General features: G+C 44.8%; 1 protein-coding gene across 1 annotated transcript; it reads left to right on the top strand.

The window, feature by feature from the left end:
• The first annotated feature begins 50,503 nt into the window (after positions 1-50,503).
• Positions 50,504-217,182, top strand: USP14 (ubiquitin specific peptidase 14). Its single transcript, XM_029591100.1, has 17 exons — positions 50,504-50,780; positions 53,847-53,992; positions 55,201-55,233; positions 79,396-79,500; positions 106,030-106,133; positions 114,334-114,392; positions 137,832-137,962; positions 138,749-138,829; positions 139,117-139,211; positions 154,025-154,139; positions 164,886-164,951; positions 165,030-165,122; positions 165,454-165,576; positions 192,642-192,696; positions 214,207-214,314; positions 216,404-216,581; positions 216,841-217,182. The coding sequence occupies exons 1-16, from the start codon at positions 50,765-50,767 to the stop codon at positions 216,547-216,549; spliced, it is 1,476 nt and encodes a 491-aa protein (XP_029446960.1). The 5' UTR covers positions 50,504-50,764; the 3' UTR covers positions 216,550-216,581; positions 216,841-217,182.
• Positions 217,183-223,814: the final 6,632 nt, after the last annotated feature.

The following is a 223,814-nucleotide window of genomic DNA, read 5'->3' as shown; positions in this document are numbered from 1 at the left end:
TTTTCAAGTGGAAGTGGTGTGGGACCAGCCATCTGAATCCCTTCTGTGGCCCAAGGGACTTGCTTCAATATCTTTTCTTCTCGTAAGGCCTAGCATCTCTTCAGTCAAGATTCATTTTAGCGCCATTATGGCCTATCAGTAGCAGGTGAAAGTGGCTCTGATCTCTCTCTTTGGTATCCAAATTCATGAAAGAATTGTGGCATTCCAGACTCCAGTCAGTAAACCTTCAGTGCTTTGGGAACTCCATGTAGTCCTAGCTCAGTTCATGAAACCACCTTTCATACTGCTCGAGTTGGTGGACTTGAAGTTTCTTACCTAGAAAATCTTGTTCCCTGTATGTACCCGGATCAGTCCAGACTCCTGGGTTCTGTCCACACACCAGCAGATTGAGGCAGAAAAAGTTCCAACTGACTCCGCCCATTCCGTGAGGTGCACCTATAGTACGTCAGTATTTTTCTGCCTCCAGCAGATGATGGAGGTGCAAAACCTACAGTCAGGGTTTTAGTCAGTTTTGAAAAATACAGATAAAATAGATATTTTTGTTCATAAAATTTCTTTTTCTTTTAAGTATTTCTTATTTTACTTTACTTAAAAAAAAAAAAAAAAAGAGGAAGTTTTTTTTCTGGAAGCAGGGCAAGCAGAGACTAGCCTCCCAGGGAGTTGGCAGGTCATGAGGGGACCATCCTCCCTGGTATTTGAGGCTTTTGGCTTTAGGGGTTGAGAACCCTTGGCTTCAGTTTGCTGCAGCTTTTGGGGTGATACAGGGGAGCCCGGTTCACTCACCCCGCGGAGCAGAGGACCCAGCTTCTTTCAAGTCGTATAAAAAAAAAATTATAGCCTTTTTACTTTGCCGGTCGGACTACCTCTTTAGCTGCTTTGGGCAGTCCGCAGGGTGTTGCGGATGGAGAAAATCTGGATGTGGATCCTTAGGCCGACCGACCCGAAGGAGCAGTCGGTAGGCAGAACTCCCACTGGGCAATTGGAGCTTCACCTGGAAACCCGTGACTCCTCCAGAGGAGCTGTGGGAGCCCGGGTTGCTAGGACTTAGGAGTCTTCGCCCTGGAAGCCCGAGGTCCCCCCAGGAGGAGCCCGTAGGGACCCGGACCGCTGGGACTTAGGCGGAAACGAAGAAACCCAGGAGTGGAATCCGAACTGGAGTCTGGGCAGGCGGCGAGCAAGCAGCAGTCGGGGTCACGAACCGGGATCAAGGCAGGCGAAGACAACAGGAGTCGAAGTCACGGACCGGAGTCAAGGCAGGCTGAAGACAAGCAGGAGTCGAAGTCACGGACCGGAGTCAAGGCAGGCTGAAGACAAGCAGGAGTCGAAGTCACGGACCGGAGTCAAGGCAGGCTGAAGACAAGCAGGAGTCAAAGTCACGGACCGGAGTCAAGGCAGGCTGAAGACAAGCGTGGTCAAGCTATCCGAGGTCAAGGCAGGAAACAGGCAATCCAGGAACGCAACTCAGAGCTACCAAAGGCAGTGAACCTCGTTGCAAGGCAAGGAAGGCTGGGAACTGCAGGGCTTAAATAGCCCTGCAGCGTCTGACGTCAGGAAAGGGAGGAGCCGTGTTTTCCCGCGCTGGTCCCTTCAAAAGCAGGGCTCAGCCGCGCGCGCGCCTGGGGGCGGAGCTAGCCGCGAGAGGACGCCGGCGGCAGAGAGGGAGCTGGCGCGTGGCGCAGGAAGGCCCTGCAGGCCCGCGCGGGGTCGGGACGGCAGGCGGAAGCTGCGGCCGGGGTCCCGAGTCCACGGAACGCGGTAGCTCTCCGGGGCCCGAAAAGAAGGTAAGGCCTCGGGCGCCACCGTGGCGACCGAGACCGCAACAGTACCCCCCCTCTTACGCCCCCGCCGCCGAGGGCCAGGTTTCTTGGGATTGTCCAGATGAAATTGAGTTAGCAAGGATTTGTCCAAGATGTTCCTGGCTGGTTCCCATGAGTCTTCCTCGGGGCCGCACCTTTCCCATGCCAGCAGGTATTCCCAGCGACGGGCATGAAAGCGAACATCCAAGACCTCTCGTACCTGATACGTAGTCTTCGTAGATGTAGGAGATGATAGTGCATCAGCGGAAGGATGGTGGTACCGGGAAAGTACCACCGGTTTCAACAGGGATACGTGGAACACGTTATGGATGCGAAGTGAAGACGGAAGGCGAAGTCTGTAGGATACTGCTCCAATACGCTCCGCAACTTGAAAAGGCCCGCAGTATCGGGGGGCCAATTTACGAGAACGGTTAGGTAGTTGGAGGTTCCGAGTGCTTAACCACACCTTGGTACCTGGCAGGAAAACTGGCGCTGGACGTCGATGACGGTTGGTAAACTGCTGAGACTTCCTTGCTGCGGTGGTCAGTTTCCGTTGAATCCCCTTCCAGAGATGATGTACTTGACGTGCTGCGGTTAGAGCAGCCGGTGATGGAATGGAAATAGGAAGCGGTAACGGAGGCCTTGGGTGACGTCCATACACGATCTGGAAAGGGGTTTGTCCCGTGGCAGCATGGGTATGATTGTTGTAGGCGAACTCAGCCCAAGGCAGGAGAGAAACCCAGTTATTTCCCTTTTCGGTGATGAAACTACGGAGGAAAGTTTTAAGAGTGCGATTCGTGCGCTCCGTCTGGCCGTTAGTCTGGGGGTGAAATGCCGTGGACAAATTTAATTGGACCCCAAATTTCTTACAAAGGGCACGCCAAAAACGGGCCGTAAATTGTGGCCCTCGATCTGATACGATACTCTGTGGTAGTCCATGAGCCCGGAAGACGTGGAGGGTAAACAAGAGTGCGAGTTCAGGTGCAGAGGGCAGCTTAGGCAAGGGTACTAGGTGAATCATTTTAGAAAAACGGTCTACGGTTACCCAAATCACCGTATTACCTTCCGAGAGTGGCAGATCCACTACAAAGTCCGTGGCTATGTGGGACCAAGGTTCCACGGGAATAGGCAGCGGCTGCAGGAGCCCCCAGGGCCGACCACTAGGCGGTTTTTGCCGGGCACATACTGGGCACGAATCCACATATACTCGCACATCTTGTCGAATTCGAGGCCACCAGTAATACCGGCCAAGCAGATCAAGTGTCCTCTCCCTGCCAGCGTGACCCCCCGAAAGAGAGTCGTGGGCCCAAGCTAACACCCTTCTGCGGTCTTTGCGAGAAACCACCACACGTCCTAGGGTGGAAACTGTAGTGCTGGCTAAGTGGATTTTAGCGGGATCAATAATGTGTTGAGGGAGGTCTTCCTTCTCCTCCTGAATTTCATAACGGGAAAGCGCAACAGCCCGTACATTCTTCAAAGCGGGCCGGTACTTCAGGATGAAATCGAAACGGTTGAAGAACAGGGACCAACGTGCTTGTCGAGGATTAAGTCGTTGGGCCTGGTTAAGGAACTCCAGGTTCTTATGATCAGTATAAATTGTAACTGGATGAAGGGAGCCCTCCAACCACTGTCTCCATTCCTCCAGAGCAAGTTTGACAGCCAGCAACTCCTTATCCCCAATGCCGTAGTTGCACTCGGCTGACGAGAATTTCTTGGAAAAATAGGAGCAAGGTAGGAGATGTCCGGAGGTAGAGACTTGTGAGAGGACCGCTCCCACAGCTATGTTAGAGGCATCGACCTTGACAAAGAATGGCCGTGTTGGATCCGGGTGACGTAAACAAGTATCCCGGAGAAACGCCTCCTTTAATTGTTCGAAGGCCTCACAAGCTTCCTCCGGCCAAAGGTGAGTGTTTGCCCCTTTCCGGGTAAGCGCGGTTAGAGGTGCCACCAAGCGAGAGTACTGGGGAATAAAGTGTCTATAGAAGTTAGCAAACCCCAAAAAACGTTGCAACGCCTTTAGCCCCTCGGGACGGGGCCACTTCCTGATGGCGGACACCTTACTGGGGTCCATCCGAAAACCAGTAGAGGACACAATATACCCTAGGAAGGGTAACGACTCTTGCTCAAAGAGACATTTTTCGAACTTTGCATACAAATGGTGGTCTCGTAAGATCTGGAGTACTTGTCTCACATGTTGCCGATGGGAGGTAAGATCCGGGGAGTGTATGAGGACATCGTCCAAATAGACGATCACGCAGGAGTGCAGTAAGTCTCGCAGAATCTCGTTCATCAAGTGCTGGAATACAGCGGGAGCATTGCACAGTCCAAACGGCATCACTAGGTATTCATAATGGCCGTCCCGGGTGTTGAACGCCGTCTTCCATTCATCCCCGGGACGGATTCGGACCAGATTGTACGCGCCGCGGAGGTCCAATTTAGTGAAGACTTGGGCTCCTTGGAGTCTGTCCAGCAATTCCGGAATGAGGGGAAGCGGATACCGGTTCTTCTTGGTGATAGCATTGAGCCCACGGTAATCAATGCAAGGTCGTAAGGCTCCGTCCTTTTTTGCGACAAAAAAGAAACCTGCTCCGGCGGGAGACTTTGAAGGGCGGATGAAGCCCTTAGCCAGATTCTCGGTGATGTATTCGGACATAGCCCGGGTCTCAGGCTGAGACAAAGGGTACACCCGTCCCCGAGGGGGAGTAGTACCTGGAAGCAACTCTATCGCACAGTCAAACGGACGGTGTTGCGGTAACAATTCCGCCTTTTCCTTGGAAAAGACGTCCTGAAAGTCAGCATACGGAGCCGGTAATACCGGCGAGGTGTGAGCTAGCGGAATCCATTGGAACCTTTTCGCTTGGAGACAGGAGTGGAAACACTCAGAACTCCACTGGGTAATCTGAAAATCCTTCCAGCGAATCAAAGGAGAGTGTTTCTGGAGCCAGGGTAACCCAAGAACCACCGGGTGTACAGCTCCCTCCAACACTAGCAACGAAATCTCCTCTGTGTGTAATAAGCCCGTCTGCAAAATCAAAGGTATGGTCTCGGTGGAGATGCACCCCGACAAGGGAGTACCCTGAATAGAGGTTACCCGTAAGGCAGGAGTCCTGGGTCGCGTAGGAAGATTCAGCTGTTGCACCAGATCCTTAGTAATGAAGTTGCCTCCTGCCCCGGAGTCAACTAGGGCTTGCGTGAGGAAGGAACCACCAGGATATTCCAAGGTTACCGGTATGGTACATTGAGGAGCAGGGCTAAGGCAGCCTAGGGGACACTCCTCCCTTACACCTAGGCGCGGGAGTTTTCCGCTCGTTCTTTACACTGTGCAAGGTAGTGGCCCTTACCGCCACAGTACAGGCACAGCCTCAAGTCGCGGCGTCGCTGCCTTTCTTCGGGTGACAAAGATGAGCGACCCACTTGCATGGGCTCGTCAGAGGAAGTTGCTGGTGAAGGTGCAGTTCCTCGTGACCCCGAACTTGAATTCGAGATCCTGGGAGGCACGGACGGCAAGCGTCGGAAAGGGCGCCCCTCTTTCGCCCTCTGCTGCAAACGCCGATCAATTCGACCTGCTAAGTCAATCAGGGAACTCAGGGTCTCCGGCAGGTCCTGAGCCGCTAGTTCGTCCTTAATACGACCGGCTAAGCCCTCCAGGAACACGCCCCGAAGAGCCACATCCTGCCAGCCTACCTCGTGGGCGAGAGTGCGGAATTCCAACGCGTAATCCGCCAAAGTCCGCGTTCCTTGCCGGAGCTGGAGTAACTCAGAAGTAGCGGAAGCCTGTCGTGCTGGCTCATCAAAAGCCGCTTTGAACTCTTCCACAAAGCGGTTCAAATCCCCCAGTGCTGGATCATTGTTCTCCCACATGGGGGAAGCCCAGTTCAGGGCCCGTCCATCCAGAAGGGCAAAAATGTACGCCACCTTGGTGCCATCAGTAGGAAACTGGTTAGGCAGTAGCGCAAAGCGTACATAACATTGGTTTAAGAACCCTCGACACGCCTTGGCATCCCCGGCATAGCGAGAGGGTGCTGGGAGCTGCGTAGGGGACTGGAGGGTTACCAATGGTGCAGGAACAGGTGCTGGTACTGGAACAGGTGCGGGCGGTTCGGTGTCCATGCGAGACGCCAGTCGCTCTACTGTAGCAGCCAGAGAGTCCAGGACTTGTTGTTGCTGAACTAACCGCTGGGCCAAACCCGGAATGGCCTGTAGCCCGGCGAGGTCTGCCGGATCCATGGCCTTGCAAACTGTTGCGGATGGAGAAAATCCGGATGTGGATCCTTAGGCCGACCAACCCGAAGGAGCAGTTGGTAGGCAGAACTCCCACTGGGCAATTGGAGCTTCACCTGGAAACCCGTGACTCCTCCAGAGGAGCTGTGGGAGCCCGGGTTGCTAGGACTTAGGAGTCTTCGCCCTGGAAGCCCGAGGTCCCCCCAGGAGGAGCCCGTAGGGACCCGGACCGCTGGGACTTAGGCGGAAACGAAGAAACCCAGGAGTGGAATCCGAACTGGAGTCTGGGCAGGCGGCGAGCAAGCAGCAGTCGGGGTCACGAACCGGGATCACGGCAGGCGAAGACAACAGGAGTCGAAGTCACGGACCGGAGTCAAGGCAGGCTGAAGACAAGCAGGAGTCGAAGTCACGGACCGGAGTCAAGGCAGGCTGAAGACAAGCGTGGTCAAGCTATCCGAGGTCAAGGCAGGAAACAGGCAATCCAGGAACGCAACTCAGAGCTACCAAAGGCAGTGAACCTCGTTGCAAGGCAAGGAAGGCTGGGAACTGCAGGGCTTAAATAGCCCTGCAGCGTCTGACGTCAGGAAAGGGAGGAGCCGTGTTTTCCCGCGCTGGTCCCTTCAAAAGCAGGGCTCAGCCGCGCGCGCGCGCGCCTGGGGGCGGAGCTAGCCGCGAGAGGACACCGGCGGCAGAGAGGGAGCTGGCGCGTGGCGCAGGAAGGCCCTGCAGGCCCGTGCGGGGTCGGGACGGCAGGCGGAAGCTGCGGCCGGGGTCCCGAGTCCACGGAACGCGGTAGCTCTCCGGGGCCCGAAAAGAAGGTAAGGCCTCGGGCGCCACCGTGGCGACCGAGACCGCAACAGCAGGGTTTTTTCTTTCGCTTTCATTTTCTCCCCAGCCGGCTCATTTTTTTTTTCCACAAATGCCACGTGGTCCAGCCTGCCGCACGTGTGGAGATGCGCGGGCTAGAGTCTCTCGCGACGGCTTATGTTCCTCCTGCCTCCCCAGGGGGGAGGGATCTTCAGGGGCAGCTGGGGGTGTTATTTCTTCCTCGCTCCGTAGCTCTGTAAGACCGGAACGCCCGCGACTTTCTGCTGCAGCCTCCTTCCCATTTCCTGCTTCATCTGAAGCTATTTCTGGCTCTGTTGAAGCTGCTCGCTCGCAGCGGAGGGGGGAGGGGTTTCTACTCCTGCTCTTTCACCACAGCAATTAGCCTCTGAGGGAGGTGATTGTTTTGTTAATTCAGCTGCTGCTGTTGAGAGTCCTGAGGGGACTTCAGATTCCTCCTCTTCATTTTCTTCAGACTTTATTAGTGGCATGGCTTTTGAAAGGCGGCGCTTGAAAAATAAGGGTTATTCTGATGCGGTGGTCGCTACTTTTCTCAGGTCAAGAAAAACCTCTACTTCCCTGGCTTATGTCAGGGTTTGGGGAGTTTTCGAATCCTGGTGTGAGGAGAATCAGGTGGTTCCTACTTGGGCTTTGATTCCTGACATTTTGTCTTTTTGCAGGCTGGTCTGGCTAAGGGCTTATCTTGCAGGTCTCTCAGGGTACAAGTGGCAGCTCTAGGTTGCTTCCGTGGGAAGATAAAAGGAGTTACCCTGGCATCCCATCCTGATGTGGCTCGTTTTCTTCGGGGGGGGGGGGGGGGGGCAAAACACTTCCGTCCTCCTTTCAAAAATCCTTGCCCTTCATGGAGTTTAAATTTTGTTCTTAAAGCTCTTTGTGCTGCGCCCTTTGAGCCTCTAAAGAGGGTTACTCTTAACCTTACCTTAAAGGTGATTTTTCTGGTGGCTATTTCTTCAGCCCTTTCTGAGTTTCAGGCTTTATCTTGTAGAGAACCATTTTTAAGAATTACAAATTCTGGAGTTTCTTTGAGGACTGTTCCGTCCTTTCTTCCAAAGGTGGTTTCTTCTTTTCACTTGAATTAGTCAATTGATCTGCCATCTTTTCCTGATTCACAGCCTTCTGATCCTCAGTCTAGAGATTTGAGAAAGCTAGATGTGCGGCGCTCTCTATTGCGTTATCTCGAGGTCACTAATAGTTTCCGCATGTCAGACCATCTTTTTGTGTTCTGAGCGGTCCCAAGAGAGGGCACAAAGCATCTAGAGCTACTATAGCCTGATGGCTAAAAGAAGCTATTGATTCGGCATACTTTACTTCATGGTTGGTCGCATCCGTCTAGTCTTCGTGCTCACTCTACTTGGTCTCAAGCAACTTCCTGGGCGGAGTGTCAGCAAGTATCTCCGCATGAGATTTGTAGGGCGGTGACTTGGAAGTCTTTACATACTTTTGCTAGACATTATCGCCTGGATGTTCAGGCTCCAGGATCTGGGGGTTTCGGTGATGCGGTGATCCGAGCGGGACTCTCAGGGTCCCACCCTAGGTAAAGAAGCTCTGGTACATCCCAGGAGTCTGGACTGATCCGGGTACGAACAGGGAAAGGAAAATTGGTTCTTACCTGCTAATTTTCATTCCTGTAGTACCACGGATCAGTCCAGAGTCCCGCCCTTTTCAGTTTGGAGATAAAGGAGAGTCCGCTCGTTCTTGTTTATTTTGCAGATAAGTATTTTCACATAATATGTTTTTTATATGTTAGGTGCTCTGCTGCTGTTTGGGTCAGTGAGTCTGGTTCTTATGGAAAGTTCTCCCAGTTTATAGCAGTTAGCTACTTAGTTGGGTTTTTTAGTTCTTCTGCTTTGTTACATTTAAATACTGATGTACTGTAGGTGCACCTCACAGAAAGGGTAGAGTCAGTTGGAGCGTTTTCTGCCTCCATCTGCTGGTGAGTGGACAGAACCCAGGAGTCTCAACTGATCCGTGGTACTACAGGAACGAAAATTAGCAGGTAAGAACCAATTTTCCTTTTCTTGTGGCCATCACTTCAGCTTGAAGCATGAGCTCTGGTTTTGTATTCAACATACCTTCAGCTTTTTTACAATAGAGTGGTCCTATGTACTCACACCAAGTTCCTTCCAAATGTGGTATCTTCATTCCACATTAATCAAGCTATTGTGCTACCTGCATTCTTTCCAAGACTACATGTGCAGATAGGAGAATGGGCTCTTCACTCCTTGGGCTGCAAGAGAAGATTGGTTTATTATCTAAAGGGGACTCAACCTCATCATCAAGCTTCTCTACTGTTCGTGTCCTTTAATCCCAGTAGATTGGGAAGGGCAGTTGCCAAACACATTCTGTCCAATTGGATAGTAGACTGCATAGCGCTCTGCTATATGCTGGCTAGTTTACAGATTACAGACTCTGACAAGATTCATCAAGTGAGAGCCATGATAACTTCTATTGAAGACCTTTGCAAACCTGCTGTTGGTCATCTGTGCACACCTTCACATGCCACTACTGCCTGGATGGCAGTAACTCCGAACAAGCAGTTCTGCCCAGCCTGTTCCCCCTGTAGCTCACTTTTGTGATAAATTTCAGGATATTTAAGTTCTGGGGCAAATCTTGAAGGTCGAACAAAGGTTTCCTGAGATATGGAACACTATTCCCCAATTTATGCCAAAATTTTAAAAGCCCAGCGAGCATAAAAACCAGGGGATACGTGCGTGGCTGTGCCATGCGAGCGCTGAGCTCATTTTAGAAACGGCCCAGCCACGCGCGTGTCCCCTGGTACGCACAGAAGTGCCAGGCCATCAAAAAGGGGCGGGCCGTAGGCAGGATCTGGGCAAGGTGGGGGCCAGCCTGGACAGCACCATTACACTGTCCCAGGGAAGCATGCACCAGCGCACCGAACTTACTTCATCTAATCAGATGAAGTAAGTTCTGAAATAAAGAAAACAAAGGTAGGGAAAAAGGGAGGCAAAGTAAGAAAGGGATATGGGGAAGTTCCCTCCCAGTCCACTCCAAATAAGGAGCGTTCAAATTCTTCAAAAATTCCTCCCCATTGCGCACAGGAGAGGCCATCCACTCACACATGCGACACAGATGTGAATTCCAATATCCTCACAGGAAGAAAAATCAGTTATTTTTGTATAAAATTTTATGTGGAGTAGCAAAATAATTTGTTTCTAATGCTTCTGTGACACATTTAAATATTGGTTAATCAGAAACAACATTCAGGAAATAGCTTCCTGTTCTGGACAAACTGCATCATAAATCATTGACTATTTTATTTTCTTTATAACTCTACTAATTATCTAACAGATTCCTTTTTATATAATTCTTTTTTAAGCAAGAAATCTTTCTAAGCTTTCTAAATTTGAAACAATCACTAAATGTCAGAAAAAGGAAAAGAGGACGGACTTATCAACTGCCAGAAAACACATATATATATATATGTAAATTTGTCAGCTAGCAAATTCATCAGAAGAAGCTGCATTTTTTTCAGAAGCTGTTAGCAAAAACCACATAATTGTACTAGGTATTTACAAAAACCACCACGATTTTGCCTCTAATTCTGTAGTATTTTTGAAAAGATCCAAAGTGTTTCATTCTGCATTTTTAGAGGCATCAGTTTTAATTTCTGCTTTTTTTGCACAGAGACGTTTCCCTTGGCCAACCCAGGTTTTAGTCACTTCTTTTCTTTAAGATTAGACAACGCAAGCATAACTGGCCGGAATAATTTTTAAAGAAGCATCCCATGTTATTATTAACAGACTTTCAATTTTTAGCTTTCTTTTTCTTGTTATGAGAGGAAGGGAGAGATGTCCGTGCTTCTTACTAGAATTTTTGCTGCTTCATTGGGGCCCCAGATTATTTAAAAAAATATCATTTTGATACCATTATTATTGTTTGATTTTCTTTCAGAGATTGCTGTGCTGAGATAGTCTCCAAAAATGTATGCATATATCTTTAACACTCATAGTACTTTTGCAAATGCATAAGGCCACTCTGACACACTTTTTTTTCTCCCTCATTGAAATGTTGTTCCCCTTTAAGGTGCTGGATCTGACTTTTGTATCCACTGTGCCATAATTTTCTTACAGAATGAAATTTCTGAAGATCAGCTTGTAGAAACGTCAGCATTGTATGCCCTCCCCCATGTGCGCCCCGATGGATATCCAATGGCCCCTTTCACCATTCTGCCTTGCCATGCTTGCCTGGCTCCTACAAGTTTCCATGCATGCAAGGGGGGGGGGGGGGGGTGCAAAGATATTGTTTTGAGTGTTGTAAAGAAATGTAGTGCATGCACAGTCCATAATATAGGAAAAGGCCTTTGGGTTGTATCACTGCACCTAGACGCTTCCTAGGGACCTTTTGTTAAGTTACAAATGGACTTTATTGTGATGCCATCTGTGTTAAAATGGATATATTTAACATGTTTGTAGGTTTAGCAGGTAGGCCAAGGTGTATCCTGTAATTAAAGATGATGCCATGAAGGTGTAAAGAAACTATTAACTGAGGTCGTATCATGCTTTGGAATCCAAATATTTAAATTAAGTCCTGAAGAATAGATTGGCCAAAAGCACATATGAGACTTCTTTGAATTGATTGTCTGCTGTCCCACTTATTCTTATGAGAATGTCCAGTCTCCCAGTTAACATGAACTTCCTTCAAAACATTCTTGGACAACAGAGGATACAAGGTCAAAATTCATAACAAAGAATCACCTTACTTTCCTTCCTCTCAAGGGGTGCCGCAGGGCTCTTCCCTTTCACCCACGCTCTTCAATGTCTACCTGCTCCCTCTCTGCCTACTACTAATGAAACTAAACCTGAAACACTTCCTTTTTGCAGACGACGTCCAGATCGTGATCCTGGTAAAAGAATCCATCTCTAAAACATTAGAATTCTGGAATAGCTGCCTAACAGAAATCAACCACCTCCTCACCAATCTAAACCTAATTCTCAATGCCTCAAAAACGGAAATTCTACTTATTTCCCCGGAAAACAACAATACCCTATCAAAACCACCAGCCCTCCTTCAAACCTCTCACGTAAGAGACCTAGGAGCCATCATGGATAACCGTCTCAACTTAAAATCATTTATCAACCAAACCACCAAAGATTGCTTTCACAAATTACATATCCTAAAAAGAATAAAACCTTTATTCCACTCTCAGGACTTCAGAACAATTCTTCAAGCAATAATCTTCTCCAAACTAGATTATTGTAACTCGCTACTACTAGGTCTCCCAGCTTCCCACACCAAACCTCTACAAATGGTACAGAATACAGCTGCCAGAATCATGACGAACTCTAGGAGAATGGACCACATCACCCCAATCCTCAAGGACCTTCACTGGTTACCGATCCATTACAGAATTATATACAAATCCATCACTACCATCTACAAAGTCATTCACCAACAAGCCCGGATCAACTTACAAATTCCCTTCAAAAAACACACATCCGCCAGACCCATCAGGGAATCCTACAAAGAATCTCTTCAGGTGCCTCACGCAAAAACCATTCATCATAAGTCTCTCAGTGCCAGAGCATTCTCAACCGCAGGTCCACCATTTTGGAACTCCATTCCTGCGGACCTGAGACAAGAACCCTGCCTTCCAACATTTAGAAAAAGGCTGAAAACGTGGCTTTTTAAAAAAGCCTTTCCAATCCCTGACTGAGACTTACTCCCGACATCTCAATCACACTATTAAAAATGGACTCAAATAACAATCTTTGTCATTCCCTGCCATCACATTCACATTGTTATCATTATCATTCTATTCAAACCACATATCATACTATTCAAACCACATTTAATCGGACTCAGTCGTGTAACCTTGTAAATAAGTTGCTGTAAGTTAAATCCCCTCTTCTTACCTCCAACTCCCAGTTATTTATTTCCCTGTTTTATTGTAACTGTCACTCTCCTTTCAATCCTCTTGTTACAGTTGTTGAGTTATCTCTTATCTTGTACACTTTGTTAAATGTAAACCGGTTTGATGTGATCCATGTCATGAAAGCCGGTATAGTAAAAATAATAAATAAATAAATAAATATGAACAAATTTTGTTTCATAGTTACTACGTCAAGAAGATACACCAGAAAGTAGCTCCAATGTCCTGAATAATTGGATAGTTTGGACATGTTGCTAGCCAGATATGTTAGTGTTTGCCAAATGATTAATACTACCTGTTGTACTTATATTGATAAAAAAGGGGACATTCAAAAGTCTGTCCTTACCCTGAGAAATTTAGCTAAATAGGCCCATGAACTGAGTGTGGGTGGTTTGCAGATTGATGAGAACTGGTATTTTCTGAGAACTGGGGATTATTTGGAGAATTGGGAAAACAAATGGCTTACTTTATATTTTTTATTGTTGGATTTGTTATATCATCTGTTTTCTTGTACAGTGCCTTATGTCTTTCTGCAGGAAGAACACCTCCTTGGTGACTTCTATTACTATCATGATGGCTGACACCCTTCCACTGCCTCCACCACCCCTGGAATTTCCTGGGATATCTTCACTGTTCAGTTATCACAGAGCTAAATGGTTACCTGAACCACAGCCGCATGTATGCAGGAAAAACTTCCCCAGTAGTTTAGTTTAGGATTATGATGACTGCATAAAAAGGAGAACTGATACATTTCAGGATTTCCAGTTTGAAATCCTTAATTAGATTATGCTAACTGCCATCATAAGGAATGAAACTGCATTTTTATGCCTGGTTAAAAGCAGCTGAAGGAAGAGGTACTGAAAATGATGTAGCTACAGCATGCTAGAAATTATGTATTTATATAATATTTAGTAGCCAAACTTAACCATATATGAAGATATTTAAAGTTATTTTCCCAACCCTCCTACCTTCTCCCACCCACCCCTAGCTCATCCTTTTAATTTATAGGCAGGTGCCACTTTCACACACACACACACACACACACACACACACAAATCAATTCTATAACTTCACAAATTCCCCACACCTTATTGAGAGCTTGATCATTCCCTTGTAGACCACTACCAGATATATAGCGAATACACTAATACATTTAAAGGACCCTAATTAGACACATTCCTACTCCCATAGCAACCTAAAACTTAACTAGGAACTAAACATATTTGAGATGAAGGCAGCAGTCCCAGCAGCAAGAGGGGGGCCTTCCAGTCTCTTTTGCACTGAGTGTCACATGTATGATTTTTAGCTGCCGGTGAGAAGCTATATGTGAGTATTTGATGCAAAGAGCTCCTGTCTCTGGAGACTAGAGTGGCAGATCTGGAGGAGCTGAGGCAGACAGGTATATAGATGAGACCTTCAGGGACATAATAGCCAAGTCCCAACTTCAGATTGGCACCTTGGAGGAAGAAGGTCTGATGATCAGAGAGCATCAACCTGGTGTAGCAGGAAAGGATCCTGTAGCAAGTACCTGCTCTCCAGGTGGTGCATTGTCCTCTCACACAGAGGATGTCTCCCCCAGGGCTACTGCCCAGGATGGAAGGGTTAGGTCGGCCATAGTTGGTGATTTGATTATTAGGAATGTAGACAGCTGGGTGGCTGGTGGGCGTGAGGATCACCTAGTAACATGCCTACCTGGTGTGAAGGTGGTGGACCTCACACATCACCTAAATATGATTTTAGACAGTGCTGGGGAGGAGCCAGCTGTCGTGGTACATGTGGGCACCGACATAGGAAAATGTGGGAGGGAGGTTCTGGAAGCCAAATTTAGGCTCTTGGGTAGAAAGCAGAAATCCAGAACCTCCAGGGTGGCATTCTCTGAAATGCTCCCTGTTCCACGCACAGGTCACCAGAGGCAGGCAGAGCTTCGGAGTCTCAATGCGTGGATGAGACGATGGTGCATTGGGTGCAAGGAAGAGGGATTCAGTTTTGTAAGGAACTGGGGAACCTTTTGGGGAAGGAGGAGTCTTTTCCGAAGGGATGGGCTCCACTTTAACAAGGGTGGAACCAGGCTGCTGGTGCTAACCTTTAAAAAGGAGATACAGCAGCTTTTAAACTAAAAGGGGAAAGCCAACAGTCGCTTAGCAGCTATATGGTTCGAAGGGAGGTATCTTCAAAGGATACTAATGATGCATTAGAATTAGGGCATCCCAACTGTGAGGTTCCATTAATAAGAAAAGTAAACCAAGTGCCTGTAATTAAAAACTCACCTGAGCTAAGATTCCAATTTATCAATTAGAAAGAATGAAAATACAAACAAAAAACACACTTTGAAATGTGTGTATGCTAATGCCAGAAGTCTAAGACGTAAGATGGGAGAATTAGAATGTATAGCTTTGAAAGATGACATAGACTTAATTGACATCTCAGAGACATGGTGGAAGGAGGATAACCAATGGGACAGTGCTATACCAGGGTACAAATTATATCGCAATGACAGAGGAGCGTCTGGGATGGCATAGAGTCCAACAGGATAAAGATCCTGCATGAGATTAAATGCAAAATCGAATCTTTATGGGTAGAAATCCCTTGAGTGATATGAGTTTCTCACAGGACAAGCAGGATGGTAGTCCTCACATATGGGTGACATCACAGGATGGAGCTCAATCACGGAAAACTTCTATCAAAGTTTCTAGAACTTTGACTGGCCCCTACTGGGCATGCCCAGCATGGCACCAACCCTGCAGCCAGCAGGGGTCCCCCTTCAGTCTTCTTTTTTCCGCACAGCAGTAGCCTCGCGGTTTAGGAGCTCTGAAGAGATTCCTGACAGGAATTTTCCTCACGGAGTTAATTAAACTTAAATTGCCCCACAGGGGTCCCTCCTCCAACTTTTCTCAGGCCGCGGTACTCCGGTAAGGTTTTTGACCGTCTTTCGTCGAATACCGTCGAGTTTGGCCCTCGCGGCCTACTGGCCGTCGACCGTACCGCGGCTCGATTTTTTTCGATGGCCATGGCGTCGGGGTTTCGTCGGTGCCCAGACTGCACTCGTACCATGTCTATCACAGACCCTCATGGAGTCTGTGTAATGTGTTTAGGCCATGAGCATGATGTCCTAACTTGCATCAAATGTGCCCTCATGACACCAAAAGGTCGCAAAGCTAGAATGGAGAAGATGGGACTCCTCTTCCGTACTCACACCCCGACACCGTCCATCGCATCGACGTCATCTGAACCGGTACCATCAAAGTCGCACCAGCATCGACCACCGTCCGGTGACCGGCCGCCATCGACGTCTTCACGGCCATAGACTCCCGTTTCTCCCCCTCAAGATTGAGGGGATCGTAGGGAGAAACATTGCCATCGGCATCGTAAGTCTCGGACCGTCGAGGGAGCGAAATCATCGACCTCGCCACCATCCGAGTCACCATCGAAGAAGCCCCATCCAGGAATGGCACCGACCATTCCTGAGACCGGGATATCGAGGCCACCCTCACCCGATCGGGGTTTGGGAGTTGCGATTCCGCCTGTAAAGGTGGTCCCTCCGACTGTGCCTCTGCCTCCCTCTTCAGTCACGGAGCCGGGGCTGCTTGCTCCAGGTCTCCGGGAAGAACTGGACCGGCTGGTCCAGGAGGCCATCGACATGGCGATGCAACAGCTCCAGGTTCCTCCGACACCGGCACCGAGAGTGGAACCGGTCACCGACCCGATGACAGCAGCGCTGGCACCGCTGCTATCCCGGATGGAGGCGCTCATGACCGCCCTTCCACCGGTGATTCCCGGGTTTCCGATGGCTCCGGTGCGCTTCATCGGGAGGAACACCAATTCGCATTCCTCCTTCGGGAGTACTGCCTCAGCCATTGATGCCAATTCGTCCCTCGCCAGGCCCGAAAGCAAAAGCCACAAGCACCTCCCCAACTGGGGCCTGCTTCAGGTTTTTTACTTTCATTTGGAGAGCAGCAGCCTGATTCCTCTGCTAAGCATACCAGTGGGAGGTCGATTGTGCCACTTTCACAGCATGTGGCAATCAATCACATCCGACCAATGGGTGCTAGCAATCACACTCTAATTTCTCTAGGATTTCTCTAGGATTTCTCGTCAATTACAAAAAATCCTATTTAGTCCCGTCTCAAACCCTGTCGTTCGTTGGGGCAGACTTGGACACCTTACAGGCAAAAGCCTTTTTACCTCAACAACGAGCGCTAACCCTCGTGTTTCTCGCTCACCAGTTGCAGTCTCAGCATACAGCAACAGCTCACCAATTCCTTGTCCTTTTAGGACACATGGAGTCCTCAGTCCATGTCACACCAATGGCCCGCCTGGCCATGAGGCTCACGCATTGGACTCTGAGGTCACAATGGATTCAAGCTGTTCAGCCTCTGTCGACCATTGTCCTCATCACCAACGCACTCCGTCTGTCTCTCGCCTGGTGGAAAGATCACAACAATCTCCTCCAGGGACTGCCCTTTCAAGTGCCAGATCCTCAACTCATTCTCACCACCGATGCTTCCAACCTCGGGTGGGGAGCCCTCATGGACAATCTACAGACAGGGGAAGCCAAACATCAAATAAACTTCCTAGAACTTCGAGCAATGCAATATGCTCTCAGGGCTTTTCAGGAACGCCTATCAAATCACGTCATCCTGATTCAGACGGACAACCAGGTGGCCATGTGGTACATTAACAAGCGGGGAGGCACAGGCTCCTTCCTCCTGTGTCAGGAAGCTGCGCAGATTTGGGCGGAAGCGCTCTCCCACTCGATGTACCTCAGGGCCACCTACTTGCCGGGAGTGGACAATGTCTTGGCAGACAAACTGAGTCGCGTCTTCCAGCCACACGAGTGGTCTCTCAACCCCTCGGTAGCGACCTCAATCTTTCGCCAATGGGGATACCCCCAGATAGACCTCTTTGTGTCCCCTCAGAACCACAAAGTGGACGCTTACTGCTCCCTCATTCGGAGCAAGCGCTCTCAGCCCAGAGATGCATTCTCCCTCTCGTGGACAACCGGTCTGCTCTATGCATTCCCTCCACTTCCTCTTCTTTCAAAGACTCTTGTGAAGCTACGTCAGGACAAGGGAACCATGATCCTGATAGCACCTCACTGGCCACGCCAAGTGTGGTTTCCCATACTCCAGGATCTCTCCATCTGCAGGCACATTCCCTTGGGAACGGACCCGCATCTGATCACTCAAAACGACGGATGCCTACACCATCCCAACCTTCAGGCCTTGCCCCTGACGGCATGGATGTTGAAAGGTTAATCCTTCAACCACTTAACCTTTCAGACTCGGTTTCTCGTGTCCTGATTGCTTCCCGAAAGCCTTCCACAAGAAAATCTTATTCCTATAAATGGAAAAGTTACACATCATGGTGCACTTCACAGTCCCTTGATCCCTTTTCCTGTCTAATCCCAAGGTTTTTGGACTATCTCTGGCATTTGTGAGAGTCCGGTCTAAAAACCTCTTCCATCAGAATGCATGTCAGTGCAGTAGCTGCCTTCCATAAAGGTGTCGGGGATGTCCCTATATCAGTACAACCCCTTGTAACAGGCTTTTTAAAGGCCTTGCTCCATATCAAGCCACCTTTACGTCCTCCGGCCCCTTCTTGGGACCTTAACCTGGTTCTTGGTCGGCTCATGAAACCACCATTCGAGCCTCTTCTCTCCTGTGACCTAAAATATCTCACATGGAAAGTGATTTTCCTTTTAGCTATCACTTCAGCTCTCAGGGTTAGTGAGTTACTGGCCCTAGTTACCTATCCACCTTACACTAAACTCCTGCAGGGCTGGGCGGTACTCCACACTCACCCTAAGTTTTTACCCAAGGTAGTTTCGGAGTTTCATATTAATCAATCCATCATACTACCTACCTTTTTTCCCAGGCCCCATTCCAATCCAGGGGAACAGACTCTGCATACCCTTGACTGTAAACAAGCTCTAGCTTTCTGTCTAGACCGTACACTTGCCTACAGGAAGAGCACTCAATTATTCATCTCTTTCCATCCCAACAAATTAGGGCAACCTGTGGGTAAGCAGACTCTCTCCTCCTGGTTGGCGGACTGCATATCGTTTTGCTACCAGCAAGCAGGCATTCCCTTCAAGACCGTGCTAAAGCACACTCTGTGAGGGCCATGGCGACTTCAGTAGCACACCTAAGATCGGTGCCGCTTCCTGACATTTGCAGGGCTGCCACCTGGAGCTCTCTCCATACCTTCGCAGCCCACTATTGCTTGGACAAAGCCGGAGGACAGGATTCCATCTTCGGCCAATCTGTCCTTCGTAACCTATTTCCAACGTGACGTACCAACACCCTTCCGCCTGCCCGGTGGGGTTCAGGATGCCCTCTACCAAATTTCACCCCAGTTGTTGTGCCTGTTGCACGCCGTTGGGTACATTTGGTGCATGTTTGGGCATCCTCAGCTCGGTACTCACCCATATGTGAGGACTACCATGCTGCTTGTCCTGTGAGAAAGCAAATGTTGCTTACCTGTAACAGGTGTTCTCACAGGACAGCAGGATGTTAGTCCTCACGAAACCCGCCCGCCGCCCCGCAGTGTTGGGTTCGTAACATTTTGTTGTTTTATTTTTTCGGCACTGCCTGTAGCTATCAAATAAGACTGAAGGGGGACCCCTGCTGGCTGCAGGGTTGGTGCCATGCTGGGCATGCCCAGTAGGGGCCAGTCAAAGTTCTAGAAACTTTGATAGAAGTTTTCCGTGATTGGGCTCCATCCTGTGATGTCACCCATACGTGAGGACTAACATCCTGCTGTCCTGTGAGAACACCTGTTACAGGTAAGCAACATTTGCTATATACTACCATCTACCTGGCCAAGATGGTGAAACGGACAGTGAAATGCTAAGAGAAATTAGGGAAGCTAACCAAATTGGTAGTGCAGAAATAATGGGATATTTCAATTACCCCAATATTGACTGGATAAATGTAACATCAGGACATGCTAGAGAGATAAAGTTCCTGGATGGAATAAATGGCAGTTTTATGGAGCAATTGGTTCTGGAACCGACGAGAGAGGGAGCAATTTTAGATCTAATTCTTACTGGAGCACAGGATTTGGTGAGAGAGGTAACAGTGGTGGGGTTTCTTGGCAATAGTGATCATAATATGATCACATTTGAATGGGGGACAGTAAGTAAATCTATGGCTAGCACTAAACTTTCAAAAGGGAAACAGATAAAATGAGAAAAATAGAAAAAAAAACTGAAAGGAGCAGCTACAAATGTAAAAAGTGTGCAAGAGGCGTGGACATTGTTAAAAAAAAATACCATTTTAGAAGCACAGTCCAGATGTATTCCACACATTATGAAAGGTGGAAGGAAGACAAAATGATTACCGGTCTTAGGATTTGTAGGTATGTGGACCCTGGGCTGAGGTGAGAGTTGGTACCGCCCAAAGGGAAGGAGCCCTGTGAGCCTCACTGTCGGGAGGCAAGGTCTCAGCCGACATCTGACACAGCTGTGGAATAGAGTCTTTATTAGAGAAAATAGAGAGGCACTGCCCATGGAGCGGGGAGTGCAAGAGAAAGTCAGAGTCTGTGAGGTGGGGTATACCCATGGGGAATACCTCTGAAGTGAAAATACGGCAGTGGTCCGCAGAACGGGGTACACGATGAGTCTCCTCAGTAAAGGTGATACGGTAGTGGTCCGTGAAGCAGGGCACATCGGTGAGAGGTCCTCACTTAGAGATGGCACAGTAGTGGTCCGCAGCACGGGGTACACCGATGAGGGTTCCTCAGAGATGACACGGTAGAGATCCGCAGCACGGGGTACACCAATGAGGGTTCCTCACTTAGAGATGGTTCGGTAGTGGTCCACAGTGTGAGGTACACCGATGAGGCTTCCTCACTAGAGATGGTACGATAGTGGCCCGCAGCGCGGGGTACACCATAAAGGGTTACTCACTAGAGATGGTACGGTAGTAGTCCGTAGAGCGGAGGTACTCACAGTAGACGAAGGTTCCAGAAGAAGCCCCGGGAATGGGGCAGGCAGTAGTCCAAGGCGATAGGCCCTCCGCGGAGCGAATAGCCAGAGACGAGGAAAGGGCCCCCGTGGAGCAGGTACCCAGAGCGTCTCACGCCAATGAAACAGGAATGGGAAGTCCTTAGTGAGGGAAGCAGATTCAGCAATGAGGGAACTCGTTGCCAAGTCGTCGGTAGGCAGGGCCAACCGGCTTAAGTATCACAGAGGAATGACATCATCTGGAGGAATGACATCATCTGGAGAGGACGTCCTCGAGGTTCCCACCATGACGTGCTTAAGACTGGCCCATGCGTGCGTGCCTAAGGGATTCCGAGGGCAAGATGGCGGTCGGCAGCATCCGCAGTGTCTAGGGAGGTCCAGGAGTGGTAAGCAGGCTGGCAATAGCTGGCCGAGGCCACAAGTCTTCCCAATGGAGTCAAAGCTGCAAATAATTTTATTTATTTATTTTATTTATTTATTAACTTTTAATATACCGACATTCATAGGGCATATCACGCCGGTTTACAAAAAACTGAAGCAGGCAGAAATTACAAAGAACAGGGAGGGGATAGGGGGAGCAGGAAAGAGTAAGGGTGAGAGGGGGGCAGGGCAAGAAAAGCGTGAAAGGATAGGGCAGTTGGAGAGAGAGTAGCAAAACAATAATTGAGCAAGATAGGAAAAACATAACTGTAACTGAGTTCTAAAATTATACAATAAGGTGCGGAGCTTATTTACAAGGAATCAATGAATGGGTTATTTATATGTGTTATGTCTTTAGAAAAGACTAGATATCTGAGAGGTGGGGGAGGGGAGATGCAAGGAGAAGAGGTGGGAGGTGAGTGCTTCTAAAAGGCAGGGGGGGTGTGGGTTTGGGGGGGGAGAAGAAAGGCGGGAATGTGGTGAAAAGGTGGAGGACGATAGCGGGAGAGAAAGGGAGTGTGCTAAGTTTGATTGGTATCTGGGTAGGCTTGCCTGAAGAGCCAAGTCTTGATGCCTTTTTTGAAGGACTGTAAGGAGGGCTCGAGTCGCAGGTAATGGGGAAGTGAATTCCAGAGGGTGGGGCTGGCTATGGTGAACGCTCTCTCTGGTAATGGAGAGGTGTGCAGTTTTGAGAGGTGGGGTGTGCAAGGTGCCTGCGAGGGCATTTCTGGTGGGTTGATTGGAGGTACGGAAATGTGGCATGTTTTTAAGCCAATCGGAGTTGTTTTTATGTAGGGCATTGTGCAGGATGGTGAGGGTTTTATATTTGATACGGTATGGGATTGGTAGCCAGTGCAGGCCCTTTAGTATGGGGGTTATGTGTTCAGACTTATGGGTATTAGTGGTGATTCTTGCCATAGCATTCTGGAGGATTTGTAGGGGTTTGATGGTGGATGCAGGGAGGCCTAACAGGAGGGAATTGCAATAATCCAGTTTGGAAAGGATTGTGGACTGCAGGACTAAACGGAAATCATGGGCATGGAGGAGTGGATTCAGTTTTTTAAGTATACGGAATTTGTAGAAACCTCCTTTTAATAGGGACTTGATATGTGGCTTAAAATTGAGGTGTTGATCTAGTAGGATTCCTAGGTCTCTTACATAAGGTGTAGGTGAAAGGGCTAATGTGGGGGCGGGAGCAGTGGGGAGGGAGGTGTACTCAGGCTGATTGGAGATGACAAGGATTTCAGTTTTATCTGTGTTGAGTGCTAGGTGGAGGTTGGCCAATAGGGAGTTAATGGTGGAGAGGCAGGATTCCCAGTATTGTAGGGAGGCCTTGAGTGTAGTTTGGATGGGGATGAGAATTTGGACGTCGTCAGCATACAGGAAGAAAGTCAGCCCTAGTTCGGAGAGAAGATGGCAGAGGGGGAGAAGATAGATATTGAAAAGTGTAGAGGATAGGGAGGATCCTTGTGGGACGCCTTGTGTAAGTGGGATGTGTGATGAGGTACATTTATCGATTTGTACAAAATATTCTCTGTGGTTAAGATAAGAGGAGAACCAAGATAGAGCAGTGCCAGTGATGCCTATTTCTGCCAGCCTGGAGAGAAGGATTTGGTGGTTAACAGTGTCGAAGGCTGCAGAGATGTCAAGGATGGCCAGGAGGTATGATTTCCCTTGGTCCATGCCAATGAGGATGGTGTCAGAGATTGTTAATAGAAGATTTTAGAATGAGGTGAGCAACAGCAGTTGCAGCCATCTGCGACCCCCCCCTTCTTAGGGCACCTCCCCGGGGGTTTTGGTTTTCTTGGGTGAGAAGTATGCAACTGTTTGATCTGTTTGATCAGCTCTTTGTCAAGGATATTGACTGCAGGCTCCCAGCTGTTCTCTTCGGGACCAAATCCTTCCCACGAGATCAGATATTCCCAACGCTTACCACACTTACTCACATCCAAGATCTCCTCAACCTGATACGTTATGTCCTCTTCAGCAGCCAGAGTTGAGGTTCAGGCGGTTTCTTAGAGAATTCGGACAGAATGAGTGGCTTTAACAGCAAGATGTGGAAGGCGTTATGAATCTTGAACGATGTGGGTAGACGAAGGCTGTAAGTGACCAGGCCCAGCTGGCGAAGAATGGGAAAAGGCCCAATATATCTGGGAGCGAAGCGAGCTGACGGCAGTCTCAAGCGAATAAAGCGGGTGCTGAGCCACACTTTGTCTCCGGGGTTCAACTTAGGAGCTGCCCGATGATGGGCATCGTAGAACTTCTTTGCTTTCTGACAAGCTTGCTGTAGAAGTTGTTTGGTGTGTTCCCAAAGTTGGTGTAACTCTTGCGCAGAAGCCTGTGCCGCCGGAGACGACACAGATAGATAGGGGTACTGGAAGAGGAGGCAGAAGCTGGCGTCCGTACACTATTTAAAAGGGCGATGCTCCAGTAGATGCAGACTGGTGAGAGTTTAAGGCAAACTCGGCCCAGGGTAGTAAGTCGGACCGGTCATTCTGCCGAGAGTTCACATATGCCCGGAGAAACTGCTTTAAGGTACGGGAGAGTGCATTGGCTCAAGTGTTCTTATTGGCTGGCTGGTATCGCAAGAGGAAATTGAACCAGGTAAAAAAGAGACCAATGGGCCTGCCTATAATTAAGGCATTGAGCATGGTGTAAGTACTCGAGGTTCTTGAGGTCAGTGTATACCGTGAGTTGATGCTGTACTCCCTCGAGCCAGGGACGCCACTCCTCAAAGTTCAGTTTAATCGCCAGTAATTCCTTGTCCCTGATTCCATAATTACGCTCCGCTGGAGAGAAGCATCGGGAGAAGAATGAGCATGGGTGCAAGATGTGATTGCAGAATGCTGGCTGAGGACTGCACCAACACCAACATCGGAAGCATCCACTTCAACGATGAAGGGTCGTCGGGGATCGGGGTGACGTAAGCATGGTTCTCGTAGGAATGCCTCCTTGAGTTCTTGGAAGGCGGTCATGGCTTCAGATGACCACTGGGAGGGATTGGCTCCCTTTTGAGTCATAGCTGTGAGCGGGGTGGTCAGTGTTGAATAATGGTGGATGAACAACCTGTAGTAGTTAGTAAAACCAAGGAATCTTCGAAGCGCCTTGGTTGAGGCCAGTCCCGAATACTCTTGGTTTTTTGTGGATCCATCTGGAACCCCTGGCTTGAGAACCCATAGCCCAGAAAAGGGACAGATTCCTGGTGAAAAGAGCATTTCTCCAGTTTGGCATATAACTGGTTATCCCTTAAGCGTTGTAGAACGTTGGTGACGTCCAAGTGGTGGCTCTGAAGGTCTTGTGAAAATACCAGGATGTCATCCAGATAAACCACAACACAACTGTAGAGCATGTCTCTGAAGATTTCATTCATCATATTTTGAAATACCGCCAGGGCATTGCAGAGGCCAAACGGCATTCCCAGATATTCAAAATGGCCGTCGCGTGTGTTAAATGCGGTTTTCCATTCGTCGCCCCGGCATATTCTGACCAAATTATACGCTCCTCTGAGGTTCAATTTGGTAAATATCTTGGCCCCTTGGAGCCTGTCAAAAAGTTCAGAGATTAATGGCAAGGGGAACGATCCTTCTGGGTAATCTCATTTAAGTCGCGGTAATCTATGCCCGGCCGTAGGAAGCCATCCTTTTTTCCCCACAAAAAAGAACCCAGCTCCAGCAGGAGACTTAGAAGGCCTAATGAAGCCTTTCATCAAATTCTCTTGTATATATTCAGACATGGCCTTTGTCTCAGTCAGAGAAAGCGGGTAGACCCTTCCTCAGGAAGGCTCAGTGTTAGGTAACAAGTTTATAGCGCAATCAAATGAGCAGTGAGGCGGTAAGGTGTCAACGGCTTTCTTGGAGAACATGTCTTTAAAGGAGGAGTACTGCAGCGGAAGACCTGGAATGGATGTTGTTGTAGCTAGGCAAGGCATCGGGGACACAACCTCCAAGCACTTCCCATGGCAGGAGTTGCCCCAGTGGGACAATTGTAGAGTGCTCCAATCGAATTGGGGTGTGTGAAGTTGTAACCATGGCAGTCCAAGGACCACAGGGTGTATATAGCCTTATCCAGTATCAAGAAGGAAATGGTCTGCATGTGCAGTGATCCGGTGCGAAGTTGAATGGGGACCGTGGAGAAGGTGAATTCGCCTGGTAACGGTTCGCCATGGATAGAAGAAAGCAGCAACGGCGTAGGTGTCCGGACGGTGAGGATCCGAAGGTGCTTCACGAGTTGTCTGAGTATAAAATTCCCACCGGCCCCGTAATCCACCAGTGCCAGGGTGTGAAACTCTAGAGCATCCGAGTTAATGAAGACAGGCAGTGTCAGTGGAGGAGAGGGTGCACTCAGGCCTAGGAGAAGTCCTCCAGCAGATCCTAGGCAGAGTGGACAGGAGGGTACCACATGACCCGGTTGGCCACTATACATGCAAAGACCTGATCTTTTCAGACAACGCTTCTCCTTTGTGGATAGATGGTTGTGACCCATTTGCATTGGTTCTTCTTCCTCTGTGCTTCGTGTAGGAGCATTCTGGGTGGATAGTGTTGGGCGAATACATGGAGCACCTGAAGACATTCTCTTGGATACCCTGGCCTCATGCGATCGCTCATGCAGACAGCGATCAATGCGACTGGCGATGTCAATGAGAGAATCCAACACCTCCGGGAGTTTTTGTGCTGCTAATTCATCCATGATGCGTGAGCTTAGACCTTCTAGGAATATGGCACGCAGGCAGCCCAGATCCCAGTGTAATTCCGATCAGAGAGTCCTAAACTCGATGACATAATCAGTCAGTGACCTGGCACCTTGTTGCAGATGCAGGAGCGTAGATCCGGCAATGGTCTTGCGACAGAGGTAGTCAAATACTGAGCGAAATAGGGTGAGGAAGCCCGGCAAGTCATTGAGGATCGTGTCTGTTCGCTCCCAAAGGAGTGACACTCAGGCCAACGCTTTTCCGTCCAGGAGCGACAAAATGTACATAGTTTTGGAAACTTCATCGGGGAAATATGCAGGTTGTAAGGAAAAGTGCATGCTGCACTGGTTCAAGAAGCCCCTACATAACAAGGGGTCACCTACGAAATGAGGAGGTGCCGGCAAGGGCACAGGAGGCCGGAACGGTGATGCATGTGAAGCAAGACTTGGCTTGGTAGGCGTTGGGACAGAGTCCAGCCAGTTACTTAATTGATTTATGTTATAGCCAAAGTCTCTAATACCTTTTGCTGTTCCGTAATTCGCTGGGCCAAGCCATGGATGGCCTGAATCGCTGAGACCTGTGCCGGGTCCATGGCAATCTGTTAGGATTTGCAGGTATGTGGACCCTGGGCCAAGGTGAGAGATGGTACCACCCATAGGGAGGCGCCCTGTGAGCCTCACCATCGGGAGGCGAGGTCTCAGCCGACGTCAGACACAGCTGTGGAATAGAGTCTTTATTAGAGAAAATAGAGAGGCACTGCCGGTGGAGCGGGTGTGCAAGCGAAAGTCACAGAGTCTGTGAAGTAGGGTATACCCAAGGGGAATACCCCTATAGTGAAGATACAGCAGTGGACCGCAGAGCGGGGTACCCCGATGAGGCTCCTCAGTAGAGGTAATACGGTAGTGGTTCATGAAGCAGGGCACACCGGTGAGAGATAGGAGACAATACAGACCCCTGGGAATACCTTGGGAAAAGACTGTTGCTCATCTGTTTTAATACACAAAGAATTCTGATAAAAATAAGAAAAAGAAACGAATCAGTTCAGCATAGTGCCTTTGATACCAAGGACTTGTAGATGATTCAAAAGAATGCCATGGTCCACAGTATCAAAGGCAGGTGAAAATTCAAGAACTGAATTGAACCTCTTGAATAGAAACATAATTAAATGTTTCAAAAAGGGTAAAAAGACTATGAGATCTTAATCCCTACCTCTTCAGAGAAGCATGATTAATTACTTCTATACCAGATACAGTTGAAATAGACTGTATTGTAGACATCCTAATGCAACTTTATCCAGGTCAGCACAAATGAGATCAACCTTCCAAATAAACTGGGCTGCAAAAGCTTTACGACATAATATTGGCAGACCATCCAAATAATATTTTCTAATCATAAATCCCAAGTACATATTCCGACACCAGACCTTCTGCTTTAGCCTATAGACTAACACTAGCCCTGGAAACTACTCCGCCTCTGACTATGAGTTAAGTTTACGGTACTAAGAAATCAGGAGGTAAGACAGCATTCTTCTCTGCATTTGGGAGAAATAAGTAATGTATTTCTTACATTCTGTAGGATTTGCATGAAGAAATGCTGATTTGTCTGCAAATGTTAGCTCCTGGTTGTGTGCATATTTTTTGTGTGCGTACAAACTCCATGATAAATCAGGAGTAAAGTTTTGCACAGTGATGTCAAATGAACAGATCTACAGTTTTTTCACTTCCCTCTTGTTCTCATTCTTGTGCAGTGGTACTACATCTGCTCTTTTCCAATCTCTTAGCAACTCACTTGTTTCAAGTGATAAGTTGAACAGAGCTGTGATAGGTACAATCAACACGTCTTTTAGCTTCTTCAGAGGATCCTATATATGGGCCGATATAGTTAAATGCGCGGGAGAGCCAGCGCTCCGAGGCGAGCGCCAGCTCTCCCGACGCGCGCCCAGGCCACTCTCCTGGGCACGTGATGTTGTATTCAAATGAGGATCCGCGGTAATAATAGCGCCTCCGTGTTGGCAAAAGCGGCGGCTGTCAGCGGGTTTGACAGCCGATGCTTAATTTTACCGGCGTCGGTCGTCAAACCCGCTGACAGCCACAGGTTCGGAAAACGGACGCCGGCAAAATTGAGCATCCATCTTTCAACCTGCGAGCCGCGGGCTGATTTTTTTTTTCCTTTTACGATTTTTTCTTTTTTTTTTTTTGTGGGCCTCCGACTTAATATCACTATGATATTAAGTCGGAGTGTGTACAGAAAAGCAGGCGCTATTAGTTTTTGGGGGGTTGGACACACATTTTCCTCGCGCTATTACCCTTTACTGTATAAGGGGTAATAATAGCGGGTCGAAAACACGCGTCCAGATGAGGGCTAAAGGTGCGCTCGGCCGAGCGCACCGTTCTGTATTGGCCTGATAAATAGTAGAATGGGCTCCTAATAGTTGCATATGAATAGTAAACAAGATGGACAAAGCTGCAAGAAACAGTTGATTGGCAGCCCATCAATGGGACACAGCTAATTGGTAAGGCTCTATTTATGTTGCAATTCTGCAGAAATTTGGGATCCTGCAACTTTAGGCCTCCACTGCAATTTAAGTAGCACCTGAGATGTACTCCATCATGCCCAATGGCCTTGTCTGCTTACAACTGTACCACTTTCAAGGTAGTGGATTGGAGCAGACACTGTTTGAGTGATAGATGACCAAGGGTAGTGTAAATAAAATTCACTTTGAGAGAAGGGTGACTAGTGGAGTTTCTCAGGGATTAGTCTTAGGACTAGCTCTAGTGAATATTTATTTATTTATTTTTATTTTTAATTTTTATATACCGGAATTCCTGTATACAATACAAATCAATCCGGTTTACAAGTAACGAAAAGGTTGCCCTGGTCTGGGAGGTTAGACCGGGGTTTTTTTTTTACATGGAACATTGAACAATAACAATCAGCCATTGAACCTTATTACAACTATTTAACCTTATTACAATGAACATTGATAGTAATAATAATTATATTTAACAAATTTAACAATTAACAAAACCTTAACCGTGTAATGAATAGTATGTGTGAGTTCATCTTTTTACAAGGAATTTTAGTAACGAATATGGTCTGCAAAAAGTGGCTATATAAAGGTGAATAATGACTGTTAAATAGACATGAGAATAAGTAAGTGCGGGTATGAAATTAAGTGTCAATGTGTTAGTGACACCCTGCAATGGTTGGATTTGAGAGTCAGGAGGAGGTGCCTAGTTAAGAGTCAGGAGGAGGTGCCTAGTTACACTCTGGGAATTGGAACGCTTGCCTGAAAAGCCAGGTTTTTAACCTTTTTTTAAACTCTAGTAGATTGGGTTCGAGTCGAAGGTCTGGTGGGAGCGCATTCCATTGGTGTGGTCCCGCAGTGGAGAGTGCTCTTTTTCTTAGTGTTGATTTGGCCGGAGCTGCGACTAATGTGCCTTTGTAGGCGCTTCTGATGGGTCTGGCAGATGAGTGTGGACGAAGTTGGGTTTGTAGAGATATAGGTGCGTCGTTATGAATTGCTTTATGAATGATGGTTAATGTTTTATATAGGATTCTCTGTTTGATGGGTAGCCAGTGGAGGTTGCTCAAGATAGGGGTAATATGGTCTCTTTTATTAGTGTTAGTTAGGATTCTGGCTGCGGCATTTTGTACTATCTGTAGGGGTTTGATGCTGATGGCGGGAAGGCCCAGTAAGATTGAGTTGCAGTAGTCAAGTTTCGAAAAAATAATGGATTGAAGAACGAGACGAAAGTCATTGAAGTGAAGGAGTGGCTTTAGTTTCTTTAGGACCTGTAGTTTAAAGAAGCAATCCCTGGTGGTTGTGTTTATGAATTTTTTTAGGTTAAGTTGGTTGTCAAGCCATGCTCCTAGATTCCTGACGTGAGTGATATTGTGGATGATTAAAAAGAAAAGGCTGTCTTCCTGCAGATGCCACAAAGATCTGTAACAGAGTGGACACAACTGCAGGAGTAGTCAAAATGAAAAGTTATCTAAGAATGCTTGAGCAGTAGTTAAATATTTGGCAGTTATGATCCAATGCAAAAGGACTGTATTCAATAGTAGCTACTGATTTATCTAATGTTTGGGTACTTGCCAGGTACTTGTGACTCGGATTGGCCACTGTTGGAAACAGGATGCTGGGCTTGATAGACCCTTGGTCTGATCCAGTATGGCATGTTCTTATGCATTGCTGGGAGTGAAGCGATGAGGGAGTGGTACATAACAGGAGGAGAGAAGCTGGGATGAACCAATCAGGTGAGATACCTTGGACAGTGTCTGATGATCCCAAGGTAGCAAAACAGTGGAATAAGGCAATGTCCAGAGCTAGAGGGTAGCTAAGGTGCATAAGATGAGGTATAACCAGTAGAGAAAAGAAAGTGCTAATGTCTGCATAGGTCATTGGTGAGGCCTCACCTAGAACCTGTATTCAGTTCTTTTCAGTTTGAAAAGATATGGATAGGCTAGAAGCAGGCCAGAAAGAGGCAAACAAATGGTTGGGGCCTATATAAAAAAACCCATATGAGATGAGAGTTGAGGGCCTAAATATATATACTCTAGAGAGAGAAGGGAGAGGTGAGATATGAAGAAGAAATTGTCTTACCTATTAATTTTCTTTCCATGAATGTTGCTACACTAAACAGGTGGAATTATTTCCCCCTACCAAAAGATGGAGGCAGAGCACATAGACTTTCTCTATGATATCATCACCACTATATATAGGTGGTGCAGCACAGAGAAACTCTGACAAGACACTGAAAATAAACTGCAATAACAAAACTGAAAAACTAAAATACTTCAAACACACTTGGAGAGAACATCCTTCAGTGTCACCCTCCTATTCAAGAATTGTACAATAATGGTGAGCTGATGGATATAGAGCATTTGGATTTTCAGAAGGCATTTGACAGAGTGCTCCAGACTCCTGAAAAAATTAAAAAGTCTTGGGATAGGATGTAATGTCTTATTGTAGATTGCAAACTGGTTAAAAGATATTAAACAAAGACTAAATGGTCAATTTTCTCAGTGGAGAAGGATAAACAGTGGAGTACCTCTGAGAGCTGAACTGGGACTGGTGCATTTTAATGTATTTATAAATGATCTGGAAAGGGGAATGATGAGTGAGATGATCACGTTTGTAGACCCAATATTATTCCTAGTTATTAAATCATAAATGGATTGTGAAAAATTGCAGGAGGACCTTTTGAGACTGGAAGACTGGACATTCAGTGGCAGATAAAATTTAATGTGGACAAGTGCAAAGTGATGCACCTGGGAAAAAGTAACTCACACAGTTACATGATATTAGATTCCATATTAGGGAGGAAGTGACATCAGCGGGACCAAAGGCAGCCCAAAATCAGAGCTACCCTCCTCCCAAACTTTATCCTAAATAAACCGTGGTCATCTGGATTGGGTGAAACTTCTACTCATTTCAGAGCAAAAGGTAGAGCCTTTAAGATGACATTGAAGAAAAAAGTGGTAGATTTCAAGCATTTTTCATATGCTAAATCTGATGAAAATGCCAGCAGGGTGCGAAGTGACTCTGATATGCTTGAGGCTGCAAACCCGGAAGAAGGCCTACACAATGTAGATCCAGATCGTGATCTAGAAATGCTTATTAGATCTGATTTTTGGGAATGGTTTCAAGAATTTAGAAAAGATATTACATATAAAGCAGAACTGATGGGAATAATGGCTGAAATACGGGAAGACATGGCAGTCCTGGCTAGCAGAAACTCTCTCCCACATTTTCCTATGTCGTTGGTGTCCACATGTTCCACGACAGCCGGCTCCTCCCCAGCACTGTCTATAATCCTATCTAGGTGATACATGAGGTCTGCCACCTTCGCATCAGGCAGGCAAGTTACCAGGCGGTCCTCATGTCCACCAGCCACCCTGCTATCTACATGTCTAATAATCGAATCATCAACTATGATGACCAACCTAACCCTTCCCTCCTGGGCAGTAGCCCTGGGAGATTTGTCCTCAGTGGGAGAGGACAATACATCACCTGGAGAGCAGGTCCTTGCTACAGGATCACTTCCTGCTACACCAGCATGATGTTCTCCTACTGGGAGACCTTTCTGATCCAAGGCAGCACTGGGGCTGCCAGAATGGATTTGGGACTTGGCTACTATGTCCCTGAAGGTCTCATCAATGTAACTCTCTGTCTCCCTCAGCTCCTCCAAGTCTGCTACTTTAGCCTCCAGAGATTGGACTTGTTCCCTGAGAGCCAGGAGCACTTTGCACCGAGTGCACACATACAATCTCTCACCAGCGGTAAAAAAATCATACATGTGATAATAAATAGCAAGCCACAGGGAAATAGCCATTGATAACGTATGTTCTCTCGTTGTAGAAAGGCAGGCACAGAATGCAAATCCCTCCGTTTCTTCATCGTGATGGGCACTAGATCACTGCAGATGGGAATGGAGTGGCCTTCCCAGGAGAGATTACTCATGATTCTGGCCTGTTGCGTAATCTACTCCTTTACTCGAAAGCTGTGTATACAGGCAATTATGTCCCTTGAGGGTGCCCAGAGCCCTATGTGCCTGGTCTATGACGATGTCCTCATCTCCCAATGGATCTGCATAATCTCTAGCATTTAGTATCACACGGCATGTTTTCCTCACCTCGAGGCTCGCATCTTCAAAGGCCTCTTGTTCTGGAATTCCCCGAATACGCAGATTAGACCAACAAGACCTGTTTTCTAGGTCCTCCAAATTGAGAGCAAAGTCAGTGTTTATTTTCTGAAGCCCCTCTATCTCTGATTTTAGCGTTGTCATTTCAGAGCTCTGTTCATCCATTGCGGCTTCGACGTCTTCAACTCTCTTTCCAAACTCCAATAGCTCAGAGCAAATTTCTTTTATAGCAGTCTGCATATCTTCCTTGACTGATTTGATATCTTTTTACATCTCCAAAAACCAGTTTTGGAAATCTGCCTTCGTGGGTTCCCCACATAATGCCAGTGAATGTCCCTCAGCCTCACGGCTCATTTGTGCGGCGGCCATATTAGATTCTTCGGGATCTGTAACGTCCGCCAAGGCTGCGTACCTTGATCCGCTTGATTCGTATGAAAATGCTTTCAGATCGATCGTTTTTTTCTTAAAGGACATGACATCCAATTTCTCACATCCAAAATAAGTATTGCTTGCCTGGACAGTGGCGTTTTGACGGTGGTGGAGTGGAACGTGCGGGAAGCCGAAGGATCAAGCGTCCATCTGGTGCGGGTGATGTCACATCCCCCAAACTGAATAGAGTTTGTCCAGGAGTAGCTACTAACATGGTCAGCAGTCTTCATTATAAAGTATATAGGAAACTAACTTAAAAATCTGAACTTGTGAGGTCATATGATATGGTGAGCCTAGGCGACGTGGGATTGAGGGCTCTGGGTGCCATCCTCCTAAAATCAACATAAATACCACCAATCTGTGGCTCAATAAATGATTTTTTCTTTCTGGAGTGTTAAATAGATGTCTGTAGACAGATATGTACATAAAACATTGCCAATTATACCCCTAAAAAGAGGAAAAAAGGAACGAGAAAAACCAAACGGGGTTCCTAGAGCGTGTAAGTAGATCTGCACTAGGAAACGATGCCGTAGCTGAAATTTCAGCAGCAGTAGTAGCAACCTTATACCCTAAGCTGTTTAACAAGCAGAAAAAATTTGTGTTGCAATATCCTGCTCTCCTGAAAATTTGGCGTGCGGGATCCTTCTAGCTTTTTGATGCAGTGAGTTCGGCAAAGACTTTCTTGCTAAACTGTTCTGATTTCATCTTGCAGCAACTCATTATTTTCAATCTTCCTATCTAGAAGGATTTTCATCTGTTTCTGAAGTTTGGATTAATCAAGTTATCGCTATTCATGCGACCTGGAAGCCCTACCTCGAAGAGTTTGGATGGGGCGCAATGATGTCCTGAAGTAAAAAAGCATTATTATAACAATAGAAGAGAGAAGGGGGAACGGAGCCTCATCCCAGACAGCTCACTTCTTGGAACTTTTACTGACAACAAGGTGTATAAATAGAGGAGAGCTGCAGATGGCAAACAAAGCAAGGTTATACATCTGCTTGTTACCAACAAGTGAATTTTACAGAAGGCAGTACAGCGTACATGGCTAGGTTCACAGTTTTACTGGATTTGCTCCTTAGTTGAGGCGCTTGCTTTTCTTTCTTCAGTGCTTAGTGCACTCTGCAATCACTGCAAGGATTCTTCGACTCTGCAATGAACTTTCTTGTAAGTGTAGTGCCGGAGACTGCTCTTATGGAACCCCGCTTTATTCATGTTTCAATTGTTTTTCTGAGGCTGCTAGAGGAAGCGCTTATTTGAATCGCATGGACTTGGATATTCCTAAGATCCTTTGTTTGGTTTTGTTGAATTTTTTATGCTGCCTCTATCAACAGCAGAGTCTCCTTGGTTCTGCCCTAAATCTGTAAAGGGGCCAATTTGTTTACCTGTTCTTATCCTAATGAGTTAGTGTTTATCTCTATTAAGGAGTCATGGATTACTCTGTCATTTTTTGTTCAGCTGGGGGGAAGCTTGATGTAGAATGCACTTCGGAATCACTTGCTTGGGTTCTTTTCTTTATTGGACTGCTCATTGGTCTGCTACTAAGTTCCGAGTGGGTGGGAGGATGGAACCCGTTCATATCAATAGGTACCTCATGCTTGCTAGAGGGCAGCAAACAGTTAGTCAAAGTAGGAGAGAGAAAGGGATTATAGGGACAAAAAGGGATTAGCCAAATTAATAGAAAAAAATGGTACAGAAACAACTAGCGGAACACCTTGATAACAATAACTTGCTATATCCGTCACAACATGGATTTCGCAAACACTACAGTACCGAGACACTACTCCTCTCACTTACAGACAACATCCTAAGAGGTTTTGATAGTGGAAAACAATACATTCTAATACTGTTAGACTTATCAGCAGCCTTTGACACAGTAAACCATAAAATTCTACTAAAAAGACTAGAAGAGATTGGACTACACAACGAAACAATAAACTGGTTCAGCTCATATCTAAAAAATAGGTTCTTTCAAGTTCAGATCAACAACACACTATCAGACAAATTCAATCTTGAAACAGGTGTACCACAGGGATCAGCCTTGTCCGCAACCCTTTTTAACATAAACATGCTTCCATTATGCCATCTACTAGCAGGATTAGGAATCATAATTTACATCTATGCAGATGATATTCAATTCATTCTACCAATTGATGACACAATAGAAACAACATTAAACCTAGCTAACATGTACCTAGACATCATAAAACAACTACTAAACCAAATAGAACTAGTGATCAATATTGAAAAAAATTGAATTTCTACACGTAGAAAAAATATCGAAATAATTCAAACCCCAATTATACTCAAAAACAACCAGAAAATAGAACTAGCGGAAAAAGTAAGGAACCTTGGAATAATAATGGACCCCAAAATTAATCTAAAACAACACATATCGCTAAAAGTAAAAGAAAGCTGTGCTAAACTCATGATCCTCAGAAAACTTAAACCGTTACTAACTCCTGCAGATTTCAGAACAGTGCTTCAGGCACTAGTTTTCGCCAGTACCGATTACTGTAATGCACTTTTTCTAGGACTCCCAAATACAACAATAAGACCACTTCAAATTCTACAAAACACAGCAGCGAGAATACTAACTGGAAAAAGAAGAAGAGACCATATAACTGAAACTCTGGCCGAACTTCACTGGCTGCCCATAGAACAAGAATAAAATACAAAGCACTATGCACCATACATAAACTAATACATGATGAAAAAGCGAACTGGCTAAACACTGCACTACGGGTACACGACCCACACAGAACCTTCGTTCAGTAAACAAAGCTCTCTTAACTATTCCCTCAGTCAAGACAGCGAGACTAATCCAGGTAAGAGAAAGGGCATTGTCTTAAGCAGGACCCACACTCTGGAACACAATGCCTTTGGAGACCAGATTACAGAGAGACCCCAAAACATTCAAGAGAAGTCTAAAGGCATGGCTTTTTAAACAAGCCTTTTATAAAGAGACTGGAGAATAGAAAATACACTGGAATAAACAGAAGAGCACCGGCACACAGCACTATTCTCATAAATGTGCATTACAATATTTTAACAAATTGAGTACACAATGAATGTAATAATATAACACAGTAAATGTGATTTTTTTGACCTGTAAAAGTACCTTCTGGGTACACCTGGCCAGAACCTACATCACTAAACATTTGTACGTATTTTTATGATTTAATGTAATCGAAACTTAATAGCACCTGTTAGAATGTACTATAATATGCTTACTCCAAACTTATTTATGTGCCTACATGTAAACTGTTGCGATGGTATATAACTTAGCGACGGTATAGAAAAGATTTTAAATAAATAAATAAGATTAGGATGGGGACTGAGTGAGTTAGTAGGGAGGGGGGAAAGGGTAGCTCAGTTTATTAGAAAAATAGGCGGCTGTGATTTAACTCTCATTCCTATTAATAAAAAAAGGTTTCTAGGGTGTTATTTATCTGGGTGGGTGGAGCTGTGTTGGATCTCATCTTATCTTTCTGTGGGTTGTGGGGCTAGGCTGGGGGCCCTGCATTTTTATGTTACTATGTATTTCAAAGGCTAATCTCTCTTTTCAGTTTAATGGCTAATTCTCTCTGCCTTATTTCCTGGAATGTCTATGGGTTAGGCTCTCCGGTTAAGAGGAAAAAGGTACTGCAAGTTTTGAATAGGCCATAGAAAGTAAGAAGCTAGTTAGAGAATGGGCTAAATTATGTTTTGTTTTGTTTTTTCAGAAGTGAAAGGGAAAAAAGCAGGGATGGCCATACTTATGCATAGAAATGTCCATTTTCAACTTGTACAGGAGATTCACGACACAGAGGGAAGATATATATCATTATTGGTAAAGTTCATGGGAGAGACATTACCATTTGTATTCTCTATGTGTCAATGAACATGACCATTGCTTTTTCACAAACTTAGTTAATTTACTTCTTGTTAGCTTAAGAGGAACTTTATTTATAGTTGGGGATTATAATTGTGTGCCTGAACCTCTACTGGACAAGTCACCACAGGTAAAATCTTTCAAAGAAATCTAAGGGGAAGGGGTCACTTATCTTTGCAAAGAGTTGCATCTATGTGATGTTTGGAGAGTTTTGAATCTCGAGGTAAAAGAGTACACACATCTCTAGGGCACATTCTTCTTTGACAAGGCTAGATTACATCTTAGTTTCCCGAAAGTTTTGAGCGCCCGTCCAACTTGGACGTCCAGGCGGGCGCTCAAGGCAGCGGGAAGGTGCATGAACACACACCGCGACCTGAACACCCGGCTGGACGTCTGAGGTCACGGCGAGCGTTCATGCACCTTCTCGCTGCCTTGAGCGCCCAACTTGGACATCCAGGCGGGCGCTCAAGGCAGAGGGAAAGTGCATGAATGCACGCCGCGACCTGAGTGCCCGGCTGGACGTCTGAGGTCACGGCGTGCGTTCATGCACCTTCCCGCTGCCTTGAGCGCCCGCCTGGACGGCCAAGTTGGGCGCTCATGGCAGCAGGAAGGTGCATGAACGCACGCCGCGACCTGACCGGCTACGACAGCGGCAGCAAGCCCGTACAGAAAGGCGCACCCCAGCGCTAGAAACAGAGACTGAGTCCTCAAAGCTGGAAGCGTCGAATCCACGAACCCCAGCCCAGATTGTCCCACTCAGCCGAGGGAAAGAAAGCTGGGATCGGGAACCATCCTGGCCCGGACGCCGTGTGCAGTTGCCACATTAGCACAAACCCTACTGGAGATCGGGCTGGTGGGAGCAAGTCAGGAATTTGCAGCTTACCTGATGTAGAGGCAAAAGGGACTCTCCTGCCGAGTTGGACTGTGGATCTGGGCAGAAGCGGCCCTGCAGGCAGCGGGAAGGTGCATGAACGCATGCCGCGACCTGAGCACCCGGCTGGACGTCCGAGGTCCCGGCGTGCATTCATGCACCTTCCCACTGCCTTGAGCGCCCGCCTGGGACGTCCAAGTTGGGTGCTCAAGACAGCGGGAAGGTGCATGAACGCACGCCGTGCCCTGACCAGCTACGACAGCGGCAGCAAGCCAAGCAGCAACCGGTACAGCGGCATCGGCATGGGCTTCGACCAGCGGCACGTCGGCCCTCGCTCCAGCTACTGGGACTAGCGCTACGGGGCCCTGGGCGACCCTGAGGCTGACGGCGCCAGCCCGCTGCAGGCCAGTCCACGCTCCAGCCTGTGCGGTCAGTCCCTGGAACTGGAGAAGGAGCTGGTGTTGCACATGAAGAAAAAGTATTTTGGTGAGTAACTAGTGTGTGGTACTTGCTTCAATGCCGACAGATGTTCATGGGCCTTCCCCCTGCCTTGAGCGCCCAGGCTGGACTTCCAAGTTGTGACCTCGGACTTCCAGCTTGGACGTCCAGCCGGGCGCTCAAGGCAGCGGGGTCTGTAGGAGAACCATCCACTTTCCTGGTGGAATGACATTTCAAATGACATTTCAAATGACAGGTACCAGCGCACCCAGGATACTGTATAGGCGCTGTATACCGCTGTATACAGTAAAATGGATTGCACACACCTACCGCTTCATGGATGCCGCTTGCATTTGCGTCTCATTTGAATACTGTATCGGGCGGTATGTGAACCAAATTGTGCGTGCGGCAAAAGAGGGTGTGCCCGGCACTGCCGCACTCTTTCTTACGCGTCCCTTACTGTATCGGCCTGTCATCAGTGATCTTAAGCTGCCATAAGTCACTGCTCAGCAATTAGAATTTTTGAACAGACCTATTCAGGCCTTTGAGATTGTGCAGACTATTAGATCCAGTAAATCTTGCAAAGCCCCTAGACCTGATGGGTTTACCTATGATTATTATAAGATTTTAAGTCTGCATGTCGTGTTAAAGCATAGAGCTTTCCCCGTGGCTTTCAATAACGCCTTTATCTCAGTATTAGCCAAGCCAGGGAAGGACCCAACACTTCCGGCTTCTTACATGCCAATCTCCCTATTAAACTGCAATTTAAAAATAATTGCAAAAATTCTCGCCGACAGGTTGGGCCTGGTTTTCCTGTTTATAATTTTTGGGAATCAAGTAGGGTTTGTTAAAAGCAGAGTGGCGAGCTCACATATCATTAAATTGATAACTGCTGTTTTCTTTTGTAAACAGGGCACATTCCAGCATTGGCATTGGGTTTTGATTCCGAAAAAGCCTTCAACAGGGTTTCTTGGCCTTACATGTTTTCATTTTTGAAGAGATACGGAATAACGGATGATATAATCACATATGTATCTATGCTCTATAGATCTCCAACATCTCACATTATTACTAATGAATATAAATCTTTGGATTTTCTGGTGAATAGAGGAGTCTCTCAAGGCTGTCCGCTCTAGCCTCTTATTTATATCTTGTCTATCGATCCCCTATTAAAGAAGATAGATAATGATGTTGCAATTTGAGGCTTTGCATGGAAGCTCCATTCTTTTAAAATAGCTGCTTTCCTGTCGTGTAGCCAGATGGACTCAGAACAAGTGGGTATAGTGTGCTCGTGCTAGCAGTTGGAGAAGGATCTGACGTCAGCACGGGTACATATACCCCCACAGGAAGTGAAGCTCTTCAGTAATTTCCGTCTCCAAAGCAGTTTGGAGAGCCTGCACGCTCGCTGAGCGTGTTTCCAATCTACTTTCTATTTTCTACTTTCTACTTACTAGATTTCTACAGGAACATCGAGCCCCACACTCCTGCGGTGATACCATTTGGTCCCTCCCCCAGTTGAGTTTCCCGGGGTGAATTCCGCGATCCCTCGGAGGTTTTGGCCTCGGTCCGGTGGCCGAATCGCGGCAGGGACCCAGCCCCCGAGTGAGGCTTGGGCGGGCTAAGAGGCGCCTCGGTCCCGGCGTGGACTTGGGAGGCAGCGGGTGCATTCCTCAAGCGCGGCGGTGAAGGTATTTCCCCTCTCCCCCCGCAGCCGGAGACCGCCCGGGTTTCAGCCGGGAAGCACCGAGGATCAGGTAAGGCTTATATCTTTTACTTTTGGTCTCCGAGGTATGAGGATCGGTGGCGTTGCCTGTATCCGGCACGCCGCGGATGTCGCCATTTTGTCGGCCTTGTTAAGGTATTGAGCGCCCATGATAGGCGCCTGTATCGTATTGAGCGCATATTTGGAGCGTATGTTGTCTACCATTTAGCGTCTATTACATTGTATAGAGCGTATATTGCTGACCGCATATTATTGAGCGCATATTGTATTAAGCATATATTGTATTAAGTGTCTGTAGCTGCCGCGTATTATTAAGCGCATATTGTATTGAGCGCATATTGTATTAAGCGTCTGTAGCTGCCGCATATTATTAAGCGCATATTGTATTGAGCGCATATGGTATTGAGCGCATATTGTATTAAGCGTCTGTAGCTGCCGCATATTCTTGAGCGCATATTGTACTGAGCGCATATTGTATTCATATTGTATTGAGCGCATATTGTATTGAGCGCATATTGCTACCGCATATTATTGAGCGCCTATTGTATTGAGCGCATATTATTGCCGCATATTCTTGGGCGCATATTTTTCAGCGATGGAACATTCAGACGCCCCGGCGTCTCTGGCGGCGGTGCCTCCTGATTCCGGCGTGAAAGCCCTTGGCATCTGCTCAGCATGCCAGCTTAGGGCCACGCACAGCGAGGAGCCAGACTCCCTTTGTGCCCAATGTGAGGAGGCAGTGGGAGCCTCGGGCCAGGACCAGTCTCAACCGAGGTTTGTTGACAGTTCCCCAGGGGCCACCCCGGATCTTGCGGGTAGTCTCGAACAACCTGGGATACCGGAGGACCTAGTTCCCCGTAGACTCTTGGGTGGATCTCTTTAAGGGGATCCATGCCTTTGTACAGATGCAATCGGCTTCCCGTCCAGGCCCTGCTGTTGCTGCTGCTCCTGTGGCTGCTCCAGCGGATCCTGCCCCTGGACCTTCGCGCCTTTCTCGTGGGCAAGCGCACCCGCCTCCGGGCAGTCCGGTTCAGGCGGACCCTGATGTCTCGGAGACAGAATCAGAACCCTCCGAGGAGGGGGAACTTCCCTCGGGGATTGAGCCATATCGAACTATGAGGCGGTTCTTCCCCAAGGAAGATCTCTCCGACCTAGTATCTCAGTGCCTGGCGGAGTTGGATATTTCAGGACCCAGCATTACGGTGCCATCTACACAGAACCCTCTGCTGGAAGGTCTTCGTCCTACAGCCCGCCATTTTCCCTTCTTGCAAGCAGCACAGCAACTAATAGATCTGGAATGGGCTGCACCTGCGGCCTCATTCAAAGGGGGTCGGGGCCTGATAGGCATGTACCCCCTGGATCCGGCAATCAAGGAGATGCTGGCGTGCCCTCAGGTGGACGCCTTGGTTAGCGCGGTGGTCAAGCGCACTACCATTCCAGTTGAGGGGGGGGGCGGCCCTCACGGAGGCTCATGACAGGCGACTGGACGCCATCCTGAAACAGACATTTGAGGTAGCAGCTTTGTCTTTGCAAATCGCAACCTGCTGCACAGTGGTGACGCGTTCCTGTTTATCACAGGTCAGGAACAATGCTCCGGCAGCAGACTTGGAGTCCGCTCTCTCGTTCCTCTCGGATGCTGCATCCGACCTAGTCCGTACAACAGCCAAGGGGATCTCATCTTCTGTGGCTGCCAGGAGGCAGTTCTGGATACGGAATTAGTCTGCTGATGCTCCTTCGAAGACACGCCTCACCAGAATGTCCTTTAGGGGGTCTTTCCTGTTCGGCAGCGACCTAGATAAACTGGTCGACACATGGGGTGCCTCTCCTATACCTCGACTGCCGGAAGACAGGTTCAGAAGGAACCAGCGCGCCTTTCCAAGGCCTTCCAGAGGCAGAAGCTCCCAACGCTTCATTCCCTATAGGGGTTGCTACCAGGCACCTCGTCCTCAGGCCAGGAACCAGTCCTTTCGGCCCAAACAGCAGAAGAGGGGAGCCGGCTCGGGTTCAGGGCCCAGCCGCACCTCCCAATGAGAATCAGCCGATCCATCCGGGGGACGGAGCTATAAGGGGCAGGTTAACCCTCTTCTACCCCAGATGGGTCGAGATTACGTGGAACCAGTGGGTCCTCGCCATCATCCGAGAGGGGTATTATCTGGACTTTCATCATCTCCCTCCGGACAGGTTTGTGGAATCTTCATGTCCTATACACAAGAAGGCAGCCTTGGAAGCTACCCTGGCGAGGCTCCTGTCCTTGAAAGCCATCATCCCAGTACCTGCATGGGAAATGAATTCTGGACACTATTCCATTTATTTCATGGTACCCAAGAAAGAGGGCACTTTTCCAGCCCGTATTGGACCTCAAGTCAGTCAATCGATACTTAAGGGTCCCGAGGTTTTGCATGGAAACTCTGCGCTCAGTCAAGACCGCAGTCCAGCCAGGAGAATTCCTCATGGCCTTAGACTTGTCAGACGCCTACCTGCATATCCCGAACCATCCGGATCATCAGCGCTACCTACGCTTCAAGGTTCTGGGACGCCACTTCCAATTCCGGGCTCTGCCCTTCGGGTTAGCCACGTCGCTGCGGACCTTCACCAAGGTGGTCGTAGTGGTAGCAGCGGCACTGAGACGGGAAGGAATCCTCGTCCATCCCTACCTGGACGATTGGCTGATCAGGGCGAAATCACGGGAGGAGAGCCATCGGGAAACCGACAGAGTGATCGCCCTTCTGGAAAGCCTGGGATGGGTAGTCAACCTCAAAAAGAGTTGCCTACAGCCTTCCCAATCACTGGAATACCTGGGAGTACAGTTCGACACCCAGGCAGACACAGTCAGTCTCACTACCAAGAGAAGATTAAAACCTCAGACGCGTCTCCGGTCCTTGATGGGAGCCAGCCGGCCCATAGCTTGGGATTATCTGCAGGTTCTCGGCCTCATGGCCTCCACCCTGGAAGTGGTGCCCTGGGCAAGGGCCCATATGAGACCTCTACAACACTCCCTGCTCTCTTGCTGGAGCCCTCGCTTCCGGAATTATTCCACGCACCTACCTCTGCCGGCGAGATTGAGGACCCAGTTACGGTGGTGGTTGCAGTCCAACCACACGAGCAGGGGGTTGAAGATGTCCTCCCCCACATGGACTCTGCTCACCACAGATGCCAGCCTGAGCGGCTGTGGAGCACACTGCGAAGAACTCACCGCACAAGGGCGGTGGAACAGGGAAGAGTCAGGGTGGAACATCAACCGTCTAGAGGCACGAGCAGTCCGGCTAGCCTGCCTGCAATTAGCTCACAGACTGAGGAACAGAGCAGTCAGAGTGATGTCCGACAACGCCACCACGGTGGCATACATCAACCGCCAGGGCAGAACCAGAAGCCGACAGGTATCTCTAGAGATAGCCCTGTTGATGACTTGGGCAGAGGCAAATCTTCAGGACAACTCAGTCGTCCACATTGCCAGGAAGGACAACACCACGGCAGACTTCCTCAGCAGAGAAAGCCTAAATCCAGGGGAATGGCAGCTGTCGCCCACAGTCTTCCAGATGATTGTGGATCACTGGGGGATTCCGGACATGGACTTACTAGCAGACAGGTCCAATGCTCAAGTACCCAGATACTTCAGTCGCAGGCGAAACCCGTTCTCACACGGGATAGACGCCCTGGTTCAGCCATGGCCTCCAGGGACTCTGCTATACGCTTTTCCTCCTTGGCCTCTGCTGGGCGCCATCATCCACAAGATTCAGAAGCACCAGGGCCTAGTTCTAGTGGCACCAGATTGGCCAAGAAGACCCTGGTACGCGGACATGAGAAGACTACTGGCAGGGGAGCCCCTTCCCCTGCCTCCTCTCAGGGACCTGCTTTGTCAAGGTCCCATCCTCCACGAGGATCCGACTCAATTCTCTCTTACGGTCTGGCCATTGAGAGGGCTAGACTGAAGAAAAGAGGTTACTCTGAGCCCGTGATAGATACACTCCTCCGAGCTCACAAGTTTTCCACATCCCTCACCTACGTAAGGATCTGGAGAGTGTTTGAAGCCTGGTGCGACACTCATGGCACCAATCCACATGCGACTACTATCCCTATTGTTCTGGATTTCCTACAGGATGGGCTTCAGAAGGGTCTCTCCCTAAGCTCCATCAAGGTTCAGGTGGCTGCACTGTCTTGCTATGGTCCCAGGAGGGATGGCAAGACCATTGCCACGCACCCAGATGTTTCTCGCTTCCTGAAAGGAGTCAAGCACATTCGTCCGCCACTGAAGTGGCCAGTGCCTTTGTGGAACCTCAACATAGTTTTGGATTTCCTCGCGGGATCCACCTTCAGACCCCTTCGGGGCCTGTCTCTCTGTTCTCTAACTTTGAAGATGGTGTTTTTGCTGGCCGTATGTTCGGCACGCTGTATCTCGGAGCTACAGGCGCTGTCCTGCCGGGATCCCTTCCTTAGGATCACTCCAGAGGCTATCCATCTTCGCACGGTTCCATCCTTCTTGCCGAAGGTAGTCTCACAATTTCACCTCAACCAAGACCATATCCTTGCCGACTACGGCAGGTCTGAAGAAATCAGAAGAAGGGCGTTTGCTACGCCATCTCGACATCGGCAGATTGCTGCCCAGATATCTGGTAATGACAGAAACAGTATGAAAGACTGACCATCTGTTCGTCCTGCACAGCGGGAAGAAACAAGGAGAAGCGGCATCTCGGCCCACCATCGCCCGCTGGATTAAAGAAGTCATCAGAACAGCCTACGTAGAGGCCAGGAAGTCACCGCCTCTACAAGTCAAGGCCCATTCTACCAGAGCCCAAGCAGCATCTTGGGCAGAATCTAGGATGCTGTCGCCTGCAGAAATCTGTAAAGCGGCGACGTGGTCCTCCCTCCATACCTTCTCCAGGTTCTACCGTCTGGATGTCCAGGCCAGGGAGGATACAGCATTTGCGAGGGCAATCTTACACGGTCCTCAGGCAGCCTCCCGCCCAGTCCGGGAGTAAAGCTTTTGTACATCCCACTTGTTCTGAGTCCATCTGGCTACACGACAGGAAATGGTGAGATTACTTACCTGATAATCTCGTTTTCCTTAGTGTAGACAGATGGACTCAGCATCCCGCCCAGCTGCCTGTATACATTGTTTCACCGATTCAAGGTAAGCCTTATCACTTCTTACACGAGTGCGTCCACTCTACCAGGTGTCGACGCCTTCCGGTTGGGAATGCTGGCGGTCTCCAGCTCCTATCAATCGGTCAGGGGAATCCTGTTTTCACTATTTCATTGATCGTCAGTACACATATATCCATAACAGCTTTTGCAAGGAAGATTACTGAGTTGCTTCACTTCCTGTGGGGGTATATGTACCCGTGCTGACGTCAGATCTGTCTCCAACTGCTAGCACGAGCACACTATACCCACTTGTTCTGAGTCCATCTGTCTACACTAAGGAAAACGAGATTATCAGGTAAGTAATCTCACCATTTTGCGGACGATTTCTTGTTCTGTTTTAACCGAACCTCTATTATCTTTGCTGAAAGTTTTACATTACCAAAGTAAATTTGGTGACTTTGCAGGGCTAAAGATTAATTAGGAGAAATCTGAAGTGTTGGCTGTCAGTTCATTAAAAGCTGACAGGAGCACAGACTTCCTGCTGCAATGGGTTGAAGGAGAAATGAGATATTTAGGGATCAAAATTCCTAAGGAAATTGACTAGATTTATGAAATTAATGTTTCTCCACTATTATAGCATATGGTTCACTCTTTCCATAAATGGAGAACACTTCCACTCTCCTTGTTGGGCAAAGTCCAACTGCTAAAAATGATGATCATCCCCAGATGGCTTTACATGTTACAAATGCTTCCCATTTGGTTACATAGCAGGGATCTCCAAGAAATAAATAAGCATTTTAATCTGTTTTTATGGAATGGGAAAAAATCCTAAATCCTGTTGGAAATCTTAATGAAGCCTCTTAAACTAGGTCCTAATATGCAATTTTACAACTCGGTGTTTCTACTGAGACATATTACAGACTGGTTATTTGAATCCTCATCTCATTCTTCGTCACCTTCTGCAAGACTAGTAAGGCCCTATTTCTCTAAGTGCTATGCTTCAGATAGAAGAGTGTGACCTCCCAGGTGTTGTATGTGATTTGTTGTTAAATCATGCCAAAAGGCATGGGCCCTGGTATGTAAATTAATGTGGTTACCGAGAAGACTGACCACATACATTTTTATACAAGGTAACCCGCAATTTACCCTGGGGATTGCAATTCCATTTTTTAATTCTTGGAAAAGGAAGGGGCTCATACAATTCCAACAACTATTCATAGGGACTTCAAATGTCCTTCACAGTTTTCAGGACCTCAAAAACCAGTTCCAATTGCCACATAGTGATTTTTATGCCTATTTACAGATCAGACATTATGTGACTGAAAATTCTAAATACACCCCAGGATTGCAATCTCGTAGGTCTCTGGAGGAAATTTTAATCTATATAAATAAAAATGTAAATGTTCGTTTGTTCAAAATCTTAAATTTCCGAAAGTTCTTCACCGATTGCTTTGAAATTTTGACACAGCGTTGCATTCGAATACATGTGTTTTTATATACCTATATTATATAGATGTCACACCTGTGACAGGTAAAAACATGCTTTTTTGGAAAAACAGCACCATCTGTTAGACGTACAAGCAACACACGCTATGTACAATATAAATGGGCTCTGACCGACGGCCCGCAAATGCGCAGTAGAGAGCAGCTCTATCGCGCATGTGCGGACCATAGAGCTCTGCGCTACGTGCTGAGTGTCACAGAGGGGAGGAGGAAAGGGCAGACGAGTTGCTGCTCCGAGAAAAGGCTCAGCCCATTCCTCCCCCGCTGGGGAAGGGGGGAGGGAGTAGGGACTGCCGGACAGTTACACACAGGAGGAGGAAAGGGTAGAAGAGTCGCTGAGCCACTCCGTCCACTGCCGGGGAAGGGGAGGGGGGAAGGAGTTGGGACGGCCGGAGTAGAGCAAATGCAGTAGAAAGCGGCTGCAGCAGCCAAAGCGCAAAGAGCTGAACAGAGAACAGCTCACCCTCCTCCCTCGCCCCCTGAGTCCCGCAGATAAGGAGAAGCCAAGTAAATATATCCCGCAACTGCGGGGGGGGGGGGGGGGGGGGAGGGGGAGGGGGAAGGCAGTGCTGTCAACCCACCCGTGGGTCACAGCCGCCATGGGAAGAGTTTACATGGGCATCGCTCCACCCCCACTCCCAGCAAAGCACCGTGACGAAAGTGAAAGCCAGAGCCCTGCTCCCTCCTCCTTCTCAAGCCCCCAATCGGATTTCTTAACGGCTCAGGTCTCCCAGAAAGAGCAAAGTAAGCTAGGCAACGTGTCCCAAATCTGCTGCAGTGCCTGCCGCCTGCCCTTTGCGAGGGGGGGGGGGGATGGAGTGTTTTCCTCTCTCTCCCAGACACAACTGGCGTGGGAACTTTGCAAACTCTTGCGAGTGCAGAGCAAAGACTTAGGTGGGGAGGGGACAAAAATCCCGCCCGTTTTAACTGTGTGAGAGAGAAGTGTGGTAATGTGCGCTGAAGGCGAGTGTGAGTGCCAGAGAGAGAGGGAGACTACGTGAGGGATTGTGTATGTGTGTGAGAGGGATTGTGTATGTGTGTGTGAGGGACAGTATATGTACAAGAGAGAGAGAGAGGAAGCCTATGTAGGGGGCTGTATGAGAGAGAGATTCTCTACCCCCCCCCCCCCAGCTCTCCACTTATAGGTTATAGTGGAAGGGGTTCTGTGTAGAGGGGAATGGGAGAGCAAAGGAGTTGGGGCCTGTAAGGATAGAGTGAAAGGGGTCTGAGCCTGTGCCACCGGGGAAGGGGGGAGGGAGTTGGGATGGCAGGACCATTACGCTTCGCGAGATCCCCCTCGGCCACCGCTGCAGCTCCTACCACCGCCGCCGCCTCTGGCTCTTCGTGGTGCTGGGGTGGGGGGGAAGAGGAGCAGAGCAAAGAAGTAGGAGGAGAGGGGACAAAAATCTCGCCCATTTTAACGGGCTTAACGGCTTGGACTACATATTTTACGATTCCATTTCAACGTTTCCGATTTCATTGTTAAATTGAATTTTCATAGATTTTGATTTATTTTAATTTTGATTTAATTATTTCGTGTGACATTGCATTGGAATTGAGCTGTGCCGTTTACCATACCGTTCATTTAGTGAGTATAGTTTGTTTTTTCTTTTTTCATTTCTAGAATTATGCGGTTTACATCTAGACACGAATTGCTTCTCACATGGACAATTATATGTTGCGTGTTCTAGAGTTGGCAAACCAGACAATCTCTATATTTGCACAGACAATGGAACAACAAAAAATATTGTATACCCACAAGCATTGTGAAATTAAACATATTCGAAACGTGTGCTTTCTTTTCTTTCTTTTCCATTTAACCAGACTGAGCCACAGCAACGCGTGGCCAGGTACAGCTAGTTGGTAATAAAAAGGAGAAATACTTGTGCTAAATTTAATAGGGAGTTACTGAAGGGGATCAGAACCCCCACCTGAGACAAGAACAGCAACTCCTAACACCAGGACTCCATGTACCAGAATCACCTGCTTCACAAAGGGTCTGCTGCCTGCACTAAAGCTTATGGATAGAATAGAGAGAAACTGCAGAAACTGCACATTAGCCAAACTGCTAGCAAGCTTTCACACACTGTTCTTATTGTCTTTTAGTAATGCTGATAGATTTCGGTTATGACAGCCAAGTCAGTAACCCTGCTGAGCACACAGAACTAACCATAACAAAGGAGGCATTATGTAAAGGCAGTATTATTGTTGCAATTCCTTTCACAGAACTGCAATTCCCGACAACCTCTCCTGCGAATGACGTATCAGTATTCACATGCCCTGAAGCCAGAACAAAGGAGAAACATCGGGAAAGTTCCACGCTGAAGGAAGGAGGGGGCCACCTAGCCCCTCAGTCTGAATATGCTTGCTCAGCAATGTGTAGAATGCATGTGCAAGAGATAAGAAATGTGAAATGTATAACAAAAGTTTCTCCCTGCAAAGGGGACTGTGCAGTTTTACTGAAAACCATTTCAGCTGCATCTAATTGCTAGCAAATAAAACTTTTCCTTCTCGGACCAGAGCCTGAAGTCTTCTGTTTGTTAACCTGTTACATTACCATCATTTTTAACAACTACCTGTATTTTGAACGTTGCTTTTGAAAAATGGAAAAAGTGGCTGGATTTCTACATGACACTACAGGAATTCGAAAAATGCTTTCAACATATTAACAAGATAACTGAGAATATAGTCTTGAGAGAGAGACAGTTTAAATTTTTACAGCAAAACATCTCACAGGACAAAACTTTTTATGCCAAATTATGTACATATTCTATATGTTTAAAATGTAGAGTGGCTCGAGGAGATTTCATATATAGTTTCTGGACCTGTCAAAAAATTCATCTATTTTGGGAAAAGTTAAGGAAAGGAAGTATTTCGAGTGCCTTTTTCATACTTCTTTGCCATTTGAACCAAAAATTTAGCTTTTGGAGGGGGGTTTTGATGTCTTTGCAGATTCCCTTTCTAAACGCCAACACTTTTTCTTGGATAGAAGCTTACTGATAGCAAAGAAAACTATTTATTTTAAAGAGGACAAAACATGCCTACTTTCTCACAATGGAAATCACCTATAGTTAAACTTACTTTCAAATATCTATCTGTGAAGAATAGTTTGGGAAAGATATGCCATGATGCAAATCTGGGAAATGTTTTTGTTTTCCTTACCTACACAGACGGGAAGTACTATTTTTAACTTATGATAAGAACATTCCACAAATTTAATAAATGTACTCTAATTGGTTAACTACAATCTATGGCAAAGGACTCACCCTCTCCAGGATTGATTTGTAATCTATTTCCTGCAAGATTATCAGTTGCTCTGTACTATTTAGGTGCCTATGGTGGGACACTTAATGGATTAATAACCGATTTTTTATTAAAAGAATATAAAAGGTTGAGAACTAGGGGACAACTGCTACTCTAAAGGGCGGGGGAGGGACTATAGGTGAAGCATTGAGTTTTAAATGTTCATGTCTTTGGAGATCTGTAATGCAGATCATATGTTGTAGGTCCTTTTAACTGCCTCCTTTATATGCTTGCTTTAACTCACTGTTTCAAAATTTCAATAAATACACAGGAGCTGGATGTCGTTCAACAGAAAGGAGGGTCTGAATGAGGGAGCATGGGAAGGTGAAAGGTAATAAATTCAGCCGTAATCTAAAGATAACAAGGATGGGCATATGGGCAGCCTCCTTGTGGAGATAATGAAAGTGTCAGAATTCAAGAAAACCTGGGACAAGTGCGAAGAATCGCTGAACAAGAGATGTGGACGGACTTTATGGTCTTTAGGTGGCTTCAGGTTCTCTGGTTCTACATTCATTAGGGATATCCTGAAAAATTCAACTAAGGTGTAACGCTTGAGACCTGGCGGTTCCCCAGCTCTGTAGGGAACTGACATCAGAGAAAAGTGATTGCCAGCTCCGCCTCATATCCCTTATTAGAGGCCCTAGTAACTTATTGCGCTTACTTCATGAACAAAAATCAGCAGATCTTGAAGTAAACTAACGTCAGTTGCCAGCGCTCTTTAATAGTACCCACAAAACACGCGGTGGCAACGTTACTAGTTCACAGAAGGTTTCACGACTGGCAAAAATTCTGACCCCAGTAGCACTACCGGGCAGACCTAGTTTCCGGGCTTGCACGCTGGCGCTACCCTGACGTCAGTGAGCGTGCAGGCGACAAGAGCGGCGCGCGCAGCTGTCGGATGTTGCTCAGTTCGGGCGTCTCGCAGCGTCATCGTGCGGGGCCCGTTTGAATGAGAGTGAGAGTGGGAGCGAGCCGGAGCTCGTGAGAGAGAGAGAGTGTGAACGCGGGACCAGCGGCTGGGAACGGACGTAGGGAACCAGGCGCGGGGAGCAGCGCGCACGCGCCGCCTCTATGCCGCTGTACACAGGTGAGACAGGGAGGGCGAGACGGCGGTGGCTGCTGGCGAGCTGTAGGCCTTAGGCCGCGGCCCTGGGGTCTTGTCGCGGAGAGCGGACAGAGGTGCAGCTGGCAGAAGGGAGGGACGCCACCGCTGGCCTCCTTGACCAGACTGGCGATGAGAAGGGGGTCTCCGAGCAGGCCTCGTCTCCAGCCTATGTTTTTTCATGAAATTGTTTTTAATTATTATTTTTAATGGTGACTAGTTGTGAGGCGGCGGCCCCCCCCCCCCCCCCGAAGCTGAACACACAACTGGTATGGTTAAATGCTGGGGACACATGAGTCTCCAGAGAGCTTACCCTGGCTGTGCCTTACCTCCTGGGAACTTGATTCTGTGCAGGTTGGAGAGGAGGAAGAGGAAGGAGGCGGCTGGGGTTGAGAAACAGCAGCTGTGAGTGGGGGAGATTGAGGCGGTGAGGATTAAGTGACATGAATAGGTGGAAAGCAGCACTGGTAGTCGGTGGAGAGCAGGAAGAGAAGTGAAAAGAGCCAGGCGAGGAGAGGGAAGAAACACTCGTAGCGGTGGAACAAGGAGGGAAGTGCATCCAGAGGTTTGGCCTCTGTTGGAAACAGGATGCTGGGCTTGATGGACCCTTGGTCTGACCCGGCATGGCAATTTCTTATGTTCTTACGGGTCAGAAGTCTATGCATTACCAAAGCTGTTTGGTGACTTGCATATGCCATTACTTCAGTTCTCGGTGGATAGATGTTGAAATAAAACACCCACACTGACACTTAATGGTACACTTTTGCCTCTTCCCTGCTAAATTCGTCAGACTTAAGTTTTTATTATTTTGCACCCTTGTACTTTATGTAAGATATCCTGATTTGCAATGTCATTTAAGTTTAATTTACATTTCTTCTGCCTTTTCAGGTATATTTATTTATTTATTTAAACAGTTTATATTACCCTACGCGGTGGATTGCTCATCTGGAGAGATGAGGAAAATAATGTATGTGCACTTGTTTACCATATTTCAGAAACCTAAAACAATGTTGCCTTGTGGTGTTTGTGTTATTTCGGTGAAGCACTGTTTTTACCTGCAGAAATAGTTTTGAAAATTATTACAAGTTTAATGAGATTGTAGATGTGTGGTTATGTTAAAGTAGCTTCTTGTGATAGAGAAATCACTGTACAATGCAAAGGGTTGTTCTTTTAGCAGGTGACATCACCTAACAGAACAGTCATTGGAAATGCTGTCTACTGCTCCCATCATCCTAAAACCTGATGCATTTTTACTGTGCAGTAACTGAACATATAAAATGTTTTGTTTTTTTTTCAACAAACTGTGTAGGCAACTGGAAAGTCTGTTTGCAAAGTAACTTTTTGTCTAGAGTAGTGCTTTCCAAACACTTATCTAGTATGACCCCATTTTAACACTTGACAAAATAGTAGACCTCACTTACCCTTCCTTTCCTCAAAGCAGGCTGTGGGCTTCATCTTAGTCACCCAGAGCAGAGAAAGGGCAACAGTTAATTTTGGTTATGTGAGTAGGTGTGGCCTTCTGTATTGGTTTCTGGTTTTGATGGAAAGGTTTTGCAGAAGTAGGAGGTAGAATCTATGAATGCACACTGGCTCACAAGTCCTGCATTGACTGCCTATTGTAGGCTAGAGTTAAAGACCAGAGGGAGGAGTGGATTTCTGTGATCCCATCCACTGATTTTATGACCTCCCATTTGAGGTCACACCCCACATTTTGAGAACTGCTGCTCTAGAGATGCACTTTAAAAGTAACTTGCTTTTATTGCAGTAATTCTGTTTTGATTCAAATTCCAAATAATTGCTAAGAATATTTAATCTCTTTGGAGTTATCAGACTGGCCAAGTTTGTTCAACTGAATTTGCTTTATAGACAAGCAATTGCAATATTTCATAGTAATGTCACATTTTGAATCATATTTGAAGAATTTACTTCTTGTGTAGTAGTGCTTTAGAAATGATAAATAATAGTAGTAGAGCCTAGATCTAATTTTATTGGTAGGTAAATACAAAAAGTTCTTTCATAGGATCTGTTCTGATTTTCTTTGTTTTGTGCATACATATGTTGTACTGCTCTGCAAGTGCTGGAGGTTCATTTTGAGATTTGGTGGCTTTGGGAGAGTTCCTATTCTAGGAACATTACTAATGAACACATATCTGACCAGCAAGTATATAGGAGAATATCTAATCTCTGAGCATGGTTCAGGAGTGCCCTTAAGAGCATGCCATACTGGGTCAGACCAAGAGTCTATCGAGCCCAGCATCCTGTTTCCAACAGTGGCCAATCCAGCCATAAGAACCTGGCAAGTACCCACAAACTAAGTCTATTCCATGCTACTGTTGCTAGTAATAGTGGCTATTTTCCAAGTCAACTTAATAGCAGGTAATGGACTTCTCCAAGAACTTATCCAATCCTTTTTTAAACACAGCTACACTAACTGCACTAACCACATCCTCTGGCAACAAATTCCAGAGTTTAATTGTGCGTTTAGTGAAAAAGAACTTTCTCCAATTAGTTTTAAATGTGCCACATGCTAACATCATGGAGTGCCCCCTAGTCTTTCTATTATCTGAAAGAGTAAATAACTGGTTCACATCTACCCGTTCCAGACCTCTCATGATTTTAAATACCTCTATCATATCCTCCTCAGCCGTCTCTTCTCCAAGCTGAAAAGTCCTAACCTCTTTAGTCTTTCCTATTAGAGGAGCTGTTCCATTCCACTTATCATTTTGGTCACCCTTCTCTGTACCTTCTCCATCACAACTATATATCTTTTTTGAGTTGTGGCGACCAGAACTGTACACAGTATTCAAGGTGCGGTCTCACCATGGAGCGATACAGAGGCATTATGACATTTTCCGTTTTATTCACCATTCCCTTTCTAATAATTCCCAACATTGTTTGCTTTTTTTGACTGCCGCAGCACACTGATGATTTCAATGTGTTATCCACTATGTCTCCTAGATCTCTTTCTTGGGTGGTAGCTTCTAATAAGAACTATTCATGTATTTTAACCAGTAGTTAAACTATGAGTAACACGTTGTGATTTTGTTACAGTTAATGTAAAGTGGGGGAAGGAGAAGTTTGATAATGTGGAGCTGAATACTGAAGAGCCACCAATGGTGTTCAAAGCTCAGCTGTTTGCTTTGACTGGAGTACAGCCTTCCAGACAGAAAGTCATGGTGAAAGGAGGAACTCTGAAGGTACAGTTCTATAATATCTTTTGGAGTCTTGTTAAAATCATTACTTTCATGGCATCATTTATGTATGCAGTTCTGTAAATGATAGTTCGTGGTACTACTTGACAGAAAAGCTTATAGTCCAGGTTTGTGTCCATAGTGTATATGAAATACTAAGGTAAGTCAGAGGTGGATAAAGGAATTTTGGATTTTCTATGTGCACTAACCACCACATGCCATTCCACTCAAATGACAGCCCTGCATGACAAGTTCTTATTTTAGAGTACAGTATCTGGGGGAAAACAGAAATATTTGAGGGGAAAGAGGTTCTGAGACCCACTGGAAAAAATAAACATAAAAAAAATGAAATCAAAAGTTTCATATGAGCCATTTTTTCCCAAAATGGTCAATGAAAGTTGGATATTCTTTAAAATAATGTTATTTGCCCTGCATGCTTTCAAATATTTTCTAATAGAATTTAAAATAAAGGTACTTTGTTTATATTCTAATATACTGTATACATATACAGGTGCATTCATGTGTGTAGCTCCATCATGATACCTAAAATGTCAAATATTACAATCCCCAGTCAGTAAAGAAGCTTGTTTCAGTTCATGCAAATATCAGTTTTGATAAATATCTGTTGATCATATGGGAAGTTCAAAATCAGAAGTTGTGGATCTTTCAGAGAGAGTCTGAAATACTATATTTATACTAACATTTCCATAAAAGCATTTGCAACAGTTCAGAATTTCTGGATATTATGCTCATTATTGTGGAGCACTATTTTGAGGAGCACTTCTGGGAATCGGGGAATGTTTACATTCTGGAAGATCCTCTTGTGGCCTAGAAGTACATAGTTTCTACTCTGTAGATATGGAGATGGTCATAACGTCCCAGTTTCTTAATATATTGCAAATGTGCAACATGCTGAACAATGGGTGGTTTGGTATTTTAATGCAAACTGAATCTGTATTGATCAGACCTGTTTGTCTATAAAACAAGTACTTGCAAAATCCTCCTTTAAATTTGGGCTCCTCCTCGGGTTTCTGTACATTTTGTCAGTGAATATGCTCTATAAAGTGAATGCAGTTAAGCACCAAGATTGAATCTGCATTTAAGGAGTAGTGGAAACTATGCAAAAGTGGTAACTAATTTATTATTCACCCATTTCTTCAGTTCATAATTTACAAGTTAAGTCCTACAGTATTTTTTATTCTGTTTTGAAACAGGATGACGAGTGGGGCAACGTCAAAGTAAAGAATGTAAGTATTAAGTAACATAGTCAAAGATTTTTTTTTTGTGCAAAGGGCAAAAATGGCTTTGCACCCTGGTCATGAAGGGTGAGGGTTTCCTTCTAGTTATTGTCATTAAGAAAAATACGCTAGGATTAATAGCTACAGTATATAGCTTCCAAATAGTGGCTGGTTTTAGTGATGAGAAGAAGCCAAGAAAGCTGGAGACAATGTTTAGGAAGAAATTTTAGGAGCAACAGTAGTTGTCAGACCTATAAAATTGAAGTCTTAATGTGTTTTAAAATCAGAATTAGGTCAGAAAAGAACAGGGGTTTGACTGGGCACATCCAAATTCTAACCAGTCTGAATATCAATTGATGATCCATCAATTCACTAAGCTGCATGATCCAGAGCTCATATGTCAGATGTTGCAGGGAGGTCATTGAGTGTTTACATCGATGGATAAGGGAGCTGCAGTCCTTGGCTACTGCATTGGCAGTGCAAGTCTGTATTTGAAATATAAGTGGTTTTCTGCATTCTTTTGTGGTTTTTCTTGAATGCTACTTGGTGGTACAGAAGACAAAGGCAAAACTGTATGAATATGCTACATGATCTATTCAGTTCTGAGTAATTTAGGTGTACCTGAAATGAATTTGAGCATGAGCTACCTAGAATTGTTTGCTTATGTCTGACGTGATATTAATGCTCCTTATTGAAGAATACCACCTGGTGGTGATGCATGCACTGATGCTACTATTTGTCATTTTCTTAGATCATAGAAAGATTTTTTTAATGTATTTTAGAAATGTCCTTTGGCTGCCTTACTTTTCTCTTTTCTAACACATGAGGTGTTTTGTCTGTCTTAAGAATATAAGAGATGCAATGTCTGGTCCTTTTAGTCCAGCATTCTGTCTCCCACAGTGCCCAGTCTAAGTCACTAGGAAATCCCAGACAGATATCAGAGTAAAGCCATTACTTGATGCTCACTCCCAGGGATAAAACTTTGGAAAACCCAAAACTTATCTGGCTAATAAAATTGTTGGATTTTCTAAGAACTTGTCCAATTCTCTTTTAAATCTAGTTATACTAGATGCCTTGACCACATCCTCCAGCACCAAATTCCACAGCTTGCTTGTGTATTGTGTGAAAAGAATACTTTCTCCAATTTGTTTTAAATCTGCTACTTTTAGATTCATAGCGATCTCTAGTTTTAATATAATTTGAAAGGATAAATAATCTTTCCCTACTTACCTGTTTAACCCTATTCATCATTTTAGAAGTCTATTTATTTGTTTAGCTATTTATCGTTTTTCTATCATATCCCTTCTGTTTTTCCTTCTCCAAACCGAGTCCTAACCTATTTTAATTTGTTTTCATGAAAGATCCCTTTTTATCACTTGTTGCCCTTCTCTGTACCTTTTTCTAGTTCCATTATATCTTTATTGCGATGGAGTGACCAGAACTGCACACACTATTCAAGAATCAGTCCCTCCATAGAGCTATTCAGAGGCAATATGGTATTCAGTTTTATTCTCTAGTCCTTCAAATTAATTCCTAACGTTGTTTGCTTTTGTGATCGTTGCTGCACACAGAATGGAAGATTTCAACATCTTGTTCAGTAATTCCAAGATTCTTTTCCTGTGTGGTTATTTATAATATGGAACCCAGCATTGTGTACCTAATCTACATGACCTGCATGTGATGTGGGACTGTCAGTTGGTTTTATATTATAGTTGGTTGTTCATGCAATACAATTTTTTTTATAATTGAGATTGTTTTAATTGGTATCTTGTATCATAATTTCAAAGATAGTCATATAACTAGACATCGTATCTTAAATATATATACTGTAAAAAAAAAAAAAAAGTATAGGAAATGACATCCAACCAAAACAAGCTAAAACACACTTTTTCCTTTCTTTCCCCACACATATTGCCCATCTGATCAACACTCAAACCCCATTCACACTTCACATAAGCATAGCAGTAAGGGCCGGAGGAACCACTAGGTGAGCTAGGCCTATGCCTAGGGTGCCGAGACTTAGGGGACGCCGTGGCAGAATTTTGAAAGGGCAAACAATTTTTCGTGTTCAATGCATAATTTAAAATTGTGTATGGGGGGGGGGGTCGGTGCCAGGCTGTAAGGTTTGCCTAGGGTGCCTAATACCCTTGCACCGGCCCTGATAGTTTATAATTTTTGTTGCACACAAACCTCAAACCTGTAATTGTTTATATATGAAAAATAGCCAATCCCTCAAAAGTTTTCAGGCTCCTCTTGATATTAAATATATACATAATTTATACTTTTTATTTTATTTCCTAAGGAATCAAATTTTTTTCCAGCACAGCACAATACTTAATTTATATCTTCAAGCTCAAAATGTAGGTAGTTCATTTTTTATTTTTAAAATCTTATATTCCACATTTTCCAGCAAATAGTGTTCAATTTGGATTATATATAAAATGATTATAAAAACAATCACTGTAAAATCCAAAAAATGCAAATACAATAAATTACAATCAAGAACAGCCATCACCTAAGTGCCTCTTTAAAAAGAATAGTCTTAACCTGCTTCCTAAACACCTTTATATCACACTCCTCCCTAAGCTGGACTGGCAATTCATTTTACAAAACTGGTGAGATATATAAGAAAAGGTCCTACCTGTTGTAGGCTAATGTATAGTCCCGATTGGCAGGTATAGAAATCAATCTTTAGCCTGTTGAATGCAAAGATTGAGCAGGAATATATCACTGGATTTTATTTTGAATTATATAGGAATAGTCTGCATTTAATAATTTGTTATTACTACCAGTTTGAATCTAGATCTGTATTTAATAGGGAGCCAACGGAACTCCAGCAACGCAGGCTTTATATATAATCTGTCCACACTAACTCCTTAATTAATCGAACAGCAGTATGTTATACTAATTTTATTTATTTAAAAACTTTTTTATACCGGCATTCGTAGGACACATCATGTCTGTTTACAAATAACTGAGAGAGGAAATTACAATGAACAGGGGAGGGGGTTAACTGGATGATATACAAAAGTACAGGAGAGGAGAGTCAACAGGCAGCGTTACAGCTATTTGCATTCGATTAGGATTAGATATGCAAAGTGAACTAATATACAAAGTTAAGGGGCATGTGCACTTGAGACACTTAACATATGAAACTTATTTACAGTAAGACAGGGGCAAGTGCACGTAAATACGATTAGAATCTGGTGTAGGGGGGGGTAGGGAAAGGGGGTAAGGAGAGGAGGGGGTGGAGGGAACCGGGTACATATGGTGAAAGTATTTTCAGGGAGAAATTGAGAATGGGGTGGGGGGCGAGGTAGGGGGAGGCTAGGGGCGCTAGGGGAGGGAGCAGGGGGGGGGTGTAGGGATGGTCGGAGGGGGGGGTACAGAGGTGGGGAAAAGTACATGTAACAATTTTCCAGGAAGACCTACACAAAGGCTACTGCAGTAATCAATATGTCTTAAAACAAGTGATTGAAGTACAGTTCAAAAAATTTCAATGGTTTTAACATCTTTAATTTTATAAAAGACTGTCTTGGTCAAATGGGGAACATGGGGCATAGAGTCAATTGTGAATCAAAAGAACACCCAAACTGAGCCTCATATATAATATAGACAAATAAGGCCTTTGAATCCAGCTGAAGCCAAATTATTCATAAGGAGAGTCTTGCTTACCCATAGCAACTTAAGTTTTCAGTACATTAAAAGACAATCCACTACAAACTAGCTAATTTTGTTATATCAGATATGCAATTCTGGAAAAGCTTTTCAGGAAAAAACAAAACATTGGCATTACATGGGATATACAATGGTAATATATCCAATATCATTGGCGTATATAACATAAATGAATCCTGCTGCCTTTAGTGTTCCTAAATGCGACAAATATAAGTTAAAAAGGACAGATGATGGTGCCAAGCCCTGGGTCCCCTGAAGACAATTCTCGCCAGGAGGAAATCTGCTTGCCTGTTTGAATGCTCTGTCTTCTGCCCTGTCTGTGTGTGGTTTTTGTTTTTTTTTTTAAAGTGAACAAATGTAAAACTCCTGAAATGCCAATACTTGCTAAATGTGAAAGATCATGTCACACAGAATCAAATCCACTGGAAACATCAAGCTGTACCAGCACTCCAGTCGTATCATTCTCCAAACTATAAGGCAATGTGTCTAGAAGGGACAACTGCATTGTGATTTTTTTTTTCTAAAACCAAATTGGTTTTAATTTAAAATTTAATGATCTAATAAGTAATCAAGTTATAACAAAACACTCTTCTCTAGCACCTTAGCCATTGTAGGCAGGATAAATTTGGACTGGTAATTTGATACCTCACTAATAGATATTTTATTATCCTTCTGGATGGGTCTTACTCTTACCTACTTCAACTAATTAGGAACATATCTCTTGGACAAAGAGCGATTTACCAAATGCCTGATAATGTTATAAGAAACTTTGTATTTTTAACAAAAATCAAAGGGTGATGATACAAGGGTGTTGATTATATTTACTCAAGCCATTATGGAAGTGATTTCCTTCAATGTAAGAGATCTAAAATTCAACCAGACTACTGTTGAATTTATTTATTTTTTTTGTATTTAAAGCTTTTATTGGCAAGATAACTTACAAAGGTCAACAACTCTGTTACATTAAACATTTGCCAATAATTTCTTATATTCATATACAATACATAGCATGGGATATCAATTATTAACATTATCCATAGACATAACCATACACACATTGTTTCCCCCTCCACCTACCAAGCATATTGCTCTTATTGCATAAGCAGGAGAATAGAATTACTCTATACTTCATGAGGTACCAGGATTGGGATGCTTGGGTAATGAGGTGACTCTGTAGCCCATTCACCATCAGAGGTAAAAACCAAATTCCAGCCATGGGTGTGTTGCAACTGTCATCTGACCAGGCAAAAGGTCTCGACAATAAGTATAGCTCTATCAATGCCCATGAGTGATACACCAGGATATGAATGGTCCCCAAACATTCTGGTACACTTTCAAACAGTTATAGCGTAAGGCTGTGATATGTTCCAGATTCCGTATATTATGCAGGCGACTAAGGCAGGAGGGAGATCAGGATGTTTCCAGTAGTAGGCTAGCTCAATACGGGCAGCTATATGTATCTGCTGACATAGTTGCTGGGGATTTGTCAGCCCCTCTATGGCTTTCCCTAATAAAACAATATGGGGCTCATTAGTGCCCCTTACCTCGAATAATTGAGCAATCCAATCTGCAATATTCTTCCAGTATGGTATAACTACCGGGCACTGCCACATATATGAAAATAATTACCTACATGGCCACAGTTCCTCCAACAGCTATTAGATACAGTAGGATACATCCCATGCAAGCGGGCTGGGGTATAATGCCACCTATATAATATCTTCAAGCAATGTTCCTGTAAATTGGCTGATATTGAACACTTACGGGCCCTGAAGAAGATCATCAGAGCCTAGGGGCAAATCAAGCTCCGATTCCCAGGTTGTAATGAAGGCGGGCTTACTCGTCGGCTGGCCTTGAAGCAGTTTATACATTTTTGAAACTGCACCCTTTACCTCATTTGCTCAAACATAGATTTACTGATGGTAAGATTGTGTGAGGTTTGTAGAGCGTGAAGGAAATGGGAAATTTGAGCATACTGCAAGAAATTTAGGGAGGTATAATTATATGATGCTGATATAGATTCTAGGGATATGACTTTCCCTTGTAAAACGTGTCCCATCTGGGTCATTTCCAAAACGTTCCAGGTGACAAAGGCATTTTTGGGTAGTCTAATAGGAAATAAAGTATTATGGAATAGGTGGGAAAGGTAGTGGTGATATTTGTCCCCAACTAGCCGTGCCTGCCACCTTAACCAGACTTTCAAGGTTGTCTGGAGGGATATAGGAATACTTGGGATGGCTCTCCACGTATGTTGTGGTTGCCAGGGCACTGTGGTTAATGGCATTTCCCCAATAATATGGTGTTCAATCAGTTGCCAGGGGCTTGGCTGGGTAAGGTTATGTAGACTCAAAAATGCCTTCAACTGAGCAGCCGCAAAGTACCAGCCAAGATTTGGCACTCCCATGTCTCCACTTGCTTTAGAACGGTAGAGGACTGAGCGTGCAGTTCCCGGCGGTCTTTTTTTTCCAAATAAAATCAAAGATTTTCCTTTGCGATTTCCGTAATAGGGCAGGTGTAAGATAAATTGGAAGTGTTAAAAACAAATATAGAAGTCTTCTAATTTATTTAGTGATTTTTTTATATACCGCGGCACGTTAAAAACATCACCTCTGTTTACAATAAACAATAATTCAGCAACAGGCTTTACAGACAAATTGAAATAAAGTGGACATGATATATATCAAAATAACAACAAAATAAAAGCAAATACAATAAACCAATGGTGATCATATTCCCTAGTTAATGGCACGTCTAATAATAAATGGTAGTTCAGAGACCAATAAAGTCAAAATTAGCAGTGAGAAGGATAAAATCGGCGTGTAGCAATGATTCAGGGAGAACAGGAAAAGTAATCGGCATTTCAGAAGAGGAGAGGCTCATTGATTGTAAGCTTGTTCGAACAGCCATGTTTTGAGGTTTTGCTTAAATTTCTTATGGCAGGGTTCGAGACGCAGATTTGTGGGCATTTTGTTCCAGATGTTGGTCCCGGCAATAGTGAATGTGCGGTCTCTTGTAGCAACGTGCTTGATGTGTTTAATTGTAGAAGAGGTGAGTTTGGCTTGGTGCATTTTTCTTATTGGTCTGTTTGATGTGCGGAAAATAAAATGATCGGAGAACCATTGCATATCTTGGTTATGGATCGATTTATGTATGAGGGAGAGAACTTTGAATAAGATTCTAGATGCTACAGGAAGCCAGTGAAGGAACATGAGAACAGGTGTAACGTGTTCATGGTGGTGAGAGTTAGTGAGTAGGCGTGCAGCAGCATTTTGTAGCATCTGTAATGGTTGTATTGTGTTTTTGGGGAGACCTAGTAGTATGGCATTACAGTAGTCCAGTTTTGACTATTGTAGCTTGTAACACTGTCCGGAAGTCATGTGGATGTAGAAGCGTATTCATCGTGTTTTTTTTTTTTTTTAATTTATATATTAAGTTTTCCAAATTGTAAGATACATTCCAAACATTAATTAAGAAAAAGAAAAAAGGAACAAACATACTGTATTTATCTTAACCATGATAATCATAAGAAAATGAGATAATTGGGGGAAGAAAAATAAAACTAAAAGAGCAGATCCTCAATAAGAAAAAAACATTACCAGATTTGTGTCAAAACACCCAACTATTTCCTACAATACCAGTTCAATGAAGATTATTAGGATTGGTTATCAAGATATAATCTTAATTGTTCCGGTTGGTCAAAAACATATTTAACATCCTGACTGACAATAATACATCGACACGGATATCTCAATATGAATTTGGCACCCTTTTGGACAATTTCACTTCTCATCTGCAAAAATTTCTTCCTCCTGAGTTGTGTTTCACGGACTATGTCTGGAAAGATCTTAATGTTATCACCATAAAACTTCACATTTTGAAAACGAAAATATGTTCTCAATACAGTATCTCTTTCTACCATAAAAGGAAACTGAACAATCAGAGTAGCTCTTGATGTTATATTAGTTTCAAAGGACTTTTCCAAAAATTCTGATAAATTTAAATTTTCAGATTGAGTATCTTGATCTTTATTTTGATTTTCTAATCCCATTTTTTGAGGGATATAGTATAACCTAGATATAGCTGGTATGGTTTCCTTCGTATACTTTAGAATATTAATCAGATAACTTTTAAACAAATCCAGCGGGGTAGCCAAAGCAGTTTTAGGGAAATTTAATAACCTTAAGTTATTCTTTCTGATTTGATTTTCCAATACTTCTAATTTATCCAAATGAATTTTATCTGATTTAATTTAAATTTACCTGTACTGCCTCTAAATCTTTTATCTTATTCTCTACTGAATTTACGGAACCATCTAATTTTTCCACCTTAGATTGTAAAGATACATTCTTATTTAAGACATCATGAACCATAGTTCTTAAATTATTAAGAGATTTCTGCATTGAGAGCAACATTGTCCCAATTTCTTCAAGAGTGAACGTCTTTGATGTTATTAGAGGCAAGTCTATCATAGATTTCTCTTGATAAACTCCACTTCCTCCCTCCATTGAGGCCTCTCTGGAAACTTCAAGATGAGAAGAGAACACACCATTTTGTTCCCTGGAGCCTTGATTAAGGCTCTCCGAGGATACATTTCCTCTCTGGTCAGAAAATGGTGAAAAGTCTATTCTCACTTTAGGATCTTCTGAAAAGGATAAGCCTTCTCTTTTTCCAGTAGGAGGCTCAGGTGTTGCTGGTGCTCCAGGTGTGAGAGATGTTTTAATGGTCTGAGGGAACATCCCCTGCTCTGGGATCTTTCCCTCTGCGACCTCACTACCTGGTATTATTGTGGGTATTTTCGCAAAGGAGTCAATAATAGATGGCTGATTTGCTATAGAATTCGGTGTTGAGGATAAATCTCGCAACTTTGTCTTCCTCTTTGTATGCGGCATTTCAAAGAGGAAGGACTACTGCCACACTTTAAAATGGAACAAAAAATAAAGAAAGTATTTACCGTTCACTTCTTGCTATTGACACAATTATTCGTTTTATTCTCCTCCAAAAATCTCTTGGCAGCTGATTCCAAATAATATATATCCTCTCAAATCCGATCAAAGCCAAGCTAAGCCGCGCGCCGGCAAGACGCCGGTTTTGTAGGCGTCTCCCTTGACTCCTCCCTCAGACATCAGGGCAGAGAGGAAATCAGTTTCAAGGAAATGTCCCGGCTTGGCGCTCCGGCGAAACAGCAAGGTAATGTCAGCTGCCTGAAGCGTATTCATCTTAACTATGGCTATTCGCCTAGCTATGAAAAGGGTTCCCTATGCCATCTCGTTAAATCTTTATCTATAGCTTTCAACAGTGAGTCGTAATTTAAAGTGAAAAGCTGGGCCACATCCGGCCCCAGGTAAACTCAGAGGTATTTCAAAGGTTTTATAGTCCATCGAAATGGTAAGGCCGTCCGCAACGGCGGATCACAGTCTCTAGTACATTAACAGTGAGCACTTCAGATTTCTCAAAATTTACCTTGAACCCAAAGACAGCACTAAAGTTTTGTAGTTCCTCCATTACTGCAGGTAAGGATTGTTGGGGCTTAGAGTAAACAGTATATCATCAGCGAAAAGTGACATTTTATACTGTAGAGTGCCCAACTGGATCCCAAATACACCGTCTGCACCTCTAATTTTAGATGTAAAAGGTTCAGGATCAGTGCAATTAAAAGGGGTGAAAGAGGGCAACCCTGGTGGGTGCCCCAAGCAATTAGAAAATTGTCCCCATAACCTCCGTTTGCTTTGACCTGTGCTTTTGGGGTCTCATATAATTGTTGCAGCCAAGTCAAGAAGTATTCACCAAATCCCATTTTAGCAAGTGTCTTAAACAAAAAGGGCCAATTCACATGTCAGTTGATGCTGAGAAGGCATTCGACAACAGTACGCTCGGGATTGCTTCTTTGCGTACCTACCACATAAGATCTGTGATCTGGCGTACGTTGTCAGAAGCAGACCTGCCTGGAATGAAACCTGCTTGATCATGGTGTACTAATACAGGTAGGAGATTAAATCGTTCTGCTAATATTCTCGCCATTATTTTGAGATCTAAATTAGGCGGTAGGACCCGCAATTTGTGGAGTCCTTTCCTGGTTTGGCGATTAAGTTATCCCTGCTGTGTTCGAGTGAGGCCCTAGGTGGCCACCTTCCCTCAAGGAGTTGAATACCACAGTCAGTGGGGTAACCAGAATATGGGAACATTTTTTTGTTATATTTACTTGATAGTCCATCAAGACCTGGAGCCTTTCCACTTTTTAGCTTTTTTATTGCTTGGAGAACTTCGGGAGAAGAGGTGGGGCTATCTAACATCTGTTGCTATTCAGTAGTAAGTGTTGGTGCTTGTACCAAAGTACTGATCTATTTCCGATAAGGAGATAGATTCATTAGCGCTATATAGGGTGGTATAAAAGTTAGTGAAACTTCGGTGGATTTCTGCAGACTGAATCGTCATATTCCCTTGCGAGTCGCTTAGCTATTGCATTTTGTAATTGCATCGTTTTCAAAAGTCTCGCCAAGAAGCAACTCACTTTGTTTCCCCCTTCAAAATAGTATTGCTTAGTCAAATTCAGCTTATGAGCAATTTGTTCATTGTCAAGTGCATGTAACTCCCTGCGGGCAGTGCACAGTTGTTTAAATAGCACTTTGGATTAACTATTCATATGTTTTTGAGTTAGAATCTGCGTCTCCTTTGTGAGCTATAGGTTTTTTTTTGCTCTAAGTTTTTTGCAATAAGCTGCCTGAGAGATAAAATGTCCCCTAATGAATGCTTTGGAGCATTCCCAAATAATTGTGGGGGAAGAATCTAGGGTGTCCTGGAGGTGAAAATATTCCAACAAAGTTTTTTCAATACTATTGGCAAAGTTAGTATCATCTAGCAAACTTTCATTCAAGCGCCAATAGTGCATACAACCATCTATATCCATGAAAGAAACTACCATCCATATGGGGGCATGGTCTGACCATGTTATTGCCTCTAATTTCACCTGAACTACCTTATTTTGTATCATTTTTTCCACCAGGAAAAAATCTATACGTGAATATGTGGCATGGGCATTAGAATAAAAAGGATACTGGCAAGAGGTTGGGTGCCTCTGTCGCCATATTTATTTATTTAGAGGTTTTTTCTTTTTTTGTTTTTTTGTTTTTAAAGTTTTTTATTGGAATGAGGCACATAACATATACATCCATAAGATACAAAACACATAACTGAAGCCAAGTGCAAGAGAAATCAGTCATAGATATATAGTGTAAAATAGAAACATCCTCAATTCCAGTTTTCAGACCAAAAAGTCTATTATGTTCGAACTTTCCCTCCCTCCCCCCCCCCCCCTAACAACTGGTATAACTGCGTAGGAGACATATTTAGATACTTAAACAACAAAAGTCTTTAAAAATACAAGGAGTGATAGTGCATGTCATTGTTATTAACAATTCTATGAGTATGCAAGTGACATGAGAGAGACTGTATTATAATGCTAGCAGGATAGAGACCTAATCATCCAGGTGATAGAGTCCCAAGACAGTCATGCCCATCCAGAGAATAATAAGTGGGCTAGGAAAATGTAATTGAAGTTGCTACAAATCCCCACGATGTCCAGACATTCCCCATATTATATTGGTGTGGAAGGAAATATACAAGTTATATGTGGTAAGCTAACCATTGTTGGTATGGTTCCCAGGTTTTGAAAAAAGCTACCATACGATTGTGATGTACAGCTGTAAGCCTGCCCAGTTGATAATAGTGTAATCTAGCTTGTACTCTAGCTAGACTAGGTACAGTGCTCTGCTTCCAGTGTAAAGCAATTTCTGAACGGGCTGCAATAAATACTTGTTGTGCAATCCTTTGATGTTCCTTATTTAAATCCTCAGTATACAAAGATAGACGAGCATGCCAAGGGGTAGCCCTTATCGATACTCCCAGAACATCAGATACCCATGCAGCAACATTGAGCCAAAACTGATCTATGCGCGGACAGCTCCACCATATATGGTAACAAGTGCCAGGATCTCCGCATCCTCGCCAGCACAACTCAGAAAAGGCCGAGTGAAAACGGTGCAAACGAACAGGAGGATAGTGCCATCTATATAGCATCTTGTAACAATTTTCCTGAATGCCTGCTGATATAGAACACTTGGTAGCATTAGTAAATATATTGTCCCATTCTATATCTGTAATCTCCCTTTGGAAATCAGAAGCCCAAGCCAGCTGCTGGCGAAAGGGGTGGAGCTGTCTACCATTCAGTAGTGCATATATCTTAGATATCACACCTTTCATATGTTGAGCATTCAAAAAGAGAACCAGTTAATTTAAGAGTGCCCTTTCGGATCGCTCGATGAAGGGAGTGATAAATCTTTGCATATAGAAAAAAATCAGTGTAAGTTATCATAATGACGTCCCAAATCCTCCCTGGACAATAGCGCCCCCTGCACCTGGACCTGTTCTATACGTATAATGCCTGCTGTAATCCACTCATGAACCGCTGTCGAGTGTGCGGAATAAGGCAGCAGGGAGTTAGTGAAAAGGTGCGTTAATAGCATATAGTCCTCCTTCCCAACCAATCTCACTTTCCATTGCAGCCACACCTGGAGCGTGGTCCGCAAGGCAGTCGGATAATATAAAAATGGGTCCCAAGTGTCTCGGGGCTGCCAGGGTAGAGATGATAAGGGTATATCTCCCACCATAGACTGCTCCAAAGTCACCCATTGGGGTACCTCCTGTTTTCTATGTAAAGCCACTAAAGCCCTGAGCTGTGCTGCGCTATAGTACCAACTGAGGTTTGGAACACTTAAGCCTCCTCTGGACTTTGGTAGGTATAAGGTATTACGTGCCACTCGTGGTGGCCGCTTGCGCCAAATGAACCCAAAAATAATTTGTTGCCAATGTTTAAGGACACAAGGTTTAATATAAATGGGAATAGTGGTAAAGTAAAGAAAACTGGGTAGGATGTTCATTTTAACAATGGCGATTCGTTCTAACCACGAGTGGGAGTGACGGCTCCACTTATCAAAATCCGTCCTTAAGGATTGGACCAGCTTGACATAATTTAATTGGTATAATTGATCAGATCGAGGCCCAATACGGATTCCTAAATATTTTAACGCTCCTTTGGCTCACTTAAAAGGAAATTGACCTTGAAGACGTCTTACTCAATCTAACGCTACCAGAGGACGATGTATCTCTGACTTTTCATAGTTTACCTTAAGTCCAGAGACCGCAGTAAACTGAGCGAGTTCCTGCATAATACCAAAGAGGGAAGTAGACGGGTCTGTGAGAGTGAGCATAACATCATCTGCAAATAAAGAGATTTTGAAGTGATGACCACCCGCACAGACTCCTGTAACAGAGCTGGCTTGTCTAACTCTAGTGGTGAAGGGCTCCAAAAACAAAGCAAAGGGGAAAGCGGGCACCCCTGTCTAGTGCCCCGTCCTATTTCAAAAGGTTTACCATAGGTGCCATTTACCTTGACTCGTGCCTGTGGATGCTCATAAAGTTTCTCAATCCAATTAATAAAGACACTGCCAAAGTTCATGCGAGAGAGTGTGCGTAACAAAAAGGGCCAATGAACAAGATCAAATGCCTTTTCGGCATCTAATGAAAGAAGGATAGCGGGCACGTTTGAATGATGGACAAAATCGACACTGTCAACAATCCTCCTGACATTGTCAGCTGCTAGTCTGCCGGGTACAAATCCAACCTGATCAGAGTGGACAAGGTTAGGTAGGACCCCGTTAAGGCGAGCAGCCAGCACTCTAGCAAGTAATTTCAAATCTATATTTATTAGGGATATGGGTCGATACGATCTGCACTGTGTATGGTCACGACCCGGTTTGGCTATCACCGATATACCGGCAGTATTGCTAGCCCATGCTATATGTCCTTCATGGCATAGGGAATTAAACATATTAGTGAGGGGTTCAGCAAGGATAGAGGCAAAATTACAATAGTAAGAGCCAGTAAGCCCATCAAGTCCCAGAGCCTTACCAGGCTTCAGACCCTTAATGGCCTCTAAAACTTCCGACAATTCTATAGGCCTGTCCAGAAATTCCTGTTGTGCTTGAGGAAGAGTGGTCAGAGGTGTGGTATCCAGATACAAAGGTATATCTTCCTCCCTAATACCATGATTTCCCGAGTAGAGCTTGGCATAAAAAGCCGAGAAAGTCACGAATCTCCTCAGATGTTGTAACAAGGGAACCGTGTAGGTCATAAATCTTAGCCATAAGGGTTTGAGCCTGGGCAGCCTTAAGTTTCTGAGCCAAATATCACCCGGCTTTGTTACCACCTTCAAAAAATTGTAGTTTTAACATTAGGAGATGGTGACTAATGGCAGTATCCTCAAGAGACCGCAAAGCATCTTTTGCCTTAAGTAGCTGCTTATAGGTGGAGTTGGATCCATCAAGGACATGTTGCTGAGTTAATTTAATAATTTCCATCCTAAGGGACGAACGTTCTTTCTCCCTTTCCCTATTACAGTGTGCAGCCCTGGCAATAAACCATCCTCTGACCACTGCCTTGGAACAATCCCACACAATGGTAGCGCTAGTGTCTTCCTTTAAATTATTGTGAAAATACTCCCGTAATTGGGCGTCAGTGCGCTGCAGAAACTCCTTATCTTTTAACAAACTATCATTGAGATGCCAGGGTTTAAACCCCCTGTCTCGGTCTCCCAAGCGAACATCAATCCACACAGGACCATGATCGGACCACATTATAGGTTCTATGCCTGTCTTGGAGACAGCATTTTGCAGATGGGAGGAAACAAACAAATAATCGATACGGGAGTATGTACCATGAGGGGAGGAGAAAAAAGTATAGGATCGAGAGTGTGGATATCGTTGATGCCAAATATCCACCAGACTCCATCTGTTTAGGAAGGAATGCCATTCTGTCCGCATCCCAGAGGGTGTTACTGTCCTTGAGGAGCTGTCTAAAGAAGGGTCACATACCGCATTAAAGTCACCTCCCACCACTAAGTCACCCTCTCCATGAGTCAGGAGCAACTGATCTATTTCATGAAGGAAGGGAATTTGTGATGTATTGGGAAAGTAAACATTCAATAGTGTGAGTACGCAAGATCCCACTCTCAATTTAATAAGGAGATATCTGCCACGGGAGTCAAAATGCTTATCCAAAACCTCATGTGTCAGGACATTGGAAATAAGAATGCCCACTCCTGCATAGCGGGATGATTTTGTACTGGCAGCCCAATAAGACTGAGAGTAGGACGGAAAGGCAAGTAATTTTTCATGGCGCTTAAGCACATGCGTTTCCTGGACATAGACAATGGCTGCCCCCAGACTCTGCATTTCCCTCTTTAATAATAGGCGCTTACGTGGAGTATTGAGACCCTTTACATTAATTGAGATAATTTTGTGCGCCATAAAATGTCAAGAAAGAGATTATCCCATCTGGTCTCTAACATTATCCTGCCAGACAGAAAAGAAAAAACCACTTGCCCTCTGAAGAGAAAAGGATTACTGCCTGTAAGGCCTCCTGTAATAAAGAAACAAATATTCCAGTTGTGATCCCCATTAGTCCAATTGTGTGCCACCCTATCTCGGGGTAATAACACACTCCAGCGGGGTGCACTCATCAGATCTTAAGCAGTCTCCTGCCCCCCCCCCCCCCCCCAAGCACAAATTAAACATATCAAAAACCAGTTTTGAACCAAACCCAGTTAATCAACTAGCGCTATAAGGAAAATGATCAATAAGGTAAGATACAGAATACAAAGATATCGCAGAGAAACAAAAACTCTCTTTATGGAGATACCATCACGGCACCAGCGGCGCATAGACAAGAACAAAGTCTATATTCTGGATCAGGACCTGTAGGTACTCCACAGCCCAATTCCGATGAAGCTGGTGATGTATCTTTCGCCTGTCTCCGAAGTCGTCGACCTCCCTTAGCAGCACGTTGCCAAGGTGGTGCAGCATCCATTTTAGCTGGTAACGCCATCTTTGGTGCTTGAAAAGTGGCAGACAGTTGTGCTTGCTTGAAGGCCTCCACCGCTTCTGCAATGCTTTTGATCCGGTACGTGATTCCCTGCACTTGAAATTGCAATCCGAAGGGGAATGTCCATCTGTAACAAATAGATGATGAGCGTAGGCTAGCAGTTACTTCCCGGAGATCATAGCGCCGCTTAAGAGTTGCTGGGGCTAGGTCCTGGTAGATGGAAATGGCGTGGTTGTTCCAGCTGATTTCTTTTAATTTTCGTGCAGCCTCGGAGACCTGGGTTCTCTGTAAAAAAAAAACAAAAAAAAAAACAAAAAACTGTGAAAGCAGAGGACAAGGTCTCTGGGGCACTGATCACTCCTGGGCCCCAATGCCCGATGCGCTCTCTCTAAGCGGATCTCAGAAGGCTGTGGTGTCGAAACTGGGGAGTCCGGACCAGAAAGGGAGAGAATATGTGAGCAAATCTGTTGCGCAGTAATAAATGCGTCTTCATACTCCCCCGTGTCGGGTACTCCCCTGATTCTCAAGTTACATCGTCTACCTCGATTCTCGAGGTCCTCAATTTTATCTTGGAGGGCCACAACTTCATTATTTAAGTTTAGTTGCTGAGAGTTCAAGCATTAATGGCCTCACCGTGGCCTTCAACTCTTATATCAATGTCATCTACCCTGGAGCCGAGGGCTGCAATATCTTCTTTTGTATCAGCAACGGCAGCCATTATATCAGCTTTGTCCTTTTTCATATCTGCCCGGAGCGTGTCAAACCATTCTCTGATTTCGTCCCGTGAAAGCGGGACCAGCGCTTGCGAGGAATCTGCTCCCATATCAGATACAGCCCCCATAGCTGCAGCCGCATGATTCGACTCCGCCTCTGACTCGAGCGCCGCGTGGTCCCTATCAGCTAGGCCCAAACCGAGCAGAGTCTTTTCATAAGAAAATTGCCGCAAGTCGGCGGTCTTGCGTTTCGAAGCCATCGCCCGGCGTGCCACTGCTCTGGTTACCTTTGCTCTGAAGGATTTAGGGTGTGAAGGCAGCGAAATCAGCAATTACTGAGGTTTGTTTGCTTGTGGGGAGCGGAGCTCGCAGTTCAGGCAACTGCCTCCATCCGATGCGCAACAGCGCCCCCTAGAGTTTTTCTATACCGGCATTCGTGATTAAAAATCACATCATGCTGGTTTACAGATAACAGGGGGTGTGAGTCAAAAAAGAACATTAAACAAGTGCAAAGGTCATAAAGTTACATAAAACATATATCCACTAACCCCCTGTTGTCATGCAAGGCCATAAGCTTTCTCCTGACTTCCCCTGACATGGATATGTTAGCTCCAGAATTATCCAAGCTGGGCTTCAGAGTTAAATTAAAATCACCTCCCAGGATTAGTAATCCATTAACTTGTTGGGATAGTTTTTCCTCCAACTCCTGAAGGAAATGGCCCTGATTAGTATTTGGGAAATAAACATTGACTAAGGTTATCACCTCCTTCCCAACGCTGATGGTGAGGACCAGAAAGCGACCTGTGGGATCTGCATATTGGTGCAGCACTTCGTGCACAAAGGCCGAAGATATTAATATAGCCACACCAGTGTAGCGGGAACTCACTGGGCTAGAAGCATAATATTGCAAAGGGTAGTCTTTATGTTTAAGCAAGCCCTCGTCGTTTTCTCAGGTGTTTCTTGTAGATATGCTATTGCAACTCTGTGACTGTAGTTCTTGAAACATAAGCTGATGTTTTCTATATGAGTTGAGACCCTTTATATTAAGTGATAAGTCGAGCCATCTATAGCATAATGTTTTTTAGTCCCATATCCCAGTATGCCTTCCGTGACTTTAAAAATACCCATTCATTATGAAGTACATGAGTAAATAAGAACTGTATTAATGCTTGGTGATCTCACCCAACAATTCCCCTAATCTCCCGAATGTCTGCTCCACCTTCGCAGCAGATCACCCCGGCCATGGGGGATGCAACGGGCATAAAGCTAGACGTGGGATCGGTATGTATCCCCCTGGTCTCCCCCTCTCCGCCCCCTCCAGATATCCGCTTATAACCAGCTTATCAAGTTAGGCTAATAAGAATATAAGAAATTGCCATGCTGGGTCAGACCAAGGGTCCATCAAGCCCAGCATCCTCTTGCCAACAGAGGCCAAACCTGGCAATTACCCAAACATTAAGAAGATCCCATGCCACTGATGCAGTTAATAGCAGTGGCTATTTCCTAAATAAATTTGATTAATAGCCATTTAATGGACTTCTCCTCCAAGTCCTCTAAAAATAATAACCATAACCAGAAAATAGCATGAATACATTCTGCACTTGTATAACTAAGGCCTAGGCTCTTAAAATCAGGGCCTTGCTCTTATACAGAGCTACCAGTGTTCCAATACTTTACCAGCTAAAGGTAAGCATGAGAAAATCCTTAATATTATGGTCTTTGAAAGTTTCATCCCTGATCAGACAAATTAGAGCTTGGATCTTCTGATTGCCATCGCAATCTGTGTTGTCCATTCGCCACTCACTGCCATCTTGGATTATTGTCTCTTCGGTAGTGAATCCAGCTTTGTCGGGATGGTAAAGTTAATAGCTAGCCCTGCACTTTTAAAGGCTTCTGCAGCTTCGGGCAATGTTTTCACTCGGTATGAAACTCCCTGATTGGAAAAATAAAGGCCAAACGGGAAGGTCCCTCTATCGAATTTGCACTTCCCGCAAGGCCCGAGTGGCTTCTCGCAGTTCAAAACGTTTTTGCAATGTAGTGGGCGCTAGGACTTGGAATATAGAAATCCTGTATTCTTCTCATTGCCTGGCTGCTTCATATATTAACGATTTCTGTTGGAAACTGCGCAGGCAGATGATGATTTCCCTTGCCTTATCAACTCTGGGTCCGAGTGCTCTGTGCGCCCGTTCAATTTCCACCTGGATAGGTCTCTCATTATTAGAATTGTCTCCGGAGCTGCTTTGCCCAAGAAGAGAGCACAAATTTTGATTGCCACCTCAGTGACATATTTGTAGATATCTAATTCCCGGATCCCTCGAATCCTTAAATTACAGCAGCATAACCGGTTCTCGAGGTCCTCAAGCTTCTTGGCAATGGTTTGATTTTCTTGCTGTAATTGTTGGCACTACGTAGTAAGCGCTGCCATGTTCACCGCATGGTCATCCACTCGATTATAGAGTTCATCGACGTGATTCCCAATGTCGCTAAATCTTCCCTTTCCTAGCTTGTAGCAGATGGACTCAGGACCAATGGATATAGTGTACTCCTGATAGCAGTTGGAGACGGATCAGATTTCAATCTGACGTCAGCCCTAGTACATATACCCCTGCAGGAAGTGCAGCTCTTCTGTATTTTCCGTCTCCATAGCAGTTAGGGACTCTATGCACGCTCGCACAGCGTTAAGAGTAATTTTACCAAAGAAAACCAAATTAAGAAGAGATCTTACCTCTACAGACGAGCCCTGCTGTCCTGTGGTGACACCCTTTGGGTCCCTCCCCCAGTTGAGAATTCCCAAGGTGATTTCCACGATCCCTCTGAGGTAAGCCTCGGTCCGTAGGCCGACTCTCGGCGGGGACCTAGCCCCCGACATCGGGTGAGGCTGAGAGGCAGCGGGCGCAACCTCGAGCATGGCGGTGAAGGTATTTTCCCTCTCCCCCCCCCGCAGCCGGAGATCGCCCGGAACGAGACCAGTAAGGTAGAAATCTATTTAAAAGTCTCCGGTCTCCGAAGCTCGAGGAGACGCACAGGTAGCCAGCCGGGACCAGTGCCACCGGGTTGATCTGCCCTAACAGGGCTAGACCCCGGTCAGATCTGAGGGTCCTCCCATGTGAGACCCTCCGAGGTGGTCACAGTCACCATCTTGCTGTGTTCGCCGCCCTGTCCGCCGTGCCGATCTGTGTGCTCAGAGACGAGCCGTGTGCACAAATACCTTGTGCGCACAGCCACATGCCTACTGTGCTGGGCGCACAACACTGAGCACGCGCACAACCCATGGCATCACCAGAAAAACTCAAGGCTCAGGGCCTTTGCCCAGCATGCCACATTAGAGCCGCACAGCATGAGGAGGCCACTGCCCTCTGTATACAGTGCGAAGAGGCTTTAGGGGATCCAACTCATGGCCCTACCCAGCCAGTACTGGCTCCAGCCTCTCGAGCAGTATGCCTGACCTAGCATTGCACAGCGTGACACCCCCTGCCCCCCTCAAACGGGGGCTCCCCAGGGACACTGCACCCCTTAGTCTAGTCCCAGCATCTATCTCCTGGGTGGAATTCTTCAAAGGTCTGCATACCTTCGTCCACATGCAACCGGGGCCTCCTATTATACGGCCACAGGCTTCACCAGAGGACCTCAACATACCGGGCCCCTTTATGCCCAGGGAAGTGATCCCACCACCCAGAAGCCCCACCTTTGGGGACACGGATAACTCAGATGAGGATTCAGAACCCCTGGAGGAAGGGGAACTCCCGGGGACAGAGCCCTCACCGAACCATGAGACGCTTCGACCTGGTCACGCAGCTTAAAAGAGCTTACTATCCCAGACACAAGTGCCTCGGGGGAACCTAAGATGAACCCACTATTAGAGGGACTCCGTCAGACCTCCCACCATTTCCCACTATTACAAGCTGTCCAGCAACTAATTGACCTGGAATGGGATGTCCCAGAAACTACATTCAAAGGGGGCCGGCTCTGGCAGCCATGTACCCTCTGGACCCAGCTGCCAAAGATCTCCTGGCATGTCCGAAAGTGGATGCCATGGTCTGCTCTGTCTCGAAGTGCACTACTATCCCGGTGGAGGGAAGAGCAGTAATCAAAGATGCTCAAGACAGACATCTGGAATCTATCCTCACAATCCTTTGACGTCTCCGCTATGTCTTTACAGATCGCGGCCTGCTGTGCTGTGGTGACACGTGCCTGCTTAGCACAGACCAGGAACAACACTCCTGGGGAGGCCCTGGAACCAGCTGTATCGTTCTTCGTGGACGCTGCTTCTGATCTGGTATGCACAGCAGCTAGAGGAGTGTCATCGCAGTGGCAGCCAGAAGACAAATCTGGCTCCGAAACTGGTCGGCCGATGCATCCTCCAAAACGAGACTCACAAGGATGCCTTTCAAGGGAAAACTCCTGTGCGGAAGTGAACTAGAGAAACTAGCCAACAAATGGGGAGAATCCCCACTGCCGTGGCTACTGGAGGACAGGAATAAGAGAAACCAGCGATCCTTCCCCTGAACCTACAGAGGCAGAGGATCACAGCGCTTCAACCCATATAGAAGCACATATCAAGCGGTCCGCCCCGCAGGCCGGAGCCAGTCGAACAAGCACAACAAAAGGGGAGCCAGCTCGGGCTCAGGCCTCAGCCGCACCCCATAATGAAAATCAGCCGACCCGTCCAAAGGAAGAAGCCATAGCGGGCAGACTTGCCCTATTCTACCAAAGATGGGTCGAGATAACCGGACAAGTGGGTCCTATCCATCATTCGAGAGGGATATTACCTGGATTTCCACCACCTCCCTCCGGACAAGTTTGTGGAATCTATCTCCCTGCCACGACCCTTCCAAGAGGATGGCAATGGAAGCTACACCAGATTGCTAGCCTTAGAGGCTATAATACTGGTGCCTCCACAACAAACAAATACTGGACATTATTCCATCTATTTTATCGTCCCCAAGAAAGAAGGAACGTTCAGACCCATCCTGGACCTCAAGGCGGTCAACCGTCATGGAAACCCTACACTCGGTAATAAGGGCGATACAACCGGGAGAGTTCTTTACATCACTGAATCTGTCGGAAGCCTACCTACACATTCTGATCCATCAAGAGCATCAGCGTTTTCTACGCTTCTCGATCCTGGACTGTCACTATCTGTTCCGGGCACTACCTTTCAGGTTAACCACTGCACTCCAGATGTTCACCAAGATCATAGTAGTGGTGGCAGCAACACTGAGGAAGGAAGGAATCCGCGTGCACCCTTATCTAGACGATTGGCTGATCAGAGCGAAATCCCCAGAGGAAAGCCACCAGGCAACCAACAGTCAAACCTCTACTGGAGAGCCTCAGGTGGGTGGTCAACACAAACAAGAGCTGCCTGCAGCCCTCCCAATCTCTAGAATACTTGGGAGTCTGGTTCAACACCAAACAAGACAAGGTCATCCAGACACAAGGAAAATCAAAACTGATGACCCAGTTACGAACCCTGTTGAGCGAACTTTTTTTTTTTACTTTTCCTAGAAGCCTCACATGAGGAACTTTGTCAAACGCCTTCTGAAAATCCAAATACACTACATCTACCAGTTCACCTTTATCCACATGTTTATTAACTCCCTTCAAAAAAATGAAGCAGATCTGTGAGGCAAAACTTCCCTTGGGTAAATCCATGTTGACTGTGCTCCATTAAACCGTGTCTTTCTATATGCCCTACGATTTTGATCTTTAGAATAGTTTCCACTATTTTTCCCCGCACTGAAGTCAGGCTCACTGGTCTATAGTTACCTGGATTGCCCCTGAAGCCCTTTTTAAATATTGGGGTTACATTGGCCACCCTCCAGTCTTCAGGTACAATGGATGATTTTAATGATAGGTTACAAATTTTAACTAATAGATCAGAAATTTCATTTGAGTTCCTTCAGTACTGTAGGATGCAAACGATCCGGTCCAGGTGATTTGCTATTCTTTGTTAATCTGGCGTACTACATCTTCCCAGTTCAGTGATTTGGTTCAGTTCATCTGAACCGAATCATCATCATCATCCTGCAAATTCTCATCTCCATATTCCTCTGCGTCCAGAGTTCCCAAGCTCTTTTCTGGTTTCATTATTTCCTCCTGCCTTCCCACTTTCTCAGTGATGTCTAGCTGTTTCTGTAACTGCAGTGATTGCTGTTCTTGTAGCAGTGCTTGCAGCAGTAACGTCTGACTCTACATCAGTAGTTGCAGCTGATGTTGCCCTTCTTTCAAGATCTGGTTCAGCCTTTGCATCTGTTGCTGAAAGGCATGCTGCTTGCACCCCTGTTCCAGTTGCTGCTGTTTCTGTTGTCCCTCCAAGAGAGTTTGAAGCAAGGCTTCATTATTTGCTCCCTTATGATCTATTGCAAAGTCTGGTTGCTATCTAAGGACCACACTCTTGTTCAGAAGCAAACTGTCCTTTCTCTTTTTTTTTTTTTTTTTTTTTTTACTTGGAATAAGAAACAAAATCCTGCTTGTCCAACTCTTAACTCACTTTTTTCCCCTCAAACGAAGCTAATCGTCTTGGTCTTCTATTGTTGGTTTTTTTTTTTACACTTTCTCTCATGGCTGCCCCTGCAGCTAGTCCCCTTAGGGAAATTTTCTTCATTACAATTGTCTGTCCTTTGTATATTGTTTAGAGCCACAGGCCCTCTATTCTTGCAGGTATAAAACAGATTTCTAAAATGTATCTTCTTTTCATTAGTGTAAACCTCTGGTCTGTGTTGCTGTCTATCCCAGAACTTCTCAGCACAATTTCCTACTTTGTGCCAGGCTTTAGAGGAAAAACAGGGTTTCTCATCTCCTCCCCCCCCCCCCCCCCTTCCCTTTTTTTTTTTTTTTTTTTTTAATCTCTGGTATGAGTTTCTTTTGCAGAAACTTTCAACAAGACTTTTCTCTTATGAGGCATGGATCTTTGGTGTGCCTTGCTTAGTGCAGAAATCCCAAACGGACACCATATGTGAGAGCACAAAGCAGTTTGTAACTTCCCAGATGACACACACACACGCTGGACTCTGACTTTTTTTTTTATATAAACATTTACAAAAATGGCTTACCTTTAGTCACGTTCACACTCAGCATCTTCTGTATTCATTTCTCAGCATTTACTTTCAGTACTCACATTTATTCTTTACCTTCAGTATTCACCTTCTTATAGGAGCTGCTTTCCTGGAGACCTGGGGCATGTCTGTTCCCACTTGGAACCTCTTATTCCTGTAATCTTGGTACCTGCCCACAGAGCTATCTTTTTTTTTTTAATTTTTTTTATTTAAGCTTTGAAGGTGAACCAGGCTAGATGCCTTGTCCAGCTCTGATTAAGGAGAGTTTCCAGTGATATACCTTTACAGGCCCTCATGAGCTCTTACTATTTTGGTGTGCGTTCTCTGTGGCTATGCTGAATGGGTAAGGAATAAAACCATATTCTCAGGCCTCCTTGAAACAAGTTGGTGAGAGAATTAGGCCTTTCTCTGGTTTCTTGGATTTGGCTGGCTGAGTGGGAGGCCTTTCATTGCTTTTCAGGTTCCTACTCTGGGACAGAAACAGTGGCATGGGCAAGACAGAGAGGCTGCTGTGCGTTAGCATGACTTGTTTATTGCTTTGTCCCTGCTGAATTGTGTTTGGCCATTTGTGACTAGTAGCCCTGAGTACAAGTGAAATTGCCACAGAAATAATTGCTTTAAAATAAAATGGCATATTTCAAGCCTAGCTAGCACAATCCAGGTCTAGGTTTTTGGTTTAGTGGTCTATAATATTTTTTTAATGAATGAGCTAGAATGTTGTGCTTGCATGTGCTTATAGATATACCTGCACGGACCCTCTGAGCTTAACCTTTTTCTTCTTTTGTTTCCAGGGAATGACATTATTAATGATGGGATCGGCTGAGGCACTCCCTGAAGAGCCAATGGTTCGACCTGTCTTTGTAGAAGACATGACGGAGGAGCAACTGGCCTCCGCTGTAAGTATGTCATATGTAGGCCTTCTGGACACACAGTTGTTTGCTAGATGTTTTAGTTGTGATTATAGTATTATAATTTGTTCATATTACCCAGGATTTATGGAATAGTCTGATTCCAAATTCTTATATATTCATTTGAGCCTGATTATCTTAGCAATCTGATTTTATCTTAGAGTAATTTTCCTAAGTGTAACTGCCACAACTAGTTTTGCTTACACACATTTGTTTATTTACATTTATCTCACATTTTTTCAATAGTAGCTTAAGGAGAGTTATATTCAGGTACAGTAGGTATTCCCTTGTCCCTGGATGGCTTTGTCTGTCTGTACCTGATCCCATGTAGGGTTAATGTGACTTGCCCGAGATCACAAGGAGCAGCACTAGAAGAAGCAGGATTCAAACCTAGTTTCTCTGGTTCTTAGCCTGCTGCTCTAATATGCTGATTGAGTTGAATTACTCCTAGCTAGGTAGAAATAAATTCAATTTGAATCCCTTTTAAAAAGATTTATAAAATATAAGATTGCAGGATTAGGACCAGAAAAGATGTCTGACATTCTTTGGCATCAGTGAAGTCCTTTTTTTTTTTTTTTTTTTTTTTTTTTTTTTTTTTTTTTTTTTTCCCAAACTGATTTATTCATGGAATTAATTTACTTAAGAAACAAATATGCTCTTCTGTTTAGTCATTTATGCAATAAGATAAAATATTCCTTTTTAACCAAGAACTAATTAGGTGCAAATCCAGACATAGCAACTAATGAGCATTACACTATTTTTTTGTTTCAAAGCTCAATCTGGTACAGAGACCAGGAAAATTGGTTATGCTATTTTATAGAAACGAAAAGTCCGATAATACACACAAACCTTTCTTTGATTTCATGCAAGAACTTTAACTAGTTTTGCAGTTTAATGAGAAAGATAGGTTTGCGCGCTTGTGTGTTTGATTTTTAACCATAAATTTCTGAATGGATTTTAAATCCTAATTGATTGGTGTTGCTTTAACTTACAATTTCTTTGTATTAGAGCTTGTAAAATGTGACCAGATTGGTGGGAGATGAGTCATATCCTGGTGTCAACTTGTTTGCCCAGCAGCAGCTCTGCCATGCAGGAGACTAGGTTCAGGTCAAGCATTAGGCAGGAGTCCTGGCTTTATCTCAGTAGGAATTGCCACATCACCATTCAGACTGCCGGTACATCAAGATTTCTGCGATAAGTCTAGCTTCAGCGGTCGTACAACAAAATTAAAGATTTATATTTTTTTCTCTAAGTACACATTCGATGTCTTAAGCTCCATGGGTGGGTTTACCCTACCCGCGGCTAAGTGTTATAGTTAGTGAGGTTTGGGTAGACCCTTGGACACTATGGCAGCTGACCATGCCCACGGGGGGAAGTCTCGTGAGGGGCCACAGGTCAAGCTCAGCTCTGGACACACAAACACAGTTCTTTATTTAGACAGTTTGAGAAACCACCAGAGGTAGCAGTAGTGAAGTAGATGTTGTAGCCCGGCTGGGCTAGTATTCCCCAGGGTGCTAGAACAGCGGTTTCTCCGGTAGCAGTGCTTTAGTGGAGAAAACTGAGAAAGTGAGTACAATAGAACATTCAGAGTCCCAATTATGGAGAAGCCCCGAGATAGGGAGAGCTGGCCCTCGAGGAGCGAGTACCAGATCCCTAGAGGTAGAGAGACTTGTTGGCAAAGTACTCACACAGCGGTTCCACGTAGGAGATGGCATTGGCGCTGGAATGGGGGCAGGCCCTCGGAGCGAGTACCTGGTTCCAGGGAGACAGCGCTGAGGAGTAGATGGTAATAGTACTCACTGATGGTGTCTGTAGCAAATTCTTCCAAGTAGAAGAGGAGATACATGCAGGCAGTGAGTCAGGGAACTTGGGCCATCGAGGAGCGAGTACCGGTTACCTGATAGCGACCTGAAAGAAACAATGAGGCCCCCCAAGGAGCTGGTACCCCATTAGCAGAAAAAGTCCAATAGGAGTTGGAAGGCAGAGAAGCTGGGTATGGAGAGCAAATCCCATCCGTAAGATTACCCTTGTTACTCAAGGGCTAGCAATAAACAGTAGGCTTAAATATCCGGGCAGCGTGACGTCATCACAGGGGGATGCCCCTGAGGAACGTGCCACTGAGGAGGAAATAAGAATGAGGGTTGCGCGGTGTGCGCACCCTAAGGTACCTGAAGAGCATGGCGGGAGGCAGGGCCCAAACCGGTCCGGAGAGGACGGCAGGCAGACGTTGCGGCAGCCAGGCATCCGTCAACAGTAGGAGGAGCCGTAAGAAAGAAAAGATAGGCGGAGTGAAGTCGTCGAGCAGCGACGGTCGCAACACTAAGGTTGACTGAGAGCAATTCCCATGGGCATTCCGTGATACGCTTCTTTGAATACTTCAGAATTTTGGCTCGTAAACCTTACAGATTTCCTCAACTGCGTACAATCAATCCACGATCTATTGCACTGAGCTGCCCTTGATTTTCAGACTTTTAGAAGTTGTGGTCCCCCTGATGCAGCCCCTGATGCGAAAGTGTCATTAAAAGTTTGTGAGCTTTATTGACCAGTAGATTGTTTGTTTGCCACACATTATTCTTCTGTTGTATATTCAATATACGTGTGTGCTGTTTACACTGCCTGTTTTGCGTGCTTTCATCTCAATAGTGATATCTTCTGGCCAGCATAGAGCACACTTGTACCAGGCTTGAAAGGAAGCCATATAGTTATTGTTTTCTCTTGGCTAAGGTTTGTTGCTGAGGTGGCCAGGCTGGGACAAGGGGATGTATAAATGAGAAGTTGTGGTAGCTGCAAATAACTCATGGTTCCTTTTAAAGGGGTTGCTGGAGCAAGAAAGTTCAGTAATGAGCAACAGTGGAACTGCTGGCAGGTGAAAACAATAGTAATTAAAACAAAACCAATTAGATCCTGAAAGAAACATACCCTATCAGTATCAAAAAGCTAGAGCTTCAGTGCTCAAAGTGCTATTTAGTATGATCTAAACAGATGACAAAATATAAAGTTCACAACCCCAGAGGCTCCCTTTTTATATTGTTTCTGGCAGCCATTGCCAGTAATTAGTTCAGTAACTGTTTTAAAGCTTAAAGATCACAGTTCCTTATAGAGCAGCAGGTTTATACTGAGCTGCTTTGTCCTGGGATCAGATTTAGACAGAACAAAATAGCTTTTATTGCTGGAGGCACCATTACATGTGGCTGGTGTCGTCCAGCGGCACCAAACTGGTGGTGAATGAGCGCACGCTGTGACCTCTGACGTCCAGCTGGGCACTCAGGTCACGGCGTGCGTTCATGCACCCTCGCCGGCGGGGGCTGCTGGAAGCCACCTCGCATGGGGAGCGCCCGATCCGCCCCGGGCTGCTAAAGCCGCTCTCGCCGCTGGCTGCCCCCCCGGGAGGAGGGGAGAGAGGACTGGGGCTGCTCCGGAGACCGGCACCCATGGACGCGGCCAGGGCAGGTGAGCGGGGGCTAGGGGAAAGTTTGCCCAATCCTGTTGAGTGCAGGTTTTATCAAGCACAACAATGCTCCACCACCCTGGGTTTGAAAGTTATTTTTCAGAATACTGTTTGCATTGTAGTGGAAAGGAGAATGCATTGACATAGTGGAGAGAGGAACTGGGACGCTTAAAAAAAAATCTTTCGTCCTTCCAGTGATGGGATTAGTCGCGATCTGAAGAGTGGCTTTCCCGGTGCGTTGGATTTTAGGTTGGGCAGGCAAGAGTTTAGGGTTATGCTTGGAAACAGGTCCTTCCTTCCTGCTCCGGAGCTGTCAGCGCGCCCACACGGGAGACCGGCACTCATGGACATGACCAGGGCAGGTGAGCGGGGGCTGGGGGAAAGTTTGCCCAATCCTGGCTCCTGTAAAGGTCTTGTCCCGGGGGGTGAGGGGGTCGTTTGCCCGTGAAATTTCGTGTCTCTGACCTGATGCTCCACACTAACGCAGGGGTAAGGGTAGGCGGTAAATTAGCAGGTTAAACACGCGACAAAACTGCAGGTTAAAAAGGCGATAATCGGGGTGCACGTTACTGTATGGGAGGGAATAGCTAATTCGATCGTTTACATATATACATGCCACGGGCGGAAAGGGTTACCCATTGATTTAAAGAAGCGGTAAGGATGGGTTAAAAGGGATAGTGAATCGTGGGTTGGACTTACGCGGCCAAATTGTGGGTACAAAGCGGGTTAGAAGCAGGGTAACCGCGGCCGCGCTTTACTGTATCGGCCTGTTGAAGTTTTACTTCACAAATAATTTTTCCCTACACGGATCTCCCTTCGTGTACATTTCATCGAAGCTCAGTGAGTACTGTGCCCTGTTTTTTTTTTTTTTCGGTCGGTTCCTGTCACCTCACTGTTTCCCCGGGTTACAACAGAATTGCAGCCTTCTTTTCACACTCGGTCCGCCCCACGATACCCGTGAGTGTCCTTGCTGTGAACCTCCACTGGGTCCATTGGGGCTAGAGGGTTTGGGATGTTGCTGCCAGGGCCGCCATCGATGCTCACATCAAATACATCTGTGCCTCCATCGATTCCCTTGGTGCCCTCATCCATGCTGTTGAAGCCTCCATCGATGCCCCGAAGCAGCTATACCTCAATCAATGCCCTCAACTAAAAAAAAAAAAAAAAGTTCCATACTTCGGGTTCTAAACCAAAGCCCCATGTAATCCTTGGGCGACAAACAATGCCAGGAGCAGTGGAGGCACGGTGACAGTCCCTCACCAATGGCATCTGTGGCATCTTCCTCAGTCTGGGGAATGACCGGGCCGAGCACTGTGGGAATCGTCACTGGCACGGTGGCTGTTCATCACATTCTCCATCGGTGGCATCTTCCTCTGTGCTGGGGAATGACCGGGCCAAGCACAGAGGGAGACAGCCAGCACCGACGTTTCACGTTCGGTGCCAACACTGATACCGCACTGGCATCAATATCCATTGAGCCAGTTGCGAAGTGGGCCCGAGTACATAAGTCTCCATGCGCTGAGGTGTTCTCCACAGACACCGATGCCGGGTACTGAGCCACCACAAATTAATGTGGAAGTGCCTATAATGCCTAGCCTATCTCCCCCTGTAGCTGCGCTACCATACCAGCTTTCAGGGAGGAGTTGGACGTCTTCATCCCTCAGGCTGTCGTTGATGCCTTCCGGAATCCACTAATCCACTGAAGCCATCGTTCCCTGTACGTACAGGATCAGTCCAGACGGTGGGTTATGTCCCCCGTCCAGCAGATGGAGTCAGAGTAAAGTTCTGAGGGTGCTGGTATATAAGCTGGTGCACCCTCCTAGATCCTCAGTATCTCTCTGACTCCAGCAGATGTGAGGAGGGGATCTCATGGTTCCCCCTATTTAGTGGTTTTCCGCTATATATATACTTATTTTCTCTCTTTCTTTTGATGGATCGTTAGTTAAAAAAAAAAAAAAAAGAAAAAGTAGGAAACTTTTGTTTCTGTCAGAGGGAAACCGGTTCCCTTGGCCCCTCTGCTCATCCTGCCATCAGGACTGTCTCTTACCTGCTTTGTTTGCCTCTCGCTCTCCTTGTGTTCTTCAGGGGTAAGCTGGGGGAAGCTTGTTTTTTGGGGCTTGCGTTTCTTTTCTTTCAGCACAGGTTCGGCGCAGCCTGAGGTGGATGCTGGTGGGGCCAGCCTCTCCCCTCCTTTCTTTCGCGGCGGCTCACCTCCCCAGCGGCCCTGCGACGTTTCATTCCCCGGGGCCGCAGGCGGCAAGGAGGTCCCATTCCCCTGCCGCCCCTGGGGTTGAGGGTGTTTGGGCGGTTGTTTGAGGGCACGGCGAGCCCGCTCCTCCCGCGCCGCGATCATCAGCTTCTGCACGCTCGGGGTGCTGCGTCCGACTTGGGCCTCGCGCGATGCAATGCGCTCGCTGTCCGTCCTGCGGCGGTCCGGGTCACGGCGCCTCGAGGGACAGTCCATGTGGCCGGTGCCCCCCCGGGGGGGAGGCGGGCGCCGCCCTACCGACAACTTCGCCACCGCGCTCGGAGCGCCGCGGGCCTCGAGGGGTAGCCCCGCCCCCGTCCTTGGCGGGAGCGGCGGCCATCTTAGAGCTAGAAGGCAGCGTGGGCTCAGACACGGAGGAGCCGACTGATGATTTCTTGCCGTCCGCGCCCCCGATCACGGATTCGGGGCCTCTGCCTTCCACGTCCGGACTCTCCAGGGACCCCATGCCCCCGCCCTTGGCGGGGCCGCTCAGTTTTTCGGCGGACTTCGTGGTACTTATGCACCAGGCTTATTTACAGAGCCTGAATCCTCAGGGGGGGGCAGTTCTCTCTCCTCCCCCCGCCAAGGCCCCCAGGCCCTCGGGCGCTACGACTTCGATACCGGGGACCGTAGGGGGCGGCGCCAGGTTGCCCCTGAGTATACCTCTTTCCCTAGGTGGCCCGTCGCCCTCGCCGGATCCGGGGGGCGACCCTTTGTCACAAGTGGATGACGATTTGGGCTTGACAGCGCACCTGGAATGCGATGATCCGCGGGTCCTTCGCATCTTTCGCAAAGAGGAATTGGCGGATCTCATCCCTCACGTTCTCAAGGAACTGGACCTCGACCCTCCCATTGAACCCCCGGGACCCCCGGCTCCTTCCGTAGCCTCCACTACCACCAAGGGTGACCCTGTCTTGGCAGGCCTGCGCCCCCTAGCGAAGACCTTTCCCGTTCATGATTCATTTCTCCATCTTCTTGTGAGAGAGTGGGATAACCCGGAGGCGTCCCTTCGGGTCGGCAGGGCGATGGACAAGCTCTATCCTCTACCGGGGGACTTCCTGGACCTTCTCAAGGTCCCCAAGGTTGATTCAGCGGTGTCCGCCGTCACGAAGAGAACTACCATCCCGGTCACAGGGGGCACTGCGCTGCGAGATATACAGGATAGAAAGCTGGAGGTCGCCCTCAAGAAGATCTTCGAAGTCTCGGCGCTGGGGGTCCGGGCGGCTATCTGCGGTTCTCTGACTCAGAGAGCCGGGCTTCGATGGGTTCAACAGCTCCTCACCTCTCAACAGTTACCGCCCGAGGAGGCAGCCCAGGCAGACCGTCTGGAGGCGGTCATTGCTTACGGGGCAGATACTTTGCACGACCTGCTGAGGGTCCTGGCAAGGACCATGGCCTCGGCTGTTTCTGCCAGGCGCCTCCTGTGGCTCAGGAACTGGGCAGCGGACGCCTCCTCCAAGGCGAGTCTGGGAGCTCTGCCCTTCAAGGGCAGGTTTCTCTTTGGAGAAGACCTCAATCAGATCATCAAGACCCTGGGGGAAAATTCGGTCCACAGGTTGCCTGAGGACCGGCAGCGTGGTTTTCGTTCGTCTTCTGGAACTCCCAGGAATCGCTACCGCGCCCAGAGGCGTTGCCGAGGCTCCAGGCCACAGGGCCCTAGGACACCTTCCACCAGGTCGCAAACGTGGACGCGGCCCTTTCGGGGTCGCAGACCTGCCAGGGACTCCTCAGCACAGGGAGCCTCAGGCAAGCCTTCACAATGATGCCAGGCCAGTCCACTCCTCGCTGCCCCGGATTGGAGGTCGCATCGCTTTGTTTCGCGAGGAATGGACCAACATCACCACGGACCAATGGGTCCTAGACATCCTAAGAGACGGTTACGCGTTGGACTTTGTTCGGGCTCCCAGGGACCGCTTCATCTTCTCTCCCTGCGGGTCAAGTCTCAAGCGCCTGGGGGTGCAACACACGCTGGACAGGCTGCTGACCCTGGGAGCCATCTCGCCCGTCCCCTTAGGAGAGGTGGGCTCGGGGCATTATTCGATTTACTTCGTGGTTCCCAAAAAGGACGGATCCTTTCGTCCCATACTGGACCTCAAGGAAATCAACAAGGTGCTCCGGGTCTCCAAGTTTTGCATGGAAACACTCCGCTCTGTCATTGCGGCGGTGCATCAAGGGGAGTTCTTAGCTTCCCTCGACCTCACGGAAGCTTATCTGCATATCCCGATCCATCCAGCCCATCACAGATTCCTTCGCTTCAAAATCTTGGGTCAACATTTTCAGTTCCAGGCGCTGCCCTTCGGCCTGGCGACCGCGCCCAGAACCTTCACCAAGATTATGGTGGTGGTAGCGGCCGCGCTCCGGAAGGAAGGCATTTTGGTTCGAAGTCTCTGTCGCAGGGATGGGCGGCGGTCGACAGAGTGGTGTCCTTCCTGCAGTCCCTTGGCTGGGTGGTGAACTTCAGCAAGAGCAGCCTGCGGCCAGCCCAACAGTTGGATTTCCTGGGAGCGCGTTTCGACACGGCTCTGGGCAAGGTCTTCCTGCGTCCGGACAAGGCTCAATCTCTGCGGGATCAAATCATCCGGTTTGCTTCTCTTCAGACACACACGGCGTGGGATTATCTCCAAGTCCTGGGTTCCATGGCGTTCGCGATCAGCTTGGTGCCCTGGGCCTTTGCACACCTGCGGCCTCTGCAAATGTCCTTGCTTTCGAGGTGGAAACCAGTCTCCCAGGACTACCAGGCGATTCTCCCGCTTCCTTTGGCCGCCAGGTCCAGCTTGAGGTGGTGGCTGGATCCCAGGAACCTAGCTCAGGGCTGCTCCCTGGAGACGCCGGACTGGGTAGTGGTCACTACCGATGCCAGTCTGTCCGGTTGGGGAGCAGTGTGTCTCAGGAGCTCGGCACAGGGCCGGTGGACAAGGGACCAGTCGACCTGGTCAATCAACCTTCTGGAGACCAGGGCGGTTCGGCTGGCCCTCGTGCAGTTCCTGCCTCTGATCAGGGGTCGAGCGGTTCGAGTCCTCTCAGACAATGCGACAACGGTGGCGTACATCAACCGGCAAGGGGGCACCAGGAGCCGCCTGGTTGCTTGGGAGGCCGCGCGCCTGATGGCGTGGGCGGAGCGTTTCCTGGATCAACTGGCGGCATCCCACATTGCTGGGGTGGACAACATTCAAGCAGACTTTCTGAGTCGTCAGGTGTTGGATCCGGGGGAGTGGTCTCTCTCCGAGGCGATGTCGCTCATCTCCCGCCGGTGGGGGACGCCGGCGATGGATCTCATGGCGTCCGCCGCCAACGCAAAAGCTCCTCGCTTCTTCAGCCTCAGAAGGGAGCGTGGCGCGGAAGGCGTCGATGCTCTGGCTCTCCCCTGGCCCACTCAGATTCTACTTTGTCTTTCCCCCCTGGCCACTGGTGGGAAAGGTGATACGGAGGGTGGAGCGGCACCACGGTCGGGTCATCTTGGTGGCTCCGGAATGGCCGCGGCGTCCATGGTTCGCGGATCTTCTCGGCGTGTCGGTGGACAGTCCACTTCGACTCGCGCACCTTTCACGTCTTCTTCATCAGGGCCCAGTATTTTTGGAGCAGGCGGAACCCTTCTGTCTTGCGGCGTGGCTTTTGAGAGGAGGGGTCTCCTGAACAAAGGCTACGCTATTCCCGTGGTGGACACACTCCTCAAGGCGCGTAAGGCTTCAACATCGGTCGCCTATGTGCGGGTCTGGAAGGTCTTTGAAGTTTGGTGCTCGGCGCGGGGTGCCCTCGCGACCGCAGCTTCCCGCCATCACATCCTGGCGTTTTTGCAGGACGGGCTGGAAAAGGGTCTTTCCTACAATTCGCTCAGAGTGCAGATGTCAGCCCTCGCGTCCTTGGCTCGCGCCTCAGGCAGGCCGGACCCGTCATCTCATCCGGACATATCCCGGTTCCTCAGGGGAGTCAAGCACTTGCGGCCGCCGGTGCGTCCTCTCTGCTCCTCCTGGAATCTCAACTTGGTGCTGCGTGCCCTGGGAGGGCTCCCCTTCGAGCCTTTGCGTCAGGCTTCCATCAAGGACGTCACCCTAAAGACGATTTTCCTGGTTGCAATAGCCTCGGCAAGGCGTATCTCAGAGCTACAGGCGCTGTCGTGCAGGGAGCCCTTCCTGCGGTTCACGGACTCCGGGGTTTCTCTGCGGACGGTTCCCTCGTTCTTGCCTAAGGTGGTCTCCTCGTTTCACATGAACCAGGTGGTGGAACTTCCAGCCTTCCCAGGGGACGCCCCTGCGGCGCTTCGGTGCCTGGATGTTAAACGAGCGCTTCTTCGCTATTTGGAGGTGACGAATGAATTTCGGATATCCGATCATCTCTTTATCCTTTGGTCTGGTGCTAGAAAGGGCCAACAGGCGTCAAAGACTACCATCGCGCGCTGGCTCAAGGAGGCGGTGGCTGCTGCTTACATTGGTTCCGGGAAGGATCCTCCGGCGGGCATCAAGGCGCATTCTTTGCGAGCCCAGGCCACTTCCCATGCAGAGTCTCAGCTCGTCTCCATACAAGAAATCTGCCGGGCGGCGACTTGGAAGTCTCTCCACACTTTTTCCAGACACTACAGACTCCATGTACCGTAGCGGAGTCTGGTTCTTTTGGGGACAGGGTACTTCGAGCAGGGTTCTCAGGGACCCACCCGGTTTAGGGAAGCTTTGGTACATCCCACCGTCTGGACTGATCCTGTACGTACAGGGAAAAGAAAATTACTTCTTACCTGCTAATTTTCATTCCTGTAGTACTAGGATCAGTCCAGACGCCCACCCGGTGTGAACCTGCTCGACTATTATCTACTGTCCTTCTGTTCTCTGCTCTTCCCCTTCGGGGGTAGTTGTTTTTTGTGTATTGTTCTGTTCGACAGTTCTCATTGCACGTTGCATAAATTTGTTCGCAGTTTAAGCCTTTTGGTTGCACTTATGCTTGATCCATCATCCTTTCTCTGTCCAGTCCTCTGGCTTGGCTTTGATATTCTCGATACTGAGGATCTAGGAGGGTGCACCAGCTTATATACCAGCACCCTCAGAACTTTACTCTGACTCCATCTGCTGGACGGGGGACATAACCCACCGTCTGGACTGATCCTAGTACTACAGGAACGAAAATTAGCAGGTAAGAAGTAATTTTCTTATATTTCCACCGTTGTGGGACAGCCTCATTGTGGCAGCTACCAACGACAGCCTAAGTCATCGCCGCCTACTCGTCCTTCTGAGCCTCCACCACGAAGGGCAATGGGCACTCTAATCCCACTTCGACACTGATCCCATCGAAACCTGGTCACTAAAACGGACCAGAAGTTTTCAGAAGGCTCTAGTTCGTCACATCTTCGAAGAACCATATTGTTGTCACATATTGCTATTACCAGCTATGTTGACACAGCATCAAGGGACCTTCTCTGCCAGCAACATGGGATTGCTTCGAGATGTCCTCCCGTTCCCAGCAACAGGACTCCGTACTCGATAGTAGCCTTGCTTCTGGACCCTGATTTACAGCCTGAAGTCCAAGATACACTATCTGATCTGCCATGCACGAGGTCCAGCAAACAGTGCCTCAATTGCAAGATCTCTGCGAGACTCTGTGACAGCTCTCTACGTTTCTTGCATGGCAGAAAGAGATGCAGGAATGACTTTTACTTTTCATGCTCCCGCATGAGACCAACTGATATCCAGATCACACCAGCTCTGCCAGTCGGGCAGGCTCCTGGATTGTTCAGCCTTGCCAGACAACACAGCAGCCACCCCACTGAGGACCAGGGCTTGGGATACTGTTCCCCGGACACAGCAAGGTGGAGGATTTTAATCCCGATATTTCCTTCTTTCAATAGAAAGCAAGTGACCTCCGCCCATCCTGGCTCTCTGAAATCTCAACAAATTTCTTCAGAAAGAAAAGTTCAGAATGGTGTCTCTCAGCACCATGCTTCCCTTACTACAACAAGTGGGTTGCCTCTATCCTCTGGACTTTCCATACACTTCATAGTGAGTCAACAGCCTTTTTAATACCAAGTTCTGCCGTTCGAACTAGTGTCGACAACTTGTGTATTTCACCAAATGCCTAGCAGTGACTGCCGCTTATCTACAAAGAACAGCATTCACGTCTTTCCTTACCTGGACGACTGCCTAATAATGAGTCAATCCAAGCAAGGAGCTCTAAATTCTCTAAGACTCACTATAAATCTTCTAAATTTGGCTGGGATTTCTGATCAAGTACCATAAATCCCATATGCAGTAGTTCTGCACACTCAGTCGCAATGGACTTCCTGCCCAGCAACCATGCAGACATCTTGTCAAATTCTCTACATCTCTGCGCGCATGCAACAAAACCTCAGCCCATCAATTCTTCATTGCTGGGCTACATGGTTTCCACTATCCAAGTCACTTCTATGGCCAGACTAGCCATAAGGAAACTCAGTGGATTTTCATATTTCAGTGGCTCTAAGCAGTTCATCCCGCTTTCGTCCCTGATCCATATCACTGATCCAGTATCAAATCCTCAGATGATCTTGGCCACTGTCTCATCCATTTTGGGTTGGAGAGTTCATATCAACCCCTCCAAACTCAAAATATGTCTACTCCGCTCCAGGAAAAGTCTCATGCGAGCCATGTGTTATGCCTTTTATGCCTTAAAACACTGCCTCTCACAAAAAAATTGTGGATACAGACAGAGAACATAGTGGCAATGTGGTACTATAATACACAGTGACACACGGGCTTTTATCTGCTCGGCCAGGAGGCAATGCAGTTCTGGGCATGGGCCCTTACACACTCCATGCATCTACGGGCCACTTATCTAGCAGGCATACCGAACGTAATAGCAGACCATCTCAATCGATGTCTCCATCCTCACGAGTAGTCTCTGAATCCATGTGTAGTGAGCAAAGTCTTCTAGTGCCGAGGTCAACCAACCTTTGACCTCTGCATCCGAATCGAACCACAGAGTGGACAGATTCTACTCCCTACACATGCATTGAAATGCGTTAGCCATGGACACCTTTGCTCACCCTGCAACAAAGGCCGCCTATATGCATCTCTTTTGATAACGCTTATAGCCCAAACCCTCGTGATGCTACAGCAGGACATTCTACATTGTTCAGCATTCCATCTGGATCCATCTCATCTACTGCAGCTTTGACTGGAAATCAGATTGCTTCTCCATCAACAAGAGAGCGTGCTAGTCTCGGTAGCTCAACAAATGTGGGGTTTCAATTACTAATATTTCCTTATCCCCAAGAAAATGAGAATTGCGCCCCATTCTCAACTTGGTGTCTGAATAAACACATACTTGGAAAGAAATTCAAAATGAATTTCCTAAGCATGAATCTTCCATATATACAGAAAGACAAATGGATGTATGCCTTGGATGTAAAGGATGCATATAACCATCCATCCTTTGCATTGGCACTGCCAATGTTCCAGGTGTATTCACTTTTTTTGAGCAGTTTTATTGGTGATAGCCATATAACAAGTACAGATTAGAAAACAAACATGAATACAATAGCTTCACCAGTTTCTCCTGAAACCCTCTCCCCGCAACCCCCCACCCCCCTTTGTACATTACAACCATGTCTCATTATAGGCACTTCTGTGAGAAACCTAGATTAAACCATGGCGATGCACGTGCCCTCTAGTACACACCGTGCATTACTCATTTCCCTTAGCGGCCAGTGAGTGCTATATTATTTTTCCCATGTCGTTTATATCTATATCAAGGTGCCCATGTCCTGGTATGAACCATCCTTGATCAATTAGTCACTTAATTTGCACCACTGAAGATAAGGATGCCAGATATGGTAAAAATGCTTCATGTTCTGATGTTTTTCCAATGTCATTTGGTTCATCGTGCACACGTGATCGTGCCTCCTCAGTACGACAGCAATTGTTGGCCCATAACCCTACTTCCATGCTTCGCTATCTCGAGCCTGGCCGCTATGCAAGCCTGGATATACCCATGTTGTTCAGCAGCACCATTTCTATTGATAAAAGTACTTTTGCTCCTAGAATTTTAGAAATCATATCTTCCATTTGTTTCCAGAGCGGGATAATACATTCCCCATTTCACCACATATGTAAAAATGTTCCCAATACTTTACAACCCCTCCAGCATTGCCCGTCAAACCTGGGTGACCTTTTCATTAGCTTGTTGGGTGTGATGTACCATCTGTATAAAAGCTTGTACCCATTTTCGACTAATGTGGAGGATATTGAGGCCCTACCAATTCGGTCATAGATAGTCGCCCAACCTTCTGTGGTGATTTCTCTGGAAAGATCTTTAGATCATGCCATAACATATTGTGGAGTAGTGGTGGGTCTAACATTCAACAGCTTGAAATAAGGCCCTTAAATTTAAATGGAGCTGAGCAGAAACCTTCAAACAGGTTTTCTCAAATATAAATCATCCTTAATGTTTTTGCTCATATAGAAATGGTACACTCTCATTGATAGGCCAAGAATTCTGAAGTTGGTAAGTGAGACAACGTTCATAAAGACTCAAATGACTGTATGGCATCTTCCCCCCCCCCCCCCCCCCCCCCAAATATGTTCCAGACTGTTCAATGTTCATGCTTTCCAAGCTTGAAGGAGAGTGTGAATAGACTGGGTAAGAAGGCATTATTGTGGAATAATCTGGTTAGATGGTAAGTTTTTCCTGCCTACTAATTTTCCCTTCCATTTTTTCCCAAATCTGCAGGGTATGTCTGGTGGTAGGTAACATATGAGGGCATGCCTTCCAGGTTTTCCTAGGTTGTTAAGGGATGGAATCTAGAGGCATCTCAGGCATATGTGATTGTTCAATGAGGTCCCAGTGTTTAAATTCCTGAGTATTGTGCCACACGACCAATGGTCTTATCCGGGCTGCTACATAGTACCATGTAAAATTGGGAACCCCGAGCCCTCCCTCCTGGATTATTTTGATATAAGATATATCTGCTAATCCTGGAGGGGTGTCTTTTCCAAATAAAGCTGAAGACACTTTCTTTTCTGTCAATTTCTGAGAGCCTTATTCGGGATGGGAATAGGAAGGGATTGAAATAGGTAGAGTAGCCTGGGTAGTAGATTCATTTTTATAGTGGCTATACGACCCAACCAAGATATCAGCAGATTACACCATTTGTCCAGATCTGATAGGGCTTTATGTATTAAGGGGGAGTAGTTCAAACTAAACAAGTCTTGGGGTGCCCAGATAAAAAAAAAAAAAATCCCTAAATACTTAAGTTTATGAGTAGCCCAGCAAAACGGATGTGTAAGTTGTAACATTTGGACTGTATTCTGTTGGCAAGTAATATTAAGTATTTTCGACTTCTCCCAGTTTACTTTGAATCCCGAAACACCGCTGAAAGCGCGTAGCTCTTGCGCTATCTCTAATAATGATTCATGAGGTTTTGTAAGTGTGAACATATCGTCTTCAAAAAGAGAAAGTTTGAGTGGCACGTGGCAGAAATTAAAGCCTTCTATCTTAGTTTTGCCTTACATTCAGGCCGATACAGTACAGTGCGCTCCGGAGCGCACTGTTAACTTACCATTGGACACGCGTTTTCCCTTACCCCTTATTCAGTAAGGGGCGGAAAACGTGCGTCCAACCCTGCGTCCAACCCGCCGAACCTAATAGCGCCCTCAACATGCAAATGCATGTTGATGGCCCTATTAGGTATTCGTGCGCGATTCAGAAAGTAAAATGTGCAGCCAAGCCGCACATTTTCTGGGCACCCTCCAACTTAATATCATGGCGATATTAAGTCTGAGGTCCCGAAGAGTAAAAAAAGTTAAAAAAAAAATAAATAAATAAAAAAAAATTTGAAGTCGGCCGGCAGCTGTCTGGTGGAAAACCGGACGCTCAATTTTGCTGGCATGCGGTTTCCGAGCCCGTGGCTGTCAGTGGGCTCAAGAACCGACGCCGGCAAAATTGAGCGTCTGCTGTCAAACCCGCTGACAGCCGCCGCTCCTGTCAAAAAGGAGGTGCTAGGGATGTGCTAGTGTCCCTAGCGCCTCCTTTTGCCTGTTTCTACCACCGGGCCTCATTTGAATACTGTATCGCGCGCACAGGTTTCGCCCGCTCTCCCGCGGACTTTACTGAATCGGCCTGATTGATAGCTAAGGGCTCCAGAAAAAGGATAAATAGAATAGGCGATAGGGGGCAACCCTGTCTGGTTCCTCTGCCTACAGTGAAGCAATCGGAATACCACCATTAATTTTTAGACAGGTTCTGGGTTGTTCATATAACCTGGTTAGCCAGCCACAAAAGTGAGGCCAGAAACCCATCTTCCTCAGAGCCCCAAACAGGAAAGGCCAATGCACCATGTCAAAGGCCTTTTCGGCATTGATAGAAACAAAGATTCCTCTTGATTTCCATGGGCCCACCACATTAAATTTATAAGTTTACAGATATTGTCCCCTGCTAACCTTCCTTAATCTTGGTGAACCAGTGTCGTGATATACTTATTTATCCGCCCCACAGGGATTTTTGCCACTATTTTAAGATCAATATTTATCAAGGAGATAGGGTGGTAAGAGCCGCATAATGCCGGATCACGACCTGGTTTAAGCAACACTGTTATGCCCGCCACATTGGCTTTATACCCAAGGTGGTCCCCCCCGTCCGCAAATGGTTATAGACGTTTTGCAGGTACAAGACTAGGTAGGGACCAAACTTCTTATAGAATTTTGCAGTAATGCCATCTGGCCCAGGTGACTTCCCCTGCCGGAGTGTTTTGATAGTATTCAGAATTTCTACTGTGGAGATCTTGGCATGTAGCTCAGCCTGGGACTCTTCCACCAAGCTAGGCAGTGGGATCGAAGCAAGGTAGCTATCTACCGCTTCCTGAATAATGGTAGAATCCAAATCGTATAGGTCAGTGTAAAAGTTAAGAAATCTTTGACGGCTAGCTGTATTTGTGAGAACCATATCCCATTCATCTTTAATTTTGGCTATGAAGTTTTGGTATTGAACTTTTTTCAATTTATTAGCTAGGTTTCTGCCCGCCTTATTGTCCCCCTCGAAGTTTTTCTGTTTCGTTAAGTTCATCATATGACAATCTTAGCAGACTCCAGTCGTATAAGGTCTTCCCTAGTTTTAGATAATTGGAGCAGAGCCTTCCCAGAGCCTGTACTTTGGTGTGTCCTAGTGAGGGTCACGATAGTCTCCCTTAGTACTTTAGCATTTCGTATGCTGCGCTTTTTAATAAAGGAGGCCCTCGAGATTAACAGACCCCGGACATATGCTTCCTATACTATAAGTGGAGTTACTTCCCCTGTGTCGTTTCTTATAAGAAAATCTTTAATGTTAAGGATGGGTGTTTTATTAAACTCCTCATCAGTCAGTAGGGATTCATTCAGGCGCCAGAAGCGGACCCCTTTGTCGTAGCTGTCAAAGGTGACATCTGTAAACACTGCCGCATGGTCTGACCAGGCGACTGGGGCAATATCAGATTTGGTGATGAGATGAAAGAGGCTTTTTTCAGAGAGAAAATAGTCTATCCTGGAGTGAGACATGTGGGAGGGGGAAAAATATGTATAGGACCGGGATGTTGGAAAGTGGGTTCTCCATACATCGATTAGCTGCCAGTTATCCATCAGCTCTTGCAACTGAGCTCTGTGGGATGGGGCTACAGTTACACTCCCTCTGGAGGTGTCCAACGCTGGTGACTGGACCAGATTAAAGTTTCCTCCAATAATCAGAGACCCTTTACTCTGGGTGAGAAGGGTCTGGTGCAACTTGACAAAAGAAACACCTTGGTCTTTGGGTGCATACAGATTTACTAAGGTGTATTCTACCCCATCAACCATTATCAGTAAGATAAGATATCTGCCCAGCGGATCTCTCATGCAAGATTGGCATTCAAACACGAAATGTTGTGCAAAAAGTATACATACTCCTGTGTACTTAGCCACTTTGGAGCTCGGGGCGTAAAATTGTTTAGGGTAAGCTTGGGACCATTAAAGATTCATGTTGTGCTTTTAAATGCATTTCTTGGAGAAATATAATATCTGCTTTCAGGTTCCCCATTTCTTTATAGAGCATATGTCTCTTAAAGGGGGAGTTGAGCCCCTTGACATTAAGTGATGATATTCGAAAAGAAGCCATGATGTCTGTGCAAGGGCAGACTCCCACCCTATGGAGCTAATATAAACGTAGCTTCCCTTCCCCTTCTCTCCACCAGCAAAAGAATAATATAGCAAAGCTAATAGACATGTCTGCCTGCGTTCTTACGGGAAAAAGTAGCAGATATGTTATTTGAAAGGCAATTGAGTCTTCACCATTCACAGTGCTTGCAGCATGTAAGTGGGATGTTATGTCAACCATGCCCTGGCGGTTATGTTTCCAATAATCAGACAGTAGTATCAGTTACATCTAAACATTTTATTTATTTTTTATTTAAACATGGTTGGTTAGTACAATTTCCCCCCCCCCCCCCCCCCCCCCCCCCAAATACCGTTAAAGATCTGCATATACCTCCCCGCAGATCCATGTCTTACTTCTGTGTGGAGGAAATTGCTATCTAGCATCAAAATCCCTGTTAGCCGATTTTAATTATGGCTTCAACAGGAGGTTTGAATTGTAACTTTAACACTTAAGAGTATCTTAAGTCTAACGTGTCTATAGTCTTAAGTATACAGTCGTCTCCTCAGCCATATATAAAAATAATCCAAGTGAATAGATGAATTCAAGGAGAAGGGAGGAAAACGAGTGCACTCGTGGAGCCTAGGAGTCAGTTGACCATAAACAGATGACTAGGAACCTGGTGTCGCCCTCTGCGTTAATTAGAATTATACCGTCTGGTTTTCCAGTTTTCTCACTCAGGGGACTCCCTCAGTCCGTGCATGCGGATCCGAATTCCTTTTCAGCCAGCTGTTGTGAGCACTTGCCCTTTGCCATCTCAGGTGTTGGTCCTTGGGAAGAAATTTTCTGGTTCCCGGGCCTGCTGTGGTCATCAGCGTGAAACCTCTATCTTTTAAGATGGCTGCTGCTTCTGCTTTGGATCTCAGTTGGGCTGTCACCCCATCCCAGGTGAATGTTAGCCCGAATGGATGCAGCCAGCAGTGTATTTGATGTTTTCTTTGTGGAGAAATAGAGCAACTTCTCTGAGTTCTAACCTATTATTTATTTATTTAAATTCCTTTAATATACTGATGCTCAAGACCAGGTCTTGAGCATCAGTAAACCAGTTAACAATGAAAGCAAAAAGTTACATTATAACAGGGAATGTGGAACTAGGCTGTTGGAAAAAAGGAAAGGTTAAACAATTTCTAACTGGAGAGCAAAGCATATAAGCATAGAGTTAAGTGCTTACATGGTAAGAGTTATATACAATTTACACAGTGTATACAATTAGGCAAGTTATATGAAAGTGCAGTTAGCCGAAAAACAGTTCCTTCGGGTTGCGGGAGGGGTACGCAGCCGCGGGGTATGTGACTGTGTGGGTGACCCTGAAGCTTCTTCAAGGGTATGCTTGGGTGAACAGCCAAGTTTTTAATTTTTTTCTGAAAGTGATATGGCAATGTTCCCGGTGGAGATCTGGCAGGAGAGAGTTCCAATGATGCGGACCGGCAATTGATAGTGCTCGTTTTTCAATGGCGTTGTGAAGAACGGATTTTTTGGGGGGAACCTGGAGGGAGTCTCTGTACACAGATCTGGTGGGTCTTGCAGAGGAGTGTGGTTTGAGGGGTATGGTGAGTTGGAGCTGGGATTCCTGAAATAAGGTTTTGTGGATAATAGTAAGTGTCTTGAAGAGAATTCTGTAGCGGAAGGGTAGCCAGTGAAGTATTTTTAGAATCGGAGTGATGTGGTCCATGCGGCGAGAGTTTGTGAGGATCCTGGCTGCAGCGTTTTGCAGCATTTGAAGAGGTTTGGTAGAAGAGGCCGGGAGACCAAGCAACAGCGCATTACAATAATCAATCTTTGAGAATAGTATGGCTTGAAGGACCGAACAGTAGTCGTGGAAGTGTAGGGAGAGGTCTTAACTGTTTTAGTACCTGTAATTTGTAAAAATCTTCTTTGGTGGTGTTGATGAATTTTTTAAAGTTCATTCTGGAGTCTAGGAAGGCCCCAAGGTCTTTTCAGGAGTATTTTCTACTAGTAGCCCCGGATTGGCCAAGACAACCATGGTTCGCAGACTTGCAAAGACTCCTTGCGGGGAGCCCTCTGTGCCTACCTCCCCACAGGGTTCTTTTCCAGCAGGGCCCAATTCTTCACGAAGATCCATTTTGATTCTCTTATGGTCTGGCCCTTGAGAGGACTTGCCTGAAGAAGCACGGTTACTCAAAGCCTGTGATTGACACCCTGCTCTGAGCGTGCAAGTTCTCAACATCCCTGGCATTCAGTTGGATCTGGAGAACCAAAAAAGAACCTCATCTTGGTGTCCCTTCACAAAGCCTCATGCTACTTCCTAATGATGGAAGCCATCCAGGAACTGATTGACCTGGAGTGGGATGCCCCGGAGGCTAGCTTTAAAAGAGGTCAGGCCTTGGAAGCCTTATACCCTCTGGAACCAGCGGCCAAGGAATGCCTGTGCGTTCCGAAAGTGGACGCCATGTTCTGTGTTGTCTCAAAGCGAACAACCATTCCCGTTGAGGGAGGGGCTGCATTGAAGGACACTCTGGATAGATGATTGGAATCCATTCTTAAGCAGGCCTTTGACGCAACAGCAATGACACTGCAGATTTGCTTCCTGCTGCGCACTGGTGGCATGTTCCTGCTTGCTTCTCTCGAGAGAGGCAAATAACTGGAACGTATACCAGTGAGACGGAACCTGCAGCAGCTTTCCTGACGGATGCAAGCTCAGACCTGGTGCGTACCTCAGCCTGAGTAGTAGCCTTGGTAGTGGCAGCCAGAAGACAGTTATGGCTGCGGAATTGGTCTGCTGACTTGACCTCTAAAGCGAATCTCACAAGAATGCTCTTTAAAGGATCTCTTATTCAGAAGCGAATTGGAGAAGTTAACCAGCAAGTGGGGCGAATCTCCAGTGCCTCGGCTACCGGAAGACAGGGGTAAAAGATCCCAGTGCCCCTCTCCCAGAAGAAGCAGAGGCTCGCAATGCTTTAGACCCTACAGGAATTTAGTTTCAGGCACCTCGTCCCTCCGAAGGTCCCAGCCCTTTTGGGACTGACAGACCAAGAGAGGAACAGGCCCAGGGGCAGGCTCCAGCTGTGCTCCCCAATGAGAATGGGCCGACCTATCCACAGGAAGAGGAAATAGGGCGGTCGACTTTCCCTCTTCTACCAAAGATGGGTCGAGATCATGTCTGACAAATGGGTACTAAACATCAGTCGAGAAGTTTACTCTCTGGAATTCCACAGCATCCCTCAGGACAAATTTATGATGTCACCCTGCCACTCCCATACCAAGAGACTGGCAGTGGAAGCCACTCTGACAAGACTACTTAGTCTGAAGGCAATAACTCCGGTTCCTACCCCTCAACAAAATTCCATCTATTTTATCGTTCCCAAGAAGGAAGGATCATTCCGACTCATCTTAGATCTCAAGAACGTCAACAGTTCTCTGCGGATACTACGCTTCCGCATGGAGACTCTTTGGTCCATAATAATGGCAGTACAACCAGGAGAGTTCCTGATCTCCCTGGACCTCTCCAAAGCCTACCTTCACATTCCAGTCCATCAAGATCACCAGCGTTTTCTACGCTTTGCGATACTGGGTCACCTTTACCAGTTCCGAGCACTACCCTTTGGCCTAGCAACCGTCCCCAGAACATTCTCCAAAATTATGGTGGTCGTGGCGGCAACACTGAGGAAGGAAGGGATTTTGGTACACCCTTACCTGGATGACTGACTGATCAGGGCAAAGTCTTCGAAAGAGAGCCAGCAAGTAACCAGCAGAGTCAAGAACAGACTGCAGGAGCTTGGTTGGGTCGTGAACACGGACAAGAGCAGTCTTCCTCCCTCCCCCGAGGAGAAGGAAGCTGATGGAACAATTACGACGATTGATGACCAATGCACACCCCAAGGTATGGGACTATCTTCAAGTCCTTGGCCTCGTGGCATCAACCCTGGAGGTTGTTCCATGGGCAAGGGCCCACATGCGACCGCTCCGGCGCTCCTTACTGTCACGCTGGAACCCACTGTCCCAGGACGACTCTATTCGCCTCCAACTACCAGCAGAGGTACTTTCTCAGCTTCAGTGGTGGCTGCAGGAAGACCACCTAAGCAGAGGAGTAAACTTATCTTCATTGAACTGGATCTTGCTCACCACAGATGCAAGTCTGCAAGGGTTTTGAGCCCACTGTCTGGAACTGATGGCCCAGGGACAATTGAGCAAGGAAGAGGCGGGATGGAACATAAACCGCCTGGAAACTTGAGCAGTCAGACTAGCATGCCTGCGATTCAGCCACAGACTCCGGAGCATATCGCTTTGCCCAATGTCTGACAACGCCACAATGGTGGCCTACATCAACCGCCAGGGAGGAATCAGGAGCCAGCAGGTGTCTCTGGAGATAGTTACTCTCATGGCATGGGCAGAGATAAACCTACAAGGGATCTCTGCCTCCCACATCGCAGGAAAAGACAACGTCTCAGCAGATTTCCTCAGCAGAGAGAGTTTGGACCTGGGAAATGGACGCTGTCGAGCACAGCTTTTCAACTGATAGTGAATTGCTGGGGCTTACCAGCCATGGATCTACTGGCCACCTATCTCTGTGCCCTAGTCCCCAGGTTCTTCAGCTGCAGGCGAGAGCCACACTCCCAAGGGATCGATGCCCTCGTCCAGACCTGGCCAGAGGAAATCTTACTGGTACGTTTTCCCCCCATGGCCACTACTGGGCAAGATCATCCGCAAGATAGAACACCACAGGGGACTAGTTCTACTAGTAGCCCCGGATTGGCCAAGACAACCATGGTTCGCAGACTTGCAAAGACTCCTTGCGGGGAGCCCTCTGCCTACCTCCCCACAGGGTTCTTCTCCAGCAGGGCCCAATTCTTCACGAAGATCCATTTTGATTCTCTTATGGTCTGGCCCTTGAGAGGACTTGCCTGAAGAAGCACAGTTACTCAAAGCCTGTGATTGACACCCTGCTCTGAGCGTGCAAGTTCTCAACATCCCTGGCATTCAGTTGGATCTGGAGAATATTCGAAGCCTGGTGTTTGGACCGCGAGATACCCATGATTCTGGAGTTTCTACAAGATGGTATGAAGAAGGGGTTCTCACTCAACTCACTCAAGGTCCAAGTAGCCGCCCTCTTCTGCTTCAGAGCCGAAGTGAATGTCTATCAGCTCATCCCAATTTGACCAGTTTCCTAAAAGGGGTTAAGCAACTTCGGCCACCGCTAAAGTGGCCAATGCCCCTATGGAACCTTAATTTGGTATTAGACTTCCTAGCGGGGGCTTCCTTCAGACCAATGCGCGGTCTTTCACTACGCCTTAACATTGAAGACTGTATTTCTGGTGGCAATATGTTCAGCTCGTCGCATCTCCAAACTATAGGCACTATCCTGTCGGGAACCGTTCCTTAGGTTCTCTTATGGAACCATACAGCTGCGCACTGTCCCCTCCTTCCTACCAAAAGTGGTTTCCGAGTTTCATCTGAACCAAGCCATCTCCCTACCATCTCCGGATGAACACAAGGATTCGGAAGACTCATGCCGCCTTCGCCATCTAAATGTCGGCAGACTCCTGGTGCAATACCTGGAAAGATTGGAACCGGTGCACAAAACAAATCGCTTATTCGTTCTTCACAGTGGGAAGAATCAAGGAGAAGCAGCCTCGCGGGCAACCATAGCCCACTGGATCAAGGAAGTAATCAAGGCAGCCTACATAGAGGCAGGAAAGTCTTTTCCACTGCAGGTTAAGGCTCATTTTGTGAGGGCCCAAGCAGTATCTTCGGCAGAAACCAAGCTGCTATTGCCTGCCGATCTGTCGGGTGGCGACGTGGTCCTCCGTACACACCTTCTGCAGGTTCTACTTGCCTGGATGTTCAGGCCCGAGAAGACGCAGCCTTCGCAAAGGCAGTACTAAGTGTGCCACGGGCAGCCTCCCGTCCTTCCGGAAGTAGCTTTTGTACATCCGACTGTTCCTGAGTCCATCTGGCTATACGCTAGAAAATGGATAAATTACTTACCTGATAATTTCGTTTTCCTTAGTGTAGACAGATGGACTCAGCATCCCACTCACGGCTGCTCCAGAGAAGGAGGACCTCGGAAAGCGAACCTCGAGACTAAACAAATATGGGTAAGCCATTGCCTACCCCTAGTTTGACACCCACAGTTAGTCTGGTGTCAGCGTTAACTTAGTTGAGTGCATTGGTGGTCTCCAGTTTTTGAAATCAGTTGAATCAGTTTACTCAAGTTTAAGAAATTTAACCAAGTTGTTTAGGCAAAGATATATATCCACAATGGCTTTTCGAGGATGATACTGAGGAGCTGAGGTCACTGCAGGAGTATTTCTAGGGTGACGTCCGCTTTGAAATCTTACTCCGTCTCCCATCTGCTAGCAGAGGAGCACATAACTCACTGGTCCTGAGTCCATCTGTCTACACTAAGGAAAACAAAATTATCAGGTAAGTAATTTCTCCATTTTCTAGATCAATGGTTCTCAACCTTTTTTTCTGTCAGCACAAACCTGACATAGTTCACATGCATGATACATGACCGTCATGGGGCTAAATGTAAAAGTATACTCTACATCCATATGACCCCCCCCCCCCCCCCCCAAACAATGAATACAGAGCAGAACTAGGACATTCCCCGTAGAATTCACCATTCAAAAAAGATATTTCTCGTGTCCTCTCTGTAACAGCAAAATAAACTTCCCCTACTACTAGGCGCAATAGCCCTACTTACCAAAGCAGCAATTTACCAACAATGCGTGTCCTAATAAGAACACAAATGACTGATACAAATGCCTACATGCCAGTAAAATATCTCACCTTAGTTATATTCACAGAAGTGACCTTCGCCAAGTACAGAGAGACCACAAATTACAAATATGGAGACTGAAACAATGCGTAACTAGATAAATGGAAACAGAAATATAGCACCTAACTTACCCCCAGGATCTGCAATAATGCACACAAACTAATCCGCACAAAGTTCTACCATATTAAGGAATGTACTCAAACTGTGACAACCCTATCTATGAAAAGGCAATGCTACAAATATTTAACCAGGCCTTAAACACCAATACACCTATTAGGAAAACAGAGCAAGCCAAACTGCTATAAATCTCTACACACAAACTACAAGCTTGCAGAATACACTTACCTGGGTCACAGACGCAGGAACAGACAGACCCTCACCAAATACAGAATAAGCAGGGTCATTCATCAAAATGCATTATGGCATTAACGCCCGCGATAACGCCATATCGCATGCAATAGTGATGGTAGTGTTTGGCACAAATGCAAATTTTTTCAAAGGGGCAGGATTGGGGAGGGGTTTGGGCGGGATTAATGAAAATGAAGGGCATTTTCGCACTGTGCGATAGCGTAACGCATGCTATTGAAGATTTGACATCATTTGGAGTGAGGAAAGTAGTAGCAGTCCATCCACCTAGGGCGAGAGAACATTGTAGAAATCTCATCTTTGTGAGACTTCCCTCACTCCAAATGATGTCAAATTTTCAATGAGGTGTACTGTGCTGTTCATATGCCTCATGCTGCATGTAAAACTGGGCCCCAAAACCTCAACTTGTTGTTAGCTGGTCCTCCTATAGTAATATAAATACTTGAATAATATGATAGCCTTATAAAGAGTTTCCCTCTCCCTCCAATAATCGTGTTATTGTGCGGTGTGAATGCAAATTTTTTGAAGGGGTGCAATAAATTAAAATGAGCAATAGCGCATTGTGTGATAGCATAACGCATGCTATCGCATGGTTTTAATGCCGGAAATAACTACACCTTTTTACCTGATGTTACACTGTGTGATATGCCCGAAACAACTGAACGCTATTTGCGTTAAATAATGCAAATTGCATTTTGGCCATTTCTGCGCTTAGGGAGAGGAGTGGAGGGGGAGAGAGCGCCTCTGGGGAGGTCTTCACAGTCTTCAACTATTTATATCACTATAGGAGGGCCAACTAATAGCTTGAGGTGTTGGTGGTTGTGGTTTGGGGTTTAGGGGCCAGTTTTACATGCAGAATGAGACGTATGAACAGCACAGTACACCTCTTGAAGATTTGACATCATTTGGAGTGGGGAAAGTCTCACAAAGATGAGATTAAATATGTTCTCTTGCCCTAGCTTGATAGTACCCTGTTATAGAGTCCATCAAGCTAGGGCGAGAGAACATAGTTGAAATCTTAACTTAGTGAGAATTTCCCCACTCCAAATGATGTCAAATCTTCACTGATGTGTACTGTGCTGTTCTAAAATTACCATAAACACGCCCCTTTTTCTTATCGCAGTCATTATCCATGCATTATAACATTTTGATGAGGCTAGGGGTAAGTTTATATTTGATGCAGTAGAGGGTGATGTAATTTGCTCAAGGTCACAAGGACTATCAGCAGGATTTGAATCTTAACTTTCTTGGTTCTCAGCCTGCTATGCCTCTCCAGAAGGTGACACTGGGTTGTGTTTGTTTTTTTTTTTTTTTGTGTTTTGTTTTTTGTGGTGGTATACTTTTATTGAGGTAGGTATTGCTGTTCAGTGATGACTTAGATTCCCCAGTGGCTCTGAACACTACTCCACAGCATTTCAAGTTGTCCTGTGAATCAAACCCGGGTCTTCTGAATGGCAGTGCACATCACTGCTGCTGGAGTTATCAGTTCAGTTCGCAGATGCCTGCATTTCCAATAAACTTTTAACTGGGCTGTTAGTGTTTATATATTATGCAAATGTTTTGGAAGTTATTGAGATTCTTTTGTGCTTTGCTTTGCAGATGGAGTTGCCATGTGGTTTGACAAATCTTGGGAACACTTGCTACATGAATGCCACTGTCCAGTGCATACGCTCAGTGCCAGAACTTAAAGAGGCCTTGAAGAGGTAGGTATCAAAGAGGTTTGTCACATACTTTTCTTTAAATAGTATTAGTCTAAATGAACTTATTCCCTTACCATGGGATGCTGTGATTTTGAAATAAGTATTTGTTTGAAGATATGTCTTTTTAATTTAATTTTTTTAACTTTTATTTTCTTTTTGATTTATATAGTACCGTATTTTTCGGACTATAAGGCGCACATAAAAACCTACGATTTTCTCAGAAATCGGAAGTGCGCCTTATAATCCGGTGCGCCTTATATATGAATTCTTCTGCTGCCACTCCTTTTATATTGTCTTTTTTCTGTTTCTTTTCTCTCCATCTTCTTCCCTCAAACACACAGGTTCTCATTCTCACATGCATTTCTCTCTCTCACACACACACACTGGCTCTCACTGTCACATGCTGTGTCTCATACAATCATTCATACACTCAGTCTCTCACTCCCACATGCTGTGTTGCTCAAGCATAGGCTCTCACTCACCTCTAGGCCTCCTCTTTGCGGGTCGCCGCAGGATGGGCTCTGCAGTGGCCCTGCTACTGGGCCTCTTCTTCTCGGGCCGCTGCGACTTGAGATTTGCGGCGGTCCGTAAACGCAAGTGCTGCTCCACTTCTGCACGTGCTGATGCTTCCCCTCCTTCCTGCCCACGCGGCTCCGGCAACGTTTACTTCCGGGGACGCACAGGCAGGAAGGAGGAGCAGCATCAGCGCGTTTAAACGCGATCTTTTTCTTGGCCTTGCCGATCTGCCTGTCGCTGTGCCCGGGGGCATTGGGGGGATAATAAAAAAGTACTGTAGTTTTAAAGGGCGGTCTGAGCTTTGTTTCATTTAATGCGCTGCGCCTTATAATCCGGTGCGCCTTATATATGAACCTGGACGCCTTAGCAGGCGCTCATTGATAATGCGCCTTATAGTCCGAAAAATACGGTACCTTGATAGTGGGAACCTGACTTCATGTTACTGCAGAGACTGTGATCTCCCAGCAGGAATTTCATGTCTCAGAGTATCATGAGAAGCCACTTTACACTGTTGCAATACCTTGTTGAAACATATAAACAAGGAGGGCAAATTTGTTTTAATCAGCTGGGTCAAAATCACAACCACCTCTGGTTTCCAGCATCGGGGGTTTCTTCGGGGCCTAGGTAAGCTTTCCGCTGTCAGAGGGTGCGTGGCTCGAAATGGTCGCACCTTAATAGCATCTGATTTTGCTCTGCTTGTTCTGGTGGTGAGGGGCCATCCGATGTTCCAAGGGCTGCGAAAAGGAGGCTATTGCCTGCTCCTGTCCCTCCTACGCTGCAGAGTTCGTGCCGGCTGGAGGACCCATTTCCTGTTGGCGCAGGAACGGCAGTCATTTTGAGAGTGCATGCAACTTGGGCCATGCCGGGGGAGGGGGATTTCCCTCCAAGGTTTTCCCTGGCTTTCTCGGGCTCCAAGGGGGGGGGGTGCAGAGGGAGAAGGTAGCCCTCTTTTTGCCTACCCCTGGTTCTTCTCAGCCTGTGGCTGGTCCCTCCAGAGCTTTTTCTTCAGATTTTTGTGTTGTTCCTGCATAAGGCCTATTTAGCTCCGCAGGCGGCCGCTGCTTCCAGTTTGGAGACCCGGGCCCAGCCTTCCGAGGGTCTGGTTTGGGGCCCAAATGTGTACTGTCCCGAAGAAAGCGGTCTGAAGTGGTCCAGTGCTTGCTGGGTCTGGTTCCGTTGCAGGGGGGTCCTGGCTGATGTTTCAGATGACTCCACTGAGGCTCTGAAAATTCCAAAGGGACCTCCGGCACATGACTTGGTTGATCCGGATGCGGTTGTTGTGGATCCGGGGGATGATCCAGAGGAGATCCTGGTTTCTGAGGGTGATGACCCAAAGGTGGTTGTCCTTTTTTTGTAAGGAGGAGCTTGGGCCATTGATTCCTTAGGTTTTGGAGGAGCTCAGGGTCAAGGGTCCCACAGGAGGACTCTGATCTAGAAAGTGCTGATCCAGTTCTCGATGGTCTGCGGGGGTCCAGTGAAAACCTTCCCTTATCAGAAATCTGTGAAGAAGTTGGTGGATTGAGAGTGGGGTACTTCCGAAGCCATTTTAAGGGTAGGGAAGGCTATGGCAAAGCTTTTTATTTTTTGCAGACGTTGGACCTGCTTTCCCTTCCTAAGTTTGATTCCTCAGTTGTAGCCGTTACCAAATAGACAACTATTCCAATTGCGGGGTTCACAGCATTGAAGGATGTTCAGAATCGGAAGCTGGAGATGTAGCTTGAAGATTTTTGAGGTTTTGCTTTGAGTTTACGGGAAGCCATTTATTCCAGTTTTAGCAGCGGGCATGTCTGCATTGGATGCAAAGGATGCAAAGTCAAAGCCTGGAGAGGAAGTGTTTAAGACTGAGCATTTAGAGGCAGCTGTGGATTATATTGCTGATGCTCTTTATGACCTGGTGAGAACCTCCTCTAGGATTATGGAGTCAGCCGTATCAGCCAGGAGGCTATTGTGGTTGTGCAATTGGTTAGTGGATGTGTTGTCTTAGTCTCAGTTGGGGTCTCTCTTTGGTGAGGACCTGAAGCAGTTGATGAAGAATTTGGACAAAAATAAGGTGCACAATTTGCTTGAGGATAAGCCTAAGGGCAAGAGGTTTCTTCGGTTGTTCCCAGTTTCAGGATAGTAGAAGGTCTTGCCCAGCAAGAGGAGCAGCAGGTCTGCAGGGGCAATTTTCTCTCCGTGGCCAGTCTTGGCGTCATTCCTTTTGGGGAGGCTGAAGACCTTTCTGGGACACCGTAAGCAGTAGCGCAGGAGGGACTAAGTCTTCGCAATGAGGCGAGGCTGGTCCACTCTGTTCCTGTTGTAGGAGGTTGCTTGGTGCGGTTTTACAAGAGATGGCAACGTATTTGAATTTGCTGGGCCCATCCAGGATTTGCTTCTGGTTTACCCTTGCGTCCCAACTGGTGGCTCGGGAGATGCTGAACTGGTTGTGGAAGCTAGGAGCGGTAATTTCGGTTCTGCGGGAAGAGCGAGGCTCAGGAAGGTATTTCATTTACTTTATCATTTCAAAGAAGGGAGGGACTTTTCGTCCGATCCTAGATTTGAAAAGAGTAAATACAGGGCTCAAGGTGCCATGTTTCCAAATGGAAGCCCTATGGTCTGTGATAGCGGCAGTCCACATGGACAAGTTCCTGGCTTCTCTGGACTTGTCTGAGGCGTATCTCACATACCCATTCGCCCAGATCAGTGGTTTCTGCGATTCATGATTTTGGGACAGTGGTGAAAGTGCGTGGTGCCATGGCTAACCTGAAGGGACGAGCCCGAAACTGAAAACAAAGTGGTGGTGGTGGTAGCAGCGGCTTTGTGTTGGGAAGGATTTCTGGTGCACTCTTATCTCGATGACTGGCTTATCAGGGGGACCTTTGTCATCAATCGGCTGGGTAGTAAACTTGGCAGAGTCATTTGGTTCCCTCGCAGGCCCTGGAGTATCTTGAAGCTCATTTGGCAGGATTATTTGCAGGTCCTGAGCTCGATGGCTTCGATCCTGGAGTTAGTGCTGTGGGCATTTGCACATTGAGGCACCTACAGAGAGCTCTTTTGTCTTGATGGAATCTACTATCTGAGGAGTTTCACCTTCCTTTGCCGCTTTCGAGGGTGTTGGCAGGGAGAGTCTGTCATGGTGGCTTCTGAGTTCCAATTTGACTTGTGGTGTGGAGCTGGAGGTTCTGGATTCTTACTACCGATGCCAGTTTGTCTGGTTGTAGTGTGGTGTTTCAGCAGCAATCCACTTAAGGCTGCTGGTCCGCAACAGAGGCTTCCTGGTCTATCACTTGGTTAGAGACCAGAGAGGTGCATGTAGCGTTACTTGCCTTTCTGCTGTTAGTCAAAGGCCGGTTGGTAAGGGTCCTGTCGGACAACGCGATGATGGCCTACATCAGTCGGCAGAGAGGAACTAAGAGTTAGGCAGTGGCTCAGGAGGCTCAAGAATTGATTCTTTGGGCAGTGTCATCTGTAACGGATAGTGGTGTCGCACATTGCAGGAGTCAAAAACATCCAAGCGGATTTTTTGAGTCGCAAGTTGCTAGATCCGGGAGAGTGGGAGCTGTCAGAGAAGGTGATGCAGCTCATCTGCAAGCGTTGGGGCTGGCCCCATCTGGATCTAATCGACTCATCAGAATGCCAAGGCGGCTCGATTTTTCAGTTAAAGGAGGGAGCATGGAGCCGAGGGCGTCTATGCTCCGGTGGTGCCTTGGCCTTGAGGAGTTCTGCTTTGTTTTTACTCCCTGGCCTCTAGGTGTTGCAACGAATCAAGTGACATTCGGGCGAAGTAGTTTTGATGGCTCCGGAGAGGCCACGCTGGCTCGCGGATTTAGTCACTTGGCTGTAGATGTCCTCTACACTTCGGTCACCTACCAAGCCTTCTTCAGCAGGGCCCCATATTTTTAGACAAGGCTGCTTACTTTTGTCTAGCCACATGGCTTTTGAGAGGCAGCAATTGAGGAGTAGGGAGTACCTTGAAGCGCTTATTGCTACATTGTTACAAGCCAGGAGAAAAGCTACATCTTTTTCTTATGTGAGGGTCTGGAAGGTGTTTGAGGCCTGGTGTATAGCTAACAACGGGGAACGAGCTCTAGAGTCTACGGTGTCTCATATTTAATCCGTTCTTCAAGAGAGTTTGGTCTAGGGTTTGGCTGTGAATTCTTTGAAGGTTCAGGTGGAAAGTAGAGGGTGTCTCTCTTTCCGCTCTTCCAGACGTGGTTCGGCTTCTCGGCTGGTAAGGAAAGTTTGACCATCCTGGAATCTTAATCTCGTCCTCAGGGGTGTGAGGCACCTTTTGAACCACTCAGAAGAGTGACCCTTAAAGATTTGGCTCTTAAGGTAGTTTTCCTGGTGGCCACATGTTCCACTAGAAGGATTTCTGAGTTACAGGTGGTCTTGCCATGATCCATTCCTTCAAATTTCGGACTCAGGTATATCATTGCGGACTGTTCCTTCCATTTTTGCCTAAGGTGGTATCTGCGTTTCATGTTAATCAGATGGTGAAGCTTCCAGCTTTTCCTCTGTTGGATTCCTCTGCACCTCATGCAAGAGAGCTTAAGCTGTTGGACATGCGGAGGGTGGTTTTGCGATATCTCAAGGTAATGAATTACTTTAAGAGGTTGGATCACCTCTTTGTTTTGTAGAGTGGTCCAAAAAGAGGTTCTCATGCATCTAAGGCTACAATTATGTGATGGCTCAAGGAGGCTGTTGGGTTGACTTACATAGCTAAGGTTAGTCTGGTTCCTGAGGGCTTGCAAGCCCATTGTATGCAGTCCCAGGCAGCCTCATGGACTGAGTGGCAGTTGGTTTTGCCGCAGGAAATTTGCAGGTGGCGACTTGGAAGTTGCTGCATACATTTGCAAGGCACTAGCATCTGGATGTGGGGGATCCGGAGTCCCGGTCTCTTGGCAAGAGTGCTTTGCGAGTGGGACTCTCCTGATCCCACCCTAAGTAGGGAGCTTTGGTACATCCCAGGAATCTGGACTGATCTGGGTATATACAGGGAAAGGAGAATTGGTTCTTACCTGCTAATTTTCGTTCCTGTTGTACCACGGAACAGTCCAGAATCCGCCCGATCTATGGGAGGGGTAGAGTTGTCTGCTCATTCTATTTTCTTGGTATGGACTACAGACGGGGGGGAAAGAGTAAGAAGTTGTAAGTTTGTTTGCTGTGTTAAGCTTGGGTACAGATCAGTATTGAGAAACTGCAGGTGGCACACGGGGTTAAGTAACTGTATCAATTTAAACGTTCTCTCTGCTGGCATAGATGCAAAACCCAGGAGCCTGGACTGATCTGTGGTGGTACAGGAACGAAAATTAGCAGATAAGAACCAATTTACCTTTGTACTTAAGGCAATGGAGGGTAAAGTGACTTGCCCAAGGTCCCAAGGAGCAGCAGTGGGATTTGAATACTGCTTTCTGTGGTATATAGTCCACTTCTCTAACCACTAGGCAGCTACTCCATTCCTGATCACTATCTACTGATCCATCATCTCAATGGCATTAACTTAAAGTGGTTTGAATTATTCCTTGCCAACAAAACACAATCAGTTACATGGGCCAACAAACTCTCCTTCCCTAGAGAGCTCACCTGTGGAATGCCTCAGGGCTCAGTCCTTGCCCCAATATTTTTCAACATTTACATGCGTCCACTCTTTCAACATCTTTCAATGCATTTCCAGCATAGCTCTCTGCTTTAACGGCAGGGGAGAAGAAAAACTGATACTACACGCATATCCAGCATAGCTCCCTGCTTCAACGGCAGGGGAGAAGAAAAACAACCAATAAGGGCTGAATAACATAGTCTGGGTAAAACAAATAAGCATGGGTGTAGCTTGCTTATTGTGGCGGTTACTTCCCCTACTACCCCTAACTAATCAAGCTTGATATTTCACTTGGATGCAGCTCCATCACTGCTCTCTACATTAATGGTGGGGGTGGAAGGGAAATAGAACCAAAGAGCTAAGAGAAACAGATAAGTATGAGAAAAAATGTGTGAAGCTTGCTGGGCAGACTGGATGGGCCGTTTGGTCTTCTGCCGTCATTTCTATGTTTCTATAAGTACCACCTATTTGCAGAGGCATCCAACTCTGCATCAAAATGTGATCTAACCAAACTGCATCTATTACCTGTCTCAATTGTCTTACAGAGGTAGTCCAATGGCTTAGTAAACACAAACTCAGACTAAACCCATCTAAATCGGAACTCCTTTGGCTCAGCTGCCAAGGTCACTCTCTAAAATGCTTCCCTTGCTAGCAGGTATTGCCTTATATCCTAAGGAGTTGGTACAAAGCTTAGGGATTCAACTCAACCAAAATCTCACAATAGAACCCACATTTTGAAAGGTCCTCCATGTATTTTCGTCAGATCCTCCTCCTACATAATTACCTTGATAAATGCAGTCTTGCTACTGTAATCCATGTATTAATTACCAGCCGAATCAATTACTGCAATTCGTTATGCAATAGCATCTCACAATACAGTTTGAAGGACCTCCAGCTCCTACATAGTACCTCTATAAGTATTGTGGTAGGTGGAAAAGCCTATTCTACATCATCTTCACTGGCTCATAGTAGAAAGCAGGATAAAATTTTAAACTGTCTTTGTCTACAAATGCTTGAATAAACAATCCCCTGAATACCTTTCTCAAATTCTCTCCCCTTATATGCCATCAAGTGAGCTGAGGTCCGCTGAATTGGCTCTTCTTTCCTCTCATCCCCTGACCACTGCCAGATTGTCTTGCACAAGAATCTGTGCTTTCAGTTGTGCACCAGAAATTTAGAACAAAGTACCACTAACGCTGCACATCTTCGACCCACCTTCATGCGCCCTTTGCGAAAGACTGTTATACACAACTAGGTCTTGAAACTATTTACAAATGGCATTTCCTATGCTGGATCCTAATGTTGCAAATTCTGATATGACTGCAAGCTGTTCTATTGCCTCTAATCACTTTTAAATTTATTTAATCTGACTTTAGGTCAGCTATGGGAAAAGGCGAAATATCAAATATTCATAAATGTCAATTTGCTTTCACTTGTTGGTCTTAAATATAGCATCCCCCTCTTTGCTGTCCTAATATAGTTGTTCCCCATCCACTGTTCAGGGAAATATATTAATGCCTTATGTCAGTTAAATAGAATGGGGAAAAAAAATAAATCTTTTAGAGTTGACCTGTCACACTGAATGGTCTAAAATGATTTTTTTGCTACCAATGTTTCTGCATATCAGTTCTGCCATGAGTGTTGAAGCAAGGTGAGGTAGTTATTGCAAAGTGCACCTCCTGCTTTCAGTGTGTTGTTTTTTTATATTTTATAATAGGTGACTTATGACAAGGAAAATAGATCCAAAGGAGGTTGTGTCCCTCCACACACACAGCATGCTTTCAAATTATATTGTGCTACTAGCTGGCTTTTGCTTTCTTTAGTATAAACTACTGTGCTGCATGAAGTAGTTTGTGTACTGTGCAAAATCTTTCATGGAGCTGTTCAGTGGGGGCACAGTGCATAATTAGTACAGTTTAGCCCTTAACTTTTTTATTACTGTATCTTTCCTTTTCGGTCAGTAATGGGCCCAGTGTTAACAAATATATGGTATATTGTATTCATCTTTATTTAGATTTTCATTGTGGGGTTAAGCCTGACTCTGGATTGATTTTGTGATGTACATGGTAGCTGCTTGTTTCACACAGTAACATTTTACCTCTTTCATAGGTATTCAGGTGTCTTGAGAGCTTCGGGAGAAATGGCATCGGCTCAGTATATTACTGCAGGTCAGTAGTTTTACTTGAATCGAGTTCTGTACTTTGTTACTTTTGACTCTAGTCATTGAGAAGCAGGATATCTTAGTGCAGGTGTTTAATGTGGCATAAATTAGCACTAATTCTGTAGTCCTGACTCCTAACATCTGACTGGGGGCATCAATTTTCCTCAGATGTAGGTGTTTGGTGCCAGTTAATATGGTGGGAACCATGTTCTCCACACACTTTCTGTGCAACAGCATCTGTATTGCATTAACTACTTAAGTGCCAGTAGATGTACTTGGTACATGTCATCTGATATAACTTTCAAGGTAGGGCATGTGAAAACAGCTGCTATCTGTTATTGCTTTGAATTCTTGATCCTGACAGGAGTGGAAATCTAATTTTTCTTAGGAATTTAGGTAAAATTTCTTTGTGCCACATGGAGGAGTGGAAGATAGGGAGCCTAGCAATGATTAAGCTGTAAGAAATGGGAGGGAAGGGAAGTGGGAGAGTTCAGTGAAAGAGCACTGAAGATGTGACATAGGGGTGCAGCGAGGAACTTGTTAGGCAGGCCAAGAGATTAGGAGAAAATTTTACAAAAAAGCAAATAAAGGAAAGATAGGGACAGGAAGAGAAAGAAGGAAGGATTGGAAAGGATTCTAGGGAAGAGGACAGGAAGCTGGTGAAAAGGTAAGGTTTCTGGGGAAGAGAACACATGTTTGTAGTGGGGGGTGGGGTTTGGAAGAAAGCTCCAGAATTCCAAATAGGGTGTGGATGAGGAGAAAAAAGTGAGAGATCTGAAATGTTAAGATAGAATAGTGTGGGATATGAGAGTAGAAAATGGAAAAGAAGAAAATTACTGAAAAAAGCAAGCTTGCTACTGTAAATGGTGTTTCTGTAAATAGGATTAATTAATCATGACTTATGGATTGATGTTATCTGGCATCACCAGACTCATCTCTTCTATCTGTAGAGCTTTGAGATGAATAATGGAGGATGCTGTAGCTCAAACTTGATGAGCTTTGACAGTCTGTGATTTACAAGCCTGTGCTTGCATGGTAGTGCTGAATGCAATCTATCTAATTAGACAAAATACGTTTTGGTAACTGGTATGCCAAGTCTATTAGAATTGTAAGAAATGAAGAGATGTGAAGCCTGACGATGTGGCTAAGTTCTCTTCTGGTAATAAGGTTCATTTGCAATCCAAAGTATGAAGGACTTTCTCTCCTTTAATGTCTGTGGCCTCGGAATGAAAGTAGGAAATTTGATGGATTAATTTGTATGGAAAGCTGAGATGAATTTTGGAAGAGTGTGAGTGCAGAGAACCACCCTATTGTGGAAGAATTGCATGTATGGTGGATAATGAACTGTTACTTGGAGTTTGCTAACTCTTCTGGCTGATGTTATTGCCACAAGAAACACTATTTTTAATGTCAAGAATTTGAGAAGCTGATTCTGTTGGTTCAAAAGGTTGCTTCATCAGCTGCAAAAGGATTGCACTAAGGTCCCATGGAACTAGAGGTTTGACATGCCACAAATCTTTCTTGAATTTCGACATCACCAAGTGAGTTGAGATGGTTTTATCCAGTTACATGATATATTGCTATGGCACTGAGTAGCACCTTTACTGAAGATGTAGCAAGATTATGAAAAAGCAAGCAAGTACTTTAGCAAATGCTTGGACCTGCGAGAAAATGGGCGCAAGGCATTTTGTTGACACTATGTGAAATATCTTTTCCATTTAAAGCTATAGGCTTTTCTAGTTGTTGGGTTTCTTGGCTGAAACTGTCTTTCTTCTCTAGGTAAAGAGAGATTTGTGATTACCGAGCGTTCAATATCCAAGCCATCAAATTGGGAGATCGAAGTTTCAGCTGGGACAGGATTCCTTTGTCTTGAATTAGCAAGGCAGGGTCTGTCCCCAGATGAATGGGATAACTGCTGGAAAACCGTACGAGATATACAAACCAGATCTGTGTGGGCCGTGTTGGAGTTGAGGATCAGCTGAGCTTGATCTTGTAGACCTTTATGTACTGTTATTGTGATCAAAGGTATTTGTGGAAAAGCATACATGAGACCTGTATTTCATTTGATCAGGAAAGCATCCTGAGCCAACCTGAGGTTGCTGGGTAGGATGAAGCAGAAGTTCTTTGGCTTTCTGTTCTTACTGTAGCAAATAGGTTAACTGTTGGTAAATCAAATACTTTGTCTATTTTTGGTTGTGTCGGAGACCATTCTGTGGGTGGAAGACTCTATCGTATTGGAGATTCCCAGAAGGTAAGTGACTTGTAGAATAGCTTGATTCTGGCTGGTTCATTTCTAGATCTTCTTCAGTGCCTCCTTGCAGAGAGGCCTCCCTGTTTGTTGATTTAGAACTTGTGACTTGGTTCTTGGTTTGAATTAGAATGCTTTTTCTTCGAAGATATGTGGAAGTTAACAGCGCATATCTGCTTGCTCTCAGTTCCAAAAGATTGATCTAATAGTGAATTTCTTTGAGAGGCCAGGTGCCTTGGGTTCGAAAAAATTATTTGTGGGTGCCCCATTCCTTTGCAGAGGCATCTGTTACCAAAGTTACTTGATGAAGGAGAGTGTGAAGTGGAGCTCCATGCTGTGAAGAGTGCAGGGTTTTTAATCACTATCATAGCCCTATCTCATGTTCTGGGACAGTTGTACTGTCAAGGGCTGAGTTAGTTGGTCCCATTAACTGTGCAGACTTCACTGCAGTGACACATGTGGTAACAGGTCAGTGGAATTACATGACTGGCTGCTGCCGTATGACCCAAGTCAACTTCTTTGTCTGTCTAGCTTTGTGCAGATAGTAGTTTGTGAATGAGTGATCTTGTAGTGCTTGTTCGTTCTGCTGGAAGAAAGGCTCTCTTGCAAAGAATCTAGCTATCCTCCACTAAACTTTATCCTCTGGGTCAGTGTTAGATTGGATTTCTCTAAATTCGCTAGAAAACCCAACCTCTGAAGAAAGTGAACTGACTTTTTTGTAATGAAATCAGCATGGCTTTTCAGAAGTTGAGTATAAACTAGTCATTCCTTATTGTCTTCCAGACTAGTCCAGATGGACAAGTTTTTCTCCCCTACCTGCAGATGGCCACAGAGAATAAAAGATTTATTGTAACTGCCCACATAGGACACTGTGCCATCTAAGTGTTGTGTCCGTCGCTGCCAGACGTCTCTGCTCCACCCACCTTATGTCGTTGGCGACTCCCTTCGGGGTTGATGGAAGGCTGGCTGCTGTGGCATCTCCAGGCCGTCCTCTTCCGGCGTTCCCGGCCCGGCTTGACACTGCAAGCCGCCATGTTGATCAGATGCCTAAGGGCACGCGCGCGGCCCTACTGATGTACCAGCATTGGCGCGAACCTCAGGGGTGTCCCCCTGAGATGACGTCACCAGCTCCAGATATTTAAGGTCTCAGTTTTCGCTAACAAGACAAGTTAGCAAGGGATTGGTTTACTTAGCTTCCTCCTGGTCGCTGCAGATGGGATTCGCTCTTTGCAACCCTAGCTACTCTGCCTCCTTGGACTTCACTAGAGGTACCCGCTCCTCGGGGGGGCCTCGCTCTCTCTTTTTCTGTAAGAATTTTCTGGCCTGCGGGGGTAGGCATGGTACAGTTCTTCCCTTTGATCTCTTGTCATGCCTGCTTCAGTGGGGGAGAGGGCCATTTGGAGGATTCCCTTCCAGGTGACAAGACAGGCAATGGGGAGGATTGCTTTTGTCTCATGGCTTCAGACTTGAGAGGAGGCAATTGAGTCAGTCTGTGAAGAGGACATCATTACCACCCTGCTGCAAGTGAGAAAGAAGTCTACTTCGCTGGCATATGACCACCTGTGGAGGGTATTTGAGGCTTGGTGCATGGAATGGAAAGTTTCTCCTTTTTTAGGCACCATTACCTATGATACTTTCCTTTCTGCAGAAGGGTTTGCCGATGGGTTCATTCTTGAATTCCCTAAGAGTTTAGTGGTGGTACCTTTACTTTGTAAAATGAAAGTATGTCAGCAATATCAGTCTTCTCTCGTCCAGTGACGTCACCCACATGTGAGGACTACATCCTGCTGTCCTGGGAGAACACCTGTTACAGGTAAGCAACTCTATTTCCAAATCGTCAAGTAGCCTGTGATCTTTCCTTGGAGGAGAATTCAAATAAATCCTTGTTACCTTTTCCTTCTTTCTTCCTTTAAGGTAGAATCCACCACAACAGAATGAGATAATTGAACTATACCAAAGCCAGATGATTTTTGCATTTTAAATTTAAGGTCTAACTTCCTTGCTGTTGGCATGCAAGACATGGGATTTTCCCCCATTCTCATTTGTGATTGATTTAGAATATCATGAACTGGAAGAGCCGATGGTTCTGAATTTGAAGGAAACCCAAAATTTCCGTTTGAAGATCTTTATCCTTGCGAGCATTTACTCTGAGTACTTTTTTCACAAATTTGAAACAAGAGAGGTCTTCCAAAAGAGAGGTATATTACAGAGGTTCTGGAAGCAGACTGGAAGGTATTCCTGTTTGAATCTTCCTCAGAACCTAATGGTGTAGAAATACTAATTGAGGACCCCAGTGATGAAGTCTGTGAATCAGGAGACCCACTCGTTGCACTGAGGGGATAATTCCTGGTCAGCAATCTCTGATCGAGTGGACTCCTTTGCAATTGAGAGAGTTGATGAGGAGCCTTCCAGCAAGGGTTCTGATGCTGAGAGTGATAGGAGAAATTTGGACTCCGGTCTGAGGTATTACTGAAGCAAAGATGGGATGGAATGTTCCTTCTGCCTCCATAATCAGGGGTAAAGAAACTCTTCACCAATTCCACTATCTAGTTGAGAGACTGTTAAACCCTCTGACATGGCATGGGTAGAACATCATCATCTGAGACAAAGGGCTCCTTTCGCCTCTTGGAGGTAAGTGGCACCAGAGAACACATGGGGGTTCAGTGTCTCCAAATGGAATTCTTGCGTCAGAAGCTTGAACGGTGAAAGTTCTCTAGTTATAGGAGGAGGCATATGCCTCATCTGCTCCTTCTGCCTGTAGTTGATAGGAAAATTGGTGGTTATTTTGTCATAGAATACACAACACACTTTTTTATAAGTATAGAAGTTTTACTTATAAGTCTAAGTAAGCAATAAAAGCATACAAGGTTAGAATTTGCATTAAAGAATATATATATATATATATATATATGTATGTATGTATATACACACACAAAGATACTTCTCCCTTCAGTTTCCAATGTGAATCTGATATCTTTGGAATGATGGAAACACAACTTTGGAAAACCAGGAACAGTTCATCAGGCACTTCATTAACCACTGTAATGTTCAAAACCTTTTCCTCTGATCTGTTCTTTCTCTGATTTCAAACAGCTTGATGTAGGTCTTTTATGTTGATTCTGCTGACCTTTGTCCTAGTTTGACTTTCTCTGGGCTACTCCCATGTGTTCTTGAGGCCCCAACTGTCTGTCCTTATCACATCAGCAAACACTTAGCTGTAGCTAAGTGACTACTGTCCTGTTTTCCCTGATATCTTCACAATTAGCCTCCTGAATAACTGCTCTTTAATATATCTGATCTCATGACTTGTTTCTTGTTACAAGGCAAGCTAAGAAAAATGGCATATTTATTCTCAGAACTTATAGGCCTTATATCAAATAATTACACTAGTAATATTGATTCTGTTCTTCACTAATTTCTGTCGTAGTACAAAAATCTTCATGTAAGCTAAATAGCTCCCTAAAATAATTTCCCACATTGCCTCCATTCTCCGCTGATCAGCATACGGTTGTGTTGATAATTCTGCATGATGGTCATGGTTAGAGTCTCGTTGTGTGGATGTCTTAGACTTAGGCATCGATGAGGTGTTTTGCATCATGTGCGCTGAAGTTGCCGCCAAGTGGTAAAGCATCTGCATGTGCTATCTGTGTTGCTTGCATAAAAAAGTATCCTGGCGCTATGTGTCTGTGCGTTGATGGACCATGAGTCTGTAATGCCAATGCATGTGCAGCGACTCGAGCACTATGCAGAAGCAGTGTCAATGCATCAAGAGGCAAGTGTGCTGCTGCACCATGCATCGAAGGTGGGGCTCCGAACATCGATGGTGTCGACATGCCACTTTTAGAGAATTTGTACCTGTTCACTTGTACCAGCAACTCTGTAGAGTGACACCATTTCTTCAACTATGTATGGTGGCCAGCACTATTCAACCCCGAGGCATTGGCCTGGTATACCAATGGGATTTGTGAGGAGCTCCTGCTCAGCTCATGTCCTGGTAAGGTAGACACCTGCACTGCAAGAAGAGGACTGACTGCAGCTTCTGAGAGATACAGTTCCTCCATTAGTTAATTTAGTTTGATAAAACCGCCATTCTTCCCTTCAGGAACCAAAGTGATGTACAATAAAGTAACATTTACATTAGAAATAAAATTAACATAATTACCAATTAACAGTAAATACAATAAAATTAAAAACAAAAGTAATCTGTGTAACCTGGACTATGGAAAATGTGGGAACATTCTTCTGCAAGCATATCTAATTGTGGTCTGGACTGAGGCAGTGACAACATAACTTGTCAGTCAGTGAGGGATATTTTTTAAACTGCTCACTGTAGGTTTCTTTTTGCTGGACATATTGATGCGGAAGGGATAGAAGGTAAAGTTTATCTATCTGCAACAGAGTGGTCATGCCTGGAGTAGAGAGAATGATGAGATTTAAGAAAGCTTGAAGACTGGTTGAGGATTTGGTAGCTGGGATTCAGTGCCAAGAAATTCAGTCATGCATTTAGGGTGTAGTAATCAAAAAGGTATGTGGGGGGTGAAAAACAGACAGAGCACAGACTGGGAGAGGGACCTTGGGTTGATAGTGTCTGGTGATCTGAAGGCAGTGAAGCAATGTGACAAGCCAATAGCTAAAGCCAGACGAATGCTGAAATGCATAGAGAGGAATAACCAGTAAGTAAAAGGAGATCTCCTTGATGAGGCCTTACCTTGAGTACTATGTTTAGTGCTAGAGCCCGTATCTCATAAAGAATAAGACGGGTTGGAGGTGGTCCAAAGAAGGATGGCCAAAATAGTGTGAGGTCTGTATCTGAAGACTTATAAGGAGATGCTGAAGGTTCTGAATATATATACACCCTGGAAGAGAGGAAGTGCAGCAGAGATATGATACAAACCTTCAGGTGCCTGAAAGGTTTTAATGATGCACGAACTTCAAACCTTTTCCTTTGGAAAGGAAACGGTAGAGCTAGAGGTCATGAAACGAAACTCCAAGGGGGAAGACTCAGCCAATATAAGGAAATATTTTTCACAGAGAGGGTGGTGGATGCCTGGAATGCCCTTCTGGAAGTAGTGGAGAGGATAAAAACAGTAAACTAGTTCAAAAGGGCATAGAATAAACACTGGATCCTTAAAGGCTTATAATGAAGAAAAAGATGCATACAGGTAACTTGCATAGTGGCAGTTAATACCATTAACAGCAGGTATGGGGGGATTACTAACAATTAGCCTTGATGCTTTTGACACAACTTCAACATTCCTCTCTGCTTTGACAGTGGAGGGGGGGGGGGGGGGGGGGGGAGAGTTTTGTATTACAATGACAGCCAATGCTGGGCCCCTGACTTTTACAGTCTGCGGTACTGATACATTGACATTAGGGATAAAGCACAGGACTGCTTGTATGGCCAAGTCCAAAAGTGAAGCATGTTCAAGCAGCATTGTCTATCTGAATTATCAGGAAGCCTGCTCATCACATAAGAATGTTGCTAGTGGAGAGAGCACGTGATGCAGTGAAGGGAGCAGACGTCTCTCCCCCTTCTCGGAGCCCTCCGTCCTGCATACAGCCCCATCTGCCCTAAATTAAGGCGCTGAGACCGGCAATCTACATCCAGTTCTGTTTGTAGGTAATACCTGGATCTCCCCGGTGTGGCACGTTGGCATCCTGACTGCAAAAAAGTAAGGACAGAGACTAGGCCCGGCCGCCTAAACAGCTCGCTGATGCTGGCAAAAGGGCATCCGAACCCCTGTAAACGGTAGCTCTGGCCGCAATCAAGGTGGCAATGCAGGAATCAGTTCGCCCTGAGCTCCTAATAATTCATCTAAGCTGATTGAGTTTTCAGCCACTCTGTCCACCTTCGAATTGCGTTTCACTGATGTGGAACAGCACATCTCAGATATCCAAGATGGCCACCAGGCCATGCTGCTCGATATCGCCACAATGAAAACCTCCCTCACACGGCAGTCGGAGCGGCTTGAAGATCTAGAAAACAGATCTCGCTGTTCCAATCTTAGATTCATGGGGCTCCCAGAATCCATTGGGGAAGGAGAACTGGCGAGGATTTTGGAAGCGTGGCTGACTAAGTCCCTGGGGCTGGCCCCGTCCCTCAGGCTGCTGCGGATCGAGTGGGTGCACCATCTGGGGCAGAAAAGAGCAACAGATGGCCGACCCCGAGTCGTGATCGCCATGGTTTTAAACTTTGCACATAAGGCAGGAATACTTGCTGCACTGCGCTTGGGCAAGTCTTTGGTGTATGATAACCAGAATGTCCTGGTCTTTCAGGATTTCTCTGCAAGTGTGGCACAACAGCACACGATCATGGCACCATTTTGTGCCAAGCTATATGCATTAGGAGAAAAGGCCATCCTAGTTTACCCAGCGCGGCTACGGGCAAATACTCCCAGCGGGCCCCGATGGTTTGCAGACCCTGAGGCAGTACAAGGATATCTCTCTGAAAAGGAGGCCTCAGCTCAAACACCACAGACATCTGATTGGGGCTGACAGCCTTTGGGAGTACACTACTGCAATAATGGAGGACAGTTTCCTTTTTTCTGATGGTTTTTTATCTTAAGCTTAGCGCACACCATTTGATCACTGTTTACTTCCTTACTTACCTGAGGAGCAGATTCCTAAAGGAGCTATAAGTTTGCAGTTATTTGGTATAGAGTCTTGACTTCCTGGAGAGGTGTTTTGTTTTTTTCCTCCCTTCAGTTCTTATTCAGTGCCCTTGGATTTACTGTTTGTTACCTGCATTAATACTTGGACAGCTTGGTTAGACTAGATGGCTGTATAATGACTCTGGTTGCTGGTTCTATTTTGAAGAGCTTACTAAGGATTCCCTTTTCAAGTTTTCAGACATGCCTTGAGGCTCCTCTGATTCATATTTAGCATAATGTTTTACATTGTTGACGGGGTGGGATGGGGGTGGGGGGAAACCGGTTTGCACTATGGTGGTCTCTGTGTGTTCCTTTGAGATGTATTGGGACTCTGTAATTCTAGAGATTTTGGGTGGGTGGGGGAGGGTTGGGGTACTGTTCAGGTTCATCTCCTGTGGCCTAGTTTTGGTACATCATGATATTCGACAATTTCTTCAATGTAGTGCCTCACCAAGTTTTGCTGTATATCTGGAGTGGGGGGCCTTGGCTGGGAGGGTCCCCACACTGTTAATTTCCAAACTTTAATTAGCATTAATGACTCCTGGGGGTAGAATGTGATGCCTACCTGAGATTTGAGACTCTCTTCTTGGAACGGGTGTGGTATCAATTCGCTTATTAAAAGCACTAAGATCTTATCGGTACTAAAAAAAAAAAAAAAAAAAAAAAAGTCAACTGATATAGCGTTTTTTTTTGTTTATTTTTACAAGAAACACATCTGTGAGTTAGAACATCAGAAATTAAGTAAGAATTGGGGTGGGTACGGTCCATTATGTCTCCGCATCTACTTGGTCGTTGCCATCTTGGTTCATAAGCACCTCCCACTCCAGATAAAAAAGAAATAAAAGACCCACTTGAGAGGTATTTTATTCTGGTTGTGGAACTTTAGCAGATTCCAGTTCTTTGTAACAATTGTGTTCCTATAATCCACGCCTAGATTTCTTTCAGAACTTGTATAGCCAGCTTACTCCCTATAATGGATTCATGATATTAGGGGGAATTTTAATAGTATTAGGGATCCTCATCTGGACAGGAAGAGCGCCCATAATAGGGATGGAGTTAAGGGACAGGGCATACATTTTTTTAGAGACCTCGTTAAATCTAGTGGATGCTTGGTGTGTATTACACCCAACCGCTAGGGATTTCACACACCTTTTTGCCTAAGGTGAGCCTTGGCATGTGGCACAATGCCTAAGGTGAAGAGACCGTGATCTGAAGGTCATAAGTTCGTCCCACTCTTGGCACTTCCTAGAATTGATTCCTTGTTGTGGGTCCCAGTCCATCCATCCTTGATTCCAAGAATACTTTTATAGAACCAAAAGGTTACTAAATAGAACCAAAAGGTTACTAAGAGCCAAGAGTAACAGATAAGTATGAGAAAAAAAAAGTGCGAAACTTGCTGGGCAGACTGGATGGGCCGTTTGGTTGTCTTCTGCCGTCATTTCTATGTTTCTAGTCTCGAGGGCGCATGCATCTCAGGCCAGGCTGGATTACATTTTAGTCAGCACTCGTATTTTCTCTAAGGTCAGTGCTGCGGATATTGAGGTGGTGATCGTCTCTGATCACGCCCCTATCAGGATTGAGTTGAATTGGACTCCCACTGTTACTCCAACCCGCATATGGCACTATCCCTACTTCCTGAATGAGGATCCCCCCTTCCATGATTGATTATGTGCTAAGTGGGAGGAATATTTGCACAATAACTGTGAGCATTCCAATAACCCCGTTCTGTTCTGGTATGCTGCTAAGGCATTCCTTAGGGGGGAGATCATATCTTATACGGCCCGACGACGGAAAATTGTTGATAGGCAACTGCTAACCCTTAGTGCCCAGTTACAGCGGGCCTGATGTGCCCCCCAACTGGCTTAGACTAGAGCTAATAGAGATAAGTACTCTACCCTTCAAGCTACCATTAATACCTTGTTACATCAGTGTAATAGAGGTTCCTGCCAGATAGTAGCTCTGAAGACCCCAGCGGATAGTTGTATACGATACCCCACTATCTTATCTTCATTTCGAGCCTTTTATGCACATTTGTACTCATCTGGGCACGTCAATTCACAGGCTTGCGAACAGTTTTGCGCCCGTTTAAACCTTCCCCAATTAACTCGTGAGCAACAGACATGGTTGAATGGCCTGATTATGGAAGACTAAGTTCGATTGAATCCTTTACAAGTCCCTCACTATCATACACACAACCATCCACAAGCAATCCTCGCTCCATCTAAAAATACCGTTCCACATTCACTCCTCCACAAGACCAATCAGAACCGCCTACAAAGCGACTCTCCAAGCCCCCCCCCCCCGCCAACTAAGTCTACACTCCACCCATCATTAAGGAAACACGCCTTCTCTACCGCCGGACCTTCCCATTGGAACGCTTTACCCCCCTGACCTACGTCAGGAAAAATGCCCATTTACCTTTAGAAAGAAATTGAAGACCTGGTTATTCACACAAGCCTTCCCTTAATATCCTGCGACACAAACATGGACTTCAGATGCAATTATCGTTCAAAACTTGATGTAATAACGTTGAATTTTCTTTCCCTTCCCCGACTCCCAGTTTCTTTGTCCCCTCTCCCTTCCCCCATATAGCCCTGTCCTCCCTTAATATCCGAACTAAGTGCAGAGTTATGTTCGAAATTATCTATACCCTCTTCGAGGTTTTATTGTATTTATTCTGAAAACCACTTGATATGTTATGCTTTACTTTATTTCTATTACTTTATTTCTATTACTTTATCTTTTATCTAATTCTCCTCCTAAATTTGGTTCGAAGATATTCGTTATATCTTTTACAAGGTTTGGTTCGATGTAAACCGGCGTGATAAGAATTTGTCTTGAACGTCGGTATAGTAAAAAGATGTAAATAAATAAATAAACCAAGCAGGCTAAATGTTTTTAGGGCCCCTGGCCCAGACTGCTATACTGCCGAATTCTACAAGTGCCTGGTGGATTTAGTGACAGTGCCTTTTAATGAGTACTTTTAATTCCTTAATAGACTCAGGATCCTTCCCGGCTCACATGAATAATGCACATATAACTCTGATACCAAAACCTGGGAAGGAGCTGCTGCTTCTGGAATCCTACCGCCCAATTTCTCATTTAAATGTAGATCATAAATTCCTGGCTAAGATCCTGGCGGACCAGTTGGCGGTGTTGATGCCTTCTCTAATTCAACCAAGTCGGGTGGGATTTGTGAGAAAGCGGTATGCGCTCACTAATATTAGGAAGGTGCTGGTGGCCATGGCTCTTTGTCAGCAGGTGGGGAAGCCCTACCTGACGGCGAGTTTCGATGCTGAAAAAACTTTCGACCGAGTGGAATGGGATTACCTGTTTTTCATTTTACAATCGTTGGGTGTAATGGGAACCTTTTATAATGCGGTCAAGTTTTTATACCAAGACCCTATGGCCATTATTATAGCAAATAACTCCCAATCTGAGGTGTTTTCAGTCTGCCGGGGCTCTCGCCAGGGATGCCCCCTATTCCCATTGATGTTTCTTTTGCAATTGGAGCCGCTCCTTCTGGCTGTGCAGACAGCACGAACACTAAAGGGAGTACGGTTCGGCACGGAAACCTTCAAATATGCCGTTTTTGCGGACTATATTTTAGTTTTTTTGACCAACCCCCAGCCCTCTTTGCTTGCTGTATTACAACTTTTTCAGGAATTTGGTTTCGAGACTTAAATAAAGAGAAATTGGAGGCCTTGGCCTTCCCTGATTCCTTGCGTACCTCTTGGGGAGAGCCATTTCCACTGGCTTGGGCGGATTCTAAATGTAGATATTTGGGTATATGTATTCCTTTGCAACTCACAAAGCTTTATGATGTGAACGTGCTCCCCCTTCTTAATGCCTCTGTGACCCGTCTAGAGACATGGCGATATCTTCCTTTGTCATTGATGGGCAGGGTCAATCTATATAAGATGATCTTCCTTCCCAAATGGTTGTACTTATTTCAAAATTTACCTTTGGTCAAATATAGGCACCTGGGGCGCTGTGGACCTTCCTTTGGAGGGGTTGGAAGTCACGAATTCCGCTGGGCCATCTCCGGGTGAGAATGGGGTCAGGGTGGGTTAAATGTACCTGATTTGATATTATATAACCTGGCCGGTAATTTACGTATCATCCATGATTGGCTACTGGGACAATCAGCCTATGTTAACATTCAGGCTGAATAAACATTAATGGGGAAGGAGGAACCACGATTTGCATTACAGGTGGAGGGATCGCAACAATCGCTGTCCCCTCTCCTCAAATTTTTCCTGTCTCCAATCCGGAGGGCCTGGAAATTCACCACTAAACTGCTTTCTATTCCTGCGAAATGTGCATACTTTCTTCCCATTCGGGGTAACTTAGACTTTCTCCCGGGCTCACTCACTGCTGGGTTCCGGGCTTGGACCTCTAAGGGTACAGTATATATAGGCCATGTCCTGGATGGGGAGGGACATTTGTTGCCCTTTCATTCCTTGTCTGCCCAGTATAACCTATCGAGGACCCATGTATTTTCATATCTGCAATTACATTACGTCGCCTCGTTGCCAGCATCCTCAGAGCTTTCTGACTTTGGAAGACTTTGCATTGGAGAGGGAACAGAATCCATCCCTGGCTTATTATAAAAAATTAACTAACCGCGGCAAGGAGGATATATTCTCCTTACTAGTGTCATGATGGAATGCCGAAGCAGAGAATTTGGTAATTGTAGAGCAAATTAAAATGAGCTTTCGCTCAATCTCTGGGATATCCCCCAATGTCTACTTTAGAGAATTACAATTTAAATTTTTGTGGCGCGCTTGCATACCTCCTAATATAGCGTTTCATTACAACATATCTGCTTTAGATCTATGTGGGAAATGTCAGAAAGAGGTTGGTATTTTATTACATATGTTCTTTCATTGCAAGCTACTGGGAGCATATTCTTCAATACTTATCTCACTTATTGGATACTACCCTAAAATTGACCCCACAATTGATATTGTTTGGAATTATCCCGGCCTTGCTGGTAAGAAGGAAGGGGTAGTGGGCATTGTAGTGGAATGCCTTTTGTGTGGGGGAAAAAGGTCATAGTCCTTCAGTGGCGGTCTTCAGATCCACCTTCTATTTTACGTGGAGGAATCACCTTCATGGAATGCTTCAGATGGACAAAGATGGCCAAATCTTCTTGTCAGCAATGTCGGCGGTTCTTACAAACATGGGAACCATATATTTTAGCATTGCCGCACTGACCCAGGAGTCTGATACTTAACAATTAAAGACCTGGCGTGATGAGGACAACACATCGTTTGCCGTACACCTCAGTTGGATCCTTTGCGGACATATAGGTCATGGGAGATTGGGGGCTTAAAGGGGAGGGATGAGTGGATGGGGGGAGGATCTTGGTGATGGGGATGTAAATGATTGTTCTTTCGACACTTGGTTGGTATAACTACTTGTGGTTTATTTTACACCTGGTTTTGTACTGATTTCATCATTGTTGGTATTTCTTTTCATTTATACTCAATAAAAAGCGTTTGAAAGTAAGAATGTTGCTAGCAGTAATTTATGGGTTAGACAATTGCTTGGTTTTTATTGTAAATATTACTATTTTTTTTTTAACATAAAGCATGGGGTAACCTGCCTAGAGCAACAGTTACTATCCTTACCGGACACATGGGGGTAACTTGCATGGATGACAGTTACCATAAGAAACTTGCTGGGCAGAGTGGATGGACCATTTGGTCTTTCTGCCATCAATACTATGTTACTATGAGGCAAAACTGAGGAAGGGTGTGGTTTGTTTTTGTTTTTTTTTATATAAAAATAAAGCATTTTTGGAGCTCCAGGTGCAGCAAGACAACTAAAAAGAAACAACTGAAGAACATAAAGTGAAAAGAATGAAACATTTTAAAGAGATTGAAAAAAAATGTATGTGGAGAGACTGAGTACATGTCTGTGCTCACGAGGCAATGCCCACGTGGGAATTCCCACACATGCTGAGTAGAGCTCAGAGTTCTACTACCTAGGAAAGACTAGTCCTTCTGGTGTCGTCGGATGATATCACCCCACATCATGGCTAATTCAGCCTGCTTATCAACAGAAAAAAAAATCAAAAAGAAGATAGCCACAAAACAAGTTTCCTTATCTTGTTACACCAGTCTAGATGTGGGTTTTCTTCCCTACTCATAATTAGGATACACTTTTTTCAATGATATTACTGGTAGTTAACCATGGTGCACCTTCAGCAAAGAGCCAGCATTCTCTTTTTAACAGATGGCAGGACATACTTGTCTGATGCAGCAGAAGCTTGACTTCCTGGCTTCGGTCTTTGCATGCAGTGGTGCATTTGTCAATCTTTTCTGCTTTGACAGTGACCTGCGGGCCAGGCTTCTAGTGCTTCCCAGTTAAATGAGCATTGAGTAAGGCTACTGGCCTAGAGAGGGTTGGTAGAGCTTAGAGGGTGGAAGTTTATTTTTGTCTCAAGAGGAGCTTCTGTTTTAAGCTGTCTTTCCCCCTTCGCCCTTTCTTCCTCTGACTTATTAAAGCTTTTAAAAGAAAAAATGGAGAAAGATGAGATCATCCACTTCTGCTGGAGCAAGCAATTGTTGTTTGTTTATTTTATTTATTGGTTTTTATATACCGCTGTTTATCAAGATATCACGTTGGTGTACAGAGAACATATTAACATACGCCTTAGCTTTATACATAGAACGCCTTAGCTTTATACATAGAACAAGATAGTAAGAGTTAAAAAACTATACGCCAAAGAATTATATATAAAACAATAATGTAAAATTAATACCATGAACAACTTAATAAAGAGGGGGGAGGCAAACAAGGCTTAAGTAAATTAAATATGCGTGGCAAAGGGTCAATAATAGATATAACAATTTAGGATATTACATATAAATAGCTTAAAATTAACATTGGTGGAAGTACATTAGTATGACGGGGAAGGTAGGGGGAGTGGGATGGAAGGAGAGAGAGTAAAAAGTTAGGAGAGAGAGGCTGTAACAGGCGTTACATGTTAGGGGAGGCGATAAGAGTGAAACATGAGGGCATCATTAGGGCTGGGTGACAAAGCTATCCCGGGATAGAGGATACCTATGTGAACCTCTAGTGTTATAAGGAGAAGAGAGGGTGAGAGAGGCAAGATAAAGAATGAGAGGAGTGGCAGATGGAAACTATGGAGGAGGAGATTGGAATCATGTGTAAGCTTGAGTGAATAACCATGTCTTGAGTTTTGTTTGAATAACTTGGTGGACAGTTCTAGACGCAACTCAGAGGGCATGGAATTCCATAACATGGGGCCAGCAAGGGACAGGGCACGGGCTTTAGTAGAGGCATAAATGAATGTTTTTGGAGAGGGGGTTTGCAGGGTGGCTAAGTATTGATTTCTAGTAGGTCTATTAGATGTATGGAATCGTAATGAGTTAGAAAACCAATTCATTTCAGGATTGTGGAGAGCTTTGTGGATGAGTGATAATGCCTTGTATTGTATGCGAAAGTGAATAGGGAGCCAGTGTAACCCCTTAAGGATAGGGGTGATGTGCTCTTTTGAGGTGGTGTTGGTGAGGATACGAGCCGCAGTATTTTGCAAGATTTGTAGCGGGTGTAGGGAGCTTTTAGGTAGGCCTAATAGCAGGGCATTACAATAGTCAATTTTCAAAAAGACCATGGCTTGTAACACAGTACGGAAATCAGAAAAGTGCAATAATGGTTTGAGTTTTTTGAGTGTGTGGATCTTGAAAAAGCTCTCTTTGAGTATTGCATTAATAAATTTTTCAGTGACATTTGGTCATCAAGTAGGACTCCTAGGTCCCGGACTTGAGAGGAGAATTGTGTGATTGGTGGAATAGAAGGTGTTGTGGGCGCAGTATGTAATGGTGTAGGGGGTGATATAACCAATTGGGGGAGGGTAACAATTGGAGGAGGGTAGATCTCCAGTGGATCAAGGGAGGGGTGGGCCTGCCAGCCATGTCTCCTTGATTTCAGGCCTGCAGTATTTCTGCGCAGCTTCTGATTGTATTAGTTTTTGTGAGCTGGCATTTCTGATGTGGTGCCAACTCCTACTGTCCTGTTTGTATTGGCAGTAGTAATTTTTTTTTTGAGGAGCCTATGAAGGCCCTCCGAATCCAGCAGCACAAATTTGGCAGTGCTTGCAGTCAGGCCGCCAGATCCAGGCACCGCAACCATTGGGTCCGCACTGGAGTCTGTATTAATTTTCTCCTCAGAGGTGGCCATTTTGGCATGAACAGCTGCCATTTTTTATGTATTCTGTGGGTCATTCCTGCCCACTTCTCCTCCTGAGCTGAAGCCTTCCTTCATCAGGGGAAGGGGCCCATGGTGTTCATCTGTGCTGAAGCTATGTCAGGTCTGCACCCTTTCTCTTTAGGAGATTTCTCTTCAAAATGTGTTTTTCGTTGGCATTTTACAACAAGCTGTCTGTTTACAGAGGCCTTTTATGAAGGGGTGGGGCGCCTAAAGCTGTCATGGAGCAGGGCTGTATCCTGGTTTTCATCCACTGGATATGGGATGGCAATAAAAGCCTAATTATCCACGATGGTGTTTGAAACATGGACTCTGAGAGAGTACACTTTTTTTTCCTCTCCTGAAGGATAATATGGATGTAATCTATCCTTAGAGGAAGGACAGGTGACATCAGAGTGGAAATGACTGTCTTCTGCCTATTTGTCAAAAAAAAAAAAAAAATCTCCTATATCTGAGGTGGTCATGTCCCTTAGGACATCCGTTTTTCAGGTTGTGGAGTTTCCAGTATGAGACCCTATTCTGCATGGAATCCATAAGTCATTTAAAACCTTTCCTCTTCATTCAGAAGTGTAGGATATGCTCCTAATGGTGTGGGAATCCCCTGAGAATAGTACAGAGGTATTAAGGCTTCGTGCTGTATTTTGCCACTGGATGCCATACAATACCTTTTTTCCAGATGCTGTGGAGAGATGCCTGCAAAACAACTATTCTGGTAATAACTTGCACAGCCCTCCATATCTCTTATTGGTCCCCTCAGTTTCAGGGTTGGGGAGGCAAAATTTCTCTTGGGGGGTCGATGTCACTGAAAAGTGAGTCTAGAACCACCTCAATGGATGCTCTTCAAATAGATGCAAGATTGTTTGGGTGAGATTACAACCAGGACCAGTTTGCTCAGGGGGCTCTGGTCACAGGAAGTGAGCTTGTGGACCATCAATAGCCTGGAAACCAGGGCCTTCAGACTGGTTTTTCAGCATTTACTACTCTGCTTCTCCTGTCCTTGGTGAAGAAAATGTCAATTCAGGTTCTGTGGCAGTGGCTTATGTGAATAGACAGACACCCTGAATTGAATGGACAATGCAGAATCTTCTGTAATTTTCACGACACACATTGTGGGTCTGGGAAGCATCTAGTCTGTCTGTCTTTTCAGAGATGTGTTAATGTGTTGGTTCCCAGAGAGTGGGAAACCAGCCGGGAGACTTTTTAGAAGATAGTGGATCAAAGGGAGCCTTCACACATAGTTACAATGTCAATTCACAAGAATGCCAAGACTCTCAGGTTCTGTACAGCTCCAAAGGAATAAACATTCTGGTCCAGCCATGGTTGGAGGGTCAGCTATGTGTTTCCTCACTGGCTTCCAAAAGTGTGAGGCCCTTGAGAAAAGTAGTGAAAAGGTTTTTACAAGTCATTCTATTGGCTCCAGATTGGCCAAGCTGTCCTTGGCATGCAAGTCTTGAGACTAGAGGTTGATTCTCAGATAAGATTCCTAGGGGATCAAGTTATCCTAAACTAGGGTCTGATTTTCATGAAGGGACCAGCCCCATTTATCTTATGGGCTTGTTATTGAATGGTTGAAATTACATAGTAAGGGATCTTTCCTATCGATAACATTTACCCTGTTGAAGACCTGTAAGAATGCCATTTCACTTATGTTTGTCATCTGCATGCCGCAGGGAGTAGTGCCTTCATTCAGACAAGGTTGCATTCAGGTTGGATGCCCAAATTTCTCGTTTCAAGTGGCTGTTATCTCTTGTTATAGAAGTAAAGTTCAGATTTTTGGGGTTTTTTTTTTTGGAGGGGGGTTTCCCAGATTTATTTCTTCTGATGGATGTAATGTCTGACCTCCTTTTAGGTCAATGGGACCTTAATTTGGTTCATAGAGCTTTAGTGAGCTTGCCATATGAACCTCATAACAGTGCTTTTCTGTGTGTTTATTGCTAAAGATTATTTTTCTGGTGGCCATTTGGTCAGCTAGAAGCATTTCAGAATTACAAGTCTTGTCTTGCAGGAATCCATTTCTGGTCTTCTCATTGTTCAGTATCTTATAAAGAGTCCTTTTTACCTAAATTGGTTTCTGTGTTTCACTTAAATCATACACTATCTCTACTTGTGTTCACAAGAAGGGAGTGTCATTGCAAAGAGAGGTCAGTCCGTTTATTGGATGCTCATTGGGTTCTTAGTTATTTAGAAACACACTAATTCTTTTTTTTTTTTTTTCAGAAATCTGAAGATTGTTTTAATTGCAGGGCATTGTAAGCGTAATACAGCTTCTAAAGCCTCTGGCTAGATGGTTTAAAAGAAAAAAAGCAATTGATTTAACTTATTTGTTGAAAGATCAGCAGTTTCTGGATGTCCTTTGGGCAAACTCAGCAAAAGGTCATAAGAACATAAGACTTGCCATACTGGGTCAGACCAAGGGTCCATCAAGCCCAGCATCCTGTTTCCAACAGTGGCCAATCCAGGCTATAAGTACCTGGCAAGTACCCAAAAACGAAGTATATCCCACGCTACTGATGCTAGTAATACCAGTGGCTATCTTCTAAGTCAACTTGATTAATAGCAGGTTCTCCTCCAAGAACTTATCCAAAGCTTTTTTAAACCCAGCAACGCTAACTGTCCTAACCACATCCCCTGGCAACAAATTCCAGAGCTTAATTGTATGTTGAGTGAAATAATTTTCTCCGATTAGTTTTAAATGTGCCACATGCTAACTTCAAAGGAGTGCCCACTAGTCTTTCTATTATCCGAAAGAGTAAATAACCGATTCACATTTACCTGTTCTAGACATCTCATGATTTTAAAGACCCTCTATCATCCAGTCTCTTCTCTAAGCTGAACAGCCCTAAACTCTTTAGTTTTTCCTCATAAGGGAGCAGTTCCATCCTCTTTATCATTTTGGTTGCCCTTCTGTGTACCTTCTCTATCGCAACTATATCTTTCTTGAGATGCTGCAACCAGAATTGTACACAGTATTCAAGGTGCGGTCTCACTATGGAGTGATACAGAGGCATTATGACATCCTCTGTTTTTTTTCACCATTCCCTTCCTGATCATTCCTAACATTCTGTTTGCTGCTTTGACTGCCACAGCATACTGAGCCGATTTCAATGTATCATCCACTATGATGCCTAGATCTTTCCTGGGCGGTAGCTCCTAATATGGAACCTATCAGCATGTAACCACAGCATGGGTTATTTTTCCCTATATACATCCACATTAAATTTCATCTGCCATTTGGATGCCCAATTTTCCAGCCTCACAAGGTCCTCCTGCAATTTATCACAATCTGCTTGTGATTTAACTACTCTGAATACTTTTGTATCATCACTCGTCTTATTCCTTTCCAGATCATTTATAAATATATTGAAAAGCATGGGTCCTAGTATAGATCATTGAGGTATTCCATTGTATACCCTTTTCCACTGAGAAAATTGTCCATTTAATCCTACTCTGTTTCCTGTCTTTTAACCAGTTTGTAATCCACAAAAGGAAATTGCCACTTATCCCATGACTTCTTGGGCAGAGCTGCTGCTTTTGCCCTGGAAGATTCTGTAAATGTGAAATGAAAATAGAAAACATTCCAAATAATGCTGTTCAGATTCTGCCACATTTACATTTGCACTTATGAATGCCCTCAAACAAGATAATGAAATAAAATAAAAAGATACAAGTGAGAACATGAAATCTAGATTCTAGAGCATAGGGGTTTGTCACTTTTCCACAGTTTATTAATCCATGATTTTTTTTCTGCACTTGTGAAAAATCATAATAAAAATTCCAAGGAAACTTTTGACAAAAATAGGATTTTCTCCGATTTCAGTAACATGAAACTGGGAGCATCATTGATTTTTGCCACTGTTGGTGACAGATATGCAGAAAAGTTGGCTCAAACCAAGTGGAAGATTGCCTGTAATCATTCCCTTCCTCCCATTTTCACATTCTCAATGTGCAGGAACATAATATGGTATCAAGAACCAAATTTATATCATTGAAGCCAGACAGAATGCTATTTTCAAGAATGGGTGACTCAGATTTTTCATTCACTTTTGTTGTCCATAGTATTCTTGAAGTGGCATAAATGTATAGATATTTTACTACATTTCTAGGAGAGTCCTTTTGAAAAGAGCTTTATGGGTAACAAAGCTTTGAGAGAAACATGTTAAATTCTTGTATAGATCATTTTGTCTAGTTTTAGTTAATATTTGTCCAAGGATGCATTATTGTTTAATTACTGTTCACATAGGGAAGGTTGTGAGTCTGCAGGAGGCTTTTGCAGAACAAATTGGGCTCCACTTTTTTTTTTTTTTAAATTGGGAAAACTAACTGAAATTGGACTAAATGTCTATGGAGATTTATGGCACAACTTTGACAGTGTGTTGGATTTTGTTTTTACCCTTCCTGTGTGATGTTTCAGCTCAAGATTAAGTTTAATGGTTAAAACAGATTTTGCCTAAGAAAATTGTACATAGGCATTCACACAGTATCATCTAATTTCAGAATAAAAACCCCACATGGTTGGATTCTTTAGTACTGAGAAGGATAAAATCCAAATGGAAAAGGGGAGAAGGGACCCAGTTTACCTTTAAAAAAAAAAAAAAAAAAAAAAAAAAGGTCTGGGGCCCAAACAGTGATTGAAAATGGAGAGTCCTGCCACAGGTTATGTAGAGAAAATATTATATACAAAATTGTATGAGACAATTTGCTTGACAAAGTTAGAAATGGATTTTGGATTTCACCTTTCCAAGTCTGAGTTCAAGGCAAGGCATAGGGAGGTATTTCCCTGTCATGTATGGCTTGCAGTCTGTACTGAGGCAGTGGAGGATCTCTAACATCCCACAGTGGTTTATTAACCTGCTAGAAATAGATATAGATCTAACCCTTTTCTCTTTGAAAAGTATTTGTACAATTAGATATCCTGCCACAAGTTATATTTGATGGAACTAGGCAAAATTCTACACCTTTGCTTCAATTTGAGGGATTATGGGTAAATGTGACTCTTTTTTTCTCCCCTTCTCTCCCGTCAAAAACAAGATACATGGTTTGCCAGGTACGGATGATCAAAGAATGTTCTGTTTTAAGCAAGTCCTCTCTTTGCTAGCTTTGTTTCCTTTCCCTCCCCCAGTCCCTTTACAACTGTGGAAAAGCAATATTATAATACAACCTGTAATTTGCATGTGGTTCAGGCAACTTCTTGTTTAGTGCATCATTTTCCATTGATCCGAGGAAGGGAACACTTGGAATCTAGTCACAAATGTATCAAGTTAGTCCAATAAAAAGTATCACAACATTTTTAAGCATTTATAGTAACATAGTAAATAATATCAGACTGAAATGGCCCATCCTGTCTGCCTAGCAAGGCATTGATCTTTTTGTGCACAACATTCCTTTGATCTTAGACATTTGGATTGATGAATGGGATACTAATCCAGTATTTACCAACCTCTTTCAAATTCAAGGCACACATACATTAACAAAAATGTTTTGTGGCATGCCAGCTTCCATGGAGCACCTACAGTGTGGACATGGAGAGATCTCATTTAGCCAAAAGAAGATCTAAGAAAGCACTGAAAGCCCCACCAGTCTTTCTAAATTTTAAAACAATGAAAGATAGGGCAGAAATACATATGAACCCATCATGATAGACCAGCTTCCTCTATATAGAAGTGCAGGGTAAGGGACAGGCAACAGCTAAGTTACCTTGGTTGCTATATGTGGCTTCCAGCGCTCCTTGACTGCTGCTACTCCAGTACTAAGAGTTGCATCCTTTTCTTAGTGCACACGCTCCCCATTTCACTTAGCCTGGGGATAGGACAGAAACTGGAAGGATAGAGGAGCTCAGAATGGTGGAAGAAGGGGAAATACTGTGTGCAGTGTGCATGCTGCACAAAATGCGACCTGGTTATCCATACCCTGCATGCTGCCCATTTAATTACCAAGCCTCATGCTGTAGCTAGAAAAAAGACATGCTTGAGTACATGATCTCAGAAAGTAGCTGGTATATGTTTAAAAGCCAACTCTGGTGACACTTGTTGCTACGAGCTGCTAAGATCAGAACCCAGATGCTGGACACTATCTGAGCATCTGGCAGTGCTGACTTTTCTGTGACATACCTGGTCAGGTCTGAAGACATGCAACACTGGGAAACACTAATCTGTGGCTGGTTCCTAAGAAAATGGCTATTTTGTCATTAGTGACTGATTACTCTTCTCTGTTATAGTATATCTGTTTTGCCAGTTGTCTTATTATGACTTATATGTAAAAATTTTAACTATTTTTGGTATTCTAAAGTGTTCATTATTTTCCTTTGAAGCTCTCCGAGATTTGTTTGAGTCCATGGATAAAACTTCCTCTAGCATCCCTCCAATCATTCTGCTGCAGTTCTTGCATATGGCTTTCCCACAATTTGCGGAGAAAGGAGAACAAGGGCAGTATCTTCAGCAGGTAAAATATTTCAAATGGCAATGCTCAGGGTACCAATGTGTGAAGCTCTGTCATATGTGGCAAATCCACTAGTCAGGAGAGCCATTCTTCTAACAGATGTCTTCTCCACAATACGCGTATTTAGTTATTCTCTGGATCCAATATAGATGATGGCAAAAAAGACCAATTTGGACCAACTGCTCAGTTATATCTGTCCACTCTGCAAGGAGACGCGTGATCACTTGTAGGGTGTCACTTCTTGCCCAAGTCAGTTTTTGCTTCACTCATTGGTTCTTTACCATCCCGAGTAGATGAGCATATAAAGTCCCATACTTAATCCAACATCCTTCTCCCTCCATATTTTACCATCAGACTTTGTGATCATTTAAAACTACCAAAACTAGTGAGGCCGTTGGCCAAACATCTGCCTCTTTAATCCCCATGGACTTATGGGCTTGTATCCTGCCACCACGACCTTCTTGCATTGACCCAGTTGGTTTCTCTGGAGGTGTAGCCTGCTGGTTCCAACCCAGTTAACCAATGGCCCACAGCAGATAGATAGCTTAGGTTTGTATTAAAACATTTCTCCCAAGCACATGATTGCTTCTTAATTGGATAGAATGTAAGCATTGTATTTTCTGTTCCCTTATGTGCTGTATTTGAAATTAGATGCCTCTGAATTGTAGTTCTTGTGTCTTAGTGCACTCAGTAGTGCCTCACAGTACTTCCTGGTCAAGTGCTTTCATATCCCTTGGCTGCAAGGAGTTAGACTGATAGTACTTATGTTTTTTTTCTTTTCTTTTAAAGGATGCCAACGAGTGCTGGGTACAGATGATGAGAGTCTTGCAACAAAAACTGGAAGCTTTTGAAGGCGATGCTGATATAGAGGTCATATTGCCTTGTTAATTATGAGGATGGTAGTATTTTTGAAACTTCTGTCTCCAGAAAGCTAAATGTTAATTGCATATGAACAACTTTCAAAGAACAATATAATGTTAATTGCTTTTGTTTGACTTGACAGTAGTATGTCAGGTGGTACATTTTTAAAATTTTTTTCTATTACTTTTAACATACATGATTCGTAAACTTACATAAAAGATTTCCTTAATATAGACAAAGTATAATTTTACATAGGCTGACAAAAACCAATAAGATAAATGGTTTGTCTCCCACAGAGTCATACTGCAGGAGCAGGAGCAGCAGCAGCAGCAGCATCTTCTAAAAAGAAAAGCTTTATTGACCAGTTTTTCAGTATTGAATTTGAAACTGCGTATCCTTCACTTTGCCAAAATGTAAAGCTGATAGAGTAATACTGAGTTTGAGAATCTTCACTAATTATTTTTAACTGTGAAAAATAAGCTTGTATTGTGAAGCTAGAAAGGTCAAAGAGGATGAAGAAAACAAGTGCCTCCAGTTCTTGGTTTTCAAAGGAAGTTTTTGATTTATATATATTAGTTTCACATGTTAAATCATCAATCCCTGTTCTCCTTCCTCAGCTTTTCAAGTTAGTGACATTTACTTTTGGGCCAATGCAATACAGTGTGCTCAGTCAAGTGCACTAATTAAACCCGTGGTTGGACGCGCGTCCACAAACCTTTATGCAATAAGGGAATTATCGAGTCCAAAACGCGCGTCCAACCCCCAGCGAAGCTAATAGCACTCATCACATGTAAATTCATGTTGATGATGCTATTAGCTATTACTTCCCAATACGTAAAAAAAAAAAAAAAAAAAGTGCGCCCAACATGCACATTTTTACTCTCAGAAATTAATGCCTGCCCCGGAGCAGATGTCAAGTTTTGACGAGCCCCTAAAGTTAACAGAAAAGTAGAAAATACTAACTTAATATCATGGCAATATTAAATTGGAAGAACTAAAAAAAAAAAAAAAAAAGGTTAAAAAAAATGTGTACCAGCATTGGGGTTAGGAAAACGGATGCTCATAAAATATGAGCGTCCCTTTTTCTAACCCGCTCTGACAGCCACCTTTCCTGGGTGCCTGCTGCCAAGGATGCGCTTGGGGTGCACAATTTTCCCTAGTGCCTCCTTTTTACCACAGCAGCGCTTTTTGTTGCATCGGGTACCCTGGAGAGGTAGATCAGCATTTGTTAGGAGAGCAGGTGCTCCATCATGACTGCCCCTTTCTGTGCACTAATATTGCATTGGCCTGCTTGTGCATTATTGCTAGAGCCCCAGTTTCTTGCAGCAGATCTTTCAAGATTTGGTGGCAAGAGTTAAGTTATGTGGCAAATTTTTAAAAATTCTGCAGCAGTTGTGGCAGACTTGCATAATGTTTCACACTTCTGACTATGCAGAAAAATCATTTTTTAGTGAAAATCATTCATAGTTTTTAAATATTTAAACTATATACAAAAATCAACAAATTATCAAGTTAAGACATTAACTCACAACTTTAAACCATGAAATGTCATTTGTTTTGAATTGAATGCAACCATCTTTTTATATTTTCATGAGTAATGTCATCTTTCTGAGTATATGAGCTTTTCAATGCTAAAAATGCCCTCCGTATCAGTAGTTTGTCATGCTGTTAATTACACAGAAAACATATGTGTATATATATTGGACACATGATAATAGATACAAAAAGGGGGTTGAATTAGCATTAGTTGAAACTTGTCAGCAAGTGTTCCAGGGAAAGCTCTGACAGAGCGATGGTAACTCACAATTGTTTGAGCAGTGATAGCTTCCAGGCAATAGAGAATCTTCAGAGTGTCCAGGAACATGGGTCCTTGAGGTTCCTATCTGTAATCTGAAAGTAAAGAAAAAGAGCGAGGTCCCCGAGGAGCGGGTACCTCTGGTAAGTCCGAGGAGGCAGAGTAGCTTGGGAGGTGTAGCCGAAGAAATCCCCTTGCTAACTCAGAGAGTGAAATAGAGACCTTTAAATATTGGAAGCGGATGACATCATCTCAGGGCGACGCCCCTGAGGTTTGCGCTCTTGCTGGTACTTCAATCAGAGCGCGCACGTGCCCTAGATCTTCAGTTAACATGGCGGATCTGCAATGTCGAGCCGGTCTGGGGACGTCTGAGGGAGATGGCATGGAGACGCCGCGGCAGCCAGCCATCCATCAGACCCGGAGGGAGTTGCCACAGAGGTAAAGAGGGCGGAGTGAGGATGTCGAGCAGTGACGGTCGCAATAAAGTTAATTACATTGTTTCTCCCAAATAACCAGTAAGAAAAAGGTGATGATTCTCTTGTACAGGTCCTTGGTGAGGCCTCACCTTGCGTATTGTATTAAGTTCTGGAGCCCTTATTTCAAAAGATAGAGATAAGATAGAGGTGGTCCAAAGAAGGGTGACAAAATGGTGTGGAGTCTGCATCAAAAGACTTATGAGAAGAGGCTGAAGGATCTGACTATGTATACCCTGGAAGGAGGAGGTGCGGGGGAGATATGAGTCAGACCTTCAGATACCTGAAAGGTTTTAATGATGCACAAAAATCAAATCTTTTCAGTTGGAAAAGAAATCAGTAGAACCTAGGTATCATGAAATTAAACTCTAGGGAGGATGACTCAGAACCAATGTCAGGAAATATTTTTTGACGGAGAGGGTGGATGCCTGGAATGCCCTTCCAGAGGAGGTGGTGAAGATGAAAATGGTGAAAGAATTCAAAGGAGCATGAGAGACACTGTGGATCTCTAAAGGCTAGAGGATGGAAATGAAGACGAATGCACAGGGGTAGCTTGCTGGTGCAGTGGTTACTACTCTTAACCATAAGTCTTGATATTTTTGATGCAACTCCAACATTGCTGTCTGCTTCAACGGCAGGGGAAAAAGGGAAATTGGAGTCGGCAGCAACCAACGAGGGCTCGGATTTTTTTTTTTTTAAATCTGGGATTACTACCCTTAACCAATAAGCCTTTATGGTTTTGATGCAACTGCAACATCGGTTTCTGCTTTTATGGGGGGGGGATAGCGGGGTGGCATGAAAGAGGAATTGGATTCAGACATAACCAACATGAGCCCTGACTTTTTTACAGCTTTGGGTACTGAGGTGCAGTCATAAAAAAGAAAATACTGCATCTATGGCCAAGTCTATAAGCAAAGCACGTCAAGTAGCACTGTCTACATTTTCAAGAAAGCTCATCACCCAGTAAAAATGTTGCTAGCAGGAAATTTTTTTATAGGTTATCATAAGGCTTGGGAATAATGGCACGGAGCAGCAGTTGCTACCCTTAAGAGAAGCGAGGTAACTTGCAAGGTGCGGCAGATACTACGATAAGAAACTTGCTAGGCAGACTGGTTGGAGCATTTCTGCGGTCATTTGTTACTATTTTAGCAAAATCACTAGAGTTTAAGGGCACTGACTATTATTTTCCCAGCCCTTCCCATGGTCCCTGCCATTTTCAGCCTAGTTTTATGTAGGGAAACTGGCCTTTTTTTGCTCCTCCATTCACCCCTTAATTTTTGTCTCATTCAAATTCATTCACATTTTCTTTCAATCATGATATTGCACCCAGTGATATCCAGCTCATGCTTTTCTTGTATTCTCAACACCTTTGAGACTCCCTTCTTCTTTACTATTGGTAAATTGGCCAGTTCAGTTTCTTGGAAATATCAGATCACATTGTGATATTATCACATATATTTTTAAAGCTGCTCTGCCATTTGTAGTTCCTGTGATCACCAACTGATGCCATTTCTTGCCTAGTTTCCTATGGGGATAAGCCATCTCTGATGTATCTATTAGTCTGAAAGTCACATAAGAAACATTGTCCTAGTGATGTGCAAATTTCTGTACCAAAGAAGTCAACTAAGCATCATAAAATATTCACACATCTTTCATTGTACTTCTGCTTCTAATTATAAGGACTTGTATTGTAACAAAGGTATACAGTTGATCTAGAGGTGCCATATCTGTGGAGTCTATGTGGGTGTAAATCAACCTCCCAGGCTAGCTCACAGTCAGGTGCTTTATTTTGTGGAACAGCCCTGAATCTGCTTCTTGGCTTTAGAGAGTCTGGCATTCAAATGTTCTTGCTGTATGCCCCAGTTTGAGCTCAAACTTAAGTGTTTGGTGCCATGAAAAGGAGGGATGATTTTCACCTAAAATGAATGCCTTACTGGTTTGTGGACAGTAATGACTTTTAGAAAAGGAATGGTGTGTACTGGCTTGGGTGCTTGACTGATTTTACCATGTGCCAGTTCAAGACTGATTACTGATCTTTTGCCTCTGAAGTAACTGGACCTCTGGCTGTTTTATGCTTTTGATTTCCAGTACAAAAGTCATTCTTCCCCCGATTAGCAGTAAAACTATCTGTTGTCCTAGTAAATCTGGTTTATTCTTCCTTCAGTACCAACATCCAGGGAGATGCAGAAGATTTAATAAGTCCCTGTAGCTTCAAATAGATTTAATGAAAAGAAATCTTTTTATTTTTCAACGGCAACTATTGCTTAACACAATATTTGAGACAGGGTCCCCCGACACAGACCTGTGTTTCGCCAAACCTGACTGCGTCGGGAGGGACAGACAATTTAATGTGGAGTTCATCAACTTATCAACATTGTACTGACAATTGTTGATAAGGTATGCCCTTTATAATTTTAAAGTGTCATTTATGCTTTGATTTATCTTCTCAAATAAAGTTTCCTTTATAATCTTTCTGTAATATGTTTCACATGTTTTCTTAATGTACAGTTTCCATCTTCTTCCCCGCTTTGTTTTTAATTAGTCATTACCTTCTGTATCTCTGCTCTCCTATTGGTGATGTATGCGATGCCGGTGTAGTATGAATGGTTGATCTTTCGGCCCCTTTAAACGCTGAGATCTGTCCACACTGTCTGCTCTCCTTGCGAATCTAATGTAAGCATAAAATTGAAAAGGTATGTCCTTATATTTTAAAGTTTTGATTGTTTTGATACATTGTATTGGTCCCCATTTTCACTTTTGTTTATTTCTTTGTTATAGTTGATGAACTCCACATTAAATTGTCTGTCCCTCCCTCCTGTTTTAAGCAATAGAGTTGCCGTTGAAAAATAAAGATTTATTTTCATTAAATCTATTTGAAGCTATGGGGACTTATTCAATCTTCTGCATCTCCCTGGATGTTGGTACCGATCACATTGGAGTGCAGTTCTTTGCTCCTGCATTGTGAGGTGGATTATTCTTCCTTCAGCCAGACTAGTTCAGATGCATAGGTTTATGTTCCCCTGCCAGCAGATGGAGAGAGGGAACAGGCTTGCTGATGTCGTCCCTTATAGGGTTCTGTGCTGAGCTCAGCCTGCTAGTATTCTGTCTCCAGCAGATGGTAGGCAAGCATCCTCTGCTGAGAGTGGAAGCCAGGTCTAGGCTGGATGAGGAAATATTTGAAGAGGATTTGGTTATTCCTGGGTTGACAGTCCTTAAGGCCTGAACAACCCCAGTTGAGCATAGCTTAGAACCAGAGTGTTTCCATACTTGGACTGGGGGTGCTCTGGTGGAGGACTGGCTAGTTGATCCGGTTGATGGAATCTGCTCTCCCCCTCCCCTGTTTTTCCCCTTTAGCTCCAGTTCCCCTCCACCTCACAAGCATTCTTCTCTCTCCACTCCCCCCAGGTGTTTTTAATCTTCTGACCTGCTATGCTGTATATTCTGTTGAGATTCAAATAGTTTAAAAAAGGGGAGAGCACACACTCGAGCAGCAATCAAGATGACTGCTTGATCCAGCTGCTCTTCAAGATGCCGCATAAATCTGCTTTTTGTCCGTGTTCACGTTTGGTGCATTACCGGATTTTCATTCTACCCTGTGTTCTGCCATATCTGGGACTAAGGGGGTTATTTTCTGAACCCTTATCATGTGTGTTAGGGCCCAAACCATGGGATAAGGCGATATCACATGCGAAAAGGGCCTTTTCGCATGCGATATGATGCAAATTAAGGGGCAGGGAGGGGCCCAGTCGGTGTTTTCGCTGCCGGCAATAATGTTACTAACATTGTTGGCAGTAGTGCACCAAATAACTACACCTTTTATGGTGTCGCTATTCGGTGAGAAAGCTGGCAGCCGGCGCACTGCAGTGGTGTGAAGGCTGCGGGCTTTCGCAGGCCCGCCCCATGTTTTCGCAGGATTCACCATTCTGCAAAAGAATGGTGAATCCAGGCCTAAGTCTGGTAAGATGCTCCCTTTGCGGCAGTAGCCGGCTCGAAGCGCCCTAAGCCATCCCTGGAAAATTCGGCTGCTGATTGAAAAAAAAAAATGGTTTCCGCCGAGTTTTGCCTGAACTTCAGCTTAAAAACATGCTTCAGAGCATATTAACTCCACTGAGGCTATTTGTGCTGACCTTTCCTCACTATCCCAATACTTTTCTTCCCATGCTGTGCAGCTGGAAGATGTTGAAGCCCAGACAGCGTTGCTTCTAATGGCGACTGCCACTTTCCCGCAGCTAACTGCATTGGTGGAGCGTCTCCAGAGTGAGCTTGAAGATATGGCCAACCGAAAATGCCGCAACAATGTGCGACGACTCAGAGTTCCTGAAGGTTTAGAGAGTTCGGATATGTGATGGTTTTTGACTACCCTGATCCCTGACTGTTTGCAGCTACAGTTTGACTTGCCCTTCAAAATTGAGCGGGCCCATCGCACTCCGTCCAGACCTCTCCAAAAATTGAGGTACCAGAGGTCTGTCATTTTTAAGCTATTACGCTACCCGCAGTCTCTGGAAATTCTCATGGCTGCCCAGGCTAAGTTGCCAGTAATATATCTAGGTCATACCTTACTCCTTGTGCCTGATCTAGCCAAGGCAACAGTAGCTAAACGCAAAGCATTCTTGGCATTTCGCCCTCGTCTGCAGGCTCTCTGGGTGCCAGGTTCAGCCTTATATATACCCAGTGAGGATGTGAATTACTTGCCATAACCAAACAAAAACCTTTGGAAACCCTGAGGATGTGGAAGCTTTCATTTCATCATTGGTGTCCTCCTCTGGAATGGTGACCAGATCAATTTTTTCTTCTGTGGGTCATCCTTTTTATCTCTTCTTTGGGTTGCTGTGGTGAATTTTTTTTTTTAGCTACGCAGTGATCCTCTATCTTTTCAACTCTTCCTTTATCTTTCTTGGCATTAGTATTAGGATCCTTTTTTTGATCCTTTCATAATACATGCAAAGTTTTATCTTTCGTTTGTTGCCGATAATGGCTGTACAGTTTTTTTTTTTTTTTTTTTTTTTTTTTTTTTGCTTTTTACATAGAGTGCTTTTGGATCACCTTTTATTTTCTCCTTTTTTTTTGGGTGGACACACTGTGTTCATATATACTTCGTGGACTATTTGATTTTTTTTTTCTCATCGTGGCTGGATCTTGTTTAGCTTCTGGCCCTGCCTAGAGGGGTTTTTTTTTTTTTTTTCTATGCCACGAGTTTGGCTTGGATTCCTTTTTACACCCTGTTCAATTCCGATTTTCATATCTGTTCTTTGTTTTTTAAGTTGTTGCCTATTCTGCTTTTTGGAATTTGTGGTTTTTTCACTTATTCCAAATGCTGTGCTTCTTTTCTCTCTCAGCATGCCTCTTTGCTTTATGGCCTCAGCTACTACTCTGCAAATTATCTTTCTTGACGTTAATGTTTTTTTGCACCCTATTAAGTGCAAGAAAATGTTCTTACTTGCATTCTCTGCATGCTGATATTGCTCTGCTTCAGGAAACTTACCTCTCTTCCTTTAGAATTTCTCGAATTAAAACAGGTGTTGGTTGGATGTTTTTTTAAATCTGATTCATAAAAAAAACATGGTGTTGCGATTTTATTTCATAAGAAATTGGGGGTTCATGTCACTCACTTCTGCTGATCTGGAAGGTCACTGGGTGTCTGTTACAGCCACATTCGGATCTACTCAATTTTTCTTTTCAATCTGTATGCTCCCAATACACATGATCCTGTGTTTTGTTTTTTTCCCAAGATGTTTCATCATAACTGATGGGAGCAGGCTCTGCCTGCTTGGTTATTGGGGGCAATTTCAATCAACCCCTAGATCTCCTTATGGATAAACAATCCTCTGCTAAACTCTCGTATTCTAAATCCTATAAGGTGCTTCATAATTTGATGGAGATGGCTGATTTGGCGGATCCCTGGCACCTTTTTCATCCTACTGATAAAGATTGCACATTTTTTTGCCCCTCATTCAACATATTCGCATATAGATTACTTTTTAAAATCAAGTTCCCTATTTTCTGACACTATTGCTACCTCTATTCAACCTATAATAGTGTCTGATGCTGCAGTTACCCTCACTTTAGCTTTGTCTCCTTCCTCTCTGGAGGACCACTTATGGAGATTGAGTTCGGCACTGTTAGAGGACGATACTTTCCATGAATATCTTCAAGCTGAAATTGTGGCATACTTTAATCATATCAAATTTGCAGAGGTCCCCCCCCCCCCCCCGATGATTTGGGCTGCTTTTAAAGCCACTATTTGAGGAGATATCATTAGTTACAGTATTAGGTTGAAGAAGGCGCAACAGGCTGAGCTCTCTAGGCTCCAGCATCTTGTAGGCTGCCTTGAGCAAAATCATATCTTCCATCCTTCTCATACTCTTGTTCCTCTTATAAAAGCTCGATGCACTTACAATAAGCTTTTAAGTCTTCATGCTGGGAAATCCATTTTTCTCCAATAAGCTCGTTATGCAGAGAATAATAAATGTGGTTATTTACTGGCTACTAACTTAAAGAAAAAGCAAGAACGGAAACGTGTTTGTGGGATCAAATCACAGCATGGAGATTTGCTTGTGTCGGACTCTGACATCTTGCAAGCTTTTAGTGACTTCTATTCTAACTTATACTCCTGAAGCCTCTGCCCCAATTTCTGCTATTAATCAGTTTTTTTTCCAGTTGTCTCATCCATCCATTACATGAGAGCAAATGCAGGATCTGGACCATCCCATCACATAAAATAACATAAATGCCATACTGGGTCAGACCAAGGGTTCATTAAGCCCAGTATCCTGTTTCCAACAGTGACCAATCCAAGTCACATGACCTGGCAAGTACCTAAACAGATCACAAGCTACTATTATTAATAAACTATAATAGCAGTTTATGGATTTAACCTCTAGGAACTTATCCAAACCTTTTTTAAATCCAGTAACACTAACTGCTGAAACCATATCCCCTGGCAATGAATTCCAGAGTTTAACTATACACTGAGTGAGAATTTTCTTCGTTTTTTGTTTTTGTTTTTAAATGAGCTACTTGCTAACTTCATGGAGTGTCCCCTGGTCCTATTTGAGAGAGTAAATAACTGATTTACATTAACTTGTTCAAGTCCTTTCATGATTTTGTAGACTTCTATCATATCTCCCCTCAGTCATTTCTTCTCCATACTGAACAGCCCTAACTTCTTTAGCCTTTCCTCATAGGGCAGCTATTCCATGCCCCATATCATTTTGGTCACCCTTCTCTGCACTTTCTCTAGTGCAGCTATATCTTTTTTTGAGATGCGGTGACCAGAATTGCACACAGTATTCAAGGTGTGGTCTCACCTTGGAGTGATATAGAGGCATTATGACATCCTCCATTTTATTTTCCATTACCTTCCTAATAATTCCTAACATTGTTTTTTTGATCGCCACAGCACACCGGGCTGACTATTTCAATGTATTATCCACTATGATGCAGTCTCCACTGCATTGTCTACCTTGAAGGATGGGAAAGCACCTGGACCTGATGGTTTCACAGTAGACTGTTGTTCTTTTCAAAAGCAGCTTATTTCTAAACTTAATTATTTTACTTCTGTGTCCTCTACCTTGAACATAACTCTTTTTTTTTTTTTTCTCAGAAGCCTGTATTGTTGTAATTCCGAAGCCGGGGAGGGATCCTCATTTGATTTCTAACTATCGCCCTATTCCCTTTTAAACATGAATTATAAGCTTTTTACCAAAATCCTTGATTCTAGAGTGGTGGTTGTGATGGGGGGGATCTTATCCACCTCTATCAAGCTGGCTTTATCAAAAATCATCTCATCTCCAAAGAGCGGATGACTTTTCACATCCAAGACTTGGCTAAGTCTTCCTCTGCTCTGATCATATCTCTTTCCTTGGATGCTGAGAAGCATTTGACAGGTCGAGTGGCTTTACCTATTGGAGACTGTACGATGGTTTGGCTTTGGTCCTACCTTTTTAGCAAGGATCCAATTGCTGTATTACCGTCCTTCATTATTTTTGTATCTTAACAGTCGTAGGTCTTCCTGTTTTATGCTGCAGAGAAGTACTAGACAGGGCTGTCCCCTTTCTCCTTTTCTTTTTAATTTGGCTCTGGAACCTTTTGGCTATTCGTTCTAACCTGAACATAGAAGGTATTGCCTTGGGCTCTGAGACTTATAAACGTTCGGCTTATGTGGGTGATGTTCTATTATATATTGTTAACCCTACTGTTTCCCTTCCTCCTCTATTTTCAGTTATTTCTACTTTTTCCTCATTTTCTGGCTGTTGTGTTAACTGGCATGAAACTGAGCTGCTGGCGTTAAATTTAGGTCAGTATGTACACCAATTATCTCAGCCTTCCCATTTCACTTCTCTTCTAATGGTCGTAGATATTTGGGTATCAATTACTTTCCGGATATTTTAGATACTCTGATTCATTGTGAATCTTCTCTTCTAAGCATGTTACAAGATGCCACCCTCCGCCGGTCTCCCTTATATCTAACTTGGTGGGGCCGCCTTGACACAATCCAGATGGTACTGGCTCCCTGCCTCAATTTTGTTTTTTCCATGGTCCCAATTTTCTTTTTCAGGGATTTTTATGTTCAGGTTGGTCGATTACTTACTCGCTTTCTCTGGCAGCATAAATCTCCTCAGATTGCTCTCTCTAAATTGAAAGCTGATAACAGCCGAGGGGAGTTAATTTGCCTGATTTCTATAGATACTATCAGGCTTTTATTTACAACAAGAATACCATTGGCTTGCTTCTATATTGACTATGCCTGACTCTCCTCGGTAGTTTGCTATACCGAGAGACTGTTTTCCCTGTTCCCCTAGAGGTTGCCATTGGGATGTCCCCCATTCGCACTCTACATCCTCATCCCATTCTTTTTTTCCACTCATAGAGCTTTCAAGGAATATGACCACCTTATGTCCTTATCTTCTCCATCATGGAGTTTTTCGCAAATGGCTCCTATTTGGCTGCATCCATATATTTTGATCGGGGGTGCCTTCCACACTGGCCAACTGGCCAGTGTGGAAGGCTCGAGGAATCTGGTTCCTTTTACAACTGTTACGAGATGGCTCCATTGTATCTTTCTCTGAATTTAGTCATAGCTACTCTCTCCCCTCAGCTCAGTTTTATGCTTGGTTACAATTGTGGGCCTGCTTACGCCTTCCTTGCTATCCTGCTTTTGTTTAACTGAATTCCTTGATTTATTTTTAATGGACCAAGACTTTGGTCCCTTGGGTTATTTAGCTTTTCGATTTTATAAAGCTCTTAAGAACTTTTTTTTTTCTTCTCCTCTAGGTCTGCAAACCTTTTGGTGTTCTGAATGTACTTGTTCTGATGTTGTGGATTTGAGGGTATTTTTGGCGTTCCTTACTGTATATTTCACTGTCTTCCAGTCTAACCCAAATTTCCTTTTTCTTTTTTTTTTATCTGAGCCGTTTGGACCCCTTGGAAACTTCTCTGTGCAGGCCTTGTGTCTGCTCATGAATGTTGGTCTTGCTCCACACCTAAAGCTACCCTTTCACATATGCTATTTCTTTTGTTCTTTTGGCAACATATATGGGAAATCATTTCTTGGATTTTAATTCTGGACTTCCCGATTTCTTACTATATAGTTATCTTCCGGGATGCAGCTTTGCCTTTTTATCTTTCCTCTTCTCACCGTAAACTCCTGGACTTTTTTCTTACCATTACAATACATCTTCTTTTATCTTTCTGGAAGTGCAGAAACATTGTTGGTGGAATTCAGTTTGTTTATACTCAAGTATGAGAAGGCGGTTGCTATTAAAAGCAGTTGCTTGACTCCTGGGTTAGGGTGTGGAGGGATGATTACCTTAACTTGTTGGATATACCCACTTAATGCTCAACTATTTCGCTATCCCCTCATTTGATTGTTTATATATTCTCGATTCGGGCAGCACCTTGGTATTTTGTCATCCTGTTGTTTTTCTATAATGTTTTCCTTATTGGCATTGTCTCTTATATTTTGTTGTATGTTTATTTGAGATGATTTCAAATAGATTTGAACTGAAATAGTTTAAAAAAGAGAATCTAAACAGGAGCAGGAACAGCTGCAGTGGAGGGTCTATAGGGAGAGAGAGGCCAGCAGACAGCATTGGAAACCATTCAGGAATGCGGCGGAGTCCACAATGGGCCTGTTGCAAAGTTGGGTCCAGCAGGAGGAGGGAGGAAAGCCATGGCGGCACCAGCCAAGCTCATTAAGTGTGGCGATCTTTTTTTTTTTTTTGGGGGGGGGGGGCATTGAATGTAGTTTGATATAATAAAATTTAATTATTAAAAAGTTAAAAAAAAAAAAAGCTTGACAGACTCTGCAGTGTATGAATCATGTCATGCTAGTGTTGGGTGGGTTCATTGTGTTTGCACTGTGTGGAGCGGGAAGAAGAGAGTGAGTAACGAGAGACATGGCTGAAGAGGTCTCCATGGCAGTGGGCCTGTCTGAGAAGTGTTCTTGCTGATGTACTGACAGACACAATGGAAATAGTGGCTATTTTAGGGTCATATGCTGCAGAAATGGCAGAAGAGGGACCTCCCATGCTTTGTGGTTGCAGAGCAAAGGCCAAATATTTTTGGGAGTCTGACTCCTGGAGCTTCTGGTTGAAGGGGGGCCTCCCATCCTCTGCTTTTATTGGAACATTATTTGCTTCTGCATCAGTGGTTTCCTCCCTGTCCCCTACTTCCTCCTATTATTACATCAAGCCTTTTCTTTGGAGCAGAATTGGGTGCGGGAATTTTCACCAGTCTCCTGCCGCCTCAAGTGGTTGTTTCCCCAAGACCAGAAGAGGAAAAAATGTGTGAGGAGAGGTAGACTGGGATCCAGAGGGTCTGACATTCTGGTTTAGAACAGAAGGAGGTTTGGAGGAGTGATAGTTGGGAGGAATTGGAGGGAGGATAAATTGGCAGTGATTTGTTTATTCATGAAGGAAGAGCTGTCTTCCTAAATTGTTCATTCTTTGCAGATTTTGAATATTACAGAAGAAAAGGGGGGAGAAGAAAATCTCTGCTGACTATCCCGTCATGGCAGTCATAAGAAGACTTTCAAAGGCTTTCCTCCTGCACAAGGCAATTGGGGAATTGATCTCTTCAGGGTGTGATTCACTTGATGCTAGTTCTAAAGAGGGAAAGGCTAAGGTGAAACTTCTTCCCCTGCTGGGGGAAGGCATGGAAAAGTTAGGCCCCCCTCACTTCTCCCCCAAGTGGTTGTGCTGCTTTGTGTGATCCAAGCAAGCCTTTGAGACCTCTGGCCTGGCTCTACAAACCACAGTTTGTCACAGCATTTGGTTGGAGCAGTTCTGCATCTTTCTCAGCAACTCCAGTCTGGGGCTGAGTTTGAAGAGGTGAGTCATCTAAAGCCGGATGCTGCCTTTTTGTCTGATGCTTCCTATGATCTGGTCCAAGCTTTGACTTGAAGTATGGCCACAATGGTGGTGGCATGTGTTTGCTTTGATTTAGAAACTGAGCAGTGGATTTGGCACCTGAGACACGGCTAGATAGCTTTTCTTTCAAGAAAAGCTTCTCTTTGGGGAAGACACAAGTTGGTTAATAAATTGAAAGAGCCTCTCCCAGGCTTCTTGAGGATGAGCTTAGAGGTACATCCCTGGGGGTTCCAGCTAGAAGTTGCTTTAGGAATTCTAAACTGGATAGTCCAGGGAAGGATTCAGCTGCTTAGAGTTGACCCTTTTAACAGGTTTCAGTCCTTTTAAAGGACCAAGAGAGGTTGCAGAGGCAGGAACTCAAAGCAGTTCAGGGCTAACTGAAATTCCCAATTAAGTTTTACAGACTCAGTCTCAGGTTGCTTTGGTAGGTGGATGTCTGTCAGCATTTTATTGGAGGTGGGTCCAGATCGCCTTGGAATTTTCCTGACCTATTTTAGACATTTTTGTGATGTCTCCTTTTTAATCCTGGCAAAGAAAGAGGCCATGTGTTTAACACTGGATTGGCTGTGGTAAATAAAAAACTTTAGTTCTCGTTCAGTGTGTCTGAGTTCAGGAAAAGTATTCCATTTACTTCATAATTCCCTGGAAGGTAAGGCATGTTTTAGCCCCTTCTTTTCCTGAATCAAGTTGTCAACTTTTATTTAAGACCATCTTTTCATTACGACAAATGCTCAAGGCAGGTTTACAACAAGGTTGCAATCTTATAGTAAAATCAATACAAGACCTGGAAAGTTATAGTAGCAGTAAGGCAGAGTTTTAATTTCAGAAACAGATGGCACCTCATAGACTAACCGATTTATTGAAACATTAGCTTTCGAGGACCAGAGTCCATGTCATCAGATGCAGACCAGTTCTCTGTCTTCATCTGGTGGTAGAGGAGAATAAACCTGTGTCTCTGGACTGGTCTGGCTGGGCTCAAGGAAAGGAAATTAACAGGTTAGACTAAATTTCTCCATATGTAGCCAGACGGGGTATAAACCCTTATGTACAACATCTCTTTCAGATGCAATTAAGTGGAAGTTATTCTTTATGCTGGAGAGCTATGTGAAAGACTATAAATATCCCTCTAATGTTTTATGATTTGGAAATGTAATTTTATGCAAAAAGTCTGTAGTAGGTTGGTGTCCTGTTGCTCCAGTGGATGGTGTAGCCATCAGTGCAAGAACAGTTGATTTGGTGATTTCTGAAAAGTGGGTGAATAAAGAAATAAAAGGATAGCTGCATTGCATTTTAAAACTGTGAAGATTTCCTAAGTAACTTTTTTTTTATATTGACATAGGTATTATTGTATTAGCTATCTCTGTTACCACTATCTTCAGTTTTGTAGCAGTTAAACTGAATTCTTTCACACAAGGCAGTGGGTGGCAGTTTATAATTTTCTTCACTGTGCATGATTTCATTTTATTGTATTATATCTGATCATACTTTTGCTGGTCACTGAACCTTGGCTGAATGAAGCAATGATTGACTTCTGTTTGTATGCCATGTTCCTTAATGTTTTTATAAGCATGAAGTGTACTGAAGCAGAAGAAGAGGATGCAACAAAGGGAAAAGAAAATCAACTGCAGCTTAGCTGTTTTATTAATCAAGAAGTTAAATATCTCTTTACAGGGCTTAAACTGGTAAGCTGTACTCCGCCATGTCACTTATCAGAACTCTTCTCTGGCAGGATCTAAACTCCCTTTGGTAGGATTGCCAATTTTGAGGGGCCAGTTAAAACCAGACCTCCTTGTTAGCTCACTTTCAGGACAATGCAATACTGTGCTCTGGCCGTAGTGCACGGCTCTATGCGTGTTTTGGACATGTGCCCATAACCCCCGATACAAAATGGGGGTTAGCGTGTCCAACCGCGTAGCTAATAGTGCTCATCACAAGTAAATACATGTTGATGAGGCTATTAACTATTCCCCCCCATGCAAAAAAAAAAAAAGTGCCAAAAACGCGCACATTTTACCCTAAAAAATTAACGCCTGCCCCGGAGCAGGCGTTAATTCTTGAGGAGCCCAAAAAGTTTACAGAAAAGTAGAAAATACTGCTTTTCTGTAGTTCCTCTGACTTAATATTGTGGCGATATTAAGTCTGAGGAACCAAAGGAGAACCCTAAAAAAAAAGTGTGCCGGCAGTCAGGTTAGGAAAAGGGATGCTCAATTAACAAGCATCCACTTTCCTATCCCGTGGCTGTGCATAGGTTAGGAAAATGAGTGCTCGTAAAATTGAGCGTCTGTTTTCCTAACCCGCTGACGCCACCTCTTCTGGGCGCAGATGCCAAGGTAATGATAGGGATGCAAAATTTTCCCTAGTATCTCCTTTCTACAATGGCAGCTGATATTGCATCAGCCTCTAATGGTGTTGTGCAATGCTGTGTAGAGGGATATGGCTCAGGTCCTCTGTCCCTGGGCCAGCTGGAACTGTAGATGCTGCAGAGGCAGTATTCATAGCTCCTGAGTGGGGAGGCTTTGGGTCAGCATCTTGGCCATTGCTTAGGGGGCAACACCTAGTGGGCATACTTAGTTTCCACATTAGTTGGATTCTGGAAGAAGCTGCATTTTGGGGCCTCTGATTGAGGACTGTTATGGTAATTGAGCTGAGCTGGGAAGGGGTTATAAAAGTAGAGGAAAAAAAAAACTTGGGGAGTTGCAAATGAAGGCTCATAGTGCTGCAGTCCAATAGAGATCTGTTCCAATTCAGCTGGAATTCCAAAGTAGCAGGAGGAAACTGCAAGGCCTAAAAGAGACTGCCTTATATTTACAATATGTTTATAATTTTGAGAAGATTGCTGGCCTGCAGTTGATTACCTTTAAACCTATTGAATTTTCTCTATCTGAAAGGTTAAGGGACATGATTTGATATTTAGTGGGTGTTCACTGCATTCATTGTTCTGCTTTCATCTTTACAGAACAGGGGGGAGGACAAGGGAGAATGCATAGAGGAATTTCAGTGCCATCCACATTTTGTTAAATCTTTCAGCTGCGGTGTTTACATTTAGGTGGCTGTTGAGTATGACAGATGAAGCAAAATTAGGTATAGTGTGTTTTGGAGTACGTTGCATGGACAGTGCACCAATGCCAGCTGCCACTGGTCTACATGTGGGCATTGGGAGTGAAGAAATGGAGTGATTTTCTTTGGCCTGGTTATTTGGTTAGACATAAATATTAAAGAGCTTCCCAAAGAGATAACTGAATTACTTTGTGTATTTTGCCAGATGTTGTATTCATGAGAAAAGGTTGAACTGTAACAATTAAAACTTTTTATAGTTTAGTCTCCTTGTTATGCTAACATTAATGTATTGTTTCCTGCTATGTAAAGTGTTTTTGTTAAATTGTATGCTGCATTAGGATGTGATTGAAAAAAATTAACCAAAACACAGCAATGGAGTTGCTAAAACCTTTTTTCATATGGAAAAAGGCTTGTAGTACTGGAGCTTTCAACTTATCTGAAATCAGAACTAAATGACTTTGTTTCAGTAGGCCTCCCTCTACTTGCTATTCAAAGACTGGGATTAGGACAGACTCTCTAGAGGCTCACTTTGCCTTCTATATAAGATCATTGTATTTGAGAGACTGATCTGTATCTTAATAGTTTTCCCTTAAAGGAAAGCTTGCCTAGCCTGGACCTAGACCATGACTCTGTTGTCCAGTTGAAGAGCCAGAGAAGTCTCTTAGCTGCTGTGGATGAAGCCACTGACATAAAATAAATTCTAAGATTGTAAAGGACATCAGCTAAAAACACAGCTGCTGATTCCATTTGCACTGCTTCTTCACTTTCCTGAAGCTGCTGTATCTATCATAGGACTGCAAATATAGATTTGGACTGAAAGAGCCTTAAATACGTGCTTTAAGGGCAGCTCTATATTCTTATCCTGAGTCTTTTCAAGAAGTACTACCTTCTACCAAGATATAGTGATGGTTCTGGTAACTGCTGTGACCAGAGCATCCATGCGACCCAACTGAAATAAAATGGACAGCTTCTTGGGAGCCAGGATATAATTTAATAAATATTTCACCCCTTTGAGGCCAGGGAATTCCCATTTTTAAAGTACCATTTCCTCCACCTCTGAGTAAAGAGGAAAGACTTTTAAAAGACTTGTGAACACCCTTAATAATGGGATCCCAGTCAGAAATCTCCTCAACTTTGGAGTAACCAATTTGCAGCGATGAAAACACCTGGTCAATTAGCGTTCTAATTTTGATCTTATGGAAAGATGAATTGTCATACTCATTTTCTTAGGGCATCTCTCCCTCCTCCAGGGAAGGTCAGCTAGCAGAATTCAGTTGATCGTCCAACTTCATCCAAGGAAGTAGGGCGCCTCTGAAGATAATTTTGATCCCCTGGCTGAGGCCTGGAGCGAAGCTCTAGATTTGCAGGAGATTTCCCCTTCCCACTGGGCCTCTGAATTGCACAAAAGGCCTGGTGCAGCAATCCTAATAAATTTAGAAGAAAAATCATCAAGAATGTATATCCTGCATATGAGAGGCAAATTTAGCTTTATCTCCCATACTGGAGAATCCCCAAAATAAACCACTGAATCATCTGCACAGAGCTGGGAGGCTGAGAGAATCAGAGGAAGAATCCAAAATGGTGGATGATTCTGCCAAAACTGAAGATTCCAAGTCTTCCTCGGCCTGGCTAAAGTCTTTCCCTGTTTCTATTGTAGCAGAAGCCGACTACTTCAAGGCCCAAGAAGACTCCCCAGGCACTTCCCCACTTTGGAGGCATGTTGTGAAAAGGGGGCCTATAGTACCAGCAGAGAGCCTGCAGCTGCATGCTCCGTAACCAGCCACGCTCAACCTTGTCATGAGGAGGCCATCACCTACCTCCCCACACCCACAAGCAGTGTGGGAAGGATAAAAATCAGAGCCGGCTTAAAACAATCTCCCCAAATCACTTGTCTGATTATAGGCAAGTCATCTTGGCTCTTTTAGGCTTTGCTCCTTTTGCTCTCCCCCCCCCCCCCCCGCGCCAACGTTAGCAGGCCTTCAAAGAACAAGTTGGAGCAGATTAATTGGGGGGGGGGGGAGGCAAATTTGAGGAAGGGTGTTTTTTGTTTTTTTTTTAGTACAGGACTCCTTGGTTTGTCTCTTTTGTGTTGATTGACTGACTAGGAGCTTCTATAGTGGGCCTGCTACACTGGGCATACCAGGTGCCTGGCCCTTGACCACTGCCAAAACCTCCAATATAGAAGGGAGGCAGGCCTAGTGAAAAATCCTGCAATACCACCAGTTTGTTTTACCATATGCTGGGCAAAGAAATACAGGCTTTCTCTGTTCTTCCTCATCTCTAAGTAGTAGCAGAGCTGCCACAACAAAAAGTGTTCCAGGCCTCCATCTGCTGGTAGGGGACATAACCCACTTATTTGGACTGATGTAGGATGAAATGGAAGAAGGTTGACAGCTCCTGGATCTTGGAAAGCACACGTACGTACGTACGTACGCACGTACACACATGTTCGTACGTACACGTACATACGTTACAGAAGAAAAAGATCTTGAAACCTGAGAGATCTGTTAAGTTTTGGGATATTATTTGGATGAATGTTAAGAAAAGAGAATTCTCACTGATGGTTATGATATTGTAAAGTTTTCATACCTGTGGAAAATTTTGTCAGTGATGGAATAAAAAAAAAAGTTGAATCCTAAATTTGTAACCCCAAAATAACAGGAGGCAAATAAAACTGCTCAGGAAGTTCCAGAAAGGAGTACAGCATGGAGGGTATCTTCAGGTTTGCTATAATTGTTTTTAAGCTTTGAAAATGCTCTATATTAGTGACATGAAAGGTCCTGAAGCTTACATAGTCCCTGAGGACTAATTTTTATAACTGATTCATATTGTTGATCGACAGAAATAGATTGTATGCATCAGCCATAACACATGGATGATGTCATGCGATGATGCCAAGATGGACCCAGCTCTCATAGCTCAGTAATAATCTTACTGAACATGCATGAGTTCCCACATGCGTGCTGCCTCATGCACCCGTCATTCTTTCTTAGTTTGAGCTACCACATGGATATGTTTCCCAGTCTGTTAAAAAGCTTATTTGGATTATTTTTATCCTCAAGCGCACATTTTTCGAATTTCTTCTTTTTCTTCATTGCTTCGGCATCCCCTCAACAGAACTTTTCTGTTCTTCATTCTGCATTGTGGTGGGTTGTTTTTTTTTTTGAGAAATCCAAAGCCAAAGAGCTTACAGTTAGTGAATTTAAAGCCTGCAGGTATAGGTGTCACATGTCCATCATGGACACCTGTTCCATTTGCTGTCATGGCCTGGGATTATGATGCTTGCAACTGTCTGAGTTGTGATCTAGATGTCCTTGAGGGCACAGTAGTACAGTGCTTGGACTATGGATGCCCTGCAGAAGGTGCAGCACAAGAGCAGGTAGCGGAGTCTCTCCTCTTCCCAGAGTGAAGCATCTTAAGACTCTTGGGGCCACAACAAGCCCAGGTGAGCTTCAACCCCCCCCCCCCCTGCAAATCAGGGAAGGCGTCCCTTGAGGCACTGTCCAGATCTTTTTCCAATAGTAGGGCCCCACAAAGTCCCACAAGAGGCTCATTCCTCACCTCAAGGACTTCCAATGGTAAGTGTAAGTCCCTGTTCTGCAGTGGATGATTCATCTCCTCCAGTTATGTCCCTCCATGGATCAGGAGGAGGAAGTGCAATCTGCTCATTCAGAGTTCCTTTGTCATTTCTCCCTTGGATCAACAAAGATATCCCCAGTCTGCCTTATCCTGGGGTCCTTGCTTAAGTGTACCTCAGAGATCAGACAAGGAGGATTCTACAGGAACTCTGTCGGATCCCCTGCCGGACTTGCATTAGCATATATCTCTTCTAGAAGATCTGTTACTCTTGTTTATTGTCAGGCTGTCAAAGACAAGTATATACTGAAATAGGCAGAGTATACTCAGCACCACTCTTAACACACTGCCTGGAAAGGATCCAAAGCTGTTGGAAGCATTTGGAAAGAAGGTCTTCCAAGAATTAATGCTTACTGTGCAGAATGAGGCTCACCATTTGTTTATGGTGTAGTACTTACACGTGTGTACAAAAGCTGAAGCCTTTGATAGAAATCTGCTGGGCTATGGAGAATGCTAAGGAGTGTGACGTTTTTGACACTGTAGTCAGAATATCTGCTATATCTTTAACAGCAGAGATGCTGCCTATCTTGCCAGCAAGTGTCTCCATTTAGATGTGCCCAGCTGCCTGGTGGATGCACCCTGTGCAGAAATTTGTTCATAGATAAGGTGCAGGAGATGATGGCTTCTAATTTAAAGAGAATCAATCTACTCTGCAATCAGTCTGCAGTGATGGTGAACCAGCTGGCTTTTGCCAGATACTAGTAATTTGCCTACAAGAATCTTCTTTTTCCAGAGATGCCCTTTCCAGTCTTTTCAGCAGCATCAAGCTGCTCCTACTGTGTTGCAGCTGACCGCTAAAGCTTGGCTGAGGGAAAGAAGTCAGCAAAGACCCCCAGCAGCAGTCGTAGCCTAAGCCAGGGATTAGTTTGACATCTGAGACCCACTTCCCTGCCTGTTCTAGTGGGGGGAAAGGATCCGGTCCTTCTTGAGAGAATCCATATTACCAAGGACAAATGGATTCTGAAAATTGTGGAATATGGTTACTGCTTGTTTCTCTAGCTGCTCCACCCCCTCCCAAAACAAAAAATACATATTCAACTGGAGGTTGATCTTCGTTTCTGACCCCTCTGTCTGCTCAACCTTTCTTCAGTGGAATGTGACCAGAGATTTTATTCTTGGTACTTTCTAATCCCCAAGAAGCCATGAGCATAGAAGTTTATCCTGGATTTACAGAAGGTAAACAAAGTATTGGTCCAAGATGAGCTCCTTCCAGACAATTCTGCCTTTTATTCAGCCAAAGGATTGGATGTACATTCGGAATCTGAAAGACAGTTATTTGAGTCCAGTATTTTATACACATGTTCCGATTCACCCTGCCCATGGAAATGTCCTCATATTTGTGGTGCATAGCATGTACTACCACTGCAAGGTGCTTCCATTTGACCTATCTATAGCCCTGAGAGTGTTCACAAAATGTCTGTCGTAGCTGCGCAGCTTCATTGGTAGGGAGTTCGTATGTTCCCATACCTAGAAGATTGGTTGGTGAGGGGCCCATATCTGGCAAGAGTGTTGGGATTTCTCATTATGTCAATCTGCCTTCAGTCTTTGGGGTTCCTGGTCTATTTCTCAAAATCCAACTTGGTCCTGCCTCAAAGGATTCAGTTGATAAGATCCTCAATAGACTCCCTTCAGGATAAGGTGTTCACCTCTGTGTAAAAAAAAAAAAAAAAGGGCCAGAATTTTGCTGGGCCTGGTGACATCCCTTCTTTAGTGGGCCGAATGATGGCAAGATCGATCGATCGTTCTTTTGGGTCACTTGGCAGTAGTTGTACACATAGTTCCTCTGACTTGTCTACTCATGTGTAGTATCTTTAGTGGGCTCTCTGAGACTAGTGGGATCAATTGATCCAGTAACTTTGCATTAGATCTCTAACTCCTGAGATGCAAACATCCCTCCAGAACCAGAGGTGCTGAAGGGGGATCCTCACTATGCATCCTGGTGCATCAAGTGACCCTGTCCACTAATACTTCTGCCAAAGAGTTGGGAGCGCATATCAGTGCCACCTGGACCCAGGGGACGTGGTCCTTAAAAAGTCAAGCAGAAATTGGTTTTCTGGAGCTGAGAGCCATCTGTTACATCTTAAAAGCTTTCTCTCATTTGCTCTCAAACAAAGGAGTCTTGATGAACAATCTGGCCATGTTTCATGAGAACAAACAAGGAAGAACAGGCTCATGCAGTCTCTGCGAGGGGGCCCTCAGAATTGTTGGTTGTGAGCCAGTCACCACAGCACATATCTCCAGGTGTTCTACCTACCAGGGTTCCAGTATACATTGGTGGACCACCTCAGCACAGTATTATGACCATACGAGCAGTGCTTGGGTCGAGAGTGACTTGTTCTGCTATTGGGGAGTACCAGTAATTGTATTGTTTGCCTCAGAAGACAACAAGAAAGTGAAATTCTGTTCCATGCTTCTGAACAGCTGTAGATTTAGCTCCCGATGCTTTAGTGTGCTAAATTGGAGCGCATGTTTACTCTGCATACCTGCCAATTCCTCACATTGCCTGGACTGTCCAATAGGTCATTCAGGTCAAGGTGAAGGGTTATCCTCTGACCATAATGTTGTAGATCTTTGTGCAGCAGCAATAAGTGCAGAAACTTGAAATAAATTCATCATGTGGGCCTATAAGCCAGTATGCGCGTTCAAGCCAGTTTTTCATTGTGAGTATCCTAAAAACCTGACTGATTGGATTCCCCCCCCCCCCCCCCCCCCCCCCCGATAGGTTTGAGAACCACTGCCTTAGGTGAAACTTCCATACTTGCGCCCCCATCTCCCAATTAACTTTGAGACCCATAGGCTCCCCTTTGAAATTTTGATAATTAAACTCAGTAGTCATTATGTCCTTACCATCACCCTTCCCTGTAGAATCGCATAATTGGACATCATTTTTTAAATATTAAAGCTTGATTGGTATGTGTCCAAAATATGTATATTTTTCGCTGTGCTGGCAAGATTTTGTTAGCCTTAGTTTGTTGTCAGCAGACATAGTTCTTCTGTATAGACTTTGAAGCTGATTTACAGCACCACCTAGTTTTTGCAACAATGTTATATCAGAGTATTGACTACTTATTAAGATGAGTATTCCTTTTTCATGTGCGCATAAATTACATACTTTTAGATACAGACACTACCCCTTGATGCTGCTGCTGTGCAGCAGTGAAACAGAGGCCTCATGCAGGGGCTGTTCTAAAATGTTTAAATACCTCTAAAAACTTTTGTGGTTTCAAATAAGGAATACGTGATACATTTCCAGGATATTATACAGTGCCATTGGCCAAATTTTATGTTTTATTTTTTTTAAAGACTGTCACAATCGTCATGGTGGAATTTCAAAGTAACTACTATAAAAATCTTAGAAGGTTTTTTCCAGCCTGTAATGATTACAACATCAGCTAAAACAGGCATCTGTAATAAAACACTTGATCAAATGTTGACGCATGGCATTATGAATTGGCTGGTTTTCCCTTTATTAATGTGGTAGCTGTTGTATTTAAATGCTTTTTTTGGCTTGATTTATTTTTATTTTTGGATGTTCATGATTTTTTTTTTTTTGTGGCGAGTTAATTTTGGGAGAATGTTAAACACGGAATAACACATTTATGTTTTGCCTGTTTGCATTCTTTCTCTGTGTGTAGATATATGTGCACACGTTTCAGAAATCATGTTAGTGTCTGAATGTGTCATCTGAGATTTTTGGGGATAGGCAGCAAAAAAAACCCCCCTAAATTTATCAATAAATATCTAGACTTAACAAGTGAAATTCATACTATATTGGTTGAAGGTAATCTCTGAAATGGCTAACTGATCTTCAGTAACAGTGACACATACTCCCTCCATTTCCAGACTCTTGTGAAATAACACAAAACATTGTTTGAATAAAAAAAAAAAAGTTAGAACCTGTTTAGAAAATTTACCATATCAAAATAGCATGGAATCCCAGACCTCAAACAGCAACAAACCTTTATGAAAACAGCACTGCAAATATTCTGCTGGGCCCTAAAATATCAGTATACCTTCTATTGGGAAACCAGACCAATGTGGACTGCTACAGATCCCTACATAATATGCTAGCAGAATAATCACTTCAATCACACACACAGAACACAGACTTTCACCTATATTAGAATAAGGGATCACACATTAGAAATATGCAGACAAAAACTGAATTCCTCTTTGTTCTGCTACCCACTGCAGCTTAACACCTTCTCCTTTCCTGTTCCCTGCAAACATAAGGGGGAATGAGGAGAGGAGGAGCTGAATTAAGACTCGGTGAACTCTATTTTTGCTTTGCATTGTGCTCTGGTCAATCATTGTCAGTTTTTGGCTTGGAGCCAGGTTTCTTTAGGATAGGTTTGATTGCTTTTTTAAGAGAGCAAGGCAGGGAACTGTTAGAATGGTATTTATTATATTGGTTTAACCATGGGGGATAGGTCTTGTTTCAAGTTACAAATGAATTTGGGGGTCTGGGGGAATAGGGTTTAATGGGTTCACAGATTGGCTGATTCTCTGAAGGATCTTCTAAGTATCCTGGGAGGAGATTTCACTAAAGTCAGACGGAGGCGAATAGTCTGGAGGGAGTAGGATAGGATCTGCTGGGAAAGAAGGCAGAGTGTGTTTACTCCTAAGGTGGATTTGGTTGGGCTAAGAGGGATGGGAGGATAAGAGTGCAGTTGACTAAGAACAAATAGCTTGGGTTTTTTCCATGAAACATTTGGTGAAGTATTCAGTTGTAAGATCTTCAGAGCAGTTAGTATTGTAAGAGGTTTAATCCCAGAGTTTTTGTTCTGGTTCAAAGTCTTTACCTGGATTATTCATGGATATTTTTAGTAGTTTGGACATGGTCTTTTTATTTTTTGCTTGTCAAATGACTGCTTTGTATTTCTTAGTGTGTTCTTTGCCGAGATGAAGGTTAATAACTGTGTGTTATTTTTTTTCCATGCCTGCTCCAGTTGTGGAGTTTGTTTAAGGAGAAGGAGACCTTTATGGAACAGTGGGGAATTCCTTGGAGGTCTGGTAGTGTTTGATTTGAGAGGGGCCAGGGTTTCCATAGCTGTGGAGGATTCATTATTTCATTACAGGACTAGCAGTTCTAATGGGTCTGTGGAAGCTGGAATTGTTGATATGCTGATGTTTTCAGGACAGAGTTCTGTATGCTTATGTAGTGGGCCCTCTGTTGTACCCATAGGTAGAAGCATCCTGGCTGATGAGGTCCCCATGGACCTTGCACCTGGTGCAGCTACCCCGCCCACACTACCAGTCCTGGCACTGAAACAGGGTTCTTATACTTAATACCCACCCACTTCTCTGGAGAGTCAACTACCTCGCTAAAGCTTAAACTCTGGAAGAGACTGTTTTATGAGGTAGCACACAGGATCTCCTGTGCATGCTCAAAGTTTTTACTGAGCTCTCAGCTGGGTCTGTCAGCATTGTTAGATGACATCATTCACACTTTATGGCCAATTCATACTGCTGTCTGTAGAGAATTCTGTTTACAGGTTAGTAAATTTGCTTTTTATTTGTTGGGGGATGGTGGTGGATTTTATTTAGACATAACTGTTTACAGCCAACTTATAAGAGTAGTAATGCACTATAAGGCCTTCATTAAGAATGTTGAGAGACTTCCTAGTTGAAGGTAATTGGCCTCACAGTTCACCCAGGGCATATATCTAATGCACGTTGTCATGTATTATTGCTTGCACATATGCGCACATATGTATTTTCGTTGTACCTTACAGCGTCTTCAAGAAGAAATAACCAAATTGTCTCCAACATTACAAAGAAATGCATCATACATCAAATCTGTAAGTAGTGTTGAGTCATTACATTTGTAATAGCTGTAGCCACTTGATTACATGAAATAATAAATGTATTTTTTATAGTCCAAGATTAGCCGCTTACCTGCCTACCTGACTATTCAGATGGTTCGATTTTTTTACAAAGAGAAGGAATCTGTGAATGCCAAAGTTCTCAAGGTGAGCTAGCTTTCCCTTTCCCTGAATATTTGAATATCCAGAGCTCTGGGCTGAAACAATGGGTTAATTTTGCAAGATAATCCTCTATCCAGAGTTTATAAATTGGTTCCAGGTTCCTTGACTGAAATCCTGATTAGCTGTTCTTTTAGAATCAAGTACTGTATTTTATTTTTATAGAGCATGTGTATTGGGAGCACCATATGTAATGAAATCTGGCGTAGTCTCAAAAATTGAGCCGTTTGTTTATGCTGGAAGGTGTGAGGGGATTGTGATAATGTTACTCTATTTGCACATCAACAGTGAAAATTAAACAGCCCTTTCCTGTCTTTAGGATGTGAAATTTCCTCTCATGTTGGATGCATATGAGCTGTGTACACAAGAGCTTCAAGAAAAAATGGTCCCCTATCGATCAAAATTCAAGGAGCTAGAAGACAAAGCTGTTCAGGCAAATAAAGTAGGTCAAAGATTTGCTCCCCAGTTAACAATTTAGTAAAATGAATAGTAAATGATGGCAGGTGGGGTCGGCTGAAGTCTAACTGGTGCCCTGTATGATAACTGAAATGGATGCCCTACTTGAAGGCAGCTCCAGCATAGTACTCCCTCCATGGGCAGAGGTGGTGGCTTCTGCACAATATATTCATCCCTTCTCCACAGAGTGTCCAGCACCAGTATCCCTTCTGCCTTGCTCTCTTCCCCCCTGCACATCCTTGTACATTTTTCATATTCTCTCTAAAAACAATTCAGACCACAATGCAGTAAAGTAGAAGTTTGTTTTATCGATTTACACATGTTCTGTACTTTCATTGTTAAACTATGTATTTGAACAATGATATTGCCAATTTTTGTATATTCCCCCAATTAGCTTAGAACTTAGATCCTATGCTAGTAAGAATGTCCTGTAACTCCTAATTCCCTGTACGTACCAGGATCAGTCCAGACTGCTGGGTTATGCCTCCCCTCCAGCAGATGGAGTCAGAGAAAAGCTGAAAGGCACCCCCTAGATATACCGGTGTGCCACCTGCGATCCCTCAGTATTTTCTCTGACTCCAGCAGATTGAGAGGCATAACCTGCGGTCCTGATCTACATTGCCTAATTGGTTATCCAGGATTTTAATTTATTGATATTCTACCTGACTAGATCAATTAGTAAAATAAATTAAGAGTAGGCAGTTTAGGTTTTACTGTTGTCAATTTGTTTCACGCGCAGCGAGAAGCAGGTTTGCAGCAGGCTTAGAAGGGCATTGCCCTCGTATCATTTTCCCGGAGTTGGTTGATCCCCGTGGCACAGGGGCAGAGTTTACCGGTGGGCCGGTCACCCTCCCCCCACAATAGTAGTTTGCCAGAGTTATCTCTGAAGGGGGCTCTAAGAACAGCGCGACATTAAAAAAAAAAAAAAAAGGATAAAGACCTAGCTAACACAGGGCCACGTAAGTCCTGTTGGGGGCAGGCAGTGAGCTTACCTTTTGCAGCCCCAGCCTGCCGCGGTTCAGCCCGGGGCCTTCGGAGGGGGTGGCTGTGTCACCCGGCGCGCTGTTTCTTGAGGAGCCAGTGTGTTGGTTTTTGGCGTGCTTTTTCTGGCCGCGTGGTTCCCGGCCCGGCTCCCCATGTCGCGTTCTTCGGCGTGTACGGCCTGCGGGGGGGGGCAGGGGCGCGACTCTTCCGAGAGGGTCTCTGCTCCCGATGTCTCCCCGGGGGCGAGGGACCCTCTTGGGGATCGACCGCTGCCCGCAGTGTTGCTTCATTGCGGCGTCGGGGAGTTCTCGGAGCTCGTTCAGCAGCCCCGCCTCCCTTGCAGAAGGAGGCGGTGGCCATCTTGTCAGCGCTGCCGATAGAAGGGGCAGCGTCAGAGCCTGAGGAATCTCCTCCCTCCTCCCCAACTGCCTTGAGCACGCACAGTTCGGGGGATTTGGATGCCCCTCGACCCCCCCCCCCCCCCCTCTAGACCCGTGGCGGCCGCCTTGAAGAGGCCAGCCCCATTTTCTTCACAGTTTGTGCAGTTAATGCACAAGGCTTTCTTGGAAGCAGAGGCGGGCTGTGAGGTAGAGGGCCCCTCACCGCCTAAGATACTCAGGACGACACCGGGGTGGGGGCTCGCTGCCCGCGGCCCCAGGGGGGCGCAGGAGTATCGGATTCCCAGGAGGCCGATCCGGAGGGTCCGGATATGGATGATGGGGGCAATTCGGAGTGTCAAGTGACTGTGGAGGGGGACAACCCTCAGATTCTCCGTTTGTTTGGCAAAGATGAGCTGCGTTTCTTGATCCCGCAGGTGTTAATGGAACTGGATCTCTTGGTTCCACACCAGGAAGGGGATACCTCCACGGGGAATGTAGCTCTGGCGGGGCTCCGAGACCCCCCCCGCCTACATTTCCCTTTCATCCCAAGTTGCTCCAGATTGTCTCTAAGGAGTGGGATTCTCCGGAAGCTTCTTTGCGTGTTAGCAGGGCTATGGATAAGTTGTACCCCCTGCCTTCGGAGTCCTTGGACCTTCTCAAAACTCCCACTGTGGATTTGGCGGTTACGGCCGTGATTAAGCATACTACAATACCTGTGACAGGAGGTATAGCGTTGAAGGATCTCCAGGACCATAAGTTGGAGATCGTATTGAAGCGCATTTTTGACGTTGCGGCGTTGGGAGTCCGGGCAGCGGCCTGTAGCAGCATGGTGCAGCGAGCCACTCTTCGCTGGATTCAGCAACTGTTAACAACTCAGGATCTAAGAACATAAGAAAATGCCATACTGGGTCAGACCAAGGGTCCATCAAGCCCAGCATCCTGTTTCCAACAGTGGCAAATCCAGGCCATAAGAACCTGGCAAGTACCCAAAAACTAAGTCTATTCCATGTAACCATTGCTAATGGCAGTGGCTATTCTCTAAGTGAACTTAATAGCAGGTAATGGACTTCTCCTCCAAGAACTTATCCAATCCTTTTTTAAACACAGCTATACTAACTGCACGAACCACATTCTCTGGCAACAAATTCCAGAGTTTAATTGTGCGTTGAGTAAAAAAGAACTTTCTCCGATTAGTTTTAAATGTGCCCCATGCTAACTTCATGGAGTGTCCCCTAGTCTTTCTACTATCCGAAAGAGTAAATAACCGATTCACATCTACCCGTTCTAGACCTCTCATGATTTTAAACACCTCTATCATATCCCCCCTCAGTCGTCTCTTCTCCAAGCTGAAAAGTCCTAACCTCTTTAGTCTTTCTTAATAGGGGAGTTGTTCCATTCCCCTTATCATTTTGGTAGCCCTTCTCTGTACCTTCTCCATCGCAATTATATCTTTTTTGAGATGCGGCGACCAGAATTGTACACAGTATTCAAGGTGCGGTCTCACCATGGAGTGATAGAGGCATTATGACATTTTCCGTTTTATTCATCATTCCTTTTCTAATTCCCACATTCTGTTTGCTTTTTTGACTGCCGCAGCACACTGAACCGACGATTTCAATGTGTTATCCACTATGACACCTAGATCTCTTTCTTGGGTTGTAGCACCTAATATGGAACCCAACATCGTGTAATTATAGCATGGGTTATTTTTCCCTATATGCATCACCTTGCACTTATCCACATTAAATTTCATCTGCCATTTGGATGCCCAATTTTCCAGTCTCACAAGGTCTTCCTGCAATTTATCACAATCTGCTTGTGATTTAACTACTCTGCACAATTTTGTGTCATCTGCAAATTTGATTATCTCACTCGTCGTATATCTTTCCAGATCATTTATAAATATATTGAACAGTAAGGGTCCCAATACAGATCCCTGAGGCACTCCACTGTCCACTCCCTTCCACTGAGAAAATTGCCCATTTAATCCTACTCTCTGTTTCCTGTCTTTTAGCCAGTTTGCAATCCACGAAAGGACATCGCCACCTATCCCATGACTTTTTACTTTTCCTAGAAGCCTCTCATGAGGAACTTTGTCAAACGCCTTCTGAAAATCCAAGTATACTACATCTACTGGTTCACCTTTATCCACATGTTTATTAACTCCTTCAAAAAAGTGAAGCAGATTTGTGAGGCAAGACTTGCCCTGGGTAAAGCTATGCTGACTTTGTTCCATTAAACCATGTCTTTCTATATGTTCTGTGATTTTGATGTTTAGAACACTTTCCACTATTTTTCCTGGCACTGAAGTCAGGCTAACCGGTCTGTAGTTTCCCGGTAGTTTCCCGGTAGTTTTCCTGTTCTGCCTCGCCACCGGGCGAGGCAGAACAGGCCAACTGTGTTGAGGCTGCGGTCGCCTACACAGCAGATGCTTTATACGATCTGCTACGGACTTCGGCTCGCGTGATGTCATCCGCCGTATCCGCCAGGTGGCTGCTTTGGCTACGTCTGTGGGCGGCGGATGCGTCCACTAAGTCACGACTAGGATCCTTTCCATTCAAAGGAAAATTGTTGTTTGGGGATGAGCTGGACCAGCTTATCAAGGACTTGGGAGACAACAAGGTTTATAAGTTGCCTGAAGATAAGCCCCGGCAATCTCGACTTTTTGGGCATTCCAGGGGTCGCTTCCGGAGTCAGCGCATATTTCTTATGGGGAGGGATAGTTTCCTTCCTCGGAGACAGCAAGCGTCGAGAGCGCAATCTTGGACTCCTTCCTTTCATGTTAGGTGGCCTTAGCGGTCAGGATCCTCACAGGCATTTACCCCCCAACAAGACTCCACAATGAAGGCGCGCAGACCCATTCCTCCATTCCGCGCATCGGGGGTCGGCTGGCCCTGTTTCGGGAGGAATGGGTCAAGATAACGTCGGACCAGTGGGTCCTCAATGTGGTAAGTCACGGCTACGGGTTGGATTTTGCTCGTCCACTCCGGGATCTTTTCCTGGCGTCGCCATGCGGTCCTCCGGAAAAGCAGCGGGTTATTGCTCAAACGTTGGACCGGTTGCGAACGCTGGGGGCGGTGATCCCAGTTCCGCCGGGCGAACGGCGAACCGGCCGGTATTCCATATACTTCGTGGTTCCAAAGAAGGAAGGCACGTTCAGACCAATCCTGGATTTAAATCGGGTCAACAAGGCCTTACGCGTTCCTCGTTTTCGCATGGAGACGCTCAGATCTGTTATTGCGGCCGTCCACAAGAGAGAATTTTTGGCTTCTTTGGATCTAACCGAGGCGTATCTCCACATTGGAATCCGGGAGCGTCACCAGAGGTACCTGAGGTTCATGGTGTTAGGGAAACACTTCCAGTTTTGTGCCCTTCCGTTCGGTTTGGCGACTGCCCTAAGAGTGTTTACCAAGGGTTCTGGTGGTCGTCGCTGCATCTCTAGGTGTCAAGGTATACTGGTACATCCTTATCTCGATGATTGGCTCATCCGAGCAAAGTCGGAAGCGTGCAAGCAAGCGGTTCGTTTGGTAGTGGAACAACTGCTGGCACTAGGCTGGGTAATCAACTTTCCGAAGAGCCAGCTAAAACAGACTCAACAACTGGAGTTTTTGGGAGCCCGATTCGACACGGCTGTCGGCAAGGTGTTCTACCGCATCAGCGAATGGTCAATCTAATGACACAGGTGCGAAACCTGTTGGATCTTCCGTTACCCACAGCCTGGGATTATTTACAAGTCATTGGGCATATGACTTCTACTCTGGAGATGGTACCGTGGGCTTTTGCGCATATGCGACCTTTACAAAGAGCACTTCTTTCTCGTTGGGATCACAGGACTGAGGATTACGACATGGTGCTACCATTGCTGGAACCGGCCCGGTCCAGCCTCGACTGGTGGTTGGTCCCGGACCATCTCCTACAAGGCGTGGATCTAGAGCCTCCACCTTGGTTGATCCTAACTACGGATGCCAGTCCGGCTGGGGGACTGTATGCCAGTCCCGAGTGGTACAGGGGACGTGGTCTGCCCGCCAAGCCACTTGGTAAATCAATCGCCTGGAGACCAGGGCGGTTCGCCTGGCCTTGCGTCAACTCCTCTCGATGGTTCACGGTTGGGCGGTGCGAGTTCTATCGGACAACGCGACTATGGTGGCATATATAAACCGGCAAGGAGGCACAAGAAGTCGGCAGGTGGTGGACGAAGCATCATTGTTGATGACCTGGGCGGAACGGCATCTAGCCCGCATCGTGGCCACCCATATTGCAGGGGTGGAAAACGTTCAGGTGGATTATCTGTCGGCAGCACCTAGATCCGGGAGAATGGGAGCTGTCGGCCGAGGCGATGTGTCTCATAACTCAGCGTTGGGGGATACCGCGCTTGGACTTGATGGCAACTCGGCTAAATGCAAAGGCAGTGCGTTTCTTCAGCCGAAGGTGGGAGCACAGATCAGAAGGGGTGGATGCGCTGGTTCTTCCATGGCCTCTTCACACTCTCCTTTACGTGTTCCCTCCATGGCCCCTAGTGGGAAAGGTGTTGTGGCGCATAGAATCCCATCGGGGTCTGGTGATTCTGGTGGCTCCGGAATGGCCAAGACGCCCGTGGTTCGCGGATCTCGTCAATCTGGCGGTGGATGGGCCTCTGCGGTTAGGTCACCTCCCACATCTCCTGTGCCAGGGTCCAGTATTTTTCGATCGGGCGGATCGCTTTTGTCTGGCAGCTTGGCTTATGAGCGGAGGCAGTTGAGGAAGAAAGGATATACCGAAGCGGTTATTACTACTCTACTTCAAGTGCGCAGATCCTAGACTATGCTTACTTATGCCAGAGTATGGAAGGTCTTTGACTCATGGTGCAGTGACTTAAAGATTTCGCCGCGACAGTCTTCTATAGGGCATATCCTTACTTTTTTGCAGGCTGGTTTGAAGAAGGGTCTGGCCTATAGTTCTCTTAGGGTGCAGGTGGCGGCTCTGGGTTGTCTAAGAGGCAAGGTTGACGGTGTCTCTTTGGCGTCTCACCCAGATGTTGCTAGTTTCTTGCACGGAGTTCGGAATTTACGTCCTCCTGTGAGATGCCCCTGTCCTTCCTGGAGTTTGAACTTGGTCCTTCGTGGTCTCTGCACTGCCCCCTTTGAACCTATTAAGCGGGCCTCCTTGAGGTATTTGACTCTCAAGACAATCTTTCTAGTGGCCATTGCGTCGGCGCGTAGGGTTTCGGAGCTGCAGGCACTTTCGTGCAGGGAACCCTTCTTGCGTATTTCGGATTTGGGTGTGTCGTTGCGCACGCTTCCTTCCTTCTTACCTAAGGTGGTATCTGCTTTCCATGTTAATCAGACGGTGGAATTGCCTTCTTTTTCAGAGGAGGAACTACAGCCTCCCCAAGGTCGAGATCTGAGGCGTTTGGATGTCCGTCGTATACTCCTGAGGTATTTAGAGGTGACTAACGAGTTTCGGAGGTTGGATCACCTGTTTGTGTTGTGGAATGGCCCCAAGAAGGGCTTTCAGGCATTCAAGACTATTGCGCGATGGTTGAAGGCCGCTATCGCGTCCACGTACATTGGTTGTGGTAAGTCGGGGCCTGATGGGCTGAAGGCCCATTCTCTGTGTTCTCAGGCAGCTTCGTGGACTGAAAGCCAGTTGGTTTCTTGCCAGGAGATTTGCAGGGCAGCCACCTGAAAATCCTTGCATACATTTGCTAGGCACTATCGCTTGGATGTTAGTGGCCCGTCGGCTGAGACCTTTGGGAGCAGCGTTATTCGAGCGGGACTCTCAGGGTCCCACCCCATTTAAGGCGGCTCGGGTACATCCCAGCAGTCTGGACTGATCCTGGTACGTACAGGGAAAGGAAAATTAGTTTCTTACCTGATAATTTTCGTTCCTGTAGTACCAAGGATCAGTCCAGATGCCCGCCCACATCAAGGTTGTTTAGGAGAGTCTGCTCGTGTTTTTATTGTTCTCTTGCAGTGGGACACTCCTTCCGAAACTGTGTTGCTGACAATTATGCGGTAAGTTATTCTGAGGTTATTTCTGGTTTTTATTTCTATAGCGTTGCAGGTTTCTTACTGTTGTTCGATGTTACTTCTTGATCTAGTCAGTGGATGCACTAAAAAGGGGGATGGTTTCCTTCTGCTTTGATATCAAATATACTGAGGGATCGCAGGTGGCACACCGGTATATCTAGGGGGTGCCTTTCAGCTTTTCTCTGACTCCATCTGCTGGAGGGGAGGCATAACCCAGCAGTCTGGACTGATCCTTGGTACTACAGGAACGAAAATTATCAGGTAAGAAACTAATTTTCCTACTACTTTGTGCCATTATGTGGATTTATTGCTACTGGTCCATTCTATACTACCATTGAACTCATCTACTCCTTTCAATTATATCTCCTGCTAACCCCATTTAGGTTTTGCTATCTATTAGATTATTCCTTAGGATTTTACACTAAAGATTTTTTTACTGAAGATTCCTAATATATTATTCTCCAGTCAAGTAACCATAAGTATAGTACTATTTGTAACACACTTTGATCTTTCCAGCTGGAAAGGCATGAAATGAATAAATGATGAACTCTCTGTTTATTGTCAATTAGTCTTGAAAATTCTGGTTCCATAATTATATTCTTGCACTCCATGGCATGAATTTGATTGCTGAAAGTATTCTTTAGTGTTCCTAATGTCTTCCCAGCGTTACACAGGCTGTGCACCCATTACTCTTTCATTCTAGCACCTGAGTCTCCATAGCACCTATATGCTTAACATGCTTTCCCTCTCTCCTCACCTTATTCCTGGCATCACAATGACACATGGGCCATATGCGCAGGATTGCTGCTTTCCTGTGCCAAAAGCCACGGTAAACCAGTTACCCATTAAAGTTTCTATGTGATCCCATCCTGCTCTGGGTACTACTGAAGGTTTCTTGTTCCACTAGAGGTACTTAAATATTGTAGACAAAGTTAATTCGCCTTAATATTTTATGCAGGAAAGATTGATATAAAACAGAAATTCTCCATAGATTTTAATTCTATTCTTGGTAACCAAAAAGTCTGGTGGCTCTTCAAACAAAAGTGGGATGGGACGTAGAAGAAGAGCAAATCAAAAAAGCCATATAACTCCATCAGAAACAATATGCTATAAATATCTAGCATTAGTGGTATAAAAAGGTGAAATTACTTCTTAGCTAATTTCCTTTTCTTGTATACAGTCAGACCAGTCCAGTCCAGCAGGTAATGCACACCAACCAGCAGATGGAAACAAAGATCAGCAGGGCTCGCTAATATCTTCCTTTATATACATTCATGCTGACACCAGTCTGCCAGTATTTCTGTAACAAGACAACTGTGAATAACTTCAATACAATCAACAATTAAAACATATGTGGATTTTTTTTTTTTTTTACCTAATGGACTTCCAGAAGAATATGGAAGCAGAAACTAAAGTTTCTAGCAGTAAAATAAGAAATTGCTCACATGCAGCGAAGTATTGACATCCATTATGCTTCCCAATTCTGCTTATTTACCTGCAAAAACATCAGCTCTAATGCATAGAGTGTATGAAGACACTGAAAGCAGCATAGGGAGGGCTGGTCTGGTCTGACTGCATTCAAGGAAAGGAACTTATCAGGTAAGGAGTAATTTCACCTTTCTTTTCATCCAGTCACACCAGTCCAGACCAATGGGATGTACCCAAGCTACCCCATAATAGGGCAGGATGCTGCTTGAGCTCCTCACAAAACTGCCAAGGCGAAGGAGGCTTCCTCTCGTAATCCTGACATCCAAAGAGTGATGCTTAGAAAAGGTATTCACTAAAGACCAAGTTGCTGATTACATATCTCCAAAGGAGAGATCAACTACAGTTTTGCACATGAAGTAGCCTGTGCCTGCCTGGACTGAACCCTACCTGCTTCGGCAATGGAGTACTGAAGTACAGATAAACTGCCTTAATCACCTCTTAATCCAGCATACCACTGTAATCTCAAGACCACTTCAATTTTCCATACTCCAACATACAGGACACAAAGATGATCATATCTTCGGAAAGTGCTAGTGACCTTGAGATATCTTAAAAGATTTCTCAAGCCCACGGAATGAAGAAGTGCGTAGTCTTCAGAATGTGCAAGCTAAATGAAGGCAAAGAAATAGATTTAAATGGAATTCCAAAACTACTTCAATAGAAAGGAAGGAACCATGCAAATCTAGACCCTATCCTTTGTAATCAATGAGACTCCCTACAAGAAAGGGCTTGCAGCTCAGATATCCGCTGAGCTGAAGAAATAGTGACTAGAAAGACTGTCTTCAAAGTAAGCAGTCATAAAGAAATAGTAAGAGGAGCAAACTGTGCTTTCGCCAAGGATGACAAAATTAAGTTCAGATCTCAAAGTGTAACCTGGATCCAGAGCGGAGGTCTAATATACTTAATGCCTCTCAAGAAAAGAGAGAAATCCAGATGAGAACAGTGGCCTATCTTGTGTACGCTCTCTATAGCAAGAAATCCACCACCTGCACCTTTATCGTATTAAGAGCCAACCCTTTAGAAAGGCCTTCCTATAAAAAAAAAAATCCAGAGTCAATGGAATTGATGCATTCCGAGGATCACATTGACATTGAGATCACCAATCCCCATACTCTTCAAATGGACACATAAGCCAAGGAAATGAAGAATTTCCTAGCCTGCATTCCTCTCTTTGCTAAACATACCCTTTCAAGGGCCAAATTGTAAGACAAAATCAGTCTGAATTCTCATATAATATTGGACCCTGCCAAAGTAACTCCTTGTGAGGTACAAGATTTAGAGGGGTGCTGCACAGCAGATGCCTAAGATATATATACCATGGCAGACATGGCCAATCCGGAGCAACTAGTACCACCAGACCTACATGACATACAGTCTTCTGAAATACTCTGCCTATCTTGGGCCAAGAAGGAAGAACATGTAGAATCTACTAAGGTATCAATCCCAGATGAAGGAGCATCTCTCTTTCGGCTGAAAAATTGCACACCTTCACATTCTGGCTAGTCACCATCAGATCTAATTCCAGCTGACCCCCCCCCCCCCCCCCATCTAATGACATTTTAATTGAAGGTCCTTTGAAAGAGACAGTTCCCCAGGATCTGTGACATTGGGACTGAGGTAATCTGCCTGAACATTGTCCATGCCTGCTACATGAAATGCTGATAAGGCCTTCAAATTAATTTCTATTCAGTGAAAAAGCAGGTCTGTCTCGTGTCAATTGAGGACTTTGGATTCCTCCTTGATAATTTATGTATACTACCTCTGTGGCATTGTCGACATTTACCTTCACCTACCCTACAATTTGGGGCACAAATTTGAGGAGAGCCAGCTGAATTGCCCTGGCTTCCAAGTGATTGATGGGCTAGCTCAATTCCTCAGAGGTCCACTCTTTCTAAGCAAACGTCTCCTGATAGTGCGCCCCCAAGCCAACAGACTAGCATCTGATGTGACTATGATCCAGACTGGGGTTGCCAGGTCTGTTCCCTGGTCCAAGCCACTATTGCAAGCTCTGTCTTGCTGACTCTGGTGGCAGCAGCAGCCTCACAGAATAGTTTTGGCACTAGGAAAGCAAATCCTTCTGAAGAGGACGCATGTGAGCCTTTGTCCACAGTACTAGACCCACATTGTTGGATTCCTGGTCATCCCCAATGCTCGTTTGGATCTGGCCACACAACCTCTGAACTCTTTGTTCCGTCAGACATACATGTCCTATCTTTGTATCAAATTGAATTCCCAGGTAATCCAGTGAGAGGTGGAAGATTGCTCTTGTGAAAATTGACAGTCCACCACAATTGAATCACCTGCTGAGACGCTGTGATGCTGTCCTGTAAGGACTTCGCTCTAATCAGCCAATTATCCAGATAAAGGTGTACCAAGATTTCTTCCATGCGTGGTATTGCTGCCACCAACATCATTGCCTTTGAAAAGGTTTTTTTTTTTTTTCAACTAAAGTTTTATTGAAAGTGACGAAAAAATAACATACCAACAGTATGTACATCATGTTACTCCAAAGACAATCAAAAGTTTCCCCCAATCTCCCATCCTATTACACTTAAATCACAAATTGGGTAAACAAAGCATTACAGAACAGAAAGATATAACTGTAAGGGATCAAGTAAATCACATAATATGATCATCTGCTAGCAGATGGGAGACGGGAGACTACCACATACATATCACAAAATGTATTCACTAGGTAGGTAAAAACCTCCATCTTCTATATGGGGCCCATATCTTCTCAAAGTTAGTGTGTTCTCTTATGCAAAGCAGTAATTTTTCTCTGTATGTATACTTTATCAAGTTGTTGACAAACTCAGTTAAAGTTGGCACATCAGGTACCCTCCATTTTAATTTGATCTCACCACTAGAAATATTTGGTGTGTCCAGTGACTGAATTGATAAATTACTCTGAGATGGTCACTAGGATTCAATTGTAAACCTGTTAATTTAGTCAAGAACTTCTTCGATTTCTTCCCAAAATTTTGTATAGCTGGGCAACTCCAAATATGAAAGGAAGATCCTGTTGTTCCACATGCCCTCCAACAACTATCACTAACAGTAGGGTATATTCTGTATAATTTCTCTGGAGTTAAATACCATCAGAACAATAATTTATAACTGTTTTCCAAAATAGAGCTCTTGGCTCAGCGAAGGAAAATCAAATCCCAGTCTTTCACAGTGAAAGGTACTATATCACTCTTCCAAGGCATAATGTGAGCCGGTTTCCTCTCTAGTTCATTATTTAAGAGTCCATATATTTTGGAGATGACTCCTTTTAATGTATTGGCGATACGATACTAGCCCTCAAAAAGAGTTCTTGCCTTTATGAGGTCTTGACTAACAACCAAAATATGCAAAAAAATGACTCATTTTCACATCTGAGTTATCATGTAAAGCATATTTGAGCTTCATATACATCTGTGACAACATATGATTGCCATCCCAAATCTGCCCCAAGGTAAAAATACCTCTGTCAGCCCAGCTTTTAAAGTAAAGAGCATCTAATCCCGGGAGAAAGTCAAGATTATGGTATAGGTAGGTATTACAAAAATACATTCTTTGACCCACTATGGATCCTTTCCATTGTGACTAAATTTGCAAAGTATCAAAGGTACTAGATGGCAACAAGTGTATCGGACGCCACATCTGTTTAGCTTGCCAGAATATCCCCGAAATAGGCATCTCTCCCATTAAGTCCTGTTCTATGACTGCCCACTGTTTCTTTTCCCCCTATCTGTGCCAATCACAGCTCTTAATTGGGCTGCCACATAATACCAAACCAGATTGGGAGCCTCTAATTTTTGGTTGAGATACCTTTTTGGCTACCGTAGGTGGACGTCTCTTCCAGATGAAAGCATAAATACGTTTCTGCCATAATTTTAGTATTTTAGTGAAAAGAGGAATTGGTAGAGTTTGGAATAGATATAGTAATCTAGGTAAAATATTCATTTTAATGTGGCCAGTCTCCCAAGCCATGATAGTCTGTCTATCCCAATGCTCTAAATCTTTGACGTTTATTAATGGACTGTAATTATATGTAAATAGGTCTTCTGTTTTCAGATTCAACTAGATCCCCAAGTACTTAATATGATGTGTAGCCCATTTAAAAGGAAAAGCTTTTTGTAAATAAGCAACTGCAGTCGGAGGAACCGTAACATTTAACATTTTCAGGCTTTTCAAAATTGATTTTAAAACCTAAGTCTCCACTGAATTTATACAATTCAGTCATAATCTCCTTTAAAAACCACTGTGGGTGTGTTAGAGTAAACAGGATATTGTCAGCAAACAATGAAAGCTTATACTCTTACCTCTCCAATCTTAACCCCCTGAATGTGTTTACTCTCCCTAATTTGTATGGTAAAAGGCTCAAAAACAGAGGGAGCAGTAATGGAGATAAGGGGCACCCCAGACAAGTTCCCCTGTAAACCGAAAAAGATTGAGTATCCCCCATTAAGTTTGACGCAGGCCTGGGGGTAGTCATACAATTTCAGTATCTAGCTTATAAAATAGTGGTCAAAGTTAATTTTGCCTAAGACTTTAAACAAGAAGTCCCTAGGGACCATATCAAAGGCTTTTTCTGCATCAAATGATAACAGAACAGCCAATGATATCAATGATCTTCTGAACATTATCAGCAGCCATACGCTGGGGAGTGAATACTACTTGGTCAGAGTGAATTAGATCACTTATTATCTTGTTCAGTCTATTTGTGAGGATTTCTGGCCATTATTTTTAGATCTACATTTAAAAGGGAGGTTGGTCGGTATGAGCCACAAAAGCGAGGGATCTCTCCCCGGCTTTGCGATCACAGTAATCCCCACTAGATTGGATCCTTCCTAACAGCATTAAATATCTTCGTCTATGGAACAACTATAGATGCAAAGATTTTATAGAATTTAGGGGTGAAGCCATCTAATCCTGGGGATTTGCTAACTTTTAACTCACTGATTACCTGCAAGACTTCCACAGATTGTATTTTACTATCCAACATGCTATGTTACGCTGCAGTTAATCTAGGGAAATCCAGACCCTGTAAATAGTCTTCACCCTCAGTCTCCTGTATATGAGGATTTCTACTATATAGATCTCTGTAGAAATGAGAGGACCTCTGCCTAATGTCTGAAGACACTGTTTAATATTTGACCATCTGAGCCTTTTATTTTCACAATTTGATTCTAGCATGCAATAGATTTTAACCTGCTAGCTAGAAATTTCCCAGCCTTGCCTCCCCATTCAGAATGTCTGTTTAGACAAAATTGAGCTGATGTGCGATAACATAGAAACATAGATAATGACGGCAGAAAAAGACCAATCGGCCCATCTAGCCTGCCCAGCAAGCTTCCACACTTATTTTCCCATACTTATCTGTTTCATCAACCTTGTTGGTAACTGTTTAATTCAAATTTCCTGCCATCCCCTTTCATTAATGCAGAGAGCAATGTTGGAGTTGCATCAAAGGTGAGCATAAGGCTTATGGTTAAGGGTAGTAATCGCCGCATCCAGGAAGTTACCCCGATGCTTGTTTGCCCAGACTGCACAGATCGATGCTTTGTTGGATGTTGTCTGAATGTAAATCCTTTTTTCCTCATTTCCCCTACCTTTGAAGCAGAGAGCAACGCTGTATATGCTTTCAAAGTGATATATTAGGCTTAATTGGTTTAGGGTAGTAACCGCCATAATAAGCAAGCTACCCCCACGCTTATTTGTTAACCCAGATTGTGAAGTTCAGTATTTTTTGGTTGTTGTCTGAATGCAAATCCTCTATTCCACATTTCCCCTTGCCGTTGAAGCAGAGAGCAATTTTTGGGTTGCGTTAACCGTGCGAAGACTTTTTGAGTAAGGGTAGTAATCACAAGGTAGTAGCCAACATTCCAGCAAGCCGCCCCCATGGCTCTGCTCTTCATTTCCATCCTCTAGCCTTTATGGATCCACAGTGTTTATCCCACGCCTCTTTGAAATCCTTCACAGTTTTAGTCTTCACCACTTCCTCCGGAAGGGCATTCCAGGCATCCACCACCCTCTCCAAGAAGAAGTACTTCCTGACATTGGTTCTGAGCCTTCCTCCCTGGAGCTTCAAATCGTGACCTCTAGTTCTACTGATTTTTTTCCATTGTAAAAGGTTTGTTTACCATGGATCATTAAAACCTTTCAAGTATCTGAAAGTATGCATCATATCACCCCTGCTCCTCCTCTCCTCCAGGGTGTACATATTTAGGTTCTTCAATCTCTCCTCATAAGCCATTTTATGAAGACCATCCACCTTTTTTGTCTCCCTTCTCTGGACCGCCTCCATCCTGTCTCTGTCCCTTTGGAGATATGGTCTCCAGAACTGAACACAGTACTCCAGGTGGGGCCTCACCAAGGCCCTGTACAAGGGAATCATCACTTCCTTTCTCTTACTAGATATTTCTCTCTATGCAGCCCAGCATTCTTCTGGCTTTAGCTATTGCCTTGCCATATTGTTTCACCGACTTCAGGTTGTTAGACACTATCTCCCCAAGGTCTCTCTCCTGCTTCATGCTCATCAGTCCTTCACCCCCCATCAAATACAGTTCTTTCGGATTTCCACACTCCATATGCATGACTCTGCACTTCTTGGCATTGAATCTCAGCTGCCATATCTTCGACCACTCTTCCAGCTTCTTTATATCCCCTCTCATTCTCTTCACTTCTTCCGGCGTGTCCACTCTATTGCAGATCTTAGTATCATCCGCAAAAAGACAAACTTTACCTTTTATCCCATCTGCAATGTCGCTCACAAAGATATTGAACAGGACCGGTCCCAACACTGATCCTTGGGGCACTCTGCTTAACACAACTCTCTCTTCAGAGTAAGTTCCATTTACCGTCACACATTGTCTTCTGTCCATCAACCAGTTTGCAATCCAGGCCACCATCTTGGCACCCACTCCTAAGCTTCTCATTTTATTCACAAGCCTCCTGTGCGGGACTGTATCAAAAGCTTTGCTGAAATCTAAGTAGATGACATTGAGTGCTCTTCCTCTATCTAATTCCCTAGTCACCCAATGAAAAAGGTCAATCAGATATGTCTGACAGGACCTTCCCCTGGTGAATCCATGCTGCCTGTGGTCCAGCAATTCTTCTTTTTTTTTTTTTTTATAAGTAAAAGTTTTTTATTGAACCAAAGAATAGAACATGTAAACCAGGCTGTATGGCCAGGATAACAGATATACATGACAAATATCATGGTTAACAAAATAAAACAGTATGCACAAGTAAGGTTTACATCACATAATTGAAATCACCAAAAATTGAAATATGTTTTATATAAGTTATAAACCCCCCCTCCCCCCATGCTTCACATGAGCGCTATAACAGTAATTAATGGGTACCACACAAAAGAAGATGGGTAAGCCATAAAATTACACCCAGGGTATGAATGAAGAGCCAGGCTGCCTGGGAGGTTGGGTCGCATATAATACATAAGATGGCGATTAAGCCGAGTTGCCCACAGACATACCAGAGAGCCATTTTTGGTAGGGTTTCCAAATCGATTCAAAGTGAGATACTCTCTTATGCTTATATGCTGTAATTTTGGATAATAAAAAGATCCTCCGCACTTTGTGTTGAATGGCTTCTGTTGTGGGAACTCTGGGGGATTTCCACAAGCGTGCTATCTCGCAGCAACTAGCGGTTAATATATACTGGGCTAACTGATTAGAATCCTTTGATAGCCCAGATAGTGCCATACCCAATAGTGCTTGCGCAGGTGTAAAGAATGGCAACCCAGGGAACAAGTTTCTCAGCCATTGAAAGATCTCTACCCAGACAACCTGAACTTGGGGACAAGCCCACCACATATGGTAGAATGTACCCTTCTCCATATAGGCTCTCCAACAAGTGTCCGGGTATAGAGGTGTGTATTTATGCAACTGAGGACACAGATACCAGCGGTACAACACCTTATAAGAGTTCTCAATAAGAGAGGCCGCTATATGTCCTCTACCCATGTGTTGAAAAATCGACTTCCAGACCTGTGGGGTCCAGCATATCTGGAGATCTTGTTCCCAAGACTGTTGAAAGGTATAAGTAGGTGCGTCCTGTGGCAATAAAAGTTGGTATAGCCTGGATAATACTTTAGTACAACCATTAGCCTTCTCACATAACTTCTCAAAATCGGATTTGCCCTGGGAAAGATGTAAAGCAAGCATATTTGCCCTGGCAAAATGAGCTAATTGTAAATATGAGTACAAAGCCGAATCAGGCAATGCATAAGCTCGCTGAAGATCTGCAAAAGGGCGCATGGTTGTTGGACCCCAAACATGTCCCCAATACCTGATGCCCCGACTCCTCCACACTGAAAAAGCCGAACTCTCAAAACCCGGGCGAAAAGCTTTATTAGTGTATAAGTTGGTACTAGTATGGTACGCCCTATTGCCCACCACAGAAGTACCATATTGGTGCCATAAATGAAACAGCATAAGTGTGGCGGGAGGAAGCACCAAACCCGGGTCTACTGTCCAAGTGTGTTTAGGTTGCCATAGAAGACTGCAAAGTGGTACAGATCCCATAAGTTCCTGGTTAATGAGCACCCACTGCTTCGGTCGTCTGGATAAGTGCAAATCCACCAATTTTTTAAACTGGGCGGCACGGAAATAACGGGTAAGATCTGGCACACCAAGTCCACCTCTGAGTTTGGGTTGTGTAAGGACCCTACGGGCTACCCGGGGCCGCCTACCTGCCCAGATAAAGGCCATACACCACTTCTGCCATTGTTTTAACAGAGATACAGATACCAGAACGGGGAGTGTCTGAAATAGATATAGAAGTTTTTGGTAAAATATTCATTTTGAAAGCAGCCATTCTACCCAGCCAGGAAATCTGGTAGCGGCTCCACTCTTCCATGTCCTTAGATAATTTATTCCATAGAGGGATATAATTAATGGTGAGTTAGTCCTGCGTGGCACTAAGCTGAATCCCTAGGTATTTAATCTGTGTTTTAGCCCATTTGAATGGAAACAACTCCTGAAGTCGACTGACCGTCCTGGGATGTAGATTTATGTTAAGAATCTCCGACTTGTCCCAATTTACTGTGAAGCCAGAGACCCTGCCAAAGGCCTCCATCTCATCAGTTACACTGTCAAGGGAATTTGCTGGATCGGTGAGCGTGAATAAAATATCGGCATACAGAGAAATTTTAGTGGAAAGGTTGCCTATGGTCACTCCAGAGATATTAGCGTTTCTACGGATAGTAATAGCAAAAGGTTCAAGGAATAGTGCAAAGAGTAGGGGGGACAGCGGGCAGCCCCGCCTAGTCCCTCTGCCCACTTCAAATGGAGATGAGTAACCTCCGTTTATCTTCAAGCAAGCCCTGGGAGAACTATATAGCTGACGCAACCACTGAAGATAGGGGGAGCCAAAACCCATACACTCCAGTGTCTGGAAAAGATAAGGCCAGTGCACCCTATCGAATGCTTTCTCAGCATCAATTGACAAAGCCACAGCAGGGATTTTGTGTTTTTGAGCATACCAAATAATGTCCATAATTTTGTGAACATTGTCAGCAGTAGTTCTCCCAGGGATAAAACATGCCTGGTCGGCCCCTACCAATTCAGTTATAAAGCAATTCAAACGGTTCGCCAGAATTTTTGCCAATAATTTAACATCGATATTCAACAGAGAGATGGGCCTGTACGAACCACATACGGAAGGGTTCCGACCAGGTTTAACCAGTAGCGTAATCCCGGCAATATTAGCCTGTGCAGATAAAGTGGTCCCCGTCCTGAGAGAGTTAAAAAACTTCAATAGAAGGGGCATTAGGGTCGTAGCAAATTGTTTATAAAACCTTGGAGTGTACCCATCGAGGCCCGGGGATTTTCCTGGTTTGAGTGAGTTAATAGCTTCCTGGAGTTCTATGGCCGTAATGTCCCTATCTAAAAATTGCCTCTGGGCAGTGGTCAAAGTAGGGAGAGGAATCTGAGATAGGTAAGCCCCGATCGAATCTGCCTGTATGCCCAAATCCCCACTGTAAAGTGACGAGTAAAACTGATGAAAACGTTGCCTAATTGAGGTGTTATCAGTAAGGATCCTCCAAGAATTATCTTTAATTTTGGAGATATTAGCCTGTGTTTGTCTCCGTTTAAGAGCGTGGGCTAAATAGCGTCCTGCTTTATTCCCGCCCTCAAAAAACTGTTGCTGGGCCAGTTCCATATGATGGGCTATCCGGGCTGAGTCCAGAGCCATGATCTTATCCCTAATCTCCTGAATAGAACCCCGCAATTGAGAGCGAGCCGCATCCCGCATGTGGGCCTGTTCCAACTTAGATAGGGCCATCAGCAAAGTCTGGTGCTCCTTCTCTCGCTGCCACTTAACATGAGACACCCGGGCAATGAAGGAGCCCCGTAAGATGCATTTCAGACACTCCCACAGAGCCCCTGCACCAACTTCTCGTGTGTCGTCATTGCGGATGTATTCCTGAATTTCCGTAGCCAGCTGCTTCTGAAAGGTACTGTCCTCCAACAGGGAGTCATTCAGACGCCAAAAGCGCTGACCTGAATCATTCTGGCTTATGAATATTTGAAACCAAATGGGAGCATGATCAGACCAAACTATAGGCTCAATATCTACCGCACGCACTGCATTAAGTTTGGTCTTATCAAGCAGAAACATATCTAAACGAGAGTAACTAACTATTGTGAGGGGGCGAGAAATAAGTATAGCTACGAGAGGTGGGAAAGCAAGAGCGCCAAATATCCACCCCCGCTGTAAGTGTGAGAATCTGTTTGAGAGCCTTCCGGGCAAGGGCAGAATCGGAACTAGTCCCCGAAGAATTATCCAATCTAGGGTTAAGCGTCAGGTTAAAGTCCCCACCAAGGATGACACTTCCCTCCGCATTGTCTGCTAAAACCTTATGGAGCTTGGTAAAAAAAAAAAAAAGCTTCCTTCTGAGAAGTAGAACCATACACTGAGCAAAGTGTATAGGACTCCCCGCCCAAAATCACATTGAGGAGAAGATATCTGCCCTGCGGGTCAGGGAATACGTCCTGTACTTCAAAATGGACATCTTTGTGTATTAAAATACCCACTCCCGAGTACTTAGATTCTTTTTGTTGCCGCCGCCGCCCAGAATTGGTTTGGGTACTTATTGGAACGTAGTAGGCCTTCATATCGCTTGCGGAGGTGAGTTTCTTGTAAGTAAATCACATCAGCAGATAAACGCTCCATTTCCTGATATAAAAGCCTCCTTTTCCTTCCAGAGTTTAAACCCTTAACATTAAGGGAAATAAATTTAATTGTGGACATAGCGTTACTGTCCGGCCACATCTCCCTGCCCATTCCCATATCCCATCGCCTCTGGTCTGAGGGGCCAGAGCGGCAAGTGCCAAGGTAAAAAACACATACCCTGGAGCTCCCCAGGATTATTAGAACCCAATGCAAAACTGACCACCAAAGAACCCCCCTAAAGTATAAAAGACTGCCCAATGTGAAGCAATATACCCTTCCCCCTTCCCCCTCCCCCAATATACCCAGGAAGGATTCCCTCTTTCCTGGAAGAAATCTGGAGGAAGAAACCATGCCGGGAGGCGGATTCCTCCCACCCCGGAACACCTGCTAATACTCTTGTAACATTTTCATGCTCAACTGAAACTGAAATTACCCACTCTGCTGTATAACCAGTCAGTCCAAGTTAGGTGAGAACGTGGCGAGTAGCCAGCTATAAGCCAGTTAGTGAGAAACAGGCCAGCCAGACTGGCTAATCAGATCAGGTAAGGGCTTCAGCCGCCACAGTATCACTGGCATTCCTGCGAAGTCTGCATCCTCCTTTGACACGTTGCCATCGTGGTGCGGCTGTTTTAGAACTTGAGGGAGCTGCTTCCTTCTGCACAGGCAATTCCACCGCTATTCCCACTTTTCAGGGCCTCTACCGCTGCATCCAGACTTCGAACCTTATAGGATTTCCCGTCCACCTGGAACCATAAGCTGAAAGGGAAGAGCCATCTGTAGCGTATGGATGCAGAAGCGAGTGCAGAGGTGATTGGTCTAAAAGTTATTCTCTTGCGTAAGGTGCTGGATGCTAAGTCTGCATAGATGGCAATCTCATTCCCTTCCCAGGTCCAAACTCGCCGTTGCCGGGCTGCAGCGGCAATTTTTTCTTTGTATGCGAAGGAATGAAAGCATACCACGATGTCTCCTTGCCGGTTGCCAATCCTGGGCCCCAGTGACCTGTGCGCACGCTCTATCCACAGTTCAGGCGGAGTGCCCCCGTTGTCAGTCTCCATATCCCCAAGAATCAGGTGGCAGATCTTCTGAATGATGGATGCGCAGTCCAAATATTCCTCTTTTTCAGGGATGCCCTTAAAACGTAGATTACAGCATCTGGACCTATTCTCTAGGTCTTCAAGTTTGTCCGCCACTTCTGCCTGTGCTGATTGTAGAGCTGTGACCTCCAGTTGTTGTTGCTGCCATTGCTCCTCGTGTTCATAAAGTCTGATGTCTGCCTCAAGCCTGCGTCCCAGGGCCGCGTGGTCCTCCCTCATTTCTTGTAAAGTCTCTGCAATCTCTGTTTTAAAAGCTTTGATATCGCGCCTCAGTTCCATAAACCATGAACGCATCTCGGTGCGTAGAGGCTGTTCAGCTTCCAGCAAGCCCGGATCAGCCCCTTCAGTCTCAGAGTCCTCAGACTCTGCAGCAGCTGCCATTTTGTTGTCTGGAGGGTCCGGGGCATCTCCTCTAATGTACGAAAATGTTTTAAAATCCACCGACTTTTTTTGGTCGCCATGTTCCTGCTACTGTCCGCTGTCGAAGACAAGAAGAAACGTTGCAATTCGCGTGGGTTTAGCTGTTTTTTTGACTGAAAACGCTCCGGGGGCAGAGAGCACCGCTAGAAATCAGCTGGCATGGGAAGTGACGTCACTTCCTCCCTGGTCCAGCAATTCTTCTGACTGCAGATAGCTCACTATTCTTTCTTTCAGCAGCGACTCCATTACCCTCCCCACCACCGAGGTGAGGCTAACTGGCCTGTAGTTTCCAGCCTCTTCTCTGCTTCCACTCTTGTGAAGCGGGACCACCACCACTCTTCTCCAGTCACTCTGCACCACTCCCGTTTCTAGGGATCTATTGAATAGGTCACACAGTGGACCCGCCAGCACATCTCTGAGCGCTTTCAGTATCCTGGGATGAACCTCATCAGGCCCCATGGCTTTGTTCACTTTTAGTTTTCATAGCTCTTCCCATACATTCTCTTCTGTAAATGGAGTTACATCTACTCCACTCCCCTCCAGCTTCTTGTTATCTAGTGACTGTCCTTCTCCAGGGTCCTCTTTAGTGAACACAGAGCTGAAGTATTTGTTTAATATTTCTGCCATTTCTTCGTCTTTCTCCACACATCTGCGTCCAAAGCACGTAATTCCCCTCATGTGCTAGAATCTGTTAATAAGTGGTTGGACAGGTTAATCTTATGAAGATGTTCAAGGGTAATAATTTTAGAGATCAACTGGATTCTCAATATGCAATTTTTTATTTTTATTTTTTTATAAGAGGCTTGCAAAAACAAGCATCCATGCAGTACAGCTTTCAGGCAGTCCCATACAAGTATTGAAGACATACCATTCACATCATTAATTTGGAGATATTCCTGAATAGTACTCTTTATATTATACAAAATGAATCATCTGACAGTAAAGAATCATTTAAGCCTCCAGATATGGCGACCCATGTCTAGATTCGATAATATATCAGCCAGACAGGCGTGATCGGACCACATAACACCAATGTCCATGTCAGTTATCTGATTCGACATTGCCTGATCCACCCACAGATTGTCAATTCGGGAGTAAATGTTTGGTTTGGCGAAGGTGTAGTTCTTATGTTTTGGATGACAGTTCCTCCAAATATCTACCATATTCCATTTATGCATTATCTGTAAGTTTAAGCCTATGTATTCTAGGAGTTTGCCCTCCACCTGAAGAGTTATCTATCTTCAGAAACATCATATTAAAATCACCACCAAAAAGCAGTTTACCTTCTACCTACTTTTCCAAGATGGTAGCCAAGTGCTCAAAAAAGGAGCCTTGTTTAGAATTGGGTTAATACATGTTGACCAGAGTGACAGGTTCTCCCCCATCTTCAAGCTGAACAAGGATCAACCGACCCATGGGGTCTCCATAGCTCTGCTTAAATTGACATATGAATTGCGAGGAAAATATGCCCACACCCGTATATTAACTGCTCTTAGGGGCTGCTGCAAAATACCTGTGTAGATATGCAGAGGAAGCCATAAGATATTCATGCTGCTTTGTGTGTTTCTTGAACAAAAGCTATGGAAACCTGAGCGGCCAGGTCCGCAAATAATAATTTCCTCTTCCTATGGCTATTTTAACCTTTCACGTTCATGGAAAATGTTCTAAACTGAGTCGTCATGTATTTCTGTGTGGAATACTAAAGATAGGTAGCATAATTCAACCACTACCAACAATTTTTCCATGATGGGGAATAAAGTAAGCCTGGACGAACCTTTCTCTCAGCTTGAATGTCACACCTACAATTTTACATCCTTCCTTAACAATATAACCCAGTATTAACTTCATATATTCTACTTCCTTCCCTACCCCCATGTTGTAGTCTACTTATTCCCAAACAGGTAAAAAGTGGGGATGAAACCAAAAGGCCCTGCAAACACTTCTCATCAGAAGCCAAAATACAAATGGTTCCATGTAAAGCCCCTTTCTCTTTTGGGCAGTTCATCGTTTTATGTAAACCGGAGTGATTTGTAGTTCTTACAAGAACTTCGGTCTATAAAAATTAAAAATAAATAAATAAAAGTCTAAATACCACAGCAGTGATAACTGAGATCAGACACCCTATAGTACAGCAGCAAGCCTTAGAAGTAAACTAAAATAGGTTCAACAAATAGCTCAAGACTTCAAGTGCTGTGCAAGTGTAGCTCCTCCAGAATGGCGTTGCAGGTAGCAACCTCCCTTCTCCACGCACTGCCATCTTGGACAGTCCACTCTGTTTGCCACTGCAGAAAAAGCCACCATGTGAGAGGATGGAACAATGAAGCCCAGGTCTTTAAGAATATTCCCTGCTTCTCCCACCAATTTAGCTTTATAGGTAATCCCCTTCACAGTAAGTGCCAGGCTAAAGGGATAGAGCCACCAATATCTATTATTTTCTTTGTGTAGCAATGCAGTAACGCTCTGCATCTCGATCGTGTGCGTATTGTAACCGAGGATAGAGCCACATAAATGGATAACTGGTTTGAGTCCCATGGCCAAGTCTTTTTCTTTTTCTCAATGTTAAAGATCTGCTCCTTCACCACATATGAGTGAAAGCAAATTCTCGTGTCTCTCGGCTTATCTCCAGTTCGCGGGCCCAAGACCCTATGGCGCTCTCAATAGATATGTTAGAGAGGCTTGGGTGGTCAGAGACCTCCTCCGAATCTTGTAGAAAGGTGCATAGTTTTAATATCATTGTCTTGCAATCAGTATATTCCAGCTTCTCCATGATGCCCCAGAAACTATTGTAATGCCTAGATCTGTTCTCAATGTCCTCTAGTTTTTCAGAGGGCCAAAGTGTTTCACAGAGCTCAAAGTATTTTTATGAAGTTCGTCAAGCTGAAGTGCATGAGCTTCCAGACTCTATCTATGTTCATCAGTGCACCGGCCAATTTCAATCAGTTCCTCCCATAGATCTGCCATCATCGCGATCAACTTGGTCTTGTTGTTTTTAATATCTTTTCTAAGATTGCAGGAGCACTCATGGAATTTGGAGCATGTAGGTAAGTCACTCTCGAGTTTGCGGCATGAGTGCAGGCCCTTCTTTTGATGTCGGTGCGTCTGGGCCTGCAGGCCCAGAGTCGCCTGCAAATATCTTCCTCTGATTTCGAGAAGGAAAACTTTCAAATCGGCAACCACCTTCTTTGTTGCCATGTCTGCAACTTTGACTATGCTCTGATATGTCTGGGAGAGCAAAAACACCGCCGGATGCTGTAATATGACAAAAATCATGCTATCTGGCATTGGTAGAGAATTTAAGTAGCCTTTTGAAAAGGTTCTTAAGACTGTTGCAAACCCAAAGGGCAGAGCCTGAAATCAAAATTGCTGATCCTGCACTGCAAATTGAAGGAAGCAAGGATTGGAATGTGAAGATTAGTTTAAGTCCAAAGAGGTCAGACATTTTCCTTTCTGATTGCCAGAATTACCAACCTTAAAGTTTCCATCCTGAAATGGGCAACCTCCAAGAAGTCATTGATTTGCTTCAGAATGGGGTGAAAGGACCATTCTTCCTCACTATCGGGAGGAACTTTACCTTCCTCTAAGTTCTCCTTGCCATTTCCCAAAGGGAATGCCTTTAAACTGTCCAATGAGTCCTCTGATGCAGATAGCTCGTCCTCTGGAAATACTTTTTTCCATAGCCTCCCTTGCTTCCTCCCCCGAGGGTTTGAAGAAGTAAAAGGAATGGGGAGGGCTGGGCCAGTGTTCCCTTCCCCTACTTTAGGCAAAAGGCCTGCAGACCCTTAAAAATTCCTGCGAGATAACTGTCCAGAGATAAGGAGGACATGTCCACCACAGAGGAAGCAGGCACAATTGCACTCAATGTGCAACTGGTCATTGGACCAAGGCAGTATTCCTTAGCTGCCAACCAGACTTGGAGGAAGGCAGTTGCTCTGTGGCTGCAACATGGCCACTGGGGCCTCCAGAGATTTAAGGGAATGATTTGCAGAAACCTTATCAACAGGGCTGCCAACCTGTCATGGGTAAGTATCTCATATAAGAACATAAGACTTGCCATAAGCCCAGTATCCTCTTTCCATCAGTGGCCAATCCAGGTCACAAGTACCTGCAGGATCCCAAGGGATGGATAGATTCCATTCTTCTTTTCCCAGGGATAAACAGTGGAATTCCCCAAGTCAACTTTATAGACCTCTAACATATCTCCCCTCAGCCGTCACTTCTCCTAGCTGAAGAGTCCAAGGACTGTGCTCAACTTGAGGGAGTGAGAGCTAGTCTTTCACCTCAGTATCTACAGTACCTGAATGTAATCCGCTTTGAAGTGCTGAAAAAAGTGTGAAAAGTAGAATATAAAAATCTAAATAAATAAATACATACCTCAGGATTTCTAGGAATCTTTTCCTGTTCAACCTACCAGGCCTGAGTTCTCAGCACATGATGCCTGCCTACCTTCTGCTGGAAACAAAGAATACTGGCAAGCTGCTGTGAGCACGGATGTATGTAAGGGGTGATATCTGAGATTCCGATCTGTCGCCATCTACTGGTTAGCATGCATAACCTGTTGGTCTGGACTAGTCTGACTAGTTGAAAAGGAAAAGTCCAATTGGTGTGAGTATATCAGAGGAAGGTGCCCACCACAAATGCACATCTCATCTGGTTTATCTGGGGGCTCAGCTTAACCACCCCTATCAAATATCCCCCGAGTATTTTCCAGTGGTTTTTTTTTTTTTAGAATAAATGATTCTTTGAGGTAATTTACTCCTCAGCTATATAAACTTATAGTTATCTGTTTAATTGATTTGAAATGCAGATTTTAACTTTTAAAAATTTTCGTATGTCAAGGCATGTTAGTATGTCTTTCTTTAGATATATTTTAATTTAATAGTGCTGATCATTTTATTGATATTACACTTAGAATAGTACTTGAAATTTATTTTAATTATGTACATTGGGTAGGGGACCATTTGTTTGGTGGTTTAGCCAAATCCTTTGTGAAGCATGTAAGGTCTGAAACAGCATAGGGACTGTTTGTCATAGTGACCCAAGTTTTATCATTTGACTTTCTACAATAAAATGTAATATTGACAGCCTTAGGATGCTGCTATTAAATTGTTGCTTCATGTACTGTTTGGTAAATTCTGCAGGCCCATGGGTATATGGTGTGTTGGAGGGATTAGTGCATTTGGGATTGATCCTTTACGGTGTGATAGAGGAAATCTATTAAGATGTATACAGGCAGGTCAGTAGCACTTATGCCTTTGTCCATTATATGCTTGATTGCCTGATCCCCACAAAAGCTGAAGAGCAGCACACTCCCACAGCTTCAAATCCAGAGGATGATAGTCAACTTATCTATGATAAGTTGACTATCATCATAAGTTAATATGAAAAAATACACACTTTTTTCATATTCAAACTTCTAGCTAGCAAGGAGAGGATATAAATACCACTTTTTGTTCATTGGCCAAAAATACTGTATCTCTTGTGTTTTTGTGGCAGGTTACACAAGGGACCCAGAAAGAAGTTAAATATGAACCATTTTCCTTTTCAGAAGGTAAGTGGATATTTTTCCTGCTGAACTGAACACATTAATGTACAGATGTCATTTTTTTCTGTTTAAACTGTATGTAATGATAAAAGCCCCTTTGCAGAGCTTATTGGGAGAGCATTACGAGGGTGGGGTGAGTATTTTGTTTTGACTGTATTTGTTGTGCATTTGCTTGGATTTGTGAGATGGTATTGGATTAAAGTTCTTCTAGCGATGATATTCTTATTTTAGTAGGTGAAGAAGATTTCAGAGGAGGGAACAGATTTTATTTCCAGTAACAAGATTGTGGGAACAGTAGCTATCTGTTAATGTAGAGAGTTTGATAGCTTTGAATGTTGGATCTGTATGTGGGAAAGTAAATAATTCTTGATATTTTGGAGGATGAATGTTTGAATATTCTTTGTTTGACTGAAACCTGGGCTAAAGATACTGATACTACATTTTCTATGTTTTGCTCCCCTGGTTTTGTTTTTCCCCATCAGCCAGAGTAGGTAAGAAGGATGGGAGAGATGTTTTTTTGTGATTTCATTCGAACGGAAGTTTTACAGATCAATCAGCCTTTATATATGGAATGCCTTTGTGTTCAGATTTTAGGAGTTCTCACAGGACAAGCAGGATGGTAGTCCTCACATATGGGTGACATCACAGGATGGAGCCCAATCACGGAACACTTTTGTAAAAGTTTCTAGAACTTTGACTGGCACCTACTGGGCATGCCCAGCATGGCACCAAACCTGCAGCCAGCAGGGATCCCCCTTCAGTCTTCTTTTTTCCGCGCAGCAGTAGCCACACAGGTTAAGGAGCTCCACAGAGACTTCTGACAGGAATTTTCCTCATGGAATTACTAAAAACTTTCGTACCCCACAGGGGTCCCTCCTTTGAATTTTTGACTCCGCGGTACTCCGGTAAGTTTTACCCGTTTTCGGTCGAGTTTGGCTCTCACGGCCTACTGGCCATCGACTGTACCGTGGCTAAATTTTTCAAAGGCCATGCCGTCAGGGTTCCGTCGGTGCCTGGACTGTACTCGCACCATGTCCATAACAGACCCTCATAAAGTCTGTATAATGTGTCTTGGGTGCGAGCATGATGTCCTGATTTGCACCAAATGTGCCTTAATGACACCAAAAGGTCGCAAGGCCAGAATGAAGAAAATGGAACTTCTCTTCCATTCTCAAACTCCGATGCCGTCTATTGCATAGACGTCGTCTGAACCAGCACCGTCCACTTTGCGCCAGTATCGGCCACCGGCCGGTGCCCGTCCAGCGTCAACGACTTCTCGGCCTTCGACTACCTCTACTCCCCTTCAGGACAGAGGGGATCGTAGAGAAAAACATCGGCATCAACACCGGAAGTCTCGGACCATCGATGAAGGAAAATCATTGACCTCGCCATTGTCCAAGCTGCCATCATCCAAGCCGCCATCGAAGAAACCCTGTCCAGAAAATGCACCAACCCCTTCTGCGACCAGGTCACCGAGGCAACCCTCACCCGGATGGGTATCAGGAACCGCAACTCCGTCTTTAATGGTGGTTCCTCCGGCTATGCCTCTGCCGCCTTCTTCCCTTCCGGAGCCGGGGCTGCTTGCTCCAGGTCTTCATGAAGAACTGGACCGGATGGTTCAGGAGGCCATCGATAAGGCGATGCACAGACTCCACGGTCCCCCGGCGCCGAAATCTGTGCCGGTCGTGGAACAGACCATCGATCCCATTCCGGCAGCATTGGCACTGCTGCTCTCGAAGATGGAAGTGCTTATAGCCGCTTTTCCATGGATGGATCCTGGGTCACCGATGGCTCCGGTGCCTTCCTTGCTTAACCTGTTATCGAGAGGGGAAACACCGTTCCGCATTCCTCCATCGGGAGTCCTTCCGATGTCTCAAACATCGATGCCGCTATGCCCATCGGCTCCACCGATCCATCCCTCGATGCCTGCACCGGTGCCCTCGATGCCTTCATTGCTGCCTCCAGTACTTCCCTCGATGCCTTCAGATCCTAAGCCAGGACCTTCAGGAATACCATCGTCCCGTCCTTCTCAGGTTCCTACAGGGACAGGTGCTGATCCCTATGACACCTGGACTGACGATTCATCTCAAGATACCGATTTACCATCGCCGCCACCTCCTACTGAAAGTAGGAAGTGTTCTCCTCCAGAGGACTTGTCCTTCATAAATTTTGTGAAGGAAATGTCTCAGTTGGTTCCCTTCCAATTACAGACTGAGCAAGACGATAGGCACCAAATGATGGAGCTATTACAATTCCTGGATGCTTTCAAGGAAATAAGCTCCATCCCTATTCACCAGGTTATTTTGGATCTCCTCAAAGAACTGGGAATACCCTGGTTCTGTTGCTCCAGTCAACAGAAAAGCTGATACACCTATTTGGTCCAGTCAGCCCTAGGATTCCAGAAACCTCAGCTGGATCACCAATCTGTGGTTGTAGAATCTGCCCAAAAGAGGGCAAAAAGATCAAAACCCCACTCTTCCTTTCCCCCAGGTAAGGAACAGAAATTCCTGGATGCCATTGGCCGGCGTTTCTTCCAGGGATCAATGCTTATCTCTCGGATCCCCTCCTACCAGCTGTATATGACCCAGTACAACAGGGTCTTATTCAAGCAGATACAGGACTTTGCAGAGTCCCTACCTCAGCAATTCCAGGAACAGCTTCAAACCCTGGTACACAAGGGTTTTGAGGCAGGGAAGCATGAAATAAGATCCTCTTATGATATCTTCGACACCGCTTCCAGGGTACCTGCAACTGCTATTTCAGCAAGAAGATGGGCCTGGCTTAAGTCTTTGAACTTGCGCCCTGAAGTACAAGACAGATTATCTGATCTGCCCTGCATAGGAGACAATCTGTTTGGCGAACAGATTCAGCGGACGGTGGCGGAACTCAAGGACCATCATGAGACCCTTTGCCAGCTCTCTCTGATGCCCTCTGAGTATTCCTCCAAACAGCCTTTCAGGAAGGATACTAAAAAGTCATTCTTCCGTCCAAAGAAATCCTATTCACCACCGTCTAGTACTATTCCATGAGACCTTTCCAAAAGGCCCAGTCTCATCAATCGTGGAAACAAAAGCTGCAGGCACCTCCTCAGCCGGGCCTTGCTTCCGGCTTTTGACTCCTGCATAGAGAGCAGCAGCCAGTTTCCACTGCTTCAGATACCAGTAGGAGGTCGATTGTGCCATTTCAACAACAGGTGGCACACAATCACCTCAGACCTTACCATAATCTCGCAAGGTTATCACCTGAACTTTCTCTCCATCCCACCGGACTCCCCACCTCTACAGACGTGGATAACATCAGACCACTCACGTGTGGTCTCCCACCTCCAGTCCAGAGCAATAGAGCCAGTGCCCTACTCTCAACAAGGCCTAGGATTCTATTCCTGGTACTTCCTAATCGCCAAAAAATCAGGCAGCGTTCGTCCAATTCTGGATCTATGCGCCCTCAACAAGTACCTCCACCGAGAAAAGTTCAAGATGGTGATCTTGGGTTCCCTCCTTCCTCTTCTGCAAAAAGGAGACTGGCTCTGCTCTCTCAATCTCCAAGACACTTACAACCACATTGCGATAACTATCTCATCACAGGTTCCGGAGATTTCTGATAGGCCCCAAGCACTATCAGTACAGAGTGCTACCATCTGGCCTGGCATCTGCACCACGAGCCTTCACCAAGTGCCTTGTAGTAGTAGCAGCCTTCTTCAGGACTCAAGGTGTTCACGTCTACCCCTATCTAGTTGATTGATCAGGGCTCTCACACAGCAAGCTGCTCTGTCGTCCCTACATCTTACTTTACACACTCTGATTTCGCTAGGATTTCTAGTCAACTACGCAAAATCCTGCTTAGTCCCATCTCAAACTTTATCATTCATAGGGGCAGACTTGGACACCTTGCAGGCAAAGGCATTTCTGCCTCAACAGCAAGCTCTCACTCTCATCTCTCTCGCACACCAGCTACAGTCTCAGCACCGCACAACTGCACACCACTTCTTCATCCTGCTAGGACACATAGCGTCCTCAGTACAGGTTACCCCAATGGCCCGCTTGGCCATGGGAGTCATGCAGTGGACTCTAAGGTCACAATGGACTCAGAGATTGGACAGACTATCAACCACTGTCCACATTAGACTCACTTGGTCAGCCTCTAGCCTGGTGGCAAAATCAGATCAATCTCCTCCAAGTCCTGCCCTTCCAGGCTCCAGACCCACAAATAATTCTCACCACCGATGCTTCCAACCTCGGCTGGGGAGCCCATGTTGCCGATTTGCAGATGCAAGGAACTTGGTCTCCAGATGAAGCCAAACACCAAATCAATTTCCTGGAGCTGCGAGCAATCAGATATGCTCTCAGGGTGTTTCAGGATCACCTTTCCAACCAGATCATCCTCATTCAGACGGACAAGCAGGTGGCCATGTGGTACATCAACAAACAGGGAGGGACGGGCTCCTACCTACTGTGTCAGGAGGCTGCGTAGATATGGGCGGAGGCCCCCTCCCATTCGATGTACCTCAGGGCCACCTACTTGCCGGAAGTGGACAATGTGTTGGCGGACAAGCTGAGTCGCGCCTTTCAACCACACGCGTGGTCCCTCAACCCCACTGCAGCAGACTCAGTATTCCAACGTTGGGGTTACCACCACATAGACCTTTTTGTGTCACCTCAGAACCGCAAAGTAGAGAACTTTTGCTCTCTCACTTGCAGCCAACACTCTCAGCCAAGAGATGCGTTCTCCCTCTCATGGGCAACAGGTCTCCTATATGCATTCCCTCCACTTCCACTTCTCTCGAAGACTCTCGTGAAGTTACGTCAGGACAAGGGACACATGATCCTGATAGCACCTCACTGGCCTCGCCAAGTGTGGTTTCCAATGCTTCAGGACCTCTCAGTTCGCAGGCACTTTCCTTTGGGAAAGGATCCGCTTCTGATCACTCAGAACTATGGGTGCCTACGCGCCCCCCCCCCCCCCCCCCCCCCCCCAATCTTCAGGCCTGGTCTCTGACGGCCTGGATGTTGAAAGGTTAATTCTTCAGCCACTTAACCTTTCGGAGCCAGTTTCTCGTGTTTGGATTGCTTCACGGAAGCCTTCCACGAGAAAATATTATCTTTACAAATGGAACCGGTTTAAATCATGGTGGTGGTCTCAATCCCTTGATCCCTTTACCTGTTCTACCACGAAGTTTCTAGACTATCTCTGGCACTTGTTAGAATCAGGTCTAAAAACTTACTCCATCAGAATGCATGTCAGTGTGGTGGCCGCCTTCCATAAAGGTATCGGGGATGTTCTATTTCAGTACAACCCCTCGAAACACGTTTTCTGAAAGGCTTGCTTCACCTCAAGCTTCCACTACGCCCTCCGGCCTCTTCTTGGGACCTCAGTCTGGTTTTGAGTCTGCTCATGAAACCACCATTCAAGCCTCTCCAATCCTGTGATCTTCGCTATCTCACATGGAAAGTGATTTTTCTTTTGGCGATCACATCTGCTCGCAGAGTTAGTGAGTTACAGGCCCTAGTTACCTATCCGGCTTACACTAAATTTCTGCAGGACCGGGCAGTACTCCGCACTCACCCTAAGTTCTTACCTAAGGTAGTATCGGAGTTTCACATTAATCAATCCGTTATACTACCTACCTTCTTTCCCAGGCCTCACTCCAATCCAGGAGAACAGGCTCTGCATACCCTTGACTGCAAACGAGCTCTAGCGTTCTATCTAGACCGTACAGCTGCCCACAGGAAAAGCACTCAATTGTTTGTCTCTTTCCATTCCACCAAATTGGGGCAGCCTGTGGGTAAGCAGACTCTCTCCTCCTGGTTAGCGGACTGCATATCCTTTTGCTATCAGCAAGCAGGAATTCCACTTCAAGATTGTGTTAAGGCACACTCTGTGAAGGCCATGGCGACTTCAGTAGCACACCTATGCTCGGTGCCGCTTCCTGACATTTGCAGGGCTGCTACCTGGAGTTCTCTCCATACCTTTACAGCCCATTATTGCTTAGACAAGGCCGGAAGACAAGATTCCATCTTCTGCCAGTCTGTCTTGTGAAACTTTTTTACAACTTGATGTACCAACACCCTTCTGCCTGCCCGTTAGGGTTCAGGATGCCCTCTACCAAATTCCTCCCCAATACTTGTGCCTATTGCACATCTTGGGTACATTTGGTGCATTTCTTGGACATCCTCAGCTCGGTATGCTGTTGAGGACTAACATCCTGCTGTCCCGTGAGAAAGCAAATGTTGCTTACCTGTAACAGGTGTTCTCATAGGACAGCAGGATGTTAATCCTCACGAAACCTGCCTGCCGCCCTGCGGTGTTGGGTTCATTACGTTTTCTTATTTTATTTTTCAGCACTTCTTGTAGCTTTAAACAAGACTGAGGAGGGACCCCTGCTGGCAGCAAGTTTAGTGCCATGCTGGGCATGCCCAGTAGAGGGCCAGTCAAAGTTCTAGAAACTTTGACAAAAGTGTTCCGTGATTGGGCTCCATCCTGTGATGTCAGCCATATGTGAGGACTAACATCTGCTGTCCTGTGAGAACACCTGTTACAGGTAAGTAACATGTGCTTTACATCTAATCCTCCCTATGATGAAGGATCTGGTGCGAAAGAAAGGTAAGCATGGTCGTAACTTAATCAAATTTAACCTAATCACTGAACGGAGGACATTAAAGAAAACTACTGCAGTTGCATTTAACTTTAAACAAGGAGATTGATAAAATGAGGCATTTGGGGAAAAAGAAAACTAAAAGAGGTTATAAAGGTTAAAATCTTGCATGAGGCATAGATGCTGTTTAAAAACACTATCTTGGCTGATAAGATGTATTCCATGCATTAGAAAGGTAGAAAAAGACCAAATGACTGCCAGTATGGTTAAATGGTGAAGTTGAAAGGTCCTATTAAAGCCAAAAGGACATCTTTTAAAAACTGGAAAATAGAAACAAATGAAGAAATTAGGAAGCACTGGAACATTCGATATAAAGCATCAATATGGCAGGCCAAAAGAGAATTTGAAAACAAGCCTGCCAGAGAGGCAAAAACCCCAAATAAAAACTTTCAAGTATATTTCAAGCAGGAAGCCTATGAGGGAGTTGATTGGAGCACTAGATGACAGAGGTGAAAAAGGGGCGCCCAGGGAAGATAAGGCCATAGCAGAAAACCTAAATGAATTCTTTGCTTTGGTTTTTACTGAGCAGGGTATCGGCATATTCTTTGAGGGTAATGATTTAGAGGAACTGAAGCAAATCATGGTGAACCAGGAAGATATAATACAGCAGATCAACAAACTAGAGAGTAATAGCTCACCCTAAAGTTCTGAAAGAATTAAAAAATGAAATTGCAGACTTATTAATAGTAATTTCTAACTTCTCATTCAAATCAGCAACTGTACCTGAGGATTGGAGGGTGGCCAATGTGACACCCATTTTAAAGGGTTCCAGGGATGATTCAGAAAACTACAGACTGGTGAGCTTGATGTTGGTACCGGCCAAAGCAAGTAGAAACTATTCTGAAGAACAAAATTGACCATCTGGATAGCTTTATTTTAATGGGGCGGAGCCAACATGGATTTAGCAGAGGGAAATCTTGACTTTCATATCTTAGATTTTTTTTGGAAGGGGTTAATAAAATATGGACAAGGGTGAGTTGATTGGAATAGAATACCTAGATTTTCAAATAGTGCTTGATAGAGTCCCTCATGAGAGGCTTATCAGGAAATTTAAAGAATCATGGACTAGGAGACAGTGCCTTATTGTGGATTGGTAACTAGTAAAAGATAGGAAATAGATTAGGACTGAATGGTTATTTCTTTCAGTCTAGAAAGGATAGATAGTGGCATGTCCCAGGAATCTGTATTGGGTCTGATGCTTTTGAATATATTTATAAATGATCTGGAAAAGGGAGTGATGAGTGAAGTTATCAGATTTACAGACAATGCAAAATTATTCAAAGTAGTTAAATCATAAGCCAGTTGTGAGGAATTGCAAGAGAACCTTGCAAGACTAGATAATTGGGCATCTAAATGGCAGGTAAAAATTAATGTGAACAAGTGCAAAATGCTGCATATAAGCAGAATAATCCAGACTATAGATACATGCTGCTGCGTTCTGTATTAGGCATCACTCCCCAGGAAAAGGATCTTGGAGTCACTGTGACTGTATTTTGAAATCCTTGACTCATGTGCAATGGCAGTCAAAAAAGCAAATAGAATATCAGGTATTATCAGGAAACGAATGGAAGATATCATAATACCTTTATATTGATCCATGATACAACTGCACCTTGAGTATTGAGTGCAGGTTTGGTCACTCCATCTCAAAAAATATATATAGTGGAATTAGAAAAGGTACAGAGAAGATAAAGGGGATGGAACGGCTTCCCTATGATAAAAAGGCTTAAACAAGTTAGGACTCTTCAGCCTGGAGAAAAGCCAGCTGCAAGGTAATATGATAGTGGTCTATAAAATCATGAGAGGGGTGGAACAGGTAAATAGGGACTGGGTGTTTATTCTTTCCTTTCCTAGAACTAGAGAACAGTCCATGAAGTTAATAAGTAACATATTTAAAACAAAATCAGAGAATATTTTTTTCACTGGAATTTATCATTAGAATATGTGAACGCAGTTAACTTAGCTGGGTTTAAAAAGGGTTTAGACAAGTTCCTCATAAACTAGTTAGCCATGTAGACTTGAGAGAGCCACTGCTTATCCTGGTTATGAGCAAAAAGGATTAGACCCTGTACTGGGGTACTTTTGACTTGGATTGACCGCTGTCTGAGCAAGATGCTGGGCTTGATGGATCATTGATCTTGCCCAGTATGTTATCTAACTGGCACCCAGAAACAAACTTTACAGAAAAAGTTCCAGTGTCAGCCTTGTAGAAATCAATATTGCTACGCCTGCTTGAAGGTCTCTGTTCTACCCTTATTACAGGCAAAGACTGCAGCTATACAACAGCAAAAGCAAAAACGAGCATGTCCAAGGGAACAGACTCCATAGAGATCCACCAAGCAGTCACTCAAAAGTCTGGTCCTTAGTTTTCACTATCCTAGTTATTCCTATAGTCTGCCTCTGCACTCTTCCAGTGAGGGAGTGGGGGGCAGGGATAGAGACTGCAACTTTTTCACATTCCATGATCACTTATTGCCACAGACAGTTGGGTTCTGAGAATAATGTAAGAAGATTTGAATTTTCAGAAACTTCCTCCTGTTAGTCTTCCACGTACTCATCCAGTACCTTTAGATCAACTTTACATACTAAATGAAGAAATAACCTCCCTATTGGCAGCAAATGCCATAGAAACAGTGCTGTGGGTTCCCCCGAAAAGTATAAAATAGGTTACCCATGTGGGCCTTTTTTTTTTTGAATGGGGACCCACCTTATGGAATGGTCTGCCTAATGAGTTGGAGATTAGATTACTGTCTCTTTAAGAAAAAATTGAAAACATCTTTTCAAACACTTTTTCCTGACCTTAAGGTATCTGTCTTACTTTTATGTGTTGATTTTATATTTTGTTTTGCTTATGATTAGATGCATCATGGTATTTGAATTTTGGTGTCAGCTGTTTTTTATGTGCTTATTATTGTAAACTGCCTAGCCTAGCTGTCTTTATAGGGGATATATAAGAAATTTTATAAATACAAATATTCCCAGAAAGGAGAACAGGGTTCCATTCTAGATACTTTGATTCCCAAAAAATCAGGAGACCTTTGTCCCATTCAGGACTTATGGATTTTAAACAGGTTTCTTAAAGAAAAGTTCAAGATGAATTTCCTAGGCACCATTCTTCCTCATCTAGATACTGGAAAATGGTTGACAGCTTTGCTTACATGCTTACTACACCTTAAAATATCTGCAGTTTGTGATATGTGGAGATCATTATCAGTACAGAGGCCTACCATTTTGCCTATTAACACCTAGAGCAGTGGTTCTCAACAGGTGTGTTGGGACACACTAGTGTGTCACGGGGTCACGGAAGGTGTGTTGCAGACCCAGCAGAAGGCTGCCATTTCCTCATCAGTCTGGACGGGTGTAGGCTGATTTCTCCTTTATTGGGTATGAAAGGAAGCTGCTCTTGCTTCCTTCTCTTCCTGGCACAGTGGGAGGTTATTCCCTTCTCTTTCACCCAGATCAGAGTGAGAGATCACCAACTCCTGTTCATATGGATCCGGCAGGACACCAACTTTATCTTCCTTTGCCTGGCCTGGTAGTGAGGCTGCTGATGCTCTCTTCACCCCTTGGGGCCTGGACATGAAAGCAGGTGCACGAGAGAGAGAGATGCATGCTCTATAGATCCACTGCAGACTTCCACTGCTGTTGCCTCATCTTCCTCTCCTCAGTGCATCTTGCCCTCATCTGCTGTTGGTAAAGTGGGAGGGAGACTCTGGATTCGACTGAAGGCTTTTATGCTGACTGAGAACCAGGAGGAGAGGGGAATGTGCTGGGTAGGAAGACTTTGGGAGATAGGGAGTCAGGAGTTTGCTGGGTAGGAAGGGGTGGTGGAAAGGAGGTTGGGGTTGCTGGGTAGGTTGAAGTGGAGGACGAAGGGGCTGGGGCTGCTGTGCAGGGAGGAGAGATGGAAGTGGAGGGAGAGATGGAGGTGTGGGGCCTGCTGGATTGGGGGAGAGGGAGAGGTCAGGGGATGCTGAGCCTGAAGGGATGGGAAATAGGTGGTCAGAGGTATGTTGGGAAGGGGAGAGGGGAAGGGCAGGGAGAGTTGAGCAGGGGAGAGAGGCGGGTACAGGGAAGATGATTCTGGGGTGGGGGGGTGTCGGAAATGTTGGACAGGGATATGAACATGTGAAGGGACGATTGAGTTGGGAGAAGTGAGGGGTGATGGGGGCATGGAGCAGAGTGAAGGGCTACAAGAGCCATATGCCGGTACTGAGAATATGCATTTCTTCTATTTTTGAACTTTTCTTAGTATAGGAGGAGATATTTGTTTCTTGTTCTCCAATTTTGCACTGCATGCAGATGGTCTTGATGTTTCCATACCAGTTTCTGTTTCCATATTTGTAATTTGTGATATTTTATTCTATATTAGGCAAAGGTAGGTCTTGTATGTGTGTGACTGAGATGAGGCATTTTACTAGCATGTAGGGATTTGTATCAGTCTTATTTGTTGTATTTTCTCAACATTATATTTGCACTGGTTGTGAACTGCTTTTTCATGGGTAGGACTAATGCTGTTTCATTTCTTGGAGTTAGTGTTCCTTTGGTATGGCAGGTTGAATAAACATGGACAGAGTAGGGTTTGTTTGTTTTTTCCAGGTTTTGTGTTTTACAATGCACTTGGTAGAAGAGAGAGTTTGTGATGCTATTGTTGAAATTATAACTATCTTTTTTTTTTTTTTTTTTTTTTTATATGGTGAGTTGTACAGGGAAATGTCTTAGTTCTACTCTGCACTCGTTAGGGAGCGGGAGATTCCTGTGGATGCAGAGTATATGTTTACATTTAGTTCCATGACGGTCATGTGTTCAGTGTGTCGCACACGTGAGCATTATCTCTCTGGTGTGTCCTGATAAAGAAAAGGTTGAGAACCGCTGACCTAGAATATTCATAAAATGCCTGGAAGTAGTAGCAGTGCATATTTGAAAGAATATACTAGTCTTTCCATATCTAAATGATTGGCTAATATTAAGCAGATCCTTACTGGAAGCAAAAAATGCTATTCCTATACACAACACCCTTCACTTGTTGGGTTTCATAGCAAAGTCCCATTTAATTCCCACACAGCTGGAATTCATAGAAGCTTCCTAGACATAACAAGGGAAAGCTTTTCTTCCTGTGCAAAGGATGGAAAATCCAATACATATAATTCACCAATTGTCCAACCAAGTCTCAGTATCAGCTAGCACTTTCATGAGGGTGTTAGATCATATGGCAGCCATTATTGTGTTTGAGATTTATTGGTATTCTAATGTCCAAACTTCTCACAGCTTTCAAAGCGAGGTATTTGTCATAGACATAATAGGTAATACTGGAAGACAAAAGTACCTCTATTTCCCAATGTGATTAAGTCAAAAAAATTTTTTTTGTTATTTAAATGACCTCATACTAGGCTATTAATAGTGCAATATTTGCACAATCACTTCGCCATTGTGTGCGGGACTTTGTATAATTGGTCATTCAAATATTTTCCTTTGCCGCCATTCTGTCAATGCACCATTTTGTGAGAATAAAATCTGATATGAAAATTATTATATTTCTCTTCTTTTAACATAATCATTTTTAAGTATGCTTCAATTGTCATTCTCATGTATATCATATATATAATATTTCAGCTACTTAGCTTCATCGTGAAGAAACACTTTGTCTTAGTGCCTTGAGGTATTATTGACAGGTTGCCCGACATGGTCCGTGTTTCGGTAAAACACCTTCCTCATGGGGCCTTAGTTGTATAAGTTCAGCGTCTTTTCTCCCCGTCCTCCGGTAATGTTGGTGCCAGCATACTCAGCCAGTGACTTTCAGAATAAAGATTACCAAACCATTCATTCGTTCCCTACCTTGGTGAACCCAATTTTCACATCTTCTTTGTGGCCAAAGTTTTCAGTCTTAACAGCTGCAGCATATACTAACCACGGATGCATCCACTGAGTCCAGGGAGCCCATCTCAACACCATTTCCTCACAAGGGATCTATCCAAGAACTGGCACTGTCACATAAATCTTCTAAAGATAAGAGCAATTTTCAAAGTTCTCCTTGTATTTGAGAAGTGCATAAGAAGGGTGCAAATGTATACATTTGGGTAGCCATATTTTACATAAGTAAGGAGGCATGGGATCTGAAAAATTTAGCAAAGAAGCATACACGATATGGAATTGTGCAAATATAATGAAAATACTTCTCAATGTGATTCTTTTTGCTGCCATGAATATGATCTATCCTTAACAGTAGCTGACTCTTTGAGCCATTGTCTTCAATGAGTAGTTTCTCCACCAAAGCCTAGTGTATTCTGTTTTACAATATTAGGGAACACCACAGCTCTTTCAAACCACTCTATTGCTCAGAGACCAGCTCTAGATGCCCTAGAACTAGACACATTTGCCATTCCATGGAAGAAGAATCTTCTGTATGCATTTCTTCTTTTTCCTCTCATATCAGACCCTTGTTAAATTGAAGAACAAAGGCCCTATGATTCACTTCAGCCCCTTGTGGCTACAACTTGGTTTCCAAGGCTCTAGAGGTTTGCTATGGTTCCACCCATGTGTCTCCAAATATCTCCAACATTATTAACACTGTCCAAATTACTTCCTCACCCCAATCTTCAGTCCATAGCCCTGACAGCTTCAACATTGAAAGCAGACTAATGCAAGCACTGCCTTCCCTGCAAGATAAAAGAAGTTATTTTAGCAACAAGAAAACCATCTACTAAATGTTCTTATAACTATAAATAGAGAAGATTTTCCATTTGGAATGCTAAACAAGACATAGATTCATTTGACTGCTCCATTTCCACTTTGTTTCAGTATGTTCTTAGTCTTTCAGAATTAAGGTTGAATACTAAGTTCATGTAAGTGCTATTGATGCACATATCACCATTTCTAAGGTCAGCCAGTTTTTCACCATCCTATGGTAGTAAAATTCAAAGGTGTCTATCATCTTCGTTATCCAATTAGAGATCCTACTACTATTATTAAAAAGGTCCTCAGTATAGTCCTATCTAGATTAATGAAGTCACCTTTTGCCCTTTAGCATCTGTAGATCTCGAGTTTCTATCTTAAAATGTGTTAATTTTAGTATCAGTGATTTCAGCATGCAGAGTAAATGTGTATCAGCTCTAGTGATCCATGTTCCTTACAGACAGGTATTTAAGAGTAGTCTTGAGAACCCACCCAAAGTTATTGCCAAAGGTTGTTTCTCAGTTCAATCTGAATCAATCCATCATTCTGCAGACTTTCTTTCCAAAACCTCATTTAAGCAAAGCTGAACAAGCTTTTCACATCTTGAACTGTAGAATAGCTTTGTTTTATTTGGAAAGATGCAAGGTCTTCAGGAAATCTCCTCAATTCTTTTATTTACAATGTAGCTAATCGAGGTTTACCAGCGAAACAAGCAAACTCTACATACATGGCTCTCAGACTGCACATTCTAGAAAGCATTTTATTGCCAAAGTTAAAGCCCATTAAGTGAGTAATTATAGCTTCAGCAGCTTATCGCCATTCAGCCTGAATTCAAGATATCTGCAAAGCAGTTAGTTGGTCCTCTCTACATACCTTTACACTGTCTCAAGGAAGGACTCCCACACTGCTAGTTTTGGTCAATCAGTATTAAGAATATTGTTTAACAGCTTCAGCTCTTCCTCCTTCCTTGTTTACTGGGTTGCAATTCCTCAGAGTCCAATAACTTCATATGTCTTACTACAACCTTCACCTTGGGGGAGTCCCTACTTGTGTGGCTGGGATTGTCCTGCTTGCCCATAGAGAAAGCAAAGTTGCTTATCTGGACAGTAGAACAAACCAGCCATGTAATCCCACCCTCCTTCCGTGGAGTTGAAGCTTAGCTAGATAAGGAACTGAGGAGGCTCACATGCAGAAGACTGTACAGGACTGCCCACACATGCTCAAAAAGACATCTAGGCCTTTCTGAGCTCTAGGAGAGCACATTCCATTTTGGTACTGTGCAGTGATGTCACCCACTTGTGTGACTGGATTGTTCTACCATCCATAAAGGTTTCTGTTCCATTTGATGATTCAGTTTGCAATCTAGGTTTTTATTTGTTCAATTTACCTGCATATCTCATTCATAAGCTTACGTGAGCTGTTTTTTAAAAGTTATGTTTATTGCATCATCTAGATTTTTACCTATGGCTGACTTTAAAAATGTAATTCAAGCATTTTTTGCTGACAATGATTGATTTTTGCAATTCTTTGGTTATCTGTTTACATAAACATCATCTAAAGGCAATTCAGACTTCTTCAAAATGCTGCTGCTCGCCTTATCTTACCTGTGCAGTATGGCAAGCATATTACACCGGCCTTAAATTACATTGGTTACCAACTCGGCAAAGAATTAAATTTAAAGTTCTGGTATTGGTTTTTAAGGCACTTCTGACCAGAGTCCACCCTATTTGGGTTACTTTTTAGGTATACACCTACTAGAAGCTTAAGATCACACAATAACTTTAATATCCCTTCTATTATGGAATACAAACTAGTCAGAACACATTCTTGAGCCTTCTCTATTATAGGCACGAGTCTATGGAATGCTTGGATTTAATATCAGATAAAATCTATTGCAAGCAGAAGCAGATTAAGGCTCTTTTATTTTTGGAAGCCTTTGGAAATGGTTAATGTATCAGCTGAGAGTTTGGATGTAAGAGATTTGAGCGCAGAAGTGTTAAATTGCAACCTGCATGATGTTTGATGTAATATATATTTTGATTTATTTTTAATTTTGTGGCTAGGCTTTTAACTGTTTTACTGTATTGTTTTGATGTTTGATAATTTAAATGTTTATGTAAGCAATTATGCTTTCTCCTAGGACAAGCAGGATGGTAGTCCTCACATGTGGGTGACATCATCTGCTGGAGCCCGGCACGGAAAACTTTTGTCAGTTTCTAGATACTTTGGCCAGCAGACTGAGCAAGCCCAGTCTGCTACTATCTACACATGGTCCCCCTTCAGTTTCTTCTTTTTCGCGATGCAGTTGCCTCGCGGTCCAAGGAGCTCCACTTTTTTTCAATTCTTTTCTCGATTTTCTTCGAGTTACTTTCTAATCCTCGTCTGGTTCCTCTTCGCAGTACGGTAGGTTCTTTTCAGCTTTTTCTCGATCTTGCAGTTGATTCCCGACTCTCCACCTCCCGATGCCCATTGGCTATCGACCACACGCTGGGTCTTTTTCATGGCATCGACCGGTTTTCCCCAATGCCTGTGGACTATGTCCATTATGGATCCGCATGAGGTTTGCATCCTGTCTGGGAGCCTCGCACAATGTCCATGGGTGTCTGTGGGATCTACCTCTCGCGGTCCCTCTGGCACCCCCAAGGATCAGGGAGAGGGAGATCGATCCTCAGTGGTCTCTCCCCTCCCCCATACCTTGATGTCATCGACCTCCTCGGTGCCGGGGAAAGACCGGACCGAGCATCGGAAGTGATATCGGAAGCATTGGCACCAGTCACCATCTCGACACTGTTCCAGAGCGGCATCGGCAGCTGCCAAGCCGCCATCAAAATGGCACTGGCCACTGGAGGCCCCATCCTCTGGAGCCCCCAGTAGCCCAAGGCATTCCCCACCGGTGCCAGGTGCTGTGCCACCTCAGGGACTCAAGGATGAGCCGGCAACACCTCTTTCCACCTCCATCAGTCCCGATCACTCAGGATTTCCAGGAGTTGGACCGCAGGTTGCAATTGGCAGTGCTTAAAGCGCTGCAAGGCTTTGATACCAGCGCCACTGGCCCCTCATACCGGTGCCCAAGCCTCTGCCATCGATGTTGGCACCCCTGCTGGAGCATCTGGGCATCCTTCTTGGCACCCTACTGATGCAGCCGGTGCCCAAGGGGCCTTCGATGCCCCATCGGCCACAGTTGCCCTCCACTGGCGCGTTCCTGATCCCCGGGTCCTCAAAGAAGGATAAGGCCATGCCTAGCCCACAGTTCCAAGCCGCTGCCAGGCCGCCTGGCTTGCCACAGCTGATGACCCCCTCGATACAGAGGGATCCATCGGTGCCCAGGGTCGATGCCTCTCACAGCCCTCGCCCCCAGCGTCCTGACTCAAGTGAGGAAGAGGGTCCTTATGACCCTTGGGGTGATGATTCCACAGTCTTGTCCTCAGAGTTCTCTGACACTTTGACCCCAGAGGAGCAGCACCGGTCACCATCTGAGGACCTGTTGTATTTGGGGTTTGTTAGGGCTATGGCTGAGACCATCCCCTTTCATCTCCTTATGGAGGAGGATGCGTGCCATAAGATGCTGGAAGTGCTCCAGTTCATTGACACTCCTAAAGAGATTGTGGCAGTTTCGATCCACAATATTTTTAAGGAACTTCTCCTCCATATGTGGGAGCACCCCATTTCCATTTCCCCAGTTAACAGAAAGGCCAATGCCACATACTTGGTGCAACAGGCCCTGGGGTTCGAGAGGAGGCAGCAACCCCACCAGTCAGTGGTAGTGGAATCCGCTTTAAAAAAAAAACAAACCCCAAAAAACCTGGTGCTCCCACACCCATGCCTCCTCTCCTGCCTCCTCTCCTGCAGTTAGTGTAGCTGGGTTCAAAAAAGGTTTGGATAAGTTCTTGGAGGAGAAGTCCATTAATGGCTATTAATCAATTATACTTAGGGAATAGCCACTGCTATTAATTGCATCAGTAGCATGGGTTCTTCTTAGTGTTTGGGTAATTGCCAGGTTCTTGTGGCCTGGTTTTTGGCCTCTGTTGGAAACAGGATGCTGGGCTTGATGGACCCTTGGTCTGTCCCAGCATGGCAATTTCTTATGTTCTTATGGACGTGAGCATAGGGAGCTTGATGTCATAGGGAGGAAGATCTTCCAAGGCACCATGCTGGTCGCCCGCATTGCAATGATACAACTCTACATGAGTTGTATCATTGCAACTCATGTAGATACAACTCTACATTACACAATATAACCGCAATCTCTGGAAGCGAGTCCAGGATTTTGCAGAGGGCCTTCCCCAGCAACAGCAGGAAGCGCTTGCTGCCATTGCCTCGCTGGGTCTAGAAGCAGGGAAACATGAGATGCGCTCTACCTATGATGTTTTTGAAACTGCAGCCTGCTTATCCACCGTGGGCAACGGCGCCAGACGGATGGCTTGGCTCAGGCCCTCAGACCTCCGGCCAGGACAGGCTCGCCGATCTCCCCTGTAAAGGCGAAAACTTGTTCGAGGACAAGGTCCGGGATGCGATGGCACAGCTGAAGGACCATCATGACACCCTCCAGCAGCTATCCGCTAGTCCCTCAGAAGGGCCTTCCTCAGCCAGGAAATCCTCCAGGCAAGGCTCTCGTAAGCCCTTCTACCATCAAAGGAAGTATTACCCTCCGGCTGCTTGGAGTCGCAACAAGCACCCAGACCCCCAATTGGCGGCCCAGCAAACCCCAGCCACGGGATTTTGACTGGTGGCGAGGGAGCACGAGTCAGCTGGCGGTTCCCCTGGCACCCGAATCCTCCCGGTCGGTGGCAAGCTCCTCAGCTTTGCCTGGCGCTGGGAAGGGATCACGTCAGACCGCTGGGTCCTTTCCATCATATGCTAGGGGTACCGTCTGCACTTCAACTGGCTCCTGGAGACCTCTCCCCCATGTCCATCGTGGGGTTCATCCACCCATTTGGTTATTCTGCAAACAGAACTCTCCACCCTCCTTGCAGCAGGCACAGTGGAACTGGTCCCTTGCAGACAGCAGGGCCAAGGGCTCTACTTAAGGTTCTCATCCCAAAAAGGAATGGCGACTTGCGCCCCATCCTCAACCTCTAGGCACTGAACAAGTTTCTCGTAAGAGAAAAATTCAAGATGGTCTCCCTGGACATTCTGGTCCCCTTCCTCCAAAGAGGAGACTGGCTCTGCTCCCTCGACCTGAAGGAGGCATACACACACATTGCAATTGTCCCAACCACAGGAAGTACCTCCGCTTTGTGGTGGGGAATGCACATTTTCAATACAGAGTGCTGCGTTTTGGGCTAGCATCAGGCCCCCACATCTTCACCAAATGCTTGGTGGTGGTGGCTGCCTACTTTAGGCGTCGCTCGGTCCATGTGTTCCCATACCTGGACGATTGGCTGGTTAGGAGCGACTCCCTCTCTGGAGCATTGCAAGCTCTGGCCCTGACAGTTCAGACCTACAGACTCTGGGGTTCATTATCAACTTCCCCAAGTCACACCTCTGTCCATCCCTGCAGCTGGACTTCATAGGCGCCAGGTTGGACACAGCACAAGCAAAAGCTTTCTTGCCCAAGGATCGGGCGGTTGCCTTTTCCTCGCTGGCCACCTTCATCTGCAACAGCGGGAGAGTGTCAGCCAGTCTCCTTCTCCGCCTGCTGGGTCACATGGCGGCCTTCATCCATGTGACATCCTTAGCCCGCCTCCACATGTAGACCCCTCAGTGGGCCTTGCAGTCTCAGTGGCAGCAAGCATCCTAGGATCTAGAGGCTCCGATCACTGTTACGGACCCTCTCAAGCTATCCCTGGCTTGGTGGGAAGCCCTCTCCAATCTAGAACGCGGACTTCCCTTCCAGCCCATGCCACCCCAGGTGATCATCACCACTGATGCTTCTCCTCAAGGATGGGGAGCCCACAAGAACAACCTACACACTCAAAGCCTTTGGACCGCCAAAGAAGCATGTTGCCAGATAAACTTTCAGGAGCTTCAGGCGATGCGGTACGCCCTGTGGGCATTTCGGGATCACTTGTCATCCAAGGAAGTTCTGATCAGGATGGTCAACCAGGTCTCAATGTGGTACATCTACAAGCAGGGCAGTACAGGCTCGCTCCTCCTCTGCCAGGAGGCGCACTGCAGGTCTGGAACTGGGCCCTCTCCCAAGGGATGTATCTGTGAGCGACCTACCTGCCAGGTCACCTTAACATGTTGGCAGACCGCCTCAGCCTGTCCTTCCAGCCAGACGAGTGGTCCCTGTAGTAGCGGCCGAATTATTCTGCCACTGGTGTATGACCGATGTGGACCTGTTCACCTCCCCTCTCAATCACAAGGTGAGCACGTTCTGCTCCCTAATAGCTGGGAACGACCATCCAGCCTGAGATGCCTTCTCCCTTCACTGGAGTCAGGGCCCTCCTGTATGCGTACCCACCTCTCCCGCTTCTCTCGAAGACTGTCTAAGCTTCAGGAGGATGTGGAGTCTGATTCTCATTGCACCTTCCTGGCCTCAGCAGGTTTGGTTCCCGCTCCTCCAGGACCTGTCAGTGCATGCGCCCATCTCGTTTGGGATGGTGCCATATCATAAAGCCAATGCACTCTGCGCCACCGAACCTCTGGGCGCTAGCCCTCACAACTTGTATGTTGAGTGCATGATCCTCCAGCCATTACAGCTTTTGGACTGTTTCCCTGGGTCCTGATCGAATCCCGGAAACCTCCGACTAGGAAGTCCTGCACCTCAGAGTGGAAACTCTTTTCCATCTGGTGCAATGGGCATGGGTTGGACCCTTTCTCATGCCCTCTCCCCGGTTGCTGGACTACAGACCAGTTCTGTCAGAGTACACTTCAGCGCTGTCAATGCGTACCACCGAGGTGTCGCTGGTGTGCCCGTTTCGATCTAGCCCCTAGTTGGCCATTTCATGTGGGGTCTTCTCCAATTGAAGCCCCCTTTTTGGCCTCCAGCAGCATCCTGGGACATCAACATGCCTTGGCGAGACTGATGCAACCTCCCTTTTGAGCCCCTGCAGTCCTGTGGTCTGATGTTCCTCACCTGGAAAGTCATATTCCTGGTTGAGATCACTTCCGCTCTCCGGGTCAGTGAGCTTCAGGCCCTGGTTACGTACGCACCATACACGAAGTTCTTCCACGACCGTGTGGTACTGCGAATGCATCCTAAATTCTTGCCCAAGGTGGTGACTGATTTTCCACATCAATCAGTCAAATCGTTCTACCCACCTTCTTTCCGAGGCCACATTCCCACTCGGGGGAATGTGCTCTCCATACCCTGGACTGTAAATGGGCACTAGCCTTTTACCTAGACCGCATAGCGAGCCCTGGACAGTCCACCCAGCTCTTCGTGTCTTTTGACCCCCAACAGGCTGGGGGGCAGCGGTAGGTAAGCAAACCCTATCGAACTGGCTGGCAGATTGCATTGCCTTCTGCAATATACAGGCAGGCCTCTAGCTGGCCAGCAGAGTGAATCACTCTGTGCAGGCCATGGCAGTGCCAGTGGCCAATATGCGTATGGTCCCAGTTGCTGAAATTTGCCAGGCTGCGACCTGGAGTTCTCTCCATACATTTGCAGCCCACTACTGCCTTGACAGGGATAGCCTTTGGTCAGTCCGTCCTGCGCAACCTCTTCCAGACTTGAACCAACTCTCTTCACTCATGCTCCTTGAGGGACCAGACCGCCTCCTGTTTCCCCACAGTGCCACATTCGTGTTGTGCCCGTTGGCACCTTGTTCGGCTGCTGTTGATCTCTCTGGTTGAAAGGGGCGGTCTGGAGCTCTGTAAACACCCACATGTGAGCACTGCCATCCTGCTTGTCCTAGGAGAAAGTGCAGTTGCTTACCTGTAACAGATATTCTCCGAGGACAGCAGGATGTTAGCCCTCAGGAATCCTGCCCGCCTCCCCACGATGTTGGGTTCACCTTCAGTTTTTTTTATTTTTTCGCTCGTCTGCTTTGCTATGTTACAAGGCTGAAGGGGGACCTCACATGGACGCACAGATAGCAGTCTGGGCATGCTCCGTTTGCTGGCCAAAGTTTCTAGAAACTTTCACAAAAGTTTTCTGTGCTGGGCTCCATCGGATGATGTTACCCACATGTGAGTACTAACATCCTGCTGTCCTAGGAGAAAACATGTTACAGGTAAGCAACTGCTCTTTTTCCATGTACCTTTATTGGAATAAATATTTATTTGTTGCAATATTTTCTCTTCAGATATTGGCTCCAATAACTCTGGTTACTATGAACTGCAAGCAGTGCTGACACATCAGGGCAGATCAAGCTCCTCTGGGCATTATGTATCCTGGGTTAAAAGGAAACAAGGTACCCTTACTAAATCTGAGTTTTTGTCCTCATAGTATTTCTTGCATACTTTACTTCCCCATGAAAGGCCACATGTGTTAACTCGCTAATTCTTCTTCACACACATTGGGACTGATGCAGTATTTGTGCGCAGAAAACAGATGCTCAGTGTTGAGTGCCTGTTTTCCTAATGTGCACCCAGCCACCTCTCTCGGGTGTGTGATGCAATATTTAAATTAGGGGCTGCGCTAAAAAGGAGGTGCTAGGGAAAATTGTGCATCCCTAGTGATGCCTCTTCATCAGGCGCACAGGAGAGATAGCTGTCAGTGCGGGTTGGGAAAACTAGATGCTCACTCTACAAGCCTGGACCGTGTATCTTGAGAGTGTGTATTGGGCACCCAGAATTTTTCTTTGGTTCCTTCTACTTATTATCGCAATAATACTATTAGGAGGAATCACAGAAAGCAGGATTTTTCTTTTTGTCAATGCGCCCTTGAGCATGGCATGCCTTTACGCCAGTCCTTAGCTGGCGTAATATTTGCCGCATTACAATGGGCGCATTGGCTACGTTGGAAACTTTTTGCATCACGGGGATTAGCTAATAGCCTCTTCTACATGGAATTTAATTGTGATGAGCCCTACTAGCTATGCAGTGATTTGGATGCACTAATCTCCATATTACTTTGGGGGTTATGGACGCGCATACAAATCCATGCATGCTAGCCGCTGTACACTGTATTGCATTGGCCCCATTGTGCTATAACAGGTGTATACTTTTGATTATCATTGCTATTTAAAATGTTAATATAATACATGAGGATTCTTATTCAGTTAAAAAGAAAAAATATGACTGAGTTTAATAGTGATTAGATTTTACAATATCAATGCAGGGTAAAACATTTTTGTATGCTTACATAATATAATTTAGATTTTGGCAGATACATGCTATATTTTAAGATAGGAAGTCATATAAAAAATTATCCATTTTCCGTACTTGGAAAGGATTTAAGAATTTCCTCTCTTCCACATATTGCTCCCATTTTGATTCTTTTAAATCATGCTAGCCTGTTTTAGGTAAACCACCTGTAAATCCCCAAAGTGCATTTATATTTAAGAGCAAATAGATACAAGTTATAACTTTGTGCAGGCAAAAAGCATGGATTTGTCACCAGCAGCATAGAAGAATATTACCTATCGCAATCTTCAGTTTTGTAGTTTCCTTTCTCAGCAGGCAACTACAGGATTTCATTTTATTTTAATTATCCTATCAAGGCAATTTGTGTGTCTTCTTTCTTGTACCTGACAGCAAGCCGTGTCCTCTCCTGCTCTGCTCCTGGCAGAACAAACAGGAGGGGGAAGGCTGTCCCAGCTTAATTGTTTTCTCTTATTTGTAAATGAAGCATTGGTAAATTATCTAAGTACCTAAGCAACTTAAAATGGCTAGGAGTTTTGTGTTTTGGAGTTTAAGAACCTGATTTTTGTAATACCATCAAAATATTTTTATTACCATGAAGACTTTTTCTTACACATGAAAACATAAAAAAACAAAATTAATTTGTACACATTATTGATGATGGAAGAGCTAGAAGTCTTCTGAAGTTTTGCCCCTGCAAGGAAAACAGTGTTAAGATGAATAAAAAGACATTGCAAATGCCTTTGAGGATATATTGTAGCTTGTGTCATAGGCTGTGTTACCCTGTGCCATTTTTCCTCTATGTCCCAGGCTCAAATGTTGCTTAGGACAGTAGTAACTAAAACTTTGTCATCTGAAAGCTCGTCGTAGCCAGTGTGAAATTAGTTGGCAAGTTTAGTCCAGTTCCCACATCATAACATTTTGCCTGAATTGGCAGATAGCTGACAGAGGGATCATTGTACATGAGTATAGTCTGTACCACCTTCATATACTCAGGGTAGGGTAGTGTGTGGATGCCTGCAATGCTACTGTCTTTGTTTTATGAATAAGTGGAGGACTTGGGTTTCTAGTAACTGTGAATCCAAGCAAACTTCATGAGCATTAAATTTACTAGGGCAAAAGAGGCATCTTTGTGATTCTGCATTTGGCAATAAATTACTTTTCTACTCATTCCCTCCTTGTGTTTTGTTTTTGTAGATGAATGGATCAAATTTGATGATGACAAAGTCAGCACAGTTACCCCAGAAGATATTTTGAGGTTATCTGGTGGAGGAGACTGGCATATAGCCTACGTTCTACTGTATGGGCCTCGCCGAATTGAAGTAGTTGAAACTGAACAATGACCACACCATCTCCTTTTTCCATCTCTGCCTAGGTGTGACATAAATGTGCTTCATTTACTAGTTTCTAAACCCCTGACAGGTTAGATAAGGATATGTAGTATGTTCAATAAAACTCTCTGCACATGGAGCAGAAGGATACAGGAAAAATTTTAATTGGCTTATACCTGCTCCTTGGAACAATCAGAAATAAGACATGGCATTGCTGAGTTGTGCTACTGCCACATATTAGTAACCAGCACAGTCTAAATAAGGAAATTTATTGCAATAATTTTTTTTTTTTCCCCCTTTTAGAATGGAGCTGCCCAGCAAGGACCATCTTGTGCCATGAGGGCACTTTAAACAATAATTATTCACCTTAATTTGGTAACCAATTATTTATTGCACACCTGTTCTTGCACCATGTGTTGTTCCTCTTGCATGGTTTATACCAGAGTACTTTGCCATCCTTTGCCTTATCTGACTGGTTTGCCAGGAAGGTAGAGGTGAAGTCGTTGCCTCATTGTAACTCAGTGCTGCTACCCATAGCCCACAGAAACATTCAGCCACAATCAAGTATTTGTCCAGCACGACCTGCTGACTTGGTCTATTCTGTTGCTGGCATTTCATGACTTTAAAATAAATTGTGATCAACAACAAAATGTGTGTGTACTTTTTCCTTCTCAACGATCGTTTTTAAATCTTCAGTGTTCTAGAGATTTTGGCCTGTTGTAGCTAGATCTGCTAATAGGTGCTTGGAATACATTTGTGCTGCTGCTAATGCAGTTAAAGAAGCAGGTATGGCAAACTGCATATGCTTTCTATACAATAATTCAGGTACTTCAGGAGACCCCCAAACAATTAACTCAGGGTACATGCTCCTGCAGGACAAACAATCAAATGTGATTCATGGCTGTCACTTCAGTTCTGTCTGAACCAAGACACATATTTGACTTTTGTCCTATAATGAAAATGGTTGGTTTTATGCTGATTCTGTTTTAAGGAATTGGTGGAAATAGCAGGGAATCTGACTGCTGTTTTTCTGGAAGTTTTTTTTTTAATATTTACCTGCATCACAACCTTCAGTGTATAAGAGGGGATTGTAAAATTGATATGGCCCAGAAAATCATCAGTGATTTCAGTCAGTGTCATTATTTGGATGTTACTGAACTGGTGCTTGTTTCTTGATACCAATCTGCAAGAAAATAAAACTCCTGGATCACAACATGGAATTTTTTGAGCTTTTTCCCCATTTTGTGTTTACAGTCTGGTTTCATTACATAAGTAGTGGTTGACAGAGTCCTATGTGAGAATTTTGAGATTAAGGAAGGGTCACTTGCATGGCAGGAGGATATGTAATTCAAAGCTTGTGTGATCTGAGTAGGGAGGTGCAGACAATCCCCTTATCCACCCCTAACATCCTAACAAATTGTAATAGAATCCTCAGGGAAATTGGTTTCAGAACATTTTCATGAAAAAAAAATACCAAAAGGCAAACCATTAATAAATAGGCAAAGCGAATTCTCAATAGACTCCCCCCCTTGAAACAGATACCGGCCTCAACATAAACAAATTCACCAGTTATCTGAAAACTCTGGGGTTTTGACTACTAGTTTTATAGATCCCTTCCAGTGGGAGGAGAGCCTCAAATTTTCTTTCCCTAGTGTCCATTTATTTGATTTATTCAGCCTTTCAGCTACTTCAGAGCAGATTATATTCAGGTACTATTAGTATTTCCCTATCCTCAGAGGACTCTTAATCTAATCCCTGGATTCATTATTCTGTTATAGCAGAATGTTTTGCACAAAAAAAAAAAAAAAGGGGCAGAGTGGTGATAGTGGGCAGGCGGCCACATCACGGTGGTACGGTTTTGCTGCAGCTACACTGCACACTATCGCTGCCTTAGCGCCACGGGAAAAGGTGTAGTTATTTCCCACGGTGCTGCCAGCGATAATGTGAAAAACATTATCACCCGCAGTGCTGCTGGGAGATAACTCTGCCCAAACCCTGCCCACACTCCTCCCCTTCCCCTAACTTTAATAATACTGCCACATAGCACAATAAAGAATGAACCTATAAGTTTGTACCTGAGGAAATAGAGGGTGAAGTGGCTTGCCTAAGGTCACAAGGAATGGCAGTGGAATTTGAACCCTGGCTCTCGGCCCACTGCTGTAACCACTAGGCTGCTACTACAGCTACTCAGTGGAGCCTAAACACTATCAAGACAGGTTATCGTCTCAGTTTCCAAACTCGTACTCCATTATCATTACTTCATTATCAGTTAGTCATTCTATAGAAGCAGTTAATTATTGCTACAAGATCAAACAATACAACATATCCCATAATTATGACAATTTTTTTCCAGATATTTCCTCGTTCCCCGAAAGTAGGAGGTGTTTGCCCAATTCTAGACCTCGGAATTAGTACTTATTTCAAGAGGTAAAGTTCAAAATGAACTTCTTAGTACTATTCTCCCACATTTAGAAACAGATAACCAGCTAATAACTTAGATATATACTTATCTCCATTTCCCTATTAACAAATTCCACAAGAAGTTCCTTCGATTTGCTCTGAGGAACAATTGCTATCCCTTTAGGCTAGCTGCCACACTCAAGAGTACTTACCAAATGCCCATCAGTAGTAGCAGCATATCTCAAAGAATATTCTAGTGTTTCCTTATTTAGGTGATTGGTTAGTATTGAGCAGATTTTACTCTCAATTCAGAAACATGCTCTTTGTTCTCACCACTTTATTTCACAGATTTATATTCCACGTCGCAAAGCACCAATGTGGCTAACCAACATACTGAAAGATACATAGTTCAAAAATAGGCATACAAACTCGTTAAGTAAAGCATCTAAAAGGAAAATTTTCAGTGCCTTTCAAAATTTCATATAGTCAGATATGTGAATTTCAATAGGAATAGAATTCCAAACTTCACAGCCCAATGCAGAAAAAAAACTCTAGATCTGATTTCAATTAATTTTACAGATAAAATAAATGGGACTACTAATAAATGCTGAGAGGCAGAGCATAGTGGGCCAGTTGGCACATAAGAGGTTATCTTGTTCTTCAAACAAAAAAATACTCGGTATACAAAGACTTGTGAACTAAAGTTTACAACCTAAACTTCACCCTCTGTTTGACTGGAAGCCAATGCAATTTTATCAAATGTGAAGAAATACTGTCACCATACTTTAAGTCAAAAGTTAACCTAACAGTGGCATTTTGAATAAACTGTAATATAAACAATAAATATTTATGTAATCCTCCATACGAGTTACAGTAATCAAATTGTACACAGAATATGGCTTAAAATTACTAACAAACTGAGAATTTGCTTCAATGGATGTAACATTTGTAATTTTTAAGTTTTTTAAATACTTTTTTACTTGTGCCATAAGTCAACCTCGAATCCAACACCATCCCTAAATTACTAGATTCAGAACATAGATGTATCTTTTCTCTGTCCAAAGTGAATAATCCTAAATCATTTGACATAGGCAAGGTCCATTTTGTGACATTTAAAACCAAGTTATTGTCCCTAAACCAGCAACCTACATGTTCCAAACAATGATTAAAGGTAACCTCAGGAAACTAAGGATACTAGGATTCATAGTCAATCTGGAAAAATCTCATGTCAATCCCAGTCATTGGGGTTTTATAGGTGCTCAGTTAAACAATCTAGGGAAAGCTTTTGTTCCACTCCAAAGAATGCACAGCCTGATCAAAATAGTTCACACTGTTTCAAGTTGTCCAATAGTGACAGCAAAATTCTTTATGCAAATGCTAGGGCATATAGTCAGTACGTTTTATATCATTTGCAATATTGCACATGAGAAGTGCAGTGGCAACTCAAATTTTATTGGAGCCAGAACCTTCATCCATTATCCCAAAGAATACAAATTTCAAAAGATCTAATACACTCAATAAAATGAAGGACAAAGCCATCAAATCTTGTTTGCAGCCTTTCATGCCACCCACTGAAGATTCAAACATGTAATAACCATGAATGCATTACCTTATGGTTGGGGGTGCTTATCTAAATAACATTTGTTCTCGGGGAACTTGATCAGCTCAAGAAGCCAAATGCCACATCAATCGTTTTAAAACTAAGAGCATTTTTCAATGCTCTCCAAGTTTTCAAAAGTTGGATAGAACACTCAATAGTTAGAATTCAAACATACAATCAAGTAGTGATGATTTACACGAGTAAGCAAGGAGGCACTGTTCTGCAAAATTATGCAGAGAAGCAGTCAAGATCTGGAACTTGGCAGCCCAGAGCAACATTGCACTGTCTGTCATTTATCTTCTAGATAAGGACAAACTTCTAGCAGACACTGTCATCGCCTTTTAACCTCATAAGTGGTCACTTCATCACACCATTCTTCAGAATATTCTTTTGAATGTGAGGAATGCCTCATAGGGGCCTATTCATGTCATCTTTGCATCGACTCACCTCATTCAATGGAACAAAGCCCCTAGTATGCTTTTTCATCAATTCTCATCTCAAAAGACTATTCAGGTTTCAAAGCAACACAGGGAAAATGATGGTCATAGCCCCCTTCTGGCCAAGACAAATAGGTTTCCATGGCTTCAAAGGTTAGCGGTGGCTCCACCTGTTCACCTTCCAATCTTTCCCAGTCTCCTAACTCAGTTCAAAGGCTCTCTTCATCCAAGCTTTCATTCTCGAGCTTTTACAGGGTGGATATTGAGAGCAATGTAGTAATGCCCTTACAATTTCTTTTTAAAGTGAAAAAAGTTATACTAGTGGTAAAAAAATCCACTACAGATGCTCTTATAATTTCAAATGGAAACAATTCTCTTCTTTGTGTTCCCCTGTCAAATCTATTAAAATGTTAAATGTAGTCATTTCAATATCGTACATCTTTCCAATTCTGGTTTGAAGTCAAACTCAGAATTCATTTGACTGCAATTGCAATGCACCATTATTGTTCAGAAAGCTTACCTATATCTCATCTTTCAATATTATGAAGGGATTGTTTCATTTGAAGCCTCCAATTAAGGCTCCACCTGCTCAATGGGAGCTTACTGTAATTCTTTTGTAGCTGATAATCTCCATTCAAATCTTTAGCAATCACTGGTATTAAGTGGCTTACTTGGAAGATTTTGTTCCTTGTAGCACTATCAGCACACAGAGTAAGTGAGCTTCAGGTACTGACAATCTATCCTCAAATTTTCCTTGTAAATTTATTGTGATAACTTGCCCAAAATTCCTGCCTAACAGTGTATTTATTTCATTTAAATCAGTCAGTCTTCCAACATTCTCTCCAAAGTTCACTCCTTTAGCTGAGCAGTTTCTTCATACACTGATCTCCAGAACAGCTTTGCTATTATATTTAGAGAGCAAAGCCATTTAGAAAATTTCAATTTTTCATATGACATCAACACACAAAAGCTGTCCAGTTAAAAATTAGATGCTTTCATCATGGCTATGTTAGTGTATCTTACTGCTTCTACAAAGCAAGAGTTCCTCATCCACAAAAGGTGAGAGCACACCAAGTAAGAGCCACTGCGACCTCTAGCTCATATGAGTGAAGTCTCCATTCAAGACATTTATAGGGCTGCTACTAGGATTCCGTTCATACTTTTACTAAACACTACTGCTTGCACCATGATTCCTGAAATGATAGTTGACCAAGCAGCTCTTAAAAAAAAACAAAAAAAAAACCTTCAGCTTCCCTCCTTCCTCTAATGGGTTACACTACCTAAGAAAAAATAAATTATGCAATCTTAGCTTGAGAATCCCTAATTGCCTATTTATTTATAGACAGTTGATATTCCTCCTTTTCCTAAAGTTGGTCTCAAGGTGGATTATAACAAATTTAAATGAACAGAGGCATCGGAATAGCTCAGAATCAGACATTACAAATGGCATAGCATTGGGACCAGGCATAGGGTAAGTTTCCCCATCATGTCTTTTTATGCTTCAGTCCACTTGGGTGGTACCACAAGGATGGCCATGACCACCACCACCTTCTCATAAACAGGTTCCTTCTGTGGTGATTTCTTTTCCTACTCAATTTTTACTTGTTTGACTTTGTTTCTGCTTGTCCAGAAGAACAATTCCACCCACCTCACCCAAAGTTGAAATTCAGCTTATGAATGACTTAAGGTGGCTCATATCCTGTACATGCTCAATAAGACTTTTCATTCTAAACTGAGAGCATTTTTTTTCCCTGTCTGTGGCATCAGACAATGTCGCCCACTTGTGGCTGATTTGTTCTGCTCTCCTTGGAGAACAGTAAGCAACTTCACTTTATCCAGTAAATCTGACTGGAATCAGTAGCTGGGAATGCATGTAGATGTCAGGCAATTTTTTTTTTTTAAATTGTGAACACTGGGAAGCCAGTAAAAAAAGTTAGTTGTAGTCCCAGCCTCTTACTAACATTAAACAGTTCAGAAGCCTGCATATCATTCACACTAAACTGGGAGTCTTGCAGTGCAGTTCTCTGACTGAGCTGAACTCAGGAAATTGTTAGAAATTGCTTCAGGTTATAAACATGTCCAGTTTGCAATATAACAACTGTTTCCCCATCAATGTCGAGATTTATGTTCCTTTACCTTTAGTTCACATTGCTTAAAATGTACTTTTGACATTGGAAACAAACAATTGCTGATTAAGATGTTATCTTGAAATGTTAAATTCAAAATGTAAAATAAAAAAGGAAACAAATATCTTCTAGCCTTGATTCAGAAAAGGAGCATTCATATCTTCAATTGTTTGCAGCCATACCCCTTTGAATTTTGATGCTGCATTGATGTCAAACTGAGCAGGGGACCTGAGATCTCAAGAGCAATTGGTGCTACAGGAAGTGATGTTAATTAGAAACATAAGAAAATGCCATACTGGGAGAGACCAAGGGTCCATTGAGCCCAGCATCCTGTTTCCAACAGTGGCCAATCCAGGCCACACCTGAATAAGAAAAACAATAGTTTTATTAATCTGACTCCTCTAAGAAATTATAAATGGTATATGACAGAGAGTAAATAAGTACCACCTAGCATGTTAGATTATATTCTATGTATCCAAAATGAACAAAATTATAATTACAAAAGTATTTGGCAGATTTTAAATTGTCCTATCTTTGTCTATATAGATAGGTAATGTTTCACACCTGGAGCAACCTGCTTGAAGGTTAAAAAATAGAATGGGCTTCAGTATGTGAAAACATTTAGTTGGGCCAACTCATTGCCAAGTGTTGCATGTGGCCATGCGTAGGAACTAGTCTGCCTCCTGTATAGGCCAGGACTGGGGATGCTACAGT

This window comes from Rhinatrema bivittatum, chromosome 2 (assembly GCF_901001135.1).
Source record: "Rhinatrema bivittatum chromosome 2, aRhiBiv1.1, whole genome shotgun sequence".
NCBI classification, from domain to species: domain Eukaryota; kingdom Metazoa; phylum Chordata; class Amphibia; order Gymnophiona; family Rhinatrematidae; genus Rhinatrema; species Rhinatrema bivittatum.
The sequence above is the reverse complement of the archived record's forward strand: the minus strand, read 5'-3'. Positions and strand labels throughout refer to the sequence as shown.

What these genes read in the sequence shown, in the direction of transcription:
- USP14 (XM_029591100.1), top strand. An exon ending in AGTATTGAATTTGAAACTGC is followed by an intron (nt 139,212 to 154,024) that starts GTATCCTTCACT and finishes TGTTTTTATAAG; the next exon opens with CATGAAGTGTACTGAAGCAG. An exon ending in ATGCATCATACATCAAATCT is followed by an intron (nt 164,952 to 165,029) that starts GTAAGTAGTGTT and finishes TATTTTTTATAG; the next exon opens with TCCAAGATTAGCCGCTTACC.